We start from the raw sequence: 241921 nt of genomic DNA, 5'->3' as shown, positions 1-241921 counted from the left end.
CTCTCGTGTCCCATTTCAGTGCTGGTGCTGCACAATTCCATAAAGTGTTTGTTTGTGTGGACACATCTGTAATTACTCCCTTAAGAGGAGACATAATGGAAAGTCACTCCCATTACATATTTTAAAATTTAATATGAAATTAAAATGTAGCACTGCAGTTCATCAGTCTAATGTGTGTGTAAACTAACAACACTTTGATTTATCTGTGATTAAAAGCTTATTGTACAAAAAACTATTGGACTATGTCGGAATATTTTATGGAGACATTTACATGACAGACACTGTAATCTAAATTCAGGAAACAGCCACACAGAGTGGTTTGTTGTGAAAATATTCTACATGTGATCACAAGACATTTTTTACACTCAGCATGTGTCAACTGCAAGCCATGACGAAGTTTATTCTGCATCTGGAACACAGACATTTATCCTGCAGGAAAACCTTCACATCAAGTTGTGTATTCAAATTCATGCAAACATGTAACTACATGGTAAATGTGGCTTAGAGAAAACACAAAACATACATTTCCGTTTCCACCCATCACAAGAATATATAGCGTCGGTTCTTGGAAAGCAATTAGAAACTGGATTGTCAGGACTTAAAGACAGTAAATGAAGAAATTGAGCAATAGCGATACGTAGAACAATCAAGCGGAACTGAACAACAAAGTTATGACTGCAGTTGAAATCTATTCATAATCGCAGCAACTGTGTATTAATAAATCATCTTTTGTAGAGCCTATAAACTGTAAACTTTAATACAAAAAGTTTCGGTACCGAAAGCATATGAGGAAGACGACAACGATAACTTGGCATCGACGTCCCTGGGCACACCCGGCACAGGGAAATCCGGTTGCATGAGGAAAACTTACAGTTACAAAGCGGAACCAGAAGAACTCTTGAGTTTTGTCTCACCTGGTCTAAGAGTGCTTTCGTCCTGAAGCCCAACAAGAAGGTAGAGAGACAACAGCAACACACAGTAGCTTTTAACTACAGCTCTGTCCACGGACCACCCACTTCTAACGCCATGTAGGTGTAACATAGTTAAAATGGTTCAGGTTAAATCCTGCTCAAATGCACCATCTGCTGGTAAAACGGGGTATTGCATTCACCCTAGAAAGAGCGGGGTATTATGGGTAATCCTCAGAGCCATGAGGATCAGTGTCGAGGTAACGTGTCTCTGCAATGTGATAAAGAAATATTATTTATAAAATATGTTTATGGTTTTCGTTTTTGCATATTATTGAAATATGTTTAATCCATGTTATGTTAGCTTTGCTATTATATTGTTTTTGTTGCGTTATAGAAATGTTTAGTTCGTGAGAAAGTGTGGCGGGAATTTCCCACACGGTAACATTCTGGCTCCTCCTTGCAGGAGTTTCTTTCATGCCAGAGACTGACTTTACCTCGGTGCCCATGTGTGAAATGCAGGTATGTTTTACTAAATCTCTGTAGCAGATGGCTAATATAAGGCAATTTTATATTAATAGTTTTATATAGATATGGTTAATGTTTTTGCATTGTTCCAAGATGCAAGTTCGTATAAGCTAAAATATAAAAATGGCATCTAGTAAATTGAATGTCAGCATTTTATTTTATTTTTCAGAGCATTTTAAATAATTGTGGGTTCCTTTCTTTAAAAAGGACACTCACTGGTTGTTCCGTTGATGTAAACCAAATCCGCTATACGATCACTGTAATTTTCAATTATTTTATTTTGGTTACTGTATGATGGGTAATCCTCAGAGCCATGAGGATCACTGTCGAGGAGTTTCTTTCATGCCAGAGACTGACTTTACCTCGGTGCCTATGTGTGAAATGCAGGTATGAAATAAAGAAAACAACTGATGCCAGATTGAGCTCCTAGTCCTTCATTTCTGCACCAAGAAGCCACCAGATACACGTAGGCCACATAGGCGTGTACGCCACAGCGCAAGCGCAGGCATCCAATTGTGTTTACGTGCTGTGACTCCAGGGGGCGCATCCAAATAGTCTCAACCAGTTATTTTGTTGTTCAAAACAACGACAAAATAACGACAGTTATTTTGTCGTTGCAGTGGATTGATCCATCAATTTGGATCCGAAATTGATGGATCCATCGAAATCCAAACTTCGATGGATTTTGTTGGGATTTCATGGTGATATGTAGCAACCAGGTATAAATACTTAAGTAACTCTTTGAAAAAGATATTATGAAAAAACTCTACTCTTAGAAGTACAACTTTTTGACTCACCGCCGCGACTCGAGTCAATAAAGAATAACCTTTTTTCAAACAAAAATGCAAAGTCTTGCTTTTGCCTGAATTTGTTATTTGTAATGATCTTATTTCATCATTTTTAATCTTTGAAATAGTTTTCACATAACTTGCTTATAGTCCAATTACATTGTTTTTAAATATTAAATTAGTAGAACCCATCAATATCTCATTGGATCCCTTTTGCTGACCCAAAAATATGTACAGAAATATCACCTTTAGGAGTTTTTTGTTTCACTTTTATTCATTAAATACAGTTTAGCTTTTAGCTGCCTATGTCTTCTTATTTTAGTTGCCCATGAGTTCTTAGGGTTTTTATAGAAGTCCTCCCCACTGGACAGGTTCTTCGGTCTTTTCTGGCTCATTTTGAGGTTGCTACAGTAGCTTGAGGAGCAAAGCAGCTTCATAAATGTGTCTGGCAGACAATAGATTATTTCAAATAACATATTGATAATTTTCAGCTAATGATTGACAAAGGTCGCATATTTTTATAAATAATAAAATACTATTAAAAATCTTTGATAAAAATAATTTATTGGACACATTTTTTGAAGTTGCATTTTTTTCCTCCACCTTCCACCAGCTTTCTGAGCCCCTCTAGCGCCCCCTGGTGGCTGCTGTCCCCATTTTTAAAAACACTGGAAGGGAGGAGCTGAGTGTCAAGTCTTTTCAAGCCTTTTGCAGGGTTTTTTTCCAAGATTGCTCTGTATTTAGTTGCAACAATCTTCTCATTTACTGTTCCCTGGTTCATTTCAATACTGCAAAAATAAATATTCCTTTATTTTCAATGCTTTTTACACCTCTTTACAAGAGTTTCCAATACACGGGGTCAGCCCAGCAATTATTTTTGCACAGGAACAAAACTTATATTTTCAATTAAATAGTTCAATTTATTGTGAACATTTGAATGAAATTACCTTCAGGATTATATTCCTGTAATTTTGTTGCAATACTGACAACACCAAGATTTTTTTAGATGTATTACTGCACAGATGATACAGACAACAGATGAACATAATACTGAAGAGTTCCCACCACCAGACCAAAAGGCAAGGGGTAAAACATGTTAAACAAAGAACCTGTGAAAAATAGAAAAAAAGACAAAGATAAAATAAGAAGCCACAAAACATTTCTGCAATGTCAAAGCTGTCCTTCAGCTGTTGGAAAATGGGATTTATGCCCAGTTTCCTCACTCTAAATGTTGCAACGTCTTTGCCAAGACTTCCATTTCCCAATATACCCCTCCTTTATTGTCATACTTACTTATTAGTCGCTAAGGATGAAAACTCGAAAGCACTCCATAGTATATAGATGTAATAAGGATGTACATTACACCAGAGAAAAATCGATTACACTAAACCAAGAATGAGACTCAATAATTCCCAAATGTGACATGGCAGCAACCTAAGCAACATGAGACTCAAAACAAGGACTGCATGACACAAAGTGTCTATAAAATGACACAGAATAGATTGATTGAAAGAAGTGTACAATGACCAAAATAAGACCAACCAGCCTGTAAAACATGTAATGAAAGCAGCTATGACACAAATGTAAGAGTTAGTTTGGGATGTATAACTATAACTATAAAGTAATAGGTGAGTGCATTCCTGTTCCATTTTATATCGTGTCTAAGTAAAAGTGTTCTCAATATTTTTCCAATAGTCATGTTTAAACAACAAAAAAGAATTTTGCAGGGGTTTTACGAGACAGACTGACAAAACATAGTAAATAGTAAAAAAAGAGTATGGTTTCAGAATTTTTCTGGATTTACTTCTGAAGTTGTAGCGTGCATAGACCTCCCTCCGAGTCAATGCCATGTAGAAATATATTTCTCTGCAATTACAGCTGTACGTTTCAAAAAACTTGCAGCTGATAAGGTTGCACGTCTTCAATTCAGTTCAAATAAAAGAAATATGTGATTACTCTCAATGGCAAATTAAAAGTTATTGTAATATTACACAATGTTTTTAAAGTTGTTGTAGATGCTGATGACTGGGCAGGAAGAATCTTGTGGCGGTCTGCTTTACAACGCATCTGAAGAAGCATCTGACTCAGTTGTTGCATAACAATTTCATAAAAACGATGCTCCAGGTTGTTTGTAATTTTCTTAATTTTATAAAGAATCCATTGTTGTACACTGATCTCCACAGATGCAGCAGTCCCAGAACAGGAAGGTCAGATTTGCTTAGTGCTCACTTAATTGCCCTGTTGGCAGATTTATGTATCCAAGCTGTGGCTTTGTAAATCTCCTTCACAAGTACAGTCGGCCTCTTGGTTGTTTATCTGAACAATGGTCTCTTCAGCTGGTTTTTCAACTTAGGTGGAAAACCATTTCATGCTAAATTCAGAGTTGTGCCACACTCTTTCCTTTTTTTGGACGATGAATTGAAAATGTATTATTATGTTTTGCAAGGCATGACAAACATCATTAACAGAAATACTATCATCAACAGAGTGATCACAATATTTAAGACTTTTTTAATAGTATTGGATTTTTATTTAAGTGAAGTAACTAAGAGTTTCACAGATGAAAGCATAGCAGTTATCATTACAACAGAATAGTCTTTATTGTCATCTTATGAATTGGACTCCAAAATTGGTCAGCATCTCTCTCACTGACAGACAACTTAAATAAATAGTCAACAAAGTATGAAGTATATGCAACTACTACAATATTTTTACTTAAATAAAAGTGAAAACGTATTTTGCACAAAGGCTTTTTTGTGTACTAACTAACTGATCAGAATATTTGACTTAATATCTAAAAATGTTAAGACATATAGGCAGAATAAACACTTTCCCATATCTAATGTTTTGATATAAAAGATATTAAACTAATATTTACAGCAAGCATGCAGGCTAATGTATATTTATGTTAGAATGCTTAATGTCTCTTCTAGATCTATAAAATGGTACAACAGGCTACAAAAATGAAAAGAAAAACAAACAAAACATTAGAACTACAAAGCTTAAAGAAGAATTGTCACTTAAATGTAAAATGTTGGTCTGTGTCTGGGGCATTTTGGTTTTACAAAAACATGTTTGTTCTTTATTCAGTGAAGTTACACATACTGGGTAATTTATCCAGAAATAAGAGTAGCAATACTGCATACTCAAGAAAAATTCAAAAGTACAGCGTAGTAAAACTACTCCTTAAAGTATGTATGCCTTTTTTCCCCCAAAAAATTATACTTAAGTAAATCTACCTACCACCCCTGATAGTAAGTAATAATAAAAATAAAGAAATGTCTAGAAAACATGAATGCATTTAATGAAATATATTATTTTTCATCATGTCATTATCAATCTAGAAATATAGGGCAGGTATTTGTACATGAACACCTGGGGGGCTTGTTGTTCCGTGATCCAACAGTGAATATCTCCACGTGACGTGGACGCAGCAAATGACCTCACACGGCAGCGCACAAGCACGAAAGGGCGACGGGGCTCTCTGAACTACAGTACCCACAAGTCACCGTGTGCGTCAACAGCAACAGCTAGGATGTTGCGATAATGCTGGCAGCCAAAGATTGCTGTGGTTGCAGAGATTAGACGCGCTGTGTCGAAACCTCAGTTGGTCCGGATGACAGACGCTAAAACGTACTTGCAGCGGACGGAGACTCGTCTCCAATCACCTCGACGCTTTTTGGGGGCAGCCCTGCGCTGAAGGCGTCAGCGAACGGAAACCATATAGTTTATATATATATATATATATATACTTATATATATATATATACACACACACACACACGCACACACACACACACACACACACACAAATGGAAGAAATTAAATAGCCCCACAGACAGTAAGCTATGAGGCAACAAACCGTCACTGCACTTTCCTGAAGGATGGAAACAGCTTTCTGGGCAGCGCTGTCGCAGTTACTCGAAGGATACACCGCGTTTGAAGACATTTTCTTCAGAGAATAACCTGGATAACCTTACACGAAATGTCATAGCGCCTTAGCAGCTAGCACTTAGCTAGCTTGGTAACGGCTGGACGAGATGGAGATGGACCTATTTTTCCTCAGCAGCCGCAGCCGACCATGAACAGCTGGCTGGCTGGTAAAAGGAGCACTTTCCCGGAGATGCTTTAACCTCCTGGGCGGTGTAATACACTTACATAACTGCTAGCCGCTCTATAGTTATCACCAGCTGGCTTGTGTTGGCAAGCAAATGGGAAATTTCCCCTAAAAGAATCTCACATCATCACCACAAGTGAAGGAGGTATTACTTGCATATTTTTGAGGCACCAAGAATAGACTCTGGATAAGTTTACGCGAGGATCCGGGGATATAATATATCACCGCAATAAGCCAGCACATCACAGCGTGAAGAGGGAAGAGAACCACATCTTCCCTGCTGTCATTTCGACATCATGAGGAAGTTCTTTGATTCCCGTCGGGAGTTGGTGAGCTCCGGGCCTGGTTCTGGAGGAGGAGGGGGCAGCAGCGGCTCTGGGTCCAGCCACGCCGGAGGAAATTTCATTGGCAGAGCCTTCACTGTCGGGCGGCACCAGGTCACAGTTGAGGAGATCATTGCTGAAGGTGAGACAGAGAGTGCACAGAACAGATCATGTCATTCAGTTCACTCTTTTTTTTTTTTTAAAACTCTTTACTTTCATTTTTTTCCGTCATAGCTGGAGAATCAGGGGCGGCTTTTTGTGAACTGCAACCCGGATAGCCCCCAATTCTGAAAAAAATAAAAGAAAAGCTTCTTAATCTGAAATATTTAAGATATTGAATAATAGATGATTCATTCTGGGCTCATCAAAACAAAACCCAGACATTAACTCCCCACCAAAATGACTTTATGTCTTTAACAGTCAGATTATTGCATCTGGTGATGGAAAACAATCATTCAGGGAGTAAGAAGCATTTTTGGTTTGCTCCATGCTGCCCCTCATGCCCTGCCGCCCTGAGCAGAAAGCCTGAAAGCCTGTATTTTTCTCAATTTGAGACACTTAACACCACTAAAACATAACTATGTCTCCCACACAGGCATCACAAAAATGTTAACTTATTGTACCTAAACAAAGCTCTGCACCGCTTCTCTTATCTTTACTCTGCTATTATGGTTCAAAGATGGATACTAGCAGGCGCCAGGCAGTTTCTTTATGCTCTCAAAATGAATGTTTACAGTAGATTCTGTCATTTTCACTCTAACAAGCAGCGGTAAGCAAATTGCAACCTAGAGTCATGAGGTGAAAATGCTGATGCTGGACTGTGGAAGCCTGTCTGGAGCTGGAAGGATAACGCTCCCTCCACACCCCCAAGTAGTTTAATTGTTGAGTCTTTGTAAATGCAGGAAAGCAAGGAAAGAACTAATGCACCCTCAAGGAATCAATTGCATAGAGGAAACATGAACTAAATTTGCTGCTGTCAAACATTGTGCACCTGTCTACATATTCCTACTTCTGAGGCCATAAATTTAAATTTAACTCGGTTGTTTTATGAAAGCCTTTAATAGTGTTTTTAAAATGATTTTTCTTCTATTTTATAGTTATTTTTATTAATTTTGTTTGGCTAAATTGTGAAGTCAGCTTTTGTTTATTGTAGATGTGATCTAGAGATAAAGTTGGCATCATTAACTTAAACATTTCAGATCTGTATTTCTCTTCTTTTTTTTTTTTTTTTATGAACCAAACACATTTTCCGTTTTTAGAGTAGTGTGTCTGGGCTCCCTCTAATCAAGCATTTGAAAAGAATTTTCCAAGGTTCTTATGATATGAGTCAGCTCAGCTGATCAGAATGTATATGTTTACCTTATTATGTGCATCACAATCTTATTTATATCCTCATCCGTCATCTGAGATGCTCCATGCAGATTTGCAGTATCTGTCTGTGGTTGTCTGAAATTGATGAGTGTCGCAGCTAAACTCAGCAGAATGAAAATGCGGCCTGAGCCGTACCAGATGGTTGGGCCTCACTGTAGGCCTCTACTTTAACCCTCCAGCAACAACATGACTAATAGATAACGCTATAAGGCAGCACCATGTGGTCCTGATCCTTCGTTCTGATGTAAAGAACAAACACTGGCAGTTGTTTGATGTAATGAGGCAAAAAAAAGGCTCATCTGCTAAGAACAGAGATGCAGTTTGAAAGCTTTGATGTGCAGTGTCATTGTGGAGTTGAGTACTTTGTAAATCTACTCTGAATTTTACATCTGTATTTAACGCTAATGATTTTCGTCTGCTTGTCATCATATCTGGTTGACAGTTTAATGTGACAACTCTACTTTTTCGTTTATATTAGGTGGCTTTGCTATTGTGTTCCTGGTGAAAACAAACCAAGGGGTGCGTTGTGCCCTGAAGAGGATGTACGTCAACAATGAGTATGATCTGCAGGTGTGCAAACAGGAGATTCAGATTATGGTGAGTGGTTTTTTATAAACGTTTTCATTGTTTGTTCTCATGCTTTGCTTATTGTGGTTCTGGTAAAACCACACGTGAGAGCAACAGGAAAAGCAGAAGTATTTCGAAAGAGAAACACATGCAGAATGACTTCCTAGAGCAAAGTGCTGAATTTAGTACAAACAGGATAAATAAAAATGAACTGGTATTTAATTTTCAGACTGCGATAACCTTGATTTTGAAGAAAAAAAAACAACCGGTGTCATGGTATGATCACAAATATTTAAAACAAATTTATAAAAGAAAAATGATCTGGTGTTTTTATTTCAGAGTTAATAGCAAATGTGGTTTCCGTTCTTGAATCATCTGACTGGCGTTTGTTGTCAGAGGGGAAGCAAAACTATACAGCAGCACTTTCACTGTAAGAGTAGGAACCCTGTGATTGAGAATTTTTGTGGTTTTGAAGTAGGAACATTTTAAAAATCTTTTTACATTTACACCGGTATAGTTCATACCTGCAGTTGCCCCTTAAATAAATTAACACCCATTTGAAATTTTGTATATTGGTGAAGCATACAAATTATTAGCTATTTGTAATAAACAAATCAAACTTGGACAATTTATGCTGTTCCAAACAGCTAATCATACAAGTTCTTTCTTCAAATCAAACTCTAAAAGCTTCTTTTGTTTTATACAGTCTCAAAATTATCTAAACCCTCCACCTGAAATATCTTCAACATTTAGTAGTCTTTTTAAATGTCATGACCTAGTGCAGATGGGATTCGAACATCTTCTGCCATCGTTCCTCAGTAACTTTATCCCAATCCTCATGGGTGAAGTCCTCCAGTTCATTAATATTCTTGGTTTTGTAAACTACAGCTATATTGCTCAAATCCAATCAGAGATATTCAATTGAGCTCAAGTCAAGCAACTATGATATCTTCTCTAGTATCTTCCACAATCTTTTCTTTCAGATCAGCACTGACTTCCTCACAAACTGCACAACAGCATGAGAATCTGGATTTCCTGGTACTTAATTGAATCCATTTTGCCTTTGACACACAAAGTCATAGAAAGTGAAACGGCGCCAGAACATCACTGAGCCACTGCCATGCTTCCCTGTGGGTTGTCGGAGTTTTTTTTAGCTTGAACGTCATACGTCAAGTCCTCCAGACTTAACGCTAATCCAATGTCCCCAAAGAATCTCCGATTTGATTCTTTGCTCCACAGGATCCCAAATACTTTAGTTTCTTTCTGGTGTCTTGTTGTGGAAATCGAAACCTCAATTGAACATTTTTGACCACCTGATGAATCTGGTGGCACCCTTTGACCCTGTCCTTCCTCCTTTTTACTCCTTTGCCTTTAAACCTGCAAACTTTGCCTCCGCCTGTATATTTATGTACATTCAGGACTTTTGTTGTCTTTTTGTATCATTTTCTTTGTTTGTGCATTTAACAATCTCTTCCATAAACTTCTTGGACGATTTTCTTGACTCAGCCATCCGTCTAACATGAACGAACCATTACCATCAATAATCAGGGCCTTTGAGATGTTCTGCCTCAGAATACAAAAGGAAACTAGTAGGATTTCATGTTGAAGGTAGATAAAATCCATGTAATATTAGTTAAGTATTTAAACTGTGTGGAATTTTTTAAAGCACATGAAAACTTATTTTACCAATAAACCTTATTTAGATTTGGCATCTGATAATCCTAGGTGTCCCTCTAAAAACAAGGACTATCTTTGATTTTTTGCCTTATTTTTTGGTTTGTTTCTATTCTCTCAGGTTGACACTGGTAAAATGTTTTCTGTTTTCTCATGCACTAACTTCTGCACTATGGAATTTTATTGCCTTGGTGTCATGGCAAAAAGTTTGACTGAATGTTGATATTGGAAAGTCTGAAAGCCGTCTTCTACATAAGACGTTGTCTTCTTTGTGCTGAGGAACTCAGGAAGGAAGGAAGCAATGGATGCTGAGATTACAAACAAGCCAGATCCTATCACTCCACAATCTTCCAGTGGAATCATACATGTTGTTGGCCCATGTTTGCTTTCTTAACCTCACAGGCTTTCTTACTTTTGCTTCTCACTATCACTCTTTTCACACACAAAGACGGTGGTTCGTCTTCAGCAGTAATACTTGAAATTTTTTTCATTACTTAATAGATTCCTGATTCCAGCTTCCTATTTCAGCTCCATTTGTAGGGAATAGCCTCAAGCTGCATTGCATTAAGTACTGACAGTTCAACTTAAGCTGCAACTTTTGCAGAAAATAATTTCATGTTACATCATCAGTAATATTCCTATATTAGACAATAGAAAGCAGTTTATTCTTGCTGAGTTTTTTGGTGTAATCTTTGTGCATTGTAGTGTATTAATGATGGTGTTTTTTTTTGTTATTCTTGCAGAAAGACCTTGTTGGCCACAAGAATATTGTTGGTTATCTGGACTCCAGTATCACGGCTATGGGATCCCGAGATGTATGGGAGGTTCTCATACTGATGGACTACTGCAAAGGTGAGGGTTTGCTGGAATGCCTCTCAATGAGAAACTGTGGATTTAGATGTCGGTTAAACAGATGCAGTGCCTTGTCAAAAGTTTAATATTTTACATTTAATTACATTACAACCAAAAAGTTTACATATTTTATTAGAATTGTAGCTTCTAGACCATCACAAAATGACACATTTTTACAAAGTTTTTTATTTTGTTGAAAACTTCTCACTGTGATTTTTACTGTTTGTCCATACTAGCTCTATATCTCTACCAGTAAAATTTTGCCAGTTTGCAAAATAGCTCAAGCTCAGTGAGATTGGATAGAAAGAATCTGCGAACACTAATTTTAAAGATTCATAATTGGATTTATTTGTTTTTCACAAAGCCAATCTGGCTCATATGGTGCTATGTTTACTGATAGAACCTCCACCCCAGTTTTGTGCGTCCTCTTTGTTTTTCTCGCAGTCTTCCTGCCTTTTATTTAGCCTCATCCTTTTAACAGTCTAGTTTGGGAAACACACAAAGTAGTGGTAGAGCAGGTAGCTTATATAAAAAGACAGCTAGTCCTTGAGTCCAGCCCATCCTTGGTTCATCCCCCAATCTTAGGACCTTTCCTTCGTTGCCTGCCAAGTTTGTTTACTGAGACGTCATAATCCATTTTATTTATGGTGTGCTTATTATTTCTGTTTTTGTTTTTTGTTGTTATTGGTGTGTTTTATTTTGGATTTTTAAAATGTCTTTCAGTTCCAGTGTGGAGTATCTGGTTCAAAATGAAAGTTTAAGAGAAGAAACTTGCATTATGATGACATTATCATTACATCAGTTGAAAATAGTCTTATCGCAATAATTCCTGGGACAGTTTATTGTCCAGCAAATTGTGTTACTGTTACAGGCCTAAGTATTAGAGCAAAATATCCTATGGTTTGCTTTGTTACATTTTCAAATATTATTTTACAGGAGGACAGGTGGTTAATCTGATGAATCAGAGACTTCAAACTGGCTTCACAGAGTCCGAGGTGCTTCAGATCTTCTGTGACACCTGCGATGCCGTATCTCGCCTGCATCAGCGCAAGGCGCCTATCGTCCACAGAGACCTCAAGGTGAAATCTTTAGCTGCTTTCTAACAAGCCTTGTTTTTATTTTAAGTATTTAATAATTCTAACACAAACGTGAGCCTGTGTCAGTTCTGCCCTGGAATAAAACACTTCTTGCAAAGTGAAGTCTTAAATACAGTGAATCGTGGTTCTCTGAACTGTAATATGTTAATGCCCTGTAATGTACCACTGTGTGCTGCATATTGAAGGAGATGACATCCAGTGTAATTGTGTTAACCCAGCAGCAGCTCCTTCTGTGAATCACCCTGCTGAGACGTCCTTTGAAAAGCAATGATAAGTATGTTGGTGTGAGAGGAAGCTTCGTTTAATTTTTCATTGGTCTAATAGCAGAGGACAATGTAACTTGTTAGCATGCTTGAAATAACTTCACCTGCTGCAATTAGAGCCGTGTAGCTGCATTGATTTTAAATCGTAGTCTCTCAGTAGTTTTGAGCAAAATGGAAATACGACGTTTTCACTGTAGAAATGTAAAAAAATTCACTTAATTTGTGAAGGGTTTGTTTTCACTGTTGCTTCAACCTTGTGTGCTGTAGTGTGAAGGTGACAGTAGTTTAATGTGATTGATTACTTTATCTTTTGAAGATAAAACTATTACAATTTTCTAGGCCCATTTCTGTTTTTCTCCAAAAACTATAACTGATGGCATTCTAAGTATTTTTCAAGTTTTTATGTTGAAAAATTGCGTTAAAAATGAAGCATTTGCAGTAATACAATTATAACATTTTCAACTACTTGGAAAGGTCCAAGTTGTTGGAAGAGATATACTATATCTGGAAAGAAAATTAACAATCACTCCTCGTCAGGTTTAGAACATGTACTTGTTTTTGTGTGTGTGTGCTTAGTTTACTTTATATCAGTCAAGCTGAATGTTGGTAGATTCCAGGGTCCTTCTAGATAATTGGTACAATTTACTCAATGTTATCTCAGATGCCCGTCTTGCCAAAATAAAAGCCTTGTATCTGATCTTACCCTGGTGGTTAATTGCTGCTTCAAATCAGTACTTTGCTTCGAAACACTATACTGTCTACAATAAAGCCTTTTCTGAAGATCTCTGAATAAAACAGAAAAAATTGTCCATGCATCCACAGGTGGAGAACATTCTCTTGCATGACAAAGGTCATTACGTGCTGTGTGACTTTGGCAGCGCCACAAACAAGTTCCAAAACCCACAGACCGAAGGCGTGGCAGCAGTGGAGGAAGAAATCAAAAAGTTTGTTCCTTTTTAACATCTCAAGCTTTCTTTTATGAGTACTTATTGCAAACGATGTAACTCAATTGTTTTTTACACAACCTTTAAAAGGCATGGAGAATAAAATAAACTGAGACACTATTTACTATTTATTCATTGACTTCTAAAAGCAATTATTTGCATTGGATTTTATGTTTGGGTATCAGATCAAATGAGGCTGAATACAAATTGCATTGTTTTAGATTTTGTTTTGAAGTCATTTCAAAAAACTATAATTTCCTTTCCTTTCTCAATGATATTCTACTAAGTGTTGGTCTATCATATGAATATCCAAATTAAAAACTTTGAAGTTGTAATATTCTTAAAGGGACCATGTTTAAATGAACATTTTTTGTTTATTGTTCAGACTCTAAATGTGGGATCTTCACAACTAGAATCTGCAGTTTTTTATTGATGTAATATATAACTTGTATTGTGTATAGTCAAAGCCCTGTGTTTACAGTTTCTGCTTTATTTTGGCACATAAAATCTGGTATTCCTACTATTTTTATTGTTTCGTCTTAGGTACACCACTTTATCATATCGTGCTCCAGAAATGGTGAACCTCTACAACAATAAGATTATAACTACAAAGGCTGATGTCTGGGTGAGTAGGATGAATATTCTTTGTGATAATAATACCTTAATCACAATGTGATTGTGTTTATTGTCCATCATAAATATACCAATAAAATCTACAAAGTTAATACGAGTCGCACTAATTTTATGAAATGATTGAATAATCTTTTCTCAGCTTTTGGTGTTCCTGGACTCATCCATTCCTTTCTCCTGTCACTGGGTGTGCATGTGGTTTTTCTCTCCAGGCGCTGGGCTGTCTGCTGTACAAGTTGTGCTTCTTCACTCTCCCCTTTGGTGAAAGCCAGGTGGCCATCTGTGATGGCAGTTTCACTATTCCAGATAATTCCCGTTACTCTTACGATCTCCACTGCCTCATTCGTTAGTACCTGTCAGATAATATTCTTTGCTCTCTGCTTAGTCCAGATTTTTTGTTGTGTTTTATCGTTTAATTTTTGGAGATTTAACATTTTTCTACATTATGTGTTGTTAGGCTACATGCTGGAGCCGGATCCTGACAAAAGACCGGATATCTATCAGGTGTCCTACTTTGCTTTTAAACTAGCTCAGCGGACTTGCCCTGTTCAGAACGTGAAGGTGAGTCTCTCTCTGTAACCAAGATATTTGATCAATTATGGAAAGAAATGGCAGTCTTAAAGGTATATTTCAGGATTTTTAACGTGGAGGTAAAAAAGTTAAAAGCAGGAGGATATTATCAGAGGGCACGCACAAAACTATCGCTGTACCTGACCCACACAAACGCAGCCACATTCCCAACATGCATCATGCGTGTGGTGTGCAAAGCCAGGACAAACCTAACCCACACAAATACAAGCCACATGCATGCGATGCACTTCACACACAGAAACAAACAGCAACGTTTCACCGCAGACCTTATGGTGACTTCCTGACCCACACAAATATGCCACATGAGCTGGATGTGCGTACCCCACAAAAACAGCGGCTCTGGTCAACACAAGGCCTAACATGCACAATGTGGCACACACACAGTTAGGTGGCTGTTTAGCCTACTTTTTTACAAAGTACACAAAATAATAAAGGCAGGAAAGCAAAGCCACAGGAGAATGAGGACAGAGATTCCCAGTAAATAGTCAAATAAATATGATAATTGTTTTTTAGTCAAAGAAAAATCTCAAGGTACCTACAGCAGATAAGTCTCTTTTCATCTTAACTTAGTAGAAATCCAGATTAGTTGGTCCTGAAGTTTGAGATGTAGCAAGACGAAGGCAGAGTTTTACTGACTTAAGACATCTCTGATGTCAGAATCATCTTCGCCCTTTAGGAGAACCCTTTTTTGTGAATCTGTAAGTTGTCATGTTTTCATTATGTGATATAGACAGAAGTAGATAATTATTTACACAAAAACTGAAGGTAGGGGGCAGTACACCATCCTTCTGTGGAAAACAGGATTATGTAAAGTGATTCAGTTTAAAGTTACTGCCTGATTTAAAAGTTAACAGTGTAGCAAACTAAAATATTGTAGCTGCTTAATCCACTCAATAAATTTGAATATTTTTGAAATGTTTCTTTACATCAGTATCTCCATAGCCAAGTGAAACACATTACATATATTAATTAGACAAAGACTGATGTTAGAATACCTTTATTTCTGGTAATCATGATGATTTTCTGCCAATAACTAATTTTAGATTAGACTATTTTCATCAGAATAAACACCATCTGCAGTGATCTGTAGATTAACATCAGCAAAGTTAAATTGTGAACTTTATTGAAACATTATTTTTTTTTCAGTTTTATTTTTGAGGAATCTTAAGTGCTGTTTAGTTTTTATGACTGACCTTAAAAACCCAATGAGGTCAGTAAGTCAGTCATCTTAGAGAATCTCTGCAAGAGTCCACACAGCAACAACGTTTCAGCTTTATTTTGTGCATTTCATTCAGAATTTGATGCACATTTCCTTTTCAATATTTGCTTTTTTCTTCACAAACTAGAATTCTCCGATTCCTTCCACACTTCCTGAGCCAATCAAAGCGAGTGAGGCTGCTGCAGCAAAGAAGAGCCAGACTAAGCCCAGGCAAGCATGACCTCATTACTCTGTAATACCCTTAAAGCTGTAGTGACACCACATTTTGTGGAACTAATTACTTACAGTCAGTATCCCAATACTCATTAAATAATTATCTTAACAGTGTTTTTCCATGATTAACAAGAAGGGAATTATGGTTCCTTTTGTCGTCAGACTCACGGATCCAATTCCCACCACTGAAACCTCCATCACCCCTCGTCAGAGGCCCAAAGCCGTGCACACCCAGCCCGCTGCTGGCATCCTACCCATCCAGCCTGCTGCCCTCACTCCTCGCAAGCGAGCTAATCTCTCTGGTGCCGCAGCTCAGTCTGTGGGTACGTATTTCACTCCGCCATTACTCTGTTTCTGTCACCAGAAAAACAAAACTTTCTGATAAAAATGACATAAGTGCATGAATTCTACAGCATGTGTTTGGACATGCCGAGTGCAGCAGGTCTTAATAGGAACAGATGAAATACCCATGATGATGGATTGGAAAATTAAAGTTGTCTAACTAAGTGGCTGCTTATTTTTTATTCTGTATCACTGCTTCAGGTGATATCAGGTTTGAGTTATGAGCTTTTAGTTGATATTATTCAGCCTCAAACATTTTAATAAGATTCATGTTACTGTGAATTCAATTAAGTTTTGTAAGAAACTGTGATTGTTTATATGTAGAATTGAATCTGATTGATGCTGCTGAGTGATGTGCTGTGTTGTCACCCTGCAGGGGTCAGTTTAGACCTCTCCCAGCCAGCTGCAGCTCTCCAGTCGCAGAAGGCACAGACGTCAGCTCAGCCGTTCATTCAAACACAAACCAACGCAAATCAGGCTGCTGCTCCACAGAAGCAGGTACAGACAATGATTCAGGAAAACTTTCTTCTATTTTTTTCCTGTGAAATGATGAATAATCTTCAGTATTCCATCTAAAAATGTAGATAAAATCATGGTTATTTAGTATAAAGGCCTGGTTCTTCTTCAGTGGTATCATATCGTGTTACATATATTTGTGCATTAGACTGTGCATCCGGCTGCAGCTGCTGGAGCAGAGACGGCAGCCTCTGCAGCATCACAAGTGGCGAAAGCTGACGCTGCACCACAAGCACAGCCAACATCCCAGCAACAGGCCACGCCTTCTTCTTCTGTGGTTAGCGCCGCTCCTCCACAGGCACCGCAGACTCCATCTAGCCCTGCCGCACCTCAGCGTCCAGCGCGTCGCAAACAACCGGGTCAGACTCAGCCGCCGGAGGCTCAACCCTCTCCGAGCAAGGCGTCTCCGGGACAACCAGAAGCAGCTGCGCAGCAGGAGACACCAGCTCCAAGTCAGCCTACTTCCACTGAGACCAGCCAAAAATCAGCTCAGATCGTAAGAGGCCAAGCAACCTCTGACCTTCACCTCTTCTGTCCTTTTTCTAAAGTCCATTCAAATATGCAATAAAAATAATTCTGATCATTACACATTTATTTCTCTTTCTCTATTGAGCAGACTCCACCTGAGACTCCAAAGACATCTGAGGACCGAGGTCATCAACGTGTGCCGAGCGATGCAGCATCAAACGGTGCTGCAGCTCCTGTCAATGACTCCACACAGCTGCAGCAGGGGGATAATGGAAACATTGCTCTCAGCCAGTGAGTGCAACTTTTAAGAATTTAGAAATATTTTAAGAGTTTAAGATCTTAAATTCATTTTAAGATCATTCTGTGGATGATCTTAAAATGCCACTGCTCGAAATAATTCCAGATTGATTCCAAAAGGGTCCAGACATGTTTTGCTAGTTGAATTTTTAGCACCAAAAACTGGTAACTAAAAACAAAAGTTGTCATATTTTAAATACAAATGACATTCAGCCAGAACAAATGTTAATTACATTTGACTATGTTTCTTTATTTCAATTAAAACATTGCAAGTCTCGCTGCTGGGTTTTTTGAAAGGTAACGACTCAAACCATCTTCCTAGTCAGTCACAAACTCACAAATTCAGTCAAATTTATTTCAAGTTATTTTTGATATAAACAGCATTTTCATAAAACCTCAAATCTGCTGTTTAAGAAATATTTGACCAAACACAAATTGTCTCATCTTTGTGGTAAGTATACAAAGGCAACATAGTTTAAAAATATTTTCCATGAAACCCTAAAGTATTCTTTTTATTTACGTTTCAAAATAAGTTAAAAGGACAAAGGAATCTAGAAATTGAAGCATTTTTTATAGACACATTAGCCTTACCTGAATTAGTGTACACTTGTAAAACCTTAGGAATTGACAGAAATAGCTTTGCATTTAACCACTGCTGAAGCAGATTTGCATTTGTTTTTAAAAACAAATCTTTTATTTCTTTTAGATCACTTGTATCTCCACCAAACACCGCCGACTCTGTTCAGCCGAGCCTTTGCGATGCTGCTCAGGACCAGAACAATGCTGCAGCCACTGTCCCTTCCTCTGGTTCCTCCAACACTCCCACACAGCCAGCATGGAACCCGTTTGACGACGACAACTTTTCCAACTTCGCAGCTGACGAATTCAAAGCTGATGACAAAAAGTCCTCAGGTAGAATGTGATTTGTTTTTTAGCAAACATTTTTAAGATTTAATTACACCTTAAGTTATGGACAAGATGCATTGTGCTGCAGAGGTGGAAAGACAGCAAATATATCATTTAATAAAGGTTAGAATTAGTCTGAGTTTTTTGTCTTTTGTTGATGTAAACAATGATTGATAACTATTTTTTAAAAACAGACATGGTGTCAGATTCTGAGGTAACACCTTCTGAAGAGCTGATTCCAGGTCTGCAGGCCTCATCTGTGGAAAACACTTCTCAAGAAACTGGTATTGACAAAATCAAAGTTTTTCTACCTGCTTATAATTCTGACTGTGCATATGTGAGATGCTTTAGTCATCATAACTGTCTTTGTTTTGCTGTAAAGTTGCTCTTTAGAGACAAGAACTTAAAGTTTTTGACTGAAAGTCATACAAAATGGAGAGTCTAGAAAAAAAATTATGAACCTGCACATGTTTCCCTTAACTATAAACAGAACTCTATACTAATCACTCTGCGAAAGTTTGCACCTCAAAAATAAGTTGTCGCAATGTTTAAATGTGTTAAAATTTAAGTCAAATTTATTTGCCGGTGTTGTGTGTGAATTTTGTTTATTGAAACTTCTAATTTTACACAAATCTTTATGTCAAAAGGCTCAAAAAATGTATTTTATAAAAACAATTCTGCTTTTCTAAGCAAGCTAAGACATGATCAAGTTTATTTGTTCAACAACAAGAAAACTCAACAAACAAAAAATAATTAAGTGGCAAAATAGAAAAGTTATGAAAGGTTGCAATCCAGACTAATACTAATGACGTACTAGTTGTTATTAAACAAAGGAAACTTTAAACAAATAAGAAGTTTATATTTACACAAAAGGACACATCTAAGTAAAAGATGAGTTACATAAAATCTGTTAACTAGTATGATTTTTTTTAAGCATGGCTGCCATTCTGATCACAAGGATATTGCATCTTACACACATATGGATACCATGATGACAAAATGAGTGATTTAGACTCTCTATCATTTAAGGAGTACTGCACTATGAGACACAACACTTTATTGGTCTCAGTTTGCAGAATCATCTGAATATTTAATTGGACATTACCTTTAATTACATGCCATATCTGAACCTCTCTGTCTTTGTCTCCTAGCTGAAAGGCCATCTGCTCTTCTGGACTCAGGAGCCTCTCTTTTGGTTGTCCCAGATCCTTTCCATACTCTTGAACTGTCGGATGCTCCAGGTAAATGCCCATGTTTTTCTAATGAAATATGAGAAAATAAAAATGTTTTTTATATCTTTATATAAGTATGTGAGAACTGACTGCAACAACTGAGACATTAGCACAATAATGATGAAGAGCTTCTAGATCTGAATAAAAATGAAACAAATATTGTACCGTATTTTTAGGACTACTTTTACTTTTTTCTCACACTTTGAACCATGCGGCTTATAGCCCTGTGCGGCTTTTCTGTGGATTTCTCTTCAACCACCAGGGGGCTCGTTAGCAGGAAGTGAATCATTGGAAGTCAAAATTGGAAATCAAAGAAGAAAGTGCTAATTTTCATTTAGAACAAGCACATGCTAGCAGCAGGCATGACGGAGAAATGTTTTCAAACTCATATCCCCTCATCATGGAAACCACACGAAGAAGTTCATACGATGCAGCTTTTAAGTTGATCAAAGTCGTCAACTTTTAAGTAAGACCAGATCGATAGCCGTTGCACGCAAACTCGGCGTGAACGAATCCATGGTTCGGTGTTGGAGACGGAGGGCTCCGTCCTTAATAGCAGATTTATTAAGACACAGCCCTCTGCTGCGTCCTTGTGGAGAGCTGCAGAGATACCAGTGGCTTATAGCCCCGTTCGGCTTATATATGTACATTTCCAGTTTTAAAAAAAACTTTGTAGGTGCGGCTTATAGTGAGGTGTGCTCCATAGTCCAGAAAATACGGCATTTGTTGACTTTATTCCCTGTCCCATTGTCTAAATGATCCATTCATCCACCCATCCATTTGAACTCTGCCAATTTGATTCAATCTTAAGCACATTTTACATCTCTTTCTGTACAGTCTGAATGAATTTGACATTGACTTACAAAGAACACAAAGTTCGTACATAAGCTTTTCACTTTTTTTTCTTTTCTGGCCTTCAGAGAAGCTGATCGAAGGTCTCAAATCTCCTGACACGTCTTCACTCATGCTTCCTGATCTGCTGTCATTGTCTGATCCTTTTGGAGGGTCTGTGGAGTCTGTGAAAGGTACAAGTCTTTTTACCTGTTAAACATTTTTCAACCCAAAAAAGACTGAAACAAAAAATAATTCAGGGCTGACTGCATTAAAAACAGAACAGGGTTAACCTGCAGCTCGATTCAACGCAAACAGAAACAGTAATGTTATCAAGCGCATACTTTCTTATCGCTATGTAAAGAAAGAGTGAAAGAATCAATAGTTTTATATTAACAGTGGGTGAAATGACATGCATGTGAAAGAACTGGCTCCAAATGAATCAACAGAATTTATAAACTGGCTTCTTTATTTATCCTTCTCCAAGTTTGTCTCTCTGCTGCCCCTGGTGGCCACATAGTTCCACATTATCACTTGTGATTCAATAAACGTTTAGACATACAGCATAAAAACTGGACTTTTAACAGCTTATATCTTTTACGAGCATTTAAAATTATGAAACATATCAAAGTGAGAATTTAGATATTTTATTAACTAGATCCCATTCTTGTGGCCATCTTTGGTTTGGTTTCTCGCCACCCATCCCAGACCCTCTCACTGCAGACGACTCTCTCCTCGGGTCTCTCATCTCCGGACCACCCGCAGCACCGGGCAGCGCCACCTCCTCCGCCCCCACCTCCACCACCTCTGCTCTGGATGATTTCAGCCTGCTGTCTGGAGACTCAGTACAGCCGAAAGGGGGTAAGAAGCTCCTAACTGTAAACATACTCTGCTTGGTGATGATTTAAAGTCACTCAGTGAAGCATGAATATCTTTGTTTCTATCCTGAAAATAAAGAACTATTGGTTCTGATTTTTTAAGGAGTAAACTATGAAGAAAGTAAACAGCAACCTGGTATTGAATAATTTACAATCTGTAGGTTCTCAGAGGTAGAAAAGCATTAACATCAGTGGATTAGATGTTAATGCTAATCCACTGATGAGGGGAACGAGAGGGTAGCCTCCCTCCGCCTACGGGTGGGGGGACGGGTCCTGACTGTAGTTTGTGCTTACGGGCCGAACGACAGTTCAGATTACCCACCCTTTTTGGAGTCCTTAGAGGGGGTACTGGAGAGTGCTCCTCTTGGGGACTCCCTTGTTCTACTGGGGGACTTCAACGCTCACGTGGGCAATGACAGTGAGACCTGGAGGGGCGTGGTTGGGAGGAACGGCCCCCCCGATCTGAACTCGAATGGTGTTCTGTTGTTGGACTTCTGTGCTCGTCATGGATTGTCCATATCGAACACCATGTTCAGGCATAAGGGTGTTCATATGTGCACTTGGCACCAGGACACCCTAGGCCGCAGTTCGATGATCGACTTTGTCGTCGTTTCATCGGATCTGCGGCCGTATGTCTTGGACACTCCAGTGAAGAGAGGTGCGGAGCTGTCCACTGACCACTACCTGGTGGTGAGTTGGCTCCGGTGGTGGGGGAGGAAGCCGGTCAGACCTGGCAGGCCCAAACGTGTTGTGAGGGTCTGCTGGGAACGTCTGGCGGAATCCCCTGTGAGACGGAGCTTTAACTCCCATCTCCAGCAAAACTTTGAACACGTCCCGGGGGAGGTGGGGGACATGGAGTCTGAGTGGACTGTGTTCCGTGCCTCCATTGTCGAGGCGGCCGGTCGGAGCTGTGGCCGCAAGGTTGTCGGTGCCTGTCGCGGCGGCAACCCTCGTACCCGTTGGTGGACACCTTCGGTGAGGGATGCCGTCAGGCTGAAGAAAGAGTCCTACCGGGCCTTTTTGGCCTGTGGGACTCCGGAAGCAGCTGATGGGTACCGGCAGGTGAAGCGGCATGCGGCTCGGGTGGTTGCTGAGGCAAAAACTCGGGCATGGGAGGAGTTTGGAGAGGCCATGGAGAAAGACTTCCGTACGGCTTCGAAGCGATTCTGGTCCACCATCCGGCGTCTCAGGGGGGGGAAGCAGTGCGGCACCAACACTGTTTATAGTGGGGATGGTGTGCTGCTGACCTCTACTCGGGACGTTGTGGGCCGGTGGGCAGAGTACTTCGAAGACCTCCTCAATCCCACCAACATGCCTTCTATTGAAGAAGCTGAGCCGGGGGACTCTGGGTTGGGCTCTCCAATCTCTGGGGATGAGGTCGCCGAGGTGGTTGAGAAGCTCCTCGGTGGCAAGGCTCCGGGGGTGGATGAGATCCGCCCGGAGTTCCTTAAGGCTCTGGATGTTGTAGGGTTGTGTTGGCTGACGCGACTCTGCAATATCGCATTGACATCGGGGGCAGTTCCCCTGGACTGGCAGACCGGGGTGGTGGTCCCCCTGTTCAAAAAGGGGGACCGGAGGGTGTGCTCCAATTATAGAGGGGTCACACTCTTAAGCCTCCCTGGCAAGGTCTATTCAGGGGTCCTGGAGAGGAGGGTCCGTCGGATAGTCGAACCTCGGATCCAGGAAGAGCAGTGTGGTTTTCGTCCTGGTCGTGGAACACTGGACCAGCTCTACACCCTCGGCAGGGTCCTGGAGGGTGCATGGGAGTTCGCCCAACCAGTCTACATGTGTTTTGTGGACTTGGAGAAGGCGTTCGACCGTGTCCCTCGGGGAGCCCTGTGGGGGGTTCTCCGGGAGTATGGGGTACCGGGCCCTTTGATACGGGCTGTCAGGTCCCTGTATGACCGGTGTCAGAGTCTGGTCCGCATTGCCGGCAGTAAGTCGGGCTCGTTTCTGGTGAGAGTTGGACTCCGCCAGGGCTGCCCTTTGTCACCGATTCTGTTCATTACTTTCATGGACAGAATTTCTAGGCGCAGCCAAGGTGTTGAGGGGATCCGATTTGGTGGCCTTAGGATCTCGTCTCTGCTTTTTGCAGACGATGTGGTCCTACTGGCCTCATCAGGTCATGATCTGCAGCTCTCGCTGGAGCGGTTCGCAGCCGAGTGTGAAGCGGCCGGGATGGGGATCAGTGCCTCCAAATCCGAGGCCATGGTCTTGAGCCGGAAAAGGGTAGAGTGCCTTCTCCGGGTCAAGGGGGGTGTCCTGCCCCAGGTGGAGGAGTTCAAGTATCTCGGGATCTTGTTCACGAATGAGGGAAGAAGGGAGCGGGAGATCGACAGGCGGATTGGCGCAGCGTCTGCTGTCAAGCGGGCGCTGTACCGGTCCGTCGTGGTGAAGAGAGAGCTGAGCCAAAAAGCGAAGCTCTCGATTTACCGGTCGATCTACGTTCCCACCCTCATCTATGGTCATGAGCTTTGGGTCATGACCGAAAGAACGAGATCGCGGATACAAGCGGCCGAAATGGGTTTTCTCCGTAGGGTGGCTGGGCTCTCCCTTAGAGATAGGGTGAGAAGCTCAGTCATCCGGGAGGGACTCAGAGTAGAGCCGCTGCTCCTTCACATCGAGAGGAGCCAGTTGAGGTGGCTCGGGCATCTGGTCAGGATGCCTCCTGGACGCCTCCCTGGTGAGGTGTTCCGGGCCCGTCCCACCGGGAGGAGGCCCCGGGGAAGACCCAGGACACGCTGGAGGGACTATGTCTCTCGGCTGGCCTGGGAACGCCTCGGGATTCCCCCGGAAGAGCTAGAAGAAGTGGCCGGGGAGAGGGAAGTCTGGGCCTCCCTTCTGAAGCTGCTACCCCCGCGACCCGACCTCGGATAAGCGGAAGAAGATGGATGGATGGATGGATTAGATGTTAATTGATGAGATGCTGCTTCTCTAGCCAAGTATTTTGATTCCTAAGTGGGTTTAAAATGTCAGATATAGAAGCCTCCTTGTTGTGGACACAGGCTTGTTGTGTCCTACCATCACAAACATGTTGAGCTTGCTAAGCTGTCCTGTAACTCTAACTGGAACAATTAGTTTTTTTCAGATAAGTCTAAGCCCCTTTAAGATCATAGTTCCACAACCATAAACACACCAGCACACACTCCCCATTAAGGATCATTTTGTCCTTTCCCATCATACGAGTTGGTTTGCTGAAATGACAGCAGAGTGCGCGTTCAGAGCATGCAGATAAGTTGTTCATTTCTCCTCTCACTGACGGAATCATTAATTTGACATCAGCAATCTTTAGACTTGATAAATTGTGCTTGAGGAGCCATTTTGTCCTCCATCATGACACGAATTGACATCTCAATTCATTATCTTCCCTTATAGATCCGAAGTGAGAAGGTTTGCTTCATGAGACCTTGAGTTTGAGTGTAATATCGACACTAACCTTTTAGAAATGTGTTGATTGAACTGTTACAATTCCACTCTTGGGATTTTGGATCATATAGAAAATTTCAGCAAACGGTAACATTTTTGCTCTATTTTGTCCTCCAGAACAAAATCATTTTTTAATTCAGGCCAACAGCTTTACTAAACATCCTTCATTTTTTAATACCATTTATCATCGCACTTCCCTAAAGGTAAAACTTTTTTGATTCATTGTTTCATAGTCAGGGTATTTTTCTTCACATTAGATTAATGATCCTCCTTATAATGGATTTTCAATCAGTTTAATCAAGTTTAAAGTCTTTAATGTAGCAGAGTGTTCCTGAGCTGTCAGGAGTCATCTATAAAATTGCGCTGTCTCTCAAATTAAAAACTGCACAGCTGGGGTTTAGTTATCAGTTCTTGGATGCAGAGCAAAAGTATTTAAATGGTGTTGACTCTGCCAACTCTGAATCGCAACCTGACTGTGCAGCAGCTGACTCCAGTTGCAAATCACCAATTCCCTCTCATAATGTGCCATCAGATGTAATTTTTACGTTTACAGAGCAGCAGATCTATTTGTCTCGAAAAGCCTGGATTCAGAGCATCATTTTAGAGAAAGAAGGGAAATCTTTTTGTAATTGCTGTGCATATTTTTTTGTGGATGAGGCATCATTATACTGCTGGAGGAATAAAACATCGTCCCAGTGGCCCTCTACATTATATTGTTTTTCTTCAAATGTTCTGAGCTTTATTTATTGTCTTCAGACTCGTCTCTCTTGATCTCAGACTTCGAGGCCCAGCCGGCCAGTGCGGAGGTTGCTACAGAGGACGACTTTGATCCTATTCCCGTCACAGGCCGAAAGAATTCCCAAGGTACGCCTTTAAAGTTTTTTATTCGTAGAAAGCCTTATGTGGCTGAAGTCATCTTTGAAATAAAACATTAAAATCTAATAGGTCAAATAAAAACATAGGGATGCAATTTTTGGAAAAGCTGTAGCTGTAATTGGGTAAAATTTTTCTTCTTCCTTCTTCTCCCTCCTTCCTTTTTGACTGCTTTCCTTGCCTGTTGTGACTCCCACTCCCGTGCTTCCTCTCCAACCCCACCTCTGTTTGCCCGTACTCGTCTCGTTCCCCTCCCCTTGTCTCTTCGGCCAGTTTCAGGAGGCCACTCGCGCAGTAACAGTGGTGGTTCTGAATCCAGCCTGCCCAGCTTGGCCCGCTCCCTGATGCTGGTGGACCAGCTCATCGACTTGTAGATGGCCCCCCCTTCCTCCTTCATAGAAGCTGTATCTCTGGATAATAGTCCGCCATAGCATAACAACAATCAGCCGTATAGACGTAGATAGCTCCCTGCACCCCCTCCCTGACTTCCTCCCTTCATTTTAGAAACATCCCTCACCTGTCAGCGTTTCTTCATTCCTACTTTTCTTTCATCGATAGCAGCGTCCACCATCTCTTCATCTCTCATCTTCACACTAACATTTCAGCTTTGTTCTAGTCGCCATGCATTATGTATGATCCACCGAGAACGAGCAGCCAATTCACCGTCCATTTTAAACACTAGTCACGGTAGTTGTTTTTTTTTTTTCTCAATCAGGATAAAAGCTATCAGTTTATTTGAAGAATACTGCATTTTGTCTAATAGCAAAGAAAAAAAAGATAATTGTCGTAATGTAAAATAGACATAGTTCTAAGTGGTTGTAGTTCTCGTGCACAAGTGAATTTGTCGTGGTTTGCCTTCCTAGATTTTCCTCCCTGAGTTTATTTGCACAGAAAAAAAAACATGGAAAATTTAAATGATGTTTCATTCAGATGAGGTTTATTTGAATTAACAAAGCCAAACATCTCTAAATCTGATGTCATGTAGCCTGATTTGCACACAGATGCGTAAATGTTAGACTTGTTTGAGTTGAGGGATGGAAGATCTGTACGACTTTGAAGCTGCTGTAGTTGAGCATGAAAAACAAAAACATGAGTCATTACACACTACGTTAAAAGTGCCATAGAGTAACCCGAGAAGCGATGAGAACAACAAAGCAAAGACAAAGCACGGCACACTCCATAATTATTGGCACCCTTAGTAATGATTTTGATTTAAAAAGTTCACAAATAAATAATTTTCTTCCTTCCTGCCCGTGAAGTGGAAAGTTTAGCTTGAGTACCTGGCTTGTTTGCCACACATCCAGATGTATTAAACTTTTCATTGTTGCTCTGACTGCAATTAGCATGTTCTGCTTACTGGGATCAAAGTAAACAAAAGTTTTAAAAAATCTATCAAGAATATCTTGGCCATACTGTTTGGAGTTTATTAAGACAGCAATTTTCTGATTTGAACATTAGAAGATCAAGATGCATTTTGTCTCATTTGATATAGCATGTTTTCTTGTCTTTCCCATTGTTAAAAGTAATAATATTTAGCCTCTTGCCACTGCATCATCATTTCACCTGAGTAAAATGAAAACATGCATTACCAATCAAAATCAATGAGGCACTCTGAGAATATTAAAGTATAAACTACAAATATGGGTTAAGATGGCATTTTTTTTGTCATTAAAAATACTTTACTCTCTTGGGATATTTCGCTCACTGAAAAACACAAATGTAAGGTTGGACTTTTTAAAATGTTTTCTGTTGGGATCATGCTACCACAGTAAAATATTTAGGGCTTAAATGATTCCTCGAGTGATTCGAGTACCTTGATGATTAAAATTCCTCGAGGAAAATGTATCTGCCTCGAAACTTCGTTAAGTTATATTTTATTATTTAGCGCACTGTGTTCCGGCCAGGTTATTACTTGCGTTGCACAGCGCTCTCACTTCCGCCTAAGTTGTTGACGAAAGCTAACAATTAGCAGCATAACGTCCAGTTTTCAGAGGATTTTATTGACTGATGATAATGTCTGGGTCTTTGTCATTTTTCGGACCAATAAACATCCTTGAAATGACTGGCGCCATGCCTGGAGTACGGTAGTCTTTTCTCCTTCCGGAGCTGCTGCCTAGTGGCCGATTCAGAGCGAACAGCGGGGAAGAGCGCTGCAGGTGTATTTATACAGGTAACCGGATAGACCGAACACTGCGGGCGGCTGCGCAATAGATGATTAATCTAAGTGTAGCTTTACGGACGAACCGGAAAATTTATTACATATTATCCCGGTCTCAACAAATGGGTGGCGGAGCGCATTGTGGCGCCACGTAGCTGGTAGATGAGTTTCTGTGTGTGACGAACGAAGGTGCCAAATCCCATCGCTAATATGAACACAAAATCTATAAATGTCTGGGCAAGGTGAGAGTTCATCTATTTCATTGACTGAAGATGAATGCATAAACGAAAAGCTGGAGTATTGACATTTTTATTAGCGTATTTGTGAGCCTGCCTCTTTATTATTACACTGAATATAATTTCAGATTTTTGTATAACTTTTCTTCAGGTTAACTTAGAAAGTGAGCTATTATTGTTACAAGTTAATTTTCTAAACTACAGAAAAATTATTTTTAGGGAAGCTCAAATGTAAAAAAATGGACTGATGTTGATATGTGACAGTAATAGTGCTGTTATGTTAGATTTACCAATGTTTTATTTGATCTTTTTTTATCCGATTACTCAATTAATCGTAAGAATAATTATTAGTTTCCTTTTGTGATTACTTGATTACTAAAATATTCGTTTACAACAGCCCTAAAATTATTAATTCATTTTCAGTCTTTTTTAAGCATCTTTACCAGGCATGCCAACATTTGTACACGGTGCTGTACATCCAGCCATTCAGTATGAATAATACTTGCTCTTGTCTATTCCACTTTGCTTTTTTTAAGATGAAGATTTTAAGTTGTTTTCCTGAAGGAAGGTCATGTTGGAACTAAATCAGAAGTCAGTGTGTTTATAGCAGCGTGCCATATCTATAGAAATGCATGAAATCTTGATAATAATGTGATAAACTAACAATAATAGGACCTAGCAGATAAAAAGTAGCAAATATAAATATACACAACACTCTCCAATCATTTCCTGGCACTGACAGAAATCTCATTAGACGAATATTTTTCACACACTCACTCTTTTGTTTTCGCACATTTAGTTCACATTGTCCAATCCCCCCTACATTCCTCACTTTTGTTTACTCCTTATTTATGTAAATAGATATCTGCAAACTCTTATCCAGAACGTATATATGAAGTCATCGTCATAAAGCTTTACACGTGGAAGACATATTGCTTTATGTGTGAATCTGATGTACATGTCATATATATGCAGATATATATATGACATTGTTTTCCTGTTAATACATGTTAATATGAATAGAGTGTTAGAGATTGAATGTAAGAAATAAATATTAGTCTATATTAAAAATCTATATATGATTCTTAACATCATAATTGTTCGATAATGTTAAAGAGTATCTGAAAATGTCATTCCTTTGTGCAGACATGTGATATTTTTATTTTTCTTCTTGGTTATAAATGCTCTGAAACTGTCAGTATGTTAAAATGTATAGATGCTAACCATGGTCTCCGTCCAGCCTGCAAGATTAGGCCTGAACCCGTGTCTTATCCCACTCTCGTGAAAAGAAAAGTGAATCTCTGTGTGGTCTGTTCTCATGGACAGGTGGACGATTATATTTTTTATTCAAAGCAGCCAGTGTATAGAGGGGGAGTTTACTTGTGTGAATTTTTGGTCCCATTTCATTAGATTTTTTTTGTGCTTTTTAAGGCTTTCTTGGCTCATTTTAGTGATCACAGGATTCATATCAAAAAGCATGGCAGTGTTGTTGAATGTTACAATCCCATGCGTTGGTATACAGTGTTCTGATAAGTGTGCGTGTGTGGACTCTGAAGTATTGGGTGTTTTTTTTCAAGTAGTCTTCTTGTGTTGTTTGCTGCAGAAATTGCATTTGGTCAGTTTGTCCTTAAATCTCCTCTGAAAGCACAGACCCTCTCTCTCCTCCTAAATTCTCTCAGGTGGTCAGAGCTGCATCTCCTGCAGCACGCTGACCTACTGCTCTCCCGTCCCCTGGAAGTATGTGTTTATTTTTACAGTTTACAGAAACAACACTCGTCTTGTATTTAATGTTTTCGGGGCTCTGTGGAGTGTGGCTGTCTGAAGGTCCAGCCCTGTGGCTGAAGTCTGATTATCACACAGCATTATAAACATTATTGAAGGTCAGAACTGTATAGATGTTTCTGTAGGACAAAATAAAGGGTCTCATGCTTCTGATATATGATTACAATGAAAATGGCTACTTTCACTTGTTTATTTTTATTTTATTTATTTTGAAAAACGGAATTTAAAAAAGCACAACTTTTATTTTTGGAGAAAGAGATTTAGAAATTTCCTTATTTTATGTAAATAAAGTGCCCAAGTTTAACAAGTTAATTGGCCATATTTCAACCATCCATGTGCAATATTATTTTAAATATAACTAGCATTTAAAGGGGAGCTATTATGCAATACTCACATGTTGCAAGTTTCTGTATTTTTATTTAAGTCTCAACTGCTTCTAAAAACCAAGAGCGCAAGAAAACCACCCAGCCTCTGTTTTTGGCAGTAAGCTAATGTTCTTTGGTGTCTGGAAAATGAGCCTCTTGGTTTTTAAGTCACATTCGACAAAGGCTGTGCTGTTACCCAGCGAAGCCCAGCGCGTCACATAGCAACCCAAGCGGAGCTCTAGCAAGTTTGGTGAGCTGGTTTTTCAGCTGTACGCGCCGTACAGCTGAAAAAGACAAGTGTTTTGTTGTCAACCAAATCACTTGCTGCGTTCTTGTTGGTTGTGCAGGAGGCTCTACTTCTGCTTTTCAAAGCTGTATGGTTGCATAATTGCGCATCTGTTTGTAGGCATTTTCACAAGAGTTAGAGGGCATGACCAGCAGCAGCTTATCTAAATTTAAAGTGACAGGAGGCCCTAAAACAGCTCGTTCTGAAAGGAGTTCAAAATAGGAAGAACCTGACATCAGACTAAAATCTCATAATTTAAGAATCATTTTGTACAAAAAAAATGTAACAAACATGTTTTGTATAACTCATAGGCCTATCCCAACCTGCGCAAGGAAGCATAATAGATCCCCTTTAAGTGACAAGCGTAGGAATATCAAGCCCAGAATGTAAAGTTTGTGCCAAAAGGATGGAGTGAGCTACTCAGATGTTAATAACATTTCCCCTCATAGTGCAGAAGGTTTGAGTGGAAAACAACCACAGGAAGCCATCTTGAAAGCCTTGCTATATTTTCTGGAGTTGCAGCATGTGCAGTTTTGAGGCTTAATATACCCAATGATCCCATTTCTGATCCTCCTGCTGAACATCAGTCATCTGCAGTTACTGTCTGAACCTATGCAAGTCCCCAAACTTTTTCCCTGTAAGCGTTAGTGTGCTGTTGTATTTACTAAAGCCAAGCAAGGCAGGTACCTGGTGAGAAACAGAAGCCCCAAATTTGTGTTTTTTTCTGTCATTTTCCCCAAAATGAAAACAGTCAGCTATGTGACATTATCAAGTGTTTTTGAGATGCCTCCTTGTCATTATGGCCCAACCCTGCGTCAGAGCTGTGATACTGTGTGCTCCTATTTTTGTGAGATAATTTAAGAATTATAAAGGGATGGCTAATAAAGTACAAATGTGAATGTTGACTTTTTGACTATTGATTCTTGCATTTCTCAAACACTGTTGGTCTGTATTCTCAGGGTGTTTCAGATTTCAGAGCTTGGCAGATTTATTCATACCCCTTGAACTTTTCCGCCATTTGTCACTTTACAACCACAAACCTCGACCTTATGTCATGGAGCAACATAAAGTAGACCTTACACACTACATAGTGTGGTTTCCATAAATTAATTTCAGATTGTGTTTATCGAAATGAGCAGAAACTAACATAGGTGCTCTCTTCAGATGAGGTCACAGCATTGCACGCATGAACCAGATCAAGTCACGTGAGTTTTCTCAAGAGCTTTACTACGGATTTACATGTTGGAGAAAAAGAATATCAACACCGCTGTTGGTATTCTTCACTCCTCCCTTGTGTCTGCCTTGCACCCAAGCACTTTGTCATTCATTGTCTCTTTCTGTTTTGCTATGAATGTGTTCACATTGTGCAGAATAAATGTCAGCACCTGTGTAATGTCAAACCTTCGTTGGTAAATGTGCGATCTGAGTCCGTTTAAGCTCAAATTAAGTTGACTTGACTTCCAGACTTGCTTGGTTTTGCTGACCAGCTTTCTTTTTTGAAATGATCATATTTTCTGCAGTTTTGAGATGGTTGTCCAAAAGCTGTTCATGTGTTCCCAGATGTCCGCCTTCACAATTCTTACAGCTGCAAATCACTCTTTGAGAATTTCCTGACTTTGACTGAGTGTTTCACTTTACATTCAGCTTTTCTATTGTGACATAAATGTAGAGCTGATGGGTGTCACCTGTTTAGGTTCAGAAGTGGTTTTGCTTCGTTGTTCTGTAAGGTAATCGATGGACATTAGCGCAGAACTTTGGCTAGTGTTAGCTCTGTCTCTGTCTCTCAAATTTATGCCTCTTCATGGTGGTGTTACTCTCAGGTTTGCATATCTCTTTAAAATTCCTTAGGATCCTCCCTGGATTCTGCTGGTGTAGTAATAGCACCCTCTGCTGACTCTACTGTAGGTGAATATGGAAATGTCTACTTCCTCTATGTTGCAGGATTGAAGAGAAGATTTTTCCCTGTGTGCAGCTGCAGTGAATAAATCATAATTCTGCTCAAACCTTGGCCGGTTTTCTTCCACTTTTGGAAAATGAGAGAATCAGGTTGTTGAAATTCAACATGTTGTGTGGATCTGCCTCTGTAGTTGTACTGGAACTGCTGGGTCAGGTGATTTGCTGGGAGTCTGCAGATGAATTTAACATGTTTATTGATAGAAGCAGGAAAATATGAAATCACAATGTCTGAATGTCTTTTAGAGTATGTTTTCAGCCGCTTTGAACATTTACAGCGCAACATTTTCCATTGGATTTTAGTCTGGACTTTGACTGAGCCACTCCAACACTTGAATATTCTTTGATCTAAACCATCCCATTGTAGTTCTGTGTTTTGGGTCGATGTCTTGCTGGAAGGTGAAGCTCTGCACACTGAGTACACATTTACATGTTGGATAGAAAGAAAGATTAAGATCTCATCTGACCAGAGCTCCTTCTTTCGATAAACGCTGTCCATGTCCGGTCCGTCTGCTTATCCGGACAGCCATGTCCTGGTTGTATTGACGTTGAGGCATATTAAATTGCTTTTAAATTGAACAGTGCTGCATAAAAAAGTCAAAGCTTGTGATAATGTTTTATAATACCAACCTGCTTTATTAAACCCATGCACATCTTTCTTTGTCCACACACACTGATGGGACCAATAAAATTAGCTTTTATTTGTCCCACTGTGTTTTATCTTGTATGAGAAAAAAGGCATGACACTTTTCAGATTTTTGTGTATGAAACATTTTAAAAACCATGTATACTTTTCCCCCCACTTCAGAGAAATATGCACTGCTTTGTGTTAATCTGTACAAATAAAAGGTTTATGGCTGTAGTGTTAACAAAATGAAATTGTTACAGGGGTATGAATATTTTGACAACCACTCTATCTAACTCAGATTTCCTTTGGAAGATGGAGAACTTTTGTGTGCATAACTGTGTAAAGTCGTGCTCTTCTTGTTAGAGTTCTTTGTTTATGGTACTTATAAAATATTTAGCTGCTTTTTATCATGTACAAAGGTATCTGCATTAAGTAGTCAAGATGAGAAAATATTCCACAGTTGTGTTTAAAATGAAAGAAATTATGTAGAATATAAATAAAATGAGAATGCAGAGATATGAATATGTCTAAAAGAGCTGTATTTGGAAATGGCACAAAGACTGAAGTTATGTATAGAAAAAAATATGAAAATGTGAAAATAAATGTTTCCATTTAAAGTTAAAGGAAGTCACCTTTGGAAACAATAGTGCATTGCAAAAAATAAAACAATAACTTTGAGTGATTATGTAGTTTTTACAACAACAGATTTGTAAAACTACACTACTACTAAAGTTGAAATTATAAAGTTTAAAGCAAACTATTTACTATATATATATATATATATATATATATATATATATATATATATATATATATATATATATATATATGTAATTAAAACTGCATCCTGATCTGGTATTAGGTGCCATTTTCTTTTAGGTTTCTTCATAAACTTGTTCTTGTACAGTGTTACATTTAAAGTTTGAAAATAATTGTATTATTTTATTTCTATGAGAGAATTTTTGTTGTTGGGCAAAGATGAAAAAAAGTTTAAACATGTCACATTACTAACAATCTGCTTGGATTGTCCTGTACATCTACACAGGTAAGATTCTGAATGTGCACTATTTGTGTCACAGTTAAGTTGTGTAAAGCAGCTTGGACCTCAGTTCAATATTGATAAGTTAATTTATCAATTAAATACTCAGTAAATTCATTTTCAGCTTTTCTTTGAAATGTATGTGAAAATATGTCTGTGATGAGTTGAATCCCTCAGATTTTTTAAAAACCACTACATTTATTTGTATCTGTTGTGATTTTCTTACAAGATTCTTTTTGTTTTTAGTTTAGGGATTCTTTAAGAAACATTAATTTGAGCAAAACTTTTAGAGAACAGAATCTCACTTTTCTCTCTGTTATTGCACACACAGACCTGCAGAGGGAGCTCTTCAAACTTCACTCTGCTCAGTCTGCGGCTCCTGGGCAGAAGATCCATCAGAGCTCCGCTGCATGTGTCCCCTACAAACACATGTTGCTGTCAGAAGAATGTGGCGCTCATCCCCGCCCTGCACGCATTCCCTGCTCCAACCGTCATTTCATACCTGTTAACCGAGAATCTCAGAGCCCTCCTCCAAGCAGCGCCATCATCTCTGATGTCTTCCAGCTGGCCCCATTTAAACCGCAAAGGAAAGAAAGCGTGACAGCATGCAGAGTCTCCGCCTTTTCCGCATCCCATAATTCTGCTGAAGCATCAGATGTTTTCCTGCAGGCACCGTTTGGGAAGCGGCAGGAAACCAACAAAGCTGCTCCTGCTAACACTCACACATTCATGTCTGGCACTCAGCAAGTGAGAAACAGCACAAAGTGTCACCCTGTCGCCCTCTTGCACACGGAGGCCCCTCTGCTCCAGCAGCCCGTGGCGGTGCACCGGGTCGTCTCCAGGATCGGTCAGCGGGCCGCCGTGGGCTCAGTGGCAGTGGGCCCTCTACATTCCTGGACCATCGTGGGAAAAGTTGTGGATGACCCGTTCACCGCGGCACCTTTTCAGCCCAGATGCTCCCCAGGGAAGCCTTAGTTTTACTAGTGTGTTTTTAAAAAATGCCAAGTCAGAAGAAGAAGAAGCCAAAATATAGTTCAGCTGCAGTAGGACTAAAACCCCACATGTAAGTTCGACGTTGTTTCAAGGTTAAGGCTCTACCTCAGTCATTTCATTTGCTTTCAGTCGCCATATCAAGTCTTCATGAACAGTTTCAACTTTAATTCAGTGGATTATTTATCTATTAAAGAATCACATAAAAGTAATTAAGAATGTTCCAGAGCAAAAGTTTGTATGCAGTTTTCTCTTATCCACACATGGTCAAAATTATACATTCAGCCTCAGATATGTACATATTTACTGATTTCTGCCATAATTCTGACTGCATTTTCAACCACTTGCCTTGTTAGTCAAGTTTTAGAAAGTTTGATGTCACTTTAAAGGGACTTTAAATCAAAAATACATTAATAATCCCCAAATAAAAACTGATATAATTGTCTTCAAAGAGTCATTGTAGCTGCTGATGGCTGTGGGAAGGAAGGATCTCCTGTAGCAGTCTGTTACAGATTGTCTGAAGAAACCTCTGACTGAAGACTTGTATAATATGGAGAAAACCTAGAAGCTTAATGTCAGTCTGCACCAGCCATCAAAATCCAATTGTGATGCGTGTTGGGCGTCTTTATCCTCTTGGAACAACCAGTTTTGTGTATATTTAAACCATCATATCTAAACTGTCATTTTTATATTTTTACATAAAAGCAAAGTTCAAAGTTAAATAACAACCCAGGAACCACTGAGGTACAAAGTAAAAGCTGCTTTTGAGCGCCAGTGACTCGAATTTAACATCAACATGGATTCAGTCTGTCAAGAAAATAAGAACCAGCTACTCTAAAATGTTGACATTTCAGCTTGACTTGCTGCACAACTGCAGCTGCCCTCAGGGGCAAGTCAAATGCTTTGTGGGTAAAAGCTGAGTTGTTGGACCAAAATGACATAAAATGTCAAGAAGAGACTTTCATAGCTTGTATGAACTGTAAAACAAGGCGGTGGCAGCATCATGGCCAGGGCCATTTCTTAATTAAACATCTATTCTTTGTGTAAAAGCCTAATGCATCACCGGTACCAACCCAGCGTATATGAACTCAAGACATTCCAGCAAAAAGTGGTCAGAAATCCAGACAAAACTATTCCAGAGATTTGTTGACATCCACAAAAACATGACTTCCCTGTAATTTGCTCACAGACATTTATACAAATAATAGTGGGCCTAATATCTGAGCCAATATCTCTAATTTTAATTTTTTTTTTAAAACCTGTAAGTTTGAAGCTTGTCCAGCCAAGTCTTGTTTTTGTAAATCAGTGTTGTTGTATCTTGTATTACTAGTCCAGTCCCCAAAAAGAAGGAGTTAACTTAATCATTATAAGGCTCGAGTAAAGATGACCTCCATTTTCATGGGGAGCGAATGTTGATATTTTCTATCACTTTTTTATCCAACTAAGAAGTTTTACTTGGATTTAGAGGAAAAGTGATTCAGCTTTTAGGGCGTCGTTCCAGAAACCATAATTTTCTTGGCAGCCCAAAGGATTTGCTTGTTGGCTCTTGCTTTAAGCCCATTAAATCTTTCCTGTTGTTTACATATAAACTGCAGATTGTGATTTTATTATCAGTATTAGGAGATTTTCCAAATGTTTGCAGTTTTCCTGTCGACATTCAGTATCAGAGCTGTAAGTTACCATGTAACTGCAAGCCAAATACACAATTCTTTTTCTAAAAGCAATTTTTAAATACATGTTTTCCAAAAATCCCTGCAGCAGAGACTTGGATGTAGTCAGTGTTTAATTATCCTAATCCCAGTTTACATGTTACACAGATAAACTGGCATAAAACACAGTTTAGTGTATGTTTTATAACTTTTCTGTCTAGTCTGTGAAATAAGTCTAATAAATTGTTTGTCAGCATATCACAGATTAGATTCTTTATGTGATAAAACATTAAATATAATGCTTCTGAATCGGTTTTATTTTGGTTCAGTGAAGGACTCTGTTTTTTGCTGAGGCTTAAGATTCCTGGATATTTACACTGTATTACCTGCTCAATTAATACGGGGCAAAAAACCAAGGAAAGTTACATGTTTTATCCGCCTAATATAGTCTTAAAAGCTCCATGCTCTGGATCTGTTGTTTTATTCTTATGTGTTTTTATGTCTCTGAGTTATATATTAAAACAATTAAAAGTGGGCGTACACTTTTAATATGAATCTCTGAATGTAAATCATCTTCATTTTGCCCACAGTCTTAACCTGTTCTTGTTCATTTTTGCCTTTTTTCGCTTCTCATCAGGCAATCCATGCAGGTGTCCCTGGAAACAGCTTTTTCAAATTTAATCCCAGTTTAGGATTAAGCACCAGTGTTATAAAAACACTCAACATTATAGAAATACTCTTATTTTGTCTTGAGAGGCCTCCATTTTTTTTAACGTAACATTTATGTATCTGCCTTGATGGACATGTAACTTTTTATTTCGAGGTGATGCTATTAGAACAGTTGTGGCAAAATTGTTCCACAGTGATGTAAAAATGTTTTTCTTGTAGGTTTTTTTTTTCTGCTTTACTGGAAAATAAAAAATCTAAAACAATTCCCGTGTTCTATTAAAACTTGTCCAGAGACTAAATGCGGAAATTACCACTTTTTGCTAACATGTGGTAGCAAAAAATCAACAAAATGTTGAACAATCGAATCTGGCCTAAACAATTCAAAGTAGGATTAGTCAGGGAAAATATCTTAGCACCAGGGTTCTGCTGTCAGACTTCTTACTTTCTGCAGAATCAGTTTCTTCTTTTTGATATATTTCATTGTCTATGTCTGAGTGGAAGCTAAGTTTGTGTCACCACAATTACTTTTTTTTAAATTTTTTTTTATAAAAGCTATGTCTGAAAGGCCCTATTTTTGGTCAAAAGTATTTTCTTTCTTTTTAGCATGTTTTTATTGACTTGTTTTGATTTTTAAAGAATGAAGTCTCCTGAGGTGAAATGGAAAGAAACGACCGATCCAAGTGTCCCCTACACTCAGTAAATCACCAGTAGTTTTACTCTAGTTTAAACCTCCCAATAAAGCAGCATAACCAATTTGAGGCACTCATGACGTTCAAAAGAAACATTCCTGCGTAGTAACATGAGTCACTTGTTTTCCCGGTGGTCAGCAAAGCATTCAGAGAGATTCATCTTCTGGAGACCTGCTCATGGAAACTGTAGAAAGTGGACTGGATTTCACAAAAATAGATAATCGCGCTGTTTTTTTTTTCTTCACATAAATTTCAACTTCTTTTTTTTTTTTTCCTAAACACTGTTGCTCATCAACCCCTGAACTTTGGAGTCTTATTATCTATGAATGCTCATCCCTACAGTTTGTGCAGCCAAGGTAGACAGCGCTGCCGGCCAAGCTAGGAAGTTGAAGCCACTGCAAAACATTTTTTAGGATTCTCCAGGGAGATAAAGTCATGAGACGCTTTTTTTTTTCTCTTTCTAATGTTACACAATGCACTGAAGTGAAGCTATCACTATCTTGTGTTTTAAAAAAAAAGAAGGGGTCACAAGGGAGCTAATCTGTCAGTAAAATACTGAGTTCATGGAGCTATCATAGATGTCGCCGTTCTTATTTGCTGACATCCTGGAAGAATTACAATTTTAGTTCTGACGCTTTCTTCCTGTTTCTGGAAAGTTTTGTTTGTTTGTTTTTTGTGAGCTCATCACCGCCTGCAGAACTGCAGATTTGTGTGTCTTTCAAGGCATCTCCGAATATGAAAAACATATTGGAAGAACACATGGAAATAGGATTTATTTTAGGAAATCTGACTGGAATAAGAGTCAGCTGACTGTCTGCTTTGTGGGTTGTTGCATAATATTTTAACTCCAGTAAAACGTTTTTGTTTTTTTCATGTCTTTTTCCCTCGGAGGGAAAAAAAGAAAAAAATATTTTAGATGTTCAACAAGAACGAGGAATAATAGAAACAAGCTTTCAAAAGTAAAATTAACTAAGGAATTGTTTCAAAGCACAAATTTTCCACCTCTACAGCAACTACTGGAGTCAAAAAATATGAAGATGAGCATTTTTCCCAAATGGATCAGTCATTATCTTCATTAGCTAATGCTCAGTTTTTCCTCACATGTAAAATTAAATTGTTTAGATCAACATTTTCACTGCACTGTTGGAGCCATAAGACGTTAAAAAATAATAATTTCACTCTAACTTGCACTCTAAAAAGTTCTGACTGACAATTCAAGAAATAAGAAAAGTTTTCCAATAGAAAGACCAGAAATTAACAGATAGCATTTACAGTGAAAATAAGTTGAGCACCTACTCACACTCCACTCCAGAAGAAAAATCCTGTTGAAGTATGTTTAAAGTTTGTTTGCAAAAAACCAGTGAAATACTAGGGGAATATAGTCTGGTTAGATGAGACCAAAATTAAAAACACACACCAAGGTTGGAGAACAAATGCCCTGCACATCTTTTTTTTTTAAATAAAAATAAAATAACTATCACCTTTGGAGTTTGGAGGTCGGAACATCATGTTTTCAGCAGCAGCTTTATACAAGTGGAGGACAACAAGCCTCCATAATACTTTAATAATACTTTATTTTAAGGCGTATTCCACATTTTTACAAGGAGTGCAAATACATGTGGAGGACATTGTCAAAATTCCCAGGATGTCCCATAGTACTCAAAGAGTTTGGAGAACTTGTGCTCCAATTAAAGATGAATAAAAAGTCCTTTATAATAACTGTTCTCAACTCTCTGCGGCTGGATCCTTTGTACTTGATGGATTTAGTTTGCTGCCATTGCATGAGGAATGTGTGAATCTTGTGCAGATTGTGCTGGAATCAGAAGACACTTTAAAACCTCCTGAAAGTGAAGCGGCTGGATTCAGGGCGGGTCAGGGGTCAGCGATGCTCTCCTCAAAAAAGCAGTGTTTTCTTCTGAGACGGATGAACCGTATCTAATTCCACTTTCTGGTAAATCGATTTATATGCTCATCCAGAACCTCTTCTCCAAGTGAAAAGCTGTGAAAATGGTTTATTTTAAGACTTACTGGAAAATACACAGTCACCTTATAAAAAGCTGGGCTCCTGACAGTCGGCTTTTCATGCTCTACCAGCTGCATCTTCTGACCACAAGATCAGCCACCCACATCTGGGGATTATTGTGCTCACATTTAATAAGTCAAAGTTCGGGAGATTTACTAAGATTTACTAAAAATCAATAAAAAAAACCCAACTGTGAGTCAAGCAGACAAAAAAGGTGTTGTTTTTAATTTTATTGCACAATGAACAAATCAAAGGTTTCAGATCTGCTGCTGGGTCAGTAACAGATTAACTCTCCGGAGAAGACATTTAACTTTACAGGAAATAAAACCCTGTAAAGATAACCTCCAGGTTGTCACTCAAAGGGATCAGAAATTAATTAAAGTTACATGTACTTGATTTTATTTTAGTAATCTGGTCTCAGTGTTGTACCTCTTCTCCATCCTGCATAAGATCTAACTGAGAAGGATTTGTGTACTTGGATGTCTGCAAGTACACATGCAAGTACTTGCATGTGTCCCTCACTAATCCCTCACTTCTTCCCTCACAAAAGAAGAAGTGAGGGATTAGTTCAGACTTAAATCTGAGGGAAACACCAAGTCTATCGCAACACAAATAAACAAATATTTGTTGGTAGAATATCAGAAAGTAAGGCAGGCAAAAGAAGACAGATTTCTCTCCAATTACCAAAGGCAACCTTTCTGTTGAAAACACGCTTTGGTCCAGGATTATTAAACCATTCAAAGAACTCAGAGTTGAAATGATGAGGACACAACACATTTCGTGGCAAGGTGACAACAAATAGTGCTAGTAGCGTCAGCAGGCAGAGCGTTAAAGTGATTGTTTGTGAGCATAAAGTTTCCCAGGTGAGAACATCAGTGGTTTTTGCATTTATGTGCCCTCTGTCAGTTCAAAATGCCTTCTGATGTCCTCAGATCCCAGAAAAACATCGACTGTCCAAATGTTTACCTCAGGTTTGTATTTTACTCATAAGATACAAACACAATATTGTCCAAGTTCCTTTTATGCAGCTTTTGGTTGCCTGTAAGATTTTAAGCAGCTCCAAAAGTTTGGGCTGCTGCCACATCTTTATTTTAAAACTCTAACAAACAGTGAATGACACTTTTTAATGTAAAAGACAAACTAAACAGAAACATCCAAACAACTCGTCTTATTTACACTATCTGACATAGACTTGTGAAGAAATCGCTATTTCATGTTTTATGCATTTTTTGAGCAAAGTCAATGTATTTTTGTTTGAACACAATTTCAGCAATTTGTGGGTAAAATTTTGAGATTTTTGCATCCTCAGTTGATCTCATGGTTGGGTCGCGGAGGCGGGCGTGAGGGCGGAGGTGCTCTGCATGGAGGCGACGCCTGAGGTGGCGGAGGCAGGGAGCCTGTGGGAGACGGCGGCGCTGAGTTTTGCCTGCCGTTGGTCGGGGGCAGGTCTCTGTTGGGAGGAGGCGTGTACGAGGAGGAGCAGCTGCTGGAGGACGGGGGTGGAGTCGACGGCAGAGGCGGCAGGGTGGAGGTTGGCGATGGGGGCAGGTGGAGGTCCTCGCAGTCGTCGGATGGGCGCCGTTGGTACCTGTGTGGTGTCGTGTAGACGGGCGTGGAGGGGTGGTTGTAGATGGGATAGCGGGGGGGAGGGTAGGACGGGCTCCGGGTGAAGTTGATGCACCGACCCTGTGATGAAGGCACAGAGAGTAAAGTGGAAATGTGTAGCTGCACAACTAATGACGAAATGACAATTAGCTTTATGAGGGCAAGAAACTGGGCACAAATTCCTAAATTTCCTGTTGCAGGGCGACTGGCAAATTTGCAAGTGGAAAGCGTGTATTTTTTCTTTTTAGTGAGTGACATAAAAGTAAACTCAGTCATGCAGACTCTGTGAACTTTGGGAGCCAGACTGCCTGGAGTCCTGATTACTTCTGCAGGCGTGTTACTCCAGACAATAATGCATTGTCTAAATTACTTCATCATCTCCCAATGGCACTCCACAGCTTCCATAAGGCTAATTTAAATTATATTTAACTCAAAAATGACATTGAAGTTACGCCAGTCTCGCCTATATGGGTGTTTTTTTTAGGTTTACTTGTTTTGCTACAGAATTTGAATTTATTTTTACATCTTCTCCTGCTTCACTGTAGAAAAATAAAGTCACCTTGTCTCCAGGATAAGGTCGCATCACTGAAACTCTGTCGTAGCCTCTTCTCAGCAGCACATACAGAGCATCCAGTTTTCCCTGGAAAAAGATGACATTTGTCACTTCTGTAATATTATTGCAATCTTATGATCATGATCAGTGGTTTTCTGAGCTTTTACTTTTGACTTTTGCAGCTTTAAGATCTTTTTTTTTTATTAATTTTCCAGCTGAAAACTATTACTTCTTAAGTTTGTTGACTTTCACGCACAATACAGCATCATATGGGCATTGAAAAGTCTCTTAGGAACAAAGCTGTGTTGTATTTACACTAAACTTGGGAGTTCATTATAAAAAATGCCAAAAAATAAGAGTTTCACAGGTATAAAAAATTATATTTATCCAAAATAAACCCAAAATGTCAAAAAGGTGTCATCTACCAGCAGAAAAACAAACAAATAAAATTTCTGCTTTCAGTTGTTCATAAGTTATTTATTTTTTTATCAGATAACCTGAAATTATTTCATTGTACCATTAATCTTTTGAAGAAAAAAAAATCTCATGAAGAAAAAAGTAGAGGAAATAAAGGTCCAACTCTGAGCTCAGTTCTTTTCTCTGCAGATGCGTGGAAGGCTTTATGTAAAAAAAACAGCGACAGATAAGCAATGAATGCAACCAGTTAAAAACACAACAGACTCCACAGATTCCTTTCCGAGGGGTTAGCTCAGTTCAAGTCTGGATCTTGTTACGTCCGTCCTTTCGGCCGACAAATATTGGAGGAAGCAGAATTTTATTACCTATTTCCTGGTAACACATAATCAAAAGCACTAAAACCAAAATATTTTTTCACTTCTGGTGTCTTAGGAAACGTTTTGTGAGCAAAAACAAAAGCTCAGAAGACGACAGCGCATTTACCCAAACCAAGGTTTGTATTTAGAGCAAATCTAAATCTAGTTCAGAAGGTGGGAAAAAGTGAGTGATCACCTTAATGGGAGAATACCACTTCTGGGAAGAGATGGTTTTGCGTGTGTGGTAATAAAGCCGCGGTGGAGGTGGATCATACTCCTGAGTGGGCATCACAACTCGAGCATTTTTGGCTTTTTCCAGTTTGGCTCCTTCCTCAGTTGAGCCTTTATCTCCCCAGCGGACCTGAAAAGACGGACAAGCAAAGGAGAACAGCCATGTAAAATAAAAACAACAACAAACTGCAGATATTGGTTAGCGAAACCTACAGTAACATATAGTAAACATAAGGTCTCAACTCAACAGGACAGCCCACCCGGAGGGTTTGTTTCATCTGACCAAAGCACATGGGTCCAGTTAAAACCTTGGAAAGTGTTTAACAAACTTCACATGTTTATGAAGGTAGGACACAAGATTTTGATGCAATATTTCCCCCCCAACGAAACGTTGGCTTTAAAAGCTGAGATTTTATGACCCTGAGGTCCATTAATTGGGTCCAATCAGAACTTTGTTTATGGAGCACCCTTCATACAGCCAGCAAAACGTTCTTCAGAGAGATTGAAAACACAAGGGCAGACATTAAATCACTAGATAAACTCATTTAATAACTTAGAATATTATTGAGAAGCCTATTTATTTTAGGAAAGTTATCACCAAGCGACACACTCTATATGAATTATATACAGATGCCTTTTTTCTCTTAACTGTTATGATTTTCCCTTTACAGCTAATGAAAACATGAGATTTTATATTAGAATATTACATCAGACCAATTAAAAATATTTTTAAAAACTAGATGAAAAATACTTTTAATATCGGCTTAAAGATTATTTTCAGAAAGGTACTTTTATTCTGACAAACGAGACTGATTAGGACATATATTCTAATATGATGCTTTGTAAATGATCAAATTAATTAAAGAGGCAGACAGAACAAATGATGGTATTACAATTTAAAAATAAAAATAAAAAAATAAGAACTACTTCATTAATCCCAGAGGGAAATGAAATGTTGTAGCTCATTAATTCAGATTCTTCAAAGACTTATTTAAGGTGGTAATGACAGGAAAGGTCTCTTGTAGCAGTCTGTATTACAGTCAATCTGCAGAAGCCTCTGACTGAAGATGGTTTTCTCAAGACAGAGTATTTTTAATCTTGAGAAAACAGAGTATCTTTAATAATTAAATCCGTCGATTATAGGAAAAGAGGATAAAGGCTGTTGAAAAAACTTTGGCGTCGGGGAAGCTGTAATTGAACTCATGCATTACTGCTGCATTAAACAACTGCTGTTGTATCAGGTTGCTTTGTTCCATAGAAACCATTCAAAGTCCTGCCAGGCTTTAATTAAACCAGCTCTGCTGAAATCCACAAGTCAAAACAAAAGCAGGCAGTCCTTTGTTTCCACAAATTTCCATGGAACTGTTTCAAAGTTATGACGTTTCCTCGACACTAACTTTATTTTACAGCTGATGCTAAACAGCGACGTTAAAGAGAAGTAACTAGCATGAACAAGATACCTCGCCAGACTTCCCGAATGTCTCGTCTCAATTCTTTTTAGTGTTCGCCTTTACCTTGATGCAAAGAAGGCTAAGATGTCAACAGTGAGCCAGAATTTAACAGGCTAAACCAGCACTGTCAACACAACCTTGGAAGTTCATTAGTCAAATTCACTCCCTTTCAGCAACCACACAAAAGCCACAAATGCCTTGACTTGGCAGAAAGAGCACATAAATGAAGCTCTGCATACTTTCCATTTTAGTGTTTGGAGTTGTTTGACTCCAGAGCTTTGCTCGCTGAATGAAGAGCGTCTTTCTTTTTGAGTGAATCATCCCAAAGGAGGCAGACATAATCCTGTTTCTGCATGACTTATCAGACACACACAAGGGAGGCAGAGTTCCTTTAGTCGTTCTCCTTACCGCTGCGCTTTCTCAAAGATTAAAAATAGGTATTTATTTTTAATGTCAAACTGTTCTGCAAAAAAATAAAATAAAAGATAAATCAGTGCCTCAGACCAGTAAAACTTTTCAGCTCCTTCTGCCATGCAAACATTTCAGTCGTGTTTGTTGTCCAGATGGCCTCAGTCTTGCTCTCTGTGGCTTTCTGTCAGTCACAACAACAAAGTGACTCGGTTTCAGCTGCGCGCTGAACTCCATTAAGGCAGCTTTATTGTTCTTCTGTTTGATCTCATTCCCACCTTTCATCTTTTGCTTCCTGCACGCTGAGGATTGAGGTAAAGGCTGCCACGTGTTTCATCTGTGAACCTGAAGCCAGTTTCGATTTAACTTTGGTCATTTAAGCATTATGAATAATGTTAATCACCACATCAAGGAGTCTGAATGTGGAATGTCTTTTCACTTATTTCCTCTTTTTGTTACTTTTGCGATTATTCTGTCTTTTCTTTGTTGGATTTGGATTTAGTTTCTCTCTCAGCTGAAGTACATGTGCTGCTAGATAGTAAACAAATGGGAAGACGTTTAATTTTCAAATCAGTAACAGGAAACAGGAAATGTGTTAGCAGAATATACAGCCAATGTAAAAAGAAAGTACAACCCTTTAAATACTTTGGTTCTATAAAAAGAGCTAGAAGAGATCCTAATAAATAATATAAGCGAGATGCATGATGAAAAAGTTTGTTCAACATGACATAATTACAAAAAAATTATAAAAGGTTAATATGTACAAAATATGTAAAACCTGGAATTTAAATTGAATGTATTTTTTTCCCAGTCACTGTTCTGCTTTCATATTTCTCATTGTGCTGTAGCATAAACCAAAGTTTGAACTTTTTGACTGTGTGCTTGTCATGCTCACTGCAGCTGAACTATATATGCTATAAAAGAAGCTTTTAGTTTTCAAAACAAGCAAGGCTTTCCAAAAGAATGACAACAGAAGCATGGATCTGAATGCAATGGGCCACAATTGTGTGAACAAGTGAGGAATTTGACTTCTTTTTTCAAGCGTTCACAGCGTGTAGGTATAAATACATCAACTTTAGGGGAAATAAAATTAGGACAAAGCGATAATATGTACATGTATTTAGAAAAAAGATTTTAAAGAATGAAAAGTAGAAGGTTTTATCTGGCTGTGCAAAAATGCTTATTTTATTTTTACACTAGAGTAGCTGCCAGGTGTTTGTTGTTTTCAAGAAACTCTCAGTAGTTGGGTTTTCATTGACAATAATTGCGCAATTTGACATTTCAGAAATAAATTTGCTCAACAAAAACACACCAATTTTTTTTTTTGAAATGTTATAAAAAGTTTTGGTAAAGGGTGGTGTTCTTGGCCCCATCAAATTAAGTTTATTTCACAAAAATGCAATAAAAACACTTTTTTCGCTTCCCAGGAGTCACATGAACCAAAACATTGATGTCGCCACCACTGCAGACCATGAAGAAGAAAATAACAGGAAGTAGTTGGAGGATGATTGCATGGCATATTCTTTAATGACTTCTCAAGAGAACAAACTTATCCATGTGTGATCTTAATTGTATTTATTTTTTAATGGAAACACCGCAATTGTGAAATGTTTATTTTTTACATTTGTGGATTAAGTTTTGCACACAGTTGAAATGGAAGCGCAGCTTCTCTGGTGCCTGATTTTTGCAAACAGCTCACCTAAAGATAAACGTCAAAGCCGTTTGTATCCAGGATGTGTGGGGTCTGCAGAGACGTTACTGAGCTGCTCTTTTTCTGACTCTAGATCTGTAAAGGTCCTGGATGGATGAAATGTCAGCCATGATGATCCTCTCTCCAGACATAATTGTTTGCTGGATGAGCCAAACCACACAGTGACGAACGAACACAGGACAAACTAAATAACTGCAGGTTTGATGATGACCAGCAAGTCCTGCAAGTGACCAACAAACCACTAATAGGTAAAGCCCACCAGAGTTCTTGTTGATACTTTCCAGCTGCAGTTCTGCCTCTCAGATGTTGTGAAGGAAGTCAACATTTTGTCAGAGAAAGCTCAATGAGGAAAAGAGGAAAAATAATCTTTCATCATTACCTCCTCTTTTATGTGCGAAAATGTTTAGCAAGATTCCAGTGCTGTTGTATCTGGAGAAATTTTAAATTGATTCTCCGTTAACAAACAACTTCAGACCTCAGAAAAGACGAGAAGTCTGACGGCATCACTGTGACGATTTACCAGGCCGACGAGATGTTTTCCTGTTTTCTTGCTTTCTTTGTGTTCAATTCAGTCTCAAAGTGATTCAGAGTGAGGGACTACCAAAGACACACCAAACCAAACCAGACCAAGAACAGTTTTGGCAAAAACAAATCTGTTGTGTTGAGATTTCCCCAGTAGCTGAGCAGAGAGACTGTGGGACAGTTTGAGAAAGGCCCTTCATTACGTCTCAAAGCTTTTAATCCAAAGTAGTGTGGAATTTATCTTATTTATTTATGTTTGTCTTGGTGTTAGTTTTACATAAATAAATGGTTGTAAAATGAATAACATATTCAATTATTCTGTGTAAATATAATTTAATTAAAGAACTAGATTCTAATTTCGATAAGTATCCAGAACGAGACTGATTATTTATGTACATTAATATAGATTGACAGCTATGAATGTTTTTCACTTAAGCCAGGTTGGTGTAGTTAGCTTCCCTCAAAAATTAAAAATGATTTCCTCTCATTAAATTTCTCCATCATCCGAAACATGAAATGTGATTTTAAGAAGATGAGACAGAAAAAAAATCTCTTTTTTTTTTTTTTTACCACATCTGTAGACTTTTTTTGTTGCTTTAATCTTTGTGTTAGGAATGTTGAAAGGCAGGAAATCGCCTCCTCCTCCACAGACTCTGAGTCTTTTTTTGCCCACATTGTACAGACTTTACAGGAGCTCTCCTGGGTGGGTTGAGTGTAGTCCTGCAGACAGACTGCCTCCCCGGTGGACGAATAAAAGGAAAAGAAACAGCTCACTGGTTCTTTATGTTAGGACTACTTTGGTCTCATAACACCTAAAAGGGACTAAATTGACCAATTTTTTTTGCAATATATACAATCGTGACCAGTTTTAAAACTGTGAAGCCACATAATGACCCACTGTTCCTGACATCTCACTTAAACTGTGATGTCTTTACCATTCCACCACATCACTTGCTGTTGTTGGTTGTTGGGCAATTACACAGTGAGGCAGAAGCAGTTTTCATATTTTATAAATGTGTGTTGTTATTTCGCTTTATTTTCTTCAACATTTTACCTCCATTCTCTTGATTCCCCCGACTCCACGGCCACCGTAGTACGACGCATCCACAGTGGGCCACCTCTTCTTTGGAAAACCGTCTTCGTCCTCCTAAACAATGTTTTAGGCACTTAAAATAAATGAATTAAATTGTAACTTAAATGTGTAAATGAAATTAACAAGTGTAACCTACAGAGAGGTCTTCAATCACGGGAGGAGGTGGCTCATGAATAACCTGCAACGAGTTAAAACAGTCACTGTAATCTCACAGTTTTAGCACGTAAAAATTAGTTTATGAAGTATTTGGTTGGTTGCAAAAGCAAATCCATTTATTTCCATTTATTCTTGGCTATTTTCATACCACGGTGCAGCAGAGAGGCCAGAACCACCAGAGCAGAATAACGGTGAACAAGAGCAGCAGAATGAGCAACGCGATCCCCACAAAGGTCCCGTCAGACTGCAAAGAAGATTTAAATTTTCACTTTGCACTGCTTTTGATTCGTAACAATAAAACAAATGACAAGACTTTACATCATGTATGCATGATATGGGACAAACACAACAATTATACAAGAGTAAAAGAGAAATAGGGGTCAAGATTGGGGGAAAATCCATAACGTAGCTGATGTTTGGTGTTCACATCTAACCATAAGATAATGATTTGAACCAGTTTTGTTTCTTTTATACTTACACAGGTGATGGCAGTAATTGTGACAGAGCTGGATATGAAGCTGAGGCCGTTATTCATGCTGACATAAAGAGTGGCTGACCTGAAAAAAGGGAAGATTTCCAGCAATAAATGAAAGGATCCACTTAACAAAAGCGAATGAATGCATTTGTGTGCTAAATTTGTCGTCTAATTAGTTTATTTTTATTTCAGCAGAATGGTTAAATTATGTTTCTCTATGATCCCAGGTATTGTTTCTGTATCATAATTAATGCATTTTTTAAGCTGCACATATTGGGAATGTCACACAAAACCTAATTCCCCAATCCATGTTAGCAGAGAATCCAAGTTAGCCTTTTTCATCCTTTTTTAACATTTTAATCTATTTTTGTGTTCACAATTTGCTAAACTCTGTTTTAGATTGTTCATATTAAAGTAGAGGTTAGTCAGCTTCATGGTGTCTTTAATGGACATGCATAAACAAAAATATGAGCACAAACAGTGATGTTTCATCTTATTATTTTATTCTGTATTTTACAGACGTGTTTCTTGTGAACATTAATCCCACTTACATTCCAAATCTTTCCAGAACTGGAGCTGGACACAAAAGATAAGTATCTCTCACCACCAAAGGTCTTTCCACTGCAGGAACAGAAAAAAAAGATTTCAAGCTCAAGGAGCTAAAAATTAGAGGATGGTTCAGTGATGAAGAAGAAAAGTCAAATTTTCTTCTCGTCTCGAAACATCAGAAGCTTCAATCCTTTTTTTATGTTATTAAATTCCTGGACTTCCTGTTCTGATGGAAACTGAAGCAAACAGGGGAGGGTTTGTGGCTTATTTACCCTGGCTGAGTGAGTGTCTAGCGTGTGCAAAGAGCCCTGGTTGCTGATGAGCTCCACATTCCCCTGCAGACATCTGAGAAGCCCTGAGTGCTTTACCAGCCGATTCAAAGCAAAGAACGACGGCGCTGATGGTGACTAAAGAGGTAGAAGGCTAACGTCACAGAGGCCCACCAAGAATTTTTGGCCCCTGCCCATCCATATGTTGAGAATCAAAATACATTCAGCAGAGCAGAGTGGCGTCAAAGACACCAGAGTGCTTATTATGTAATGAAGATTAATATTTAGTAATGGCTGTACTTGTAGGTAACAATTATGGAGTTTATTATCTCGTTTTATTGCCTCGTCCTTAGTTTTTCCACACTTAGCTTGCTATTTATAGTGACAGTCTTTTTTTTTGTCGAGTAATTAAATAAACATCTGGATGAACTTGTGTTTCTAACCATTTAGAGGTCATAAAAGACTTGAGAATGAGGTGGAGGATCACCTTTCAGCAGGACAATGACTGTAAACATATAACCAGGGCTGCAATGGGACAGTTTAGATAAATTAATCTTTAGTTTAGATAGATAAATCTTAACCTTGTTCCTAGGAATCCTTCACGTTTTAGGTGTGTCTCCACTGCAGCACACCTAACTCAAATGAATGCATTGCCTCCTCAGCAAAAGCCTGTTAACCTAGTTAACATAACACATGCAGGGCAGGGGATCCAGAGGATGGAGAATCAATGGTTTAGATAAAATGGCTCAGTCAAAGTCCAGGCCTAAATCCAGCTGAGAGTTTGGAGCAGGGCATTCAGTTGCTCTCCCTCCGATCTGACTGAGCTTCACCAATTTTGCAAAGAAGAATGGTCATAAATGTCAGAAAAATTGTCACATTAAACTCCAGAAGACACATTTGAGATTTTTATTTTTGAAAAGTGTTGTTTGATTCAACACACAAAGTCTCAGTAAGATACAGAAAAGTTTGAGTTTGTAACATAACGTTTTAGGGCAATAACTGCTTTTTGTGGAAGTGGAGCCACAGCTGTGCTGAGAGGAAAACCAAACACATTACAAGCTATTATTAGGCTTGATAAGATCTTTTAAAGTGAAGAATATTTTAAAAAAGGAACCAAGATTATAAGAGAGTCTGGATAGTTTAAGGCTTTGAATGAGCTCCATAGTTACTGCAGGAAGATAGTTTTTGCTTTCAAGCTTTTTTTTCTCAGGTTTATCAGTTTTAGTATTTTAGAAAAAATATTAACAGTTATATTGAAATAAGTTTGTGTTAAATCCCAAAGAAGTGCAGCACTTACTGAAAGTAACTGTGTCGTTGATGCGGAAGCTGCAGAGGACTTTCTGCACGTCTCTGGCGTGAAGGAAACCGTTTCCTCTGACAGACACCTGGAAGTTTTCTGGAGGGACATGGCAAATTAGAAATATTGTTCTAAAAGAAAAATTAACCTCTGTGAAAGTTTTTGGGTAAATACATTTAGAAGTTTAAATACTCTGATCAAACATCTCCTGCTGTAGGTGAGTTAGAATTACCTAAATTATTTCTATTAGCTAAATCCTAGAAAACTTTATTTTCTGATTTTTGTAACTTTCTTCAAATTCAGAAGTTTAACATACATTTTGTCAGTATCAGAGATAATTGTCTGTATGACTTGGATCAAACCTTAAACAAAAATAAGTCAACAGACACATTAGAGTTAACTGGAGTCACACCTGTAGACGTATTTTAAGGTCACACCTAAAACCCACTGCTTTCTCGTTTGACATCATTGGGAAAACCAAAAGAAATCAGCCGAGATATCAGGAGGAGAATTGGGCAGCTGCAAAAACCTGGTTCATCCTTAGGAACAATTTTTGGATGTTTGAACATTTATCTGTTCAAACAATTTTATGCAAGTTTAGACATTATGGAAAAGTCCAGTCATCACACTCAGGAAGGAGAAGGAGGTCACGTGTCCCAAAGATAAATATGTTTTGGTCTAAAATGTGCAGAAAGACCCCAGATCAAAAGCCAAAGACAGCATCATTATCCACGTGAAACGTGTCCTGTGGTGACATGGGCTCTTCAGTGAGGAGGAAGCCATTGCTTTAAAAGAAACATAAACAGCCAGATTCCACTTTGCAGATGCACACATGGAGCAAGACACTAATTTTTGGAGAAATGTCCTGTGATCTGATGAAACTAGAGTGGAACTGTTTGGCCATAATCACCTTTGTTACTTTTGCAGGAACAACAGGGACTCTTGTAGCATCCTTACTATCAAGTATGGTAGTGGCAGCATCATGTTGTGGGGCTGTTTTGCTGCAGGAGGAACTGGTGCTTTTCATAATATAGATGTGATCATGAAGAAAGAACATTATGTGGAAATATTGAAGCAACATCTAAAGATAAGAACCAGGAAGTTCAAACTGGTTATTCCACCAAATATTGATTTCTGAACCCTTCCTGAGTTAAAATATTAGTATTGTTGTTTCTACATGAATATAAACTTGATTTATTTGCATTACTTGAAGCTTTTTCATTATTTTGACCATTTCTCATTTTCTAACTGTCCCAAAACAAGAAAAGTTTGGTTTATTTTAACCTCTGACAGTGAAGAAAAACATATATGTGTTTTACTTTTTCAGTGTATGTAAATATAAGGCTTCAACTGTATATGTTTATAGTTAAATAAACCATTTTGTGGTTTTTATTCACCTCCTTCGCAGATACTTGAGGGCTCTACAGCCAGGATCTCAATGCAAGATCTCTTCAAGATCTAAAACAGAAGTTAATCACATCACAAACTCTGTATTATGCTTTTATAGGATCTAACTAGGTGTGTGGCATACCGAGTCAATAACTCCTTGCAGAGCTTGAAATCCATCATGCACAGGGAAAACGTGGTCCTTACTGTCAGCTATGGTGGAAAGCTGTCAATTAAAGTGGCAAACAGTGTAAGTCACTCCAGTTTAACAATGAATTGTTCCATTTATGAGCTGGCAGGCAGACGTCACCTGTGTTTCATTGAAGTCTTTCACCCCAACACAGTACACAGTGGCACCGAGTTGCCTTGCTCTGCCAGCCTAATGATTAGGCAAGACTTTAAAGTCCAATTTGGCAAAATGAGGGGAAAAAAAGAACCATTGTCCTCCTCAGCTCGGAGTCATTTCCCTCACCTCTCTTTCCGCCAGGTCAAACTGATTCTCTCTCAGTTCTCCATCTGTCAGGGCGATGATAACACTAGCTGTCCGGTAGCCTTAAGAAGAGGAAGAAATCAAGAGTTTAAGATATGAAAAATATGAAATTTAGCTGGAGTGTAGTTTTCAGTGTAGACATCACGTTCTTTGTATCCTGATACATGCTTGAATATTGAGAAATACCCATTTTAAAAGTGTTCTCACCATACCCAGTGCCATAGTATATTTGCTCACTGGCCTGAAAGGAAAACATTTGAAGTTAGTAATCTGACTTGGACTCGATTTTTCCATTTATTTAACACATTTATCAAGATATTTACCCTTTGAAAGCCTCTGTGCATGAAGGTGTCTCCGCCTGGATGCACCATGCGCAGCTCCTCCAGTCCCGTTCGAATTTGCTCTCTGATTAGGAAACGATAAGAAAATGCCAAAAATACCAACCAGAACCAGACTCATAAAGCAGAGTGTTGTTGTGAGTCCCACCTGTCCTCTGTTAGCGGCATGAGGATCCGTCCCTCCGTGGAAAAGACAATAAAAGACATCCGCAGCTGAGGACTGGGGTGTTTAGAATAAAGACAATAAATGACACGAGGTAACTGTGACAAATCATTTTGCTGGATTTTCTGCACAAACCTGATGAACTTGTGGGCGAGATGATCCACGAAATAATAGATCTCATTCCAGTAATGCTGCACACTGCCAGACCTGAGGCACAAAGTTCAGAGCAGTGAAAAAGTAAAGTAAGATTCGGGAATATTTCTTATGCAAAACATTCAGAGTTACATTTGATACTTTTCTAAAGACTGGCAAGTTAAATGATTACTTTAAAGTAGTTAGCCAACTGTTTACTCAACCAAACACTGTAATGAATTTCGATAATTGTTTGACTCTGATTAGTAGTTTAGACCACAGTAATTATTTGCAGATATACAAGATGGTTAATTATAACAACTAAAAAAATCCATATTTTCTGAGGGTCTTTCTAAATTATGGAGTTTTTTGAGTGTTTCTGTTTCTATTTTCATTAATTATCCTCCAGTCCTGAAACATGGCAGCACAAAATCTACTTAAAGAATAAGTAATGTTAAAAACGTAACCTAAGAAGAAGTATCAGATCTAAAATATAATGTATATAACAGGATTTGATGCTTTTTTAAAATATAGGGGAAAATCCAGGCCAGGTGGAGATCTACTGATTAAAACTAAAAAAATACAAGACATTTTGGGCATTTTCATAAATTATAAAATTGGATTTGACACAGCACTATATGGAAACCACAGTGTGAGCTACTTAAAGACCAAAAACTAGACCAACACAAACAAAACCAGGAGTTGAACCCAGATCTGCAAGATGATCGAAGTCACCCAATTCATTTCCAATACAAAATTCATCAAACCTCTTATTACTCTTCACAAAAAAACAGCGACATCATGTTGCACAATGGCTAAAGAGCTGAACAATAGGTCTATATTCATATCTGTTTACACATTACAAATAAAGCATGGGATAATTTCATTAATTTTTATTATTGCTATCACAAAAAAAGACAGCAAACTAAAGCAAAAGTCACAAAATTTTAACTGTTGCTCTCTTCTGCTCTGCATTTTAATGTCAGGTGCAAGTAAAAAAATTTTTAAAAGTGTACAAAAAATGCAGGATATTATATTGACGTCAGTAATTAAATGGAAATTTGGAGCTCTAACCAGCTCCAGCGCCTACTCTGGGCAGCCTCTCGTCCTTATGTTTTCATTTATCCAGAGATGTGAGTCTAAGTGGAGGGACGCCGCCAAAAACCAGGGATCTTTGGAACATCTGGCTCTAATGGTGCAAGGGTTCTGCTGCCCAGAGCACAGAGAGAAACGCTGCTGCTCCTGTCAGGAAAGTATGTCTGCAGTTTGACAACACGAGTCCCGGCACTGAGTTTTATTGTCCAGGATGAAAAAGGTGCTTTCTCTGTTAAACCCAGAGAGATGTAAACCAGGTCATGTGACACAGGATCCGTTCTGAAAGGTCATGTTATCTCTGTGACAGTTTAATCGCCCGTGTGATTTAACCCTCATGTTTTTAAAGAACGTAGAAATCTGCTGCTGGATTTTATTAGTGCTTTAGAAGATAGCAGGTCTATTTCTAAAATAACTAGTAGATTAGGGAAATGTATTCAGATAAATCATCCGTTACGTAAGTCTGTGTACTGTGGAAATAAAAGCTTTTAAGGCAAAACATAAAATTGTCCTTTTTTATTGCATTCCAATATTTCATTAATATTTCAAACTCCCATTTCAGCAGTCAAACAATATAGAAAAACAACTGGAAGCAGCAGGCTAGTTAGACATTAGCTAACTGTGACAAATGCATTATTGCAGACTAAGGGTTTTAGAAAATTTGTTGTAAATAATAGATAAAATATCATAATGTAAACTTGAAATAATATCAGAGGGTTAAGAAATCTTAAAGTTAGAGGTAACTTTTTCAAAACATAAAAGTTGATGAACTTATGAGTTAGTTTTCTGAAGCTTACCAGATACTTTTCCAGAATTCAGAAGGTACTTTCTGAAATTTGCTGTATATATTTTTTTTTTTTTAGCAATTTTCATCGAATATACTGATTCCTTGCCCGAAATTTAGGGATTACGTTCAGGACTTACTTCAGGACATAGTAAGTTAGGTATAACTTTACCTAACTTGCTACTTACTTTCCTGAATCATAAGATTTACGTGCTGAGTCTTACTATGTATTTTTCCAGAACTTTAGTGGAACAAGCTAAATAATTTTCCAAAAATTATTATATACATGCCTGGAACTTGAAAGATATTTTCATAAATAATTCAGGTTATTCATCAAAACCTATTAGTATGTTCTACGGAGATTGCAGGGAAGTAAGTCGCAAGTTTCAGAAAGGATTATCTTGATAAACCCAGAGAAAGTAGCCACTAAGTTTTGTTAAAGCTTCATGTAAGTTCCAGCCTCTAAGTTATGGAAAATTACCTTGTAAATTGTAAAAACAAAATACCAATATGTTTCAAAAATATTTAGGTTAAATACAAATATGAAAAGTATAAAGACGTGGTACCAAATTGTTCACTTATTGCAGTCACAAATCCTTTATTTACATGCCCAGCTATAATTAGAAATTGTAGCTTTTTATAGCAATAACTTTTGCACCTGCAACATCAAAGTAAACTGTGGTGATTCATGCAAAAACTCTAAAAGAACTTCTCCCGTGATTATCCAAAAGTAGAAGCACTCACTTGTCTAGAACAAAGTAAAGATCAAATCCTCCATAGCAGGACGACCCTTCTTCCCTTCTTTCATAAATCTGTGCCATGCCGCTGCCCACCAGGACTGCCACCAGTATGCCCAGTTCCACACGCAGAATGGCTTGCCCACACCAGGACTGGGACATGATTACAAATTTACATTTGCCTCTGCATGAATGAGAGTAAAAGCAAATATTCTCCAGATGAAATATTCCCCGTTTAAAGTGCTCAAGTGTGGAGAGGCATCCTGGGAAGACTGATCTCCTAAGCATAAAGTTCTCCTCTGAGTTAGAGTCCCATCTCTGCCGCAGCAGCAGATGTACGCTGGCAAAGGACCAGGGAAACCAGTGGGACTGGGTCTCTGGCTCCCTCTTTCTTCCGTCTTGCATCCAAGGTTTCTACAAAAACAGAAAACAATCATTTAATGGTAGATTAAACACTTTTTCTCCGATCCGATACTTGTGAATGAACCTACAGCGTTTCAGTCCTTTTCGTCTTTTAAAATTGTGAATTTCTTTCCTTTCTTTTTTTTTCATTTCTTTAATAAGTGATTTTGCTCCTTATCCATCAGCACCACATGGTGGCGAGAACATAAATACCACTGAACGACGACAGTGAAGTGTTCAACAATCAATCTGCATTACATATTAGAAAGCTAGAGTCAAAACTCATTCCTTTCGATAAGCATTCTTTATTTATTAATTGGATTTTTTTCCCACCAAGAAATGTGGCATATTCACTTGTTTTTTTTTAAAGTTTTCATTTATTTAATTATTAAATATTTTTTTACAGTCTTTACTCAGAAATAGAAGGATTTGTTCGGTTATAAAATATCATCCCAAGCTTCTGGTATTTTATGCAAACACTATTAACTCAACAAAGATATTGTTGTTGACCTAAATTTAAAGGTTGTAGAATGAAGGAGCAGCCCAGATGTCTACAGTAGCTCTGGAGGAGCTGCGGAGATCCAGAGCTCAGGAGGGAAACAAATTTTAACAGGAGAAAAGTTTGACACGCACTCCGAAAATGTCGAATTGTGGGAGACGGACCAGAATGAAGGCTTTGTTGAAGGAAAGCCAATAGAAATATTGTTTAGAGTTTGACACAAGCCATCTAAGGGACATGCTGAGGATGCAAACACATCACTCTGTGAAACACGGTGGTGGCAGCAGAGCTACATTCACACAAGAACCTAAATCCTATATTCAGAATCTCGACTTGGAAACTTTTGTTCACAGATGGAATCTGACTAAAATTTAGCTGTTTAACAACAAAAACCATCCTGGAAAAACATTGCCGTTCTTAAAAGCAGGAAGAGGCATACCCAAATGGCACAATTATCCGTGCACTTGTCTGCCCCCACACTATTCCATCTAAGTTCAATTCAGTTTTACAGGGCATTGTATGTGCCTGCCCCAATAATGGCTGCGTCAGTATTTCCAGATGTTGTAATAATGGAGCCCGCTGGCAGCCTACAGGTGGTGTAGTTAAACCCTTTCTGCTTACATGACTCTCGACAGGATTTGAACATGTATTTGATGTTTGAGTTTACCTAATTGGTTGGGGGGTTTCTGGGGGGAGGAGGAGGGATTTGACTGCATTGAAAGTGTGTTTTCCATGTACACTCATTCCTGGACTATGACTAAAATAAGTGACGTTTAACATTTACTTAGACGCGCTGAGCCCAGATTCACTCCTGGAGCGGCATGTCAGCGGCAGCAGGGAACAATCCCCCTGAGGAACTCCAGGTTTTTCTCCATTTTACTTTTATTTTTATTTTCATTTTGCTCTTCCGACCATATCCATCTCTCAGCAGCGTCGTTCTCCTTTGAGTCCGAAGTAACGATGGACTCGGCACCAGCCGTACTGCTCCTGCTGTGCTGTCTGAGCGTCTCTCTGGCGACTGATGGAGAAACTGCGGGCGCGATTTTCTTCAATCCAGAGGATGCGGTCGATTACAAGGATCCATGCAAAGCAGGTACCGTGAGATTTACTCTAAAATTGTATATATTTAATTATGCAAAATGGGTTTTTGGACAGTTTGGAGCGCAGTCCTGCTGTTCAGACCGGAAATAGCAAAAGCTTCACTGCATGTTACAGTGATGGCAGCATACAGGTTTAAATGGATTCACAGGAGTTTGCAAAGTATATAAGCAATAAGTCATAAGTCAGTATCAATGTGTATTACAAAACGTTATATTTAAATTTACACCGTATAAAATAGTCAGATTCTGAATATTCAAACTTTCTTTGTATAACTTATCTCTAAGAAAAGAAGGACATAGATTAATTTAAAGTGCAACATAAAATATAGAAACCAATTGAACCTGGCAGACTTAGCTGACATGAGAATATTTGAAACTTTTTTCCAATATTCGAGGATATTCTGATATTTATTGTTTTCTTTGTGTAATATGAGTTATTCTGTGTTTGTTTATACAGGTTTGTTTGCTTTAATACTAAAGAACATGTTTTTTTTTTTTAAATTGTACAATTAAATGAACATGTGTGTATTTTCAATGGTATACCAAAAGTATACGCAACTACAGAGGTTGAGAACTTCAAAAATCTATCAAATTAAAGCAATTGGATTTTTATTTAAGCAGGAAAGTGATAAATTGCTTTCTCTTTACAAACAACTTACTTGTATGCCTGTATTTTTAAAAAGTATCTCAATGATCATAAATTACAGTATTCAAAGCCTTTTTTTAATCACTGACCAGCAATAATCTATTATTGGTAGAGAGCATAAATACAGAGCATATTGGAAAGCCTCCTTGCCATCACCCTAATCTCCATCTGATTCAACTCTAATCCAAAATGTTAATGTTGCTTCCAGTCAGAAGAAACATGTTGGTAAAATCAGAAATTTACTGTAATTTTGGGCTTAACTAGAGATGTAAACAGATGTAATACAAAAAGACTTTAAGGCTTTTTTGTCTTAAGAAGAGAATTAATATATTTTAAAATCATTATTCACTAATAAATATACATTTAAAAAAATGACACATACTTTCCTATTCTGAAGGTGTATGATTGTTTGAGAAACAACAATAAAAAAAAAAAAACTTTGCCAAAAGGTCAAGATATTCAAGACAACAACTTGTTGCCATCGTCCAACATGGCCTCTAGTAATCAAGGGCCTCCAGCAGGTTTGGTTTCCTTTCTTCTTCCTCTCGTTTTTGTTTTTTTTTTTTCATTGTGACTTTGGGAACCTTCAAAACACACGGCTCCTCCGCTTTGAGGCAGTTGCCTGGAGACCGTGGGTCACCGAGGCCGTGCCAGCACCGTTCCTCGGCTGGACGCCGGCGAAATCCCTCATGGCCGCGGGGCACGGAGCACAGGCGCCCCAGGAGAGGTGTGGCAGTCATTTACAGTCACCCTCTGCATGACTGAGTCGACTTCAAAGGCATCCATAAGACGGGCCACATCCTCTCATTTGTACAGCAGAAGAAGGCCCTCATATGGAGTAACTCAAGTGAACGAGGTGGCAAAATAGTTTCCTGAAAATCGAACTGGAGCACTTTAGAAATAAATGACTGTTCAGGTTTAAAAAGAGGTTTTCAATTCGCCTGGATTCATCCCTGGTTATCTATAAAGAAGATAACACGCAAGATATGTCAGAAAACATGAAAAAGCATACACACTGTTGATTTCCCATAAAAAAAAAAGAAATGTACGGGTGGAAAAGGTATAATTGAGATTGTACAAGAATATTTGGTTATATTTTTACCATTAACCAGTATTGCTTTACCAGTTTTTTGCATTAAAGTTAAAGAAGGTTAACACTTTTTCACAGACGGGTCTTCCTAATGGACCCAGTGCAGGAAGCAGCACAACATACTTAGAAATCCTTTCATGTATTTTGTCAATGTTTACCTTCCCTCCCTCCTTTCTAGCCACAATCGTTTTAACTGATGTTCTCATGTGAATCATGAAAAAGCAACATTTAATTATATAGGATGAATTTAATTGAATATTTACGTATTTGTGCTGTGTTTTCAAAATGAGAAAACTAGCTGAAACTTGGTTATCGTTGCACCAGTATCATTTCCTGCATAAGTACAAGATGGAAAGGTGCTAAGACTCCAATTATCCTTTGTTCCTGTCAAATATCGCAAATGTATATCATATTTCTAACACATCTACATGGTTTTGTAAACCTTGTATCATGTATACTTTGTGTCTGTCTCATAATATCTCATTTAGGTACATTAAAGTTTGTTTTTTTGACGCAACAAGTTGGGGCCCATCTAGTTTCTTTATGTTTTAAATTTGCACAGCTGCCTTTTTGGGAGACATTGCTCTGGACGAAGAAGATCTTCGTATGTTTAAAGTAAGCCAGGACGTCGATCCAGAACAACATGTTAATCACACAAACTCAGGTACGTCTTACCAGGAAGAAAAACCAAATTTCTCTGTGAAGCTGGTAATTCTGATCAAACTATTCAAGATGATATATGACATTTTCATACACTCTTTACAGCTGGTAATTCCTCTTCCAATGACGGAGCTGCAGACGGTCTGAGTCCACAGAGGCAGAAGCGAGCAGCCTCCTCCAGGCCTGAGCGAGTGTGGCCGGACGGCATCATCCCGTATGTGATCGGTGGGAATTTCAGTGGTGAGTCCAGAGGAAAGCCGTGCCTCCGTCTCCTCCAAACATTCACCTTGGACAACCTAAATCTGTCAAAACCTAATTACAGACTTTCCTCTTAGGCAGCCAGTGCGCCATATTTCGTCAAGCGATGCGCCACTGGGAGAAACATACATGTGTGATATTCACAGAGAGAACAACTGAAGAGAGCTACATTATTTTTACCTACAGGCCTTGTGGGTGAGTAGTTTGTAAAGAAGTTTGTAACTTAAATAAATGAGACCAAAAAAGCTGTTACGTATTAATAAAATAAATACTTTTGAGTATTTTTAAACCAGTTTCTTTTACATTTGAAATACCATCTAACTAAATGTACAGATGCTATTCAGTTTTATTTTAATAAATCAGGTTCTTTAAGGGAAGACAGAAATCCTTTATTCATCCTTAAAGACCTCAACTTTGGGAACCTGACTGTTCAAACCCAAACTTGCACACATGATCTATTGGAGAGCAAAAACATAATTAATGACAAAGCAATAAAGTGATTGTAAAATTAAAACTCTATGAGGAGCAGATTATCTTCATGCTAATGAGTCAGTTTGTTTTTGCAAAAAGAAAATGTTATTATATTATCATTAAACCTGCATATGTTGAACTGCAGGAAGCTGTATATAATGAGCAGTAATAAAGAAAAACCATGAACATTCTGAATATTTAGGGCAAAAAATGAATGAACAGATCATAAACCGCTGACTTATAAATCAGTATCCAAGTAAAACATGGAACATGTGGGAATTCAACACTCACTTCCCCATTTATTGAATATTAAATTAAATATTCAACTACAGGGAAATACAAAAAAAAAAGTTTCACTTAATAAACAAAATCTTTCAACAAAGATGTGTTTTGTAGCTTAACATAAGTAAAAACTTTAATTGATAGTGTTACCCATTCGGTTGAAATAACATCAGTGAGATGCTTCTTGTAGTCTTTAGTTTTTGAGGTGTTTCCTGCATGTCTACCTTCTTTAATCATGTGTTTACTCTCTCTTCAGCAGTCAGAAGCACAATAAACTAAATGTCTGTGGTTTAAACAGAGCAAACATCCAGAAAAACAACATTATAAGGATTAACACCTGTTTTTGATTCTATGCAAATACCGTTGGGATTTTCTAATTTATTCCACCCAAAACTGCCAAGTTTTATTGAAGAAAATGTATATTAAGATACTATTTTTTTGCTGTTTGTCTCTTGATTTTTTTTTAGTGTTCTACAAACTGAGGTTAACATGCAACATGGGCATGTGCAAGACATTTTACAACAGACTGGCTGTCCTTTTCCCACAGCTCCATATGTCAAAATATTACTCCGCTAACTTCCCGCGGAGGCTTGCTGTGCTCTAACACTAACGACATCTTTCATGTAAAACAACAGAAGATTTTGTGTTTAATGTGTTATCGTTTATAATACTTCTCCACCTAAAAAAAAAAAAGTAACATTCTTGGTTGCAGATTGTGCTTATTTAATGTTAAGTTGCTTCTCCTTCACCAGCCACAAGAGGGCACAACTCTTCCCATGCTAAATATAGATATTTAAAGACATTTTGATTCACTTTCTCTCCCAGTGACTTGTTTTCCTCTGGTTTTATGGGGTTGCTGACAATAACATCTGTTTCGGATGTGGGCTACCGATGATGTTTCATGTTTTTTTAGTGAAACCGTGCTCATAGGCTTAACAGATTCTTCTCGTTAAATGTCCGAAAAGCAATGACCTTCTGGAAATTCATCACATATTCTCATTCAGAAGCAATTGAAGATGGCTGTGGACACTTTGCTGCTTTACAGATGCTGCTCCTACGTGGGGAGGAGAGGTGGCGGGCCTCAGGCGATCTCCATTGGGAAGAACTGCGATAAGTTTGGCATCGTGGTTCATGAACTCGGCCACGTGATCGGCTTCTGGCACGAACACACTCGTCCTGACCGTGACGAGCATGTAAGCATCGTCAGAGACAACATCCAACCAGGTACTAAGGTAGTAACCGTGTTACTACACAGAAGTTTCTGTAATTGTAAATGCAGTTTGCAGTTTACTGTGTTACTTCCACCAAAAGGTCAAGACTATAACTTCCTGAAGATGGAACCTGGAGAGGTGGACTCTCTGGGGGAGGGCTATGACTTTGGCAGCATCATGCATTATGCAAGGAACACGTTTTCCAGGTGGGTTGCCAATTTTCCTCTGCTTTCTTTTTCTCCACCGCCTAATGTTTAACTTGTCTGTTATTCGGGTTTGCTGAGCATACATTTTCTTTTCATTTCAAAACATTTCACATTAACAAGTCATAAAACTAACTCTCTGAGGAAATTATTGATTTAATGGTGACTCACTCTTTCCTCTGTATCCTGCCTCTAACTCACTGTCATCAATAAACTTCTTCACCTGCCTGACATTAAAATAAAAACATTTTTTTCCAGCGATGAGCCGGTTAAATGGTTAGTTGTTGCAGTGTTGTGCAAAAGTAGTTTATTTGACAGTGAAGTGTTTTAACCTAAATCTTAACCATCATACTAGATTGTGACATTTGGGTTTTGTATCAATTCTTCCAACTTACTCAGCCTTAAGTTTGGTTCTTTGATGAATATCTTCTCTGCCTGGCCTGTTAGGTCAGGTTGACAGACACATCTTGGTTGATTTTGAGTTGTGCCAAGGAAATTAACAGTGGTCCTAAAAGATAGTTAAAGGACAGAATATAAGGATATTCTTATATCCTTATATATATATATAATATAAGGATATATATATATCCTTATATATAATATAAGGATATTCTGTCCTTATATCCCTATATCTGACTTTTCTGTTCAGTTTCTTGACCTTCATGATCCTGATTGCTCACTAATGTCTTTTATTAAACCTCTGAGGCCTTCAAAGAACTTTATAGAACTTTATTAATTTGAAAAGTAGTTTGTTGTTCTACATTTTATTTTAGCAAATTTTGCCACTTGAAATCATACAGAAAACAAATTCAAAGTAGACAAATTGATTTTCTTTTGTGATTGTTTGTATTTTGCTTGTCATGATCCTTTTCCTTCACAATTAGTTCATGTTTTTCTTTGTCTGAAACATAGAAATAATTGAAATAATCATTAATTTGAAGCTGCTACATGGCAAAATAAGAAAACGTTCCAAGGTTTCTCAAAAACGACTCTATTAACGAGACATTAAGTTAAATATGAGACCTGATGTTTGTCCCTCTTTTCCACCATCAGTTCATCAAGAACCTGCTGTGTTGTGACAGAAATGTTTTCTCTCTTAAGCATACTGTTGCTCCTCTCTGTTTCTGCTTTGGTGTTTTACCCCCCGTCACTGCCTCAGGGCTCTGGGTCGTGGCGGTTTGCCAATTTAAATAAAAGTCCAACCAGTTCAGGCTTTGTTGAACAATTTGGGCCTGGAGTGGCTTTTCTCTCTGGCATTCAGGAGCGGGCTCCACTGAGCCGGCTGGCACCGGCCACAGGCCCCATTCAGAGCCCTCTGTTTACACATGCCTGTCATTCATCATTTCATCGCCATGGTAACTGAGCAACAGCGGGTGCTGTAAACCCAGCAAGGGATTGTTACAGTCAATAAAAGTATCAAGGTGCTGACAAAGTTGTTGACAAATTCCGGGCGTAAATATTTTGCACTTGTGAATAGAGTTTGTAACCTTAATAAAATAAAATGAAATGTTCTGATTTGTGTATGTCTAGATGGGAATGTGGTTGTGTAAGAAAAAAAAAATCCAAGTTATATATTGACATACAAGTCAGAAAATGTAGTAGTAAATACATTTTGTTTGTGCAGCCATTGATAAAGATTTATGTGAGTAAAGAATAGTTACCTCTTTTTAGTCGTTTTACAAATACAAAGCAAAAAACTACAAGTAAATCTCTGTGCTCAGGTTCCTCGCTTGCGTGTGAGTTTCAACCTGCAAGAACAAATTTTGAGGAGAATATTTTCCATTTCAGCTGATTCATTCATAAACATTCTGATTTACATCCACAAACTGGGTATACCATTGATTTACACTGCAGAAAATATCAGCCATTCTGTTTTACAACTTTACAAAATACAATTCAAAGCTACAAAGTCTGATTTACAAGTACAAAATATTTCTTTCAATACTGGAACTGCTCTAAACAGAACATTATCCTGTATGTATATTGTCAGGGTTATAGTTTTTGTGCAATAATTAACTTCTACATTGTTCTTATGCTTTGAAACTCTGCAAGGATGAACAGATTTGTACTTTGTGTGAAACAGAAGCATCTTCTTGGACACCATCTTGCCTCGTTACGATGTCAACGGTGTTCAACCCTCCATTGGACAGAGAACAAGGCTTAGTGAAGGAGACATTGCTCAAGCCCGCAAACTCTACAAATGTGCAAGTAGGACATAAATAAATAAGATATAATGTCCCATAAGTCATAATTTTGTCTGTGACTTGTCATATTTGTGCATTTGTGTGCGATTTTTTATTTCCTTTTTTTGGCAGGATGTGGGGAAAGTCTGCAGGACAGTGCTGGAAACCTTTCTTCTCCTGGTTTTCCAAACGGATACTCAGCATACACTCACTGTGTTTGGAGGATTTCTGTCACACCAGGAGAAAAGGTGACTTTTAAACCTAAACTTATCCCTGCAAAATGGGTGCATGCATTTTATAACTGAACCTCTTTAATACACAATATGCCTAATTTATTTTATGTTGGTTAAAAAAAAGCATATCTTGGCAATATTTGTATCATTTGACCTACTTATAAAAACATAAATGGTAAGAAAATTAATAAAAAATAATAGCATTAATAGCATATCAGAATTGGAGACCTTTTACAATTGCTTAGGACCCCCAAATGACATGTTGAACAATGAGGTGCATCATAACAAATCAGCAAAATGAGATTTATTTCAGTAATTAATTTGAATAGGTGAAACTCATTTTGAAAGTGATGAACCTTTGGAGTTTATTTCTGTTGGTTTAGGTGGTTGTGGTTTGCATTTTCTTAGAGTCAGTGCAAGTTTTTCCTGCTGCAAGTGAACCAGTTTCTTCTGCACTTTTTCCTTCCACGTAACTTTACATCCAGGATACACAAAACCTATAATAAATACATTTGTGCTGTATAAAAAGAAGCAGAATAAACAGCCAAACCGTTAACACCAAACCAAACAGTGTTGCTTAGCTCATATTTATTCTTTTTACAATCAAAATATGCATGTAGACATATCGTTCTCACAATATCAGTAGTAGCTATTTCTAAAAATATATTTGCATTTTGTCATTTTTATTTTTTCAATTAAAGTATCATTTTTTAGAACGTCCAGAAATGAAAAGATTATCCACGACAGTCGTTGCCATGGCATTAAATGAGCTAATATCTAATATTTATCATTAACTACATTAACATACTATACAAAAACTTCTGTCTTACCTGAATTTACTCAACTAAATAAATAACCTGAAAATTTAGATTTTTCTAACATAAGTGTTGGTCTATTCTACAACTTTAAAAGATGAGGAAAAAGTCCAAATAAATGTGGGAGTCGCTAGATATCCAAACATTTAAGTAGCTACTGTAAAAAAAATATTGTTTATCAGTCTCGTAAGTCCAGCATCCTGCAATTTTCAGGAATGTCCCTGGTTCAACACATCCTAATCAAATGATCAAAGTACCTCCTTACCATGCAGTCAAGTTCATCAGGGTCTTGCTAGTGAACTAATTATTTGATTCATGTGTGATAAAACAGAAATACGAAAGAACTGGAGTTTGAAATCTCAGTTTTAAGCAATTAATTTAGGTCAGAGTCTCATACATCCTTGGTGTGTAAATTTGATGTATACATCAATACTCTATTGATGTATACATTTCAATTTGATATATTTACATGCTGTTATGCTCTGTGTCCCAGATTGTCCTTAATTTCACTTCCATGGATCTCTTCAGGAGTCATCTCTGCTGGTACGACCACGTAGAAGTTCGAGACGGATTCTGGAGAAAAGCTCCCCTAAAAGGTCTGACTGATGCCTGTTTTATAAACTTGATACTCAGCAGCTGTTTTAGGCTTTTTGTGACATTTTTGTACTAACTTGCACTAAGAAATACTTCCTGACTGGAAATGTTCCCTTCAGGGCGTTTTTGTGGCGACACGACTCCAGATCCGATCGTCTCCAACGACAGTCGTCTTTGGATCGAATTCAGAAGCAGCAGCAGCTGGGTGGGCAAAGGCTTCTCTGCTTCTTATGAAGGTAAAACACAAGAACAATACTGATTTAAATCCATTTTAGCAATAGTTTACAAAGATGAAGTCCAGACCAAATACAGAGCCAACAAAGTGTCAGTCTTTTGACTAACTACATAAAAATGACCAAACAGGCTTCTGTCAAATGAAAATTTTACTGTCTTCCTCTTCCTTGAGCGTGTTTATATGTCCGTATTCTTAAGATATTTTATTTAAGGGTGTCAAACTTAAAGGGATGCAAATGTTTGCCCCATTTTTCATATTTTTACTTGTTAAAATGGTTTTAAAATATGAATTGAGAATCCTAGTAATTAAATGTAAAATGACTGCTGGACATTATCTACAATCGAAGGGATAAACAATGAATGAATGGTCATCTTTTGCGTCCCACCGTTCAAACTAAACCTGTCAAGCATTAAACTGCCCTCTGCTGGAATGCTAGCGTCTAACTACTTGAGCCATTTTCTCCATCTGCTTTCAGCTACAGTGTTATTAAACATTTATTAAGCATATTTCAAATTTCTTATTTTCCTGTTACAAGTTATTACCCTAATTTGTTCTTCAATGCGTTATGGTACTGGTGATACCGTAACGTATCACCAGTACCTTTAGTTTGACTTTGGAATTTGAATGTCTTTGACATCTTTGAACCGATTTGGTCATTAATCTGACCTCTCTGCAGCCATCTGTGGTGGGGAGTTGGCGCGAGATAGTGGCCAAATCCAGTCCCCCAATTATCCTGATGACTACCAGCCCAACAAAATGTGCGTGTGGAAGATCACAGTGGCAGAAGGTTTTCAAGTCGGCCTCACCTTTCAGTCATTTGAGGTAAAAATCATATAACAATACGAGAAAGGTTGAATATCTCTGTGAAAAACACTTAGATCACAAACATTTTGCTGATTTGAATTTGCAAGACCTGCTATTTCCAGAAAGAATTCAAAAATGTCTATTTGCAGTAGCTTATTAAATAAATTTTATCTCAAACAGTCAAAAAATGCCTCATAAGGAGTCAAGACATATTTCTTGCATTATATGTGAGTAACCCAAACAGCAGCAGCGTTCATTTATATCCTGACTGCAGATTGAGAAACACGACGCCTGCACCTACGACTACGTGGAAGTCAGGGATGGCGGTTCGGACAGCAGCCCACTCCTCGGCCGGTTCTGTGGCTACGACAAACCGGAGAACCTCCAGAGCAGCTCCAACCAGCTCTGGATGAAATTTGTTTCTGACGGCTCGGTCAACAAGGCAGGGTTTGCCGCCAGCTTTTTAAAAGGTCAGAGAGTCCCTCCAGCAACAAAGCATCTACACTATTTTTATGGAGGAGGACATGTGGACACTGATTCCAGTTTTCTTTTTGATTAGAGATGGATGAGTGCTCCAGACCTGACAACGGGCACTGTGAGCAGCGCTGCATGAACACGCTGGGCAGCTACAGATGCGCCTGCGACCCCGGTTTTGAGCTGGCAGCAGACAGACGCGGCTGCGAGGGTCAGAGCAGAGGACAGATCACGTCTTTACCAACAAAACAGGACATAAAATCTCGTTTGGAGGACTTTTCTCTCCATTGCCTTGCAAAAGTATTCATAACCCTGGAAAGTTTTCACAATTTGTAAAGCTAAATTCAAAAACATCAATATATTTTTGTGGGATTTGTTTTGATGAGCTAATATGTAGCAATGCACAATATTGTTCTTTTTTAATAGCTTCTGTATTATTTTCAAAGTAGCATTACAGTCAGAGCAAAATCAAAGTGGAGACATCATTGTCTTCAAAAGTGGTCCATGTGTTGACATTTTATTTAATTTATCTTTCAAAAAGATAAATAAAGTAAAATCAATCACTTGAATGCAAATAAACATCACACTTTAACTTCACATATATGCATTACTTTGTTTTACAATAACAGAAAATCCCAAAGAATACGTATTACCACTTAATATTTCAAAAAAGTGACAAAATTATTGTCAGTGTAGCCTGCTATATTATTCTGTCAGCCATTACAGTCCCACAGTATCCATAGTTAAATAAATAATTTAATATTTTAATTATAGCAACATAGTGCACTGTCTTAAAATCCAAAAGATGAAACTCTTTTACAATTTTTACCACAAGGGGGCAGTATTGTCCTGTTGCAGTATCTCAAGAGTCAATACTTTTGTTCATCCAAATCTTTGATAACAAAAAAATCCCTTCTGCAAACTCAGCATGTACATTTATTTGTTTTTTAATTACCTTAATACAGCAACAAAAAGGTTATTTACATGAGTTCCTTTTTTATTTTCTCACATCCAGTGAAACTGATTATTTCAGTAAATCTTAAAACTTTCATTTAATCTAATATCCTCACTGGACTTTAGCTTAAGAAGTAAACAAGGAATTAATTTTAGAATACGTCACATTCAGTTTTCTTTATCTAGCTTCGAAAACATGTTCTAATCAATTTGGTATTAAAAAAAGATAAAGTCGCAATCTGCTAACCTCGTCATTTTTTCACAGACTTGTTCTGAACAAGGTTTACTAAATCAATATTTTTTACCAGATTAAAACACACGTTCAGGTTCAAAGTGTTTTTTAAAATCTCATTTAGTTTTCTACATTTCAAAAGTTTGCATGTGATTTTAACTATTATACAAAATAAAAGATGAATTTTGAAGTGTTTCAAATATGAACCATTTATGTTAGTTCGAACATGTAAGACAAAAAAAAAATTTATTTCTTCATTTACATAACAAATTCTGTTTAATAGAAACAGACACAAACATATTGATCAAAATGTACTCAGTAAAATGCACTCACTGTGTTTTACCAGTTTTCCCGTTTAATATCTAGTTAATTGATATGTTTTCATCAGTTTTATCATGAGTTTTAACCTTGCCATCGATTCAGCTGCTTCACGCTGAAGGTTATGCGACTGTTTTTACTTTGTTATGCATGAGTTCTTCCTCTGAAATCCTTTTTTCTTATTTCATTCCCTCCAGCAGCTGCCTGTGGCGGCTTCATCACCAGCCTGAATGGCTCCCTCAGCACCCCAGGCTGGCCCAGAGAGTATCCCCACAACAAGAACTGCGTGTGGCAACTGGTGGCGCCAGTTCAGTACCGGATCACCCTGACGTTTGATGGCTTTGAGACAGAAGGAAACGACGTGGGTTCAGCTCCGATTAGCATGTAAAGTGTTGTTGTTTTTGCCTTTTCTTGCTAAGACAGAGTGATTGTGGTTGTTTCACAACAGGTGTGTAAGTATGATTACGTTGAAGTGCGCAGTGGGCTGAGCGCCGACTCCAAGATCCACGGGAAGTTCTGTGGCACAGAGAGACCCGACGTTATCACCTCCCTTCAGAACAACATGAGGATTGAGTTCAAGTCGGACAACACCGTGTCCAAGAGGGGCTTCAAGGCCCACTTCTTCTCTGGTGAGAGGCCAGTAAAAATATAAGAAATTCCTGATGCAATACTGCAAACCTTTGCAAACTTAATTTTATATTTGCTTGAAGAAAATACCACAAAGATGTTACACAGGTATTCTGTCTGTGCAGAGATTGCAATTTGTGTGCTGAAGATATTTTATAATTATTCACAATTTAGTAAGGAATCAGCTTAAAGTATTTTCAGATTCAAACTTCGTTACTGTTTTTATTTGAAAATGAGTAGTCTAGAGAATATTGCATTTTCTAGATGGGTGTAATAAAAAACATATATTTCTATTTTTCAACTCTTACTTGTTATCCTTGTTAACAAAATCAGTCTTAGTCTTTTAGTCTTTGGACCTCAGGGGTTCTACGTCAAAGTTTGTGATTTGCTTTTATTTGTCTTCTCAGCTCAGTGTGGATGTTGAGTGATGCAGTAAATAAGGGTTTGGGATAACTGATCCAAAAACACATTTCAAACAATATCATCTACCATCTTTGTTGTTTTTGTTAAATGTCTGAAGCAGTCACTGGTGCATGTTTGCCTTCCTGGGTGAGCTCCTCCTTCTGTTTCAGCCCAAGCCTCCATGACTCACTTTCGCAAAAAAATAAAAAGTATAAAAATAAAAACTGTGGTTTTACATGACTATATGCTTAAAACAAAGGAAATGAAATATATTTTAAAAACATGTACCATTTATCACGTTTTCCTCTTGTTCATCAGATAAACATGCTGCCTTTTATGGTTTTATAGACTTTTACTTCAGTTAACTAATATGTTTTATACCATAAAATGTAAACATTGAACACCAACACAACACCTGCACTTTATAACCTTTTTATTAACAAAAAGAAGTTAATAAAAAGAATTTGTCATGTCAGAAAGCATCAAACCGAACTGAACACCTTCAGCTTTCTGAATAGTAAAAGTAGTGAAACAATCATGCTGATTCTCACTTCTGTTCCCCCAATAAACTCCAAAACATCACCAAGTCTGACCTTTTGAATTTGCAACACTGGTTCATAATAAACTTACTACACAAGAAATCCCATCTTACTTTACACAATTAGGTAGAAAGTGTCTGGGTTAGCAGTGACTCTGAATTTTGTTTCACATTCACTTCGAGTTTTACACCAAGCCCATTTGTACATATTTTCCTCTGCTGAAGAAAAGAAAGTCCAGCAAAAGCCTTTGAACATCTCCACAGATATAGACGAGTGCTCCAAAGGTAACGGAGGATGCCAGCACGAATGTGTGAACACCTTTGGGAGCTACAGGTGTCAGTGCCGGAGTGGGTTTATGCTGCACGATAATAAGCACGACTGCAAGGAAGGTAGGCAAGTTCAGATCAACTTGTTATGCTAAGATGAATATTTATACTGTTTTTGTTAAACAAAATGAAGCATTTGCAGTCACAGTGCAGATCTCAACTAGATTGAAATGATTGGACTATTGTTGCTAAATTGCTTTAAACATCTTCTGGTCTTAATGCAACAGATGCTGGATCGTACATATCCATTCTGGTGTGATTTTTCCCCAGTGTTGAGCTGTGACTGAGACACTGTAAATATGGACTGTGTATGCTAGAATTCAATTTCAAAAGCCTCTTTATCAATAACAGCTAATCAATCTAAATACCGGAGACTGGAAAATCAGTTTAATTGCCTAATGTTACGAATTTATATCAAACCAGAATTTTTATCTTTTGTATGTGCTGCTTCTCACAGAACAATCTCCACTTAATTTAATATTTGCTTAACAAAAACTAAAGTGATATCATTTTAAATAACTTCAGTAAGGGGTTAAGGGAGTTGTGCTAGTAAACCTCAGTAAATTGAGGAATGTTTTCTCTTAAAGGGTCAAAATGCAGAAAACTACTCCTGGTTATTACGAATAAAGAAGCTTTTTGAGCTGTTTAATTATGAGGCGTTTTTGGTTTTTCCCAAAACCAAAAACGTTTGAAACATTATTTCTGGGGAAATAATTTCTGGGGAAATAATGTTTCATTATTATCATATGATATTATCATATGATCACATTATTATCATATGATAATAATGTTTCTTCTGGGGAAAGGTGTTTCTGCAATCAGAAATGATGTGATCCAGACGTTACTATTTTCCCCTGACATGCTGTTCCGTTTTTGTTTAGCTGGGTGTGATCACTTCGTAAACACCGTATCCGGCACAATCAGCAGTCCCAACTGGCCCAACAAGTATCCCAGCAAGAAGGCCTGCACCTGGTCTCTGTCCACCACACCGGGCCATCGGATCAAACTCGTAGGTTGTGACTCAGACGCGGTGATTCGGTATGAATGAAAACACCCACTTACAATCTGCTTGGAAATCTCCCTCTCAGATTTTCAACGAGGTTGACATGGAGGCTCATCTTGAGTGTGCTTATGATCACCTGGAGATCTTTGATGGCAGAGATGTCCGTGCCTCGAAGCTGGGCCGCTTTTGTGGCACCAAAACACCCGATCCAGTTACATCCAGCAGCAACAAGATGTTCCTGCATTTTTTCTCTGACAACTCGGTGCAAAAGAGAGGATTTGAGGCTTCGTACAGAGCAGGTGGGCAAAGAAATTTACTCACATCCACTTATTGGCAATTAATTGAAAAGATAGCAGCATAAAAATAGAAAGCCATCAACAGATTTGAGTGAAATTATGTTAATTAGATACAAACGGAAAGATTAGGAAAAAATACATGCTGAACTCTTACATTTTTTCTTATTACAACTACAAACTGCGATATATTTTGGGACCTTACCACCATGATAACATTCAGGTGGCCATCATGATAAACTTGTTAATTACTTTAGGTTCTTAGGTATTTGCAGCAAACAAGATGGTGTATCGGTCAGGATACAGGAAGGAGGACATGAGATCGAAACTTTAACTGTAGATGTGAGCTGGTTTATTTCGTCTTGATACTCAGTGTTGCCAGCAGTCTGTAATAACAAATAAATTGCCATTAGGTTAATATATTACAAGAATAGAGGTTCAAGGCGCAGCCTTGGTGAAAAAACACAGACAGACCTTTGGCTCAGTTTAACATAAGAGGCACTTTGGCGCCATCATGTGGCCAGATAAAATCCCTACACAATGGCGGCAGCTGGCAGCCAGCGCATGCCCTTAATTACTATATCTGCCGCAATAACTCAATGGAAAGCAATAACAGATGCAGCCGAAATGCAGTTACAAATAATGGGATTTAAGGTAAATCTACGAAGGCTGAGCAGGTTCAACTGAGTTCCCAGCGCTCAGAGAGCCTCACAACATCGCATACCCGTTCTCCCGTAGTTTACACATATAACAAACTAAATCTAGAATAAACAAACAGCACGCTAAATGCGGTGACTTACTTTCTGTCATCAACTTAACACTCGGAGCATCACTTCTCAGGACTACACCGGGACTCATGCTGAGAATGCAGCAAACCGACCCGGAAGTATATTAAATTAAATATATAAATTATATATAATAAATTGCTCTCATGAGCGGTAGGGCAGCACTAAACCCTGGCTTACGTCACTTCCCAGGATAATCTCTAAACCGACATTACAAAATAAAATACAGAAATGTCAGCGCCTTTTATACAGAGCTGTTAATTTGATTCAGGTGTGTTAAACAAAAAAAAAGAACTAAAACAGGCAGGACAGCAGCACTATTTGGACCGAGGTGTTTTTATTTGACTCAAAGGACCAAAATAACACCATAATTTCTGCACACTACACATTTCTAAAAGTTTTTTGAAAGCTCTGCATTATTCTGATCACTAAAAACATTCATGAGTTCGACTAAATATAAAAGCTCATGAAAACAAACACTTTTGCAAGTCAGTGTAAGTGCTGTGACCTAATGTAGGGCTGCAGAATAAACTGTAAACATACTGTCACTGCTGAGAAGATGCTGTTTGAGGGTAAATGCTTGTCCAAGGGTCTCTTAAAAAGGTACCAGAAAAGCCTGAAATGGTAAATTGTAGCTCGGGGAAAAGAGTCGCCAGAAATGTGACATTTTAAGTGCTTTTTGCATTCTTTCCACCCTTTTAAGAGCCTCTCGTCTTGACCCTCTAATTTTGTGGTTGTGGATTCCCAGAATGCGGAGGAAGCCTTGAAGCCGAGGTCAAGACAAAAGAACTGTACTCTCATGCACAGTTTGGAGATAACAACTACCCCGGCGGCTCCGACTGTCTGTGGGTGCTCACCGCTGAGAAGGGCTACGGCGTGGAGATTATCTTCCAAGTGTTTGAGATTGAGGAGGAGGCGGACTGCGGCTATGATTATTTGGAGCTGTACGACGGCGCTGACATCAAATCCCCCAGACTGGGCCGATACTGTGGATCAGTGGTAGAATCTCTAATAATCTTCTTGATCCTGTTCTTGATGCCTAAGCAGTTTTAAAATGACACATCTGTGGTTTTCTGTTCCCTCAGGCTCCAGAGGACGTCTACTCAGCCGGAGACGCCATCGTTTTAAAGTTCCACTCAGACGACAGCATCAGTAAAAAAGGCTTCCACGCACGCTACACCAGCACGAAGTTCCAGGACACCCTACACACCAGCATCTAGGCCCAATCGCAGACTCCCATCTCCAGCATTTGGACGGTCACACCCATTTCCAGGCGACGGGTAAATGCTCGGCTTGATACCACAAACACCACCCTGCATACTTTACATCTGTAAGACTAACTGAAACCATACGGAGAAATCTGTCTTTGCGTTCAGAGCTGTTTAGTTCCAGAGGAAATTATGGATTCATAATGGCCACCTCACTTTTTAGAAACTGGTTACAGAAACACACTGGATTAAGATATAAAATGTATATATTGAAATATAGTTTGATGTGAGTCTAGACTTATAAAACCATCTGAAGGAGACGTCAACTTTTAAGAATATCATGTAATTTTAAGAATTTGCAAATACTGAAGGGAGAATTAAATCATCTTCTGGATTTCTTTTGTTTTTGTTTGTTTTAACGTGAATGGATGCAGTGCGACTCAGATGTCTGCGTCATCTTTGTTGAATGAAACGTATGTTACTGATATTTGTAATCGAAGATATTTAGAGATTTTATTTACTCAAAATTTCCAGTCTCCTTTTTTTTGCATTCTTTCCACCCTTTTAAGAGCCTCTCGTCTTGACCCTCTAATCATCTGCTTGTGTTCTGACATCATCTGCTGCAAATACAAAGAAAATATGAAGCTGCTGAAGAGAACATAAGTGGCAAATTGTGAGAAAGAAAAAAAAGCTTTATGGATTGTGCAGTAAAGAAATAAATAAATGCGATTGCTGAAAATGGCACAGTTTGATGTCTGTAATTAATGTTTAGCAACATGCTTTCAGTGAATAACTGTTATAGCAGCCTCCACAGTCATTTGCTACACTCTTGACGATGTAAACAGAACGTTTTGAAAATAAGCTACAGAGCTTTTGGGACCTCAAATTGTTTTCCATATAAATGTTTCTCTGTGCATATGTAACTGCTGGTCATTTTTCTGTAGTTAATTCCTGATTTATGAAAATCAACATTTATATTCCTTACTTAGTTTTATTTCTTGTCTTTTCCATTTTGAAGAGTGGCTGAGAGAAAGTTGCTTCTATGCTTCATCCCAACACCAAATGGAAACAGGAAGTCAAAGACTAAGCCATTTTTAACAATCTACAAGGTTTCAATTACCTTTACTTGCACAGGACTTCTTGGGACCCCAAATGTGGAATCTGAAATGTGGCAATTTTTGCAATTTGGAATTTTCCCTCACATTGATTGCATCTGCTAAATACGTATATGGAATGATTTATTTCTCTAAAAATTTCAGAGATAGATTATGCTACTGACATAAAAGATGAATTTATTTAAAGCCGTCATATTTTTTTTTACCAAGCGTGCTGAGAAATGTGGAAATCACAGCAGGTGGACTAAATCGAGCTTTGCATGAATCAGTTTTTGAATCAAATGAATAAATATAGATATAATCGGATGTGCGAAACAGACACATTTAAAACCCGAGTTACTATTACAGGCAAAGAGGAAAAACATGGAAGACCAAACTACAGATATTTAAAAGTTTTATCTATTCTTTCTTAACTTATTTCCATCTGACATTCATGCAGCATTTATTCCTTTCAATTTATTCTGACAGCACCAATTAAAAGTGGAACTACTTCACAGTCATAGTTTCAAACGATCAAGCCAATCATGTTTTTAGAAACAAAGGTTTTACATTTTCACTTATATTTCTTCAAAATTTAAATATATATGCACAGATGAGCAGGAGAAAGATTATTTCATCCATTCTCAGTCAGGTGATTATACACAGTTTGACGCACAGCTTCTTAAAAATAAAACATGGAGCAGAAAACATCCTACAAATTCAACCGTGTGTTTCAGAAAATGCTACTCGTAATACAGAATAGTGTTAAATTCAAATTGTTTAGGATACATAAAGAAAATAATCAACAATATTTTACAAATGTTTTTTGCATATATAATATTGCATAAAAGTTTGAAACCACACGATTTCATTACATTTTCTTTCCAAAGAGCCAGACTTTCTTGTTATATTTTAAAAGGCTGTTGATCGTTAGTTAATTCTCTATAACTTTGGCCACATTTTGCTAATTGGCTCATGTTTAAGAAATTATAAGAAAAGCATAGAACGAAACAATTATCAGTTGCTGATGAACAGAATCCAAAGTTTTTCAATGAGGAAAAAGTTCAAACTCTGAAAGAGGTCCATCATCCTTCAGTTTATCATCCACTGTATGCTGGAGTTTTAGCAAATATCTCCTATGAAATCAACTTTTTGAGGCTGAAATTCTATTTTATAATATAGACTTTGTTTTTTTTTACATATATATCTTATAGGTTTTGTAGAGACTGCTTAAAAAGTTTACAAGAAAGTCTTACTGCAAGAAAAATATAAATTGGTGATGTTCTCTTGACTTTTGCACATTATTGTCAGTTCATAGCAACAATTAGTTTCCTCATGTTTAACTTCAAGCATGTTTACTTGCTCACTCTTATTCCTGTGTTTAGATCTTTGGTAAGAAAACCTTGAGAGGCTCATTTTCGTGCACTTTATCCAGGAAGCCGAGGTTGAAGTAAGGGTACAGGGTCTCAGTGAAGGTCTCCCTGAAGGTGTAGAGGTGGGTCATGCTCTCTGCATTGTAAAAGGACACCAGGCCCCGCTTGTAGTCCAGGTATACCCCGATCCGGGCCAACGGCTCCTCCAGGGACAGGACAGTTGGAGGAGATGTGCCGGCCATGTATCTAACACCATAAGAGAGGGTGAGAGTCCAGAAGCCGTTGGCTGGGAGGGCCTTGATAACTCCTTTTCTGGGAACTGACTCCCTGGCGACCCCCACCGTCCACACCGTGCTGCTGTAGACCTCGATCTCCCAGTAGTGTCGGCCGTGAGTGAAGCCCTGACTTGCGAGCAGCGACAGGGCGGCATTGAACCTGTTGGGGTTGTCCTCCACGGTGTGGTTGAAGGTCTGGTAGCGGACGCAGGTGAGGGAGGAGCTCAGGCTGAGCCACGGGTTGGCAGTACTGGAGTTAAACGTAATGGCTGCTGGAACTAAACAGAGGAAGATTATTTGATGTGACACAGCGCCTTGCAAAGGTATTTGTATCCCCTAACTTTTCTCACATTGTGTGACGTTGTAACCGCAAACTTTATTTTAAAGCAATTTACATAACAGTGTATAATTTTAAAATAATTTTTAAAAAGATATATTTGGAAACTCTGATTTTCCTAGTTGGAAAACTCAGAAACAGATTTTAGAAAGGGATTGCAGGGGCAGGAGCCCATCTTTTTTTGTCAGACCAAAAACTTTTTTTGTTTATTTGTTTTTTTTAATTAATGGTTGTTTTGCATTGCACTTTAGATAAAATTCATAGGCTTATAACAAATGAATTGTATTAAAATTTGGGGATTCTAATGAATATAAGCAATACTCAAGTCTCTGAAAATTAAGAAGATATAGTAATTTTGGGGGAGCATATTAAACCAATCATGCATCAATTTATGTATAGGACTATCTTTTAGTGTATTGTAATTTGCATTAGAAGAAGAATCTTTCTAGGGCATGCTAGTCACTTTACATTCTGTACATTGTTATAAATCTGGCCCTGCTCAAAAAAAATCTGAATACAAGAAAAGGCTGCACTTTCAAGATTATTATTTGGAAAAAAATGTGGGATTTTATGAACTATTTTCCTTCCACTTCACAATTATGTGTAACTCTGAACTGATTCTCTAAGTAATGTCCCAATAAAATGTTTATTTGCTGTTGCAACATATAAATAAAGAAAAGCTTAAGTAGATGCGATGCTGTAAGCTCAGCTTGCTTCTCAAGATGAATATCTGTGTGGGTCAGTAGATTAGGAGCCCATGTGTTGCATGTAGTACCTGGGTAAAGGCTTCCCCTCATAGATTTCCAAACTCTGTACTGCAGAGGCCCTGCAAAGCGGCCCTCACACAAACTTGGTGGTGTAAAAGTCGGTTTCTCAAACTTGAGAGAAGGCCTGCCAACAACACCAAGCAATGAAAGGAGGGAATAAAGTCACATCTTTCCAAGGAAAGCACATCCTAAAGTTTCTCACACTCACCTCTGGGGAAGGGCTTTGATGCTCTAACGCAAGGAGCAGCAAGAAGCACAGGAAGACAAACACAGAGAGAGAAAGAGGGAGACCGGTAATTAGTTGTTTGGTTTTTTGGATTTGAAAGCAGAGAAATCTTTTTTTCCACATTACATCAACGTCTGAGCTCATGCAGTCCCACCCTGCGGGATCTCTGTGGCCTGGGGAAAGTCCCGCAGCTGAAGCCAGAGATGGAGTGGCAACGTGCCTGAGCTAAAGTCCCTTATTCTCCAGATGAGAGGGCGAGATTACTGGCCTGCATCCTGTCTGAACTCTGAGCGGTACAGTCTTTTGTTTTTAAATGGTTGCTGATATTCATCTGATATGGTCAAGCGTGTGTAAGGCCTCTAAGAAACATAAAACACATACTCTGCTCAATCAAATCTGGAATGTCGGAGCCTGTTTAAAGTGTTAGCGCAGAAGTGTATGTTTTGACAAAATGAAATTCCACCTTTGTCCACCTCCTTTATAAAAACAGATTTAGAAAAAAAACAACAATTGAAACCAACAGTTCAGCATTTTTCCACACTAACCGGCCCCACGGCTGACTCATCATGCTGGTAATAACTTCCAGATGAGTTGCTCTCCACTGTGCATGAATTTCATTCGGCTGAACTCACCCGGAGCAAGATGAATGGATCCTGTTCTTTGAGCTTGTCCTCTATCTCGTGGACGGCCCTCTGCAGGCGGGAGATCTCCACGCACAGCAGGGCCTTGTGCTCGTCCAGGCGGATCAGCTCCCTGCGCTCCTCCGTCTTCAGCTTCACCTGGAGGAGTTTTTCCTCCTGGTACAGAAACTGGTGCAGGTCGCTGAACTGGGCCTCGATGCGCTGCTTCAGATCGGCCGTGTGGTCCTGGGGTTAGAGACAAAGGGAATGGACGACAGCAGACTTTAGCAAGGACTCCACTAAGAAGACGAGCTTTATACAAATCATGTGTGTATCAGAAATATTTTATAAGCGTCAAATAAGCCTCTAGCACTTTTAAATATTTTGTTTCTGACAGGAAAAAATAATTTTTTAACCGTTAGCAACCATTAACTGCTAACGTTAGCATCTGCTTTGCAGGCTATTGGTGCAAAACTGACAACCAGTTTCAAAGTTTTCTAATAAAACGGGACTACATTTGATCAGCTTTAGTTCAAATGTAAAACACTGAGACTCAGTAAATCTGCTTTGAGTCCCAGTTTCAGATTTGAGACTTTTATTTGTAAAAAGACAAAAAGTGAGCAATTTTAGGAGCTAACTCATAATTACTTTGACTGGAATGATCTCCACAAATGGTCTTTGAAAGGCAGTGTGAGAAGACTTGTGAAAGCTTTATTCTGTGGTTATAGACTTCATTATTTAAATACATTAAAGAAATTTTGGGTAAGATGCAGAGCCCCAAAATTTATGATCCTCTGTGTATTGAAAGATTTAGACATGAGGGAACATATGTGATTGTTGTGTGTTTTGGAAATAAGATTTTGTTTCCGTTTGTGCTTGATCCCACCTTGAGCTTTTTAACTTCATCTTCAGCCTCCCTGTCACACTGCAGCGCCGTATTGAGCTCCACTTTTAAGGAATCCATCGAGCTGTTGAGAAATCCCTGCAGGAGAAACACAGCAAAACAACTGTGACTCACTGCAAACACAGTGGCACAACTTTCACTGGTTTTTGTGGGGGGGAGAGAGGGAGGGTGGAATATCAGAGAAATTAACAAACTGGAAACCTGACAGGAAAAAAATTACATGCTTCACTTCATACTGTACTGGTACCTAGAAAGTATTTCCCACCAGATTTATTGCATGCAAACCTGGATCCTACTATTCCAGATAAACTTGAATAATAGCAACCTGAAACATTTCTTGCAGAAAGATGCGATGAGAGAGGAACTCACCCTGTATTTCTGCTCAGCCTCCTGGACACACATCATGGTGTGATTCCTGTGCTCCTGGGACACGCCACACACCAAACACACCAGCTCCTGGTCCTCCTCGCAGTACAGCTTCAGCTCCTCCCTGTGCCTGCTGCAGCGTGGGACGGGAGCAGGAGCCCTCTCCGCACACCCTGCATCTGCCAGGCATCCCGCGCTTCCGCTCTCCTCCAGACCGTGACAGTAGCTCTCCACAATGTTGGCAACGATGCGGTTGGGTCGGTAGCTCTTCCCGGGGTACACCTTCCTGCACTGAGGGCAGGAGCCCGTGCCCCCCTGGCCGGGACCCCGTGGCCCCGTCCAGTAGCCCTCAATGCATCCCTGGCAGAAAGTGTGATCGCAGGGCAGGGAAACTGGCTGCTTGAAAAGATCCAAGCATATGGAGCAGGTCAGATCTCTGCTGATTCTGTTTGCTGAGCTTTTGGCAACTTGGCCAGCTATGGGAGAAGGTCGCAGCTTTTCCATTGCTGCTTTCACAGAAAAATCTCCTTCTTTGGGGTTCCAACTCTTTTTCTCAGACTTTGTCCCTTTGTTAAGTCTTTCCAAGTTTTGCAGATAAACTGACTGCACTTTCTTCACTTCTTTCTGGCTGTTGCTCATTCCTTTGCCTTTGTTCTCACTACCCGTGCAGCTGGACCCTGGATGTCCTTCCACTCCTGTAGACTGCGACCACTCTCTCTGGCCTCCAGTCTTCCTGTTGACTACTGGGAAAATGAAGTGGGAGGCGCAGAAGTAGGCTCAGTCTCAACAACAGATAGCAAAGGGGATCTCATTCGCCCCCCTCTTCCTTTCTCAGACGTCACATAGTCAGGAAACTGAGGCGGGCCAGAGATATTCTTTTCTTGGCACGTTTGATCCCTGAAGTCTGCAGAAATTCCTGTTTCTCTGAACTCTATAACCCACAAAAAAGTAAATCCACTGACTGTGCGACATGCTTGTCTGTGTGCATATTAGTGGGTTTGGGACTAACAGAGCAGAAATAGCTCTATGTGTGATGTTGGATGTCAGGTTTCCTGAATCTTTTTATGACAGCCCTCTCCACCCTCAGCGAAGAATAAACAAAATCGTTAAAACAGTCAAACAATGACATGGGGGGGAAATGCAGGAAGTGAAATTCACAGGAGAAAAGAAGAGACATCCTGCATGAAATCATAGGTTCCTGTGTGGATGTTATTGTGCATAAATGACAAAACATGGCATAGTTATACAAGTCAATTTTGCAGAACTTTAATGTAAAGTTTTGCGAAAGTATTTATACCTCTGGAAACTTGCAGCATTTTATTATGTTCTAACTGAAAACGTCTGGGTTTTTTCCAGGGTTTTATTAATTTATAAATTAATTGTGAAGTGAAAGTAACATAATGCATCATGGTTTGTTTCATAAATATAAATCTAAGAAAAGTCCAACTCTGTCTCTCTGACACCTCTAAATACATAAAAAACAGATCAGCTATAAGTTAAAGACAGCCCTGCAAAGTATTGACTCAGAGTGATGAGTACAAATGCACACCACACTTTTTAGATTTTTTTTGTAAAAAGTCTTGGAAAACAATTTCTTCTATTTTACTAGCATGTTGCTTGTTGGTTTATCCCAATAAACTTTAGAGGAGTTTATGGATGTAATGTGTCGTAACATCAACTTCCTCTATTAATATGTTTGCATGAGGTTTACACAATCTGAGGCTTTGATTTAATTGGTTCAGTAAATAAAGTTTCTTCTGAAGAAAGCTACAAACCCCGGAAGTTTACAAAAATTACAAGATGTTACATCAGGCTCTAAATTAACTCAGTCGGTCAGTGTTTGTTTATTGTAAAATACTTCTGGGATGTGAACTCAACAGTTAAATTGAGACTACGTCAATAATCATCTTTAAAGTGTAGAAACTTTTCTGAAGGCTTCGTTTTGCTGAATACTTGTCAAGCTGACGAGACAAATTTTTGATTATCTTGCAAAACATCATCTCTATGTTTTCTGGTGTGCTGTTAATAATAAAATAATGAATGTTGATTTGTAAGCTTTAAATTTGGATCTTTTGATTGATCAAATAGCCATGTTCCAAAGTACATCTCTGCAAATAATGATCAATAATCTGTGCTTTCTGGGCATCCAAAACAACTTTTCTCTCTCTCTCTCAGATTCAACCATATCTGGACTGAGCTCTGTTCATGGTGGCGACGTTATCAACAGAAATATTGTTCCTAAAACAAATACTGTTTATTAAACCTGTATTAAACTGTAGGCCATCTCTTTTCGAAGGTATCTGCTTTGGTTCAGGTTTCACATTGTTTCAAATCCTAGAAACTTTCAGAAAGTGCTTTGTGATTATTATTTTACCTCACACACGTCTGTCCAACAGGAAGTTCCTTTAAGTGTACACTTTGAAGGACAACCCCTTCGCTGGCACACTACAGCCCCTTTGAAAGGATGCCATGCTCAGTGGCGTCCTCTGGTGTTAAAACTGAGAACTAAAACAGGATTTGTAATTTATTTAATAGTGATGTACACTAAATATCTCTCATACTGCATATTTAATTTGGTAAAATAAATATCTTTATTCATAATCATCCTCCAGGATTCTTCAAATGTCACAGAAATCATTCTCTGAGGCAGGTAACTGATTTCAAAACTAACTTTTCACAGGTTTTGAGACTATTTACATACAGGACATTCCGATTGTAATCATGCACACACGGGTAGAATATAAAACAATCATTTGTATCCAACAATTGTTGCACATTTTTAAACTAATATACAAAAAAAATCAGGTTTAAGTGCCTCAGAAAAATCAGAGGTAGGATTTTTTTTTACATTGTCCTGCATCTTTGAGTTGCAATATAAAGAGCAGTTGTTCTGTTACTTTGTTTTGTTGTTTCTCTTATTTCTTTGCGTTGCATTCAGGCAGGAATGCAATCAAAGTTTTAAGGGGGTGTGCAGCTAAAGCGGCAACTAATCTTGGGATGGCTTGTCTTTTTCTCTCCTGAACTCATTTGAATAAAGTATTTCATCCATTTACCACCGATGCAATCCAGACACAACCTTCATTATGCACAATATCTTCAAAATAAAAAGGAAATCCAGAGTAAATCACCTTGAACCTTGATGCTTTTAAAAAGAGCCGAACATGTTCATTCTGTTTATTCTAACATGGACATCCTGATACATAGATTGCAGAAGCCTTGCAGGAAATCAGGTCGCACATGCAGTGTGTGTTGCATTAGTTATGATGTGCAGTGACTGGAAAGAAGAGACAGGCAGTAAGATATAAAAGTTTTATCTGCTCTACCGCACGTGCACTGTGGATTTGCAGGAAGGAGAGTGAAATAACGGCACCTAGTTTGATTAACCTGCGACCTTCAGTGCTGCCTAACACTGATGATTAGCAAAACATTTACGAACGTAATGAAAATAGGGAAGGGATTAGAGCTGGAAAGTTAATTAAAGAATCAAAAGTGCTCCTGTATTATAGTTTCTATCATCCTCATGGGTGAAAAATCCAAGAGTGGACCAACAAAGGCAAGTGGAGAGGTCTTTCTTTTGGTTTAAATTATAAAATTCATTAAAGACAAAGCTAAAAAGATTTCATCAACCAGACAATGAGCAAAAAAAAACATAGTTGTTTTCAGTTTTCACAGGATAAGTGTGAAAACACATCTATTTATGGCAGCAGTGAAAATGACTTAAAAGTGAAACAAATCTGCAATTTATCTCCAGTTTAGTTAATCAACATTCTTATTTTAATCTACATTTTAATCAACCTGAATGATATCAACACATGCATTTACATCTGAGTGTTTTAATCTCATGAGATAAACAAATGTATAAAAGTACTTTCTGATAATAAAAAAAAACTATGAGCAGCCATATGTGCACCTGCAGTCATGCATGTCAGTTCAGAGAAAAGCCCAACATTTATGAGAAGAGAGGAAATAAAAGAAAATCTTCTTTAGAAACACTCAAATACATTCCCAGACCACATCTGTTCTAAACAACACAAACCCTGAATTAAACCCAGAGCTGGTGTGGATGGCACCTGGGAAACTGGAGGCTAAAAATAACCTTGCTGTCTGCAGAAAGAGAGGAAACTGTAGGAGGACGCACATCTCGATGTTATTGAGTTTGAACACGTCTCTCACTGTGGAGAATGGTGCTAGAGATGTTATTACAGCTTTACATTATTTTCTTGACTATAAATAGAAAAAGAAAACATTTGGATCCAAACATTAAATGTATATATTGAGCAATAAATCTCACAGCAGCACTCTAATAACTCTGGTTATTAGTGTTTTAAAACTGATAACCAAAATGGTTTTATTGGCTGTGATAAATGCTTATTTTGCATAATAATATCTACAGGTTAGGTTGACAGAGGTGAAAAAAAGACAACACTTGCTTTTCTCTTTCACAGTCACAACCTAATAAAATTCAGTAACAGACACTTTTTTAAACCACAGAAGCACACTGAAATTGAGAAAGTGTAAAAAAGTATGAATGAAAAACAACAGCAGTGCAAAGCAGACAAGAAGAAAGCTTCAAGTTACTGGAGTAATGATGTTGAAAAACTGAAAACTGGCATCAGATTTGCAGAAGTTGTAATAGCAAAGTATCTTCTCTGAGTTAAAGAAGTGAAGTTTACATGGTGATTTATTTCCAATGTCTGAGAGCAGTAGCATGGGAACCCAACGAACCGGCACCCTGTCAAGGGATTTAAGGATCCCAGTTCATCTCAGATTTGCCACAGTGGAGAAATCCAGTTTATGACAATAGTTGTAATTCAGACAACCCTCAATATCTTTTCTCTGGACCAGCGTTGTTACTCCAATGTAACATGTCCATGGAACTAAAATACTTTATTTTTAGTGAAGCTCTTCAAGTCTTACTTTTCTCTAAATAATCAGTCATGTTGTCCTTGTGAGGGTTGAGCTGCATTTCAGAAATGTAGCTACAATCTATCAGACATTTCTTGAAAATATGAAAAAATATTACTTTCTTACCTCATACAACACATGTTGGCCCTGCCGTCATCTGATTGTTTAATCACTGCTTGAGTGATAAAGTCAGTCCTAGTTGTCATACTGGAATCCTTAAGTTCAATTTAATGACTTTTAATACAATTTTTACAGCCTTCTGATTATTTTACAACCATCACAAAACTAAGTTTCAAGTCTTAATCAACAATGTTTCTAACATTTAATGCGTGGATCATTGTTTTCAAGTCATGCCTACAAGGGACAGGTTAATCCTAGACATTGAAGAAAGTTTACTGATAAACGTTTCTATCGAAACTGAAGGCCACATCTGTTTTTACCCCTTCATTGGTCACACAATGAGAGGTCACAACAGGGAGCAAAAGAAGAACTGGAGGAAAAGTTAGAACAAAATAGAATTGTTTTTTTCCTTTCAATAAATTTAAAATACTTCTTCTTATTGGCCGTATTTAGCTTGTAGCAGTAAGCTAAACACAGTAATAACAGTGGCAATACAACTACATTTTACAACATATATCTTGGTTGGTTGTGCAGGCAACCCAAAACACATTAATCTAAAAAAAGACAAAAATATATAAACAATACCTTGATGGCAGATTTAGCACCCAGGCTTATATCTGCACTATTAGAGGAAAGAAAGTTATTTTTATTTATTGGACTTATTCTGATCAGCTGCAAGGTGTGAAATCCTGGAGGGGCTGACCCTGAATCAATCACCTCCATAAACTCTTAAAATGGAAAAAGATGCATGTATAAACAAACCATTTTTGAAGAAATATGATGATTTAGCTGACAGAATCTCCCTCCCTTGTTCGCCTTGACAAAGTTTCCCTCTTTGTTTAACTTTCATAGATTGTGATTACAAAACACAATCTGAATTTTGTTTTTTTTAGTATTCAATATTGAACAAGAAAACTTAGTTGAGCTTGTAAAGCTAAACATCAGCAGATACCTGACAGTTTAGGGATGTCAAACATTTTTAACTTGTGCTCACAAAGTCAAATATGTCCTGTATAATATTCTTCCTGCAGTTTACCAAAGCACACAGTCCTCATCTTGACAAACTGCAGAAAATATCTTCCACCTTCACAGTTCAAGATAAAATTTCAGAGTATTTTTGGAAGCTTCCTGTACTCAGATTAATTTACTCTTCCAGATAACATGAAACCCTGACTGGATGCACAGAATGTTCCCCGATTCAGATTAAATTTCTCCTTTCAAAGTTAAAATGATGGGTAGTGCACTTGGTGGGTTTTTTGTCAGACGTTACATGACGATTATGTTTTAATGTGTTGCTGTCTGAGGTGTAATAAAACAAAAACAAAAAACACTGGCAAATGCTCACTAATGTAACAATAAAAGAAAGCAGGAACAGAAGTTATGAAATTATGATAAAATACAAAAAATCCACATAATAGAAACTTTAAAAAATAATATTTCACATCAGTTACCTTTTCAGAAATTGTGCATAAAATAAAACTGGTTATATTAGAGATTTAACACCACAATAAATAAGACAAAAAAAGAGAAAAATTGTTGCTTTTGCAGTCTAGAAGAGTATAAAGTGTTCCAACATTTTTATATGTTGGAACACATATAATATTCCTGACTTCAACTTAAACTAAAAAAGCACATACAAAAGGCTTCCACAACTTTTGTCATTCTGCTTTTGCAAAACAAAACAAAACAAAACGTTGTCAATCTTAGCAAACTGTTGGAGCAATGAGAATTGTGTTCTTTAATGCAGACAAGATAACAGCAATCTTTTTTTAAATTTCCTCAGAGAGTCTCACACTGTCTGAGTCTACACCCACATCTCCCACACAGCTTATAATCTGGCTCTTTTAATAACATCTGTCACGATGTAAACACCTGATCCACACCTCCCTTCCTCCTGTTCTGCTCTGTTCTTCACCATCTGACTGTCACAGCTTTACGACGCTGGTCCTCTAGCCGGAGTGTGAGCAGCTCTGCTCCTCCTTTAAATATCCGCTGTCTGTCTGATGAAGCTGAAGCTGCTGCTGCAGTTCAGTGAGGGTCGTCAGGAGGAGGAGGGCTGCTGTAAGCGACTTTTCTTCAAAGGAGCATCTAAAATCCAGACGCAATGCAGGTACAGGAGGAATTTGTCACTTTTTTTACGTGTTACCGATTGAGATTCAAGCAGCATGGATGTTTTAGTTATTTATGAGAGCCCTGTATTGGTTTGGGATTTGTCACTTCAAAATAAAGTACCTTGAATCAACTTTAGGGACAAACGTATACGTATACAACTTAAAGTGGTCAACTTTTCACGATAAAAAGTTAGAAAACATTGTAAGTGTAAACTTATTGTAGATGTGCTTGAATTTGAAGTTGCAAGAAGAAAAGTGTTACATTTGAGATTTCATTCAAGGGCAAATGTTTTGTTTAAAAGTATCTGAAAACAAGAGTAAAATGCCAAATCGTGATTAGGTAAGTGAAAACATGTCAGAATGCAGAGGTAAAAATAAAAAAGGAAATTTAATGAGAAACTGAAAGTCTGCATATGGCGACAGAGATCGTGACAGAAGCTCCATGTGGGCAAAATCATTCTGTACCATATGTGAAGATCAGCAGTGGTCCGTTTCCCACTGAGTTCATAACCCGTCAGATGATTTTCTGGAGAATGTCACAGTGCAACACGTCTGTCGATGATAAACCTTTTTCTATTTTAAACCAAAGCTTCCTGGAAAGCAGCTGCGGAAAAATTTAGATATCTTCTGTAGGACGTAGAATGTAATTTTTTATATTTCCTACATTTAAGCACAAGTATTATCATGGCATTAAAACATGTTGCTGACATAAAAATACATTTTGATTGCAAAACTTAAGTCATTTAGATGCTTTTCAGACTGTTCACATGGATCTGTGCTGCATAAATGTATGAGACTTCACTTTGCTCTTCATGCATTTTTAAGAATAATCGTGTGGGTGGCATGACTACACGTTTGCACAGGTGCATGATGGTTGCCTTTCAAGAAGATTTGGAGGGTTCATCAAGCATTGCTTTTAGTCATCGTTCACAAAGTCGGAGTCATCAAACACCTCAACACAGCAGCTGTAACTTTGATCTTTTATTGATGGAGTTTAAAGGTGTGTAAATTATTGAGCAACACACTGGATGCTGCACTGTCTCTGTATTCAAACAGGGTGACAAGGGGGACCAAGACGCTCTCCAAACAGCAGTTTTGTCTTTTATCAAAACATCTAGCTGTTAGCTTTATTATTTTTAAATCAAGACAAGGCAATCTCATTTATACAGCACATTTAGCAACAAGGACATTCAAAGTGCTTTATATGATAAAAACATTTTAAAAAATAAAGAAAAAAACATTATTTTGCAGTGGAATAATGTGAGAACATAATGAACAATTAGAATCCAGATAAAAATGATGGTCCAGTTAACATCAATCCAAAGCAACTCTAAACAAGTGGAGTTCTAGACTTGATCTGAAGATTTGTTTCAGTAGGTTTGTTGTTTTCTGGAAGCTTGTTCCAGATCAGAGGAACGTAAAAACCGAATGCTGAGGCTCCATATTTTTGTTCTGGGGATGCAGAGTGGACTTGAACCAAAGTCCTGAGAGGTCTGGAAGTTTGGTGCAATAGCAACAGAGCCATAATGTATTTTGGTGCTAAGCTATTCAGTGATTTATAAACTAATAAAAAACTATTCTTTGAGCTATAGGGGACCAGCGTGAGGACTGGGTTTGGTGAGAACATGAGCAGCAGCGTTCTGGATCAGCTGCAGCTGTCTTATTGACTTTTTTAGGCAGACCTGAGAAGACACTAGCAGTAATCAATGTGACTAAAAATAAACTCATGGATGAGTTTCTCAAGATCTTATTGGGATATTAGTCCTTTAATACCAGAAATGTTTTTTAGATGACAGAAGGCTGACTTTGTAATTGTCCCTATTGTGTCTCTGAAAGTTCAGGTCTGAGTGTGAGGATTTGGTTTTCTGTGTCAATTTAGTTTCTGTGTCTCGTCTACCCCTTGATTGCTCCCAACTGTCCCCTGTTTCCCCTGATTACTTTCCCTGTGTATTTATACCCACCTGTGTCTCTTGTTCCCTGTCAGGTCCTCGTCTTTTGTCAGAGGTTTTATGTCAGTTGTTGAATTCATATACCAGTTGCTAACAGAGTCAGAGCGATTGACGCTGCTCACCTGTGCTGCCTGGATTTTTTGTGTTCTGTATGATTTCCATTAAACCATCATGTTTGCACTTCAACCTGGGTCCAACCGTGTTTCTCCTCACCACCAAACACTCCACTTCATGACCCTGAGTCCATCATTACACCCAGATTTTGTGTGTAATGATGTGATTAAAATAGCCGAAGCTGTGCGCTGACTCTGCTACTCTCCGTGCTTTCAGATTTGTTCTGATTCTGTACCATGTAGACCTGTAGGCAATAAGCCAATTAATGGCACAATAAATTAACCCTCCTGTTATGTTCGTTTCTAGGGTACAGCAAAAATGTTCGTGGGTCAATTTGACCCAGGGAGTGTTTAATCATGCAATAGTGTCAGAAACCAAAAAATTCCTCCAAAACATTTTTGTATCTGATTATTAACTCCAATACTAACCATTTCAATCAATATTTGTGCAATGATGTTTTATTATTTCTCAGAAATTAAGGATCAATGACGACAACCTGCTCATTTACTCATTTGGACATAAAAAATGGAATTTAGATTTTTAATGTCCACTGAAAAAAACCTAGACACAAAAAAACAATAATTTCCTTGAAGTTGACCTTTGGTAAATTATTTTATATTATACTTTTTTTTTTTTTACCAAAGGGTGATCTTTATAATTGAACTTGAGACACACATACTGTTCTGGGTCAAATTGACCCGCTGATTAAGATCAAGATAAATGAGTCATGCAGAGAGTATTTATGTTTTTCTCCACTTCTGCTGAGTGTCACTCAGAGTGGGTGGAGTTTGTCCACAGGAACAGAAAAGATTCCCGTCAAAGGTTGTGTGAACACCTGCTTTCTCACAGTTTCCTAGTGAAGTAAAGATAATAGTGAGAAAGTGGGCTTGTGTGTGTGTGTGTGCGTGTGTGCGTGGGTGGGTGTGTGTGTGGTGAAATATGGTTCATAACTGCAAGGAAACATATAGAATTGGACATTTTAAAATCTTTTTTTGCACTTTAACCTGACTGCCGGGTCAAATTGACCCGAACAGTATCGATGTAAAAAGTAGACCTAGGGTTTGGTACAAATGTGTAAAATGAATAAATTTTCAACTTATGTCTAGAGTGCACCTATTAAGACAAATAGAAAACGTTTCATGCAAAAAAAATGCTTCTATTTATTTTTTTTTAATTTGTAAATTTTAAAACGGGTCAATTTGACCCGGAACATAACAGGAGGGTTAAAACAAACTCAATAATTTCCATTTGTATAATTTATCATTTTTCTGTTTTCCCTCTTTCTTCCTACCAAATCCTGGATGACAAAAATCTTCAGCCTTGTGTATTCAATTCAAATTGGCCATTTTTTGAAGGGCAGTTTTGTTAACAGACTTCATAATTCATTTTATTTGTTGTTTCTGTCCCTGCGACACACTGGCGACCTGTCCAGGGTGTACCCCGTCTCTCTCTCGTTAGCTGGAGATAGGCACCAGCACCTCCTGACCACACTAGGGATAAATGGATGGATGTTGTTTCTGTTGTTTTGTTCATTTATATTGGATATTTAAAATGTTTTTCTATTCCACTGTTAAATGTTCATTAGAATTTAAAGTTTATTGATCTTTGAGAATTGTTCTTGAATTTCTTCTCAAGTAATAACTTGTCAAAACAACAATTTTATATTGCTTATAGCAATAACCTTTGGACAACTTATTAAAAATTGTTGTCATGACAGACTGGGGCAACCTACTATATAATCTACTGGGGCACCATATTATAAAATCCTACTTACACCATATTTGACAGGAGAGTGTTCACTTTCTCCAGCTCTCATCAGACGGGATAAAGGGTTGGATCCCTGAAGTCATATTCTGCCCTCTGCCACCCCCCTGACGCTCCGCCCCTGGTTGTAGGTATGCATTTCAGAGCCAGAACCATCAGAATGTTATCTGCTGCCAATCGTACGAAAGATTTCAGGATCTCCATAATGGAGCAGTTGTTATCATGAGGGTTCCTCACCAACTTTCTGTAATATCACATCAAAGTAATTTGTAATTAAATAATAGTCAACTAATGCGTTAATGTAGAGTCACACCAAATCAGGAGATTAGTTTGGTTCTCTTCTGCAGGCAGAGAAGAAGGCTGTGGACGGCGATTTGCTCCCTGATGCCAATGGCAAAGATCCCAGCCCGGGGGGACAAACAGATGGCTCAAAGTGGCAGAGACCCCGGCTTTCACGCAAATCGCTGATGAAGTGCTGCCTCGTCAAGTGGATAATCGCCAGCACCACGCAGCAAGGGCCAGGTAGAGACACAGGGGAGGACATCAGAGCAGACTGATTCCCTGAATGATAAAACATCACAGGCCAGAGTGCAGAGTAGGAATATTACAGTAGAGGTGTACACCTTCCTACAGAATGCATCAATTTTGTAGGATCTGCTTCAGCTTTTCTTATTTTAAATTCAACATTGCACACCATCCTCCTTCACTTTCAATGTTAAGAGCTTGGAAAAATATTTTCTGGCATCTAATCCCACCTTTTCTAAGCTATAACTTATTTCTGTCAGGGAATGAATCGCAGAGTTTCTGAATTAAAAGCAAAAAAAAACTTCACTTTACATTCTTAACTCACTGCTGTTAGTGCATTTTTATTCTTTCAAGCAAAAAATAAAGGTATCCTCATTTTTATTTGAATGTGTCTTTACCAGGCCACTCCCATTTGGTTTATTTAAATTATTGACACCATGTTTCTCTGCAGACATGCTGTCACGGACTTATCTCACCTTGTCTCACAAGTATCACATTTGCCTTAATTTGATATTTCTATGTAATTTTACTTAATGGCATGTTCAGTACTTATATAGCTTGGCAAAAGTGTTCCTACACCCTGAACTTTTCCACACTTTGTTACATCTGCAAACTTTAGGATTTGTTCTGTATGTATCCTACTGGTGCAAAACTGGTGACGACATTTCCAACAAATATGGGTTGTAATTGCCACTAAAGGGAATTCTATTGAGTATTGATTCAGTTTTTTCATTCGTGAAAAAACTGGAAACCATGACATTTTCCTTCCACTACACTAATAGTGGCCTATCATGTAAAATCCCAATAAAATGTATGAAACTTTGTGGTTGTAAGAGGACAAAGTGTGATAAAGTTAAAGCATCATAAATACTTTTACAAGACGCAGCATATAATAAAAGCCGCGAGAAATTATACATTCAAGAAAACAATGTGGGAAGCTAATCGGCTAACTGTTTAGCCTTTAAAGTGTCTTCAGAAACTAAAAACCATATAACCAAGCAGACCGAAAATAGGAAATAAATATACTTATATATTTTATTTACAAGTAAATCTACAGTAGATTTACAAATCTGGAACTTGAACTGCACAAAATTAATGTAAAGTTTTATTTTTGCGAGGCAATTTTCTCGCCACATTATAATTACTTTGTCGCCATCTAGTGGTTTTTAAACTTAAGAGCATCTATTCATTCACTCTTCATCTTCAAGGCCAATTGACTGGAAGAGAACAGAAAGAAAAATGTATCTTTTGGACTGAAACAGAGTAAAAGAATCCGTCCACAACCAGATATAGGAAGAAAAGCATGCTAGTAAAAACCAAAAGGCATGCAACGTTTTTGTTAGCCCGACAGGTTTGTTTTGTTTTTTTGAAAATAGAGGAAACAAATCATTATTTTGCTTTTTGTCCTTTTCAGTTTGAGATTTAATGAAACCTGTTTGAAACTGAAATGTTGCATTCTTGAGCTTTTTTATGGAAGACGGTGTTGTGAAAATAAAATGAAACCAGGAACCCAAAAGCTCATCAAAAAGAAAGTTCATCATGAGATGAGAAGTGACTGCTTGTGATAGATAAACTGGATTAGCCTTTTAGCTTTAATGCTGCTTTCGCTGCAGCCATTAAATCCTGGTGATGAGGCCGAAGACTGCTCCGCCTGTATCTTTGCATGTTTAATTCACTGCTTTCCATTTGTATTTAATAGAAGAAAAGGTGAGTCAGCACTTAAGGTACATTAAACAACACGTTGTTGCTTTATTTTTATATATTTATATAAGTTCAGATCCTGCATATTTAACAGATACTGTATCTCTCTGTTTTGTGGTGGCTGAAGCACAAAGCAGCTAAACTCAATAGTGTTGCACTCGAGCACCAGTAAAGACTTAATTTGACCTTGTTCGTTTTAATTAGTTTTATTGTGTTTAATCTTTTATCATTCTTGTCATATTTTGATGTTTTTCCTTTTAATGCAGGCAGTTATGTGCAGCACTTTGCTTTAGTAATACTTTATAAATAAAACTGGCAAAGACAATATGGAAAACTTAGTTGAAAGGAGAACAGGATGGTGAGAACATTCGACAAAACAATAACTGTGGGATTATGCAGTTTTATGCTTTGGTGTGGGATATATTTGATGTGACAGCTAAGACGTGGTACTATCTTCAAAATTCTATATAAATGTAGCAAAACTGCATTTCCGTTGAGACCTTTTGCATCTGTGCTACTAAAATGCTATAAAAATATCATATAATAATATTTCTTTGTGATTTTGGCAGGGTTTTCTTTTAGTTTATCATACTTTTTAATGGATGAGACACAAGTTAGCTGACCAATACTGGTGAAACTTCAAAGATACATAAATCCTGCGTCAAAATGCATATGCTGCACACTTTCTCTGACCAATATTTTAACTCCCATTGATTGATTAGCACTCCCCGATACTTAAACTGAGTCCATTAAGTTTTGCAGACTCATCAGTTGCGAACTATCCCCACATTCTTCTTCACTTGCACTGTGTTGCAAACCCACCTGATCAAAACGTTTGTGCACATGTGTAAAATACTTTATTTACGCAACTATTCAGCCTCTGGTAATACATGCAGCACTATATTGACTTTTCTGAAGTAAACCTTCACAACTTGAATATTCCACCATCCAGTTTCATCACATTAAAAAATACCCAGTCACAAACGTCTGATATTTGCTTGCATGTGATTAAAACCACTTTACTTAGTGAGTCTATCACTGACCAAGTGTGGAGATACAGGCAGCAATACACAGGCTCATTTGCACTAAGTGCTACTCAAATCCCAGCCATCAGCAGAAGTGGATCAATGCTTGGTTTTACAGTTTGCATCACTGAAATGACGGGGCTCATAAAGTCACAGACCATTAGTAAAGAAATTCCTTCACCAAGAACTTCCTATCCTCACTGGCACCACCCTTAAACACACATGTGCACACCTGCTTCACAGCAGACAACTGGAGCTAAACCTGGAAATGAGGCTCAGATGGATCTTTTTGCAAATTAGGACAACTTTTGACTTTTTTTTTTTTTTTTTGGTGATCGGCGTTTCTGACTTATTTTTTCTGAGGTGCCCTAGTCAAACTTGTCGAACTTGGGCAGCATGAATGTTCCCCATTCATGTGTTATCCTTTTTCTCGACTGGTCAGTGGTGTGAATCAGTTCATAGCTGCTGATGCTGGTGCAATGTCTCTGATGAACTGATGGAGCTTGGTGGATGAAGGAGATGGTAGGCAGCAGGTGATATTTTTCTAAGAAAAAGCTGGATCAATAGATTTGTTAGCTCAGAAAAAGAGACTCTACTTTTAATTTTTTTATTTTTTTATGTTTACATTTTTTATTCCAGCAGCATTTTCAGAGCTGACATCTAATATAGGTGAATAATGGGTTTAGAGGGAATGGAAGTAATTGCCATTGCTGTTGTTGTTGGACTTTTTATTGTTGTTCTCAAACAGTTTGGGATTTGGGAGCCTTTGTCACTGGAAGGTAAGAGTAGGGTGAATTTTGAGTATTTCTTAACTGTGTTGCAATGTAATGATACAACCTTGTTACATTTATAGAGATTTTTTCTGATTTAAACCAAATATTTTGCTAATAAAATATTTCCACTTACGTCTCCTGCAGAATGTATCTTCACGTCTTTATATTTCTACATTTTGAATGTTTTCATTAAGCTATCCTAATTAAAAACAGATGTTTATTTGCATATGTTTAATGTGTTTGCTTTGTAAAAGTTGCATTTTTATCTCATATTTCTTTTCTTTCCCTCTCATTCCTTCGCCATCTTCCTCACCTCTTCTTCGTCTTGTTCAAATCTATTCATGTGTGAAATCATTGTAAAGACGGTGAGTAGCTCCATCATCATCAGATTAATTTCCTCCCATTGATTAATGTAATCCTCCTAAACTTTTACTCACACTAGCTTGTATTAGTGCGACTGAACCTTTTTTACATTGTGGACATCTACTTGTCATGCAGGTGGCGCTGATAAATGTGTCACCTAGCAAACATCACGTGCCAAAGGTGATACAAGGTCATAGATATAAAACCAATATCAAAAAATGTTTTAGATATATTATAATCAAAACAGGACATGAATCAATTCCATAAATTATAAGTGTATAAAGTCAGAATTATTTAAATGGGCCAATAATAAATGTAGAAATATCTAAATATAAAACTTGCGGCATCTATGTAGTATAAATATATATACATACTTTTATTGATTGTGTATGCATAGTTTTTGCCCAAAAAACTATTTTTTTTTAGCAAAAACATTATTTATGAGCCGTGGTTCATAAATAATGTCAAATAAATACAATATTTATACATGTAGTAGTTTAAATAAAACTATATAAAGTATATATTTTTAATAAATTGTAAAATCATAGATAATTAAATGGAAAAACTGAATATAAAATGTGAAAATCAAATGAAAATGTAAAAATTTAGTGTTTTATTATTACTTCATATATCCCTATGTCACTGTTGTTCATAAAATAGTCCTTAACATTTGAGTGGTTACCTTGCAGAGTTTCTTAACTGCAGACGAAGCACTTTGTTTAAGACTGCTAAATAAATTAAATTTATGGCTTAGTGCTGTAAAATAGGACTGTCAATTAAAAAATTCAGAATGAGTAATGCTTTAATTATTAAAATTTCAACATTTAAGTTTCAAATATGTTATTTACTCACTTAGAGTTTCTTTTAAGATTTCTCATGTAAATCATTTTGACTTATTTATCTATTTTATTGTGATATTTTGGCACTAAATATTTGCTGTGCTGTAAACTGTGCTGTAACTCACATTGCAGTTTATCAAATGGAGCAAATGATTGATTCAACTGCATGGCAAGTCAGGCTAAGAATCATACTGATAACAGGAGCAGTGGCATTTCCACCCTATTCGTTTATGTAATTGTGACACTTTTTGTCCTTCATAATGCAAACAAAGTCTAATCCAAATAAAAACCTTCACCAGAATATGTGTGTGACTGCCAGGTGTCCACAATGAGGAGGTTAGTTAACTATGTTTATGCACTCATAATTTATTTTCATTCATCTCAGCATTATATTTCTTTTATGTACCTACAAGTGCCCCTAATTTTGCCCCTCTTTCAAACTCAACAAATTATTTCATCTCATTTTATTGATGTCATTCTCTCGTCTCAAACTGTTCATTGTCTTATGCCACTCTGCTTCTCATCCATTTCCTCATCCCTCGTTTCTTCTCTCTCCACCATTGTTCTCAACTTCCTGTTGTGTTTCCTAAAAGATGGTGGGTGCTTTTTCTCGTTTTGGTTTTCCAGTGTTTTGCCTTCTTCCCGAGTCTTTCCTTCCTTCCTATCTTTTTTTTTCTTTCTTTCTGGTCTTACCGCTGTTTCCTCCCTCTTTTCTTTCTCCTGTCCTCCCCTTGTTTTGTCTGATTCTGTCCGGCAGACACCAGTGACAGTGACCTTGAGCTCTCCATGGTGCGGCACCAGCCAGAGGGCCTCGACCAGCTCCAAGCCCAGACCCAGTTCACCAGGAAGGAGCTCCAGTCGCTTTACAGGGGCTTCAAAAATGTAGGGGAAACGTTTTTAGATATTCGTGTGTAATTACATTTCAGTTTGTTTTGTTTTTTTGAGTGGGTAACTTTTAAAATGTGATTTTGTACCAGATTCCACAGAATTTTTCACACCTTTGAAAACAAATCTGCACAAAAAAACAACAAAATATAATATATCTAACACTTTTAAAGTTAGGGATTTCAGTATTTATTTTAGCTTTCTTTATGAATTGTGAAAATAAGCCTCTATCTGCCTAATTTGACTGATACTGTATGTTCTCCAGTGTTACCCATTATGAACAGTGGCTAAGGGAAGTCACCTCACTTTTATTCCCCATGGAAAGATGAAGCTCTGGGTTACTAATATGTGTTTAAGAAATAAAAGTCGAATCTGTTCTGTATGAATTCTCTTGGTTCTAGTTATTAATTATTAATGTGTGAATTTTGGTGCTAAACATACAGTACAGAGTTTTCTAAACATTTCATTGGGAGATTGTGCCACTTCAATAACAGTTCAGTTTATTTTAAAACTTTTTATACATTTCTGCCAGAGGAGGCAGTGTCAGTCTGTTCAGAAGTAAGAATAATTTAGTGATGATTAAATCAAGTAAGTGAAAAAAATATAATAATAATTCTAAGCTTACCTTCTTCATAGAAACTTGTTTCCCTGTCAACAGGAATGTCCCAGTGGGTTAGTAGATGAAGAAACATTCAAAACCATCTACTCACAATTCTTCCCTCAAGGAGGTAACCATATATAATCTGACTTTTAAAATGTAAAATGTAAACACTAAAATAATTATTTTAAAGGTGCATTTCTTTTACTTAATTTTTCCTTAGTTTCCTTTACTAACCTAACAGTGTAGCATAACAATTTTGTTTTCTGTACCATGAGAATACCCTGTACATAACTTTTTATCAAACCAGGGCTTTGGTTTTTGAATTTTAATATCTCCTTTTCTTTCAGATGCAACCACATACGCTCATTTTTTGTTCAACGCATTCGACATGGACAGAAGCGGTTCCATCCGATTTGAGGTGAGTGTGTCAGCAGCGGCTGCAGCTTTGATTAAATTCACAACTATTTAAGTAGTGATCCAGGATGTTGTAAAAGTATTGAAGCAAGCATTTGTTAAATTCAACATGTTTTAGGGAAAATGCATATGCTTCACCAACACAAAACAGTAAATAATTGCAAATTATGTGGCTGCGAGTTTTATGATTTGTAGGTTCCACTAGTTTTGCACAGACTTGGAACATATAAAACATTTTTGCCCTCCATCTTCATTAAAATAACTCAAGCTCAGTCCAATTGAATAGCGAACTTCTATGAGCTTTAAATTATTTTCACACATTTTGATTTGGATTAAGGCCTGGATTGGACTAGGCCATTCTTTATTAAACATGATTACACTTTAATCTAAACCAAAAGTCTCAGATGTCATGATTTTTGTAGTCTTCAAATATGGGATCTGCTTCAAAACAATTTTACCAACTAGTAAATTCATAGGAAGATAATAATTTATTTTTATTCAGGTGTGTTTGACCAGTAATGCAGCTGTATCCTTTCATTCTACCTGTGGAAGTACAATATGTTATTGTCTTTGTCATGCTGCAAGTTAATTTTTACTTCAGTCTAATGTCTGCATCCTCAAGCAGTCGGACGTGGCAGATGACCATTTGTTCTGAGGCAGGTCTGCACACATACATCTGCCTAACTTTTAGGACTTTTATGCATGAAACACTTAAATCACAATTTAGAAGTGATTTTTTGTGTTGGTCTATCATATAAAATCCCACTAAAATGCATCAAAGTACAGGGTTGTAATTTGACAAAAGGTGGAAACGTCCAAGAGTGATGAATACTTTTGCAGGGCTTTGTTGCTTATAGAAAACATTTCAATCTCCTTCACAGGATTTTGTGTTAGGACTGTCTGTTTTGCTTCGAGGCTCTGTTACAGAGAAACTTCGCTGGGCTTTTAATCTTTATGATATCAACAAAGACGGCTACATTACAAAGGAGGTAACAGTTGCGAAAAAGTTCCCAAACTAGATACACTGTAGTTCATTGTTCATCTGTCTTTTCGTTTTTCTCCTGCAGGAAATGTTAGCAATAATGACCTCCATATATGACATGATGGGCAGGTATACCTTACCCAGCGTACGAGATGATTCCCCGTTTGAGCATGTGGAGAAGTTCTTCCAGGTGAACTAAAACAACATATTTTTTATCATTAGATCCAAATTTTACATCTATTTCTGGTCAGAGGAGTTTTGATTTCTGTCCAAATTAGCTGAACTTCAAAACGCTTTTCTAATGCCCACTTTTATTCCATTTCTTGAGTGAACAAATCTCTTTTTTTACTTGTTAGAAAATGGATCGAAACAGGGATGGAGTTGTGACAATAGATGAATTCATAGAAACCTGCCAAAGGGTAAAATAATCAACAAACTGACAAAATTGACTAGGTAATAATCACCTAAATCCATGTTGTTTTTCTTTCTCTCAACAGGATGAAAATATAATGGCTTCCATGCAGCTCTTTGAGAACGTCATTTAGTTTCTGCAAAGAAAATTGGACCTTATAATGCTTCTTCCTTCAAGCTCTTACTCTGAAGTAATGCCAATTGTATTCTAACAGAGATGATTTTTGGCAAGAAAACACTTAGGACACATGTTTATATAAACTAGGAAACCGTTCCTGTAAAATGTGAACATGCAAAGAACTGTGCAGTATCCACCACATCACTTTAAAAGCTATGTTTCTTTGCATGAAAATGTTTTTATATATATAAATATGAAAAGCATCCTCACTTCAAGATGTGCATGAATGTTTTCCTGGAGTTGAAAAGCATGTGATAAAAACACTTTGGATGCAAACAAAGGATTTGTTGTCTTTTTTTTTATGTTCTTTGAAATGTAAGTGCGTGAGAATACTTTATTATAAAATAACACTGTGGTGATTAAACTTTGTTGTGGTGTCCTGGATTTTTTTATGTTATGCTGGGAAGCACATCTGCCTGTTTTATGTCTAAACTGTGTTTTTGGGAGGAAATTTGCCACATGCTTCTCACGTGCCCCTCATTTCCTAGATGGATGGATAAGAAAGGAAGTCAATTTTTCAAACACAAATATTGTTTTACACCCATATTGTTTTACACCCGGTTATTTTTTCCGATACTTATCCAGGCTTGAAAAATATTTAAATTCCTCACTCTTTCAGGTGCAGTTGTCCATCTTATTCTGAAAGATTTAAAAAAACACTTCAGATGAGGAATTTGAAATGATTCTCTAGTATTTGGCGCTGATTGACTACTCACTAAACTTGGGTCTAAAGTCCATTTTGCCATCTGATATACTCTCCCTCAATGAGGCAACTTGATGGAAACTATATGTTTTAATCACTTCTCACATGTAAATCTGGCCTTAAAGGTATTAACTTATTTCAAATAATAATTTATTTTACTAAATTGTTTTATATATTTCAGCCGACATAATGGAACAGCTTTTCATTTAGCCAATAAGGGGGGGGATTCACCTGCATCAGCAGAAGCATTGAGGCTGTCCTGTAGGCCTGTTGTTGAACATATGAGTTTGTTTTTGGGGGCGGGGCTTAACTGGATGCTGGGTGATGGTATGGAGGTGATAATGAAAGCCAAAGTGCTGCTCTGCTGCACTGTAAGTGTTGCTTGAACAGAGACCACAACTACAGCATCAGAACCAATCTGTGGAACAAGACAGGAAGGTAAGGTATCTTTTTTTCCCATTAAATGAAAAAAATATATATTACACTCATCCTATTATCACAAAGTTTAAATCCAGTAGAATCAAACTACAAATGTGGGGAATAAGAACACTTCTAATTTCTCAATTCTCTATTTTAAATTTATTAGAAAATGGGAACGTTTCCTTGGCAAGCTTTCAGTTTTAAAGCAACACCAAGCATGAGGTCTGAGTGTTTTAGAGCTGTAAACACTTCTATTCACTTTTTTAAATTTTAGAACTATTCTATTTCTATGTTACATGCACCATATGTGATATGATATTTAATTGTTGATAAGAAGAAGAAAGTAAAACAACTCCAATATGAAAAGGAGAAATCTGCATCACAGAACCTCCCTGTGTTGACAGAGCATGCGGTGGACGGTTCTGGATCTCTGCTGTGTTAGCAGAGGGGAGTGTATGACTTTGTTTGTGCAGTAACAATAAATCAAAAGCCAGTTTGAACACCTGCCAACAGACATATGTCCCCTCTGTCATCCACAAAAACAAATAAAGAGTTTAATATCAACCTAACTAAAGTAGTTTTGAAATTTAAGGCTACATCCTTCAAGTTTGTTCGAACTGTGACTGATGTTTTTTTGCAGCTTTCCAATGATGGGTGTTCAGCTGAAGCTACTTTCATTCTGGGTAGTGATGCTGCTCACAGCTGCTTTGTGCCCCGGGTCGCTCAGCAAGCGAGGAGGCAGCTCCCGAGGTCACGGTAAAGGTGATGGCGACAAAGCGTCCCCCTCCCAAGGCCAAGGCCTCTCCAAGAAGGGCCTGAAGTGGGCAGGAGCGGCAGCAGCAGGCATGCTGGGAGGAACGGGGACAGGGTACGGGCTGGGCTTCCTCGGCAAACCAAAGCACGGGACTGGAAACCATCACAACCACAAGACAGAACAACATCAACAACCTTATTACCAGGAAACCCAAAGATACAACAACCAGTCTCTTTGGAGAGTCTTTGTTAGAGGATCTGCTCCTAGTACAGGGACAAATTTCTTTCTCAGACTAGGACATCTGGTGCCTTTTCTTACAGTAAGCTGGATCAGAGACATTTAATCTAATCACTGCTTATTGTGAGCTCTGATCTGAAGTGAAATAAGCAACTGAAGCTTTCAATAAAGAATCCTTCCTGCTGTTTCTTGCATTGTATGGTCTGATTGTTTTACGTATGCAAGGAAATAGCTGTAAAAATTATTTCAGGACTGATATAGCAGTCAGATTTTCTAGGATTTTCTATCATTGCATATTCTTGTGTACATTCTACAAACACAAGTCCCCCAGTATTTCAGTGATTGCATTTAAAACAATGACCAACTTCATAAAAATAAATGGTTTTCTGAAGAATAACATCAAGTAATATAAAGTTTCACACTTTAAAGTCCCCAAATAATGAATATCCCTGTCACAACTAATTGTTCAGTATAGAGCGAGGATTTTTCTTTTATTTATTTATTTTTTTGCCGTTCGATCAATCCATGCAACTAAAGGCCTGTTTCCTTTGACACTGTATAGATTTCTTACAAATCTTCTTTTTCAAAAATTTTCCTGCCGTTCATTTCTACTCATGCTTGGCTTTTAGGTGTCTAAATATATGTAAATCTGCTCTGGTTTTAAAAAATTACAATTATTTGCCAAATCTGAACCGAACTATGGATGGTAAATAAAGATTATTTATTCCATAGTAAAATAAATAACTAAAAATAGAAAAATGTCAGTGAGTCAGTGCTCTAAATCAATAGATATTAAAATAAGTAACATTTTTGGTTCATGTAAATGTGTTCCCTTTCTATGCTCATAACCTTTCTCCTTAAATAATGAGATATAAAAGACATTGAGCCAGATCTGACTGTATACTAAGACAGAGGAATAATTTTTGAAGTGAATTTATTTAAGACATAAACATCCATGACAAGCTATGGTAAAATGTTTACACCTGTGAGTCAAAATGATGACAAATAATTGCCATTTGACATTCAAATGTGATAACCCAACAAAAGAATATCCAGAGGGGAAATAAGTGCACTTTACAGATATTCAGCAGGAGAAATCTACATGCTCTGAAGACAAAGTTTCATTCAGATAAATTTTACTCACCAAAACTGGTCAAAATCAAGCAGAGAATTTATTTGTTAAATGTAAAAAGATGATGGATTGAAAAAAAAAAACAAAGGGACATTTAATATCCATACACAGGGACACATACAATTATGGAAACAGAGAACAATTTGTTTAAGAAAGTAAAAATTGAATTATTTAACAACATTGTTCAACTCATCTTGAGGACAGAAAAGCCTATTGAGATATATTCTAATGAGATTCTGTACTTAAACTGTGACAATAGAGGTTAGAGTAAAACCAAATAAATTATTTACAACGTTAGCAAGGCCTGAAAAATGACTATGTCACTGTGTTAAAAAATCCAGATGCATACAGGAAGATATTTGTACAAAATCAAGACCAAATAGACGATGACTTAGGTTTTCGACAATCAGGTAAACCGGGATAAATATGTGCACAGGGACAATAATTGCTATAAAACTAACAACTCATGCTGGGTATATTATACAACTTTCTCAGCAACATTGCCTCCACTTCCACTCTGAAGATACACAATATTCAGAGATTACCTGGGACAACTATAAAGTTAGAAATGTTCTAAATGTGCAGATTAAAAGCATCCAACATTATTACCGAACAGCGCACAAAGCATTCACGATAGCTGCAGGAAGCATAGTGACATTGCAAACTGATCTCTCCTTTTTTATCAAAAGCTTAAAAGATGAAGAACAGGGAGTCACAGCGAGCTAGCAGAAGTCAAACAAGATGTCCAAGATGGATAAAGCTGAGAAAGAAAGTCATTTTTACACAGAAAGTTTTCAGACCTTTGCAGTGCAGAAGGTTTAAAATCAACTACAACTTGTAATGAGAGTTGACACAGTTTCCACACAATTAACACACTACATTCATAGTGTACATTTATTTTCACCACATTTATCTCATAATTCTAGGCTATATATTCTGAATTTGTAGCTAATTTCTGAAGAAGCGCAGATTAGAAATTTATGTCTGATTTCCAGTTTTTGCAAAACTTTGATCTACTGATACCAGTTTAGTTGATTCAGTTCAAATTATTTTTCTCTAGAGTTAGAAGCAAAATCCTGTTGTAAAACAGGATTTCACTATTTTAAAATAAAGACAAAATTACCGTGGAGTTGGCTTTTTAAATCGTCTTTAGTATTTAATATTAGCCATTAGCTCTGGTAAATGCTAACTGTGCTTACTCTATTGAGAATGTAGATCTAATTTGGAAGTTGCGAAAAGACTTGAAAGCATTTCTACATCCAGCATCTTTCATGAGAGTAAAACCTAACAGCCTTATAACTCGGGTATTTGCTTTCCAAGTCAATTTACCCATTTAGTTTGTGAAAATGTCCAATTTCTGTTTTTTATATGCTTCTGAGCAGAAGAAAAAAAAAGTTAGAACATGGTGAATGACCAGTACAACCACAGTCAAGCTCTCTTTCGCTGCTTGAATGAACACCTCATAGGCTTCCAAAGAAAAGAAACTGTTCAATACATCCAACTTCCTCCCACAAAATCAAGTTCCACATCAAAGAATGCTTGACCAGGTATTTAGTTTTGCTGCATTCACTGATCAGAAAATCATCAGGGCTAATTATGCTAAAAACTGCATTTTCTAATTTCTCAGTGCATCTTTCGCTACACTATTATGCATACATATTGAGTGCATACATTGAAAATGTATGTATTCTTTCTTTATAACACTCCTCTCAGCAAAAATTGCTTTTTTTTTATTCCTGTGAGTGTTGATTTGGCTTTAGTGGGATCAGGAGGGCAGTCAAGTGTTTCCAGTCCAAAGAGTTGCTTTATTTGAACCATTTCCTCACAGCTGTGACCTCCATTTTTTCCATACACAAACTTATGTAAGAGCAAAGTCTTGCAAGAGAAGAGAAAAGGGAAATCTCAACAGCTAAAATGGAAATATATTCTGTCAAAGAGGATTCCTCTTAAAGATATATAATACACTAATTACATAATTTAGAAATCACTCCACAAAATTGATTTACTCAAACAGATTTTGACAAACAATACAGCATATCTATTTTCAATATTAATAATTTATACCATCAATTCCATGAGAGGTTTTGCTCTTCACCAAGCATTAAGGATTAAAAACAAAAAGTGCCATAAATTAAATATATTCTGAAGAGCAGTGTATTTAAAATTTAATCCAGATTACACTACTTTTGCTGAAAAATTGACTGTAACAATCTATAAGCAATCGCTTCGACTGTAAAGATTAGATGCACAGGCTGTTACTGTTACAGCTATAATGGAAGCAGGGAAAATCTATTTGGGGTGTGGCTGAAAGGAATCCTTTTCTTCTTCCTCACTGCAGTAGTAGCATGCTGGACAGAAGCACGAAGCCGGATGTGAAAAGCTGCATCACCCCATTGCTCATAGGAGCGCTACCTCTTGGCTGTTGCCGTTGTTCAAACTTTCGTTTCTCCATGAACTGTGCAGAGTACTTCATGTACTCCTCCACGCAGCGGCGGGACTTGACTTGGTCGATCAGGGCTGGGTACCCAATTTCCTCAATGCTCACTGTGTCGTTCTCCTCATCAGTTGCTCCACTATTCGATGAGCCTTGGTCTTTGAGGAGGTCAGTGCGATTCCTGCATTCATTCATGTAGGTCTCGTAGGTCTTGGCCCGTGGAGGAGGCTTGTAGACATAGTCCCGTCCATAGTCTTTTTCATCTGTTGACTTGGTCCCATACTGCCGGTACATGTAGTTGTTGTAATAGTATTCTTCTTCGGGGTTACGGAAGGCAAAATGTGGTCGAGGGAAGCGCCCTAGCCCATAACCAACGGCCATTCCAGCTAATGCACCGACACCTGCTGCTACCATGGCTTTTTTGGCAAAGCCTGTTGATTTGGGCTGAATTCCCATGCCCTGCACAGAACGAGAGAAAGGAGATCCTCCCATGCCATGGGAGCCACCATATCCATAACCTCCGCCACCGAACCTTGGGCTGAGGATTTTATTATTTGGGTTCCAGTTAGGGTAACCGCCAATTGCTCCTCCACCATAGCCACCACCGTAACCTCCACCGTAACCTCCACCATAACCACCGCCGTAACCACCTGGGTAGCCACCTGCTGCTCCGGGGTACTGATTGGGATAATTCCCTCCAGCAGGGTACTGGTTAGGATACCCTCCTCTGCCTTGGTTGGGGTATCCACCCGCTGGATAGCCTCCACCAGCTGGATATTGATTTGGATAATTTCCTCTTCCTGGTTGATTAGGGTATCCTCCAGCAGGGTATCCACCAGCTGCAGGGTAGCCTCCAGCAGCTGGGTTCTGATTTGGATAATTTCCTCTTCCTGGTTGATTAGGGTATCCTCCAGCAGGGTATCCACCAGCTGCAGGGTAGCCTCCAGCAGCTGGGTTCTGATTTGGATAATTTCCTCTTCCTGGTTGATTAGGGTATCCTCCTGCAGGGTATCCTCCTGCAGGGTATCCGCCTGCGGGGTAGCCTCCTGCTGGGTTTTGATTTGGATAATTGCCTCTTCCTGGTTGATTAGGGTATCCTCCTGCAGGATAACCTCCAGCAGGATTCCCTCCTGGATACTGATTTGGGTTGCTCCCTGCTCCTGGATAACTTGGTGGATTTTGCCTGGCTTGCCCACCTGGATTAGTATTCTTATTTCCAGGGTACGGGTAACTCCCTCCAGCAGGATATGGATTGGTGTCACGATTGGGGCTCTGCTGTCGAGGATAGTTTCCGGGCTGAGAGTTTGATGGCTTTGATTGGGTTCCACTTCCTCGGCTGGACGTTGTGGATTTCTTTCCACTGCTGCTGCTGCTGCTGCTGCTGCCTCTTTTAGCACAAGTTGACTCAAAATTCAGCAGCAACATAATAATTAGGGACAGAAGTCCAATTTTTAAAAACCGCCCCATCATAGCCTTAAGGAGAGAAGTAAAACAAAGCAATTAGAAATTACAAAACAGATATTGTTTGCTCTATTTTTTGTAACATTTTGAACAATATGATAATATTAACCCTTTAATAAGGGTTAAAGAAAATGATAATCTTGTTTTTATATTTAAGCCACCCTGACTAACTGGACTCCATAGTAGCTGTAGGCCCTAATGGGATACACGGCCTTAATGTGATAACTGAATTTCAAGTAGGCTACCTCGAAGCAGATCAACCTCGTTGCTCTTTCACGCTTTGAGTGATTACAAACAGAAAGATTTGTTTTATGTAAATACAACATCCATAACTGCTAAGGACGTATCGCTGAGTAACCATCACTGCATAATTTATTCTGTCCTTATAATAAAACTGACAGCGTCGCTTTATTTCCTCATTAGGGACAAATCATGAACGCAAACATAGCACGATTAGATTAACGCATCTTAGATTTACTTACTGTAGATTGATGGCTTGTGGTTGCGCTTCTTTCGTAATTCAATAACACTGCGTTTGTTGTTCTCCGCCTGTAGCAGTTGCTTCTGATCTGGGTGGGTTTATGTGCTCCGGGTGCGCTTGTTTTCTGTCACGGGGAGCACCGTTTTAGGAAAATAGGGAGAAGGCGGGAACGCGTTGTTATAACTTCGAAGAAATAAAGCCATCAAAAAGCGACATATGCTGAGTTTTAAGAAATATATTTTTTTAACGTTTGAATTGTGATGCCAGCAGACATCAGAATATGTATGTGTTTGCTCGGCAGCACCTCTGGTCAACCTCTGTCAACATCCCAACGTTCAATCAGTATTAATACATAACATGAATGAACATTTTCTACATAGTTCATTTCTACATAGCTATATTACAAAAATATGTGAAATACTGACAGGTGTTATTACCGTCTGGAGGAGCTCTCATTGAGAAAACTGTGTTAGAACTTGGTCGTCCTGACAACCGTTATGTTCCGTTACTCAGAATAAGTGCACACGCGGACGTACTTCCGGTTATTGTCCAATCTCTCACAGTTTACTATATTACAAGCAAGAAGACAACACCGGTGCAGTAATTTATGTCGTTATTTGTTTATAAAATTAAAAATTAAAAAAAACTTGCAGCTCATCTTCAAAAATACATCGCTAGAATAGCAGTGACGACATGCGAAAATCTGGTCACACAGCCAAATTATACCTCTGGCAGAGGTATAATTTATTATTAAATTTTTATAATTATTATTAAAAATTATAATTTATTACAAATAAAATTCATCCAACCAAGAGATTTCTTTCTAATAGGAAATTACACTGACATCTCTCAAACCATTCATCTGTTTTATTTACATCTTAATTTAAAAAAAATATATATTCTTCTCATTCAAATCAGTGCAAAATCTTAATTGGAATTTCACAACCTTATAGACAGACTCGTTTTTACCTTGTTTCCAAAAGTTTTTTGAGGATTTTCAAACATCCCAGATCCAAATCTGCAGGAATAAAAAGTTAAGAGTTTTGGCATGGGAGTACAGAACTGGATCTGACAGAAAATCTGAAGTAGACTTTGGACAAGAGATGTTCTCACAACCTCAAAGTCAGGATGGGGATATTGATAGGCTGCTATAAAATCTAAAGAAGCTTATAAGTCATATGTTATATACACACTTGGACAACTGGAACTGTGCACATTTTTTATTGTTTATATTTTATCAGTTTGTTTTGTCATAACATCTGTGGAATACGTTTTAGGTAATTTATTGCGGTCTCATTTTGTTCTCGTCACAAAACCTTTGCAAGGAGTGTGTACACTTTTTAGATCCATTCAAACCTCTGTCTTTGTGTTACTTTAGTGATTTTGTTCTGCACCTTTTGGTGTTTTGTTTTCTACAACTGGCCGGCCTGCTGCCAGGTGTTTTTTACTCTCATGTATTTACATTCACAGTATCAAAAATTGCGCATGTGAGAATTAAAGAAGCCATAGCTAGAACAACAACAAGATCACTCCCAACTCAATTAATTACACAACTAATCAGCAAGAAACCATAGTCCACTAGGGGGAGACAATGGATTTAGAAATAAACAAGTTTGTTGGTTTCTTGAATCGAAAATTAATATGTTGGATTCAAAAGGTAAAAATTAATCTATGGACAAATATGTTTATTATAAACACAAATTTCATGCCTCTCTCATTTCCTATCAGAAATTAGCGGAATCCTGGAGCTAATTCACTATTTTTTAGCAATCCACCAAATATAATTTCTTGCAAATTTTGAAAAAAATCAGGCCTAAATATGACTGCAAGCACGACGTTTTCTCTGTCCTTGGATCTTTGCTCTTTCCTCTCCTCTGCGGCGCATGCGTATTGGGAGGAGCCAACCGTAGGCACGCAGCTGTGACGCACCCCGCCGCCGCGGTTGTAAATGGTCAGAGACCCGTATGTTCTCGTAGCTTTGTGTCCGGTAGCAACATGTCGGTGAGGAGAGAGCCCAGTGGAGGAACTGCAGTGAGCGAGAACGGCACGCCGGAGACATAAACAGCACGCTAAGCAGCCAGGTCGAAGGGTGACAGTCCGGAGAATCAGCCGCGGCCACTTTATTTTCACAGCGGTGGGGCCTGTTGGAGGCTAATGGACGGTTGAGCACGGACAGCCGGTGATCAGAGGACTCGCAGGCAGGTGGTCGGGCTGGTTGGAGAGAGAAAGAAGGGAACAGCGTGTTCGGCCTCTAATCAGGACAGAGATTCTCCTTGCTGGGGGATGTTATCTGTATTGTCTTATGGCAGACTGGTAGCCAGGGCTGTCCTGGGCGGACTCTCTCAGACAGACGGTCGGGACTACAGCCTGATCACCGCCAGTTATGGCTTTGGTAAAGACTTTCGTAAAGGGATCCTGAAGAAAGGGATGTGCTACGGTGATGACGCCTGCTTCATAGCGCGACACAGGACCGCCGATGTTTTGGGTAAGGTCACCGGCATGGAAAGCTCTGTCAAATGGGTGTCGTCTCACGACTTGAGATCGGGTGACCTTCAGTGGTCCAGCCCGCACGTGTGCAGACCACTCGGATGAAAACAAAACAGCCCCCACTCTATCTGCCCCCTGCAGCTTTTGTAGGAACTTGACAAATTCATCTCGTGTCTAGCTAGCAGAATGTAGCATATTGGAATGCACTTGTCATATATATATATATATATATATATATATATATATATATATATATATATATATATATATATATATATATATATATATATATATATAACGGAGCCCAGTTATGTTCTACTTGTGTGTATCTTTTATCTTCAAAACACCAATTGACCTTTCACCTAGATTAGATCCACCATGGCTGCACAGCGATAAAGCTGAGGATTGAATACATCATGTCAGGGGATTAAAATAAACTTCATTTCGCCTAAACATGACTGCAAAGTGCTCAATTAAAAAGCACCGGACTGAGCACTACAATGTCTTGCAGAGGTCAGAATGGTTGAGCGTGGAGGCAGCCATATTGCTAGCAGCAGCAGCTTGCTACCGCTGCTCAATGCTTTTTGTCCTCACCGGCACGAGGGTAAACACGAGCGGAATACTGCACAGACCACGTGGTTTAAATGTGCAGTCAGGGATGGGCAGGAACTTTTTACATTTGTACAGTTATATTTACTTTAGTAACTTTTTAGAAAAAAAAAAGAATACTTTTAGGAGTATTTTTTATAGCAAACGTTTTAGTTCTACTTGAGAAGTATTATTATGAAGTATTGTTACAATTGAGTAAAGTTAGAAAAATCCTTTTTTACTTTTGAGTTATTTTTTAATGGCTACATTTTACTTACGTGCTACTCTTACTTGAATACAGTTTTTGATTACTCTCCCCACCTCTATGTGCAGTCGTGTAATTGTGGACTTCTGTAGTAGTGCGAAAAAGCTAATCAGATTATGTGCAAAACTAGAGGTGGGTAATGTGAGTTGTTTTGCTGTGGCAGCTTTGTTTGCTAACAGTGAGTGAATTTTAGGGGAAACCCGCATTCTAGCTTAGTTTTGCTTTCATAATTGAAACAAGTACAATGATGATGATAAATAAAACAGTTGCTAATACTTGTGCAAGAGAAATTAGAGAAAATATGTTCCATCTAATTTTTTTGGTTTTTTTGGAGGTGTGGTGTAACAGGCCAACAGAAAGTAGGGTATAAGTGTAAAGATGAAGGAAATTGCATTTTTATGCATTTCTTTTTTCAGCTCCTTTTACTGTGAAACTCCGAAATAAAATCAAGTACAGTGAAGCCCGATAATCATGCGTGAGTTAGGAATCACAACCTTCTGCAAATGGCTAAATTCACTGAATACTTGAAACCCTTTCTAAAATTGCGTTTAACTACCTGTTTTAATAGCTCAAACATCAAATACGCTTTAATAGGCATTAATGCACAGTTGAATCCAACCTTGAATTACCACAGAAGCTAATATCCACAGTCTTCCTTATTTCGATTCATTGTGGTACATCCAGTCAGCACCAAGGAGAATGAATGGTGATTTCTGGATTGGCTGTTTTGCAAACATCAGTCAATAGTGAAGTAGAATTGTTCCTGAAGGATTTCAGTTTCACATGGTGCGTTTTCCTTCAAATGTCTTAGATATGCTCAATGTAAGAAAATATATACATGCTGAATCAAGGGGGGACCTCTTCACCTAATTAGTTAGAGCCCACTTGTCTATTTTAATCTCATTATGAATACAGCTGTTCTCTGAGTTGATTTCTGGATGGATGAAGCTAAATATAGGACAACTATATATATACTTTCTAGACAGTAAAGACTGTTGTGATGTTTGACTTTTTAGCAGGAAAACATCTACTTACTCCCAGAGCGACAATGGAACGATTTAGTTTGTAGTTCAGTCATAAAAGTTGCTGTTCAGACACTCCCCATCTAATCTAACGAGCTGAAGCTGTTTTGCAAAGGAGTGGATAAAACGTTCCACCTCTGGACTTAAGATTTTAGAGACATAATCTAAGCAACTTGCAGAAAGGTTGTTCTGCACAGTTCTGATTCAGAGAGGTAGATTCTTGTTAGATATTTTTGAAAACTATGCATCACTTCCTTTAACCTTACAGTAATACACAAGTTTGACCTGGTCTAGCGATAAAATCCAAATTAAAAAAATTAAAGTTGTGCTTGTACAATAACAAGGTGTCAGCCAATTAAGGGAATATGAATATAAGGAAGCCTGGTAAAGGCATATTTTCTGACTTAATTTCCAGCATAAAAGAACACATGTTCAGATTTTTGTAATTATATATATTTTTCTGTCTTATAGGTGTCGCAGATGGTGTAGGCGGTTGGCGTGATTACGGTGTTGACCCTTCTCAATTCTCTGCCACCTTGATGAAAACGTGTGAGCGATTGGTGAAGGAGGGACGCTTCACTCCCTCTAATCCAGTGGGGATCCTCACCTCTGGCTATTATGAGCTGCTACAGAACAAGGTTCCACTGCTAGGTGAGTACTCGCATTCAGAAACATCTGAACAGTCGGTACACCAGGGAGTCGTCCAGTAATCTGTGGCGTGAGCTGTGCTGAAGCTATACTTAAATAGCTGCAGTATGAGTCAGACTGTAGCAGTGCTGCTGAGAGGCCTGCATAGCATTTTACTTTAAACAGTTGAATTTAACTTGCTATATTCCTGTAAAGGTTGGAGGAATAGCAACACTAACTTTTAGCAGATATCTGTTTTTAACAGATATTTTCTAGATTAAATTTTTAGCTTGTGATCTTTTTGTGTAATTTTGTTTCTTGTCTTATGCCTACATTTAAATAATTTAAATGGCTATTTTTTGACCCTCTGTGGTACTTGGGGGACTGAAATTACAAAGTTTGTATAGCTTCCACTTGCCAGGGTCTAAATAGGTCACATATCCATCTGTAACTGATAAGACTGAGTGGTTGTAAAGATTTTAAATGCAGGGTCAAGGCAAACATGTGACCAAGGTCACATTTCTTTTGAGGCTCAGTATTTCGGGCCAGTGTGGGCGTCCAATGGCTGCTGTGACATTTGCCAAAGACTCTAATTATATTTTAGGAACCTGTGACAAGGTTAGTACTCGACCCTCTTTGCTCAAGGCTCAAGGTTAGTGTGATCTGGGAGTGGAAAGCACAGTCTGTGACCTTGTTTTTGTCTCCATTTTACCCAATAATAATAGTACTATTCAACACAATTACAGTAACTTAATAGAAGAATCCAATTTGATTTGATTCACAACCTTGAATATTTTTATCCAATGTTCATTTACAACAGCTTGCTCTGTTTTCATGCTTCCAACCGTATGATTGTCTTATTCCTGTGTTTATAGGAAGCAGTACAGCCTGCATTGTTGTTCTGGATCGACGGAGTCACCAGCTTCACACGTGTAACCTTGGAGACTCGGGCTTCCTTGTGGTGCGTGGAGGAGAGGTGGTCCATCGTTCAGATGAGCAGCAGCACTATTTTAACACGCCTTTCCAACTGTCCATTGCTCCCCCGGGAGCAGAGGGAGTTGTGCTCAGTGACAGGTTGGTAGATCGGCGTTTTACATGAAAAGTCTCATACAAAGCATATTTTAGTCTGCCTCTCTCCATCGTTTGCAGCTTAAATGTGACAGTTTAATTCTCAAATTGACTCTTCATTTATTCCTCAGTAATCCTTTTGAAGTTCAGTAGTAGGTGAAATGTAACAGAGAGCCATTATAACAAAAAATCCTAAATTACTAACCACCAAGAACCTCTCTGCAGTTCAACGTTTCTCGTGTTTATCTGCACCCTTAGAAGGTGAAAAGGTCAAACTGGTGTTGGATTGTAAAACAATACCCCAAACTTTACGCCTCTTAAAAATCATTGTTCAAGCAATCGCAAAAAAATGGAAAAACTGCAGTACAACAGGAAAACTCCTCAGAGATGGCCATCCATCTCAGCTGACAGGTTGGAAGAATACAAGTTAGAGGAGGAGACGAGGTTCACCTTCCAGTGTGAAGTGGACTCTAGAGCAAATCATTGTCTTGCAATGGCTCAGTCAAAGATGAAGGATTTGGCACAGGATTTTCTTCCAATCTGATAGAGTTTGAGCTATTATGCACAAAAGAATGGACAGAAACTTTAGCTTTTAGATGTGCAAAGCTTTTAGAGACACACTCAAAGATTGCTGTGCTAAGTTTTGGTCTGCAACGCACTTGTCACTTTTCAGAACTTTATTTGTGCAACTATGCTGCTTATCACGTTAAATACTCCAAAATTTGTAGAAGATTGTGGTTATAACATAACGTGTAGGAATGGTGGATTAATACTTTTGCAAGGCACTGTACTTAATGGTTTTAAATATATTTTAATGTAGATTTATAGCTGCAGCGTGTCATTACCTGAGTCTTTAGATAGCCTCCATGTACCTTGTGTTGTTAGGATATAAAACTTGACCCCTTTTTATGGTGTCGGTGAGCAGGAGCCCCACTACTTCTTGCATAGACTCTCAGGACAGGGTACTTCTTCTTTAGAAACCATATTAAATAAGTGTTGGGAGTAACTCCAAATGCTCTATTATCAGTTTATCAATATTACCGCTTTACATTATTTGTCCCCCTTTTTTTTTTTGTTGTGTTCCAGTCCTGAAGCAGCCGACAGCTCGTCTTTCGACGTGCAGCTCGGTGACATCATCTTGACAGCCACAGACGGCCTCTTTGACAACATGCCAGACTACATGATTCTTCAGGAGTTAAAAAAACTCAAGGTGTCACTTCTGGAAGACATTTTTTTTTTAAGCACAGTAAAAACGCTGCACATTTTAATGATTCTACATTTCTCGTTTTCAGACTTCAAACTACGACAGCGTACTACAGACTGCACAAAGTATCGCTAAGCAAGCTCACGACCTTGCTTACGATCCAAATTATATGTCTCCTTTTGCACAGTTTGCCTGTGACAATGGTCTGAATGTAAGAGGTGAGGACATTAATTACAGCACATATAGCGCACAAGTTAGTAAAGGGTGTAAAACAAAACTGAGAGTGTTTTAAAGGACTCTCTGAACTAAAACGTTTTCACTTTTTTTGCAGGAGGAAAACCAGATGATATAACGGTGCTGTTGTCTATAGTGGCTGAGTATACAGACTGAACATGTGCTACTCTGGGATTGATCCTTCTTTGCCGCCTGCCTGAGTCTTCCACCTGCAGCCTTCCCAACATGCCCTGCAGGCTGACGGGGGGAGGCCCACCCACACGACTCACACTCCTTACAGCGTAGCCGAACTCCACGTTTGCTTCTTTTTCCTTTCTTCCGCTGTTTTAATTTGGTGCTTGAGTGGCGTACGGGCAGCAGGCAGCTAGGGTATATTCATGTTGATCATGATGCAGCAAGAGCTGAGATCACTCCCCGTGTCTCACACACTCCCCCGTGTGTGAGACACGGGTTTGTCATCCCCAACAGTTTGTCTGATGACAAACTGTTGGGGATTGAAGCAGAACAGACAGGGGTTTGTTTTTCTTAACAGCAGCCCTTATGTTTCAAAAAATGTGACATTATTAAGGAGTAAGCCATGTATTCGGATGTATTGTGAGAGTATCGATGGAGAAGGTCATTGAACCTCCCTGTCGATCTTTTATTACATTGTTATTTGCTCCCATGTTCTGTTAAAGTAAGCACATATATTATTTTGAGGATGCTTATGTGGGAAATAAGTGCTGTTGAGGAGTACGATTTGGGAGTTGCTGTTTGATGCCTCTGGTTTGGGAATGTCTGAGAAACTTGTAAAGCGAAAGTGTAACGCTTGTTAAAATGTTGCGGTAAGGTTAATCCGGTGTTGTCACTTAGCCGAGGGAGCTGCTGATGCGCACATCCTGGTGGGTTGTACATATTTTGGTTTTTTCTAGGATTATATTTTTGTTGTCATTTGAATGATAAACTTTGTGGTAACTCATGTGGGATATAAAGTCATCCATGAACACATTTCTTTGCCTGGATGATAATCTTGTATTTAATTTAATTACTTCCACACTTGCTGAAATGAACAAAATATTTGCAAGGATTATCAGTGCGGCAAGCAGTTTATGTATTTCATCTAATATGCTTGAGAGCAATCTTAATTTGCTCACACTGGATTAATTTACAGCAGTAGTTCAGGAAAACGTAAAACTATTAACTATTTTTGCCAACTGGTGGCAAAATCTGTCGTACTGTTAAGACCGGAAACTTTAAAAAACAGTCAAATGCTGAACAAGTAACACAAAATAAATAAATAGTAGGCCTATTGCTGCACATCAAGGATATTTTGATATACATAAATGGCTTGCCGACTCTTTTCATCCACTGAGTGGTTGGACTGATGTTAAAATATGAGTGTGGTATGTGTGAGAAGTCTTGAATGTTGATATTTATCTCATAGCAGCTGGGAATGCTGCAGTTGCAATGATGGGTCAGGAGTAAATTGAAAGAAAAAATATTTTTTTTAGCATTATTTTGTCTGAAAAATATTTAAAACATACAAATACATGTTTTAACATGTTTGCTGTTTTTTTTTTGTTTTGGTCTAATTTTATCATTTGTCTTAAATACATTTTTAGCTCATATCTACATTTACATACATGCAATTGGCTTCATCATTCAGTCAAATCACTGAGGGTCAGATGAGAAGCCGCAATGTTACTCAAAAGCAGTAAAGCCCTCAATACGTTTCTTATAATAGGACAGAATATTTTTCTCTTTTCTCACTCCGCAGTCTTCACATTAAGGCAAAACAGGGCATATTCATGGGAATAAATGCATACACTGGACTTATAAAAACAAAACACAGATTGCACTCTCCATTCAAGTTTCTACTTTAGTCTAAGACCTCAATCAAACTCCTCAACAAAATCTTTAGTGGTCAGTTTTAAAGCATGTGCACCAAAGACCCACTTTCTTTATGTATGTTATCATGCTTTGTTCATACAGCAATACTGTAAGTTATCCGTGCGCAGCGAGCAGCGGCGTTGGTAGTGACGTTTAGTGTGTTACCGTTGTCTCATATTCGTTGCAGGCTTAGCGTGTTTGAAGTGTCTGGATAGCTGTAAGCACAACACAAGCAACCAAAAAAGGAAAGCCATATTGCCCGATGAGACACACTGTAAGAACTGGGGGTCATAATATTGGTACTCTGCCGGTACAGTTACAGCTGATTCTTTTGTGTGCTATGCATTAAACATTAATCAGATTGTGTTATTTAAGGGAGCAGTAGAACAATTAAAAATGTTTATGTCATGCATGATCAAATTTCATCGTCTGGATCTAACCGATCCTCTTTTGTCGAGACAAGACGGGTTATCTGAATATCACTTTCCTGCTGTCTGCCCAGTTCTTTTGTATTTCTTCTGCTGCCAGCACCATTTTACTCTTTTCACATAAAGAAGGGTGAGCACAGTTTCAGCCTTAAATGCCAGACCTGTAAATCAAGAGGCCTTTCCTGTCATTGCGAGCTTGTCTTGTGTCTGCTGGCGTCTTTTTTGCACCAGTGTTTGATGTAAATGAAGTGTCCCCGCCCTCCCTTTCTGCCTCTTGTCTTTATCTCACGTTAAACCGTTCTCAAGGTGCTTCTGCAGTCTGATGGTATGATTGTCTTCTTTCTAGCCTGAGTGTGACCGATATGCCTAGAGGTCTACAGTGTAATATTGCAGGTCTAATTTATGTAAATACTGGTATGTTTTAAAATATGTACAATATTTAAATAAAGAATCTAGTATTTATACTAAAATTGTGTTGTTTTTCTAAAGGACATTGTTTGAACATATTCAGGACATATTCTTTTAGCAGCACAAAGTACAGTACAGAGATTAGGAGATATTTACATGCACTATTTAAGCATAACTATTTTTCTCACTGACAATGGATCAGACTAAATTCTTTCTGATTATTATCAGGATTACCAACATTATCTTTGTTTGCTAAATGCCAGAATAATTAACAGTTTTATGTTTAATTTATATTTTCTTATTATTGGGTAGAATAAATAAAAATGTAATTTAACACCCATTTAAAAATGTTTCCAAAATGACATCTTGAAAAAGATGCTTCACTCAAATCAGGTAATCAGATTAAGATTTTGTTTGGTTTGCTTTTATTTTAAATTAATTTTTTGTTTCTACATAACTTTTATTCTTTTATTTCACTACATTCAATAATGTCAAAACTCAAGATTTACTTTTATAAACCTACAGCAACTCTTTCTGGGCTCAGCAGTTACTTATAAAAAAACTTTCCTGGGTCTTTATAACTTTCGGGAACTTGCAAGGAACTTTATAGGACATAGTGATACTTCCAGTGATTTGACTGGAGGTCATAGGTTAATAACCTATGACCTATTACCTATAACCTTTATAGGTTACTTCCAAGTAACCTTCAGGAGTTTAGACAGTACGTCTTGGACTTACAAGTTGCTGACCTGAACCCTACCTGTAACTTTTTGTAATAAGATTTTGAGAACTTACAGCTTATGGTTTGTGATAATAGTTCACTGTAATATGTAAACTATTAGAATTTGAACTTACTACAATTATTTTAGTGTTAGCATAGTACCACTATCTACCAACTTGCACAGTTTACTGTAAATAAAACAGTACATACTGGAAAAAAAATATCAATAGTATAATATGATTATGAAAGAAATTACAATTTCATTTTTAGACTTGATATCTTTAAGGACAGTGAATTAATGTCTTGTAATATTCGTGCTTCACCAGTAGGTGGCAGGCGAGAGCAACTGGATGCCCTGCATGTTTTGTTTACTAACTTGCTCCAGGCAGCCAGTTTCTCTTCCTTGTAGCCTAAAGCTAACCTACATTCTTTCTGACAGCAGTGAGACTCAGAACACAGGGTCAGCTGACAACACTATGATAATAGCATGTTACCTTAGGCGTTAGTATTACAAATAATCGAGCTAATTTAACCTCTTTTTTTTTGGAGCTGGTCGTTGGATTTAGGCTCTGGGGATTTATCCACATGGTTTGTGTACCTGTAACGTTCATTTTGGACTCAATAACGGAGATTTAGCAAAGAAAATAACCTCTCAACAGTTTGTTTAGGTGTTGACCAGCTAGTCTTCGAGCTAGCTTTGTCCTGTAGCAGTTAGCTAACCCAGTGGGCGTCTGCATGGAGAGCTTTAAACTTACATGCTTAAGTTTTGAGATCACTCTCTAGACCGCCTTGCTTTTACTGAGGTAAATGCCGTCTAAATGGCAAAAACGGAGCAGAGAAATGGACTGGAACTTCAGGGCAACACACAGAAGCTGACGGACAGTAATGGGAAGAGCAGCTCGAATGGACCGGACCCGGAGGTGAACGGCTCCATCCCCGAAGAGACGCAGGTGGATAAGTACGGGTTTACCGGAGGAGCCCAGCAGTCCGCCGGAGAACTGTGAGTAACATTTCAGTACGACTGACAGCCAACTTTCAGTTTGATTATTGAATGAGGAAGCTAAAAAAAAATAATTTCCCCTTGTGGGAATATTTTTCCTCGAAAAACACAATGGTATTATTTAAACTGATATGTAGCCCATCTTAATTTCATGTTTTAAAAGATTATATTCCATTTGGCTACAACAACTAGAGTCCCAAAGTTCTTAATACATCTGGGTTAATGTGACGTATGTCCTCCTACTTATGCTATAATGAATTTCCATATAATTTAGGAGACTATTTATTAGAAATCTTTACTACATCCTTCCAGAAGTACATTTGTTAGGTCAGACAGTGATGCTGGATGAGAAGGCCAGGCTTCACTCTTGATTAATTCTTAGGTGTTTCGTCATTGTTTACTTCTAGACTGTGTGCATATGAGTCAGGTTCGTCCAGTCGTCCATGTTTTTATTGACCATTCTTTGAGCATTAGTGCACAGGCACGTTGGGACAGAAATGAGCCATCACTAAATATTTTTGCAACAGTGGAAGAAGTTATTGTCCAAAATGTCACCGTATGCTTTAGGATTTCATTTTTCATTCAATTCCTGAAAGACGGGTACTACGTTTTGCACCAAACTTTCCAGTTAACACATTTCAGTCAGTCATGTGCCATTTTCAGAGCAAATACCAAACCTGACCATTGGATTGCCAAGCATGCTTTCAGCCACGCTGGACTTTTCATTACATCTGGTCATGTAGTAGTGTTTTCAGCTCTGCTCCTCCAGGCACACTGCCTGGAGGAGGCAGTGTGCATCTTAAACTGCCCTGCATGTTTAAGATGTTTCCCTGCTTTCACACACCTGACTCGGATGAATGCAGTTCAGCAAAAGCCTGTTAAACAGTTGTCTACTGAAATCAGGTGTGTGGAAGCAAGAAAACATCTAAAACATGCAGGTCAGTGAGCCTCGGGGATCAGGGTTGCAAAACACTGATGGTCTGAGGGCTAATGGCTAACTTACAGCGGATCCCAAACATTTCCACTTTTATAATATCACTAAGAGTTGACCGTGGCATGCTTAATATAAAGAAAATGTCCTAATGCGTCTGTCGTGACCCAACAATAGAGTCCATTTATGTTTGTAGAAGCAGTCTGGATTTCTATTTTGATATTGAATGGATTTTTACATTTGTGATTACCTTCCAAAGCTTGGCTTAAAAACTCCAAAAGACAGCATTTCCCCATTTATTTACTGAACAAGTTTTGTTTCTTAAATATGTATATTTTTTAAATAAATTATAGGAAGAGAAAAATCAAAAACGTCATGTTTAAACTAGTTTATTTTTGTATTACTCCTGTGTTTCTGGATAGCAAATGGAAGATGCACAAATCTGTATCATAATGGCCTAAAGAAGGACAGGAAGTGAGATTATATCTGTAGGCTGAACATTGTGGGAGATCCTCCCTCTGCATGTTCATGCAAACAATAGAGAATAATTACAGTGTAGCTCAGGGTGTTGTATTTCCCTTTCACTTGGTTATTGTTCATCTATGCATCATTCAAGCTCTCTCCCTCAGTGTGAAGGCAAACTAATGTGAGCTGCAAAGCTTTCCAGACATCTGTTTTCTACATGAGTCCTTTTATTCTGAAACCTTTTGACTGCTTCATTTCAGACATCCCTCTTTTTAAAGTCACAAGAGCAATAATTATTAGAAGCTTTTCAGATTCAAATGAAACAGTCTTCTCTTGAAAGTTGACATTTGGAGCTTCGTTGCATCTCAGCATTTTTTTAATCTGGTTTCAGGCTTCACCAAAAATACAATTGTAGCTTAAAACTGTGCTTTTAAACTGAATCAACAATAAATCAGACTTGGCAGTCTGGTCTGTCATAGGCAACACAACATTCAGCACTTTTTATTTGTTTTTAAAACAAAAAATATATATATATTATTAAGAATATTAAGGATAGAATGTAATACCTTGTAGATGATTTTAGGATCCTGATCGGAACTTTACATACACCAATTATTTTCATGTTTTTAATTATTTATTTTTTTTGTACTTTCTTAACATTCAGTATAACTACAGAGCAAGTATCTTAGGTGTTTTGTTTACCAACACTAGTTTATATTCATAATGGACCCAAACAGGGTCAAGATGATGATTTAAACATAATTAAACCTTTTAATCAGCTTTGACCAAGCTTGGAACATTTTATAATGATCCTTGTTACTGAGTGTGATAATTCTGCTGGTTATGTCCTACCTGTCCTTGAATTGTGCAATAAATGTCCCCACGTGGGACAATGAAGAGCTGAATCTGATAAATGAACTCAGTAAATGACATTTGGTTAAATGTTCTTTAACAAGCTGGCAAAAGAAAAGCTAAGGTAAATCATTAAGAACCTAAAATGCATATAGCATCCATGCTCATTGTAAGTTTAGGTAAACCTCTGCTTAGAGCTGTAAGTGTGTATCAGAATGAGGCCGCTGGTTTTCATTTGCACTGCTCCAAAGGGAGATATCTTTGTGCATGAGACTGCGATGAGCTGAGTTGGGGGAAAGGTTCCCCTCAGCTTCCTGTTTTCCCTCCACCTCGCTCAGATTCCTGAGGAAAGTTTCCTGCATGTGCGAGGAAGACCGGGATTCTCCTGATATAGCAACAGGAGAGGACAGAGGAGCTGCAGCCAGCTTGTCTGAACACTGTTTGTACGGATTGTGTCTCCTCAGAGCGGAAGAAGTCCCCACTGCGGTGCTGAGGCAACGCGAAGCTAAATGGCTGGAGATGCTGAACAGCTGGGACAAGTGGATGGCTAAAAAACACAATAAGGTCCGCTGCGTAAACCGAACTAGTTAAGACATTATGAGAAAATCTAGTTCTGTGTATTTTAGAAAAGGGCTCCTCATGTCTTCATGTGTGAGTTTTGAGTGATTAGATGTGTTTTTGTTGAATAAAAGGTGAAAGAGCGCTGTCAGAAGGGGATCCCTCCGTCCTTACGGGGCCGAGCCTGGCTCTACCTCACTGGGGCCAAAGTAAAACGGGAGCAAAACAAGGGCCGGTTTGAGGTTGGTGCACGATTTATGCTTGCCTTTTTATGACATTTATTAATCAACCCAGCTGAAAGCACTTTGTTTTATATCATGCAATGTCAGGTTTTACTGTTCTGCACGGGAAAAGTCAACATTATGATGAGAAACTTTTGCAGGAACTTAATATCTGCATTTGACTAGATCTGCTGCAGTTATGAGACTATGACTCTTCATTTCCATTTTTTTTTTGTTTCTGATTACAAGAACATTAAAGGTTGTTTAAAGTTTTAACATGTCACGGACCACTGTGTTTCAGGACCTGGACATTCAGCCAGGAGATCCTAAATGGGTTGATGTCATTGAGAGGGATCTTCATCGCCAGTTTCCTTTTCATGAAATGTTTGCAGCCAGAGGAGGTCATGGGTCAGTGGCCTGTTTTACTGTATGATCCTTATAATTGGTGTTAATACTGTGTATTTTGTATTGAGGTTTTATACGATTGATTATATATGAATCTGAAAAGTGTGGCATGGATTTGTTTAGCTTTTTCTACTGTATTTTTAGCTGCAGATTTCTCAGTCAGGCTGGATGGAAAGATTCTGTGAATAGAAATCTTCAAGTCTTGCCATGGGCTCTATTGGATTTATGTCGTTACTTTGACTGGACCAGTGCCTCGCCATTGTAGTGCTAGGAGTTTATTTCGGGTTATCAAACTGTTGGAAGTTGGATTTAATTTTGTCCATATTCCCATCCACTGTATCTCCACTGTGGGAAAACCTTCACAGAGCATCATGCTGCTACCGCCGTCTTTCACTGTGCAGGTGGTGCGTTCAGGGGGAAGTGTGCTGTTAGTTTTCTGCCACACTTGTAAGCTAAGAAGCTCAGTTATGGTCTGATCTGACCAGATCACTTTCTGCTGTACCTACTATGTGACTTTAACCGCACCAAACTTGTGGTTGTAACTTGAAGAAATATGGAAAATTGAGTGGATATGCTTGCAAAGATGATATCGTCCATGTTTTTTTCCTGTAGGCAGCAGGATCTGTTTCGCGTCCTGAAAGCTTACACTCTCCACCGACCTGAGGAAGGTTACTGTCAGGCTCAGGCTCCCGTTGCTGCCGTCCTCTTGATGCACATGCCAGCTGAGGTGAACATCCTCTAATGTTTCAAGATCTTGTTTTTTTTTTTCTTTTCAAAAATATCTACAAGAAATCTATTTAATGTGTGGGGGTTTTTCACCCATATTTGGTTTTCAAATTTGACACTGATCTCACAGTTCTGTTTGTTTTAGGATGCCTTCTGGGTACTTGTGCAGATCTGTGAAAAATACCTTCCTGGATACTACAGCACGGGGCTGGTATGTCATGTAGCCACCCGAGGAACACCGGGGCGTTACCTGAAAGCATGTCCATCGTTATGCACACTGCAAAAACACAAAATCTTACCAAGTACTTTTTGTCTAGTTTCCAGTGCAAATATCTTAGTACAATTGAAATAAAACTAAACTAACTCTCAATTAATTTTTCAGCACAGTATAGGAGTTCACTTTAAGTCAATAAGTCCTTAATATTGATAGTAATAAGTAAAATAATCTGCCAGTGGAACAAGACATTTGTCCTATGTTAATATAAGTAAAAATGTGTTGTTCCACTGGCAGATTATTTTACTAATAACTAGTAGTTTTTCATCAATATTAAGGAATTATTTACTTCAAACAAGTCATTAAATATTTGGTGCAATTTTGTGTTTTTGCAGTGTACCGGAAATTTACGATTTAACAAAGAGATGATCGCTTATTACTAGAAATACACAGATACATACAATAAGCATGTATGTCAGAAATAAAAACAATTAAATCCAATTTTATTTTATTTTCAAAGTGCTATATGTCATAAAAACACAAAAATACATAGTCAAAGAACACACAGTCAGCAACTGAAGCATTACATTTTGCTGTCAAAGACATGAGTTTATGGATTTACATGTTTTTAAGTTGTAGTCAGAGTTTGTCAGTGAAACAAACACTAGATTCAAAAGATTTCTGCTATGCTCCTATGCTACAGTATGTGCTGCCATAGAGGGTGTCAGACTTGTCAGGCGACTCTTGTCTCTCACTGGATACTGATAAGCTAACAAGCTAATAACACAAGGTGGTGACTGGGCCAAGGACAGGGATAAGCAGACAATCAGATTAGGCAGAGACAGAGGAATCTGTTGTCCCCGCCCGCTCACTGCTGTTCCCCGTCTTCTCCACAGGAGGCGATCCAGCTCGACGGGGAGATCCTGTACGCTCTGCTGCGGCGGGTGTCTCCCGTGGCTCACCGCCACTTAAAGAAGCATAAACTGGAGCCGATCCTGTACATGACGGAGTGGTTTATGTGTGCCTTCTCCCGGACCCTGCCCTGGTCCTCTGTGCTGCGGGTCTGGGACATGTTCCTCTGTGAGGGTGAGGCCCTGGAAAAAAAATTAAAGAAATGTAATGCTTTGTTTTCCTTTAGGTAGCAGTAATTATATCACACTTGGAGAGAAAATGTTTTGGCTGTTTGTGTGAAAACAGTCACAGATGAATTTACTGCCACGCCCTCTGAGCATTTTTAGTGTCTTAGTAATAAATGACAAGTGAGCAAACAAACACACTGAAATAATGTTTGACAAGGGTTTTTATTGTTTGCTAAAGTTCAGCATATTTTGTTTTTACTTCCAGTTTTTAGGTAATCTGTCTAGATTTCAGGGAAATGTTTTTGTTTTCAAACATTTAGAAATGCAGAAATATTCAAAAGCAGTATGTAAATGTCACTGTATTTAGCGTCAATCATCCACACCCACTTATTGTTTCACCAAAATGGACATTTCTTCTTTACCTTCCTGAATAGATACAGGAAAAACAACCTCTTTTGCTGCAGTTGAAACTAAAAACATTGACTCAGTTGTGATTAGAAGATTTCTGCAGAATTTGAAATTTCATGAAGTGCAATCCCATGAGTCCAGTTGCACAAGAACAACAGAGATCTTTTTGGGGTTGATATGGCTCACCACCCAGAGCGCCATTTTACTCACGGGTTAGCTATAATACTTAATGAGAGGAAGTTATTATCTCAGTTAGGATATTTTATTTCTAATGCTTTGTTGCATGTCCATTACATAGAAAGAGAGCTCCCCCTTGTGTACACAGGCGAACGCTATTTAAGCTGTGGTCACATCAGAGCTGAAATGTTCACTGAACAAAAATTATTTAAAACAGTTTGAGATTTAAATTTGAGAAGAGCCAAAAAACAGAGTTGATTTAAAAATCTTGTGGCTTTTATAATCATCTTGAAATAAAATAATCGTTTGAACCTGACCTCAGCAAAGTATATGGACTTTCTGACTGATCACTTTCTTTCATGGTTCAAAAAGAAAAGCCGTACCTTCAGTAGCAAAATCATCTTCATGCATGACAATGAATGCTGCAAGGAATACCACTGTGTCATTGGCTACTATGGCATAAAAGAGGAGAACAATTCCTCTGACCTCAACCCTATTGAGAACCCTTGAAGTTTCCTCAAGCAGAAGATCTGAGGGTGGAATGCAGTTCATATCAAAACAGCAGCTCTGGGAAAGTATTCTGACATCCTGCAAAGAAATTCAAGCAGAAACTTTCCACAAACTCTCTAGTGCAATGGATGCAAGAATTGTGCGGGTGATATTAAAGAAGGGGTAACATGTTAACATGTAACTCGGTTTGTTAAGATGTTTTTGATTGAAATAGCTTTTGATTTTAGTACATGACCACTTAATGCTGCACATTCAAAGAATGACCGTTTGCAGTACTTCATAATCCATAAAATGTTTAGAAAATCTGCTGTGCATAATAATTTGGAGCAGTGCATTTTGAGTTTTTTATTTTTGAAAAAAATACTGTTCTCATGAAGATATTTGTTCAGTACAATTTGATTTATACTGTAATAGTTCATGACTTAAATTATACTGACCATCATTTGCAATGACCATTTAAGAAAATCTGAGAAAATATCACTTGCATAATAATTTGGAACACGGTGTAGTTTCACTGTCAGGTGATTTCACTTATAGCTTGTACTTTTTCATTAATATTAAAGAATTGTTTACTTAAAATAAACTCCTATATCTTGCTGTAAAGTTACTTTTCAGTTACTTTTGTCTTATTTCAAGAGTACCAAGATATTTTCTCTAGAAACTAGACCAAAAATACTTTGTACGAGTTTGTGTTTTATCCAATCTATATTTACAGTGGTAATTACATGTTGTGTTGTGATTGGTGTTTCTGCTCTCAGGAGTGAAGATCCTCTTCAGAGTGGGCCTGGTTCTCCTGAAATGCATGTTAGGAACCCAAGAGAAAGTCAAGTCCTGCCAAGGTTTATACGAGACAATGGAGCTGTTGAAAAAGATTCAACCTCAGTACACACGTGAAGGCTTCCTGGTGCTGGAGGTAGGGTTGCTCTGTTGTAACCTTTACTCGTTTGATCGCCGTCTTCCTGAATCTGAGACGTCTCCGCTACTCTTGTGTTTCAGATCATCGATCTATCGGTATCTGAGAAGGACATTGAGAAGGAACATCAAGCTCAGCTGCGGCGTTGGAAGGAGAGTCGCGGAGATCTAAGTTGCAAGTCCCCTCCGAGGATGCACGGCGCCAAGGCCATAATGGCTGCCGAGCCTCCGAGCCGGCAGGAGCTGAGACAGAGACCTACCATCATTGTTCAGTCTCCTTTGGCGTCGAAAATAGAAGCGCCGCCAGAAGACGAAGTGAAGGGAAGTAAAAAGGCCACAAAGGAAAACGGGCATACGACCATCCTCCCACCAGACGGGATCATTAATCTCGGTGATCCGTCCCCAACCTTTCAACACACGACCACCCAGGGGTCCAAAGAGAGTCTGAGCAGTGCCGAGCACGACACATACCTTTAACCAGACCAGGTTTACACCAGTTTATAGCATGAATCATTCCACAACTCCCTGTTTCAGCATGAATGCTCGTCCTACTTCACAGTTTTTAGTGACAGGATAAACATTAAATCCCTGCAGCAGCAGTGGAAAATGCTTTTTACTTTTTATAGCCACAACACAGACGTCTTAGGTGTTGGACTAAGACATTTCACTAGACCAAATGGCGTCCAGGAAACTTCTGGTTTAAAGTAGCTTAAATTTTAGACAAGTGGTTTCTTTGGATTTTGCAGGTATTTAAATGTATTTTATACTAAAATGTTGCTGCCCATATAAGCATAGGGGGCAAGGTTTTAAGCTATAGAAGCAATAATTTTGAAATGCCCATCAGTAATGGGCAATTCATGGTAAGAGGTATTCATTCATTCTACATGTCCAAAGTCAGTTTGTAAGGGTCATCCTGCGTATTTTAGTTCTTTCTCTAGTTCAACACGCATAAATCAAATAATAGTTCATTAGGAGTACCTCTACTATACTTTAATGTAATTGGACCATTTGAATGAGCCATGTTGGGATAGAGACTCATTTAAAACAGGCAGGTGTGGCCCTTGAGGACTAAGGCTGGACACCCAGGTCCTAATTAACGGGAGGAATTTTTTTAGAATATCTGACCTTTTCTTTCTCAGTTTTGCCCTGATAAGTCACTACGTTTCCAATCTCTCAGCAATTCACACTAACTCAAACACTTTTCAGCATGTCTGCTTGGCCCATTTTCATGTGCTGGTTCTATGAATCAGTAATTGCTCTTCTTGTCCACACGGGGGCGACCTGACGTTGTTTTTTTTTTAGCCAAAGCAGTGGGCAGCTCTTGGGGGAAAACTTCACATTCAGGAGGAACAAGGTTCATCACAAGCGGTGTTTTGTGTCGGTATGCCAAAGATCTGTTGTTTATATTTTTTAACTATTTGAGAAGAGGGTTTTGGTTTTCTCAAAGTGTTAACATTAATTTGTTAAAAGGGGACAAATGTATGAGAATGTAGAGCTTCTTTAAAGTTTGCAGTTCCTTCAATTTAAAATGATATATTTTTAAAAAGTTGTATTTAAAAACAAGAACTGATAAAAAGCTGTTATATGTAATCTACAACAGTAAAGTCACTATTGATCTGGTGAGCCATAAACCTTTGATAATTAGCTAAATGTTAGCGTTGTTCCTCATTATCATTATTGTTGTTTTAATATGGTGTCAAATGAAGGACGAAGTTTCAAATGAAGTCTTATGCAATCAACATTTGCCAGTCCAATAAACAGTTTTAATGGATGTAAGTTGATGTACCAACATATCAATTGTCTTATGTCTGAAATTTTATTGTACAAGCCACTAAAATCTGTTGATTTCAAACCAATTTAAAAAGTGTTTACGTGTGGTTTTGTGGTTCTTTTCTCCAAGAAAAAGTGAAGCTTTTTGTTTAAATTTAAACCATTTTGTTTTCTTACTCATGTGTAGAGCATCAATTACATTTTGCCAAATGTTTATCTGCTGGATAAAGCATGAAGCTTTCAGCTCCATTTTAACAGTTAGTTATTCATAGAAAATATGATTCAAATCAACATAATATGGTTCTGTATTAAGGAATTTTTAAAGAGGTCTAAATGCCAGCAGCATTACATAAAAAGTATAATTTCTCTACTTGGTATTCTTTTTTTTAACATATGGGGTTTTTTAAAGTACACAGGGCTAAAATGTCTAAATAAATATGTAATTTGATTGTGCCAGGTTTTGATTTGTATGGGAAAAGAAAATAGTAGAATGGTAAAAAAAAATTGTTTATATGCAGAGTTTATTCTCTTAATGAAAAATGTTTAGAATTTTCAAAAATTATTTTATCCAATCAGCTTCTTTTTACATTGATTTTTTTTTTTTTTTTTTTTAGTTCCACCACAGACATAAGACTTAGGTTTAATTGAATATATGATGCTGATTTCAATATTGTCTTTTGCTTTTGCCTATTTCCTGTGTTTGCAATTTGGAGATGTGTGCGCTTCTCTAATTAACAGGGAGTCTGGCGTATACCAAACTTAGATAACTTGCTATCACATTATCAGCACATACATTTTATGCATTTTCAAAACTCTCATGCTCCAGCTCGCCTACTGGAGAATGTATAATTTACCAACTTCAAGAACCTGCAAAGAGCACATTGTGATTTTTAATGTGCTGAAGTTGTAGTTCTGGGTGAATTGGCCTTAGAAAAACAGTATTGAAGCATTATTATTTGAAACTTGTTTGAATATGCTTTTAAAGATGATGGATGCTTTTCAAGAATTTTGCTGTTTATATATTTAAAGGCTGGCTGGTGTCTTACTCCATTTGCACATTTTTACCACTAACAGACAGATAAAATACTGATTGCATTTTTTAGTTTGTCCAACAACCTGGAATAAGACGTATTCTCACATTCTGCAGCTTTTCACATAGATCGCCCTTAATCTTATGTATTGTCCCATTAAAGAGATTTTCCATTGTGAAAACATCATGTTTTTTATTTTTTACAATTTACAACTCATGTTTTCTCCACTGACTGGGATTCAGCTGTTATGACAGCTCACCACACATCCATCTCTTTTTCATGCATCACTAAATTAAAAAAAGAAATTAAGACAAGGGGTAAAAGTCAAGCAAAGACAGGAGCCAGCAGTTGAATGGCTTCTGTGTTATCATTCAGTGCCCTCCCTCCCTCACCCGTGCTGCAGCACACTTCCTCGGACACCTGTTCCTCCCTCTCTTTCAGCTCTTTGAGGCATTTGCATCTCAAATAGGCTAAATTCCCACAGCACTGTCTGAAGCTCGTCACGCAGCCATCAGCCTTTGGTCTCTGAATGGAGTCCTCTGCGTACATACAGGCCTTCTTATTGTGCCCGGTCCACCAACAAACCTCAGCTGTGGTCCAGCAACGCTACAGCCAACATTTTAAGTTTCCCTCCCATCAGCGACATTCCAGCACCACTGAGTTTATCTGGATTTACTGGATTTACTGTCATTTAAATGTTTTAAGGTTTCTCCCAGTGTTTTCATAGAGTTTCTCTCAAGACATTTGGTGACATGCTAGTTGTAATATATTAAAAAGCTTTTATGTTGATGCACCCAACAACCGGAAGTGATCATAAATATCTTCCATGCTTCCTTCTGTGAAATTGTTGCCTTTTTTTAAAAAATCCCATAAAGAATTTTACACACATGTTGCTAAAGGATGCTTGTCATTGTGGCATCCTTGTTCGTCTCCTCTCATCATCTTCATCGTCACTTCTTTGCATTTTGCTTATGTGCGAACAATGCAAACTGTCTTAACCTCTCTTGCCTCTACCACGCCCTTAATCACAACCCATTCTCAACCCCCACCTGTTTATTTTCAACTTTTGCAGTGCTCAATGTCTCTGGCTAGACCCAAAACCCTGGGAGGGGGGTTGAATGGGAGACTGTCTTTATGGCTAATCTGCAGAGATGGGGGTGGAGACGTGACCCAGACATACCCCCAAAACCACATTCAGAAACAAACTGAGTGGAGCTGTGGAGTTGCTTTTCTCATAGGAAATAAGGGAGCTGTTGCTTTCTCCAATATTAGTTCCAAAAGTTCAAATTGAAAACATTTTTTTTTATTATTTCTTTCACCAAACTTGCGTACACAGGTTATTGTGTATGCAGTCATTTTGGAGTCTTGTTTAGAAAATATTTTGCTTATTTAAGCAACACAATACTAACCAAAGTTGAGGAAATCAATATTAAAGTGTCATCTTCATATGTATTCAGTACATTTACTGGAGAAACGCATGTGACATTTTATATGTGTTATATTATTAACATAAACACCCAAACTGGGAGTCATGTTTGAGGCAACGTGTTGCTGCTAGATTTGTTGATGCAGCAAAATATGATCCACAATGTCCAGATATAGAGATCTAGATTATGAATAAACTTTTGAAGTCAGCAAACGCAGAAATACTTCACTGGGGGGTAAAAGTTAAGTTTAGTAAAGTTCAAAACCAGACACAGTGGCACCCAAAAGCATAGAAACTAATCTGAAAATACCAGTTTTTAAAACATTGTAAAATATTTTTAATGCAAAATAAACGGAAAACAAATCTGTTATTGGAAAACGAATATAAAGGTGCAATAATTCACAAGTTTACATACACTACATGAAAGCACACATGCGCATATTTTTCTCACTGTTATTACTTGTTTTAGTGAGTTAGAATCAGCAAAATTATTTCTATTTGCTAAATGTCAGAGAACATGTTTTTATTTGAAAAGTTTACATGTATTTGCTCAGTATCAGGAATAATTGTCTTTTAAACTGGGTCAAATATTTTGGGTTTCCTTCCACAAGTTTCTCACAATAGTTTGTTTGGTCAATTCCTCCTGACAGAACTGGTGTCAAGTTTGCAGGTCGCCTCACTCTTCTTTATAGACGGACCCACAATTTCTCTATAGGATTGAGATCAGGGCTGTTGAGTCTATATGAACTGGCAAAATCAGTTGTGATAAGTTGTGTATTTTTCTTTTTGGCTTAATTTCCTGTTGATCACTTTTTTTGAGAGACCACTGCAAAATTGTCAGTTTCTCTGATTTTAATCTTTATAGGTATAAGTTTGAGTAAAATGAACATTGTTCTTTTATTCTATGAACTGCTGACAACATGTCTCTGAAATTCCAAACAAAAACGTAGTATTTATTTGCAGAAAATGAGAAATGATGCAGTGCTTTTTTTTAATGACACAAATAAAACAAGTTCATATTCATTTAGAAACAACAATACTAATGTTTTAACTCAGGTTCAGAAATCAGTATTTGGTGGAATAACCAGGAGCTTTTCAATGGGGTTCAGTGCAGTGGGCTCTTCATTTTTTCCAGAGCCATATATACAGTCGACCTCTTTGTGGTCCCATTAATTATATTTTAAACTTTGTCATTTTTCAACTTCTTAAAGGCTATATAAAAACCAACATTGAAGCCTTCACTATCTTTGCATCATGTCTGTATACCAGAAGCATGAAGACCTAATTCAAACAGTCTACTTATAATATCAGGGTTTTGGTCACTATAAATAAAACTACCTTGTTTGATTATTCTCTTCTGTCCAGGTGAAGAAAACATAGAGAACTCTATTTAAGGAAGAAAAAAATCTCTTCTTGAGTTACACATAATGTCTGTTGCCACCAGATTTTAAAAAGTATCTATTAATGTTGGTCCATAATTATCACGGCATACACAAATAAACTGTAAGTAAGAGTATACCTGGCATGTGAGTTCTGTTTATTCTCTGTAGCTGTTTTTGGGGATGTGGCGAGCACATCAAGGTGGATGATCTCACGATGCCATATGTGTGAAGCGTCTGGGAGATTATAGGCTAGTATCGCGAGCAGTAAAGCTCCTCTAAAGCTTTTCGGTAACAAGGACTGAAGGTCTGCAGCTTTATCCCCACCTGCCACCCCCATCCTGCCCCCAGCCCAATTAGAGGGGCCAAAGGTCAGGGGGTTTTGAAACTAAAAACCCACCGTGAGTAAACCTTATGGGATTTTCTTCTGAGCAATTAAGGTAACATGGTTACAAAGGGGAATGGAAGTCGTTGAAATTTTAGAGAAAATAAAACTAGAGCATGAAAGTGGGATAACTAACAATTTAGGGGAAAAAATAAACTCTGTCATATGACTTAGAGATTGTTATCTTGAAAAGAGCAGAAAATGCCAACCAGCTCAAACTGCGATCCTTATCAGTTGAAAGATTTTCAATGTTTTTCAGACAGGAAAACACTTTCTTAAATCCTGACAGACATTTACTCAGAATAACTAAGAGCTCAAATCTCGCAGGCATTCCTGTTTGTGACCTTCCACGTGTTTGGGGGGCAGAAGCTGCAGTGAAAAGATTGAAGTAGCATAGGCTGCACGTGTGGGACAGGAAGCGGAGTGGAAGGTGTGAAAGGTCAGACAGATGCTTTCTTTGTGGACAGTGGGCAGGAAGTTTGTGCGTCCTTTCTTGGTCCTTCTCAGGCTGACGGTAGCTGCAGTCCTAATGATCTCAGATCCGTCAGATTTTTGGACTCTGGGTTATAAATTGCAGCAGGAAATGATAGCGAACCGCTGGTTTGGTTCCAGCTGGGGATCCCCCAGATCTTTTTTACATCTACTCCCAACTGGACAAATTATGCCAAGTGTGATTTAATGGGTTAAAGGTGTTCCTCTTCCTCTTTATTATTCTATATATGCTATTGTATCTCACATTTTAATATCTTATAGTAGATCTTCATATCACATCACATCCTCCCTTTCTCCTCCTTTAGTCTTTCCTTCTGCTCCATCATGGACTTGAGTTTTGCTCTCTTCCACTACATCTCAATACTTCTATGACTATTACTGATTTATGAAGCACTTTAGAAACAACAATGGCTGCGACAAAGTGCTAGTTCATCTTTAGATTCTTCAGCATATGACCCAATCACAATTTGGCATTGTGAGCATCCAATTTTACACTCTTGTCACAAATTTTAACCTGAAATTTGCTTTGTAAGAAAATTTTCACCGTTTTGCCTTTTCTTCCTGATGCTCTTGCATTCAAGTAAGTTTTTTTTGCACTTGACTTTAAATAATTATGCTAAGTCAGAAAAAAAGATTTATCTTACCGAATTCAAACTGCATTTTTGCAAGAAATGCAAATGTTCTAGTTTTAGTTATGATCCAAACTGCTGCATAAAAACTGAATCATAATTGTGGAAGTAGAGTGATAAACTTTTTTTTTTAATTCTCTTTTCTGGAGATGAATGCTGAGACATGCATTTTAACTCTCCAACCATGAGTAGCTACTTCAGTATGGAAACACAAATATATTAAAATCAGCTGAGTTGAGTCCGGAATTTCTCAGGTTACCTGCAGCAGATAACTCTTTCTGAGTTTTTATTTAATAGAAATCCTGACTAATTGGACTCGAAGCCTGGAGGTGACGTCTAAAGCTCACTGCTGTCGTCTTAAAACAAGAGCTGATGTGAACACAATTTGATTAACCTTTGTTCACAAGAAAAACCACCAAAAACTTTAAAACATGAGCATTACATCACATTAAAACATAAAGAGAAATAAACATTATAACAGTATCGTAAAAGGCAAAAATGAGGGAAATCATTAAGTGGGATGTTGAGGCTATAAAACCTGCAATCCTGTAAAGAAACAAATAAGCCGTGCCCTCTCTTACAGCCCAAAGCTCATTAGACAGAAGGCCAGGCTGTTGTGTTTCTATGAATACAAATTAAAGCTGAAGCCAATAAACATATAAACTGCTGCAGTTTTAAGACTCTGAAAGGTTGTGGGGTTTCTTATGAGAGTAAAACCTGCTCACTTTCCTCCTGAATCAGATGTCCGGCACCGTTCTTCCAATAAACGCTTGGTGTAAAACTGTGAGAATCTAAAAATAATAAAGGAAGAAAAAACAAACCTACAGCTTGAGATGGAAAGTTTAGATGTTGCTGCCATAATGAAGGAATAAAAGCTCAGCCAAATGAAAGTGCTTGGTTTAGCAGAGAATGAGCTCTGCTTGTTATTGTACGTGCCTGGCCATATTATCAAGAGGAAGCCCACATAGATAGAGCTTTTTGTTGACATTTCACTTCTTCCTTTCTTTGCTTTAACTTTCTGTGCCTGTTTTGTCCCCACAGGGACATGCAAAGCATATCAAAGGACAAAATCCAACTCAATCCCCCTGTGATCGTTCATGCAATTGTTAAGGAATTGTTTCCATTTGTTGGTTTTATTTCAACCACATTTTTTCTACTCCTGAAAATAAAATTATCTGCACCCTGCCAACTAAAATGCTGCTTTGCGGAGCTTTCCTTGAATTTCAAAAGCTGAAAATCTGCTACTCAACAATTATTTTTTTACTGGTACTTTTTTCATGAGCCAAAAATGCATCAGGGTAGTGAAATTTGGAATTTTAGAGCTAGCAATAATGTTCAAAATCCAAATATGTGCTCTTGATCATAAAAAAGTGAACATTTTCCATTTACACAAGAACATGGATGTTTTATATGATTCTCAGTGCAGAGAGGGTCAAGCAAGACAACGATCCAAAATCTCCATGTTCAGGCTCAAATAAAATATTGTAAAACATGATGTGTTTTATGACACTGAAGAATTTAGCAGCAATGACAAGAAGTATGTTTGGAGAAGTCAAGGTGAGGCATTCAGCATTCAATATTTTGTATTTTTCTTAGACCTTTATTTATGCAGGTTGTCTCATTGAGATCCAAGATTTCATTTACAAAAGAGACATGTTTTGATAAAACAAGCCAAATTACAAACACAGCAGCAAAACAAGTAATTTAGAAATTTGACTCAGTTAAATAAGCTAATACAATATGAGGTAAAAAAAATAAGAAAAGATTTGTCTTTTTGTATTAAAAGAGATTTGAATTGTCCAAAAGGAATCAAAGTGGATAGCTAATATGTCTGGAGGATTAAAGGTGAGGCGTTCAGACCTAAAACTGTGGTGGTGGCAGCATCATTGAGTGGGTCTGTTTCACTGCCAGGAGTAAAGTCTGTGCAAAGAGGGTGTAATTTAGAAAAAGGAAATTTGGAAACAATTTGTGCACAACTGGATTTTCAAATTAAACAACTGTCACAAATACACATCACAATTAGTTTAGGAACAGACCAAGATAGCTGACATTAAGCTTCAGACCTCAACCTCATCAAATATTTGTGGAGTATTTTTAAAATCAAGGCTTATTTTAAAGCCTTTTATATTCATATCGATATGAATATAAAAAAATACAAAATAAGAAAGAATGTTAAAACCAAGTTAACATGAGTAGTAATTTATTGGGTGATGCTACAGATGTAAGATGAGTGGGTGTAAAAATAAGTTCATATCCACTCCTTTGAACGTGTAAATATATTTTGCTACTGTTATCCTTTTGTTTGTTTTTGTTTTTTCATTTATTTTCTTTGCATAAATGAAAATAAATGACTTTGTTCATTGTTTTATCACATGTTCTGTTAAACACAAAGGAAGCAGCTAACTCCAAAAAAAGCCATTCTGTTACACTTTTGGACTACAAATGTTTTAGGGGTAAAGAATCTGGAATCAATTGCCGTTAAAGAAAAATAAATAAATAAACTTACTGCCACAAGATGCAAATGCACATCACAATTCAAACGTTTGCACCGGGTCGATTAAGGTCAGGCAAAGTAAAACTGGTGGAACCTTTGAAACTGGATTCTCCCTGTTTGGTGGTCAAATGTTTTGTTGTTTTAGGCCATAATGAGACATGCGCCTTGTAAAAGCCCCTTGGCACGGTTTGTTACGTGTTTACCTCTGCATGGGATGTTTGTTAAGTCGTTTCTGCCATGTCGATGGTGTTTTTCATTCATCTGCATCAATCTGAAGTTACTTCCTGCCATTGTTGTGTCACATCCCCACTGTCTCCTCTCTTCCTGTCAATCTAGTCCTCTTTTTCCTCAGCAAGGAAGCTGGAAGCTTGAAGAGGATACACACTGGGAGAGGAGGAGAAGGGGGGAGCGCTGTAGTTGTGTAAGTTTGTGTGTTGGTGTGATTGTGAGAGCGAAGGAGAGCTGCTGAGGCCCTGATAAGACGTTGATGGTGTGCAGAAGAAGCATCAGCGGGTTATGATAACGCCAAAGTAAACATCGGCCCCAGCTTGGCAAACTGAAATTAGGTCACACACTGTAAAATAGTTGAGGTTTTGAGGTGATTTTAGTCAAACTGAGTAGACCGTTTTCCAATTTTTAAGTGGTTAAAACATCAAAACTTAGATTTATCATATCTATTAGATGATCTTGATTGTGAACAAAACAAAGAGATGATTCTAGATTTCAAAACAGAATAATCTTGGAACCAAAATGCGTCAAACCTGCCATGAATTAAAAACTGCTGCAATTGCTGGGTTTCAGATGGCGTAGCGCCGACGTCACCCAATGCAGATGGAGGGCCAGAAGTAAATGCAGCCCATTTATTTCTGTTGATCCAGCATCATAATGTCTAAAGTCTGTGTCCTGTATGATTGTTCAAACCGTTCTAATAGAGAGAAAGATAAACGTTATTTTCGTGTTTCGAAGGTAGTTGGTCACAAGGGAGTTCATTTTAAAAAACTTACCGATAACAGAGGAGAAAAGTGGATCAACTATCTACAGCTAAAAAGAGTTACTTAGAAAGCCAAGCATTCATATGTAAGGTAAGATATATTATTTTTATGAACTAGCATGGTTGTCCTCAGAGTGCTAATGTTGTTAGCAGCTAGCTGAGTCATGGACAGAAAAGATCATGTTCATTTAGTGGGACTTTCATGCTAAAAGAAAAAAAGCTAAATAAATAAAATATAACCTACCCAGGAGTCAAACTCAAAACCAGCACCAATTATCAAGCATGGCGGTGGCAGCATTATGCCGAAGGTCTTTTTTGCTATATATTTGTGCAATATTTGCAATGTGGGTGTAATAAAGAATAAGGAGTTGTGGTTGAAATTTGTACAGAATTTAGTGTTCAAAAAGTAAAATTATACTAAATTGCACATCTAAAAGTTAAAAACCTCTTCTTCAACCTTACTGAATATTTGCTTTACAATCTTAAAAATAGAACAAGCCAATTTAAATTAGCTTTGGCAATTCTGCAAGAAAAGTAGTGACATTTAATGAAATCTTTACTGTATTCTTCGGACTATAAGCCGCTATTTTTCCCCCCAAGCTTTGAACCATGCGGCTTATAGCCCGGTGCGGCTTTTCTGTGGATTTTTTCTTCAACCACCAGGGGGCTCTTTAGCAGAGAGTGAATCATTGGAAGTCAAAATTGGAAATAAAAGAAGAAAGTGCTAATTTTCATTTAGAACAAGCACATGCTAACAGCAGGCAGGACGGAGAAATGTTTTCAAACTCATATGATGCAGCTTCTAAGTTGAGGGCTATCGATCTGGCAGTACAGGAGGGAAATAGAGCCGCTGTACCGAAACCTTGGTTCGGCATTGGAGACGGAGGGCTGCGTCCTTAATAAATTTAGTAGATTTATTAAGGACGGAAAACCAAGAACGGCAGAGATACCAGCGGCTTATAATCCGGTGCGGTTTATATATGTACGTTTTCAGTTTCAGTTTTGTTTTGGGGGGGGTTTTTTCCAAAAAATTTGTAGGTGCGGCTTATAGTATGGTGCGCGCTATAGTCCTGAAAATACTGCTTGTATTTGAACCTGTATGGATTCCCGAAAGTCCCTAGGAAATTCAAACTTGTTCAGGCAGCTCTTGTTTGTTGAAATCTTTTGCAGTTGTATGTTTTGTGTTTGTTCAAACCTGCAAAAATAACAACACAACTAGCATTTAAAACTGATTTATAAGAAATCCGTGCTGATGATCAGACTTTAGAAATGCACTGCAGCAACTTCAGCATTCATGATTTCACTGAGGCATTTTAATACAGGGAAGACATGCTGGTATGATTTGCAGGTTTTCTGTCTGCAGCTTATTGTTTTCTTCAGTCCCTCACCTCTTCATGATTTCTTTTCATGCATCGTTGTTGTAATATGTGGTTTTAGTTTCTATCTCTTTGGTGGCGCCTTCTTTCATTGTGTTTCCTGCAGTTTGAGCTTTTCCACTGGAGAATCCACTAATACTAAAACAGTCTTTCTCAGTAACTTTATTTTTTTCTTATAATTTTATATTGTTTTTAACTCACTAAATAATAGTACAACCCATCAGGTCCAAATCTCAGCTGACCCATCTCAATATATATTTAAGGTTAAACATTTTCTTTTACGGTAAAAGAAAATGGACTGGGTTTTAATCACCAGGGTTTTAATCACCATGTGTACAGGAGACAGTAAAGGTTTTTTTTTTTTTTTACTCACATCAGCAGCTGACCTCATAGGCTATAATAAATGAGAGTAATGACAAAAGCATATGTTAAACAGGACCTTTGGTTTGAAATTACAAAAGCCTATTGTGTTGCATCCACTTCAGTCACGGCCTTCTCATTGTGCATTAAGATGAAGGATTTCTGGGCGTGTTCTTTATGTGTGCCTCTCGCAACCTTTAAACTATACTGACGTCTTATGTTTCAAAAACTATGTGAAGTTCAGAGAAACGTAACGATCTATACAACACAGTTCATGTTACACGTGCGTGTCGACCTCACCAGGGTTTTTACCCCTCCATGCAGGGCATCGAAACGGGATTTAATTAATGCTCCAATTCCTATTTGGGCTTTTTTTTGTTCCTAAATAATTTCTGGATATGTCGAGCACACATCTTCTGCTTTTGTTATGTAATAATCACAAAACATTCAGTACAAAATATGAGTATGTCAAAGGTATGACTGAATGGATAGGATGCATGCAATGGAAAAGAGATGTGGACAAGAGTTCATTGTTGTGAGCAACTCCTTCCATGTTTAATGTGGAAACAACTGAAAAATATGTTTATGCAATCTAAATAAGTAAAGAAAAGATATATAACAGAACATAAAAATTTTTGCATATGTACTGTACACACCTAGAGAATTTTTATTTTGAGAGCAGTAAAGTTGTGATGCTAAAGATCCAATATTAAACCTTTGCTTACAGTGAACATAAATAAATATACTTCCAGATTAGGGCAGATTTGTTTGGATAGTCAATTTTCCATTTAAATAAAAAAAACAGATTTTAATATTTACTCGGGTTATCTTTGTCTGATATTAAAATTTGTTTGATAATCTAAAATATTTAAACTTGAAGAACAGAAGAAATCCAAAAGAGGGTAAACACTTATCACAGCCCTCTGGCTCTATATCAGGTCTAGTTTTTATCATCCAGGGTTTTTAGATATTATCTCCTTTAGATGTGTTTATCCAGGCTGGGGATACTGAAGTAAAAGTAAAAAATGTATACAGTAATTTCAAATACAGGACTTTAAGCTGCAATAAGAAAATCATAAACCAAAAAATGGAACAACAATGTTGCTGCAAGCTGTTTTTCCTCTCTAAACTTTTGTCAGTTGTTGTATTTGTTCTCTAATCTCACAAAGTGACACTGATGTCATCATCAATTAAACAAGCCTCCTAACTTATCAGTTATCTCGTGTCAGACAGTGAGCTAACACAAACACTTACGGCACCTACTCTGGCTGCAAACAAAGTGTATCTGACATGATTTGTGTCTCCGGTCTGCTTCTTCATCAGATAAATGAGCCTCTCCAGTTGAAACTTGTCACGGCGGGGCGCCTCTTCGTCTTCTAAGAGGCGCCCCGCCGTGATGCAAACCTCAGATATTTACTGGCAACCCTGATGGAAAGCGTCAGCTATTTTTACCTTTTTGTAAAAACTGTTTTCCATCCTTCTTTCCTCGCTTTCATTCGCGGTAAATATTTTTCACTTGGCTCAGATGACAACATTTTGAAAGCAGGAAGGTTTCTATCAACAGACTCTCCCGGTCAACTGAGTCGCAGTCAGCGGGGCAGGAGGTTCGTGGGGTGTTAAAGGAAGGTGCTGCTGCGTTGTTTAGAGGTCAAATGAGAGAGAAGAAGACCACAATATCTCCTGGTGTCCTTGCGATTGTGAACATACCAAAATATGTATTTTGTTTTCTTTCTTCTTCCTATTGAGTTGAACTTATGAGCTGTTTTCCACAAAGATGTTTGACTTTTCAAAAATGCAACCAGACTGACTGGAACTCATCTTTTGGTGTTCAAAACCTGAACAGCCAATAGGTTTTAAAGCAGGAACTATTTTCTCCGGCGTGAACACAAAGCTCATTCTTATAACTGAGTGTGTACAGCAAAACACAAACACAATGGCACCCTCCCTGGGTGAGCAGTAAAGTTCAATTTATGGTTTCCACTTCCGCTTGTGCACAAGGACTATGTGGCATAAATTTTCTGGTCTGCAGCAGTCTGCAGGCCCCCCAGAGTGCGGTCCAAATATATTCACCTGTGTGGATCCTGCCCCGGCTTTGGAGGTGAATGAGTCAACAACAGATTTAGAAGATGTTTACTTAAGGAAGAATCTGTGAGGAGATTTGCTCTTAAATTGCAGTGTTTTGCAAAAGTTTTTATACACCTGGAACATTTTTATGTTTTGTCATGTCGTACCAGATCTTCAATGTATCTTATTAGAATGTTACCCAATAGATCAACACTTAGCTCCATGCAGTTGAAGGTGGCAACAAAATGCTACATGGTTTCCAAAGTTTATTTTACAAATATCAATTAAAAAAAGAGAATGTCATACATTTGTATGCAGTTTCCCCGAGTTAACATTTTGAAGAATCACCTTTTCTAGATGCAAGTTTTTCAGAAGATGTCGCTATACTTTAAAAGCACAAACTCTTACTAAGTATTTTTGGTCTATTTTCTAGTGCAAATGTCTTACCACACTGGAAATAAGATTTGAAAGTACAAGTTTCTAGTACTTTTTCATCAACATTAAGGATTTTTTTAACTTAAACCTCTTATTTCTTGCTGAAAAATTACTTGCAAGTTAGTTTTGTTTCAAATATATAAAGATATTTGCAACTAGACCACAAATACTTGGCAAGACTTTTGCAGTGTACCAATTTTGTACATCTAAAGACAGAAAATTGTACATGTCCTTGAGCTCAAGCTCACTCACAGAGAAGTCCTGTAAACAGCAACTTTAAATCTTTGCCTCTGATCTGAGGTTTGGGCTTTGACTGGACCGTTCTAACACACTAGTATACTTTGATTTAATCCGTTCCATTGCAGTTCTGTCTTAGTTTTTTGCAGCTTCTAGTAATTTTTCTTCCAGGATCACCCTGTTTTTCCTCCATACGTATCCCCATCAACTCTGCTCAGGTTCCCTGCAGAGAAGTGGCCTCAGAAATATATATTTTTTTCCAATTCCTCATGAGTTAGAGTCTGTTTTAACATAGTGGTGAAAAGGTTTGAACATCTCTGAGCCTGGGGGCTTTTTTTTCTCACGTGGCGTCGCTCTCCTTATCGACTGAAGGAAAAGTAGTGAATTGGCTAATGAAGCCCAAATGGTGGGATATTTAAGGTCTGCTGGAAGTGTTAGCTTTAACAGCAGTTAATAATTAAAAGTGGATTTTAGCCTTGATGTGATTGCTTATTCTTTCCCCAGGGGGGCCGATTAGCATGAGAGCTGTTAGTATTGGCTCAGGTATTTACATCATGAATTTTAAGATAAATTCAAGTCAGAGTTCTTCAGATCAGAAGTAACACACACACTTCGAAGAGCCAGCTGTCTCTGAACAGGACATGTGGTCTGACAGCATAACACGCACATCAAACAACTGTCGGACCTCCACAAACGCCTAAGCAACAAGAACACACACCTCACACTCCCCAACTGTGACAAGCATCACTAAAAAAAGCCTCATAAACAAGAGAGAACTCCGTCACAATAATAGATCAAAGCCCTGCAACACACGCTGCTGCTGCTGCTCATTTCTCTCCTAGTGCAAAAGTCTTTCCCTTCAGTCTTACGGATATGCAGCATCTGATGGATGGCCATCGAACAAAGAGAGAGAAACAAAACATAAACGTAAAGGTTATCTCTGTGTGCATGGTGTGTGGCTTGCAACATGAGGCCACACGTGAGGAAAACAACAACAGTAATTAATCTGACACACAGGTGGGTAATTAGGAGAGAAAACAAGAGCTGAATGCTGTGGAAGCAGAGTTGGTGGCATGCTGGGTGACTTGGTGGGCGCCCTGCAAAACAACACCAGCTTTGTCCAACTGGAACTTCTCACTTTTGCAGAGCAAATATGTTCCTCTTCTTGCACAAGTAGCCTTTCAGCATCACTTAAACCTTAGTGCATTTATGTACAGTAGCTCTAATGAGCAGACTGTGGGGAAAAAAAAGTTTATAGCTGGATTAATCATCAGGACACTTGTGCTTTATTTCTCTATCAAAGAAAGGAGCTAAAAACAGACTGCTGTCGCACCAGAGAACAGATAGGAAGCCTGCTGTGATTAACTTCGGTTTGCTTTTATCCGGTTTTGCCAAAGCGCCCTGAGACACCTTCTGCTGTCCGGATGGAGCCACTCAAAAATAATTTGATTTCAGATTGCCCAAATCACAATAACAGGCAACAACAACAGCTGTCTGGGAGTAAGTGACGTTGGTGAAAGCAGAGGCAACAGGAATAAATCATCATCTTCATAATTGGAGGAAAAAGGTGGATGACTAAGGAGGGCCAGAAGGAGTAGGATGATGGGTGGAGGGAAGGGGGGATGGCTTGGGAAGATTGTTGAGTGATACAGTAGTTGTGTCTAAAGGTCGGTGCCCCGGCGCCACTGCTGCCGCTCCGCTGAGAGATGTGGCATGCTGAAGACTTGAGAAGTCCCATCTGGACCAGAAAATAAAACTGAGAAACTGCTGTTAACAAAGAGAAAGGTTTTTGTCCCTCATTAAACAGCAATGAATCTAGAAAACTCAATTTTATATGCTGCTTCATAAAAAATAAGATTTCTTTGCACTTTAAGGTAGAGCAGTATAGATTTTGATGAGTGTGGTGTGTCCATTGATTCTTAATGACCAATGGAAAGATCTTTATTGACATTACAGAACTTAAACATTCTTGTAATTTCTATGTAACTAGCTTTGTGCTAGTTATAAATTAGCATAAAACTAATAAGCTTGATAAGAGAGAAGTCCAGCTTCCCAGGGGTTTGTGTTTTGGTTATTAGCATAAACATAATTTCTAACTAGCTTTATGCTAATTTCCCACCATAGGTATGCTAATTACCCATAGATAAGGTGGGATAAGGAGCCCAACTTATCTATGGTGGGCTCCAAGTCTTTGAGGTTGGAAGTTTCCATTGCCCTAATATTTAGCTCCATTCACAGATTTTCTATTTGATTTCCTACCATACTGAGTTAAGTTAGCATCCCCTGTCGGGTGGAGTCGACAAATGCTGATACAAGTAATCAGGGACCAGCTCTTCAGGTCATCCATCATTCAATAAAAGATTATGGTTTGACTAATGTTTTTATGGTTGTGTAATTTTGTTTTTGCAACTCTTGAAGAGAGAAAAAAACTCAGTTCTTGCAAAGTATGTTTTGGAATTAAGGTGGAATGGATAAAATGTTTATTTACACTTCTAACTCTTGCCTGTTTTCTTTCTTTTAAAAAAAAATGAAATTCCTAAAATACAGAATAAATCCTCGTTGTCTTGTTATGCTAAAAGTAGCAAGCTTTGTAACAAAACAGCTAGCTAATCCCACTGGTTTACCAAAATACACCAGAAAAATTCTTATGCTATTTTTACTTCATTCCCATATCCATGTTTCCACTTCTGTCATAAAGAAAACACTATTACTGTCCTACATGCAGTGGGCAGGAAGAAATTTGGAGAATCTGGTTTACATGCGAGTCAAGCTAACGACTGCTGGCAGCTCCACTCAAGCTAACAGCTAATCAAATAATTCATGGATTGATTTAATAAAACTCATACAGAAAACAATCAATGCTACATTTTCTAATTTTATACTTTACAATTCTGTATGAGTCAGGTTTTTATGTTTTCACAATTTCCTCATCAAAACAATGTTTGTCGCTATGCTAACTGCTAGCAATGTGGAAGTCAGATATCCTGCTGTTGATTAGCAGACTCAAACAGGGGTTTTTCTCTCTCCTTAATAAATTGTTCTTCCTCAGGATACAAATATCCTGCTATCTTCTAAATCACACACCCACTGGCTTTGTTTACAGAATGACTCAGCTGTGCTGTCCGATAGTTGTGTCTGAATTAGCCTGAGAGAAGAGAAGTTCATGATTCTCAGCATCCTCAAGCAACACAGGTTTGGTTTAGAAATTACAGATAAAAAAAACAATCTCAAATAAAACTAATGGCATCTAAAAAAAATCTAGGTAATTTTTAAAGTTGTACTAATTTTTGAGGGCCAAGTCTGGAACAATAAAATTCAGATTTTAGCTTGGTAAGAGAGAAGTCCAGCTTTCCAAGGGTTTGTGTTTTGGGTATTTATTTATTTTTTGCATCAGATACCAGAAATAAAAAATTACACATTATATTGTGGTTTACCCTTTTTTCCTTATAAGTTTAAGTAGAAATAGTAGTAGTTCACACCCTCTTTTAATCTATCCAGACACTGTTCTAGGTTAAAAAATGTTTTTAAAAATGCAGCAGTCTCAGTGATTTGAACAAGCCAGACAAGAGAAACAATATTTTAGTCCAAAAAGCAACACAAACTATATACTTCTAATTGTGTACGTTTCTGCATAATTTTTTTTTCAAGGTTTTACATGATAGTTTTTTGTATAATAGGAGAATATTTCTATTTACTTTAGCATTTGGTTATTTTTTAAAACTATTTTAGCAGACCTGCAGAAAGAAATATTTTTAATAAGTTCTAAATTGAAAGCACAAATACATCTATGACCAAAGTTGTAGTCAAATTTATGATTTAATATTTTCATTAGGATGTGATCAAAAGAGGACATGATATCGATTAAAGTCACATCTTTTTTCCATTTTTGTTCTTTGGCATGTTTCAACATGTGCAGGGGAAACAGGACAGGCAAAGAAATGCCGACAGTTTTCCTTTTCATCTGGTAAATGAGGGTGCTCCAGTAACAAAACAGCCCCCTATTGATATTAAAATGTCTGTTCTTTATGAAACCTGTGCAGGCTTTACTATCAGCCTGCTGTCCAGACATGTCCTATTAGCTCTCGTTTTCACAAATGACAGAAATATGTTTTAAGATGGACCCAGAGAGTTAAGATTTTTGTCATTTCAAATTCCTATGTAAGCGCAGCAGTGGGGAGTAATTTTTTTTAATGCAAATTAAAAACCCAAAATGTATTTTTAAAGTTTTAAAGTGACTTATTAGAGTATTTTCCAGTTAAGTTACTAATGAAATGAATGGACATATATGTGCATGGGGAACTCAGTGCTGAGAGGGAAAGATCGGCGTGAGGGGAGGAGTTGTGGGAGGGTGCCACCCGGATGGGGGTGTGTATATAAGGGTATGCAGATTTCACACATAGCAACAGACTTCACAGTGTCTCAGCTCCAGTGGATCTATCTGCCTTATACAATTTTTTTTTTCTTCAAATTAAGTCAAAGAAAAGAAGAAAATGGAATCCGCTACGGCTCCTTATGACTACTACGACTACGAGGAGACAGAGAACTCCACTATGTGCGACTATTCAGAGTGGGCGCCGTCGTACTCTGTCATCCCGGTGCTCTACATGCTCATCTTCATCCTTGGCCTCTCAGGGAATGGGATCGTCATCTTTACCGTGTGGAGGGCTCAAGGCAAGCATCGAGCTGCTGACGTCTACATTGGCAACCTGGCACTAGCAGACCTCACCTTCGTGGTCACTCTGCCCCTCTGGGCCGTTTATACCGCCATGGGCTACCACTGGCCCTTTGGAGTGGCTCTGTGCAAGATAAGCAGCTACGTGGTGCTTCTCAACATGTACGCCAGTGTCTTCTGCCTCACCTGCATGAGCTTTGACCGGTATCTGGCCATCGTCCACTCCCTGACCAGTTCCCAGCTGCTCACCCGTCGACACATTCGAGCCTCGCTCGCAGTCATCTGGGTGCTGTCTGGTCTGCTGGCTGCCCCCACTCTTCTGTTTCGCACCACCAAGTACGATCAGCAAACCAACCGAACATCTTGTGCCATGGACTTCAGTCTGGTCGTGACCATTAAGGAGCAGGAGAACCTGTGGATCGCTGGTCTCAGCATCTCCTCCTCAGCTCTTGGCTTTCTCCTTCCCTTCCTGGCGATGATGGTGTGCTATTGCTTCATCGGCTGCACCGTCACCCGCCACTTCAACACCCTGCGTAAGGAGGATCAGCGTAAAAGGAGACTGCTGAAGATCATCACCACCCTGGTGGTGGTGTTTGCTGTCTGTTGGCTGCCCTTCCACCTTGTGAAAACCGCTGATGCCTTGTCATACGTAGACTTGGTCCCTGCCACCTGCGACTTCCTGCGCTTCCTGCTGCTGGCTCACCCCTACGCTACCTGCCTGGCCTACGTCAACAGCTGCCTCAACCCCTTCCTTTATGCCTTCTTTGACCTGCGCTTCAGATCTCAGTGCCTGTGCCTCCTTAATCTGAAGAAATTCCTGCATGCCAGTCCAAACAGCTCCATGTCCTCACAGAAGACAGAGGCTCAGTCACTGGCCACAAAGGTGTGACCACAGCGGGGGAAGAGGTTGAAAGACAAAACTTTGCAGCATCATCTGCAATCGGTTTCAGGGTGTCACCTTTGCCCAGTAGGCCCCCTCCCTCCAGGCCACTGACTGTGTGGACTAAAGAGGAGTGAATGTTGTTGTTTGGGGGGGATTGAATCACACAGAAACTCCAGACTCTCTTCAAGTGGCAGGCCAGTGAAACTAAACAACAAGGAAAAATGCATAAAACTCTGTTGTTTGAGGAAACTCCTGGAATGCTCATGAATTTCTCTTTGTTATTGTGTGGACTTTTTGAACTGGACATGACCACCGCTGTTCTTATTGTCATTAGTGAGCACTTGAGGAGTGATCTCCAATAGATCAGCCAGTGGTATCTTCCCCATATCTGGCTACGTTACGTCTCCAAGTGAGCATGTAGGAAGGGAGTGTCAGTCTGGAGCGAAGGTGTTGGAGTCAGATAAGATGTTGTAAATTGTAAATTTGCGTGTGTGTGTGTGTGTGTGAGAGAGAGAGAGAGAGAGAGAGAGAGACGGGGTGTGGAGAGTGCTAGGGGGGCTGGCTGCCTGCCTGCAGACAGACCAGACAGACAAACAGATGGCAGCTGACAAATGGTTTCAGGTTGGTGAAAGGTCCAATTAAAAGGTGACTACTTTGACAGTCATCTCAGTGTGAGGGTATGAGTTGTGTGCTTGTGTGTGTGGACGGTGAATGTCTCTGAATTTCCTCCTAACAGCAACATGAAAGAATTTTGTAAGTACATTATTTTTGATTGTATTAAAAGAAAAGGTGCTCTGAAGAAACAAACACTCTCTCTGGTGTCACTCTGTTCCCTCTGATGGCTTGTTAAGTCTGACTGGAATGTATTTTCTCCTGTCCGGTAAATATGCTTCTTCCTGTTGAGGCATTGCTGGGAGAAGGCTGTCTCCCCTCCTATTGTGTTTGGGAGAGCTGAAATCAAAGCACATGTCTGCAGGAAATGCACCCTCAACTTCTGTTTCCCTCTCCTCTAACAACTCACTCGCACAAACAATCCAGTGAGGACAAATGTTTCTAAAATGGATCAGCCACAGGAGTATTTGGTAGTCACCCAAACAATGTAAAAATCTCAAGTGTTAATTACCAAAATGCATTCCTCAAATGATGACCAAAATAGTCTGTAGCTTTTAGTAGGCTTCCACTTTTAGCTGGTCCTGGAGGATGGCATTAACGGCTGGAAGGAGAGAGTCCAAAGTCTTTTAGTAGCTTAATTCAAGTCCAATGTAAAAATGCCATTGCAGTGTATGTGAGCAGTATTTTATTAACCTTTAAATCATTGTTACATTTACATTAGATGGTCATTTACACAAAAAATTCAGATTTCTTAGATAGGAAATGGTTACTGGAGGCAGTGCCGACAATGATGAGTGAAAAACATGCCAATTATGAAATATGTGAAGAGTTTTTAGTCTCACTTACAGTAAAATAAGACAATAAAAAATATCTCTGCTCTTCACGCTGCGTTACTTTCCTGTTAGGTTGCATCTGACCATAAATGTTAATTTATTTGATTTTTAGCATGTGTTTCACACAGGAAGATAATCGATGATGCACAGCCTCCAACAGCCATTTCCTTTGTTAATAATTTGTTATTTTATGTATAAATAACCATCCAACACAAATATAGCAGCAGCTTATAGGCACATGCAGCAGTATTTGAGTAATCTTGTACCAGAACCTCACTTAAATATATTTTTTCAATCCCCCATCGCTTGATGGTAAAGAAAATTGTTTCATGAAGCTAGAAATACAGTACAGGTTTAGCTTTAAAGCACATTTCGAGACTAAACAAATTTGACATTAATAAGCTTTTTATAGGATATAATCAGCAACAGCAGGGAGACAGAGGGATTGGGCTAATCCTTAATCAGTGATTTGAAGTGGGTGTTGCTGTTTTTTCTCCTCTTGGTAATACCTGGTAGCATGGCTTTATATGAATAATGGAAATAGATACACTTGCTCTATTTCAGTAAATATGAATAATCTACTTCAATTTATTGTATTAGGAATGCATGTGAGATCAACACGAAGTTGTTCATTTTTTAAGTGGAAATGAAAAAAAAATGTTTTTCATGGTAAAAATAAAAATCAAGAAAGTATGATGTGTATATTTACTCTTTTTACTCCTCATCTATAAATAAAATCCAGTTTGGTAAGTAAATGAATCTCTGTTCTGTCAGGAACACGGATATTTATTAAAGAAAATTTTGTGAAAAAACACAGCTAAAGAAATGGAAAGAATTAATCAGAGAAGCAGCGAAGAGGCAGCAAAGAGGCCCTTATATTGCCTTGTTGCTGAAAATGTGCTATATAAATAAAATTACCTTGCCTATTGACCATGGAGGATCTGCAACGATTTACAGCCAGAGGGAGAATCTGTTAGCAGGATAACCACACCCTCCTCACTGTGAAACACTGTGGCAGCTGCCAGGATGAAAACCTGAGGCTGCAAAAGTTGTTGGACAGCGATGGAGGTTCAACTTCCAGCAGAACTACACTAAACATGTCGACAGACAGTGGGTCGCTTTAGACAGAACCATATGCATAAGTTAGAAAGGCTTAGCCAAAATCCTGATATAAATCCAACTGAGAATTTGTGGCAAGAACTGAATATCAATGATCACAGAATCTCTTCTTCCAGCTTCACTGAGATTGAACTATGTTGCAAAGAGGAATTGGCAAAGGTTATGCTAATAGATACATGCCCCAAAAGACTTACAGTTTTGTTAAAAGAGGAAGGGTTGTAAAAAGCATTGACCTAAGGGGATAAATACAAATGTACACCACACTTTTCAGATTTTGATATGTAAAAAATGTTGTAAACAATGCATCATTTCCTTTGCACCTCCAAGTTTTCTTCCGCTTCTTAGTTCTGCACAAATTTGTGTTGGTTTATAACATAAATTCTTAAAAGAAGTAGAACAGACAACTTACATACAGTTTATGGTTGCATGTGCAAACCATTATGCACCAGGAAGCAAAGAATATAGACTTCAAAGAAATAGCTTTTCCAAGCAGCAGACATTTTTTACAGGATGACTTGTCACATTATTCTCCACCTGTTACCATCAAAGACAGAGTACTGCTGTGAAAGATAATCTGACTAGATTACTTTCATAGCTTTTTGAGTTTTATGAGGCCAATGTGGTCGATTTATGCAGATTTCATGGCATGAAGTGGACAAACTGCAACTCCACAGAAGTGATTTATGTCATTTGACCAAAAGTGACCTGAGTATTTGTCTAAGAGTTTAGAAATGATCAGAAAGTTTTCTTCTGTTTTCTCTGTGGAAAATCAAGATGGGGCATGCAGGTCACAGGTAAGCCTTTTAACACCTATGAACATAAATTGTGTTTTTGTGTGTTTTTCATCCTTGCTGGGAAAATATCACAAAGATATTTTGGGAAGAAAATTAGATTTTTCTAGAACTCCTGTCACTCAGTAGATGCCACAAAAACTGATTTTCTGTATCGATTTGAAGCAGTGTTGCCTGTCCCTCTGTAAATCATAAAGGTAAATGCATTTGTAATTATGTTTTTCAGCTCAATTAATTAAAAGCTTTTTACTTAATCTGTTGATAAAAGGCATTTTCAGTTTGAGCAATCATAAATGGAATAAAGTAATTCAGAATTCAGTTTTGAGAATTTAGAAACACGTTTTACAAAATGTGGAAAATAAACTCTTAAATTAAGGAGGTTGTTGACCCTTCAAACCATTATTCTGTCAAAGGAGTTTTGCACTTACTTTTTATGAAGCAAATGTTAAAGGATTACCTTAAAGAAAGAGTAGGGAGTATTTAACATGCAGATGATAACTTCTAATGATCTCAGGAGGAGGAAAAACAATGACAGAAGAATAAAATCTGAATTTAAATAAGACTGGTGTACATCTGTCTTCAGAAATCACTAAATGATAACAAGAAAGTAGCCAGTCAGCTAAATGTGCCTCAAATCTTCTGACAGAGTAATGATTAAGTAGCTTAAATCAGTAAGATGGAGAGGAAGAAGGTCAAGGTTTGAATATTTAATGACAGCAGATTATGTGGAAAGTCAAAAAAGCTGCATAGTTTATTGTTAGAGAACTGTGGCATCTTGATTTTACAAACACATATAAAAAAAAGAGTCTTGCTTGTGATAACTTTAACTTAATTTCAGGTTTCAGACAGGAAAATCTGTTTTTATTTTTCAGAATTTAGATTAATACACTTTCTTCTTTGAGAAAATTCAGGAGATTTGACACACACACAAAAACCAACAAACCACAAAACTGTGCAACTATTAGTTACACTTATCTTGACTTTGGAGTTGCAGGCGGTAGAGCGCTGATGTGGAAAGGTTGCACAAAGATAAAGCATTCTAGTTTCTTAGAGTGGGCCCCTCGTTGCCAGACTTGATACTTAAATGTATATTGGCAGAAACTAAAGGAGTTTCTGTTAGCCCTCCTTAAATCATTCATTATCATATCAATGGGAAGCAAAAAGCTACAGGTTTCGGTGCAGGCTTGAGGCCAGTCTCACTTTATGTCAGAAACACATGTCCCTGTCATCATAAATCAGAATCTACTAAACCGGGTCAAGCAGAAAACAGACAAAGGAAGCATGCGCATATTTCTCCCCTGTCCTAACAATAGAGGCAGAGCAACTCGGCTTGCAGACCCGACCTGAAGCCGGGTCCGACCCCGGTGGGGAAGAATAAAATGCTGACCCCTGAGGAGTCTTGGAGGACCCTCAGCTTCCTGCCACACGGCTCTTCCAGAACAACCCCCCCAGAGGAAAGCTGGCCTGACGGCCTGGAACGGATCCAGCAGGCCAACAGGAAAGGTAGACCGAAGGTGGTCGGGGTAGCAGTTCCTGATCTGGGTATCCTGTCCTTCAGAGACGTCTATCTGCTTTTACAGGATGCTCACCTCACAACCCTATCTGCAATGAATAACTGTAGATAAATGCTTCAAGTTCAACATGATCTTCTCTAAATATTCAGGTAATAACGTGGTCGGTAACAAATTGAGTCAAGCCCCCTGAAATCATTAATTGGAGTCATCTCTCCCTTCTTCTCTGTCTCCCTGTCTGCCTCTATAGATTGCAGATCTTTTCAAAGACGCTCACACAAGACAGCAATTGTTAGTGAAGACACGTAGTTTCCGACGGAGCGGAAGAGTCAAAGCTTTAGGAGTCTCCGGATCTTAGGTTGGAGAGGATCATCCTCTTCAATAGGCACAGAGACTCCCTTCATTCTCTCCTCTATCCTTGCCTTTGTGCCTCCTACCCTCCCTCAGGTCTAAATGGAGGCCCTGTCATGTCCAACAGGCCTGAACCAGTTTAGGGTCTCAGCTGCAACGATGTCGGCCTTACAGGTAATAAGTGTCAAAAAAAAAAAAATCTCCATCAGGGCCTCACCCAGAACAACAATGTGCCCAGCTGATTATCTTGGATCATGCACATGTGCAACTTTACTACTAAAGTATAACAATACTTGTTATACTTTTACATCCACATTTATTATAACTTGATGAGAAGATTCTGCTGAATGCCACTGTGATCATTTACTTGCTTAAATAATTTCACATTGGCATAAATCTTTGAGCACAAACACTCTGATGTTTACTCAGTCACACTGTGGAGAGTCCATCTTCCTGTTAGTGACATAAAGCATTTCTTTATAGTGTCTATCAACAGGCAGATAAGTTTGGAGTTCATTGCAGAAATATTTTGAGAGATTTATGACGTTATGCAACAAAATGTTTCCATCAAATGGTGTTTTACAAAACCACATTCCAAGGAGTGAACTGTTTCTTTGGGGCTAAACACCAAACTGCCCACCTGGTGGTTGTTTTTATGTGGATAAAAGCAACTGGAAAATTTAAATGCAGTTTGTGAATCAATGGGTGCCCCAGAGGGCTCTATACTGGGTCCAAATATGTTTGAGTCAACGCAATCTGCTGGGTTTCCTTGTAAACTTTCTAATCTACTTTGAGTAATTAATTGAGCATACTGTACTGTTTGGTAGCTAGAATGAACTGAAATGAATGTGTGATTAAACTAAAACATTTTTTTTGTAAAGTAATTTGAGACGACATTTGTTGGTGCTATATAAATGAACTGAATCGAACTGAATTGAATTAGATGTCATGTTTATTATCTGCAGAGGGCAAATTGTGCCCTGCAACAGACTGGCTGGAGATAGGCACCAGCACCCCTCCTGACCCCACTGGGGACAAGGGTCTTAGAAAATGGATGGATGGATGGATGGATGGATGGATGGATGGATGGATGGATGGATGGATGGATGGATGGATGGATGGTTCTGGCAAATTGACAAATGTTTGGTCAAAAACTACATGCTAGCACATGAAATGTTTATGGGTTAATGAATGTTACTACCAGTGCCTACAAGCTTTTTTATCAACAAATTTAGCCAATTTAAAGCTACTACAAATGGAAATTTGAACTCTAGATGCCTGTTAAACAACAAATGGTACACCGGGGTTTTAAATTGGGTTTAATAGTCTTCAGTTTGTATGTTAATAAACATAATGAACGTGATTTACAATTGTAAACTGACTCTGCACCTTGTCCAAATTTCTTTGTGATTTGCTATATATCAATAATAATAGCTAATTGTATTTATGATTGGGAACTGTGAGTTCAGTGACGCTCCACAGAGTCATACTGCCTTCAGGTCTATTATGTGACTTATCTTCTAAGTGTGTGATACAATATTTGTAGTCACTCAATAAACAAACACTCAATATTTCACAGAAGAACTCATTCATTTTCCACCATTTTTGTAATGTAAATAAAAACATCCTGGGTAAATTTCATAAGGGATAGGAATGTTTGCCTTATCCATAGATTCCTACATGGCATTGCTCCTCCTCAGCAGTCGGACTTTGTTCATTTCAAATCATCTGTGAACAGAACAAAAGAGGGGCGGCCAGAGTAGACAGTATAACCCCACTGAGAAAGAAAACATCCGACAAACCGGTTTTTCCTTTAGACTTTCTACCACAAATTGTGATACAGCCTTTCTCATTAAAACAAAGTAAAGAATCACAACTGTTAGCGTTAGATAATTTTTTGTGTGAAGTATATTGTCTTTATAATTTGATAAACCACCACAGACTTCTGGATAGCGGCATCCGCTCTAATTTAAAAGAAGAAAACATGAAACTTTTAAATAAAAGAACAAAAGACCTATTGTAAAACATGGAAAGGAGTTGGTTTTGTTTTCTGTGCAGGGTACAATGAAGTCTCACTTTCCCTGAGTGAAACATGTAAAGCACGTGGTTAAAGGCAGTCCAATCAAATATTACAGTGTTTGATCCTCCTATTTTGATGGCAACGTTTTTTATAGCCAGGAAGTGCTAAACAAACGATTATAAAATTTACCAATGCAGCAAAAAATGGATTTAACATGAGAGAAAGAAATATATGGTCATTTGCAAACTTCTGATGAAGAATTTTATGTTAAAGGAAAAGTAAAACGTTTCCTATGTGGATTTCTGTTCTTGTTATATCACTGTAGTTGATACTGTGCAGTAGAAAATAAACCAATATTGTTTTTTTTATTTTTACTTCCAAAGATGTTTCTAATGTAAAAATCCTTCCTGTCATGAAGTCTCCAACTTCTTTTGTAATATACGAACATAAATAATAGCAGCACAGTAAAGAACAGCATCCTGAAAACATCAAACATGGCAATATTAATCATGATTATGAACAACTTAATCAGCTTAAACTAATAAAGTATAAATAGATGAAACAGGATCAGATTTCAGTGAAACTCATCTCAATGATTTAATCTCATGTCCTGACTTCTGCACAGTGCTACTTTCCATTACTGTTCATATAAACCAAAAATCATACTCCATTTTTAATCTTTAATTTAACAGATGTTGAAGATTTTTTGGGGCATTTCCAAACCTATTTATGTAATATGACTGCAGTGATTCCAGCAGAATATTTGAAGGCAAAACCTGAAACAAATTATGTGTTTCAGAAATATTGACAAAAAAAATCCTAGAATTTTTTATTATATGTGTTATATGTCTATTTCTGTACCCATTTGTAAAAAATTTAATGGTTCTTTGTGTGACATGAAATACGCATGTTAAAATAAAGTACCAGATTCTTTTAAACAGAGGCTCTTTGTTCAGTCTTGAAGGATAAAGTAAGAAGTCAGTCAGCTGCTGGGCAGCTGTTACAGCTGTTTCTCTGCGCCAGATATAGTCATCAGTATGATGTCCAGGATCATTAAATAAAACTTAAACACAGTATGTAATCATGTAACATTGGGTGTACAAAGAGCTTTGATAATTTCATGTTCAATTGAATTTTCTTTCAGTTTATAACTTGTAAAAACTGAGAAAATTAGGCTTTTATCTTTTCATTTCACACTTCTTCAGCAGGTGGTTTGTTGAAAGTTGAGCTATAAAATCCCACAGAAACCAAATGAGAGAACATACAGGGGTCTGGATTACTGAGGTATAATACTGGTGTTAATTTGAGAAAGCAACTGCATGCTGAAAGTGTGAGCCTCATCACATAGATGTTATCACATGCTAATTTATTGGGGGGGGGGGGGGGTTTCATGAGCCTAATCCTTTAAAGCTAGAATGCAAATTTCATAGCAAACTAATTCAATTCAGACACAAAAGTAAGAGCAGTTAATGTTAGCAATACAACCTTCTCCAAATTTCAGATCATGAAACACCAGATTTTTTATTCAAAAGTATAACGATGTCTGATTATCTCCATAAATGAAATACAATTTCAGAATGAATGCTTTGATTACGTTACATTTTGTCCCACTAAAGAATATCCATGGAGCCATAAATTAATGAAATGAGAGAGTAAATTGTTTATAAATTTAGTTCATCGTGCTATTATGTTTCTGTTTAATTGGCTTAATAGTGATGTTTGCATAGTTCAACAAGCGACAGCTGGGGTCACAAGTCTGTGCCGCAGTAATTATGTGGGACATTTTGGAACCACAATGGCGTTGTAACATACAATCAAACTTCTGTTTATCATACTTTTCTAAGTATCAGTTATAGCAGAAAAATTCCTCTCTTACCAGTCTAAGTATTTAAAAAAACGAATCTAAGTAAGCATTCTTGACCTTGTGATAGCCTGGTGATCTGGATGTACTCCTCCGCTTGCCCGCTGACTCTAGTTAGGTGGGTGTATCTTTGTAAGGGTAATCACATTGCTGCTTGTGATTCATTAAGATAAATTTGAACTTTTTAAACAATTTAAAAACTGTGAATAATTTTTTTTATTCAAAAATAGCTTGTGATCATAACTTAGTTTTTTTTATTATTATTTTAGATATCTCAAATAAACTTGTCTCTTGTATCAACAGATTTTTCATTGCAAAAAATTCAGTTTCAAATATACAAAATGTTTTTTCACAGAGAAACGCTATTACAGTGTGGACCAACAAATGAATAGGAATATTACGACACAAAGAATACCATTTTAGATCGCTAAAACGTTATGTTTGGTTAGAAATAAATGAAGTACAGTCTGCTTTCAAGAACGTGTCTATTTTTAAAACAAAATTTCATGCCGTAAAGCGGGGGTTAACCTCGGAAAACGAGGCTAACAGTGACACTTAGTGGTGAACTGGGGGGGAAAAAAATACATAAACGGAACTTTGATGCGAACGTTTCTGCAAAACCCGGAGGTGTTTAACGGACGGAACAGTAAACACAGGCCGAGGCCTAGTTCTGTGTTTGGTTAGAGTCTCCCTGAACGTAGGAATACAAAAATAGATATAGGTAATTCTAGGTGTTTGTTGGCAGAATGGTGTCCCACCGACAGGCCCGAGTGTGGAAGTATGTGGAGGAGGGCAATCTACTGAAGCTGAAGTCGTACCTCCGAAAGCACCCGGACCTTGATGTGAACTTCTCCCAGGGAAAGATGCGGAGGAGCCCGCTGCAGCTAGCCTGCTCCCTGGAAGACGACGCTGTGCTGCGGCTCCTGCTCAAACGCGGAGCCGATGTTCTCCACAGGGACCGACGGGGAAACACGGCGCTGCACATCGCCGCCAACATGGCGTTCGCAAACGGGAAAACTGGTGAGGAATTAGCGGCTTGCCTTGGACCAGAACTATTACTCACAGCTGGCTTTTGTTTGGTTTAATTAATTTTTTTCTATGTTTTTATCTCATAGTTTATGAGGACTTGTTCGTACCACTCAAGAAAAAATGCCCAGAAGCTTTGAATGTCCCAAACAAAGCTGGACTTACACCGCAAGACGTGCTGGACTTGATGAATGATTCACAGGTGAGCAACTTGGTAAAACTCTGTAATACTAATCTAAAATATAACGTTATTTTTAATGATTAATATATGCCCAAACAAGCATGAAATACTCCAAAACTACATCTTATACTTGTTTTTCTAATTCAGATGGCATATATTTTGGTTTATACATGTTGCCAGTAGCAACATGTAGGACCAAATTTCAGTTTCAGTTTCAGTTTATTTACTCAATTTAGCAAATTCCGGGATTAACCACAGATCATAATTACAAAATAATAAAGCTTATAGAGGGAGCCTGAGAACATACATTTTTAATAAACTAATATTAAAAACACTACAAAAGCACATCATTCATTTCACATACCATACAAAATACATGACTACATTTCTTTGCGGTTGACTATGAGTAAGCAATAGAAACATACTTTAAATATGTAGAAGTCAAAGCAGGCACAAATACGTCCACGATTGGTATAAAAGGGTTCCTGGTCAAGGAGGTTTGGTACAAAACAACAAAAACTCCAAATAGCAAAGGAGATTAGTCAACAGCAACATGTTTCCTCAGCACGGAGGACAAAAACACTTCCTGGACCAGTGAAGGACAACAAGAGGCAATAACAAAAGAAAGATGCTCCTGTTTGTGATTTTCCTTAAGCAAATAGTGACTTGGTCAAGTTTAGGATGATAATTCTCAAAGACTTTGTGGATGAACATTATTTGCCAGAAAAACTGTGAAATAAAATCCCTTCACTTTTATTAAGTGCGAAATAACTGAAGTGCTACCTAACTTGCTTTAAACTCTATAAAGTGATGATTTTGCATGTATAAACTAGTTTTAAAAATCACCAGAGATGTGAGCAATGTCCCATTTGGTGCAGATTGGAAGAAAGAAAAATAATAACTGGACTTTAGGAAGTTTATAAATTGGGAAAGTTGAATATATATTGAATATAAATTTAAAAATATAACAGAATATGACATTTTATAACTTTCAAAATTGCGTTCAAACTCCCGGAGTTGGTCTTAGCTGATATTTACATGTATTTTCCCTTTACTTGTTCAGACTGCAGAAAACATGAGTCGTCCACCTGAGGCGAATCCTGAGCAGGACTGGATGGGGAAGCTGATCGGTGCATGCGAGGATGAATGTTTTGAAGCCTTTGGAGCATATGGTACATGTTAATTACTAAATTTAAGATGTAATATTTTGCTTCTTTATACTGTGATGCTTTTCTTTGGCAGCTGATGATTACCTACCTGTCGACGAAGAAGATGAAGACTTTGGGGACTGGGCGGATCGCATCAGAAGAGAGTATTTTAACAAGAAACACGCCGAAGCTCAAAGACTGGCAAGCTCATCTTCCAAGTGGAAAAAAGAAAAGAGGAAACAAAAAGTGGAAAGCAATAAGGAGCTGCATGAAAGGTTGCAGAGAGAACACGAGGAGTATCTGGCTCGAGCGGCACGCAAAGAGGAAGAGATCCGGCGGGGAAAGAAACGGCAGTACGATGAGAAATGTGCCGCCACGTTCAGCACAGCCGCCTCAGCATCAGCAGGCACCAAGCTGAGCTACGGCGACATCCCCTGGCCAGCTCCCAGGGGCACCGTCCGGGAGATGCTGGACGTGATGCTGCACGGCGTGGACCGAAAGGACGAGGTGGCGTTTCGCAAGGCACTCCGGAAGCAGCAGACGCTGTGGCATCCTGATAAGTTTGCTCAGCGGTGTGAAGCTCGACTGGAGGAGAAGGACAAGCAGCGGATTCTGGACACGGTGACGGCTCTGTCGCAGGAACTCAACAGCCTGGCTCAGAGACTGAAAGCTTAGAAATCATAAAACTCATCACATGCACCTTATTTACTGACAACATAGTCTTTAGCGTCAGTTCAAATTCACAGAGAAATATGGTGTAAAATGAAAAAGATCTTGAAAGAAAAAACTCATAGATTACAGGCAGATTAAAAAGATGGGACACTTCAGGCTTTAAATATTTATCTTTTTAGGATGCAATGATGATGCAGCATAAATGTGAGTGAACAGGTAGAAATCATACTTACAGGATCAGACATTTACAGAGACTCCCACCAAATAAGGCAAATGTGGCTGCAGAGAAGCCAGACACTGACTTGAACAATTTCCTGACAATTTCCTCATACTATTAGAAATTGTATTTAAATATATTAGTTTCTATTAGTTAGATATGATTCTAACTTGTAAACGTTCATTTTCAACCCAGTTTAAGTTAGGACTGGAGGAATGTTCTTCAAGTTCTACAAAATTAGTTTTTTAGTAATTTTGGACAAGCAAAGTTGTGGTAGCATTGTGCTGAGTATCTGTTTTGCTGTCAATGGTGTATTACACAAAGTGAAGGGAATATTGAAGACTGAGGATGACCTCCAAAATATCTATAATGCAGAGCTCTGTTTCTCTAAATAAAAATGTGTTGTGTTTTTGATTAAACATGTTTTATTTCCTGACTGCAATATAAAAAATATCTAAACTATTTGTGTTGAGTCATTTCTCAGAAAAAAAAAAAAATCACAGCTCAGAATCATGTTAACTTACTGTCGAGGCAGAGTGATTTTGTCTTCCTTTTTGCTTTGATTGTTTTTTTACTTCGAAAGTATCTCGAATAAGACATCTTAAAAAGAAAACAGCCTGTAGTCGGCCAGTTTACAGCGATGGAACCGAATAAGAAAATATGATGGTTGCCAGGTTTGTGAGCTACATCCCCCTTTAAAGAGTATGGCCAATCCCGCATAAATTAAAAGACAAAGGAATGAACTGCCTTGATTTCACTGACACGTTGCAACTTTTACTCTTAAAGCGGATTAAGTCGACTATGAAACAACAGAGACGTAAACAATAAGTAGGCTACCGTTTGATTGTATTTTTTTTTATTGTGTAAGAGCATTAATTTGCCTTACCTAGTGGACTTTTATATTTGTCTTAGTTTGGACAATGCCTTTGAGTTTAGGATTTACGGTTCTGCTTCTGCAAGAGTAATCTGCAAATGTAGTCGATAAGTTACAATTTAAAGCCGGCATTGTGTTTGAAAACACTGCGGCAGGCGGGAGTATTTTCCTGCACACATAATGTGCAGGAAAATTTGAATCTTGCTGGCACAGCGGCGCTCTAAATCACAGCAAAACTCGCTTACTTTTCGGAGGCGGCGACGGTACCTGGCAACCCGGAGACGCAATCTGTGTCAATTGCCGTGGAGCGAATAAAGGCCGTAGCCTATTTCTGACTGAGGCTTATTTTTGTTTAACATGCGAAGCTGTCTTTTGCTCGTCTACAAGCCGGGTTGACGATTCATTTTTACTAACCTTGTTGCTCGTTTTTGTTCTTTCCGACTAGCGTTGCTTGGTTACCGTTTTCCCCCTTTCCGCGCTGTAGCGGCAGGTGTATAAGGTGAAGAGGCTTCAGGATGACGCCTTTCTCTTTCATCGCTCGACGCGAAAATAAGACTCCTTAGGGGAGCTTCTGTCTTTGTTCGCTGGACGTTTTCTTATTGGATATTATTTTTAAAGAGGGGTAAAGAAACCATGAGCCGGAATGTGGATAATTACATTTTCAAACCAGTCGTCATTAATAGACAGTAATTAATCAGTGCAAGTTAATTGTCTGAAGGGGATTACTTTGGTTGAATTCTGTAATGTGCTGCGTTGGGTTGTAGCAGACAGCTCGGTGTTCAGGATCAATCGGCCACAGGAAGATTATCAGCCCTGTCTGACTGTCTGTCTGTGGCAGATAAAAAAAAATAAAAATGGTGTTTCGGAGTGAGGAAATGTGCTTGGCGCAATTGTTTCTGCAGTCCGGCTCTGAATATGACTGCATCAGTGAGCTGGGAGAGCTGGGGCTGGTCGAGTTCAGAGATGTAAGTACAAATAGAGCCACAGTTTGCACATCTATCTATCTATCTATCTATCTATCTATCTATCTATCTATCTATCTATCTATCTATCTATCTATCTATCTATCTATCTATCTATCTATCTATCTATCTATCTATCTGTCTGTCTATCTGTCTATCTGTCTGTCTGTCTGTCTATCTATCTAGAAATGGAGTATGAACAAATATTTGTTTCCGCACTTTTTACTCTATACTGTCTTAAAGTTTTATCCATCCATCCATCAGTCAATTGCATCATAGATTAAAAACAAGCTCAAAAAATGATCATTTTCATGATTTGTATTTTTTTAAAATCTTTTTCCTCTTTTTACCAAAACCTGGATGACAGAAGTCTTGGTTCATTTGCCTTTTTTCAAAAAGACCATTTTGTTTACGAACACTTCATAATTCATTTTATTTGTTTCTGTTGTTTTGTTGATTTACTTTGGATATTTAAAATATCTTCCAGTTTCAGTGTTAAATGTTGATTAGAATTTAAAGTTTAATTATCATTGAGGATGTGTTCTTGCATTATTGTGCCATGACCATTATGTTACTTGAAAATGGTCGCAAAGCAACAATATTATCATTTATCGCAATAACCTCTGGAAGAGTTTATCATCCAGCAAAATTTGTTACCATTACATGCGTAGGCCCATCCATCAATACATATTTTCCATGTGTTATGCATATTTGAATTGAATTTTTTATTATTTTATTTGTAAATTTTTCTAAATGACATTTGTTGTGAATTGGCACAATATAAATAAATTGAATTGAATAAAAATTTGGCTCTGGAATAGTAGTTTTTAGTTGTTTTTTTAGCCCTCAATCTTTACATTTAGCTGTTAAACACCAATCTTTAAACCACTGTGGTGGCGGTAATTATATTTCCACACGCGTGCTGTACTGCCACCTCGCCTGACTAATGGTGCTCCTCTGATTTCAGCTCAACCCCAGTGTCAGCTCATTCCAGCGGCGCTTCGTCAGCGAAATCAAGAGATGCGAGGAGATGGAGAGAATCCTGGGTAAGTTTCTGTGTACCTGGGATGTGGAAGCAGCCTGAGCATACATCCTTAACAAATAGTTATCTGTTTAGTGAGCAGGGAATTGCTGGCTGACTGTATTTTGTATAATAGTGAGTGGTTGTGATGTGCCTTATTTCTTCCTATTAGTGATAATTTTCATAAAACACACAGGCTTCCTTTTGAGGGAGATCCAGAAGGCTAAAATTGCCGTGCCTCAAGAAGACGAGAGTCCACTTGCTCCTCCACCCAGACAGGTCCTGGAGATCATGGTAAGTCTACAGAAATGCTTGTATATGTCTTCTTGTTTATACCTTTAAGGTCATAATGTTAATTCTATTTAGTTTCCTGCTGTGACTGAAACTTTTCGGATTTTTATGGCTTCAGCCTCAGATTTGGTCTGGCCCCTTAAATTAATCTAAACATGACAAAAACATACTGGTTTCTGTCAGTAACTGAGAAATCTCCTCTGGACGTTGTTGTTTAGCTCTTCAACCCCTAATTAGGTTTGTTATCAATTATCCCATTTTTTTTTCCTTAAAACTGTGCTCTGTTTCAATGCCAGCAGCGGAAAATTAACTTAATCTCACAATTTTCCACCTGGTAGCGCCTTTGAATGCCCAGGATTATTATTTTTTGAAGGAGTGACGAGCAAATAAAATAAGCCCAGTTTTTAAAGTCTTGCTTTTTTTTTCAGTTGAGTCGGGAAAACAACAAGACATTAAGAAATAATGAGTTTTAAGAAAAAGTAATTAACTGCCATAGTTATTAGTAATGAGTGTTGTTTGGTTAAATACAGACCCAAATTATTAGGGAATTCTAGGAAATGTAGCTGAGGAGATAAAGAGATAATATATTAATTTAACCTTGCTTAAGATGTGGATCTCTTCTGGAGATTTAGAGATCACCTGCACACCTCTTTATAGTCACAGAGGTTTAAGCCTGAATTGTAGACAAATTACTAATTCACAAATTCATGTCCCATTTGATGTGAACAGGGTATGGCGCTGCTGAATGTTAAGTTAAGCTGGCATTCTCTCTCTTCCATGCAGGAGCAACTTCAGAGGCTGGAGATGGAGCTCAGCGAGGTGGCGAAGAACAAAGATAAGCTTCAGAGGAACCTGCTGGAGCTCACAGAATACACACACATGCTGAAGATCACCCGGAGCTTCATACACAGCCGCTCCAGAGTCAGTCTCATTCTAATTCAACCGCTTGTATCTCCTTTTCTGACTAATAACACATCTATGGCATTGTATGGTTAATGTAATCTGTGATTAATATGTGGCAATACCCTACTAATGTCAGCATGTTCTTGTTTAAATCTAGCATGAAGCTCTTGGTCCCCAGTATGAAGAGTTCCCCACCATGGAGACAGATTCGGCTACAGGAAGCACTGGCATGCAGAGACTTGGAGCTAAGCTGGGGTGAGCTGCACCACCAAATGTTTACTTCACTGGTATGATATTCTAAATGTGAGTGGTATATACACAAAGGTTTCAACCTAAATGCAAAATGTATTCCACTAACTTATTTTTCTGCTACAAAAAATCTAGCACAACACATTAATTATTAAAGTACTTAAGTTATAAATATGTATTTATTGCAACTTGTAAGTCAAGTCAAGTTTATTTGTGTAGCACATTCAGCAACAAAGCAGTTCTAAGTGCTTTACATCATACAAAACATAATTCAGTCACCAATTATGACACAAGCAATCATTATCACATTTTGTCAAAAAGCATAATCAAAACTGTCACTCACTACTAGTCAAAGGCAGCACTCAACAGGTCTGTTTTGCAGTTTTTTGAACGTTTGTTCCAGATTAGAGGAACATGGAAACTGAATGCTGCTTCTTGTAGCTTACCATTTTTAACATATTGTATGTCCTTGAAATATTTTCAGACAAATTTTACAGTCACCTTCCTTCAGCCAATTGACTTATTGCTCCATGGAGTAGCATTAAGCTCTAGTCTCTCCAGCGCTTTCTCTTGTATCTCATGAAACCTTAATAAAGCTAACTGATCCATGCCTAGCCGCAGCACTAGATGCCATGATTTAGTTGGAAAACACGTCGTGGAACTAATCTGATCTCTCCTGGGTGCAGCTTTATTTCAGGACTCATCCAGCGGGTGAAGGTGGAGGCCTTTGAGCGCATGCTGTGGAGAGTGTGTAAAGGCTACACAATCCTGAGCTACACAGAAGTGGACGAGAGCCTCGCCGATCTCGACACCGTGAGACAAGCTTTAGAAAAGTTACTTTTTGTGCTTTATGTCTGCTTCTCCGGCTGATATTTTAAGGCTGTTGAATTGTGTGATTTCAGGGGGAAATAAACAAAAGCGTTGTGTTTCTCATCTCCTTCTGGGGAGATCAAATTGGACATAAAGTTCAAAAAATCTGCGACTGGTATGTAAACATTTGTTGTCTGGGTTCTACCTTTTTAGTCGCTCATGCATTCTTCTTTATCATCAGCATCTGTCCTTGTCAATCCCAGTTACCACTGCCACTTATATCCGCATCCTGAGAATGACGAGGAACGTGCAGACGTGTTGGACAGCTTACGAACACGGATCCAGGACCTCAACAACGTAGGATCGAACGTCTCTGGAGAGGACAGTGAGCATGTGGAACATCCTAATAACTGTTGTCTCCTGCAGGTGCTTCATCGCACCGATGACTACTTGAGGCAAGTTCTGCAGAAGGCTGCTGAGTCAGCCTACGCCTGGGTTGTGCAGGTGAAAAAGATGAAGGCTATCTATCACATCCTCAACCTGTGCAGCTTTGACGTTACCAACAAGTGTCTGATTGCCGAGGTTTGGTGTCCCGTCAGTGACTTGGCAAACCTGAGAGGGGCTCTAGAAAAGGGTTCGGTGAGTCCGACCTGGAGCTGATTATTTATGAAAGCAAATAATGTGGCCATAGAAATGTGATTGTTTTAAGACATTTCCTTTCCAAAAAACCTAAACTTTTAAATAGACTTCACCAGCCTCTTAAATGAATAGTTCTTATTTTTTCCTTTAAGATATATTTCATGTTGCCCCGCTGGTGATAGTGAGAGGTAATTTCTTAAATCTAATAACCTGGTTGTAGAAACTGTGTTATTTTTGAAATATTTCCACTTCAAGAAACAAATTAAGTAACTAAATAAGCAATTTTTTTTTGACAGATCAAAATCACACGAAGCTTAAAAATTCAAACATGAAAAAGATACAATAATATTTAAACAAAGATCTTGAGGAAAACATGTTTGAATAAGAATATCTCCTTTTAAGTGAGTTAAGACTCTTAAGACAATGTAAAAAAAAAAAAGAGCTTGTTAAACAGTCAAGGTTCAGCAGCCTGGACAGACAGAGGAGCCTTGAGGAAAGTAAAACTCAGGAGTTAAAATTCTATTCTTTTATGAACATGAAACTAGTTAAAATACATTAAAAGTAGGATTATTGTGAGCTCTTATGTTTGTTAGTTAAGAGTCTCGCTGCAGAGTTTCTGACTAGCTAAAGGTGATCAGGGTTTTTTTGTTGATACATGTGAAAAGTCGAGCTCTGGATTGGAAACCAACTTTAGATTGGAAATATGTTTCAGATGGTGAAACCAAACTGTGTTATAGAGCAACCTCAAAGGGACACTAATTAGTCAAAAACAACCTGCAATTCTTTATTTTGGCACAAGGGCAGAATTCGAATGAATTTGCTACTTTTATTTAAATTTCTTAGAGTCACTGGAGATAAAACTGGAAGTAAGAAAATATGTTGGTGTCTCAAGTTTTAGTCTACAATCTACAACTGAGGAAGCGTGTGGTGAGTTCAGTTGTGTTGTTTAAGCTGCAGAGTGTCTACCACTGTTAATGATTGCCACAGCTCTCAGGTGAATATTATTGAATGACCCCTGAAGGAACTTTTGACCATTTTTAGAAGCATGTGGGCCGCTGGGCTGGAACCAGTTTTGGTGCCCAACCCACTAAAGATTTAAAGTTTTCTTTGAGGTCTAACCTCTTGGTTCTGATTTTTTATGAGTATGAGTTTTTAAAGACAAGAAGACACAATTACAAAAAAATGTCCTGAACATTTTTTGAAAAAAGTGGTAGTTTTGAATTTAACAAATAATTGTGTAACTAGCGAAAGCTGTAATTATTCGTCATATCTTCTAAACCTTTATCAAATTTGTAATAAGCTAAAACAAATTGCATTGAACTGCTGTTTGTTTATGAATTCAAAGGCTAAAAATGGTAGAAGCTTTTAGTTTTGATGTGTTTAATGAATTTTTAAATATCTAAGGAGATCGTCGATCGAAGGAAGAATTGTCTGATTCTAACCTTTGATTGCTGCATCTAACTGGAAACATGCCATCCCTTAGTTGATCATTACTCTAATCCAAGTTTTCATCTTGTAACTCTTTAAAAATAACTGTGTTTATGTAAAAACAAAAAAAAACTAGCTTTATGTGTTTTATCTTCAGCCAAAGAAATGGGAACCGTTTGTCTTTGGGACTGATTGCTGTTAGGAACCACATTCCAAGATTAGGTTCTTTGCTACATTTGGAAATCTTTATTAATATCAGTAGTATGAGTCATAAACTTGAGATAAGAGCTAACCAGTTAGTTTAAATAAGGTCCTGGACAGGAAATGAGAAGAAAAGCAGCCAAAGTCTAAAAGACTCAGATAGCCTGAAGAACTGCTGATAAAGAGCACTTTAAAATATTAAAAGAAAATCTGTGTGCTTGAAAGTAAAATATAAAGAAATAGGAACTGACATTTGGCAAAAACCAAATGGGCATTTGTAGCATTTTTTGTTTAGTAAAACCAACTAAACCCATAAATCAGTTTCTCTCAAAAGAGATGTTGTGGCAGATGTTTTCAGATAAAACGTGCCATCAAACACTTTAGAAGAACAGTTTCTTATTATTTAATTTTGCTGTCTGTCGTTACCAAATCCCTCATTTTCTCCCATTAATTTATTTTTAATCAGAGAAAAGGAGACGCCACTGTCCCTTCCTTTGTAAACCGCATCCCAAGCAGCGATACGCCGCCGACGCTTTTAAGATCCAACAAGTTCACCACAGGCTTTCAGAGCATCGTGGAGGCTTATGGGGTTGGGGACTATCGCGAGGTAAGCCCAGGTAAGTCCTTGTTTTCCTGAGGGACAGTGAAGTTAACCACAATTTTCTCCCCGAAAAAATACTCATCATATTTGTGTGTTGTTTTTTTTTGTCAGCTCCTTACACCATCATCACATTCCCCTTCTTGTTTGCCGTGATGTTCGGGGATCTCGGCCATGGCATGATAATGAGCCTCTTCGCCCTGTGGATGGTGCTGACGGAGAAAAATCAAAAGAAGAAGCGTTCTAGTAATGAGGTGGGAATAAATGCTCACTTTTATCCTGAATGAAGCATTGGTTGTCATTTTTTTAATCAAGTTGATTTTTTATTTTATTTTATTTTTTTTTATGTTGATCCCAGATTTGGATGACGTTCTTCCATGGGCGTTACATCATCCTGATGATGGGACTTTTCTCCATCTACACCGGACTCATTTACAACGACTGTTTCTCCAAGTCTCTAAATATATTTGGCTCTGGATGGAGTGTGAAGGCTATGTTCACCAATCAGCAGTGGACGTAAGCATGACATTAAACCTTTTCATAAAAATCAGTGAGCAGTAGACTTAGTGTCTTAACAGATCCCTCATGACATGTTCACTTTTTTTACTTTGTAGCAACAAAACAGTCCAAACAAACGCTTTGCTCACATTAGACCCAAATGTCAGTCGTGTGTTCAGTGGACCGTATCCATTCGGCATTGATCCTGTGAGTAGATACACTCAAAAGCTACAGTCAGCTGCATGTCTTGAATACTCAGATGCTATTTTCTTGTTCAATCAGATTTGGAACCTGGCTGTGAATCGTCTGTCTTTCCTCAACTCGTACAAGATGAAGATGTCAGTCATCGTCGGTGTTGTTCACATGAGCTTTGGTGTGGTGCTGAGTGTCTTCAACCACTTGTAAGAGGCTTTTCACTTTTACACGCAATTATCTAAAACCTGTTTAATGTTCAGAAGCTGGTATTCTCAAGATGCTGGTGAAGCAGAGCGAAAGCTGGTTTAAAATCTACGACAGTCAAGAAAGTTGTGCAGAAAGAGATTTGCAAGATGATTGGAGTTATAGGCCTCTGTGAGAGCGGAGCAATGATTTGCATTACCCTCACATCTTTTTTTACTCCTCAGAAAAATGTTGCTATATTGATTTTGTAACCCTTTGTCAAGCCTAATACTATGACTTGACACATTTTCATTTTTATGCCTTGTCCTCTCTTTTCAGGCATTTCGGACAGAAATTCAGTGTTTACCTGCTGTTTCTTCCCGAGCTGCTCTTCCTGATCTGTCTCTTTGGCTACCTGGTCTTCATGATTCTCTACAAGTGGTTGGCTTTCAGTGCACACAACTCCAGCCAGGCTCCCAGCATCCTCATCCACTTCATCAACATGTTTGTCATGCAGGGGAAGGATGTAACTCCTTTGTATCCGGGACAGGCATGTGCTGGCACCATCTACTCATCGAGTTTATTTATAATCTTTTATTGAAGCTTTAATCTTGTTTTAATCTTGTTGGTCTCATTTCTCAGACTGGCCTGCAGGTCTTCCTTCTCCTGATTGCTGTGATGTGCGTTCCCGTGTTGCTGCTGGGGAAACCTCTTTACTTGTACTGGCAGCAGCGCGGCGGCAAAGGCCTGCGCAGACGCAGAGTAAGTCCAGTCAAAGACTTTGGGTTGTCTTAATTCAGCTCATAGGGGTTCATTGTAGTTTCTTGGCTCACCTCAGGGTTATGAGAGGGTGAGGCGTGTGAGTGAGGATGATGGCTCCATAACGTCCATTCATGAGGAGGATGAAGAGGAGGGATTTGATGAAGTGACCAGCAGAGAAGCTCCTCCTAAGCAGGTCAGAGAACCTATGTCTGTTCTTTTATGTCTGTTTTTTCCATCCGCTTCAACAAGTTAATGCTGTTTGCACATTAAGAAGGAGAAAGTAGGACAACAGAACAAGAATCAGTTGTGGTGAAAATTTAATATCATCTGAATTTGTTAAATGGATCTAAAACTCTGAGAACAACAGGAGGCTTAGATTATCTTAACTTGATTTTTATTATAAAAATTAAGTTAATATCTCATGTACGGTTTTGCAGTTTGACTTTGCAGACGTGCTGATGCACCAGGCTATCCACACCATAGAGTACTGCCTGGGCTGCGTTTCCAACACTGCGTCTTACCTGCGCCTGTGGGCGCTCAGCTTGGCTCACGCCCGTAAGTGCAACCAGAAAACAACAGAGTGCTCCCTTCACCTCTTTCCCTCTGCTGATTCTTTATCTTAAATCCCTTCATTTCCACAGAGCTGTCAGAGGTGCTGTGGGCCATGGTGATGCGCCTGGGTTTCAAGATCACCACAAAAGTCGGGGTGGTGTTTCTGGTCCCTGTGTTCGGCCTTTTCGCCACGCTCACTGTGTCGATCCTGCTGGTCATGGAAGGCTTATCAGCGTTCCTCCATGCTCTGCGACTTCACTGGTGAGTCTATGCTTAGTAAACAAGTACTAAACATAGACATTATGGCACTTTTCTGAAACTGTAAGTATTTGATCACTAATTAGCATTGATAAGTTGCTGCTATATAGCATTTATTTGAGTCAGGCACACAAATGAATAATCAAGATGCACCGAAAAATTGGTGGGTAACAAGAATCGACTGAGTTTCATCTTGGTCGACCCTTGCCCAACCGGTTGAAACGTCAACAAGCCAATCTCGTTCTGTCAGTCAGTGCATTATATTTAAGTGCTACAAGGTCTATGTAGAAATTCTGTCATTGACCAGACTCAAAGATAGCCATTTTCAGGACAGATGAGAGTTTTAATAAGGGTGTCAGAGGAAACACATCATTCTACGACATGTCCTGACATATTTGAGAAATGAGAAGGACCATGATTTCAACAGAAAGGCTGAACAAAGTACAGCAAAGTTCTGGTTTATGTTTTTGAGCTTTCACAAAGATAAAACATTAAAAAATGTCTTTAAAGTGTTGATTTTGTAAGCATTTTGTGTGCGTTTTACAATGTTATTAAAGATTTGTTTAACAGTAACTTCCTCACCTCTGCTCCTAACAGATAATAAGGAGTGTTCACAGCAGGAAGGATAAAAATGATTCTGTTCTTATAGCTTATAGGGTTAAGCAAAATTGTGATCAGCCAAAATCTGTATCAGTTGAAATATTTTAAAACCTGGATTATGGAAATATGGAAATCTTCAACATTCTGATCTAATAAATAATGTAAGAAATGTGCCACAAAGCAAGAAGGAAGGGGAATGTTCAAATTTAGAGTAGGATATAAGGGTATGAATAAAACATATAACCACATACTGAGGAAACTACATTCTTACATGCAGGAGCAAATTGATAAAAGTGATATACAACAAAACCTATATATAGAAAAGTATATGGATGCAGAATCAACAACATGAGACTCCAAAACTCCAAAAATGTGACACAAAATTTTGCTGAGAAGATAGATGATCAAATAGAGATGCAGAATGGCTTTAAATTAATGTAAATAGAGAACCAATGGAATATGGACTAACAACATTACAAGATACCCATAACAATTATTTTTTTTCACTATATATCATTGTTATTGAAGCTCATTTTCCTGTCCTTCAGAACGATAAAAGTTACTTGACACTTATTAGTTTAGAAAAGAACATCATTAATTAGTCTTTTAAATAATAAACTTAAATATTGTTGCATTTACATTATTTTATTTGACATAAATTTGGATTTCTATCCTAAGCAGCCCTGAAAAGTCAGGAATGAATGTGTGTTCTTGCTATGGATCAGCATGAAAAAAAAAACAGTGAATATTTGTATTTCCAGACATGAGTTCCTGTCATATTTTCTATTTTAATCATCATCTGGCCATAATCCAGTCCTTTCTCCAGTGCTTAAAATCAAAGAAAACTTTGATATGGCAGATATGTAGAAACCATGAATGTTTACTCTGGTTGTATTCTTGGCTGTTTTTCTGTTTGATCCCAGGGTGGAGTTTCAGAACAAATTCTACCATGGAACCGGTGTCAAATTTCTGCCCTTCGACTTCTCCCAGCTGCCCTCGGTTTTTGAGCAAGATGGCTTGCTTTAACCCTCCTAAAGCGGCGGTGGATGTGCGCTTCAGCAGACTTTACAACTGTGAAGGTTTTGTGAGCGTTGGAATGATTCATTCTGTGACAACAGCAAACCCTCAAGACTCTGAACTGAAACTCATTCTTGTAGCAACATTTATCACCTTGATGGGTTTTTAAATGCTATCGGCCTGTGCTGACCGCCTTACTATTCTACCCAGCACACCTCTGGAGAGATGGAGGTACAAAAACAATGTTTCTTTCTGTTGACCTTGTCACTTTCTGGATGAGTTACTGCTCAGCACCTTCTGTCACCAGCTGAGTGATTTTTAAAATGTATTTTATTTGCATTGTGCTGTGTAAAATGGCTTTGTATGCTTGGTATTTAAAGAGCTCAAGTCAAAACCGTAAGCAGTGCCATAGAGATTGAGTAAAGGGGTGCCATTTTATCTTCTTCATGTAATAAAGGTAAAGCTGCAGGCATCCGTAATCAGTAACACATTAAACATTTCAACCCTTTACTGAGATTTCTTTTACCATAAAGCACTTTGCAGAAATGATTGTACAATGTAAAGTTCTCACTACTGACTGTGATGATGCCAAATGAAAATAGTCACTTGTTGCTATTTGCATATTTACTTATTATTGCATTTATGAGCCCTTGTTATTAAAAACATTATCCAAAAACACCATTAGAAACCATAGTTAGATCTTTCTTTGATTTTACAGCTTATTCCTATTGTTAATGATAATGATTCATGATATTTATCTAACTTACTGTCTGTACAAGAGTAATATTTTACCATTCTGATGCGTCAAATAAAGGTTTTGACAAAGGCAATTGAATCGGAGATGTTGGTTTTCATGGAATAGAGAGGCGGGTTATACCACAGACTGGTCGCCAGTCCATCACAGGGCAGCAGCTGCGTTATCTCAGAAAATCTCTCATTCAATATTTTTTGGGGGAAAAAATACTTTTTCATTTTTCTTTTACATAATTTCTAGTGCTACATATATTTCCAACTATACTGTTTTTACTTTGTATTAAGCCTTTGGAAGCGATGTAGGCTCATAACATCACAGATTTTCTATATCCAACAGTGGGAATAAGTTGCTGGCACATAAATCGATCCTTTGTTTCACAACAGACACATCTTTAGTGTTTGTATATGTTATCTTAGAGCTGAACAGTTCTGAAAATAAAATCATCACTTTTAATATGCGTGATATCTCATTTGCAGAGGATGTTACATTTGGTGGACAATGATATTTCAGTCTGCCACTGTTCTATTGATTTTTTGCTGCTTTTTATATCCATGCCTGGAAATAGATATTAAGGATCAAGACATCTGGGTGTATTGATGGATTCAGACCTGAACCTTTGCCTTTATCTGATGAACATTCCCAGAAGTAAGGGACTAATGTCCCAGCAAGATCTTGAGAAACTCATCCATGCCTTTACGACAACATTGTTTTCACAGTTCTGCTTAAAAGGTAAATCAGACAGCTGCGGCTGATCCAGAACGCTGCTGCTCACATCCTCACTAAAACTAGAAAATAAAGCACATCACCCCAGTTCTAAAGTCGTTATACTGGCTCCCTGTTGCTCAAAAGAAAAGACTTTGAAATACATGTTAGTCTATAAATTAATAAATGGCTTCGCATCAAACTACAGAGGTCTTCTTGTTCAAGTCAACACCACCACCAGAAAGAAACATGGAGAAGCAGCGTTCAGTTTTTATGTTACACTAATCTGGAACAAGCTTCCAGAAAAGTACTGAAACTGTCACCACAGTGTTTCCATGTAAAACACTTTGTCTTTTCTGCTGTGCTATACAAATAAACTTGCCTGGAGCATCTATTTTGAACATCACAGCAGAAATCGCAGAAAGTGCCATATGTCAAGCGCGCGTGCACACACAAACGTGCACGCACGTGCGCATACACGTACAGAGAGGGAGGGGGGGGGGGGGGGGGGGGGAAATGTGCATCCATAAGCTACAGTCCTGTAATAAGGACGTCATCTTGTTCTCCCTTCTCCAGCGTTCACGGGCTTTATCGGGAGTGCATTACAGTGCAGTATTTGTGGTTCAGTATTTCATATCTAAAAATACCAGGGTGACCATTTTTAAAGTAGGTCCGCCTCACTTCACAGGGACGCACAGAAACAACTGCAGGCTAACAGCGCACTACGCACAGTCTGCGTGCTGCTGCTAGCTAAAGGTACAGCTGTTTACAACTGTACACCAGCTGCACCGTCTCTCCGTCCATCCCGCTGGAGGGACGCGGACAGCCTAGATGAACGAGCTGGTGAAGAGCTTGCCCTCCCCGACTCTCCCGGGGCTCCACCTGCCTTGTCTGGACACCCACAAGGGCTGGCTCTTCAAATGGACCAACTACCTGAAGGGCTACCAGCGGCGCTGGTTCGTCCTCAGCAACGGCCTGCTGTCCTACTACAGGTAACGGTTTCTAACGGTCAGGGCTCCACCCAATAGACACAGCGTTTCTTCAGTTAGAAAACGGAATTGTTAACACCATATTTGTAAAGATGATGTCATGCAGTTTTTTTGTGATTTTTTTTTTGGGGGGGGGGATGTAAAATCAAACTTTTAGTCTTTTCTGATTGTCCCAAAAAACAAAAAGAGGAACTACTACCACAACTGGGGTGGCATCCTTCCCAGAAACAATGCGTCTGTTTTTATTTTACGTGACTGCACAGTCAGAATATTATTGAAATGTTCATTTATTTCAATATCTCAAATCACCAAGTGAAACACATATCATAGATTATTTACGCACAGAATTATATCTTCAGCCAATGGAAACATGACACCTAAGATTAAAAGTGAGTAAATATATTTATTTTGCATCTTTCACAAGTGCTTTATAATGAGCATAAAGACAGAAGATGCATATAAAACATATAAAAACAGAAGCATATACAATCTTACTGCATAAAACTAGTTGAAATCCAGATTTAACAAATGAGTCTTCAACTGCTTCTTAAAAGAATCAACTGAATGAAAACTTCGCAAAGTTGTAGGCAATGCATTATATGGTAAATCTCTAATTAAAGTCATCCAAACATACTGACATATTAGGTTACCCATCTAAGGAAGCCTGTAGTGACTGTAGGAAGAAACCTTTTAACAGGAAGAAACCTCCAGCAGAACCAGTGTACATTTGCTGCGACTAAGTTGGTGTTGAGAGGACAGAACTTGGACACAAAAAAGAAAACAGATCTGGAGTTCTTTCATTGGAAACAAAAAAAGTACACTGAGATAACAGCAGCAATAGCTCGAGGAATGTAACACGGGTAATCAGGGAGGTGCCGAGGTAGTAATACTATCAAAACAACAGATAAGGTTTTAGAAATATGTCTGTTTTGCAGAGACAACTTTAATTTTTGTTCTTCTTTCACACAACTTTTCTTAACGTATCGGTCTGGGTTGTTTTTCCATCAGGACTCAGGCAGAGATGGCGCACACTTGCAGAGGCACTATTCCCCTGGCAAAAGCTCACATCGAGGTGGGTGACACCTGTCACTTTGTGTTAACCAGCGGAGGCCGGACCTACCACCTGAAGGCCACATCTGAAGGGGAGTGTCAGAGATGGGTGTCAGCCCTGCAACAAGCAAAGGCTAATGCCACGCTCCTGGTGCATCACTCAGGTAAGACTAATGTTTTTTCCCTATTTGATACATCTTCACCAATATATTGTGATCAAATTTAATCATTTTGGAAATATCATTGTGTTATTTTTTTATTCTGTGTTAACGGCGACTGCCTGACCTATAAAAGAGTCTTTTTAAAGAAGCAATACCGTTCTGATAACTAACTAACTATAGGCTCAGAAGCCTATAGTTCAGCATTTGAAGTGTAATTTCAACATCTGAACATCAGAGGGCAGTGTTACCAAACTATCTGTGACAAGGCCAATTAAAGGCAAAAGGATATTTCCTTTAAAATTTAATTTTCTTTTGCTACGAACATGATTATATGTCATATAATATTAGGATGAATGGGATATGAATCAAGTGAGCAAATGCTGAATTTATCAACTCTTCCTTTGGAATACAAGTAAAATAAAAAATCATATAGATGTGCATCCATGCCTCCCCCTCCACTCTGCAGCCTATCTCCCACCCTGTCTCCTTCAGTCTGGCAGTGAGTGCTGAATGAAATGACCTTCCTCTCCTGACTCCTCCTCCTCCTCCGGTAGAAGGAGGGGAAAAGAAAAAAGAAGGAAAGAGAGAGAGAGACATAGCAGGCATGTGTGAGAGGCTTTCATTGAAATATTTTCCACTCATGGACTATAAGGAGATAGGAGTGCATCATTTTCAATGAGTGTCGCCTTGTAAGTAAGATGTTTTTTTAAAAAATATATTCAGCAGAATAGGATTCCAGGTAGATCTTTTATGATCTTCATGTTTTTTTTGGGGGGGGGGGGGGGGGTTAATTTGTGATTCTGTTATTGTCCCACGAGTGTCTCATTATAGAGTTAATTTAGTTTCACCATTGTGTGGGTAGAGACAGGTTGAATGGTGTCATAAGGACAGTCCGTTTAAAAAGTAGGCTGTTAAATGCAGCAGTTATACAAATCAATGCCTCAAGAGGTGCTTGTTAGCACTCTTCAGTGCTGTAGGAAAGGGTTGTACCTGCAAGATGCAAATCAATGTTTTACTTGAAGATTTTGTTTTTGTGTCAGTCATTAGAGCCTCATTTGTAAACCTAGTTTTTTATCCTATCTGAGGTCATAGACAGTTCAGAAATCACAATATGCTTTGTTTTCTGTTTTCAATTTTGAAAGGCTTAGTGGTTGCTCATTTTATCTGGCTCTACAGTAAGCAGGGGTGCAAATCCTGGTGCGTTTTGGTGAGGTGATTATAGATTACCCTTCCATAAGCAGCCGCAGGGCTCAGTCCCAGAGCAGATTAATTGGCTGAAAGGATCAGAACAGCAGTAATTAAGTGGAGCTTGCAGAAGAAGTGAGGCACCTATTGTGTGATATCCACCACATGGTAAGCACACATGAGTTTTGCATTCGCGAATCTGTAAAAATAGGTGTGTTGTGCTCTGCAAACGCACAGATTGATTCTCCTCCCACTCCATGTCCGTTATGACGCTCCCTTTATCACCTGTGGGTGTCTTCTTGTGATTTAACTATGAGTCACCATTTGCTCTCAGACTCTCCTGTGACTCCCATGTGGAAAAAACAACCCGTTGCTGCACTCATCAGCCCTGTGTGTCATTCCCCTACACGTCCATCACAGTTCTAGGATGAGCTTAATGGGTTTGCATCTCCATATGAACATGTTGGATGGCAGATGGCCTCAGAGAACTCGATTTCTTACCACCTTGAGCAGCAGAAATCTGCTAGATGTGGGTCATGGAACCATTGCAGCTTGAAGTATTTTTCACTCTCTTATTTTTAATCATTTTTCTCCAGGGACTTCACTAATCCAGTTTGCCCTGATTGTTGTTTTTTATTTTCTTCCCCTTTTAATAGGGTTTGGTAGTTTGTCTCCATGCTTTTGAACTCATACACCGAACTATACTGGCCTAGATTCAAACCATGCACTTACGTGTCCTGGGATTTATCATGCACTGTTTTGTTTAGCAGAGAAAGTTTTGACCTAGAAACATTTTATTTCTTTTATTTTGTAATTTTTTAATAATCCAAGGCAAAAAAAACCCCCATTTTTAAAGTAACCTAATCAGTGGTAATCTCAAATTTCTATATTTTAAGGAACAGAAGCAGCACTACATTAAATTATGGCAGATGTACATCTTTAAGGTGTTAAGCTAAATTAAAAGCTGTTTTTGTTCAGAAGTATATGCCCCTCTTGCACTTCTCTGGACTGTGTTACATAACTACCATAAACTAGTGTATTTTGGTGAGATTTTATGTGACAAACTAACTCAAATTATTATAATTTTGCAGTGGAATAGATGCTGAAGATAGAAGTTTAAAATTTTTTTTGTAGATAAAAACTGAAGCGTTCATTTATATTCAATGCAAAATAGACCAAGAGGCTCCGTAAACATCAATGCCCCAGTCTTGTAATAGATTCTTGTTTGGCTTTTGTCTGATCCTGTTGAAAGGCGAACTTCCACCCCTGTCCTTTGCAGCCTCTAACAGGTTTTCTTCCAGGATTGTCAGTGTGATGTGTTAATTGTTTTTCAGACATAGAGGTCACAATGCTGCTTGTCTACTAATTGTTGCCTATAAAAATGTTTGGCTTTCATGAAAGAGTTAAACTGAGATTAAATTACACAAAAGTGGAGTCTGGTTACTAGTTAGGGGCATCCAAGAGACTAAATACAATGTAATGATTTTTTTGAGTAAATAATCACAAACAACACTATTTTCCTTCCACTTGAAAATGATATGCCACTTTGTATGGATCTATCAGAAAAAATCCAGATAAAACATTTTGAAGTTTGTGGTTGTAACGTGACAAAATATTCAAAAGTTCAAGGAGAATGAATCACTCTATATTGTAAATATGCCTTATAATGCTTAGTAATCAATCCAGTCTCCTTGAAACGCTCTGAAAGGACTAGAGACTCGCAGTTCGGCTCATGCCAGCTAGAGGAAGAGAGAGAGAAGAGAGGAGGAAAAGGGGTAATGCGTCATCCTTTTTTCTCTCTCTTCAGCTAAAAATAGCCTTGCCTCCTGATTGCATATGTCCACGTTTCCAAGGCAACAGTGTTCATTCACAGCTTTCTGATATTTTGGAAGATAGGTTGTTTAGAGATTAGGGTGTGAAGTGCTATTATCCTTTCCCATCCGTTTCCCATTAACTCGTCTCATTCTATGTTTAGAGCATTTAAAACATCTTTTGTTAGTCTGTCTCGTGACAGACTGTGCTGTCTACTCCAATCTGGAATCTCATCATCACTAACACACAGATTGTTCTGACATATTTTGAATCTGTCAGTTTTTAAACTGCTACACTGGTGTCTCTGTGTGAAGATGACTCAGGAGATGAAACCCCTGTGCCTCAGGAGGACCGTGCCCTCACCCAAGGAGCGCTGCATTCCCTGGCCACCAAGTTGGAGGATCTGAGCACCTGTAATGAGCTGATCGGAAAGCACGGCGCCGCTCTCCAGCGCTCCCTCAGCGAACTTGAAGACCTGCGAGGGCCCACCGAAGGCACGGACAAAGTGAAAGCCGTTAATGAGCGAGCCACCCTCTTCCGCATCACCTCTAATGCTATGATCAATGTGAGTTCACACAGCTCATACCTCTGCTGGTGTAAAGGCTTAAAGACTAAACGGATTAGCTGCCTATGTCTCTTAGTGAGGGACTGTAGCGAGGCCTCGGAGTTCGCCATGTGCTTTGATGTTTGTTGTGTTCACACCTCAGGCTTGTCGGGACTTTTTGGATGTGGCAGAATCTCACAGCCGGCGGTGGCAGAAGGCTCTGCACTATGAGAGAGAACAGCGCCACCATCTGGAGGAGACCATTGAACAGTTAGCCAAACAGCACAACAGCCTGGAGAGAGCGTGGAGGGAGAATCCCACCTCGTATACAGGTGAGACCTCACTGCCATTGCCACATAGATGAACATCTAGTACCTACGATGTGCAAAGCAATGTGTGTGTGTAAGAATACTGCTACTTAGCTGCTGGTTTGGTTTGACAACGAACACATTGTTTTAGAAGAGTTAAACTACATTGAAGTCATCTAATTTTGATAAATCCTTAAAACTCTACCTCAAACATGAATAATCTTTATTCCATACTTAAAGAACTCGATTTTACTCATTGCCACCCCTTAAATAACAAGAGTAAAGTGACACTTTAGTAATGATTTAGTAAAGAGAGCAACAGCATGGTTGAAAAAAAACGTGTTGGGAGGTGCTGCAGCTGAACCTTATCATTTTAAACCTGAATTATCTACTCTGTGGAGGGTTTAATCTCCCTTATTCAATTATCTCTAGTGTGTTATAGGTGTTCATTCAATCAATTTGTTAAAAATGTATTTACATAATTACTTTCAACTAATTTGCAGGAACAAAAACAAAACCAAAGTTTAAATGTTTTCCCTCTCTTTCATTGATCACATTTTTGTTTTACTTGGTGGTTTAAGGTATGGAAAAGTTTTTAGATTTGAACACGCTTTATGTTGAAGTTAATGGGATACTATATCAATGTAAAAACTATCTTGTATAACTTAGCAGCATGACTGCAATACTTGGTTTTATGTTATTGAATGAGACACGTTTGATATAGCTTTGACTTCTATCATTTGTTAAAATCTAGAAATTACAACTCACTCATTTGATTATATTATTATATTATTTCATCATTACTTTTGTTCTGTTTCAGATCAGAACAAAGTGAATGCCGTTATATGTTCTGAGTAAAAAATCAACATATCGACAATAATTATAAGTTCCAACTAAACATGCTGAGTCCTACTAACGTTTATTACATAAATTGAATTATTTTCTTATTGCATCAACAATATGACATGGAATGATGTGGATGTAATGATGTGGATGTAAACAGGGATACTTTGTTGTTATAGTTAAAAAGTGTTGTTTTCATAACTTTCTTTCGAGTATATTTCAATAATTTCCAGCAAGTTGAGATTTTAACTGTGGCCTAATTTAAATACACTGAAATCTGTGATCCTAACAGAGTTTTGGTCCAGTGATTGTCAATTTGCATAAATTATTTTTTCAAGCATTTCAACTCTAACAGGTAAGAGTTGTTGTAAAACCTGGAAGTCAGTTTATCAGTTGTAAAAACTTGTTTAAAACTTTACAAAAAAGCTGCACTTAAAACTGTTTTACTTTTGGCTGACTTCCCTGTCTATACAATTTAATTATGATAAAGCACAGATAATTCTGACAAGTTAAACTTACAGATAAACCAAGCTAGTTCATTTTTTTGTTTGATTTTCTGCAGTGCCCTGGCACTGACCCTTACTAGCTACACACAGCTGTTTGATTAAATAAAGCCATCATTACTTGCTATTTTAAATGTTGCATGTCTACAGTCCTGTTAGCTTCAAATTGTTTACAATAAACACAAAAAAAATCTCTCTCAGTAATTATCTTCTGACATTTCTCATGATTCAACATTTTAATGGCAATATTAAACCAAAACAAATAAGAGCTCATGTTCTCATGCTCTTCAATGTCCAAACTTGGACATTGAAGCCTTTTATGCTAACCTGTCCCACGTTTGTTCCTGCAGGTGTGGAACGGTCTCAAGAGGGGGATGCGAGTGATGAAAATGAAGAAGCGGAGTTCTTTGATGCCATGGAGGACGCCCCTTCATTCATAACTGTGACTACCACTGGAAATATCCGACACAAGTAGGGAGCATCACGTTCAGTAGATGCGCGATGATGTCTGCTGGAGCTGTGCTTTAGTTACAGTAACAGACCTTGACATGCAGTCAGGTGACATAGGTGAAGCAGTGCCTCACCTGTCGTCATGAAGAAATAAAATCATGTTTGATTACACATGTGCTACACATGCTGATGTCTGTCTAATATATTTAATGAATATTTGTGACATATTTAGTCTTTATGATAAACTATAAATGCACACTGAAATATGCAGGGTGAGGCAGGAAGTATCATGCTGCACTGGTAGAGGGCAGTGCTGAGCCCCATAGGCACAATGGGCAACTGATGCTCTTCTTCTACACACTAAAAATACTGAAAATAATCAGGAAAAATATAAAAAATACATTTAGAATTAAATCAATCCAGGATGACTGTAATCATTGATGATTATCTCCATTAAAGCAGCCATGTTTTTAGAAATGAAGCCAAACAAAGAAGATTTTTGACTGAGTGACTGAGATATCTGTGAAGGAGGAAAGGCACATGGACTTTGTATACAAATATAAGTAAAATCATACATTTTATTTTATAAAAAAAAAACCAAAACAAGAGAGAAAAAAAATTTTGACAGAAATTTTTTTATTTTTGTTCTTGCTATTATATTGTTGAACAGCATGCAGTTGATTGGAGCATATTTAATAGCTGCTAAAACAATTAAATGTTCTGATTATGAAATATAATATTCTATTTTGAGTTTTGTTCTCACTGCATGTCACTGGCAACTAGTATTACCTTTATGTCCCACTGCCTTATTTTAGGCGCTCAGGCAGTAACCAGAGTATGATGAGTGGAGGAGTGCCCACTGACTGGACTCACAATGAGAGTGTAAGTCCAAACCATTTTAAGGCTGAATGTCAAATTTGTCTGTCTTTATTTTAATGTGTAAAAGTATTTTTACCTTTTTAACTAGATCACATCTTATCATGTTATGAATGCAAATATCCGTCTTCCCATCATCTCTGACTAGCTTTCTTGTTTTTGCTGAAAAAAAACAATTCCACAGCTTGATACTGCCACCACCATGTTTCACAACTACTCGTAGCATTTTGTATTCAGCCCAAAAAAGATAAATATTGAAGAGCACCTTCTAAGGCAAGTTTAATATGTATACTACATGGTTTATTGTAATCTGTAAACAGGAGCTCTTATAGCTTTCTGTTGACAGTGGTCAAGAATGTACAACTAATAAATTTCCTCTCAACAGATTCTGATACATTCTGTTACTTAATTTTTACTTTTGAGTCTCACAGTAGAAGGGGCTGAATACAAATTTAAACCAAAGTTTTTAGATTTTTATTAACGATAGTTAGCCTGGCCCTTCACAATTATTCACTACTTCATGTTGGTTTGTCCCATAAAATCCAAATAAATATATTGACGTTGACAAGGTTGTGAAAAAATTCAAGAGGTAGCTCTTATGTAAAATATATATATATTTTTTGTTATTTAAAGGACACCTCAGGCACAAACCAAATGCAGCTACGAAGAACAAGACGCAGTCGTATCCCTGACAAACCAAACTACTCCCTCAACTTGTGGAGCATCATGAAAAACTGTATCGGAAAGGACCTATCCAAGATTCCCATGCCTGTAAATCAAAATACTATTTTGCACATTTAAGAATTAGGAAGCAGGCTCTTCTTTTGATACTCTAGAGGTGAATTTCTTCTCTTCAGAAACAAATGACATGCCTTCTTGCAGGTAAACTTTAATGAGCCGCTGTCGATGCTGCAGCGTCTGACTGAGGATTTGGAGTACAGCGAGCTGCTGGACCGGGCGGCTCGCTGCGACTCGTCCCTGGATCAGATGTGCCTCGTGGCTGCCTTTTCCGTCTCGTCCTACTCAACCACAGTCCATCGTACCGCCAAGCCCTTCAACCCTCTGCTGGGGGAGACTTACGAGCTGGACCGACTGGAGGAGTACGGCTATCGCTCCATCTCTGAGCAGGCGAGACATAAACACATCCATCCATCGGGATTTTCTGTCACTGCACATTTAGTTTATCCATCTGAGCATTCAAATGATGTAATAGCTCGACAGTTAATGACTTTCACTGATGATACCGTTCAATCTCAGGTCAGCCATCATCCACCAGCTGCGGCCCACCATGTGGCATCAGAGCGAGGATGGACTCTGTGGCAGCACATAACCATTGATAGCAAGTTTCGTGGGAAATATATTTCTGTCATGCCGTTAGGTAAGAAGCAGTTAGCAGCAAATAAAGCAGCACCTTCTATTTGCCTCAATCTTGTAAAATGTTATAGAAAATGCAGTGTGTTCGTCTTGGCAAAAATCTTAACAAATGGAATCTGTCACAGATTTCTTTAACAAACTGTTTTTCATTGATTTAGTTGAAAGATAATGCTCATGTAATGGAAGTTTTCATATAAAATTTTCCAAAGGTGCCAATAAGATGCTGTGTTAACAAACATTAGCCACATTTATCCTACAAAAAATCCAGACTGATTGTGTTTGGGTGTTTTGGTCTTCACCACAGGTAACATTCACCTGCAGTTCCACTCAAGTGGAAACCATTACGTGTGGAGCAAAGTGACTTCCACGGTGCACAACATCATTGTAGGGAAACTTTGGATCGATCAGGTGGGTTTCAGCTTATAAATGACAGAAATCACAACTGAAGAAGCAGAAGCTCTTTCGTATTATATCTGATGCATCTCTTCCTTTTCCTGTCCACATCAGTCTGGAGACATTGACATTGTGAACACCACCACGAAGGACACCTGCCGTCTCAAATTCTCCCCGTACAGCTACTTCTCCAGGGAAGTTCCACGAAAAGTATGTTTCAGCTACAGACAAGGAATTGCTAAACATGCAGTAGCCAGCAGTGTTGATGCAGAGCAGAAAATACATCTAAACATGGTTCCTACATATTTTCCAAGTCAATATAAAACACGTTTCTACATTTTGCATCAGGTCTTGAGTTCCAGATGTAAGGAAAGAAATAAGGACCAGGAAAGATTGAAAGACCGCAAAGGAAAGAACAGCAAATAAAGGATTATTGGGATTGATAATTGTGCAAAGAAGGGTTTTTTACAAAATGAGGAATGTTACAGACGTTCCCCATATTAACGAGAATCCTCTTTATAAAACTGTCAGAAGTTTTTTCAGAGCCGCTGTAGCAAAGACTGCTAACAAAAGATCTATCCTGCCCAAAACCATCAGCAGCTACAACTATTTGAAGAATCTTGAATAATAGGACTTACTACGACTTTTCATTTTCCTTTGGGATTATAATTTTTTTTTCTGAATTTAGTTGAAGAGAGAGAGAGGAAAGACAAGGGATAAAGAAAAGAAAAAAGGAAAGTCAAAGAAGGAAGGAAGAAAAAACAAGATTTGATTGATGGTACACTTGATATTTTTCACAATAACATCCATATTTATTTTTTCCCAGAAAAAAAACACAGAACTTTACTTTTCCAGACTTTTAAGGAGTCTCATGTAGCCAGATCTTCTTCATGCTTCTTTCTTCTCTTTCTCTAGGTGACCGGCGTGGTGGAGGACGGAGAGGGAACAGCCCATTACATCCTGTCAGGAACCTGGGATGACAAAATGGAAAGTGCAAAAATAGTGGAAAGCAGCCGGGGATGTGGAGGCTCTGAAGGCAAACAAAAAACTGTTTATCAGACTCTTCAACCCAAACTCCTGTGGAAAAAATACCCTCTTCCGTGGGTTTCTGAAATCTAAAAACTTTTGCTCCCGAATCTACATGACTGTCTAAGCGCACATTTGAAGGCTCTTCTTTTCTGCATCTCTTCTCAGAGACAATGCAGAAAACATGCACTATTTCTCCGCCCTGGCACTGACCTTGAACGAGCCGGAGGAGGGCGTCGCCCCAACCGACAGCCGTCTGCGACCGGACCAGCGGCTGATGGAGGTGGGCTTGTGGGACGAGGCGAACATCGAGAAGCAGCGGCTTGAGGACCACCAGAGGATGGAGAGGAAAAGAAGGGAGGCACAAGCTAACCAGGCCCTGGAAGAAGGCGAGTATTTGGACCTAGGGCTGGGGGATATGAGGAAAATCTAATATCCTGATATATGTTTTGCTATATCACGATACACAATATATATCACAATATTCTTAAATGAGCTCCAATGTTATTTTAAACTAGACTCCTTGCACCCACCCAAGTTCCCGCCCCCATTTCCCTGCTGGACTTAAATGTAAGCTCATATAAAAAAGGATGCAGTGTTTTGCTATGAACTGTCTACACTATAACTAGATAACAAGGTGAGAAATAAGTTTTCACTAAGAAAAAAAATGGCTAATCTACCACAACGATCACTTATTAATAATCGCAAAATACGCATCAAACCTAAAAACCCAAAACTGTAACGAACTGAATGTTCTTTTCTAAGTGGGGGTAATGTTTGAGTGTTTTTGGTGCTGAATCCTGATACATAAAGTTGCGTTGTTGTCAGTTGCTATGGCAAAGAGGTTGCGTGTATCGTAAAGCCTACCGAGACCAAGAATAAAAAGAATGAGTAGTTTTTAGTTATTTTTCTCATTGCATAACACTAAATGAATCATACCTACATCTCCAGGTTTCACTTTAACGGACTAGTTCTACCGCGGCGGCGCGGCTATGAACGGCATGTAGAAGAATAGTCTGATTAGGCGGTGAAATAAATTTGTGGTACAACCTTTTGTGGCAATAGTTTTATAACATGTTTTGCAAATTACCTCATTTTGTTCGACATCCTCCATATAAAATCCAAACCATTGCCAAATTATTGACCAACGCTGTTTCTCTTTGGAACTAGACTAGTTCATCTGATTCGTCTTGAGCAACCGTCTCATTCACGGATCACCTCAAACTCTCGCTGTCACCATGTTGTTTGTTTTCTCCGCGCAGTGTGATTGGTAGAAAATTTTCAGGTTGGGAGGTGAAAGGGACTAGTGATGCATTCATAGGGTGTCGGATAAACCATATTCGCAGTGAGTTTGTTATTTGAACTACAATTTATACTCGATAGTTAAAATGGCTATATCGCAAAAATCGTAAATTAAAAATATCGCGATACATTGAGTATACTTGATATATCGCCCAGCCCTACTTGGACCCCAGAAACCATAACATTTGTGTTTGGTTCCTTTTACTCTGATACCCCTAAATGAAGTCCAGTGCAACTACAGAAGTCACCTAATTAGTAAAGAGAGTCTACCTTTTGGTAATTTACCTCAGTAAAGCAGAGTATTACCACAGTTAGGTTATAAAACAATATTTCAATCTTTCAACATCTCCCGTAGCACAGTTCACTCCTTTAATAAAAAAAAGCTACATTTTTCTCCACAGTGAATCATGGTGGTGGCAGCATTATGCTGTGGGGAGGCTTTTCTGGAGTAGGGACCACAGAAGTTAGTTAGTTATGAGGGGTAGATGGATAAATAAAACAAAAGATTTGGGACTGCAGGAGGAACCATATATTTAAACATGCAGTCAGAGATACAGCAGAAGATTAGATTGAGGTATAAACATGCGTTGGAATGGCCCAGTCAAAGTTCAGTCAAATAAAATTGAGAATCAAGCTTCTTACTTATTACAAATTATGGATTTTTATTACAGATTTCTAGTGATAAAGTAGGGCGAAGGGCTTTAAAAATCATAAACTTCACATTGACTTTGTGTTCACAATATTAATATTTATATTTTGGAAGAAACAACAATATAATTTTTTGAAAAAAGGTTTTCTCTTTCCTAAGGTTGTTTACCTTTGCTTTCAGGGCAAGACGTGGAAAGTTATCAGCCGGTGTGGTTTGAGAAGAGAACAGACGAAAACACAGGAGAAGCATCCTACATGTACAGAGGTGGCTACTGGGAAGCTAAAGAGAGACAAGACTGGAGTCACTGTCCTGAGATCTTCTAGGAATCTGGTAGTTTTTTTTTTGGTGGGGGGTTAGGTGGGCTTAGATGAGCAGGTGGCAGTGGGTGAGATAGCTAACTCCTCTCAGCTTCTAAAGCACAAAACCTCCAGCCTCTACTTCCTGTGTATATGTGTTCCCTCCCTGTTACAGCTGTTCTACCAGGATGCATGGCTTTGGTTGGTATACGCTTCCATGCTCTGCAGAACTTTTTATGTGAGCAATTCAAGTTCTGTGTGCGAGTGTGGGTGGACTTTAGTTTACATAGAACCAATTTCAGCACAAAACACACCTAACTGAGTGTGCATGGACGATCCTGGGGGCGTGGAGCTCCCTGTGTGTACAAGCACCAAATGTCCTGCTCCAATCAGAGATGGAGGATATCAGTCTTTGAAAGAGTGGGACAAAAGCCTTCTTCTGTGCTGTGAAGTTGTGTCAGCAGAACATGATTTACAGATCCTTCACATTCTTTGCTGTTTTGTGCTAGAGTGTTTTTTCAAAATTGCACCACAGTATCCTGCAGCACAAGCTGAACCCAGAGTGGCCTCTAAAAACAAAGACCTCGTTTCATTGAGAGATGAGTGACAGAAACTGTGTCATTTAACACTTCTAAGCTAGTTCGCTTCAAACACAGATCAATGCAAAACCCCAGAGTTCATGTATGACTGAACTAAAGGAGTTTTATTGAGTCCATGAAGAAATGAAAGTTGCAGTATTATTGTAAATTAGTGCTAATCTTACATGTCAGAGATGGCAAAGTGGAGATTTTTGTACATCTAACAGACTATAAGAGAAGAAGATTTTGATTTTTGACCCATTTGGGCATCTAATCTAATTTGAGCAATTTCCAATGCATTACTCATTCCAGTAAAAGGCTAAACTGTATAAGTGCTTCAGAAATGTCCCTAATCTGTACAAATCTACAATTTCACAGCAAAACCTTGCATTTTCTGCCATCTGTCTACATATTATCCTCTACAAGTAGAAATCAAATACAAATTTTAAAAAAAATTTCAAAACAAAATACAGTTTATGAAAATATTCCAACCATTTCCTGAGAGCTCAGGTGATTCATACCACTATCACAATTATTAAGCTTAATAAGGTCACACAACTCAAGCAGACAAAAAGTTACAAGCGTTTAAAGCCCTAAAAAGCACAGACGGCTTCTAACTTTCTAGATGAAACTACCCTATTAAACTTAATGATGAGGGAGAACAGCTCAATTCATAATCAGTATGATTCTTTTTTAGCCTATATGATCTATAAATGAATTATTTTGTCAAGATGGATTGCTTTTGATGCTGAACTCTGTAAGGGGTTTAGTTGATAGGCAAATTGAACATGAAAGCACTTTTGAAGAAACATTAAAGTCTGCTGTAATGTTTTCTAATAAAGCAAATAATCTCAGATGACGAGGAGCAGAATAATCTGATCTGATTAGACAGGATGTGAAGAGCCACTGTTCCTAACAGTGTGTTCGCCGAAGGACAGATAATGAGCACCTTTTAACAAATCCCATCCCGTCAAGGTTGCATATATGGGAACAAATGCAATAATTCATAGACTAGTCTGAATCACGTTTGGCAAAACTGATAGAAATGTGTGATTTTTCACCAGTAGGTTGTTTGAGAGGTTACTTCTTTTGATTAGGTTATAGACAAGAATAATTAGATTTTTTTTCCATTAGTTCCTTTTTTTCTATCAAATTCCAAACCTGGCCTGATTTATTAAATTGATAAATGATTACCGTGTTACTTATAAATCATAATTAAATTAAAATTGTGTCAGAAATTGGAACTGGAAACTGGGAATCTCAACTCATTTGAGAGCCTTCTAGATTTTAGGGTAAATACTTTTTTCCAGCACTCACATTCTGCTTCCTGTCTACCACAAATTCTAATATTAGGTTAAAAAAATAATAATAACGTTAAACCTTCTTTTACCGCTGTTTCATTTGGTCTTTAGAGGAATATAAATTAGTCCCTTCTAACTGTTTAGGTCAAATGTTTACATTTTTGCATCTGACACTGTAAATTGAGATAGACTTAACCCAAATTTTAACTATTTATGGGCAGAATATCTTTGCAAGATTAAGAAGATTAAATGTTTACTAAAATCTAACACTTTTTATTCCTAATATTTGGATCCTGGAATCCCAGTGTTATGATTTAAATGCAGCTGTGACTATGTGAGCCTTATGCCTCATGTTTTGTATTTTTTCCCCCTTACTCTACAGTAAATAAAACGAAAATTGGACACATGAATTTCTGTGGAAACTTTTCTTAGTTCTCAGGCTGGAACATAAACTCCGAAAGCAAGCAACTATTAAAAGTAAGATAATTTTATTTCCACAAGGTTACAAAAACTCTTTAGTTGAGAAATGGTTGCAGAGCCATACGGAAAACTCCTCAGTTTCCTTTTAATGGAATCTAAAACATTTAAACCACATAAATACTTTGAGAACTCTAAAGTACACGTATTTATACCTGAAAATATGTGAAGACTTAATTTTAGGAGTTTCTCTGATGCAGAAATCAGTTCATCCTTGTGTTGCACACAATGAGAACTTAAATTGGTGCTTAATGATAATTCTAGCCTTAATTAGAGCATGTAACAAAAGAGTAATCTATAGTAAGTCTGACCTAGATACAGAAAAACGTTTTATAAAGATGTTTATTATGTTCAGACTTATACAGAAGGCATTCAGGTGATTGTTTTGGGTAACAAAGTTCGGTTTAGAATATTAATATGTTAACTACTTTCCCTATATAAAGTTTAAGAAATATAGATATTTATGAGAGATATGTATATCATATGTGTATATGTAAATATGATTTATTTTTTTGTTCTTGTTGCTTTATTAAAATGCTAAATGTCAGCAATAATGCAATATGAACAGCTACTTAAGTACAAAAAAATCACTACTGTGTCAAATTAGTATAGATTTCCATTAGATAAGTGGTGGATTAGTTGCTAATATGCACATGGACGCCCATAATAAATACCCTCCATATCTAATACTTCTGTGTATTTATACCTTACTGTGTACAATAACAGGGCATGGTTCACATATATGACTGTCCGGTTAGTTTTCACCAGTAATTAGTAACAATACAGTAGAAGTAGAAGCTCATCAGCTAAATCACTGTAAAATGTTTGACATTACGTGAATATCCATGCTTAATCACTCTTTATCTTCTGGTTTTGAATAGTCGAAACCAAACACAGCTAATGAGATGTTGCAGAGACTGAATTATGAATGTAAGAGGATTAGATGCTGTATGTCATATTCTAAAAAAAATGTATGAAATCATGTTCAAATAAAGCACAAGGTCTTCTTGACCTGCTGTAACACTGTACAGAATCCAGAGGTTTTCATCACAGCACACTCAGTAGCTATGCATGGTTTCAGAGTGCAAATGCACTTTTGTAGTGAGCAGCCTTCTAACCTTGCTAAGTGTGGATTGCCAGTGAAACATGATGTAAATTCACCTTTTGTGCCCAATTACCTCAGAAAGTTTCAATTTTCCAAATCAAATAAAAATACTATAAAAGAAACTCTGCTACATGGTTCATTGTCAAATCTGGGTTTTTTTATTATTTATCACAGTTAACAAGAAAAGCATCATTTTAATAGAGCAATGTTATTTAAAGTATTTATATGCAATTCTTTATTTTAAGCATTTTAAATTGTGTCCTGCTGCTTTATAGTGGTGCACTGTTTTGTATATAATTTAATGTTACTTTTATTTTTTTATAGGTATTGTATATGTATCTTCGCCTGTAATACTGGCAAACATAATTCAATCCCTTTGTTTTACACTATATATTATACTGCAGGGGAAATTGATGCAGGACAAGTTGCTTTAATTTTCTAAGTAGCTATATTTCTACAGGTGCCATTAATAGGAAATTCTCAGGAGATGTGACTGATGGTTCCAGTGAGAAGTCCTGAGTCCATTATATCATAAACTGGCCGGTATTAGGTGATTCCAGCAAGATTTCAGACAGAAAAGTGAATAAACAGTTTCATAGAAAGGGATAAATAATTCACTGATATGGTGCTTTCTCACCACATGAGACTCCACTGCTGAAGAAAAAACATGCTGGAACATGTTTAAAGTTTGCTGAATAACATTGAGACAAGTGTGTAAAATACTAGAATATAGCCTGGTCACAGAGACTGAAATCAAACTATTTGGATGTCATAAAACACATTATATTTGAAAATTAAAATGCACTGCATATCACCCCCAAAACTCCATACCATCAGTGAAGATGGAGGTGGGAATATGGTTCTGTGGAGCTGTTTTCCAGCATACAACACAGGCAAGATTCATATTATTGTACAAAGAATGAGTGGAAAAATGTACAGACAGTCTTAATAAGCTGCTGTTTCATTAGAGTTTATTACACATAACTCATGTGAATTTACGGTTTGATCAGAGGCATGCAAGTAACTAGTTATATTCACTTGAGTAATTTCTTGGAAAAGATATACTTTTAGGAGTAGTTTTACCACAATGCACTTTTTACTTTTACTTGAGTAATATTAAATATTGCTACTCTTACTTGAGTAAAATAAAAAAAATAAAAATACAAATGTTTTAACCAAACATGTATGAGACAAATTAAGACACAGTAAAGTAAGACTTTTTGTTTGTAAGCTTTTTGGTTCTAATCTTATTTTCTATCTGCTGAGTAAAGTGCACTATTGCCACTGGAATAATTTTACCATGTTCTAACATAAACATACTATACTGTAAGTATTGGTTTTACAAGTATTAAATCAAAAAGATTTAATTTTGAAATGTTTCTTCTGCCTGATTTTGTGTCCTTTTTTCCTCATTTTACACTTTAATATACCATAAATTGCAGATTATTTAGTTTTTTTGTCTTTTTGGTGATATACGTTTTAAATATCAAATAAAACACGCAGATTTAGCACTCAAGTAGCCTTTTACCAAAATACTGTTCTTTACTTAGTTGAGTGATTTCTTGGATACTTTTCTCTTTCATTTGAGTAAAAATATTTTGAAGTAGTGCTGCTCTTACTGGAGTACAATATGCTTATTTTGAGTTTCCAGCTCTTGACAGCATTTTTTAAAAAGTGGCATTGCCCTTTAAACAAACCATCCAATGAAACTGAAACATGTCCCCCTGCTGGCTGCTGCCTGGTAGTGCAGTTTCCGACTGGCGGAGCTTTGGAGATGCTGACGGTGCTCCAGGAACAAGGTAACAGCAGAGACCATTTTATTGTGATAAAATGTGTTGATAAAAAAAATGCTTTTTATACTCACGCGAGACCAGAGGGCGGTAACATCGCGGGAAGTGAAGCAGGAGAAACGGCTAAAAATGTTTTTGGAGAGAACAACCTGCTGTTAGCTAACACAGGGACAGGTTACTAGCTTAACATCGGCGCAAAGACGTTTGTGCTCGTCAAGTTACATAATACTGCTCAGTTCTGTGAACTAGCATGTTAGCATCACTGCTTTGTTGTTTTATGACCAAGTAGGACATTTTACTGCAACGGTTGTGACTGGAAACCGTCGCCGCATAGAGGCGTGAGTGAAAGCATAACTTTAGCTGCACTGACAGGAGTAACAAGCGAGCTGCTGTACATCACCTGGCTGAGCGAAACAACCAGGCACTGAGGTAAGTTGCCTTTTAAAGGCAATAGGCAGCTAAATATATAACTCCTCACTATTTTAAAGCGTATTGTTAGAAGCAAGGTTGCGATTTTCGGAACAGTTCCGTCAATAAATATGTAAATTGTTGTCTATGTTTACAGCACTACTATCTTCAGTGCATCATGCTCTGTTCGTGCCTGTGGCTTCATAGCATCATGACAAGACTAACCAGTCCGCCCAGTCTCCCTCCTGGAGACGGTAGATTTATGGCAGGCCAATGTCGCATATAATCAAGCTGAAGTTAGCTTGCGATTTGGGAAATGGCAATTCCACTTAATTTGTCGCTCACGTTCAAAAATTACGACACTAACCTTTTAAAACCTGGGCTAGATTACTCTAAGAGCTGAAACCTTAAGCCCAGGTTTGTGATTTGTGAAACCTTAAGTAAATTTTGGCTTTTTTGAAGAGACTTTGTATTGTAGTTTCTGAGGTGGACCACTTTTAGTGTGTTTCAGATGGAAAAGAAAGCACTAAAACAATCTCTTATTTAAACTTTAGTAATTATGAGCAACAATTCATGCTCAAAAGTCCAGAATTAGATCAGTTCTGCAACGAAGAATGGGCGAAAATCATCACTTGATGATGTGACCACAAATTTCTTTGCGAAACCAGTTATTAGGTTTAGAGAGCAATAACTTTTTCCCATAGGGTCAGTTTATGTTTCAGTTTTTCCTTTTATAAATGAAGTCATTTGAGAGCTTTATTTTGTATTTATTCATATTGTCTAAAATAAAAATGCAAATACATTTTCACATCTCCATATTTCCAGAAAAGTAGTTCTTGAAGGCACCTAAATAAAACACACTTTTTTTTTGATTTTCTGATGTTTCATTTTAAATTTGGAGAATTGAATTTGGAATATTGACTGTGAAGATCTTGACCTCTTTATATGACAAACCGACTTGCCATGGTACATACTGTTTTCCAGCCCTCCCTAAACAGTTCAGTCCCCTCCTCCTTTCCCTTGTCTGTTTCCCACTGAAGCATATGTCATCTTACAAACTCAGGGTGAGTTACACAACCCGGCTGTCATGCAAAATAGGAACACGTGTTTTTAGGCGTTGCTTGAAAACACATCTCTCACAGACAACACAGACTGGTTAACCACTGTTGGGGAAACAGCTGCGTCTCAGAGGAAATATTTTTTTAATATTTTTATTTTTAGAATCTCCAGCTTGACAGCTTAATTTTCTTTTTTTTAATTTCTTTGGGAGATGAGAAGAACGAACTCAACATGTGCTTGCCTTACAGAGAGGACCATGCTACGAACATGACCAGCACCGATGGCTTCTCAAAATGCGAGGCGACTCTGCGAGCCAGAAGCCGGAGGAGGCCGCTTGCAGAGATGCTCCATCTGCTCTCAGCCGTCATCGTTTGGCTGGTGACCGGCACCACTATCTCCAGCCTCAACAAATGGATTTTCGCAGTTTACAACTTCAGGTACCCTCTGCTGCTGTCTGCGCTGCATATGCTGACAGCAATCGTGGTGGACTACGGGCTGATCAAGCTGCGGGTGATCCGACATAGAGGGGCCGCTGAGCAGGACCTGACTCCGAACGCTAAGTGTAAAGTGTTCCTGTTGAGTCTGACTTTCTGTGCCAGCATCGCCTTTGGAAACATCGGTCTGAACTATGTACAGCTGTCGTTTGCACAAATGATCTACACTACGACGCCGCTCTTTACTCTGGCCATCTCCTCTCTGATCCTGGGTAAGCAGCACCACATCATCAAATACACGGCCATGATGCCCATCTGCCTGGGAGCGTCCTTCAGCATCATGGGAGAAGTCCAGTACGATCAGACCGGATGCTTCTTTGTGTTTGCAGCGACCATGTTGAGGGGTGTCAAGTCCATTCAGCAGAGTGAGTACAGTGTTTTTGTTGTGTTTTTTTTTACCCCATAAAACAATTAAAAGTACTTATTTTATTAAATAAGTGACCCAAGCGAGATGCTTTCTGTACTTTTTGCACATGCCGGTGACTTCAGGGAACGTTTTTCCTCTGGACGCCACATTAGTTTGTGGTTGTGGAGCAAGTTGATGATTCACTCCACAGTCTAGAGTCGACACACCCTCTTATTAAGGTGGAATGGTACAGCAGTATGCTTCTGGTTGCCTAGGGAACATAATATAAACATTACTGCACGTCTGTGAGTGAGTAGAATCTGCTGACAGCCTAATCTCATGTTTCTAATGTTTGATGATCCAAACATGGTCAGAAAAAACAAACAATCATTTGTATAATGTGACAGTCTAGATTGTTTGTTTTTCCTGATTGGGTTCGATGAACTTTGTTCAAGAAATTCTTTTGAACAAAAGTGCTGTGTTGCCAGAGAAGATTAAAAATTTTATCAAGTGGGTAAAAACATTGTAACAACAAACTGAACTTTTTGTTTGAAAAGTTCACTGATGTCATGAGGACTAACTCTTGTTCTGATAAGTATCTAATGTTTTGAACTCTTACTGAATCATTGTTGCTTTGTCTAATTTAAAGCTGCTGGTTTCCTGTTTTGTATTGCACCACAGATGAGTGTTTGTTTGCAGTAGATTAATGGGCTGTAATGTCATTACGCTCTGCAACGTGACCCTTGTCTGAGAAGACATGAGTTTAAAAACTTGCATGGAGGCTCAATGTTTTGTTGCAAACGCAGTCGGATCTTCAGGTTTCTAGGATGAATGAACTGCTAAATCAGAGTTTTGCAGGGCCTCAAAATCTTACAATGAATAATCTAATTTTCAGCTATTAAACGTCTTAAATGTATCCTCAAATATACTTCATACATTACATTTTTCTGCTTGTTTTAAGTGTGTTGATAGCATCTGTAGCTATCAACACACTGTGGCTGCTGTGTGTGTGTCATAATTCAGAAAGCCCAGGAAACGCCACCTGCTCCCTTTAAATCAACAAAATGATTCTCCTCCAGTAGCTGGCTTTTTGTTGGCTGTTTTTGGGATTTTAAATCAAGACATAGGTTAGTAAAGTAAGCTTAAACTTGTTTAAGTTATAACAAGTGAAACAAACTGTTCCTGCACAAATATAAAAGGACAGAAATGTTTCTAACCTAATGTTTGACATCATGTCAGAGTAAACATGCAGTTTTTAGGTCAGTTAGGACTACCAAAAGTATTTTTATTGGTGAAATTCCCATATTAACATAAAAAGATAATGTCATTATTACTTTCTTCTCAATTCAGAAGTTTACATGTATTTAGTAGAGCTGTCTTTTAAGCTCTATAAGTTAAGTTAAATGTTTATTATCCTTTCATCAACTTTATTTTAGGACTTTTTAACCCATTTCTCCTGACAGAACTGCTGTAACCAAATCTGGTTTCCAAGCTGCCACTCTGGCGCTCAACTTCTCAGCTCTGCTCACACATCAGTGCTTTTTTATGTCTTTGTCCTTAATCTGCGCTGTAACTAATTTTGTAGTTCTTAGGGTCATTGTTCATTTGAAAGATCCAAGCTTTAACATCCTGACTAATATCTTAAGATTTTGTTTTATTATTTCGTGTTTCATGTTCTTTCGAACCAGCGAATCAGTCTGTCTCACAGCATGGCCTGCCCACTTCCATACTGAGGCTTGAAACTTTCCCCCCTTTTTTCACCCAGTTGTTACAATGGTCATTCTGACCGTAAACTTCAAGTTCAATTTATTTACGTCTCATAATGTGTTTTGTTACAGAGTATACATGCAAACTGTAATCTGGTTTCATCTGACGGCTTTTTTCTTTCCGAATGGCTTTTCAGCCCGTGTTAGCTAAGAAAGACACACTCTAATCAACTTTTAAATTTGAAGAAAGTCATTAAAAATGATCTCCGACTTTTCAAGCTTTTAGCAAACAGATATTATTTTGCTCATGCTAACTTATGTAAAACAGAAAACAGGGAGTCTCATTTCATATGAGTTGAAAAATGGTTTAATCTTCAGTTTTAGCAGAAAAAAAATGCTACCTGAGTTAACTTTTTGTTTGGTCAATATAAGTCATGATAAAATTGTAATAGTAATACAGTTTTAGTTTTAAATGTAAGTTACTAAAACCTGTAGGAACCCTCTTCATATTGTGATCCTGGCGTGGAAAGGGTTATCATACCCCTGAAAGCGTCGGTGACACACGTCACAAGACTGCGGAAATGTTCTTGTTTTCTTCATTAAGTTGAGTTAAGTCAGTGCTGGAAGAAACATTAAGTACTGTTGTTGTTTCTGGGCCAGAGGATGTAAACACAGTCCAGCAAATCAAATGTTCTGCGATGTAGTCTCAGGTTTCAAGTAGCTATTTTCATCCTCCGGCCGGCTGTAACACTTTCCCCTCAGTATATTCCGTTTCTCTGTCCCACTTCAGGTCAAGTTCGTCTTTTTGTTCAAACGTCAAATTAACTTCTGATGACACTTCAGCAGTTTGTGAGCTGGAGGCAAGCTTTCAGTGAGATCGCTCTGGTTGTAACCTGTCAGAAATCTGCAATGTCAGCTACATTTTGCCAGCGACACGCCTATAAAGAGAGAGAGAAAAAAGTACAGTTGGGAGAAAAATGTGTAGAAAAAAATCTTTCAACAAACAAACGGAAACAAACTATTTACAAAAAAGCTAAAGGGTGCCTTTGTTGTTTCCACTAAGAGAGAAATACAGAGAACATTTGTCCATTATGACTCAAAGAGATATGAAACATGGCTTTCAAAGAGGAGCTTTGCATAATGTCCAGCAATATTCATGCTATCCACATGATTGTTGTTACAGTTCTTCATGATTTGACTATAAAAACAAAGTAAGCAGTTATGAAAGTCACCTAAACCAAAACATTCCCATAATACGTGTTGTAGAATAGCTGGGACAGGACATGGAGTGACTGGATAGAGTTTGACGCAGGAAGTAAAAGTTTTTATTCATGGACTAAAAGATCCCTACAATCTTTAACAAGAAACAAGTGTTTTCTATCAAAAACTCTAGTATCTCTTAGTAATGTGTTTAAATGCATTAAGTAAAGTACAGTTTATGTATCATGAGAGTAGGCCTTCAGATGATGTAAACAAAAATTAATTCTGATCATATTTTTATGAACAATCTGTTCTGAAAAAAGTGCAAGAATAGCTTTTACACATCTGTGTGCTAAATGAAGTTATTGACCACATACATGCATTTTAGTAATGGTCAAAAACTTCAACGAACACTCTCAAAAACCTTGTTGAAAGCATTTCCAAAAGAGTTAAAGCTCTTGTAGTTGCAAAGGTGGGTGAACATAATATAAAACCCTTTAGATTAAGAAGGGGATGTAACCCAAGTTCATATACATGTGTGTGGAGTCAGACGGACATATATTTAAAATTTCTTTCTTTCTTATTTTTTAGGCATTTTACTTCAGGAGGAGAAGATCAACTCCGTCTTCCTGCTCTACTTGATGTCCATTCCCAGCTTCTGCATCCTGGCTGTGGCCGCTCTGGCCTTGGAGAACTGGGCCTTGCTGGAGTCGCCGCTGCATTACGACCGCCACCTGTGGGTCTTCATCCTGCTCAGCTGCCTGGGTTCGGTCATGTACAATCTGGCCAGCTGCTGCGTCATCACGCTCACCTCGGCCGTCACCCTGCATGTCCTAGGCAACCTGAACGTAGTCGGCAACCTGCTGCTGTCTCAGCTGCTGTTCGGCAGCGAGCTGTCCACGCTCAGCTGTGCCGGCGCCGTGCTGACGCTGTCCGGCATGCTCATCTATCAGAACTCCGAGTTTATCGTTAGCTACATGGACGCACGCAAGGCTAAGCTTGAAGGGACCGATTTTAAAACCGAGTCTGGCGGAGGTTCGGTTAAGGAGGAGGTGTTTGAGAAGACAAATTATCCACCAGGAGTGGATGGGAAAGAGAAAATGGACTGATCTGAAAGTATAAAGAAAATGAAGAAAAATAATCACTGGATACGCTGTAATTTGTGTCATATAAGTGGCAGAACATTTCCTTCCTTCCCTGTGCCAACTCATTCATGTTCTTGACACAGAATTGGAGTCTGCACCGGAAAAAAAAAACACCATGACCTTTCATGGAAAAGGTTCAAATTAATTCCTCATCTAGCCTATAGAGCTATATGCATGCATGAGCACTCCGAGCTATTTGGTACCACTGAAGTTACCAACTCTGTCTCACACACTACTCCACTGTGAAAAGCGTTCTCAGCTCCAGAGGGCTGTAATGTTCTCGGGGACGGTTGGTCAGGTTTGCAGAGACTCTGGAAGCACTTTGACCCCGAATCTGATTAAACTCAAGTTTGTATTAAGAAGCTATATTTATGGTACTGTTGCCTTGTTCCATTTTGGACAGGGGTTGAGGTTTTATGGCAGCTTTTTTGTGGTTGTTGTTGCGTAAAGCAGGAGTCGGGTGTTGTTGAGCTGAAACGTTCTGTGCAATGAGTCGCCTCTTTTCCACTGAAGCACATCCTCACTAAGAGGCCGAAGCTGTGTGTTTTGTTCTCCACTATGAACCTTTCTGTTACTCCCCACTTGAAGCCCTACATTGTGTTCTCAAGAAGTCTCTGTTGGGTTAGTCCAATTATGAGCAGCACGTCGTCTTCCTCGCAGCGTACTTTGATAATTAGTGTCACAAGTCCTCTAAGGAGTGTCGCTCAACTTTAGCTCGTCTTCCTCCTGTGGAAAAGGTCAAAAAAAGAAGAATGATGTTCCTTTTTAGCTCTATTCTTTTCACTAATGCTTTTTTAGGGAGTTTGAAAAGAAAATATAGACTTTTTTTTTATGAGCGTCTCAGCGAAAATGAAAATGCTGAAAATGCTGTAGGCTTTCTTCAAGTGTCATACAGTTAATACTAGTAAGCATTTGTCTCTTTCTAAGCACTCCATTATGTGAAAGCATCCAGACTGCATGCGATCCACCCTGAATTTAGCATGTTTGGTATGCCAAATATTTACTTTATGTTGTTTTACAAGCTCCGTCAGTGGCTCCTTGTTGTGTGCAGTTCAGAGTTTGAGATCCTACAAAATAACTCCACGATATATTTATATATGTAAAAAAAGATCCCATCACAATTTCATTCATTTGCCTAAGAAAAAAAAGACATATTTTTATTGCCAGGGTGCCATTTATAAATCCATTTAACACAAGAATAATGAAGATAAGAAATGTAGGATCGCTGTTTCTTTGTAACCCTAATTCAGTTTAAAAATTGTCTTTATTTATTTTAGATATGCAGTACATGTAATGATTCTGAAAATGTAACACATTTTCACTGGTTTCCCTGAATGTCTCAGCTGTTTAATAAGACACTGGAACTCAACATTCAATCAATAATATTACAAAATTTCAATATAATGTTGCATAAAAACTAATAAATGTGCATATCAAGGACAAAATATGTTTTTATTAATATTATGTTAAATGGATAACAGTTTGGGGGAGGATGCTTGTGTTGCACTGACAGGTTGCAGTGTTTCTGCCTTTAAAGCCTACGGTTCATTTTGTACATGTTTGTTTTTTTCAGTGCAAAGCTGGTTGGATGTAAATAATTATTTTATTATATTTATGTATTTTGTAGCCCTTAATGGCTGGTTTAAACTCGACTGCTTAAAGAATGAACCATCTTTGCCTCATGCCTTATTTGGACATCCTGCAGATGAGGAAAATTAACAAATCATGTGGACTGGAATAACAAATAAAGGAACTAAAGTCCCTCATCACTAATTTGGTGTGAATGAATTCTTCTGCTTTGTTTTAGGTGAACTTTCTGGAGTATTTTCACTCTTTGGCTTCAAAAAATAATAAATTGTGAAAATGGTTCTTTCCTTACATTGCTTCATAAATTGATAGGTAAGTTGGATATGTAGCAAGTGAGTTATCAGTTAGGTAAAATTGATGAGATAAAGCAAAAAAAAGATAATAAAAGTTTTCTGTGTTGAAATTCGCTACAGAATTAAAATATATGAAATTGAGGGGTTAAAGAAAGTCCGTAAGCATAGCTAGAGCTACAATAAAACAGCTTAGATCATAGTGTACTCATGTTTAAGAGTGGCCTAGTCAAAGTCTGTACCTACCGCTAAATACAACTGACAATCTGTGATGAGCATAAAAGCTTCCTGACTGAGCTTGTGAAAGTTGTAGTTATAGTTGTGAAACTATAAATCCAGTCATAGGTGTTTCTACTGACTACTTTCTACTGACTTGGGTAGAGATAAATGCAAATGCACACCACACTTTTAAGATTTGTATTTCTGAATAAATGAAAACCAAAACCATGCAGCTCATTTATTTATTCTGTTAATTTGTAAAGGCAGGTATTGTGACTATTAGTTAAAGGTTAATTGCTTTACATAATGGCAGGAGATTATCAGATAATTGTAGATAATTAGATATTTGAGTTGTGATTTTCTGACATGAATCAGCTGTAAGCTGCTTTACTATGTCACTTCCTAATCTCCATCTCTATCTGGATATTAAAGCCTGAAGTTCTGCTGCTGCCTCACGCTGTGTGAAACCGAGATGGTTTCCAACCCCTGAGGTTTTCCGGAAAGCAAAGTCAGGCCGTCTGAAAACAGAAAATATTTTAGCAGTTCTACGAGGTCAACACTAGATGGCGCAGTTTATCTGTTTCAGACCTACTAACCTGATGCCTGAACGTCCCTTAACTTTTAAACCACTAAACAATCTCTGCTTATGTTTTTATATTTTACCGATGTTTCCCAGCAGATGTCTGTGTTTGAATTCCAAATATGTGCTCTGTCCGTCCGCCTAAAGGCTCCTCTGCTTCTGTAAACAAAGTTCCTGTTCAGCCTTTTGCCTGAATAAGGCAGTGCTCCTCACTTTTTGCCCCTGTTAACCCTTCACATCCCAAACTGCTGCTGCACTCTGAAGGTAAATTGTAATAAAAAGGATTCGTGCAAAACACATTAAAACACTGATCTGAAGAGATTCCTGATATCTTTGGGATCACATTATCCTGGATCCTGTGACAAGAGCAGCAAAGTTTCAGAGTGGAGGTGACAAAGATGGATGAGTTCAGAGAGTTTCCTCCTCCTTCTCCTTTCTCCTATTTTGGGAGGTTCACATAAGCAATCTGAACTCTCTCTGCCCTGAATAAGCATCCCTATAAAACACTGAGATGCAAGTTGTGATCTTCTGCACAAGGTTTAACAGAGGAGAAAGAAAGTGAGACGGGAGTGTTGCATCCAAAACGCTGCCATCAGAGGAGCTGGTTTGCATCCTGATAACAGGTGAGTTACACCAGACACTTAACCACAATGATTTTCCTATTCAAATATTAATTTTTTTTACATGCTACCATGTTGTTCTCCTCATTTTGTGACATCAAACTTAAAATATATAGTCAGACTCTCGACAAATTGTTTAGTTCTGCTATCAGATTGTTTTAGAAACCAGCTTCTTCCATAGCATTACTATATTTGTACATGTTGAAGTTTAGTGCAGTTGCTCTGCTGCAATATGCGGCGCTTCAGTTGGACTAATAATTTGTCACACAGCTGCTCATTTTTAAGCTGCTGTACATATTTCAGCTTTGTTTACTACATTTCTTCCAAAAAAAAAAAATTTTTAATTTGTGCAAGTTAGGATATTTTGGATTTCTCCTCTTTTACAGGGTAGAAAGGCGCTTTCAGTTTTGTTTTGTTTTCGTTCTTGTCGCTAAGATATCTTTCAGAAATGCGTTTGTTTACGTATTTGTTTTGTTATTTCAGCCAACCAGGTTCGCTATTAAGACATGGAGTCAAAAAATGAAGGGTCAACGTCGTTGACCAGTGAGAAATTGGCCTCTATTGAGGATGAAGATGTTCTCAACAAAATGGTGAGCCCATAAAAAAAATGACACTACATTCATGCAAATACTGAGTTTCTGGGATTATTGGGAGACTATCATTACATTCTATCTTTTTATCCTTTAACTAACGGCAACACTTGGTTTTTCTTTGGGTAAACTTGAAAAAAATACACACAGTTATTTAGTGACTGTTTTCCGCTTGCAGCTGGACAGTGCAGCAGATTTTGAAGAGAGGCGGATGATTCGAGCTGCTTTGAGGGATCTGCTCAAGAAAAAGAGAGGTAAAAATCATACAAGCACAAATTAAAATCCACAAGGTTTATTGTTTATTTGTATCATAGTGACTTGAGTCAGTACTGTGCAGTTTGGCTGCAGGTCTTTCAGAGTGTCCCTACCAGCATTGTAAACCTAGATACATTTTTTAAGGTCAGGTTTAGATCCAAAGTTTTCCAGATTAGCTTCACCTACTTGGTGCATGAAGACGATCAGGTGAGACTTCAGTGACATTTGAAACACTTAGAAACACTTGTGGCCTTCAGTGAATGATGAAGGATAAAAGCCACAAGCTAAAACAATTTGATCTCTTAATAGAGTTGGTTTACAGTGCTTCTTGTGTTGCAAGTTTCATGTCTTGCCACATATTCTCCTCTTAATTTAAGTCTGGACTTTGACTGGGCCCTTCCAGCACGTAAACATGCATTTATCTAAACTGTCTCATTGTAAGTCTGGCTGTATGCTAAGAGTCATCGTACAGCTGGAAAATGCAACTCTAACCCAGTCTCAAAGGGGAATCTTTTCACTTTCTATCATCTTTGCCCTTCTCTTTGGGGAAAGAATGATTAATATTTATCCTGTTGGTTGAATTTCTCACTAGATCCGAGGATCTTTGCAGCTCCTCTAGAGTTACCATGGACTTCAGCTCCTTCTCTGATTTATTTTCTCTCCTTGACTTGTCTGCTTTGCTGATTATGTTGCTGGTGTCATATAATGTTTTCTAACAAACCTCTGAAGGTCGTTGATAAGCTAGGATTTCATTTTGGGCTATGCACACCAGACTTTTCTGAGTTCGACTTTTCCGATCAGAAAAAAGGGAGCAGGAGCGCGGTGTGAGGCACCAAGACCTGAAACAGCAGGGCTTGAATAAAGGAGGGACAACGGGAGGAGCTGTTAGCGTCGGAAGAGCATCTATGAACCAGCAGCCATCGGTGAACAGTAAGTCTGACTCTCTGATGTTGCTGTTTTCTGCTTTACATCATCGCTAAAAATGAATCTGTTGTGGTTTCAGAGTCAGCAGGTCAGCCGTCATCCTCCACTCCAATCAGCAAGACCACAGGCAGGTGAGAGACATGAGGAATTAGATTATGTTTGCAACATAATCGTCAAAATATGGCATTTCTGCTTCCTCTTCTTTGAAAGTGAGATAATTAATGACTGTTTTTCTGCCTCCTCTCCTCTGCAGGGCTGGTCCTGCTGCTGTCTCAGCCCAGAAATGTTCCTTTGCTGAACCACCCAATGCTAAAAATGTCAAACAAATGCTTCTGGACTGGTGCAGGGCCAAAACAGAGCCATATGAGGTAAACCTCCATCCAGCTAGCTTATGCTTTGTTTTATTGCCCATATGAACTGTGCACAGTTCTGTCCCTGAAACCCATTTGGCCACGGCTCTTGAAAACCGGTTCCTCTCTCTTACATGCGGCCAAAACAGGGGGTAGACATCCAGAACTTCTCATCCAGTTGGAAAGACGGCATCGCCTTCTGCGCCTTGGTGCACCGATTTTACCCCGACGCGTTCGAATACTCCACCCTGAACCCCTACAAGCCCAGAGACAACTTCCAGCTGGCTTTCAGCACTGCAGAGTGAGCTCTCATCTCTCAAAGTGAACAAGAATAAATGTAGTCTTCTGAGAGCGTATTGTCTGAGTTATCTGTGTTGACATCCTGTCCTCAGGAGGCTGGCAGGCTGCCCCCCTCTGCTGGATGCTGAGGACCTGGTGCGGATGAAGGAGCCCGACTGGAAGTGTGTGTACACGTACATCCAGGAGTTTTACCGCTGCCTGGTGGAGAAGGGCCTCGTCAAAACCAAGAAGCGGCCATAAGTCTCCGAGAGCCCATGAGTCACTGTGATCTTTCCAGATAAACGCACCGAGAAAACCTGAGGTCAAAAGGATGACTTTGTGATCTTGTCCAGATAAATATTTACCATTCGATCGGAGCCATTTCACTGTGAACCAACGGTGACAAATGGATGGTATTAGTTTGCAGGGAATTGTTGCTGTCTGTGTGATTTAAGAGAACAGCTGGTGCTTCGGGTCAGTTCATTCCTCTGAGATTACACATCTGCATTAATCCCACTGTGAGTCTGAGCATGACCTTCATGATGATGATGATGATGATGATGATGATGATGATGATGCTGTCCAGGGCTCGCTGCAGTCTGTGCGTCAGTTAAATAAATTCTTATTTCATTATGCAACTTGCTTTTTTTTTCCCTACAAAAACAATTAAGAAAAATTATATGTTTTCCATAAACTTTGGCATGAAATGTGTAAACTGCATTGTCCAAATGCTGAGGAATAAAAAGTGTAATTTGTACAGCTCAACGTTATTTTCTTTATGTACATACAGTATATGTATACAGAAGAATAAAAGTTGTGCTTTCTGTAGAACTGTATTGAATTTTTTGATTTTGTTTAAACTGCCTTACCACTATTGAAAATGACTCAAGGTTTTGAAATAAAACACACTATTAAAAGTAATAATAATAATAATAATAATAATTCAAATACATTATTAATTAAATTAATTATTAAAATGTAATTAATTATTAAATATATTGTCCTCAGTTTTAGACAGTAAACATGAAGCATTTTAAAATATGCCTAGCCTGACAATTAAAATCTGTCTATGATATTAAAATCTTGTTTTAACATTCTAGATTTCTCCAGATTATCTTTGATTCCTCAGAGCATTTAAAGCATGGCTGTCCAATAAGCATAAAATTTTTTGATGCAAAAAAATAAAAAATAAAAATGTAAAAGTTGTTTTGGTTCAAGTTTTGATGAGGTGAGGCATTTAATAAGTTAAAATTAAACCCTTTCCCTTTTGTTTTTGTTTTTTGGAGAATAATTTACAGATCCATTTTCCACAAAAAACAGGCACTTTGTTTCATTAAAATATTGTGTGCATTGGATTGCAGGCAAAATGTAATATAACTAAAGTATTCTAGCTGGAGAATATAAAAAAATAGAAAACTGAAATCATTACATGCTTATTACAATCTGAATACATCCATATGGTGCGCTAGTAATAAAAAAATCCTGATCCTACTCCAATTTATCAACATGCATGTGCAGAGATATTTCTACATAATATTGATAATTAACTTATATAAATGCAATTTTTGCCTCCACTCCCTCTGTTTATTTATAGGTACATTTATATTTTAAACAGTTTGAATTAAACTTGACGAATGTTTGCACATTAGTTTTATAGATTATCAGCGCTTAAGTATTAAATTGCCATTTGGGGCATCTGAACAACAACCCCCAACAACATAAGTTGCCCTTGTGATTTAAACATAACGATGATCAATATGTTGCCAACCAACATACAGGAATACAACAGATTTTGTTTTATGTTGCAGATTGTTGATCAAAAGTGCTCGTTTAAATACACTAGCTCACCCTGGTATAGAAGTTATATCCAAAGTAAGTAATCATAGTTTATTGATATATTGATCGATGCTGCCTATCAGTGACGCACAGTTATCGGATTAATGCGTCACCCGCAGGACAGATGCGCTGTTATTTCTGTCCGGCTGTACTTTGGCAGCTTTAAATTTCTCTGCCATGTTCTGCCCGCCCCCAGCAGCCGTGGAGGGAGGGAGGGAGGGAGGGAGGATGGAGAGGTGCAGCCGGGTCGGTGAGGTGGAGGTACAGCCGTGATGCTGCGACCAACTGCGCTGCACTCAGACAGCATGCGGGATCAAGGTGATGCAGTATGGATTCAGTGTTTTGTTTTTGTAATTTGTTTTATTAGTGTAGCACAAATTATCAACATGCAAAGGTTCGGGCGCATGACGCGTGACGGCTCTCTGTCCTGACTGCGCCGTGACGAGACGTCGGCTATCCACGGAACCGACAGGTTCGACCTGCTGCGGGCTGCCTCCGGTCCATTAATCGATCCCGGCTTGTTGGTGACAGTCTGGTGTCTTTGGTCGGTGTGTGCTGCGGGAGAAAACCGAGATTCATGTGATTATTTTCAGTTCCTTCATGATATCACCCTTGTGGTTCACCTTGGACTTAAAAATACGCACAAAAGGTAAGATTTGATTTTATTCTCACTGCTTACTGTTCCAGTTTATGTTGTCTCACGTTTCCGTCATCTTGTAACATAAACCTGCTGTTCAGACTTGCAGACTCACGGGGTTGGAATATTAAATAAGGCCGACTTCATGCTGGCCGTGAAAGTTTTGACTTTGAAAGTGAATCCAAACGTGTCTGATCACTATTAACTCATTCTGCGATGTTAGGGCTGAGTTTCTCTGTCTGACGGAGAGACATATTTGCATATGTTGAATAATTGAAGGAGAGGTGTATGATTTCTGTGTTGGTCTCACAGACAGTAAAATGGAGGTAGGTCTGCTGCCCTCCTTTAATGTAATCCATCCTCTTCCTTGTGACCTGCCTGTCTGACATGCTTTGAAGTGAACTATTATCAGCAGCACAGCTGTGTGTCCTAATGCAACTTTCACTTATGCAATCAGAAACGTAATACACTCCATCTATGAAGGGGTCAATGATTAATGAGCATCACCAGGAAATTTAACTGCAGTTAAATAGGTAAGAAAAAAAAGAAAGTTAGCTACAGCCCAGTTATACAGTGATATGGTCAGTAATCCATTACTGACAGAACATAGAATATGATGCAATTAATTTTTCACTAAATTCAAACCCCTTTATATCTTCTAAACTCTTGAACATCACATTTTGTCATATTGCAGTAACTTTCCATGTATTTTAAATATGCTCTTTTATTCTTTGCTTAGATATCATCCAGTATAGAAAATTTAATAAACAGTTTCTTTGAAATATCAGAATAAACCTAACGGCTCTGCAAAGGCCTCAGAGGTTTGTTAAAACATGAACAAACATCATCAAGTCTGTTGATGGATAAAGCTGGTTTTATTTTGCAGGTTTAATTGCAGTAAATTCCAGTCCTTTAAAGTAACAACCCAAGAGGTTGTGAACATGTCTGCACAGCACACCATTTTGGATTTGTGTTTGTAAAATCATTTTAAAACAATTCATCATTTAATTTCCACTTCCACTTTGTGATCATGCGCTGCTTCTGGTCCAGGGGTGTCAAACTCATTCTCATTTTGGACCATATCAGGATTATGAAGTTCTTCAATGGGATGGTTGTGGCAGAATTTTTGATAAAAGCACTTAAGAAACCATTAAAACATGAATCAATAGTCTCAGTGAGTAACTCTTAAAGTTAAATTATATTTAACATCTTTCCATATTGATGTAATTTTGCAATATACAGATGAAAACTGCTTTGATTTCATTGATAAAGTATTATTTACACACATAACTGTCACCTTAAAGGTTTTATTAATATGTCCCTTTTTATGTGATCCCTTTAGGATCACATAAAAAGTGATGACGGGCCAGACTTGGCCCCCGGACCTTGAGTTTGACAACTTAATTTAAAAATTGATCCTGATATAACAATTTTCCAAGACGCTAACAGCAGGGACTTAAAAACTAACATACTTTTCAATGCATTTTGAATGTTGCGTGGCTTCTCTTTTTGAGAACTGCTCTGTGCATCCTGTTGCAGGCTGATGGATCGCCTTCCACAGAAACAGCTCGGCTCAGACCCTTGTGGTCCCAGCATGCTGCCTGGATCCTGCGCAGTGATCAGAGTGAGTCCAGCTTTACCTCTTCAGCCCGCAGTCCCGGAGCCACGTTTACTCAATCCATCGGAGGGGCTCAAAACACAGTTAGGACTGGAGCTCACACAGGCGCCTACCAAAGGGACAGGCAGGGTGCAGTCAGGGGAGGATCGACTCACTCCTCCACTGTCAAGCATAAGTCGGCCCAGACCGACTGCTCTTGGAACTAGAACAGCCTCCAAGCCAGCCAAAGTCCCACTGGAGTCGTCTAAGGAAATAGACTTGATTCCTGTTTGCATTCCGGCTCCTCACAGCGGTAACGCCATGTCGCATTCCTCGTCAGAGCCCTCGTTCCTTCTGAGCAACCCCCAGAGCCCGCAGCCTTACCTTAAACCAACTCTTAGCCCCAACCTGACCCCAAGCCTGAGTCACAAACCCAGTCTGAAGCCTCAGGCCCAGAAGACCGCCTCACCTGGGAGCGCAACTCAGAGCCAGACTCAGTCTGAGGGGCCAGCAGGAGAGAACAATGACTTCAGGTAAGACCAGCAACACTCATGCTGAGTCATTTCCATTGTTTTGCCTGATCCTTGCAGCAGGTGCCATCCCACAAAGATTGTGTGGAAGGAAAACTGTCGTGTCGTCCTCCATGTCACGTGAATCAAAGCAGCAAATTTCTCTAAGAGCCGTAGGGGCCCGACACAGTCACAGCTGTTTGGCTGATTTCCCACAGGCACTTTAGCTGAAGTCCTTGCTCATAAACAAAGACTGCTTGAAAAAACTGCTTAAACTCTCAGCAGCTCATTTACACCAGCAGTAAATGTTGTCGGTCTTTAGACAGAATCGTCCCAATGCTGAGACAAGCACAAATTTTACACCTGCAGAATTTCTTTACATGTGAAATAAGAAACTTCTTCAGTTGTGAACAGTTCATTCAGATAAACACAAAACAAAATACCATAAAAATATTAATTAATATTATTTTTAAAAATAAGTGTAACCAATTTGTTTGTTAAAAAATATAAAATCCTGTGCTTACAATTACAGATATTGTATATATAATTTCTCCTTATTGTGCTAAAATAAGCAAAACAAACTAAACACAACTAAAGAAATTTGGCCTGACTTTATAGATAAAGTAGTTTTTTATATATTTTTCAAACATCTATACGGTATTAAGAGTATAAGAGCTGAATCAGTCGGATTTTAACTTTATTTAAACTTGAATGCAAATTTATTACTTTAGCCTGGCAAAAGGATTCACACTTTGCCTAATGCCCCCGATTTGTATTAGTTCAAATCCGGGGTTTTAATTACTTAAATGTCATAGAAAGTAAGAGTGTTTTGAAATATTGAGTCACAGAAAGGGCTTCTTTAGCCAATTTGTTGTGTTTTTGTGCAAAATCTGTTTAAAATTTCCACAACAGACTAACTAATGGTCATCTTTTGTCGTCTTCAATTCCTATATACAAATATATGTATTGTTATATATACAGTATATATATATTTATTTTTAATTCTATTTTTTCCAGATAGGCTGAACAAGGCTCTGTGTGTTGGTTAAAGCGTAGGATGTTGTTTCATAACCTGAACCTGCTTCAGACTTCTCAGTGTCTTGATTCCTGACCCGCCTGCTGTGTTCCTCTGCCTTCACAGAACAGATGAATTCACAATGAGATTACATTACAAAAATGTGGAGTCCATTTTATAATGTGGTGGTTTCCGAATGCATTTTTTAACTTGCGCTGGATTTTATTTAGGGTTAAAAGGGGGTGAATAAAAATGCCTGCCGCACCATTCAGGTTTTTATTTGCTACAAATTAAAGAAAGAAAGCTATATATTTTCCCTTCCACTTCACATTTGCATGTTACTTTGTCTTGGTCTGTCACATAAAATCCCAATAAACTAAATTTTAAGTTTGTGGTTTTAATGTGACCTTGAAAAAAACAAATGCTGTGTGTATTTCTGCAATTTAGTTTCCAAGCTGATTTAATTTATCTCTGGGCTTTTGTTTGCCAGTGGGAATTTTCATCGTTGCTGTACTATTTTAATAACAGAACAATTAAATTACCATTCGAGAAAACCAACAGGATTATATGTGCTGAAGTTGACATTTAAGTGTGAGCTTATTCAGCCACCCGCCTGTTCAATTTTATAAAATATTCAGCTCAATCCATGTTTTTCTGACTCTGGTAGTACTCAGCCATGTGGATACTCATACACACACAGATTTGCTTAGCACTTAGTCATCAATGATGTTCGCTGAGGTGCTTAATTGTGGGGTTGTTTTTATTTTACCTTATGCAGAAGCCCCAGTGGAAGCTTTTCCTCTGAGGATTACATTGCAGCTCATACCCCATTTTCACCTACACAAAAGAATTTGAGTCTAATGCGGCGTTCCCTTTGCTCTTATCCGTTTGTCAGGGTGTACATCGTCACATGGAACGTGGGATCAGCTGTCCCACCAGATGACATCACGTCTCTGTTCGGACCAAATGTTTCAGATGGGAGCATTGACATGTTTATCATCGGGTAAGCGAGTTTTTGTGGACGACTCAGCAGTGCCAGAGCGACAGCAGTGGATGCCCACTCAGTCATCTGTGGTTCTCTCCCCCTACAGTCGCTGTCCTTTTTTTCTTTTAAATTAAAGTTTGGTTTTTGGTTGTTTTAAACATTTTCTTGCTTCTGTCACCATCCAGACTCCAGGAGGTTAACTCAATGATAAACAAGAGGCTGAAAGATGTTCTTTTTTCAGACCAGTGGAGTGAGCTTTGCATGGACACGCTCAGTCCCTTCGGATATGTTTTAGTAGGTGCATCTATCATTCTCCACATCCTTCTTTGTCTGATTGTAAAAATGTGATGGAGTATTTTGTCACCTTCCTCATCTGTCCAGGTGGCGTCACAGCGAATGCAAGGAGTGCTTCTGCTTGTTTTTTCCAAAATCTGCCATCTTCCATTCCTCAGAGGTGTGCAGACCCAGAGTACACGGACGGGACTCGGGGGATACTGGGTATGAACGCCGATGTGTCACCGCGACCCTGCGCAAATTGGTTTGGGGTTAGAGTCAGAGTTAGGTTGCACACAGAAGTCGGGCCTGTGCTCCATCCTGCTGGCAGCTGCATGCACGTGTGGGTGAATATGTCAGTGTGTGACCTTCCTGTGCATGTTGATGTCAGCATCCCCCACTGGCTGCTGCTGCTGGTGCAGTCACCTTCTCTTTGAGGTCAGTGCAGCAGCAGGCTGTCTGGCTCTCTGATGCTGTGGCTTGATGTAAAAAAAAATTAAATAAATAGAAACACTTTGTCCCCCAGCACAGATCTGGTTGATGTATTCTGGTTTTCCTTTAGGTTTCTATTAAAATACATTCTCATGTTATTTTAAAGGGGAATAAAGGTGGCGTGAGTGCAAGAATGACGGTGTTCGGCCACCCAGTGTGTTTTCTGAACTGTCACCTGCCGGCTCACATGAGGAACTTGGAGCAGCGGATGGAAGACTTTGAAAGCATCCTTCAGCAGCAGCAGTTCGAAGGCGGGACTGCCACTGGTGTCCTGGACCATGAGTGGGTAATTTTACTTATAAGTCATGCTTATTCAGGTGGAATAATTACAAAGCATACAGTTTTAATCATTAATTATATATTTGACCTTTCATCTAATTGGTAGTTCATTTAAATTGCTTAGTTTCCTGGCAAGAACTTTCAAGAACAACCTGCATTCCATTTGGAGAAATGTTTTAAAGTTAAAAAAATAAAAAGATCGAGTTTTTGTCTGACACAAGTTGTATGTAATAATAAGTAGGGGTCCAAACAAGGTATCATAAACCTGACTTTGAGCTGGATGATGGAGGACTGAAGGATTAAAAATCAGGTCAGTGGAAGGATAAATGCCAAGTGACGTAATCCCAGCTAAATATGATAAAGTACAGTCTGCCAATCCAATTATTGTGTGGATCAAAATGAAGTAGGATGATAAGCATTTCTCATTACTTCATTTTTGCTTAGTGTTATCAAAAAACAACAGTGAAAACAAAAGTCTACCCCCATTAAAAGCATTTAAAACTCCTTACAGCGCTACTTTTAAAAGGAGTTTGGAGTGACTTTAATGTTTCTACAAAGTGAAGGTGCTGTGAATCATTGTTTTGTCAGTTTTGTTTTCCTCTCACCTACACACAGTTATATTGCAGCCAACTCTCCCACATGCTGTAGCTACACACATAACAAACAACTCAGGGGAGATTTAGGCTTCAGAATAATTAAACTCAAAGGAATAAATGTCCAGGGTGGCATAATGAAATCATGCGTAATGAGTAATAAAAAATAATTCACTACCCTGCCTGGCTATTCAGAGCAGTTCATACATTTAGCAAGCCACTTATTACCACTCAGGAAACTTAGGTTTTCTTCGTCTACTACCATCAGTAGTAGATAAATCGCCGATTGGCCACAATTTCAGAATATAAGACACTGTCTACAGACATTACTGTTTTTATTTGGGTCAAGAAAAATGCTTACATTTTGAAAACTAACAAACACTGAGACAAAGCAGGCAACAACTCTGGCTTTTAATTATTTACAACACAGTCTTGGGCAAGATGAAAATATTACTACAGCTTCAACACTTCATGTCACTGAACGAATGCAAAAATCCACTTAGTAACTGTATGACTGAAGAGTTTAATAGCTTTTCTTAAACCACTCTTAAATTACTTTATGATGTGTTATTTGTATGCTCTTATGAGTTTTTATCTGGTTTTGTTCCTATATGGCTTTTAAGATGTATAAATTGTGTGCAACGTTTTTATTTATTCTGTTCAATATACTGTGAAAAGGCCCTAATCTCCCTCAAAAGGGACTTCATTTTAAGGGACTTTGTGGTAAAATAAAGGTAAAGTAAAACAAATAAGAATTAGAAAAACAAAAATAAACTCGCGTTCTGAGATATCATAAATTTAGCAAACACATACTTTAGTAAAATTAACATATTTTACATAATAATATACGATACTATTATCTGTGATGCAAAGGTATTTCAAGACTATGTTTTGTGTTTGCAGTGTTGTGTTTTGGTTTGGGGACCTAAATTTCCGTATTGAAGACTATGACATCCATGTGGTGAAATGTGCCATTGAAAGCAGCAAGCTGCCTCTTCTATGGGAACGGGATCAGGTGAAGTAACTTCATAATTTAAAAACAGAAGCACGGATTCTTCTGGATGGGTTGTCTGTTGATTGCAGCCAGCAGAGGGAGCTATGGCTCTAATTAAAAGAAATGGAAAGTCTGCCATTCTCCTTTTCTGTTTATTCTCCAGCTCAACATGGCTAAAAACACAGAGTCCATCCTGGAGGGCTTCATGGAGGGACCGCTCAAGTTTCCGCCTACATATAAGTTTGATGTGGGAACCCACACATACGACACCAGGTCTGCTCATACAGAGTTTTTTTTTAATCCAAAATAAACCCTTAAAAAGATTTCTTTGTTTTTATCTCATTAAGAGATTTCAGAAAAATCTTTTAATGAGGTTGATTTTGAGTTTACGATGTCAAGATATGTAGGCAAATGTATCCAGTGAGAAGGAATAAATCAGAAAAAATGTCTTAGAGCAGTAGCTTGAAGACTTAGCAAACCAGCAACCTACATAGGAATTTAAAAGAGCAATATCCAGTCTGCCTGTAACTCATTACAAGAAGTAGAGACTTGACTTTTGACAAAAACTGTAATTCTCAGCACTAAGACTTTGGTAGGATTCAATTGGGATTGCTCCAATTCTGACCAACATTGTTACTCTGGTGCCAACAGATGTCAGCGATCTTATTTCTCTAAACATTGACAGAATACTCTATATTCTGTGAATACATCCTGGGTTACTTCAGTAACATCATGAACAGCATCGTCAGTTTGTCTTAGAGTCATTTAGTGATTGTGCAAGTCTTTTCTACACATAATCAGTCGATATTTTACTAGAGTCCATATTTACATCACATTTTTTGTAAAGAAAGCAATCCCTTATTTACCTAAAATAGAGTTTTGATTTTCCCATCCATATATGTAAATTCCTCTCATTTTTTTTCGCTTCAGAAAAGAACCTTTTAAAATTACTTATCCACTTTGAAACCCTAATTAAAGACTGATTTTGATTTAAGTCCCATATTCATTTTCTTCTCTGTAAAATATAATGTTTGCCCTTATTTTTAAATACATCAGTGCTAAGAAGAGAAAACCCGCCTGGACAGACCGCATCCTGTGGCGCCTTCGTCGCACCGGTTCCCCCGTTCCTACCCACAATGCATCTTTGCAGCGGGGTCTGACTTCCTGGTTGGGCGGAGCCACTAAAGTGATACAGCATAAGTATCAAAGTCACATGGGCTTCACCATCAGTGACCACAAGCCTGTTTCCTCATTGTTCTCCCTGCAGGTGAGGCCACATCTCTTTTCAGCACAACACATTTTTTGCGATTATAGTTTATGTATTTTAACCTTCGAATTATAGTTCCCATTCAGGGTGGGTCTACCTCTGGTGGAGCTGCAGGTAAATAAGGAGTGGTGCAAAGCATCAGACGCCACAGTCAGATTCACTGTTGCTTCAACATATCAGCGCAGTTCATGGGACTGGATGGCAATATACAAAGTAGGTCATAGAGAAACTCTCATATCAAACGCTGACACTTTCCTTCCAAGCATTGCCAATACATTCATTTCTCCCTGAACAGGCGAGATTCAGGCATCACAAGGATTATCAGGCGTACGTCTGGGCCAAAGGAGAGAATGCCACACAGGTTTGTTGAGGACTGCAGCTCCTAAAGATAACTTCCTTTAAAAGTTAAAGTTGATTCAGAGCTGACTGCGGTCATTTTCATAGGTGTCGTTCTCAGAAGAGGATCTGCCGAGAGACGACTGTGAATACATCCTGGGTTACTTCAGTAATATCATGAACAGCATCGTCAGTTTGTCTTCGCCAGTTCAGGTAGCAAAGTTTTATCACATAAAATTACTGTTAGGAGGTATGCAGTGTACAATCCAACTTTTTATTATAAAAGAAAATCAATATGACGCCATATTTTATTGCCAAAACTACCATAAGTATAACTGAATTAGTTTTATTCAGCTTGTTTAACAGATCAAAGTTTTGAAGAATTTTTAATTTTCTCTTTTCTATTTGTCATCAACACAATGGTCTTTCCTCTCTCCTCGAGATTTAGCTAATATGTACTTGAGGTGAAAACGAAAGCCAGTCTGAATGGCCACAAAGATCATTGCCAGACAGTCCCTGAAATGTTACAACCAGAAGTAGCATCCAAGCAGTCTTATGCACTTGTGATGTTGCACATACTGGTATTGATGATTTCATTCAATATATTTTGCAGCTCTTCTTCAGATCAAAGCTTATTCTTGTTAAAATATCTCAGTCAAAATCCAGATATAAATCAAATTGTGGCAAGACTTAAAAAATGGCATTTACAGACACTTTCCACCCAAACTGACTGCTGAAGGCTTAAGCTATTTTGCAAAGAAGAACTGACAGATTTTTTTAGTCTGGAGATGAGTAAACCTTGTAGAGCCCTGAAACTGTAGTTGCAGGTAATAATGCCCAACATACATGCATACTACATCTCTTTACTTTGTAAAAAATGTTGAAAAGACGGTATAATTTAATTAACACTTCACAATTAAGAACTGCCTTTTGAATCTGACATAAGTTCACATAAAATACACTGAAGTTTGTGGTTGAGACAAATTGTGACAAAATTCAAGGAGATTAAAACCTTTACTTCCTTTAACAATAACCTTCTCCTCAATCCTCCACCCTCCACAGATCAGGATGCCTGTTGTCAGCCCCACTGTGTGCCGCTCTGACAGCTCCAATGTCAGCTCTGAAGATGACAGCACCATGGTTCTGCTGGCTCCAAACTCCCGCAGTCCAAGCCCAAAAACTGGCAAAAGGCATCACCGTCATCGCCGTAGTCGCAGCCCAGCTGTCCCCGCGATGTCCTCCAACCCCCTCCCTGCCTTGCAGGGCCTCAGCCTGTGTCCTCGCTCCAAGGAGAGCCAATCACAAAGCCGCTCTCCATGCTCTGCTGCTAAGAAGGAGCGCTTGGTCTCCCCCGACACTGTGCCGTCCCCCACCATCAGCCCCCTCAGCCCTCGCAGCCCCGTGTCTCCGGGCAGCGGGGTGACAGCGCCGGAGGCCCTGATTGTAGCCATCTTAGGTGAACACAGTCCAGCTCAGGTCAGCCCCACAGGGGTCAAACAGATTGGGAAGCAAGTCGAAACAGACAAACGAAAGACTATAAAGAGGTAAAATAGGAAAAATGACATCCACACTATCATGATCTGACCTGAGGCAATCTGAGAGAAGCTGCGCCTTTATCGACTCTCATGTAGTTTGCAAACATTCCACGTTGCAGCGTCGCAGTTTCCTGTTAGAGAACCTATCATCATCTCATACGACTATGTGCTGTATGTATATCTTTGAGTGAAGAATGTGAGCAAACTCTCTAAATGTTCTCATGAACTCAGGAGTGATGAATGTAAAACCAAAGTCTGGCTAAACCTGCAACAGAAATGACCAGCTATCACTGAAAGCAATATGGATCCATGCTTGGTATCAAAATAAGGACTCTGAACCAGTATTGATGGTATTATAGTTCACATCTAAGACAGGACGTGTCTGTGTGAGTCAGAGTAGTGTAAGCTTAAATTAGTCATTCAAGTGTCCAAAACGTGATGATTTTAGCTCTATACGACTTGATCCGTGCAAACGTTTAGTTTCAGTGTGCAACTGACACACAGAGCCTTGTGTCACCTCAGTCTTAAATTGTAATCCCAAACCAATGCTCTTATTGTTCTTAGCATCTTCGTGAACACAACCCCTGCTCCTCAGAGCTGGTTTCTGACACCCAATGTTTTCCTCCCAGGACAGAATGTTGTTTGACTGTGCAAATAAAATGTGAACAAATAAACAATAACTAATCAAAATTATTTGATAAGCTCTCCTGATAGCACAATAACCACGTGTGTTTTTTGCACGGCGATACTTCCCTAAACAGCAACATCTGCTCTGAAAAAGATGTGCACAACTTTTCGACATATAAACATCTTCTACTTAAAACGCATTCACTGAGGCATTTTTATTTTGTAATGTTTTATCAATTAACCATATCCTCTTCCATAACAAAAAATATGACTAAGTATAACCCTCAATCAGAACCAGTAACTCTGCATGCAGTACCTTCTCTGGTTAGGGATATATTTGTTTTGCTGGAGTGGGAACACGCCCCTCAGCACCACATGGTCCAGCCGGGGCTCTGCATCAGTGGACTGTGGGAGTCCAATAAATACAGCTCCCTGCTCCATTATCGTCCACTTAGCTGGCTGCAGCCCTGGTTGTGTGTCGGTCAATAAACCCAGGTGAAGGCTGCTGTTGGTGTTACAGTCTCCCCCCAACCTGCAAACAGGACTCTGCTGCTAGCCTGCGTTAGCTTAAACAAAATGAACGGCCATCTGAACGGGTTTTACAGCGACTCTCTTCACGATGAAGACTGCTTCCTCTTCACCTCCGAGTCAGTCGGAGAAGGTCACCCTGGTAAGTTTTAGTATGTCTGTGCAAAGCGCCGTCCATCTTACTAGCCCAAATAATTAGCCTAGCATCCTGTTAGCTTCTCAAACAAGGTCATGTGGCTGATTGTTGTGAGCTCGTCTGCCCCGGATTATTGTCTAGCTCTATGTGCTAGTTGTTTTATGCGCAAAACAATGTATTAAAAGTCTGAATTTGTGATAAAGTTGAAGCAAAAATGAACGGGTTAAACAAAAATTGTGATTAAAAATGTGTTTGAGCAGAAAATTAGACAAATCTGGCTTTGTGAGCCGCTGCACTGTTCCATCCAGCTAAAAGCTAAACTATTAGGCAATTCTCACTGTGCTTCTGCAGGAGTGAGTTTCACACAGAGTTCTTTAAGAAAGATTTGTAGCATTTTTATGCTGGGAAGCTGTATTTTTAGACCGATGGGAGGCTCCAGTTTGTGCTGAAGCTAACATGTGTCAGGACTTGTGGTGCCTGTCAATCACATGTTCTCTTCAGTCTGTTTGTGGCACATGAATAAGAGTTGTTTCATGACTTCAAAATGTTTCACCTAACTTTGATTAGATCCAGGTCAACATCTATAAAACATGGACCGAGTACCTTGACTTTGAGTTCAGTGAAATGGTGGGAATAATTAAATGTAACAATATATATACAGTATATTTTTTCTGTTAGTTTTCATAAATGTTACTATTCGGCTTCAAATCAGTCTAGTTTCAAAGCTAGTATCTGTTTCAGTACAAACTCAAAGAACTTATACATTTCTTAAAATAAGTAAAACATTCTATACTAATGAAATTAATTTTAAAAGTGCAAATATGTTTGGATAAAACTGGTTCACAATAGTGTATAAAATATCTTCAACTTGTAAAAGTTTGTATATGTTGGTGACTCCTCTCTGTTGACCCGCCTTTATCATTATGTATATTTTTTTGTTTCTTGAAAAATTATTGAAATTGTGTTTATTGCTCACCACTTCTTTTACCCAAATTACAGATTCATAAACATAGCTTTATTTGTTCAGTCATTTTCTTGTATATCTAAAAACAGAAAAATACTCTTTTATAACATTGCACAATTATTGGAAATCATTCGATTACAATAATATTTGGTTATATTCTGGAGGAAATGTCAGAGATGAATCCATATTTTCCTCATTGTGATTCTGTCTGTCATTAAAGTGCTAAATTGTTATTGTTTCTCAAACATCTTTATATTTGGAATAAAATGGCCAATAAATTACGTACTCTAATATTGCAGTGATGGTAAATTTATCTTGAAACCATAAATTTTAAACATTTCTGCTTTAATGTCTTTTATGTTGGATTTATTCAGTCCAGTTTTTACTCGTCTACTGTCAACACGGGGCATTCTGCATACAATGGTGTCAATGTTTTTAAACAAACAAGTGAAGCCAAATATTTAACAAATTGTTTTACGTTTAATAGAAAAGCTACAAATGTTGCTCAAATATTTGTTAGAATTGTAATATAATTATAAATATCATTTAGTACTTTAACATCTAAACAAGCGCAATATTTAGACTAGAATTTAGTATTTGACAGATGCTACATCTGTCACCTCTGAGCGTTTATAGAAAAAGGTAACATGATAATATTAATAAAGATATGGTTTTGAACGTGCATTTTGTGAATGCAAGTGTTGGACCTGTTGCAGTTGTCGGCCTACCGCTTTTAAAACACACCAGCTCTACTGCTAAGGATAATAGGCTTACCTCTACTTCTAAGTACTGGACAGACTATCTGCCCATCTGTGGGTGTGAAGAATCCAAATCAGTGGATATTTTTTATATGCAACATTGACTTTATTTACATTTATGAATATTGGGTGAAATTACCTGCAACACATTCAAGCGTATTTGGATTCTCTCCGCTTAAATTTGCTACCAAAAATAAATCTTTGAAATGTTTACAATTTCACACACAATCTGTGTCACACAGATCTGAATGGATCTAGAGATGAGATGGTTCAGGCTGGATTAGCTCATTCTTTTGCTAATCTGTAGGTTCATTTTGTATCCATGCTTTGCCGTTTCATATATCTGCCTGAAGTTCTAATTCTTTTATAGATGAATAACCACTGAACAATTTACTTTTAATTGTATATTCTTTGAGTTTTGCATGAAACCTTTCCATTTCTTGTTGTTCTGATCTTTGTTTGGACCAGTTGACTTTTATGTAAGATGACAGATCAAATAAAAATAAGCCCAAGGGACTTTTCTGCTGATAGATAACATTTATTGGAGTCACATAATCACATTTTCTTGAAGTACAGAACTAGTAGATTGTAGATAACTGCATTATATTGTCTAAAAGCAGAAAGTACATCATAACAGCCACAGACTACTGCCACCAGCTGACGCTTTCTTAGGTAAACACGCTGATAAGGGACTGCTGCGTCATGTAAGAACACATGCGACTATTGCAATGGATGCTGAGGTTTACTGGAGAACGATTAATGCTTAAATCAGGCTCATTTGATTTATATGTAAGTAATTAAATAGATCTTCCACATTAAAATGGTTTGATTCATTAATAGTTTAATAAAGGTTAAAACACAGGGTCGCTCTCCTCAACAGCCTAAAGCATTATTACAGAAGACATTGAGCTGAGACTTTCCATTTCCTGCAAATGTTCTTACGCTTTTCCTATTGCGTTGTTCCTCCACAGATAAGATTTGTGACCAGATTAGTGATGCGGTGTTGGACGCTCACCTGAGACAAGACCCTGACGCCAAAGTGGCATGTGGTGAGTAACCATAAAGGTTGTTCTTTAAGGATGAACTATTATATTTTCTTGAACATTTTAGTATATGTTTATGGATAGAAAATGCATTAATTTCTTTTTTTTTTTTGCACAAAATCATTCTTGTGTAATGGGATTTTAGTCTTATAAATCCTGCCTGTTAATTGTTTTAGGGCCTCTTGTCACTTTAAATCCAAATAAGCTGCTGCTGGCCACGCTCCCCCAACTCAGCGTTTATATGTGAAACTGGCTCCAAACAGAATCACAGTTATACAACTGTACATCTTTGAAAAGCAAAAGTAGAGCCTCCTGCGCAACTAACAAGAATGCATAAGGTGGTTTCTGAATTGTAAGTTGACAACAAAACACTTGTTTATTCCAGCAGCCATTGTACAGCACATACAGCGGTAAATCCAGCTGTATTATTGCCAAAAACCTGCTCTTTTATTTATATATATATATGTATATGTAAACTTTAAGTGTTTGGTTTGTTTTTGGAAGCAGCACAGACCCAAATAAATATGTACAAAATGAGACTTTTGAATAATTGTCCCTCTTTACAAAGAACTGCAACTCCAATGAGCTGTAAGTTTGAACTCCACTGATCTAAGAGTTCAAACTTACTCTTAGATCAGTGGAGAACAAGCTTCAGATGGTTTCATGGGATTAATTGGCAGAAAAAATATTCATCTTAAAAAAAAATATGGAACCATTCTACCCACACTCAATTATAGCTTAAAGTCCCCTTTGTTTTTCAGGTTGAAAATGATTGTTTGCTTTGTAGCTGAATACACCAGGGAGGCAGATGATGAAAGCTGTAAAAGCTTTCAGGTTTGAGTATGGTGGTCCTTAATGGACCAGATGAATAAAGTGAATATTGTTCTGTTTGTGGTTGTGAGCTTTTCCTCATCTTCATCTGAATAGGACTGAAAATGTTTCATTGTCACACAGTTTTGTTCAACGTTGAAGGCAACAAAGGATAACATGAGCAGTGTAGCGTTGGTGTTTAAACATTGTAGCACACTGAATTAGATCTAGATGTAGCACACTAAATGTTTTCTGTTTGTCCCCAGAGACTGTAGCTAAGACGGGGATGATCCTGCTTGCGGGGGAGATCACCTCCAGAGCCACTGTTGACTATCAGAAGGTCGTCAGGGAGACGATCAAGGACATCGGCTATGACGACTCCTCCAAAGGTACGCTTGTAGAGAAAGAAAGCTGGTTCAGACCCAGTTCAGTGCTGCTAATTTTTTTTTAAATTGTTGGAAAATACATAAACATGGGGATGGTAAGCAAATATGGATTTTATTTTATTTTTTTAACAAACTAGCCAATAATCTCGAACTGGCAGACCTCTTCCTTTAGTGTTTTCACTGAACTACACAGCACACTGTTTTAAGAGAGACATTAGCCTACTTAATACATTTTAGAACTGGGTCCTTTTCCTTAAATATATTTTAAAGTAATTGCTTAAGATTGAAGATGGAAAATATCCTCAAAGCTAATCTAAAAATAATTTTTTTTTGCTAACTTATAGATATTGAACTTGTCAAGTGCAAGACGTTGTGATAAATTCAGTGCATTTTTGATTCATGATTATTCTTTGATTTAAAACGAGAAGCTGTTTGTGTAATATACCAAAGCTGTTCAAGTTAATCTTTGTGGTCTTATGGGGAAAATAATAAATTTGTGATTTTTTTTTTCTTTCTATTTTTTTGTCCAGACACAGAATTATGCAAAACAAAACTTTTAGCTGTTACATTATCAATCTAACAGTATCAGGAAATAATTGTTTTAGAATTTAGTCGAACATTAATCACCACAAAATCTCCTTACGTCACAGTAAGGAGATTTTCCGCGGCTGCAGCTCTTGTGAGTAATTGCTCACATGAGCATTGGTTTTCTGGATTGAACAGGTTTCGTCTTCAAAAGGTGAAGCTGATTTGTTTTCTCAAGGTGTGTCTGAGTTATACCCAAAATCTGGAAGCAGATTTCTGGAGAGAAACTTTGGGATTCTGAAGGTAAAACATTGTTGGGGCTTTATACACTGAAGCTTTTGGACTCTGGGATCTTTCAGAGTGAGAGCAGACATGGATCTGTCTTTGACCAGCTCTGTAGTGAACACTCAGAAAATGACATTAATCTGGCCTGTGCGATATCGCACGGGACAATCTGACGTTCTGCAGAATAATGGACATCAGGACTAAAAGGGCTCTGAGTATATTTTTGTTGTTGTTGAATAAATTGAAAACGTAGTCTTTTTCTCTCCCTGTTTTCGCTCTAGACATGTTGAACTGTCTAAAGTCTTTGTCTAAAGTGCCAAAGGAAAAAGCTATTTTTAGGAAGTCTGATTCTCCATATCTTATTTGACTAAGAGTTTAAGATTTAGAAATGGAGGTGAAGCAAAGAATCAGTTATTTCAGAAAAATGACTCTATACCACATCACTAGCAGTAGGTTCAGAGTAAAATGTATACTTTGATGCCTAAAATGTGTTACTGAAAAATCCAGAAATCTAAGACTGGGAAAGAATGGAACAAAAAATGTGACAACTTTTTAAATTAACAATGGAGGATTTTTAGCTAATTACTTGGCAAAGTATTGTGGTTCTTTGCAGGCTGCTCTGGCCAGGTGGAATGATTCTCCCTTTGAGGTCACAACCTTTTTTCACAGGTTTTGACCATAAGACCTGCAATGTGCTGGTGGCTTTGGAGCAGCAGTCTCCTGACATTGCTCAGGGCGTTTATCTCGACCGTAAAGAAGAGGACGTTGGAGCCGGCGATCAGGTTTGTGTTCGGTCAGCAGTTCAACAAATCGGTTTGTTTGACCTCGTTCATCCTGTGTCTACATTTCTGACAGGGTCTCATGTTTGGTTATGCCACGGATGAGACGGAGGAGTGCATGCCGCTCACCATCGTCTTGGCTCACAAGCTCAACGCCAAGATGGCCGAGTTGCGTCGCGATGGAACGCTGCCGTGGGTCCGACCCGACTCTAAAACTCAGGTTAGAGGAGCATAAAATTAGCATTTATTATTATTGTTCTTAAACTTGCTGTAGTTTAAAGGCCAATTAGATAATTAATTTAAAAAATGTAGATAGATGTCATCCAAACTTTATAATGTTGGGCGAGAAGAATTTTAAGTTTAAATATTTTCATTTTAAAACGAGTATTACTGCCATCTAGTGGTTACTTTGTGCCTGCCAGGCTCTTCCTATGTATAAACTACTGTAGAATTACACATTTTAAAGACATTTTAAAATTTTTTTTCATAATTCAATACGTGATCTTGAGTTTTTTTTATTTTATATAAGTTTCAGAAAGGTCACCTAAAATTTTCTTTAAAAAAAATTCTTAACTAAATTTAAGTCTTTTTTTAAAAAGGATTTTATTTGTAAACTTTAAGTACGAATACACCTTGCATAGTTGTATAATTGCAGGATCAATGTTAACTAATTTATTTAGTGTATTTATGGTGAAACAATATGTTCTACAATTAATCAATAACTTGTATACGCAGACCAAATAAATATTAAACAATTAGGAATTAAAATCTTGTAATTTGGGTCCATTATTATGAATATGTTATGATTTACAATCTCCACTTTATCACTTTTTTAAGATTCTTCTAATGCAAATGAATAAAAGCATTTATTTAGTATTAAGACTGTTATTTGAATCAGAGTTGTTGATGGACTAAAGCTAAATAAGGTTCAGTGTAACCCATTAGAACATGTAAATTCTTATATATCTCCATAACTTGCAGAAACAGTTTAATCACCACCAGGTTCTGTTTAGATTTTACGTCTGTAATTGTCTGAAATCTGAGTTCTTCTTCTCCTCCATCCAGGTGACCGTTCAGTACCGACAGGACCGAGGAGCCGTGGTGCCGCTGCGTGTCCACACCATCGTGATCTCTGTGCAGCACGACGAGTGTGTGAGTTTGGAGGAGATGCGTCACAGCCTGAAGGAACAGGTGGTGAAAGCCGTGGTCCCGTCTGGTTACCTCGACAACGACACCATCTACCACCTGCAGCCCAGCGGCCGTTTTGTCATTGGTGGTCCACAGGTGAGAGAAAGGCTTTACGAAGACTTTCCTAATCAGTTTAAAGCATCTGGATTGCATATCTTCATATTTATGTTTAATGTAAAAATATAATAATTTTCTGTAAATGCACTCCATCTCTCCTGCAGAGTGATGCTGGTTTGACTGGACGTAAGATCATAGTGGACACCTATGGTGGGTGGGGAGCCCATGGAGGTGGAGCATTTTCTGGGAAGGACTACACAAAGGTCGATCGCTCTGCGGCGTACGCCGCTCGCTGGGTGGCCAAATCTCTGGTTAGAGCTGGACTCTGCAGACGCGTCTTGGTCCAAGTAAGAATACATCTCGCCTGGTTGTGAAATGGAGGAAAAAAATAAGCGAATGAAGCAGAAACGTTATTAAAATATTTGATATTTTCAGAAATTTCTAAAGTTGTTTAAAATCTGTCTGCGGTTTTAGGTTTCCTATGCTATTGGAGTTTCCCATCCTCTGTCTGTCTCCATCTTCCATTATGGGACCTCTCAGAAGAGTGAGAGAGAGCTGCTGGACATTGTGAGAAAGAACTTTGACCTCCGCCCAGGGGTCATTGTGAGGTAAACTGTGACCTGTGTTGCGAAAATACTCAGTTAAATATTTAGTTAAAAAAAATTTAAGCAAGAAGTTGATAATCTTCCAAGAAACAAAACTAAGGTGTGATGTTTTTTTTTTTTTTAAGCAAAGCAAGATATTTTTGTGCAATTCTACAAATAAAGATAACAAACTGACTTTACTAAAGGTCAAAAAAGTGATAAACTTTGGCCTTATAAATATTGCTCTATTCATTAAACTAGCTGAACTCTGACCTGCTGCTTGGTACTGAAAGGAGAACAACTTTTTGTGCAACTGTTTCTTGTTTCTACAAGATACTTGAGTAAAACAGCAAGAAGCGGGAACTGCAGAGGTCAAGATGGGGTCTAAAGGATAAAAGATTGTCTATTTTAGCTGCAATTGGCATACATTTTAATTAAAAGTATGTAGAATTGAAAGGGAAAAAACTAAATTGAATATCCTGCTTTGGCCTTGTGCTGCAAAGAGTTTCCTAGTGACAAGGAAAATAACTGCTCCAATTAATGTCGAATTATGCAGACAATTTCTCAGCATTTTACTGCATATTCTCTCAATGGGATTTAAATACTGTGGATGTGCGCTAAAGAATTAAGTATTGAGCAAATACAACCAGTTGTTCAGCTCTATGACTGGCTGTATGTTTGAGGTGTTGCCTTAAAATAAATCCGCATCTGGACCTCCCAATTAAATCAAATGTGAATTTATCAATCGGACACAAACGTAACCATGACGTCAGCATCCAGGCTTTACCAGAAATCATAGCTTAGTAAATATAAATCTCCAACTGAAGAAAATAAAAGATGCTTCTGATATTCTGATGTGATTTTTGCTAATTATTTTTGGTATTTAGCAAATAGAAATGAAACAATAACTAAAAGAAATGAAAGCCAAAGACTTATTCATGTATCTTTAATTTCATAATGAATGATGAATTTTTGTTTAAGGGACCTCGATCTGAAGAAGCCCATCTACCAGCGCACGGCTTCCTACGGTCACTTTGGTCGTGATTTGTTCTCCTGGGAGATTCCCAAGAAGCTGAAATACTGAGGCACTCTGATCCCCATCACACACACACACACACACACACACACACACACACACACACACACCGTCCTGCAGATAAACCTCTTACCGTCCTCTCCTCCTCCTCTTTGCTTTGTTTTGCTTGTACATCAGAAAACCATCCAATTAGTTTTTGTCAAACTGTTGGAAAAGTTACACTTATTTCACCTGCTGCACTATAGTTTTTACTTATTTAGTATTAAAAATTAAGATTTTTTTAAAGACAGGTTTCAAAGGAACATTAAACCTACATCTTGTTGCAGTACAGATGAACAAATGAGCCAGTTCGTGCTCTTTGGTGTGCAAAAGGTCATGTTACAACTTTGTTACAAATGAAAATCAGACCACTTTATTTATGTAGTTGTGTGCAGCCTCTTCATTCCATTGTTTTTTTCTGACGTTTTACAGAGAAGTCAGAATCTGCTGATGGTTTTGTGGTTATGTTGGGCTGCACAGTGGTTTCTATATTATGTAGATATTTATTTTCTATCCTTAAATCTCTCTAGGATTTTTCAAACTTTGTTCAAAATGTTGACTAAGATAAAGGCACAAAGATCACCTTATTCCTGAAGGCAAACACTCCATCGTTGCATCGGCTCAATGCTCAGATTTTTTTTATGTGACGTTTGTTGCAATGTGAGACCCAGTTGGTGTACTGAATGTATTCCTCCTCCTTTTCAACAGTCGGTGTTTGGGCGTACCAAAAGTGGAACAGGCTTGACTTTGAATGTTTGATCTTCCAGCTTTAAATTATATTTAAATAACATCTAATCTCCTCTGCTGGATTTTTCCAGATAGCCCCTCTCGTCCACTTGCTTCATCCAGATATCAGCTGAATACCTGGCTAGTTGTCTTTCTCTCTAACTTTTAACCTTGAAATATAAATCACCAGGATATGTATTATAAAATCTTAGTGCTGTCAGTCCACAGCTTTCATCTAGGTGGCGCTGTTTCTCTAAAAACCTACCGAAGCTAAGCTTTGCCTTCGGTGTCTTCAGCTCAGTACTGTGGTTGTTTAGTATTTTTAACGAGAAAATCCTGATTATAACTGCTGCCAAAATAATAAAACACCAAAATATAACCTAAACACCTGCTTTAGTTCGTGGTAATTTATTCCTTTCTGCCACTCTGCTCTTTTTAAAAAAAAATAAACTTATTTAACAGACGATATCAGAAGATGGCTTGGTTCCTACTAGTCATTATGACTGTCTAACAGATGTGCCTCAGCCAGTCCAGCTTTAACTTGAGAACGACGGCTGGTGTGTTGAGGAATCTTCTGTCGGCCATCTTACTGGTGGCGTGCAGCAGCCGCAGGATTGGGAGGGGCAGCTGGAGAAACTTTAAGCTCTAAGATGAGGTTTTTAATCGATATATCTTGATGCCGTAAGAGTTTTAGAGCGCTCACTGTATGTCCAGTTAACTGGTGGTTTTACTTGACTATTTATTTCACAGCATGTCTGCTTTCTCAAACTCATCCACGACTCAGACAAATAATTGGTTGGTGTTGTACAGAGAAACCAGCCTGTTTACATCGTCTGCAGCTGGGAGTTTGAAAAAGCCTTTCCCCTTCTTTTTTGTTAAATTAGGTGTTTTATGTATTAAGTGCCTTTTCTTGTTTGCTGCAAATGAACCTAAAATCAATTTGTTACCTTCATATCTCTCTCTTCTCCTTTCTGGATTTTCCTCAAATAAAAATTCATACGTCTGACTGGTTTGTTTGATACGGGCTTCAACTGGTGACCAAATGTACTCGAAAATACCAGTGAGAACATGAAAGCAGAACTGAGTATTTTGAAGATTTGGTTGACGTGATCACTTCCTTTATAAATGGTTTCCATTCTAAGTTAATGTGTCACTTCTGCTCTCTGTGAATGCGTGACTTATCATACTTAAGTTCATATTTACTTTAAATTCTTTAAAAGCCTGAATATTTGGGCTACAGGTGTTTGCAGAAACTTGGTTTCCACCTGCAGATGGGGACAAAATGTGAAGTGTACAAAATACTTAAAGTGAAATACCATTGGGATCATTTTATTCCAGCCAAATCAAACAAACAATAAAAAACATGATATAAACTATTGAAGCTTGATAAGCTGACTGAAGGTTTAATCTTGTTTACAGAGTAACTGGGATATGAAGAATTCAACCTCCATCCAGTGAAGCTTTCATATCTTCGCAACATTTCTTCAGTCCTGATCATTCTTGGTGCCCTGTTTTTGTTTTGTTTTGTTTTTTTTTTCAGCTCAGCCAGTGTAATCATAAAGCAAAACGATCATAAAATGCAGTAAGATACAAAATTATATAAAGGAAAAATATTTGTAGTTAGAGCAGGGCTTGTTCACAGGAACAGCACCAGTTCTTCTCCACCCTGTTAAAGAAAAATAAGTACATATGGCTGATTGCAGTTCCGTCTTTTTCTGACTTTATTGTCGGTGGTGTTTACTCACCTTAATGTTTCAGATTGTGTTGTAGCTCAGAGGCTTCCAGGCAAATTTCTGACAGTAGAACAGAGTCTGCATACAGAGGACAGATTGTATGTTTAACACCAGGAAGCTAAACTGGTGGCTTTTCTTGCATTTTATTGTCGACTTACTCCACACTTAAGGGCGGTGCTGACGTCTTTGCATCTGTATGCTGTCAGTGTGCATGGGTCTGTGAAGTCAGAAGAAAAACTTTAGTGTTTTATGTGCATATATGTATTTTATTATTTGTGAGCATGGAAAGCTATTCCATGCTCTGTGCAGATTCATCTTGTCAAATATTTTTCAGTTCAGATTATTCTAATTGAAGGAAAATCTTAAGTATCAGGGTTATAAAGTTGTTTTTTTATTTATTTACTTTTCATGTTGATTTAATCACCATTTTGTACCACAAAGCATAAAAAATTCAGCATTTATTAATTTTGTTTTTTGCATTTAACCATATTTGAATTTTTGATTTGCATGTCAGGTTCACAGTTTGTTTAAATTATTTTCCTCAAATGTGTTTCCATACTTAAAAATAATAAATATGATCTTGTAAGGCACAGGTGTCAAACTCCAGTCCTGGAGGGCCACTGTCCTGCAACTTTTAGATGTGCCTCTGCTGCACCACACCTGAATAGAATAATTAGGTCATTAGCAAGGCCTTTACACCAGAAGAAGGTAATTAAGCCATTTCATTCCAGTGTTTTGTACCTGTGGCACATCTAAAAACTGCAGGATAGTGGCCCTTGAGGACTGGAGTTTGACACCCCTGTTGTAAGGCATCTAGGAATTCTTGATACTCCTATTTTATATTTTCTACTCATAATTCCTTAAAGTTCTAGTCTCATAAGTAAAGTGATTATATTGATATTCTTGAAATTTAAAACAGTTTTAATGAGCAGCTTTTAGCTACATTTTTAAAGAATTTATCTGTAAATTTCTGTGAGTAGGCCAAACCTGAGCTTATGGCTACAGTTTTCCAGTCTTCATAGGTTAAAAACATTTTAAGAATTTCAATAAATGGACAGGTAAATGAAAATGTGCGCGTATTCTGTTGAGTAAAGACAAAATAAAATAAAAACCAGGTTGTGACTTAAACCTGCAGCAATGTTTAAGTCTTTTTTGTCTGACATGGTTCGTAAAGCACATTTAGAAGAACAGAATTTTGAATCTGTAATGTTCACTCATCCAAAAACAAGGATGTGCCGACTGACCGACAATAACTTCCTGGCCTTTGCACAGGTGGATGAGGTTACAGATGGCCTGCGGAGTGGCGTAGCCCAAGATAGCATCCAGCACCGTTTTGCTGTACTTGTCAATAATGACCTCGCACTGGTCACGATAAGTCGACGGCAAGATGTGGCAAATCTCTTCCAGCAGTTTGATCACGGCACCCTGCAGTCGGAAATGAGAAAAGTGACTCAGATTAACGCCACGTGTCTTCCCTCCGTTGATTTGAAGTGTGACGTTTTCCTGCCATTTAAAACATGCCTCACCTCAGTCCTTTCTTTAGGCAGCAACTCTTCCAAAGTCTTGAAGAAGAAAATGCAGAAGGAGCAGGTTGTGGCAGGCTCCCCCTGATAAACAAACACAAAAATCCTTGATAGTAAAGTATTAGCGACAGGAAATATTCAAACATCATTTTGCAGTAAGTGTGTACTGACATGGTCACTTTTCAAAGCAGCCTGAAGAACCTCGTTAGCAAAGTAGCTGAGCATCCTTTCACGCTCTTCATCAGAGCCACACAGTCCAATCATCTTGCAGACCTCTGATGGTTTCTGCAGAGACAGATGGATTATTTTTGATATATACTACCAGTTAGGTCTTTGTTTTTGAAAAACAAACGACTGATTCTGGCCTCCAACTTACTGCAACACCAGTAACAAAAGTGATGGCCAATGGGAGCATTGTGTCCACCTCTTCTTTGCAGACTTTGGCAGCCGGTCCGGGCAGATGTGCACACAGGGCATCGATTCCTCCCAGGATCTTTTTCTGAAATAAAATAGTTACAATTACCAACCCTAGAAAAAGTGCACCGCTTTTCTCTCCACTAAACAAATAGTGCTAAGGGAAAAAATATCAAAAACAAGTTATTGAAAGAGGATATGCTCTATAAAATGTTCATTTGTTTTTAGGCATACAACTCATGTTTTGCAGCTTGGTTAAATGTTTAGTAAAAATGAAAAGTACATTTTAATCCTTCATTTAAAGTTTTCTAGATAGTCTGGTTTTAAGCCAATATTAAACGCACTTTAGTATTAAACTAATGGGACTCCAGTGTGTGAGGTTTCTCTGTTGATTAAACCAAAGTTTCAGATGGTTCAGAAAAATATAATAATTGGCTTAATTAAAAAAAAAATCACAGTTAAAAATTACTGGTTGAAAACATGAAACAATGAAACCATTTAAAAATTTTATATGTACGTTTGAAATAGTTTGTTAAAATTAGGTTAGAAATTTTTCTGGCTAGTTAGCTAACTAAAGTAGCCATCCCTAAACAAGTTGGCTTAATATTGTGGTATATTTAGCCACAATATACCTCAGTATGTATTTAGCCAACTAACACATTTGTTAGCTAATTAGAATATTTATCCTTACACAAGTTGGCTAAATATTGTTGTATATGTTTGACAGCCACAGTTCACTGCAAGATCTGCACTACACATGGAAATGATATATATTTCAGATTCAATTGTCATCGGTCTAAATTAGACAAATTATATATGTTTTCAATGTGTGAAAGTAACTGAATGGTTAAAGCAAAACCTAGGTTTATGCAACTATGTATATAAATACGTCTTTACGTAAGATAGCAATCAAATAATGGAGCGACTGAGGTTTGTTTTCTTTCTTTTTTTAGATCTGCAAATTTAACATATTTCACATCTTAAATGGTTCAGTGTAATAGCTTGCTAGGTAAAATGTTTCTCTCATGCCTCATGACTAAAATCGGGTATTCCTGTATTCCTGATAGCAACGGTGAACATAAAGTTCAGCTATAATTGTTTAGTTTTTAATGACCAATTTAAAAAAACATAATTATAGTGACTGCCTAATTAAAACACCAAGCAATTATAGTTGTTTGGTGTTTTAATTTTCCTTTTCGTGTTGTGAGTTAAGTTGTGGTCATTAATTTCTACTGTAAATTTATTGTAATAATGTTAGGATTTTCAAACAAGGGCAGACACCAGTAAGAAGAGTTGGAGTACATTCTGCAAAAATTATGAGTGGATTACAGAAAGAACAAACTAATAAACCTTTTGGTCGAATAGTAAAAGCTCAAGCTGGGGAAAAATACTAAAGCCCGATCAGAAAAAAGTCAAACTTCAAGAAAGCGGATGTTCAAGATGAGGAGAGAGAAAAAAATCTCTTGAGAAACTTATGTTCAACTTCAGCTAGAAATAAAAACAGGAAGTGGCCTTTTGTATGTGAGAAAGCAGGAACATTTCCGTACTGTTTGTGTTTCAGTTCTTGCATGACTTATCAAAGACGGTTTTCATTAAGGAATGTGAAAAATGTGTTTCCCCTAATAACAAAACCAGTTTAAAATAGGAGTTTATTCAACAGCGTCTGTTCAACCCGCATGTAATAGCAGGCGATTATAGAACATTGTGTTTTTCGGTCCTGGCCTCTGAATGTAGACTTGATAACATTATCAGAAAACCAATATGAACACTCAGGAATGTGTTTGCTCCACAATCTGCCATTGTTCTCACCTGCAGGTCAGCGTTGGTCAGCATGTCAACAAGGAGTGTGAATATTTGGGTGCAGTCCTGGCAAACGTCCCCATTCTGGATATGAAATAAATTCTATTGAAATCTTTTGCTTTTGACATGGTTCGTAAAGCACATTTAGAAGAGCAGAATTTTAAATCTTCAAAAAATAAATAAAAACACAAAATTTAGCCATTTGCATTTGCATTTGATTTAATGCGATATAAATCCAATTTCTTTTTCATGCAAAAAGAAAGTTGATAGATGCAAAACTATTTGTGCATTTTGGTTCAGCAAGTTATTATTTGCAAATATTTTCACAAAAAAATGTTTTTTATTCTAAGCATTCGCATCGTAACTAAATTCAATTTTTAGTTTAGACTTAAAAAAGAAGAACATGCTTATATACTTGTATAAAAATTGCTCACTTACTTCACTAGGAAGACTTTGCAGATGGTTGCTGTCATAAGTCGCTGTCACATCTGCAGAAAAATATTTATTACACTTACAGAGTAGAATTGTTTCCTTTACTTTTAAATTTCTATTTTGAGCATCTTACCATAGCCTTGGAGAGCAACTAAGAGAACCAAAGGTAAAATCAGTTTGGCCATGGCTGCCTTCTGGGTTTTGTTTGTCCAAACTATTTGCTTCTCACATCTGAGGGAACTGCAAGTGGATTTTATATCTGACGTCCACCTGACAGATTTGACCCCCACCTACCAGACAAAAGAAAATGTTTATTTAGTACAACTGCATGGGGGTTTCAGTTCCTCACACCAGCCGGGTAAAAATATGTTTCTAAAGAAATGTATCTATCACTGTAGCAGTGCTGCTGTTATTTATAACGTCTTTATCTCTCACCTTCTGTTTCCTCTTCTCTTTTTAAATGAATGTTTGCTTCTATGGCTGATTTCCTGTAATTTTCAGTAAAATATGCATTGATTTTGAACTATAAGATACTGTCTGTGCAGAACCCAATGGTGATTTTTTTTTTGATTATGTCAATTAAAATATAGATCTTAAAAAGATCAAATCTCTTCAGGGCCAAACGACTTACTGGTAATCCCTTTGTAACAACACAATAATTGAGTTCTAATCTTGTTTTTTTTTTATCTTTCTAATTGTTTCCTACAATATTTTTTTAATCTTTATATTTGCAAAGATAAAAAAAATTGTTTTTTGAAAGAGCCAGTCTTTGAATCTGCTGTGACTTCTCCACAGAGGTAAATACAAAGTAGTCAGACTTGTTTCAACTTTTTCACATCTTGTTACACTGTAATCACAAACCCTGATATATTTTGTTGAGATTTTGCGATAAACAAAAAGTGGTGCATAACTGTGAAGTAAAAACTGGTGAAAATTATTTGAAGCAATTTTTATAGATAACCAAAAGCAGGAAGGCCTGGTTTCTGCCACAACAGATCTAAACTCTTGTTGTGCTTGTTTCTGCACAACATAATACTGCCACTACCATGTTTTAATGTGACAACTGGTGATGTGGATTGTAAGTTTTGCATGTAGGACAGACAGTTTCAATTTGATTTTTGCTGACCTGACCACTTTCTTCCACATATTTGCTGTGACCTTATATGGTTTCACTCTAGTGATTCTCCTATGAAATCTAAATTTGCAGAAAGCCCAGGTATTAGTTATCCTCTCCCACCAGAACTCTGCAGCTCCTCTAGAGTTACTTTTGCATTTTCAGAGTAACTTCATAGCTTCCCTGACATGTCATTGTTCATTGGTCTTCATGATGCTGTTTTGTTCTCTAACAAACCTCTGAAAGCTTCACAGGACATTATGCTTCAGTAAATATGTAGGTGAGATTAATTATACACAAGAAGACTCTATTTCAATTGGTTTTGCTGGATATTTTTAGAGTGAAGAGTGTAAAGGAGCCCTAACATGCAAGTCATAAATTCAGGTTTTATTTGGAAAAATGAGGAAATATGTAGTCTTTTTCCTCCATTTCACAATTGTTCCACATCAACATTTATGTGTTTAGAGTGAATACCAGGCACTTCATATTCCTAACCTGGGTAATTTTTCACCATTATCTTTTTTTCTTTACTTGCTTTTGTTGCTTTTTGTGTCTTAATATTTTTTAAATAGTGTCATTGTTTCAACCTCTGGTAATTTAGTAACTATCTGAAAGTTCAAATAGATTACGAGCGACTCGGTTCACAGTCAAATTCTCCATTCCTTTCTGTGTAGTTTGTCTGTTTGCTTTGGCCAGAAGCCTCATGTATGTGCTGCTGTATTTCCTCATTCTGTAAACCAAACCATTTTGTTCTTTTTTATAAAATTTTACATCTTTGCCAGCTATGATGACTGTAGCGCCGCCTGCAGGACTCTTCTGCAGTTGCAGCACATGCCTTATGCACAGCATCAGTTGTGTTATTGAGAAAGCCAAATAACTTTTTATTTTTGTATTCTACAGCCACTTGCAGTTCTCCTTGTGCATGACTCTGCCCATCTCAAGCATCTTTAAATCGTAAACTTGTGCATAGAAAGGCAATAAATAAAAAAATAAACACTGTAAAAACGAGTGAGACTCAATTTTTCATCAATATTTCTGTATTTATTTACAGATTTTGACATTAAAATTTATGTCTACTTGTTTGTTTAGGCCTTAGTCTAAACAAATAAGACTAAATGTGAGACAGATTCTCACATTTATGCTTCCATCTTAGAGCAGGAACATCTGATTACTCAACATGAGGCAATGCATTGCTGTAAGAGTTGTGTTACTAAGTTCCACATTTGCTCAAAGGTATCATTGTTCTCATCAGATGTATAATTACCAGCTTGAGCATTTAGCACAGCTCTGAGGCTATAATATCTTCTGTAAAAAATGACTTAATAAACATATATTCATTGTAGCACTTATCCTTGCAGAGTGGCTGGTGCCTATCTTCAGTGACCGATGGGAAAGAGGCAGGATGCTGCAGGGAAAACAACCTTGCACATACACCTAAAAACAATTTAGAGAGAGCAATTTAGTTGACTTCATTGTTTTTTTGGACTGTAGGAAGAAACTGGTGCACCTGTTTGTTGCAATGCAACAAACAACGCTTCCAACTGCACCACTTTGCAGCACATAATCTAATATGATATAGACAAAAGACATTTATTTTAGATTTAAAAGAATTGTCATATGAACCTGCTGTTGAGTTAATTTTGTATTTTCTTTCCTTTGATTATTCTTGTCTGTTGCCTTTGCTGTCTGATTCAGGGCATGACCTTTGACATAGCAGAAGGAATTATGAGGAGTAAGTTTACAGTCAGTGATGTTGGTCAACAGACCTGAACTGGATAAAACATTTCCTCAATCAACGCCTCGATTATCATATTGTTCTCTGAGGTGTTTCAAAGAAGCATCATAAACCAGATACAATAATTCAAAGGAAAATCTTCATAGTTATTGCTGTCAGGATAGCAATAACTATCAAGACAGCAAAGAGACAGGAGTCTGCCTGTCTCCTTTAAAAGTCACAACAGTTTTTAAAGTATGACTATTTACTCCTCATTGTTGATTGTTGCTGTTAAATATTGGTGAGGCTTGTCTCTTCCATCCTGGTTGCTGGCTCTGTACTGAAATAAAAATGACTTATCTTTGCAACTTGTAGTTAATGATGGACCATATGGGAATTCCTGTAAAACAGAGCTGCAGCATCTAGGTCAGTAGGTCATTTAAACTGTACATACATGCTGCTGTAAAAGAATAAAAACATACAAACGGCTTCATTCTTGCATTTGCAATTATGCATTATTTACCTGATCACTTTATAGCATAAAGATTGTAACTTTGAGCACAGAGTAAATAGACAGCGAAGGAAATAGAAATCCATGTTCAGATGTTGACTGACAGTAACAAAACCTTTTTGTTATTAGCTCACTTGGAGTCACAACAGAGACAGTAGAAGGGATTGCAACACTTTCTTTTGTCCTTTGTGTTTGTTCCTACAAAATTTCCAACTCTGTTTGCATTGGCCTTGCCCATTTTAAAATTTAATGTACATAGAGTACTGTGCTTTATATTTCATTTGAACGAGTTAGAATGCCTTGGAATCTGTTGGCTGGTCTAGATCATCAGCTTTTTAGGCTTGTTTTTAGGTATTTTCTTAGAAGATCAACATCCTTTTGATTAATTTTCAGTTCAACTTTGGACTTGAAGCACGTTGGACAGAGTATTCTTAAAGAATATGGACAGAGAACCATAAAAACTATTTATGACGCTGTTTAAAAGTCACGTATTTAAGAAACAAGAAAAAAACTGCAAGAACTGGGACAGGATCTGAGAGGCTAATCATCTATCCTGTGAGTTAGCTGCACTTACAGAATAACCCTGCTGGTTATCCTACAAGGTTATAGAATAACTTACTGGTTATTCTATAAGTTTCTATCAGTTCTGTCGGTGAGTTACCTTCAGTGCCTTCAGCTAACAGCACAAGAACAAGATGCATCTTCATGACACATTTCCTGAAAATCCAATTTGTAAAAAGTTGCTTTTAGACACAACACTGTTTTTTTTTTTTCTTTGAGTTTTTGAGTCTGGAAGATTTGTTGGTTGGATTAAAGGGTCCCTAACATACAAGAGCAACTTCCCGTGGAAACAGCCTGTTACTGAACTGAAGATGACTTTTAAAAGGAGCCAAAGTTGAAAAAATAAAACTTTCAAAGAGCTACAAAAGCGAGCCTTTAAAACACATCATGTGTAGTAAACTATATTACTAGAACAAAATGTACTCCTCACTTTTACTCTCCTTCTACATGGTGAACAAAACTACCAACACACTTAAGTTAGCCATTGTTTCAATGAAAAACTCTTTGTATTTTGCTTGGGTTGGACATTGTCAGGACTTGGTGTGGTGCAGCACTTTAATACTTATTGTTTCTTCTGATTTGAAGAAGCCTTCAGATATATGAGTAATGCAGTTTTACTCTGCATTACTCATATAATGCGTTTCACTCTTCCTCATCACTCCACTTGCACAAATGCCATTTATTCTATTAATTCATCTCTTTCTGTGGTTTTATTTCCCTTGCCACTCCTACCCACCAAATATGGGTGTTGTCCAGCTGTGTTTGTCACAGCGCTAGCTGGTTCAAATGTTTCTCATTATTTCTCTGTCTTTACATTTCTATAAGCAGAGTAGTTATTAATGTTGCCATTTCATGGCTTATGAACAAACATCTATCTGACTTCTATGTTTTTTTTTTGTTTTTCCTCATATCTGGAATGCTGCTAACTAAAAATGAGTCTATACAGAAAAACAGAAAGCAATATATTATTAATTTAAAGTTTCTATATCAAAACTTCCCGATTATCATTGGAAAATGAAATATTAATTAAAAAATTTGGTTTTAGTGGAATTTTTTTTTAAATAATTGAAACATCATTCTGCACCAATGACTTGTTAAAAACAATTTATTTCCCACTTAACTTTGTTACTTCAGTTTCTGATCATTAATAGGCATAAAATGCTTCATTTGCAATTCAGAAAAAGTGTTTAAACACAAATAGTTTCATTGGTGAAACTTGATTTTTGACTCTTTCCATGATAACTTTGGCCCAAGTTTTTTAACTCCAATCATTTTTCTTTTTGCAGCAATGAGTGAATTCTAGTTTGTTTGTTTTTTTCCATAAAGGTTTGTTGCTTAAGATGCCTTTTAAAGATGATTCATTGCCAAATATGAGTTAAACTTTTGAAGGCAACAGCTACCTGTACACAAGATGCAAGCCCATATTTGTTTTCTGCTTTCTTCATATGCATTCACAAGTAAAGTGGCTTAAACATTTACACTGATGTAATTCTAGTTAGTAGAGCATCATGATAAAAAATCCTGCATGTCAGGAATTCATTTTAGTGTCCAAGATGACTTACTGTGTCTGCTGCTGAGGACAAAGCTTCCTCATTATTTTTAACAGAAAAGGTCAGGGCTGCAATACACCTCCTAGTCTAGTAAGTGATTGTCAGCATAAATGACTCATGCTTTGTCCCAAACCAGCTTTTCTTCCTGCTTACAAGGAATGCACAAATCAGTGATCAAGGTATCCGCCATTGTTCAAGTAATCTTTGAAATATTTTTCATTTGTTTCTGTGCTACAGTGTGCAGTATTGTTGTCTAACTCTCAGAGGACAACGTTGATGACTGGGGTTCACCCTGGCCTGAAAAACTACCTTCTCTCTTACACATCAAGTGGTGTAACGTGATTTCCTGCCACACTTTAGTGTGGCAAGAGTTAACTAATAGCTTCTCAGATTTGTTTCTCCTTTTCTTTCTAACTTCCTTCCAAAAGAGGTTAAGACACAAGTGCAACTCTTCACTGAATGTTGCAAAAACAAAAGAAAGAAAGTGGAAATGTCTCTAATATGTGACCTTTTCTGCCAAGAAGAGAACATGGGCCAGTTGTTAGCTGCTGATATGTATGATAGATTTAGATAAAAGAATGCCGTTACACCTTTACTGAGTTTATCAGCAACAGCTGAGGAGATTTTTATTGTATGTCATTGTAAAACTTGCAGGAAATGTTCCAGTTTTATTGTTCTATACAGTAAAGGGCAGTGAGGTCTGGTCCATTAATTCCACAGTACTAACTTCCATCATAGTATCTGGTAAAGTTTACCCTTTTTTAACAAAAACTCAAAGAAAATGTGCAAATATCAAAGTTACACAAAGCATAATGAGAACTATAATGTCTCTGTTGCTATACTATAATAGATTAAACCTTAAATATAAATCAAAACTGTGCAAATGAAAGTCTGGACATTTATTTCGAATTGTTAAAATGCAGAAAAATTCAACATAGTAGATTTTCCATTAGAGTTTGTCAAATTTGGGTCACGTTGGCCAAAATGAAATTATAGTGAGCTTTAGACTTTTCTCAGCCTATATTTTAAAATTTTACATTTCTGAATTTTGTATGCTGCTTACTTTTCACCACAGACTGCATGTTGCGCAACATTTCTGTGACTGTCTTATTTTTCTGTGCTATTGATGGAGCTTTGGCCGTCGTCTACTTTGTGTTATCTCTTTGTCTCTCTAGACAAATACATAATTAAGCTTCTATGCTGTCTTTTTTTCCTCTTTGACAAAATAAAAACTACCAAAAAACTTTAGATGCTCTCTGAGCTCTTGCTGCCTTGAGTTATTGTCACATTATTGCTCATTCTTTCTACAAAAAAATGTCCACATATTTGTATTTCTCAAATTTATGATGCCAAAATTCTAAATATGCAGGCAAATGAGCGAGCTTAAAAAGATTCGAGAACTCTTTAGTTGTGTTATTTACCTTCTGATTACATCAAATATTTAATGATTGACCTCTATATTTCATTTATGTATTATTCACTTACTTGGCGGCAGTCAAAGCTGAAGGACTTTGGCTTGTTTTGTGTTAAACTTTATTACAGTGTGCCATGGCAACAGAAAGAAGAAAGCCTTTGTATGTGCATCCCCATCTAAAACACACACACACACCCTTAAAGTGCTTTTTAAGAAAACATTACATTTGATTTTACATGTATTTTCACTCTTCCTCATCACTCCACTTGCACAAATGCCATTTATTCTATTAACTCATCTCTGTGACTCACATTTTCAGTCAATACCTCATTGTTTGAAAGTGAAAACATTCTGGATTTTTTTTGTATTGCATTGTATCATGAATGGCTGTTACGAATTACCTTAGTAAAAGTGGCTTTTTATTAAAAGTTTTATCCACAGATGTCAGTGTTAATATGTTTGTGGTTTTTAGATATCTGATCAACCCATCCAAATTGTCATACAGTTGTTTATAGGTTTCTAATAGGGGTGCAGCCAACTAATCTATTGGCGCCAATTTCCTTAATTTTTTGAGATTGGACGATCTTATCTACCTCCACAAAGGTCTGCAGGGGTCTCAAACTCCAGTCCTCGAGGGCCGGTGTCCTGCAACTTTTAGATGTGCCTCTGCTGCACCACACCTGAATAGAATAATTAGGACATTAGCAAGGCTGGGAGAACTGATCTACACAAGGAGGAGGTAATTAAGCCATTTCATTCCAGTGTTTTGTACCTGTGGCACATCTAAAAACTGCAGCACAGCG

General features: G+C 38.1%; 17 protein-coding genes and 2 long non-coding RNA genes across 36 annotated transcripts; 13 read left to right on the top strand and 6 right to left on the bottom strand.

Moving 5' to 3' along the window:
- Window positions 1-5414: 5414 nt before the first annotated feature.
- On the top strand, window positions 5415-37872 carry LOC116725057 (AP2-associated protein kinase 1-like). Of its 4 annotated transcripts, none has more exons than XM_032570942.1 (20): window positions 5415-6806; window positions 8514-8632; window positions 11020-11128; window positions 12065-12207; window positions 13311-13432; window positions 13976-14057; window positions 14275-14407; window positions 14520-14623; window positions 16000-16082; window positions 16248-16408; window positions 16804-16925; window positions 17092-17439; window positions 17560-17702; window positions 18415-18620; window positions 18809-18898; window positions 19766-19855; window positions 20767-20871; window positions 21386-21538; window positions 25759-25845; window positions 34633-37872. In XM_032570942.1, the coding sequence occupies exons 1-20, from the start codon at window positions 6638-6640 to the stop codon at window positions 35274-35276; spliced, it is 3213 nt and encodes a 1070-aa protein (XP_032426833.1). In that variant the 5' UTR covers window positions 5415-6637; the 3' UTR covers window positions 35277-37872. The 4 variants fall into 4 exon arrangements, with proteins under 4 accessions (XP_032426833.1, XP_032426832.1, XP_032426837.1 ...); XM_032570941.1 differs by having other exon boundaries at window positions 5417-6806; window positions 25738-25845; XM_032570946.1 differs by lacking the exon at window positions 34633-37872 and adding an exon at window positions 26128-27916 and having other exon boundaries at window positions 5428-6806.
- Window positions 37873-40525: 2653 nt separating this feature from the next.
- LOC116724971 (anthrax toxin receptor 1-like) lies at window positions 40526-57045 on the bottom strand. 2 transcript variants are annotated; one of them, XM_032570782.1, is made up of 19 exons: window positions 57028-57044; window positions 56544-56950; window positions 53927-53998; window positions 53777-53848; window positions 53614-53695; window positions 53498-53531; window positions 53273-53352; window positions 53111-53179; window positions 52946-53026; window positions 52812-52872; window positions 51415-51513; window positions 49851-49920; window positions 49303-49381; window positions 48973-49068; window positions 48805-48846; window positions 48630-48722; window positions 43449-43613; window positions 42486-42566; window positions 40526-42007 (listed from the first exon to the last, which is right to left on the bottom strand). In XM_032570782.1, exons 2-19 carry the CDS (start codon window positions 56939-56941, stop codon window positions 41627-41629), a joined length of 2055 nt encoding a protein of 684 aa, XP_032426673.1. In that variant the 5' UTR covers window positions 56942-56950; window positions 57028-57044; the 3' UTR covers window positions 40526-41626. The 2 variants fall into 2 exon arrangements, with proteins under 2 accessions (XP_032426673.1, XP_032426674.1); XM_032570783.1 differs by lacking the exon at window positions 53111-53179 and having other exon boundaries at window positions 57028-57045.
- A 1119-nt stretch (window positions 57046-58164) lies between these two features.
- LOC116724780 (bone morphogenetic protein 1-like) lies at window positions 58165-76127 on the top strand. Of its 7 annotated transcripts, none has more exons than XM_032570513.1 (21): window positions 58165-58300; window positions 58386-58530; window positions 60836-60937; window positions 61039-61173; window positions 61269-61386; window positions 62990-63168; window positions 63256-63361; window positions 65442-65566; window positions 65674-65789; window positions 67083-67185; window positions 67303-67419; window positions 68095-68240; window positions 68497-68692; window positions 68782-68907; window positions 70401-70561; window positions 70649-70829; window positions 72032-72157; window positions 72976-73103; window positions 73183-73396; window positions 74924-75171; window positions 75261-76127. In XM_032570513.1, the coding sequence occupies exons 1-21, from the start codon at window positions 58259-58261 to the stop codon at window positions 75393-75395; spliced, it is 2949 nt and encodes a 982-aa protein (XP_032426404.1). In that variant the 5' UTR covers window positions 58165-58258; the 3' UTR covers window positions 75396-76127. The 7 variants fall into 7 exon arrangements, with proteins under 7 accessions (XP_032426404.1, XP_032426403.1, XP_032426402.1 ...); XM_032570512.1 differs by having other exon boundaries at window positions 58166-58300; window positions 70398-70561; XM_032570511.1 differs by having other exon boundaries at window positions 58168-58300; window positions 74924-75174.
- Window positions 76128-76875: 748 nt separating this feature from the next.
- On the bottom strand, window positions 76876-82132 carry trim69 (tripartite motif containing 69). Its single transcript, XM_032570518.1, has 6 exons — window positions 81349-82132; window positions 80962-81057; window positions 80088-80321; window positions 79438-79460; window positions 79238-79353; window positions 76876-78403 (listed from the first exon to the last, which is right to left on the bottom strand). The coding sequence occupies exons 1-6, from the start codon at window positions 81982-81984 to the stop codon at window positions 77859-77861; spliced, it is 1650 nt and encodes a 549-aa protein (XP_032426409.1). The 5' UTR covers window positions 81985-82132; the 3' UTR covers window positions 76876-77858.
- Window positions 82133-88287: 6155 nt separating this feature from the next.
- On the top strand, window positions 88288-101373 carry LOC116725035 (calsenilin). Of its 5 annotated transcripts, none has more exons than XM_032570899.1 (10): window positions 88288-88480; window positions 92656-92830; window positions 96076-96081; window positions 98292-98416; window positions 99078-99147; window positions 99368-99438; window positions 100316-100423; window positions 100502-100606; window positions 100773-100835; window positions 100914-101373. In XM_032570899.1, exons 1-10 carry the CDS (start codon window positions 88475-88477, stop codon window positions 100959-100961), a joined length of 777 nt encoding a protein of 258 aa, XP_032426790.1. In that variant the 5' UTR covers window positions 88288-88474; the 3' UTR covers window positions 100962-101373. The 5 variants fall into 5 exon arrangements, with proteins under 5 accessions (XP_032426790.1, XP_032426792.1, XP_032426793.1 ...); XM_032570901.1 differs by lacking the exon at window positions 96076-96081 and adding an exon at window positions 94311-94313 and having other exon boundaries at window positions 88289-88480; XM_032570902.1 differs by lacking the exon at window positions 96076-96081 and having other exon boundaries at window positions 88290-88480.
- A 2663-nt stretch (window positions 101374-104036) lies between these two features.
- Window positions 104037-109148, bottom strand: LOC116724204 (glycine-rich cell wall structural protein 1.8-like). Its single transcript, XM_032569688.1, has 3 exons — window positions 109065-109148; window positions 108629-108751; window positions 104037-108158 (listed from the first exon to the last, which is right to left on the bottom strand). The coding sequence occupies exon 3, from the start codon at window positions 108153-108155 to the stop codon at window positions 106581-106583; it is 1575 nt and encodes a 524-aa protein (XP_032425579.1). The 5' UTR covers window positions 108156-108158; window positions 108629-108751; window positions 109065-109148; the 3' UTR covers window positions 104037-106580.
- Window positions 109149-110549: 1401 nt separating this feature from the next.
- On the top strand, window positions 110550-118889 carry LOC116724356 (protein phosphatase PTC7 homolog). Its single transcript, XM_032569996.1, has 6 exons — window positions 110550-111112; window positions 113461-113640; window positions 114492-114690; window positions 115771-115894; window positions 115977-116106; window positions 116220-118889. The coding sequence occupies exons 1-6, from the start codon at window positions 110911-110913 to the stop codon at window positions 116276-116278; spliced, it is 894 nt and encodes a 297-aa protein (XP_032425887.1). The 5' UTR covers window positions 110550-110910; the 3' UTR covers window positions 116279-118889.
- Window positions 118890-119907: 1018 nt separating this feature from the next.
- On the top strand, window positions 119908-129873 carry LOC116724824 (TBC1 domain family member 10A-like). Of its 2 annotated transcripts, none has more exons than XM_032570574.1 (9): window positions 119908-120548; window positions 123261-123360; window positions 123489-123596; window positions 123877-123983; window positions 124593-124707; window positions 124852-124917; window positions 125817-126006; window positions 127853-128007; window positions 128091-129873. In XM_032570574.1, exons 1-9 carry the CDS (start codon window positions 120367-120369, stop codon window positions 128481-128483), a joined length of 1416 nt encoding a protein of 471 aa, XP_032426465.1. In that variant the 5' UTR covers window positions 119908-120366; the 3' UTR covers window positions 128484-129873. The 2 variants fall into 2 exon arrangements, with proteins under 2 accessions (XP_032426465.1, XP_032426466.1); XM_032570575.1 differs by having other exon boundaries at window positions 120453-120563.
- LOC116724825 (uncharacterized) lies at window positions 125407-138223 on the bottom strand. Its single transcript, XR_004340282.1, has 2 exons — window positions 137816-138223; window positions 125407-126014 (listed from the first exon to the last, which is right to left on the bottom strand). It is a non-coding gene; the product is annotated as an uncharacterized LOC116724825 (long non-coding RNA).
- A 9237-nt stretch (window positions 138224-147460) lies between these two features.
- On the top strand, window positions 147461-149437 carry aplnrb (apelin receptor b). Its single transcript, XM_032570811.1, has one exon. The coding sequence runs from the start codon at window positions 147566-147568 to the stop codon at window positions 148634-148636; it is 1071 nt and encodes a 356-aa protein (XP_032426702.1). The 5' UTR covers window positions 147461-147565; the 3' UTR covers window positions 148637-149437.
- An 8907-nt stretch (window positions 149438-158344) lies between these two features.
- On the top strand, window positions 158345-161434 carry nfkbil1 (nuclear factor of kappa light polypeptide gene enhancer in B-cells inhibitor-like 1). The gene is made up of 4 exons (XM_032570532.1): window positions 158345-158748; window positions 158844-158956; window positions 159999-160107; window positions 160178-161434. Exons 1-4 carry the CDS (start codon window positions 158475-158477, stop codon window positions 160756-160758), a joined length of 1077 nt encoding a protein of 358 aa, XP_032426423.1. The 5' UTR covers window positions 158345-158474; the 3' UTR covers window positions 160759-161434.
- A 666-nt stretch (window positions 161435-162100) lies between these two features.
- On the top strand, window positions 162101-173848 carry atp6v0a2a (ATPase H+ transporting V0 subunit a2a). Its single transcript, XM_032570530.1, has 20 exons — window positions 162101-162811; window positions 163776-163854; window positions 164026-164123; window positions 164904-165041; window positions 165181-165278; window positions 165959-166085; window positions 166175-166257; window positions 166346-166439; window positions 166509-166721; window positions 168817-168967; window positions 169063-169202; window positions 169307-169464; window positions 169563-169653; window positions 169729-169847; window positions 170164-170374; window positions 170467-170586; window positions 170663-170779; window positions 171024-171141; window positions 171228-171399; window positions 172920-173848. Exons 1-20 carry the CDS (start codon window positions 162701-162703, stop codon window positions 173020-173022), a joined length of 2541 nt encoding a protein of 846 aa, XP_032426421.1. The 5' UTR covers window positions 162101-162700; the 3' UTR covers window positions 173023-173848.
- Window positions 173849-174983: 1135 nt separating this feature from the next.
- Window positions 174984-191808, top strand: osbp2a (oxysterol binding protein 2a). 2 transcript variants are annotated; one of them, XM_032570522.1, is made up of 14 exons: window positions 174984-175461; window positions 176467-176672; window positions 179981-180231; window positions 180374-180542; window positions 182215-182335; window positions 183130-183196; window positions 183824-183961; window positions 184073-184318; window positions 184448-184568; window positions 184869-184972; window positions 185072-185167; window positions 185873-186057; window positions 186152-186372; window positions 188115-191808. In XM_032570522.1, the coding sequence occupies exons 1-14, from the start codon at window positions 175301-175303 to the stop codon at window positions 188255-188257; spliced, it is 2229 nt and encodes a 742-aa protein (XP_032426413.1). In that variant the 5' UTR covers window positions 174984-175300; the 3' UTR covers window positions 188258-191808. The 2 variants fall into 2 exon arrangements, with proteins under 2 accessions (XP_032426413.1, XP_032426415.1); XM_032570524.1 differs by lacking the exon at window positions 174984-175461 and having other exon boundaries at window positions 176529-176672; window positions 180013-180231.
- A 1475-nt stretch (window positions 191809-193283) lies between these two features.
- slc35e4 (solute carrier family 35 member E4) lies at window positions 193284-201612 on the top strand. Of its 2 annotated transcripts, none has more exons than XM_032570751.1 (3): window positions 193284-193490; window positions 195197-195807; window positions 199286-201612. In XM_032570751.1, the coding sequence occupies exons 1-3, from the start codon at window positions 193408-193410 to the stop codon at window positions 199801-199803; spliced, it is 1212 nt and encodes a 403-aa protein (XP_032426642.1). In that variant the 5' UTR covers window positions 193284-193407; the 3' UTR covers window positions 199804-201612. The 2 variants fall into 2 exon arrangements, with proteins under 2 accessions (XP_032426642.1, XP_032426643.1); XM_032570752.1 differs by lacking the exon at window positions 193284-193490 and adding an exon at window positions 193530-193910.
- Window positions 201613-201742: 130 nt separating this feature from the next.
- Window positions 201743-206168, top strand: smtna (smoothelin a). The gene is made up of 8 exons (XM_032570755.1): window positions 201743-203138; window positions 203619-203725; window positions 203904-203979; window positions 204782-204910; window positions 204984-205035; window positions 205158-205272; window positions 205404-205555; window positions 205647-206168. Exons 2-8 carry the CDS (start codon window positions 203642-203644, stop codon window positions 205792-205794), a joined length of 756 nt encoding a protein of 251 aa, XP_032426646.1. The 5' UTR covers window positions 201743-203138; window positions 203619-203641; the 3' UTR covers window positions 205795-206168.
- An 18-nt stretch (window positions 206169-206186) lies between these two features.
- On the bottom strand, window positions 206187-218926 carry LOC116724959 (uncharacterized). Its single transcript, XR_004340298.1, has 2 exons — window positions 218825-218926; window positions 206187-207924 (listed from the first exon to the last, which is right to left on the bottom strand). It is a non-coding gene; the product is annotated as an uncharacterized LOC116724959 (long non-coding RNA).
- On the top strand, window positions 207873-218574 carry inpp5ja (inositol polyphosphate-5-phosphatase Ja). The gene is made up of 13 exons (XM_032570750.1): window positions 207873-208018; window positions 209546-210136; window positions 212023-212130; window positions 212298-212406; window positions 212494-212610; window positions 212984-213159; window positions 214653-214764; window positions 214907-215016; window positions 215800-216010; window positions 216086-216223; window positions 216306-216371; window positions 216455-216559; window positions 217409-218574. Exons 2-13 carry the CDS (start codon window positions 209550-209552, stop codon window positions 217892-217894), a joined length of 2325 nt encoding a protein of 774 aa, XP_032426641.1. The 5' UTR covers window positions 207873-208018; window positions 209546-209549; the 3' UTR covers window positions 217895-218574.
- mat2aa (methionine adenosyltransferase 2Aa) lies at window positions 218898-229963 on the top strand. The gene is made up of 9 exons (XM_032570753.1): window positions 218898-219178; window positions 221866-221943; window positions 223014-223136; window positions 224613-224725; window positions 224799-224942; window positions 225788-226006; window positions 226132-226314; window positions 226442-226575; window positions 227533-229963. The coding sequence occupies exons 1-9, from the start codon at window positions 219085-219087 to the stop codon at window positions 227633-227635; spliced, it is 1191 nt and encodes a 396-aa protein (XP_032426644.1). The 5' UTR covers window positions 218898-219084; the 3' UTR covers window positions 227636-229963.
- On the bottom strand, window positions 229666-234533 carry sftpba (surfactant protein Ba). Its single transcript, XM_032570754.1, has 10 exons — window positions 234388-234533; window positions 234261-234310; window positions 233832-233906; window positions 231985-232107; window positions 231780-231893; window positions 231612-231692; window positions 231330-231510; window positions 230244-230302; window positions 230098-230163; window positions 229666-230018 (listed from the first exon to the last, which is right to left on the bottom strand). Exons 1-9 carry the CDS (start codon window positions 234437-234439, stop codon window positions 230107-230109), a joined length of 792 nt encoding a protein of 263 aa, XP_032426645.1. The 5' UTR covers window positions 234440-234533; the 3' UTR covers window positions 229666-230018; window positions 230098-230106.
- Window positions 234534-241921: the final 7388 nt, after the last annotated feature.

This window comes from Xiphophorus hellerii, chromosome 8 (assembly GCF_003331165.1).
Source record: "Xiphophorus hellerii strain 12219 chromosome 8, Xiphophorus_hellerii-4.1, whole genome shotgun sequence".
Classification (NCBI taxonomy): domain Eukaryota; kingdom Metazoa; phylum Chordata; class Actinopteri; order Cyprinodontiformes; family Poeciliidae; genus Xiphophorus; species Xiphophorus hellerii.
This window is presented reverse-complemented; position numbering and strand designations above follow the sequence as displayed.

What these genes read in the sequence shown, in the direction of transcription:
- mat2aa (XM_032570753.1), top strand. Translation starts at nt 219,085, where the DNA reads ATGAACGGCCATCTGAACGGGTTTTACAGCGACTCTCTTCACGATGAA. An exon ending in CTATGACGACTCCTCCAAAG is followed by an intron (nt 223,137 to 224,612) that starts GTACGCTTGTAG and finishes CTTTTTTCACAG; the next exon opens with GTTTTGACCATAAGACCTGC. An exon ending in ACGTTGGAGCCGGCGATCAG is followed by an intron (nt 224,726 to 224,798) that starts GTTTGTGTTCGG and finishes CATTTCTGACAG; the next exon opens with GGTCTCATGTTTGGTTATGC.
- LOC116725057 (XM_032570941.1), top strand. Translation starts at nt 6,638, where the DNA reads ATGAGGAAGTTCTTTGATTCCCGTCGGGAGTTGGTGAGCTCCGGGCCT. An exon ending in GTGGAGGAAGAAATCAAAAA is followed by an intron (nt 13,433 to 13,975) that starts GTTTGTTCCTTT and finishes GTTTCGTCTTAG; the next exon opens with GTACACCACTTTATCATATC. An exon ending in TGATGACAAAAAGTCCTCAG is followed by an intron (nt 18,621 to 18,808) that starts GTAGAATGTGAT and finishes TTTTAAAAACAG; the next exon opens with ACATGGTGTCAGATTCTGAG.
- osbp2a (XM_032570522.1), top strand. Translation starts at nt 175,301, where the DNA reads ATGAACGAGCTGGTGAAGAGCTTGCCCTCCCCGACTCTCCCGGGGCTC. An exon ending in GCTCCTGGTGCATCACTCAG is followed by an intron (nt 176,673 to 179,980) that starts GTAAGACTAATG and finishes CTCTGTGTGAAG; the next exon opens with ATGACTCAGGAGATGAAACC. An exon ending in CCAGGGAAGTTCCACGAAAA is followed by an intron (nt 185,168 to 185,872) that starts GTATGTTTCAGC and finishes CTCTTTCTCTAG; the next exon opens with GTGACCGGCGTGGTGGAGGA.
- slc35e4 (XM_032570751.1), top strand. Translation starts at nt 193,408, where the DNA reads ATGTCCCCCTGCTGGCTGCTGCCTGGTAGTGCAGTTTCCGACTGGCGG. An exon ending in GACGGTGCTCCAGGAACAAG is followed by an intron (nt 193,491 to 195,196) that starts GTAACAGCAGAG and finishes CTTGCCTTACAG; the next exon opens with AGAGGACCATGCTACGAACA. An exon ending in TGTCAAGTCCATTCAGCAGA is followed by an intron (nt 195,808 to 199,285) that starts GTGAGTACAGTG and finishes CTTATTTTTTAG; the next exon opens with GCATTTTACTTCAGGAGGAG.
- LOC116724971 (XM_032570782.1), bottom strand. Translation starts at nt 56,941, where the DNA reads ATGCAAGACGGAAGAAAGAGGGAGCCAGAGACCCAGTCCCACTGGTTT. An exon ending in ATACTATGGCACTGGGTATG is followed by an intron (nt 53,353 to 53,497) that starts GTGAGAACACTT and finishes CCTCTTCTTAAG; the next exon opens with GCTACCGGACAGCTAGTGTT. An exon ending in CTCAAGTATCTGCGAAGGAG is followed by an intron (nt 51,514 to 52,811) that starts GTGAATAAAAAC and finishes ATGTCCCTCCAG; the next exon opens with AAAACTTCCAGGTGTCTGTC.
- trim69 (XM_032570518.1), bottom strand. Translation starts at nt 81,984, where the DNA reads ATGAGCAACAGCCAGAAAGAAGTGAAGAAAGTGCAGTCAGTTTATCTG. An exon ending in ATCAAAGCCCTTCCCCAGAG is followed by an intron (nt 79,354 to 79,437) that starts GTGAGTGTGAGA and finishes TGTTGTTGGCAG; the next exon opens with GCCTTCTCTCAAGTTTGAGA. An exon ending in GAGGGGAAGCCTTTACCCAG is followed by an intron (nt 78,404 to 79,237) that starts GTACTACATGCA and finishes TCCTCTGTTTAG; the next exon opens with TTCCAGCAGCCATTACGTTT.
- LOC116724780 (XM_032570510.1), top strand. Translation starts at nt 58,259, where the DNA reads ATGTCAGCGGCAGCAGGGAACAATCCCCCTGAGGAACTCCAG. An exon ending in CTGTCACACCAGGAGAAAAG is followed by an intron (nt 65,790 to 67,082) that starts GTGACTTTTAAA and finishes TCTGTGTCCCAG; the next exon opens with ATTGTCCTTAATTTCACTTC. An exon ending in TTGAGACAGAAGGAAACGAC is followed by an intron (nt 70,562 to 70,648) that starts GTGGGTTCAGCT and finishes GTTTCACAACAG; the next exon opens with GTGTGTAAGTATGATTACGT.
- LOC116724204 (XM_032569688.1), bottom strand. Translation starts at nt 108,155, where the DNA reads ATGATGGGGCGGTTTTTAAAAATTGGACTTCTGTCCCTAATTATTATG.
- nfkbil1 (XM_032570532.1), top strand. Translation starts at nt 158,475, where the DNA reads ATGGTGTCCCACCGACAGGCCCGAGTGTGGAAGTATGTGGAGGAGGGC. An exon ending in ACTTGATGAATGATTCACAG is followed by an intron (nt 158,957 to 159,998) that starts GTGAGCAACTTG and finishes TTACTTGTTCAG; the next exon opens with ACTGCAGAAAACATGAGTCG. An exon ending in TGAAGCCTTTGGAGCATATG is followed by an intron (nt 160,108 to 160,177) that starts GTACATGTTAAT and finishes TTTCTTTGGCAG; the next exon opens with CTGATGATTACCTACCTGTC.
- smtna (XM_032570755.1), top strand. Translation starts at nt 203,642, where the DNA reads ATGGAGTCAAAAAATGAAGGGTCAACGTCGTTGACCAGTGAGAAATTG. An exon ending in TCTGCTCAAGAAAAAGAGAG is followed by an intron (nt 203,980 to 204,781) that starts GTAAAAATCATA and finishes TTTTCCGATCAG; the next exon opens with AAAAAAGGGAGCAGGAGCGC. An exon ending in CTGGCTTTCAGCACTGCAGA is followed by an intron (nt 205,556 to 205,646) that starts GTGAGCTCTCAT and finishes TCCTGTCCTCAG; the next exon opens with GAGGCTGGCAGGCTGCCCCC.
- LOC116724356 (XM_032569996.1), top strand. Translation starts at nt 110,911, where the DNA reads ATGTTATCTGTATTGTCTTATGGCAGACTGGTAGCCAGGGCTGTCCTG. An exon ending in GAACAAGGTTCCACTGCTAG is followed by an intron (nt 113,641 to 114,491) that starts GTGAGTACTCGC and finishes CTGTGTTTATAG; the next exon opens with GAAGCAGTACAGCCTGCATT. An exon ending in GGAGTTGTGCTCAGTGACAG is followed by an intron (nt 114,691 to 115,770) that starts GTTGGTAGATCG and finishes GTTGTGTTCCAG; the next exon opens with TCCTGAAGCAGCCGACAGCT.
- aplnrb (XM_032570811.1), top strand. Translation starts at nt 147,566, where the DNA reads ATGGAATCCGCTACGGCTCCTTATGACTACTACGACTACGAGGAGACA.
- inpp5ja (XM_032570750.1), top strand. Translation starts at nt 209,550, where the DNA reads ATGGATCGCCTTCCACAGAAACAGCTCGGCTCAGACCCTTGTGGTCCC. An exon ending in CCTCATTGTTCTCCCTGCAG is followed by an intron (nt 216,011 to 216,085) that starts GTGAGGCCACAT and finishes TTCGAATTATAG; the next exon opens with TTCCCATTCAGGGTGGGTCT. An exon ending in AAGGAGAGAATGCCACACAG is followed by an intron (nt 216,372 to 216,454) that starts GTTTGTTGAGGA and finishes TCATTTTCATAG; the next exon opens with GTGTCGTTCTCAGAAGAGGA.
- sftpba (XM_032570754.1), bottom strand. Translation starts at nt 234,439, where the DNA reads ATGGCCAAACTGATTTTACCTTTGGTTCTCTTAGTTGCTCTCCAAGGC. An exon ending in TGACCAACGCTGACCTGCAG is followed by an intron (nt 232,108 to 233,831) that starts GTGAGAACAATG and finishes ATTTTATTTCAG; the next exon opens with AAAAAGATCCTGGGAGGAAT. An exon ending in GCACCGCCCTTAAGTGTGGA is followed by an intron (nt 230,164 to 230,243) that starts GTAAGTCGACAA and finishes CTCTGTATGCAG; the next exon opens with ACTCTGTTCTACTGTCAGAA.
- LOC116724824 (XM_032570574.1), top strand. Translation starts at nt 120,367, where the DNA reads ATGGCAAAAACGGAGCAGAGAAATGGACTGGAACTTCAGGGCAACACA. An exon ending in CAGCAGTCCGCCGGAGAACT is followed by an intron (nt 120,549 to 123,260) that starts GTGAGTAACATT and finishes GTGTCTCCTCAG; the next exon opens with AGCGGAAGAAGTCCCCACTG. An exon ending in TGATGCACATGCCAGCTGAG is followed by an intron (nt 124,708 to 124,851) that starts GTGAACATCCTC and finishes TGTTTGTTTTAG; the next exon opens with GATGCCTTCTGGGTACTTGT.
- atp6v0a2a (XM_032570530.1), top strand. Translation starts at nt 162,701, where the DNA reads ATGGTGTTTCGGAGTGAGGAAATGTGCTTGGCGCAATTGTTTCTGCAG. An exon ending in CTGAGTGTCTTCAACCACTT is followed by an intron (nt 169,848 to 170,163) that starts GTAAGAGGCTTT and finishes CTCTCTTTTCAG; the next exon opens with GCATTTCGGACAGAAATTCA. An exon ending in GAGAAGCTCCTCCTAAGCAG is followed by an intron (nt 170,780 to 171,023) that starts GTCAGAGAACCT and finishes ACGGTTTTGCAG; the next exon opens with TTTGACTTTGCAGACGTGCT.
- LOC116725035 (XM_032570899.1), top strand. An exon ending in TTTACAGGGGCTTCAAAAAT is followed by an intron (nt 98,417 to 99,077) that starts GTAGGGGAAACG and finishes CCCTGTCAACAG; the next exon opens with GAATGTCCCAGTGGGTTAGT. An exon ending in TCATAGAAACCTGCCAAAGG is followed by an intron (nt 100,836 to 100,913) that starts GTAAAATAATCA and finishes TTCTCTCAACAG; the next exon opens with GATGAAAATATAATGGCTTC.